This window comes from Dendrobates tinctorius, unplaced genomic scaffold (assembly GCF_039654945.1).
Source record: "Dendrobates tinctorius isolate UK_male_01 unplaced genomic scaffold, ASM3965494v1 ptg000054l, whole genome shotgun sequence".
Lineage (NCBI taxonomy): Eukaryota > Metazoa > Chordata > Amphibia > Anura > Dendrobatidae > Dendrobates > Dendrobates tinctorius.
In genome coordinates, this window is record NW_027361722.1 from 4,510,804 (window position 1) to 4,799,161 (window position 288,358).

General features: G+C 48.4%; 6 protein-coding genes across 26 annotated transcripts in view; 4 read left to right on the forward strand and 2 right to left on the reverse strand.

Annotated features, from left to right (window-relative positions):
* Positions 1 to 16,132: 16,132 nt before the first annotated feature.
* On the forward strand, positions 16,133 to 160,235 carry GRAMD1C (GRAM domain containing 1C). 5 transcript variants are annotated; one of them, XM_073577055.1, is made up of 18 exons: positions 16,133 to 16,153; positions 65,600 to 65,768; positions 83,057 to 83,141; positions 101,519 to 101,622; positions 102,069 to 102,164; positions 122,342 to 122,422; positions 146,247 to 146,365; positions 146,776 to 146,899; positions 147,363 to 147,549; positions 147,869 to 148,009; positions 148,157 to 148,275; positions 149,245 to 149,387; positions 149,495 to 149,598; positions 150,239 to 150,415; positions 156,770 to 156,827; positions 158,908 to 159,012; positions 159,311 to 159,416; positions 159,635 to 160,235. In XM_073577055.1, exons 2-18 carry the CDS (start codon positions 65,652 to 65,654, stop codon positions 159,713 to 159,715), a joined length of 1,947 nt encoding a protein of 648 aa, XP_073433156.1. In that variant the 5' UTR covers positions 16,133 to 16,153; positions 65,600 to 65,651; the 3' UTR covers positions 159,716 to 160,235. The 5 variants fall into 5 exon arrangements, with proteins under 5 accessions (XP_073433156.1, XP_073433155.1, XP_073433157.1 ...); XM_073577054.1 differs by lacking the exon at positions 16,133 to 16,153 and adding an exon at positions 63,312 to 63,627; XM_073577056.1 differs by lacking the exon at positions 16,133 to 16,153 and adding an exon at positions 63,314 to 63,627 and having other exon boundaries at positions 101,519 to 101,583.
* A 17,143-nt stretch (positions 160,236 to 177,378) lies between these two features.
* On the forward strand, positions 177,379 to 196,377 carry ZDHHC23 (zDHHC palmitoyltransferase 23). Its single transcript, XM_073577067.1, has 5 exons — positions 177,379 to 177,533; positions 178,211 to 178,461; positions 188,066 to 188,707; positions 193,182 to 193,349; positions 193,493 to 196,377. Exons 2-5 carry the CDS (start codon positions 178,310 to 178,312, stop codon positions 193,758 to 193,760), a joined length of 1,230 nt encoding a protein of 409 aa, XP_073433168.1. The 5' UTR covers positions 177,379 to 177,533; positions 178,211 to 178,309; the 3' UTR covers positions 193,761 to 196,377.
* Positions 196,378 to 202,196: 5,819 nt separating this feature from the next.
* On the reverse strand, positions 202,197 to 215,236 carry CCDC191 (coiled-coil domain containing 191). 2 transcript variants are annotated; one of them, XM_073577060.1, is made up of 17 exons: positions 214,993 to 215,236; positions 212,975 to 213,013; positions 211,885 to 212,029; positions 211,311 to 211,451; positions 210,609 to 210,784; positions 209,003 to 209,220; positions 208,601 to 208,733; positions 207,590 to 207,780; positions 207,258 to 207,495; positions 206,646 to 207,079; positions 206,314 to 206,420; positions 204,194 to 204,276; positions 203,823 to 203,924; positions 203,573 to 203,716; positions 203,104 to 203,256; positions 202,680 to 202,834; positions 202,197 to 202,582 (listed from the first exon to the last, which is right to left on the reverse strand). In XM_073577060.1, exons 1-17 carry the CDS (start codon positions 215,116 to 215,118, stop codon positions 202,438 to 202,440), a joined length of 2,730 nt encoding a protein of 909 aa, XP_073433161.1. In that variant the 5' UTR covers positions 215,119 to 215,236; the 3' UTR covers positions 202,197 to 202,437. The 2 variants fall into 2 exon arrangements, with proteins under 2 accessions (XP_073433161.1, XP_073433162.1); XM_073577061.1 differs by lacking the exons at positions 212,975 to 213,013; positions 214,993 to 215,236 and adding an exon at positions 212,333 to 212,546.
* A 120-nt stretch (positions 215,237 to 215,356) lies between these two features.
* QTRT2 (queuine tRNA-ribosyltransferase accessory subunit 2) lies at positions 215,357 to 228,286 on the forward strand. 4 transcript variants are annotated; one of them, XM_073577062.1, is made up of 10 exons: positions 215,357 to 215,528; positions 215,759 to 215,975; positions 219,187 to 219,242; positions 219,368 to 219,433; positions 222,045 to 222,121; positions 222,467 to 222,676; positions 222,774 to 222,973; positions 223,366 to 223,535; positions 226,929 to 227,040; positions 227,278 to 228,286. In XM_073577062.1, exons 2-10 carry the CDS (start codon positions 215,773 to 215,775, stop codon positions 227,507 to 227,509), a joined length of 1,326 nt encoding a protein of 441 aa, XP_073433163.1. In that variant the 5' UTR covers positions 215,357 to 215,528; positions 215,759 to 215,772; the 3' UTR covers positions 227,510 to 228,286. The 4 variants fall into 4 exon arrangements, with proteins under 4 accessions (XP_073433163.1, XP_073433164.1, XP_073433165.1 ...); XM_073577063.1 differs by having other exon boundaries at positions 215,358 to 215,528; positions 223,366 to 223,517; XM_073577064.1 differs by lacking the exon at positions 219,368 to 219,433 and having other exon boundaries at positions 215,359 to 215,528.
* A 7,224-nt stretch (positions 228,287 to 235,510) lies between these two features.
* Positions 235,511 to 268,515, forward strand: TIGIT (T cell immunoreceptor with Ig and ITIM domains). 4 transcript variants are annotated; one of them, XM_073577083.1, is made up of 5 exons: positions 235,511 to 236,596; positions 243,237 to 243,569; positions 243,695 to 243,795; positions 246,647 to 246,769; positions 266,852 to 268,515. In XM_073577083.1, exons 1-5 carry the CDS (start codon positions 236,536 to 236,538, stop codon positions 266,882 to 266,884), a joined length of 651 nt encoding a protein of 216 aa, XP_073433184.1. In that variant the 5' UTR covers positions 235,511 to 236,535; the 3' UTR covers positions 266,885 to 268,515. The 4 variants fall into 4 exon arrangements, with proteins under 4 accessions (XP_073433184.1, XP_073433182.1, XP_073433183.1 ...); XM_073577081.1 differs by lacking the exon at positions 266,852 to 268,515 and having other exon boundaries at positions 235,513 to 236,307; positions 236,373 to 236,596; positions 246,647 to 246,896; XM_073577082.1 differs by lacking the exon at positions 266,852 to 268,515 and having other exon boundaries at positions 235,513 to 236,277; positions 236,373 to 236,596; positions 246,647 to 246,896.
* The window catches only part of ZBTB20 (zinc finger and BTB domain containing 20), a 1,106,032-nt gene continuing 1,085,215 nt past the window's right edge, over positions 267,542 to 288,358 (reverse strand). For all 10 annotated transcript variants that reach the window (XM_073577073.1, XM_073577071.1, XM_073577072.1 and 7 more), the window contains one exon: positions 267,542 to 288,358. This exon is cut by the window's right edge and continues 1,620 nt beyond it. The gene's annotated coding sequence lies outside the window, so the exon portion shown is untranslated.

The window sequence follows — 288,358 nt, forward strand, 5'->3', positions numbered from 1 at the left end:
CAGGAAAGAAATCTCAGACTGTGAGTGACATGGTAGAAAGCAGCCGGAGCTCCGCAGGCACAGAGGATTTCAGGAAAGAAATCTCAGACTGTGAGTGACATGGTAGAAAGCAGCCGGAGCTCCGCAGGCACAGAGGATTTCAGGAAAGAAAGCTCAGACTGTGAGTGACATGGTAGAAAGCAGCCGGAGCTCCGCAGGCACAGAGGATTTCAGGAAAGAAAGCTCAGACTGTGAGTGGCATGGTAGAAAGCAGCCGGAGCTCCGCAGGCACAGAGGATTTCAGGAAAGAAAGCTCAGACTGTGAGTGACATGGTAGAAAGCAGCACAGTGGATTTCAGGAAAGAAAGCTCAGACTGTGAGTGACATGGTAGAAAGCAGCCGGAGCTCCGCAGGCACAGAGGATTTCAGGAAAGAAAGCTCAGACTGTGAGTGACATGGTGGAAAGCAGCACAGAGGATTTCAGGAAAGAAAGCTCAGACTGTGAGTGACATGGTAGAAAGCAGCCGGAGCTCCGCAGGCACAGAGGATTTCAGGAAAGAAAGCTCAGACTGTGAGTGACATGGTAGAAAGCAGCCGGAGCTCCGCAGGCACAGAGGATTTCAGGAAAGAAAGCTCAGACTGTGAGTGGCATGGTAGAAAGCAGCCGGAGCTCCGCAGGCACAGAGGATTTCAGGAAAGAAAGCTCAGACTGTGAGTGACATGGTAGAAAGCAGCACAGAGGATTTCAGGAAAGAAAGCTCAGACTGTGAGTGACATGGTAGAAAGCAGCCGGAGCTCCGCAGGCACAGAGGATTTCAGGAAAGAAAGCTCAGACTGTGAGTGACATGGTAGAAAGCAGCCGGAGCTCCGCAGGCACAGAGGATTTCAGGAAAGAAAGCTCAGACTGTGAGTGACATGGTGGAAAGCAGCACAGAGGATTTCAGGAAAGAAAGCTCAGACTGTGAGTGACATGGTAGAAAGCAGCCGGAGCTCCGCAGGCACAGAGGATTTCAGGAAAGAAAGCTCAGACTGTGAGTGACATGGTAGAAAGCAGCCGGAGCTCCGTAGGCACAGAGGATTTCAGGAAAGAAAGCTCAGACTGTGAGTGACATGGTAGAAAGCAGCCGGAGCTCCGCAGGCACAGAGGATTTCAGGAAAGAAAGCTCAGACTGTGAGTGACATGGTAGAAAGCAGCCGGAGCTCCGCAGGCACAGAGGATTTCAGGAAAGAAAGCTCAGACTGTGAGTGACATGGTAGAAAGCAGCCGGAGCTCCGCAGGCACAGAGGATTTCAGGAGAGTTACACAGTGGAAGGCACTGGATCCCAGCAGCACAGAGGATTTCAGGAGCGATGTGCACTGATCTTGTGGGGTCACTCGGGGCTCCCCTACATAATATTCATCTTCGGAGATATCTGATCAGCTGCGATTATTACCATCCACGACCGACCGACCCAGCAGATTATCCCAAAAATCATGGGGAGAAACCTCCAACTACACCTCAGCTGCTGCAGAACCTCATCATATACTGCAGCTGCTGCAGACCCTCGTCATGCACCTCAGCTGCTGCAGAACTTCATTATATACACTTCAGTTGCAGCAGAACCTCATCATACACCTCAACTGCTGCAGAACCTCATCATACACCTCAGCTGCTGAAGAACCTCATAATACATAATTCAGCAGCAGAAGAACCTCATCATACACCTCAGCAGCTGCAGAACTTCTTTATGATACCGATGGGGCATCCCCCAGCAGTGGCCTCGGTGTGGTCACGTGTCTCCCTCTTGAAGCTCCGCTCTTCCCGTCGCTGTGTGTCTGGGCCTCTGCCCTGTGCGGCCACCAGGGGGCAGTGCTCACGATGCTTCACAGCTGCTGAGGATCCAAGAAGTGTCAGTTCCGGTTGGTCGCCATGGAGACCGCTGCTCGGGCAGAAGCCTCTATGGAGTCCGTGTCTCCTAGCAACAGCCATCCTCAGCATCTCCGGGAATGGAGGAAACTGCAGAAGAAGCAGAGCAGAGCCCGACCACAGAGGTGAGAGCGGGGGCCACATCATACCGGGGGCCACAGAGGTGAGAGCGGGGGCCACATCATACCGGGGACCACAGAGGTGAGAGCGGGGGCCACATCATACCGGGGGCCACAGAGGTGAGAGCGGGGGCCACATCATACCGGGGGCCACAGAGGTGAGAGCGGGGGCCACATCATACCGGGGACCACAGAGGTGAGAGCGGGGGCCACATCATACCGGGGACCACAGAGGTGAGAGCGGGGACCACAGAGGTGAGAGCGGGGGCCACATCATACCGGGGACCACAGAGGTGAGAGCGGGGACCACAGAGGTGAGAGCGGGGGCCACATGATACGGGGGACCACAGAGGTGAGAGCGGGGGCCACATGATACCGGGGGCCACAGAGGTGAGAGCGGGGGCCACATGATACCGGGGGCCACAGAGGTGAGAGCGGGGGCCACATGATACCGGGGGCCACAGAGGTGAGAGCGGGGGCCACATGATACGGGGGACCACAGAGGTGAGAGCGGGGGCCACATGATACCGGGGACCACAGAGGTGAGAGCGGGGGCCACATGATACCGGGGGCCACAGAGGTGAGAGCGGGGGCCACATGATACCGGGGGCCACAGAGGTGAGAGCGGGGGCCACATGATACGGGGGACCACAGAGGTGAGAGCGGGGGCCACATGATACCGGGGGCCACAGAGGTGAGAGCGGGGGCCACATGATACCGGGGGCCACAGAGGTGAGAGCGGGGGCCACATGATACCGGGGGCCACAGAGGTGAGAGCGGGGGCCACAGAGGTGAGAGCGGGGGCCACATCATACCGGGGGCCACAGAGGTGAGAGCGGGGGCCACATGATACCGGGGACCACAGAGGTGAGAGCGGGGGCCACATGATACGGGGGACCACAGAGGTGAGAGCGGGGGCCACATGATACCGGGGGCCACAGAGGTGAGAGCGGGGGCCACATGATACCGGGGACCACAGAGGTGAGAGCGGGGGCCACAGAGGTGAGAGCGGGGGCCACATCATACCGGGGGCCACAGAGGTGAGAGCGGGGGCCACATGATACGGGGGACCACAGAGGTGAGAGCGGGGGCCACATGATACCGGGGGCCACAGAGGTGAGAGCGGGGGCCACATGATACCGGGGACCACAGAGGTGAGAGCGGGGGCCACAGAGGTGAGAGCGGGGGCCACATCATACCGGGGGCCACAGAGGTGAGAGCGGGGGCCACATGATACCGGGGACCACAGAGGTGACAGCGGGGACCACAGAGGTGAGAGCGGGGGCCACATCATACCGGGGGCCACAGAGGTGAGAGCGGGGGCCACATGATACGGGGGACCACAGAGGTGAGAGCGGGGGCCACATGATACCGGGGACCACAGAGGTGAGAGCGGGGGCCACATGATACCGGGGGCCACAGAGGTGAGAGCGGGGGCCACATGATACCGGGGGCCACAGAGGTGAGAGCGGGGGCCACATGATACCGGGGGCCACAGAGGTGAGAGCGGGGGCCACATGATACCGGGGACCACAGAGGTGACAGCGGGGACCACAGAGGTGAGAGCGGGGGCCACATGATACGGGGGACCACAGAGGTGAGAGCGGGGGCCACATGATACCGGGGACCACAGAGGTGAGAGCGGGGGCCACATGATACCGGGGGGCCACAGAGGTGAGAGCGGGGGCCACATGATACCGGGGGCCACAGAGGTGAGAGCGGGGACCACAGAGGTGAGAGCGGGGGCCACATGATACGGGGGACCACAGAGGTGAGAGCGGGGGCCACATGATACCGGGGACCACAGAGGTGAGAGCAGGGGCCACATGATACCGGGGGCCACAGAGGTGAGAGCGGGGGCCACATCATATCGGGGGCCACAGAGGTGAGAGCGTGGGCCACATGATACGGGGGACCACAGAGGTGAGAGCGGGGGCCACATGATACCGGGGGCCACAGAGGTGAGAGCGGGGGCCACATCATACCGGGGGCCACAGAGGTGAGAGCGGGGGCCACATGATACCGGGGGCCACAGAGGTGAGAGCGGGGACCACAGAGGTGAGAGCGGGGGCCACATGATACGGGGGACCACAGAGGTGAGAGTGGGGGCCACAGAGGTGAGAGCGGGGGCCACAGAGGTGAGAGCGGGGGCCACATGATACCGGGGACCACAGAGGTGAGAGCGGGGGCCACATGATACCGGGGACCACAGAGGTGAGAGCGGGGGCCACAGGGGAGAGAGCGGGGGTCACATGATACCGGGGACCACAGAGGTGAGAGCGGGGGCCACATCATACCGGGGGCCACAGAGGTGAGAGCGGGGGCCACAGAGGAGAGAGCGGAGGCCACATCATACCGGGGGCCACATCATACCGGGGACCACAGAGGTGAGAGCGGGGGCCACATGATACCGGGGGCCACAGAGGTGAGAGCGGGGGCCACATGATACCGGGGGCCACATCATACCGGGGACCACAGAGGTGAGAGCGGGGGCCACATGATACCGGGGGCCACAGAGGTGATAGCGGGGTCCACATGATACCGGGGGCCACATGATACCGGGGACCACATCATACCGGGGACCACAGAGGTGAGAGCGGGGGCCACATGATACCGGGGGCCACATCATACCGGGGACCACAGAGGTGAGAGCGGGGGCCACATGATACCAGGGGCCACAGAGGTGAGAGCGGGGGCCACATCATACCGGGGGGCCACAGAGGTGAGAGCGGGGGCCACATGATACCGGGGGCCACAGAGGTGAGAGCGGGGACCACAGAGGTGAGAGCGGGGGCCACATGATACGGGGGACCACAGAGGTGAGAGCGGGGGCCACATCATACCGGGGGCCACAGAGGTGAGAGCGGGGGCCACATGATACCGGGGACCACAGAGGTGAGAGCGGGGGCCACATGATACCGGGGGCCACAGAGGTGAGAGCGGGGGCCACATGATACCGGGGGCCACAGAGGTGAGAGCGGGGGCCACATGATACCGGGGACCACAGAGGTGATACCGGGGGCCACAGAGGTGAGATTGGGGGCCACATGATACCGGGGACCACAGAGGTGAGAGCGGGGGCCACATGATACCGGGGGCCACAGAGGTGAGAGCGGGGGCCACATGATACCGGGGGCCACAGAGGTGAGAGCGGGGGCCACATGATACCGGGGACCACAGAGGTGAGAGCGGGGGCCACATCATACCGGGGGCCACATCATACCGGGGACCACAGAGGTGAGAGCGGGGGCCACATGATACCGGGGGCCACAGAGGTGATAGCGGGGTCCACATGATACCGGGGGCCACATGATACCGGGGACCACAGAGGTGAGAGCGGGGGCCACATGATACCAGGGGCCACAGAGGTGAGAGCGGGGGCCACATCATACCGGGGGCCACAGAGGTGAGAGCGGGGGCCACATGATACCGGGGGCCACAGAGGTGAGAGCGGGGACCACAGAGGTGAGAGCGGGGGCCACATCATACGGGGGACCACAGAGGTGAGAGCGGGGGCCACATCATACCGGGGGCCACAGAGGTGAGAGCGGGGGCCACATGATACCGGGGACCACAGAGGTGAGAGCGGGGGCCACATGATACCGGGGGCCACAGAGGTGAGAGCGGGGGCCACATGATACCGGGGACCACAGAGGTGATACCGGGGGCCACAGAGGTGAGATTGGGGGCCACATGATACCGGGGACCACAGAGGTGAGAGCGGGGGCCACATGATACCGGGGACCACATCATACCGGGGACCACAGAGGTGAGAGCGGGGGCCACATGATACGGGGGACCACAGAGGTGAGAGCGGGGGCCACATGATACCGGGGGCCACAGAGGTGAGAGCGGGGGCCACATGATACCGGGGACCACAGAGGTGAGAGCGGGGGCCACATGATACCGGGGACCACAGAGGTGAGAGCGGGGGCCACATGATACCGGGGGTCACAGAGGTGAGAGCGGGGGCCACATGATACCGGGGGCCACAAAGGTGAGAGCGGGGGCCACATGATACCGGGGACCACAGAGGTGATACCGGGGGGCCACACCACAGAGGTGAGAGCGGGGGCCACATGATACCGGGGACCACAGAGGTGAGAGCAGGGGCCACATGATACCGGGGACCACAGAGGTGAGAGCAGGGGCCACATACCGGGGACCACAGAGGTGAGAGCAGGGGCCACATGATACCGGGGACCACAGAGGTGAGAGCGGGGGCCACAGAGGTGAGAGCGGGGGCCACAGAGGTGAGAGTGGGGGCCACAGAGGTGAGAGCGGGGGCCACATGATACCGGGGACCACAGAGGTGAAAGCGGGGGCCACAGAGGTGAGAGCGGGGGCCACAGAGGTGAGAGCGGGGGTCACAGAGGTGAGAGCGGGGGCCACATGATACCGGGGACCACAGATGTGAGAGCGGGGGCCACATGATACCGGGGACCACAGAGGTGAGAGCGGGGGCCACAGAGGTGAGAGCGGGGGCCACATGATACCGGGGACCACAGAGGTGAGAGCGGGGGCCACAGAGGTGAGAGCGGGGGCCACATGATACCGGGGACCACAGAGGTGAGAGCGGGGGCCACAGAGGAGAGAGCGGGGACCACATCATACGGGGGACCACAGAGGTGAGAGCGGGGGCCACATGATACCGGGGACCACAGAGGTGAGAGCGGGGGCCACATCATACGGGGGACCACAGAGGTGAGAGCGGGGGCCACATGATACCGGGGACCACAGAGGTGAGATCGGGGGCCACAGAGGAGAGAGCGGGGGCCACATGATACCGGGGACCACAGAGGTGAGAGCGGGGGCCACATCATACGGGGGACCACAGAGGTGAGAGCGGGGGCCACATGATACCGGGGACCACAGAGGTGAGAGCGGGGCCCACAGAGGAGAGAGCGGGGGCCACATCATACCGGGGACCACAGAGGTGAGAGCGGGGGCCACAGAGGAGAGAGCGGGGGCCACATCATACCGGGGACCACAGAGGTGAGAGCGGGGGCCACAGAGGAGAGAGCGGGGACCACATACCGGGGGCCCCAGAGGTGAGAGCGGGGGCCACATGATAGCGGGGACCACAGAGGTGAGAGCGGGGACCACAGAGGAGAGAGCGGGGACCACAGAGGTGAGAGCGGGGGCCACATGATAGCGGGGGCCACAGAGGAGAGAGCAGGGACCACAGAGGTGAGAGCGGGGGCCACATCATACGGGGGACCACAGAGGTGAGAGCGGGGGCCACATCATATGGGGGACCACAGAGGTGAGAGCGGGGGCCACATCATACGGGTCATACGGGGGACCACAGAGGTGAGAGCAGGGGCCACATGATACCGGGGACCACAGAGGTGAGAGCGGGGGCCACGTGATACCGGGGACCACAGAGGTGAGAGCGGGGGCCACAGAGGTGAGAGCGGGGGCCACAGAGGTTAGAGCGGGGACCACATCATACCGGGGGCCGCAGAGGTGAGAGCGGGGGCCACATCATACGGGGGACCACAGAGGTGAGAGCGGGGGCCACATCATACGGGTCATACGGGGGACCACAGAGGTGAGAGCAGGGGTCACATGATACCGGGGACCACAGAGGTGAGAGCAGGGGCCACGTGAGAGCGTGGGCCACAGAGGTGAGAGCGGGGACCACAGAGGAGAGAGCGGGGACCACATCATACCGGGGACCACAGAGGTGAGAGCGGGGGCCACAGAGGTGAGAGCGGGGGCCACATCATACCGGGGACCACAGAGGTGAGAGCGGGGGCCACATGATACCGGGGACCACAGAGGTGAGAGCGGGGGCCACATGATATGGGGGACCACAGAGGTGAGAGCGGGGGCCACAGAGGTGAGAGCGGGGGCCACAGAGGAGAGAGCGGGGACCACATCATACGGGGCCCCAGAGGTGAGAGCGGGGGCCACATCATGCGGGGGACCACAGAGGTGAGAGCGGGGGCCACATCATACGGGGGGACCACAGAGGTGTGAGAGGGGGCCACATCATACGGGGGACCACAGAGGTGAGAGCAGGGTCCACATCATACGGGGGACCACAGAGGTGAGAGCGGGGGCCACATCATACGGGGGACCACAGAGGTTGAGCGGGGGCCACAGAGGTGAGAGCGGGGACCACATCATACAGGGGACCACAGAGGTGAGAGCGGGGGCCACATCATACGGGGGACAACAGAGGTGACAGCGTGGGCCACAGAGGTGAGAGCGGGGGCCACATCATACGGGGGACCACAGAGGTGACAGCGTGGGCCACAGAGGTGAGAGCGGGGGCCACATCATACGGGGGACCACAGAGGTGACAGCGTGGGCCACATCATACAGGGGACCACAGAGGTGACAGCGTGGGCCACAGAGGTGAGAGCGAGGGCCACAGCATACAGGGGACCACAGAGGTGACAGCGTGGGCCACAGAGGTGAGAGCCTGGGCCACAGCATACAGGGGACCACAGAGGTAACAGCATGGGCCACAGAGGTGAGAGCGAGGGCCACAGCATACGGGGGACCACAAAGGTGAGAGTGGGGGCCACATCATACGGGGGACAACAGAGGTGACAGCGTGGGCCACAGAGGTGAGAGCGAGGGCCACAGCATACCGGGGGTCACATAGGTGAGATCGAGGGCCACAGCATACGGGGGACCACAGAGGTAAGAGCGGGGGCCACATCATGCAGTGGGCTGCGCACTGGACCTTGGGAGCTGAACATTACAGGGAGTGATTATAAATAACGTGTCATTCTGTACAGGAGGAGGCGGAAGATGCCGGGAAGATGGAGAAGACCCCCGGAACATGGGGGGCAGAGTGGAGCTTCTGGGTAATGTTACCAAATATCTGTTATCTGTCTATATATACAGTGCCTACAAGTAGTATTCAACCCCCTGCAGATTTAGCAGGTTTGATAAGATGCAAATAAGTTAGAGCCTTCAAACTTCACACAAGAGCAGGATTTATTAACAGATGCATAAATCTTACAAACCAAAAAGTTATGTTGCTCAGTTAAATTTTAATAAATTTTAAACATACAAGTGTGGGTCAATTATTATTCAACCCCTAGGTTTAATATTTTGTGGAATAACCCTTGTTTGCAATTACAGCTAATAATCGTCTTTTATAAGACCTGATCAGGCCGGCACAGGTCTCTGGAGTTATCTTGGCCCACTCCTCCTTGCAGATCTTCTCCAAGTTATCTAGGTTCTTTGGGTGTCTCATGTGGACTTTAATCTTGAGCTCCTTCCACAAGTTTTCAATTGGGTTAAGGTCAGGAGACTGACTAGGCCACTCCAACACCTTGATTTTTTGCCTCTTGAACCAGGCCTTGGTTTCCTTGGCTGTGTGCTTTGGGTCTTTGTCTTGTTGGAAGATGAAATGACGACCCATCTTAAGATCCTTGATGGAGGAGCGGAGGTTCTTGGCCAAAATCTCCAGGTAGGCCGTGCTATCCATCTTCCCATGGATGCGGACCAGATGGCCAGGCCCCTTGGCTGAGAAACAGCCCCACAGCATGATGCTGCCACCACCCTGCTTGACTGTAGGGATGGTATTCTTGGGGTCGTATGCAGTGCCATCCAGTCTCCAAATGTCACGTGTGTGGTTGGCACCAAAGATCTCGATCTTGGTCTCATCAGACCAGAGAACCTTGAACCAGTCTGTCTCAGAGTCCTCCAAGTGATCATGAGCAAACTGTAGACGAGCCTTGACATGACGCTTTGAAAGTAAAGGTACCTTACGGGCTCGTCTGGAACAGAGACCATTGCGGTGGAGTACGTTACTTATGGTATTGACTGAAACCAATGTCCCCGCTGCCATGAGATCTTCCCGGAGCTCCTTCCTTGTTGTCCTTGGGTTAGCCTTGACTCTTCGGACAAGCCTGGCCTCGGCACGGGAGGAAACTTTCAAAGGCTGTCCAGGCCGTGGAAGGCTAACAGTAGTTCCATAAGCCTTCCACTTCCGGATGATGCTCCCAACAGTGGAGACAGGTAGGCCCAACTCCTTGGAAAGGGTTTTGTACCCCTTGCCAGCCTTGTGACCCTCCACGATCTTGTCTCTAATGGCCTTGGAATGCTCCTTTTCTTTCCCATGTTGACCATGTATGAGTGCTGTTCACAAGTTTGGGGAGGGTCTTAAATAGTCAGAAAAGGCATGAAAAAGATAATTAATCCAAACATGTGAAGCTCATTGTTCTTTGTGCCTGAAATACTTCTTAATTCTTTAGGGGAACCAAACAGAATTCTGGTGGTTTGAGGGGTTGAATAATAAATGACCCTCTGAATAAACTTTTCACAATTTAAAAAAAAATTAAACAAAGAAATAACATTCTTTTTTGCTGCAGTGCATTTCACACTTCCAGGCTGATCTACAGTCCAAATGTCACAATGCCAAGTTAATTCCGAATGTGTACACCTGCTAAATCTACAGGGGGTTGAATACTACTTGTAGGCACTGTATGTGCTTCTCCCAAAATGAGAATATCATCACAAAGTGAATTTATTTCAGTTCTTCAATATAAAAAGTGAATCTCCTCTATTCTATAGAGTCATTACACACAGAGTGATCTATTTCACGGGTTTATTTCTGTTACTGTTGATGATTATGGCTTACAGCCAATGAAAACCCAAAAGTCATTATCTCAGTAAATTAGAATCATAGAATCATAGAATCGTAGAGTTGGAAGGGACCTCCTGGGCCATCTGGTCCAACCCCCTGCTCAAAGCAGGATTCGCTAAATCATCCCAGTCAGATGTCTGTCCAGCCTCTGTTTGAAGACTTCCATTGAAGGAGAACTCACCACTTCTCGTGGCAGCTTGTTCCACTCATTGATCACTCTATCTGTCAAAAAGTTTTTTCTAATATCTTATCTGTGTCTCCTCCCATTCAGTTTCATCCCATTGCTTCTAGTCTTTCCTTGTGCAAATGAGAATAAAGTTGATCCTTCTACAATGTGACAGCCCTTTAGATATTTGTAGACAGCTATTAAGTCTCCTCTCAGTCTTCTCTTTTGCAAACTAAACATTCCCAAATCCTGCAACCTTTCCTCATAAGGCAAGGTTTGCAGACCGGTCACCATTCTGGTCGCTCTTTTCTGAACTTGCTCCAGTTTGTTGATGTCTTTTTTAAAATGTGGTGCCCAAAACTGGACACAATATTCCAGATGAGGTCTGACCAAAGAGCAGTAGAGGGCAATAATGACTTCACGTGATCTAGACTGTATGCTTCTGTTAATACATCCTAGAATTGCATTTGCCTTTTTTGCTGCTGCATCACACTGCTGACTCATATTCAGTCTGTGATCTATTAGTATGCCCAAGTCTTTTTCACATGTGCTGTTGCTTAGCCCTATTCCTCCCATTCTGTATATGCTTTTTTCATTTTTATTGCCCAGATGTAGTACTTTGCATTTTTCCCTGTTAAAAACCATTCTGTTAGTTGCTGCCCACTTCTCCAGTTTATTTACATCTTTTTGAATCCTCTCTCTCTCTTCTCTAGTATTAGCTATCCCTCCTAGCTTTGTGTCATCAGCAAATTTAATCAGTTTACCCTCAATTCCTTCATCTAAATCGTTGATAAAGATGTTGAACAATACAGGGCACAGCTGGAAAAATGATTGTAAAATCTGAAATATTGTCCTCCTGAAATGTATGATCAGTAAATACACTCAATACTTGGTCGGGCTCCTTCTGCATCAATTACTGCATCAATGCGGCGTGGCATGGAGGCGATCAGCCTGTGGCACTGCTGAGGGGTTATGGAAGCCCAGGTTGCTTTGATTGCATCCTTCAGCTCGACTGCATTGTTGGGTCTGGTGTCTCTCATCTTCCTCTTGATAATACTCCATAGATTCTCTATGGGGTTAAGGTCAGGAGAGTTTGCTGCCAATCAAGCCCAGTGATACTGTTGTGTGTATACCAGGTATTGGTACTTTTGGCCGTGTGGACAGGGGCCAAGTCCTGCCGGAGAATGACATTTCCATCTCCATAAAGCTTGTCGGCAGCGGGAAGCATGAAGAGTTCTAACATGTCCTGGTAGACGGCTGCGCTGACTTAGGTCTTGATAAAACCCAGTGGACCTACACCAGCAGATGACATGGCTCCCCAAACCATCACTGATGGTGGAGACTTCACACTAGACCTCCAGCAGCTTGGATTGTGGCCTCTCCACTCTTCCTCCAGACTCTGGGACTGCGATTTCCAAATGAAATGCAAAATTTACTTTCATCTGAAAACTATCTATCTATTATCTATCTATCTATTATCTATCTATCTATTATCTATCTATCGCCTTTTCTTTCTTTCGCCATTAGAGACAGCTCAGGGTGACGTCCTGCCGTTGGGTGGATGGAAAGTTCCTTTGAGCCTTTTGTGCCGCTTTGTCTGGAGATGATTCCATGTTATCGGCCGCCGTTACTCATCATGTGGAGACAGTCAGTGTGACGTTGGCGGCCGCTCCGCGTGTTTCACTGTAACTTCTCCTGTTCTGTCTGTGAAACCCTCTGAAGAGGCAGAAGATGTCGGCCCACCGCCCGCTGCCCACCGCCCGCTGCCCGCTGCCCACCGCCCGCCGCTCCTCCAGGAATGTGTGAATGGCGGAGATCTCGTGCTGACAGTCCCAGGACACGCAGGCAAAGAAATGTCACAATACGCGGGTTGTGGTCGCACTGCGCCATCATGGCCGCCGCAGGACACATATCTATTATCATTTATTATCCGTCACCTATATAGCGCCATCATATTCCTCAGCGCCGTACAGACTTCATTCTCTACTGAGTGGGCTTCACTATAGTATTAAAGGGGCTGTCAGCCATAAAGTGGTGCTCTACCCCAGTATTAAAGGGGGTCTGTACTATAGAGCTAAAGAGACTCCCGACTTTAGTGTTAAAGGGGCTCTGTAGCATAGTAAAAAAGGGTCTGTCTAGAATATTGTTGAAGGGGTTCTATCAAAATGTTAAAGGGACGGTCTACTACAATGTTAAAGGGGCGCACTACCATTGTGTAACGAGCACTCTACCGTCATCTTAAAGGGGCTCACCCCCATAATGTGTAAGGGTCTCTTCCTCACAGTGTTAGGGGTCCTTTTCCCATCATGTATGAAATGTTCTCCACTGTTGTGTTAAAGGGGCTCCACACATGGGTTCTCCTCGATGGTGTGAGTGCAGATCTCCACCACTGTACCCAATAGTCTCTTCTCCATAATGTTCGTGGACCCATCACCATGGTATAAAGGGGCAGTCAATGAGTATTAAAGGGGTCCTCCAGTGATAATCGTTCTCAGCATTAGTGTCTCTGAGGCTGTGCACCATAGCGGTGATCTACAGCTCCCCCTATTGGTGACTGCAGGCAGGCAGAGCTCAGCCTTGTAACTGTGGGCTTTGGGGTCCTAACTGCAGGGATCAGGGGCGATTTTCTGCTTTAGTCTTGGCTCTCTTGCTGCCTCGTGCTATGAGAAGGGTCCGGACTGTGCGGCCCCCCCATGATCTGCATCTGCCATTGTCATAAAGAAAACCTGACATTTGAATCTCTAGAAGTGTCCTAGTGCTGGGGCTGGTCCTCCAAACTCCGCGGGTCCTCCTGTCACCTTACTGTAGGTAGATAATAGGCAATTTGTGTTCCCCCATTACCTGCGAGCCGGGGACGTAGCTGCCCGTGGCCACATATCCTGTGCCGCACTGTTTGGCGGCATATTGCGGTAGTGACGTAGGGGACCATTGTGCCGCATCTCCGTCATCGTAAGGCCCTGCATGAAGAAGGTTCTTCACCTGTGGGTCCAGTCTGATCATTGGGAGATTAGTCTGGTTTCCAGGGACTTTTTGTTGTTTGTGACTGTAGATTTGGTTCCTCTGGTCAGGCAGGAATAGAGGGGTCAGAACACTTTGGGGAGGGATATGTGGACCCCTCAAACTTTTCAGTGAGAAAGAAAAAGAGGATTTACAGGGACTTTACAAAGCTCACTTGTTGCACTGAAAGGTGAAATTTCTCTTCATCTTCAGATTTGTAACAGAGGTCTGAAGGTTTTGTTGGAAAATTGACTGATATTTGGAACTGCTCATAATTCCCTCCACCTTGAATAAAACCCCAGTTCCACCTGCCGAAACACAGCCCCAAAACACAATGTTGCCTCCACTATGCCTCACTGTGGGGATGGTGATGTTCTGGTGATGCACAGTGTTGGTTTTGTACCTTTTGCAATTATGGCCAAAAACTTCTCCCTTGGTCGCATCAGACATATCACATTTCCCACATACTTTTGTAAGATGTGTTAAAGGTTTTGGCAAAACATAGCTGGACTTTGAGTTTTTGGATGTTTTTCTTTGTAAGAAATGTTATCTATTGTGTCCCTCGATCCCACAGGCCGGACATATGAAGAATACGGGAGATTGTTGTCACATGCAGGACACAACCAGAACTGGACTAAAATTCTCGCAGCTCCTTTAATGTTTCTGTTGGCCTCTTGCAGCCTTTAGGAACGGTTTTTTTCTTGTCTTTTATCAATTTTTTAATGACGTCCAGTTCTCGGTAATGTCACTGTTGTGCCAGATTGAAGTCCCTTCTTGATGACATCCTCACAGTGTCCATGGTAGATCTAATGCCCGGGAAATTTTTTAGTTCCCTTCTCCAACTAATAACTTTCCACAATGAGATCCTTTGCTGTGTTGTCAGCTGTTTGCTGACCAGAAAATGACAGGAAAATCCTCCTGGAGCAGCGACACTTTCTCTGGGGTTAGAATCGCTGGAAATGACGGCGGCCGAGCGCTGACTGCTGTGTAACATGGGGGGGAAGTGTGATCGGCTGATTCCAAATACAACCAAATCCTCAGATATAGGAGGGTGTTCACACTTATGCAACCACAATATTTTTGTTCTGTTTGGGTTTTTTTTATTTTTCCCTTCAAAATAATTTCAATTTGTTTCTTAATTGAATTGTACAGATAATGGGAAGCATTAAGGGGAAAAAGTTCTACTGTGATTCTTCTTAGTAGGATTTTTTACATGCGTAAAACCTGGTATTTTACCCAGGGTGTGAACACTTTCTCTATCTACTGTACGTGTATTTTCCAGGTGTCCTAGATTAGAGAGATGGATCACATTACCTGAGTGATTAATAATACACAGAGGGATCTCAGATGGCAGCGCCAGGAGGAACAACATTACTGACAGGAAATCTGTCACTGTCCTGCACCCCGAGTGTACTTGGGATACAAGATAATGACACTGACACTGGGGGTGCAGGATCCTGGAGTCGGGGTACAGGATAATGGCACTGACATTTGGAGTATAGGACACTGACACTGGGGGTGCAGGATGATGACACTGACACTGGGGGTGCAGGATACTGACACTCGGAGTACAGGTGCTGCTGGTACTGGGGGTGCAGGATGATGACACTGACACACCTGGTGCCGGATGATGCTTACACTCGGGGTACAGGATAATGACGCTGACACTGGGGGTGCAGGATCCTGGAGTCGGGGTACAGGATAAGGGCACTGATACTTGTGGTACAGGATGATAACACTGACACTGGGGGTGCAGGAAGATGACACTGACACTCGGGGTACAGGATAATGACACTGACACTGGGGGTACAGGATAATGACACTGACACTCGAGGTACAGGATAATGACACTGACACTCAGGGTACAGGTGGTGCTGGTACTGGGGGTACAGGATGATGAAACTAGAGGTGCAGGATGATGACACTGACACTGGGGGTACAGGATGATGATACTGGGGGTGCAGGATGATGACACTCGGGGTCCAGGATGATGACACTGGGGGTGCAGGATCCTGGAGTCGGGGTTAATACTCAGTGATACCTGGAGACTGTAATTATCTCTCTCGGGACGTGACATTATCTGTAGAGATGATCCCGGGGTCCTGTGACGAGGGGTGTCGGACCCTGTATACCCCCTCATCTCTTGTGTACACCCGTCCCTGCACCTTGGAATCCTCCAGAATTAGCTCAGACTTTCTCTGCTTGTCCTGGGTTATTTGCCATAAGTCGTCCCCCCCTTCCCTGAGGCACAATGGTCTGTTCCAGGTGAGTGCGCACCTGAGCTGTCAGCAGGACCTGTTCGTCCGGTGAGCTGTCAGGTTACAGTAGATGAGCGAGCGCTGCACTTTCCTGCAGGAGTCAGAGCAGACAGGTAAGAGTCATCCCTGCCGGCGTCTATTCTGTATACAGGGGTTGTCGCTGACTCTCGCTGGTATCAGCCCTGTGTGGCATTCATTGGGCACTGACTTGTGCTGACATATGTTATGGTTCCCATGTTGTTTTGTTTGTGGATTTGAAGGGGTTAATCGTCCTCTCTGTGTATATAGACATATATATATATGATACGTCGGCTCTTGTGACAGTCCAGGAAGGAAGGAGTCCGGTAGGAGCCTTGTACTGCTGTGTGCGCCATATGGCGGCATCTTGGCACCATGTTGTGCTGACAGTGATGGGTGATTGTGCGCCGCCGTGTGCCCCGTCCCCAGCTGTATGGACAGTGCCGCCGTGTGCCCCGTCCCCAGCTGTATGGACAGCTCCGCCGTGTACCCCGTCCCCAGCTGTATGGACAGTGTCGCTGTGTACCCCGTACCCTGCTGTATGGACAGTGCCGCCGTGTACCCCACCCCAGCTGTATGGACAGTGTCGCTGTGTACCCCGTCCCCTGCTGTATGGACAGTGTCGCTGTGTACCCCGTCCCCTGCTGTATGGACAGTGCCCCCGTGTACCCCGTCCCCAGCTGTATGGACAGTGCCGCCGTGTGCCCCGTCCCCAGCTGTATGGACAGCTCCGCCGTGTACCCCGTCCCCAGCTGTATGGACAGTGTCGCCGTGTACCCCGTCCCCAGCTGTATGGACAGTGTCGCTGTGTACCCCGTCCCCTGCTGTATGGACAGCTCCGACATGTACCCCATCCCCAGCTGTATGGACAGTACCGCCGTGTACCCCGACCCTAGCTAGCTGTATGGACAGTGCCGTGTACCCCGACCCCAGCTGTATGGACAGTGCCGCCGTGTACCCTGTCCCCAGCTGTATGGACAGTGCCGCCGTGTACCCCGACCCTAGCTAGCTGTATGGACAGTGCCGCCGGGTACCCCGTCCCCAGCTGTATGGACAATGCCGCCGTGTACCCCGTCCCCAGCTGTATGGATGGTGCCGCCGTGTACCCCGTCCCCAGCTGTATGGACAGTGCCGCCGTGTACCCCGTCCCCAGCTGTATGGACAGTGCCGCCGTGTACCCTGTCCCCAGCTGTATGGACAGCGCGCCGTGTACCGTGTCCCCAGCTGTACGGACAGTGCCGCCGTGTACCCCGTACCCAGCTGTATGGACAGTGCCGCCGTGTACCCCGTCCCCAGCTGTATGGGCAGCACGCCGTGTACCCCGACCCTAGCTAGCTGTATGGACAATGCCACCGTGTACCCCGTCCCCAGCTCCCCATCCCCAGCTGTATGGACAGTGTCGCCGTGTACCCCGTCCCCAGCTGTATGGACAGTGCCGCCGTGTACCCCATCCCCAGCTGTATGGACAGCGCGCCATGTGCCCCGTCCCCAGCTGTATGGACAGGGCGCCGTGTACCCCGTCCCCAGCTGTATGGACAGCACGCCGTGTACCCCGTCCCCAGCTGTATGGACAGCGCGCTGAGTACCCCGTCCCCAGCTGTATGGACAGCAACCCCGTCCCCAGCTGTATGGATAGCACGCCGTGTACCCCGTCCCCAGCTGTATGGACAGCGCCCCGTGTACCCCGTCCCCAGCTGTATTGACAGCGCCCTGTGTACCCCGTCCCCAGCTGTATGGACAGCACGCCGTGTACCCCGTCCCCAGCTGTATGGACAGTGCCCCGTGTACCCCGTCCCCAGCTGTATGGACAGCGTGCCGTGTACCGTGTCCCCAGCTGTATGGACAGCGCGCCGTGTACCCCGTCCCCAGCTGTATGGACAGCGCGCCGTGTACCCCGTCCCCAGCTGTATGGACAGCGCGCCGTGTACCCCGTCCCCAGCTGTATGGACAGCGCGCCGTGTACCCCGTCCCCAGTTGTATGGACAGCGCCCCGTGTACCCCGTCCCCAGCTGTATGGACAGCGTCCCGTGTACCCCGTCCCCAGCTGTATGGACAGCTCCGCCATGTACCCCATCCCCAGCTGTATGGACAGCGCCCCGTGTACCGTGTCCCCAGCTGTATGGACAGTGCCGCCGTGTACCCCGTCCCCAGCTGTATGGACAGCTCCGCCGTGTACCCCGTCCCCAGCTGTATGGACAGTACCGCCGTGTACCCCGACCCTAGCTAGCTGTATGGACAGTGCCGTGTACCCCGACCCCAGCTGTATGGACAGTGCCGCCGTGTACCCTGTCCCCAGCTGTATGGACAGTGCCGCCGTGTACCCCGACCCTAGCTAGCTGTATGGACAGTGCCGCCGTGTACCCCGTCCCCAGCTGTATGGACAATGCCGCCGTGTACCCTGTCCCCAGCTGTTTGGACAGTGCCGCCGTGTACCCCGTCCCCAGCTGTATGGACAGTGCCGCCGTGTACCCCGTCCCCAGCTGTATGGACAGTGCCGCCGTGTACCCTGTCCCCAGCTGTATGGACAGTGCCGCCGTCAACCCCGACCCTAGCTAGCTGTATGGACAGTGCCACCGTGTACCCCGTCCCCAGCTCCCCGTCCCCAGCTGTATGGACAGTGTCGCCATGTACCCCGTCCCCAGCTGTATGGACAGTGCCGCCGTGTACCCCATCCCCAGCTGTATGGACAGTGCCGCCTTGTACCCCGTCCCCAGCTGTATGGACAGTGCCGCCATGTACCCCGTCCCCAGCTGTATGGTCAGCGCCCCGTGTACCCCGTCCCCAGCTGTATGGACAGCGCGCCATGTACCGTGTCCCCAGCTGTATGGACAGCGCCCCGTGTATCCCGTCCCCAGCTGTATGGACAGCGCCCCGTTTACCCCGTCCCCAGCTGTATGGACAGCGCGCCGTGTACCGTGTCCCCAGCTGTATGGACAGCGCGCCGTGTACCCCATCCCCAGCTGTATGGACAGCGCCCCGTGTACCCCGTCCCCAGCTGTATGGACAGCGCGCCGTGTACCGTGTCCCCAGCAGTACGGACAGTGCCGCCGTGTACCCCGTACCCAGCTGTATGGACATTGCCGCCGTGTACCCCGTCCCCAGCTGTATGGACAGCGCGGCGTGTGCCCCGTCCCCAGCTGTATGGACAGCATGCCGTGTACCCCGACCCTAGCTAGCTGTATGGACAGTGCCACCGTGTACCCCGTCCCCAGCTGTATGGACAGTGTCGCCGTGTACCCCGTCCCCAGCTGTATGGACAGTGCCGCCATGTACCCCGTCCCCAGCTGTATGGACAGCGCGCCATGTGCCCCGTCCCCAGCTGTATGGAGAGCGCGCCGTGTACCCCGTCCCCAGCTGTATGGACAGCGCGCCATGTACCCCGTCCCCAGCTTTATGGACAGCACGCCGTGTACCCCGTCCCCAGCTGTATGGACAGGGCACTGTGTACCCCGTCCCCAGCTGTATGGACAGCGCCCCGTGTACCCCGTCCCCAGCTGTATGGACAGCACGCCGTGTACCCCGTCCCCAGCTGTATGGACAGCGCCCCGTGTACCCCGTCCACAGCTGTATGGACAGCGCCCTGTGTACCCCGTCCCCAGCTGTATGGACAGCGCCCCGTGTACCCCGTCCCCAGCTGTATGGACAGCGCGCTGTGTACCGTGTCCCCAGCTGTATGGACAGCGCCCCGTGTATCCCGTCCCCAGCTGTATGGACAGCGTGCCGTGTACCCCGTCCCCAGCTGTATGGACAGCGCGCCGTGTACCCCGTCCCCAGCTGTATGGACAGTGCCGCCATGTACCCCGTCCCCAGCTGTATGGACAGCGCGCCATGTGCCCCGTCCCCAGCTGTATGGAGAGCGCGCCGTGTACCCCGTCCCCAGCTGTATGGACAGCGCGCCATGTACCCCGTCCCCAGCTTTATGGACAGCACGCCGTGTACCCCGTCCCCAGCTGTATGGACAGGGCACTGTGTACCCCGTCCCCAGCTGTATGGACAGCGCCCCGTGTACCCCGTCCCCAGCTGTATGGACAGCACGCCGTGTACCCCGTCCCCAGCTGTATGGACAGCGCCCCGTGTACCCCGTCCACAGCTGTATGGACAGCGCCCTGTGTACCCCGTCCCCAGCTGTATGGACAGCGCCCCGTGTACCCCGTCCCCAGCTGTATGGACAGCGCGCTGTGTACAGTGTCCCCAGCTGTATGGACAGCGCCCCGTGTATCCCGTCCCCAGCTGTATGGACAGCGTGCCGTGTACCCCGTCCCCAGCTGTATGGACAGCGCGCCGTGTACCCCGTCCCCAGCTGTATGGACAGTGCCGCCATGTACCCCGTCCCCAGCTGTATGGACAGCGCGCCATGTGCCCCGTCCCCAGCTGTATGGAGAGCGCGCCGTGTACCCCGTCCCCAGCTGTATGGACAGCGCGCCATGTACCCCGTCCCCAGCTTTATGGACAGCACGCCGTGTACCCCGTCCCCAGCTGTATGGACAGGGCACTGTGTACCCCGTCCCCAGCTGTATGGACAGCGCCCCGTGTACCCCGTCCCCAGCTGTATGGACAGCACGCCGTGTACCCCGTCCCCAGCTGTATGGACAGCGCCCCGTGTACCCCGTCCACAGCTGTATGGACAGCGCCCTGTGTACCCCGTCCCCAGCTGTATGGACAGCGCCCCGTGTACCCCGTCCCCAGCTGTATGGACAGCGCGCTGTGTACCGTGTCCCCAGCTGTATGGACAGCGCCCCGTGTATCCCGTCCCCAGCTGTATGGACAGCGTGCCGTGTACCCCGTCCCCAGCTGTATGGACAGCGCGCCGTGTACCCCGTCCCCAGCTGTATGGACAACGCGCCGTGTACCCCGTCCCCAGCTGTATGGACAGCGCCTTGTGTACCCCGTCCCCAGCTGTATGGACAGCTCGCCGTGTACCGTGTCCCCAGCTGTATGGACAGCGCCCCGTGTACCCCGTCCCCAGCTGTATGGACAGCGCCCCGTGTACCCCGTCCCCAGCTGTATGGACAGTGCGCCGTGTACCCCGTCCCCAGCTGTATTTACAGCGCGCCGTGTACCGTGTCCCCAGCTGTATGGACAGCGCCACGTGTACCCCGTCCCCAGCTGTATGGACAGCGCGCCGTGTACCGTGTCCCCAGCTGTATGGACAGCGCCCCGTGTACCCCGTCCCCAGCTGTATGGACAGCGCGCCGTGTACCCCGTCCCCAGCTGTATGGACAGCGCGCCGTGTACCGTGTCCCCAGCTGTATGGACAGCGCGCCGTGTACCCCGTCCCCAGCTGTATGGACAGCGCACCGTGTCCCCAGCTGTATGGACAGCGCGCCGTGTACCCCGTCCCCAGCTGTGGATGCCCAGTCACCGGTCTGTACTGGCTGGGTGTTCGCGCCGCACCATCCAGAACTCTTGTGTATCTGTTCCTCGGACTGCCAGACCAGCGAGAACCATTTTGGACCAGTTGAAAGCAGCTACAATGAGGTGCCTCTGGTTCTTAGAACATACTGCTCTTTTTTGGGGGGAGATCCAGCATCGCAATGCTTCCTGGGAAATGATATGCAAATTAGCTGAGGATCAGTCTGCGGTAGGAGGGGTCAGAATTTAACCTTTTTCCACACTCATTTCTCTTTTCCTCCTCTTCTTCCAGCAGCGTTATAGTTTTCTGTCGACATACCGGTACGAGCGCTGATGTTTGTGGGACGAGTTGTAGCATCGAATGTTCATTTTTACCATATACTGCGCTGAACCTGGGAACAACAATTACAAAAGCGACCAAGGCCTGACTGTCCACGTCAGTGTGTGACAGTGATTCCTTCTCCCCGATGCCATCATATGATAATAATCCTTGGTGCCTCCTCCATTTATTAATAATGCCCCACATGCCATCATTTACTGTCAGCGTCCCATTGTGCCGCCATATTATTAATGCCTCCTTGTACCTCCATGCACAGGGTGGGCCATTTATATGGATACGCTTAAATAAAATTCCTACAGGGAACCTGACCCCCTTAGACTAGCATTTCTTCTGCAGTGTTGCGATCAGTGTGTCAAGAGTGGGAGAAGAGGGTTGCATTCACAATCCAACACAATGGGCAGCACTTTGAACACATTTTGTAAGTGTTCATAAACTTGTAAATAACTCATGAAAGAATAAAGTTGGGTTAATACCAAGCACACCATTGTTTTTATTGTAAAATTCTCAATAAGTTTGATGGGTCACATGACCCTCTTCCCATTGGAAAAAATAAAGTTGGATCCAAAATGGCCAACTTCAAAATGGCCGCCATGGTCACCACCCATCCTGAAAAGTTTCCCCCTCCCATATACTAATGTGCCACAAACAGGAAGTTGATATCACCAACCATTCCCATTTTATTTAGGTGTATCCATATAAATGGCCCACCATTTATTATCAGGGTCCCATTGTGCCGCCATATTATTAATGCCTTCTTGTACCTCCACGTCTTAATAGCGCCCCCTTTGTGCCCCTATATAATAGTTCTTCCATTCCATCTAATGAATTGCAGTGAAGCTCGTGTCAGCCCACTATGACGATGATGGACGCAGCTCTGCTCCTTCTTAGTGCTGGTTATGTCGTCGCACCACCTGACGTCCTGGAGCGAGCGGCGGGTTTAGCTCTCATGGCGCCTCCACTAGTAATGCTTGTCCGGTGATCCCGGCGGTCTGCCCCACTCTTGGGACTTCTGTAAATGTTGCAGCACTGGTCATGGGGCACAAAACACAATATAGAAGAAAAAGTGGAAGGATTACAAGACGTACCCGATAGTAAAGAGAGTAAACCCGCGTGGATCTGGGCCTCCCCTCCATGAACGCCGGTGTTCAGTCACTTTACATCTTCAGCGATCGGACGTTTGCAGCGCTGGCAAAGATGAAGATTTTTGTTTATTTTTCTTTAAACTGAAGAAAATGGAAATGATGTGAAGTTTTATGGCGTGGCCAATGAAAAACGTGCATTGATTTTGGTAGATTGGGCTTTTGCCGTCTCGGAGATACCAGATATGTTATATGTTTATTTATTGCTGCTTGTAAGGAGTTTAATTCAATTTCTGTGTTTCTTTTTCTACATTTTTAAAAACTTTTTTTTTTACTTGATTTTCTGCAAACCACCTTGAGTATTGCAGCAGGATGTTTACGATCTCCTATGAAATGAAGCCCAGACACATTACTTTTAGGAGTAGGTGCTGGCTGTATGACACAGACAGCACCAATCAAATGGGAAGCGAGTTCAGCTCCTGAGCTTTTTCTATACACTCACATTAAAGTGACTCCCCACCTTTGAACACCATGCAGTCTTCAGGTATAACCTTCTGTGCCAAATCAGTTTCTAAAATATCTTTAGAAAGGTTTCATTTTTCATCCAGAGTGACATTGTAGCATGTTGCTTCTGCAGCCACCACTAGGGGGAGCTCAGGAGCTGGCTGCATACTATGTTAGGCTGGAGTCACACACAACGTATAAAAATATGGTCCGTTTTTCAAGGACCAGAATCGCACAAATGTTTCATGAACAGTGATCCGTATGTCATCCGATTGTAATGGATAAAATTTCTCGCATCTAACCATCGGTATGGCATCCGTATGGTGAGATTTTCTCGCCGGCTTGCAAAATGGACATATAATCGAGCCCAAAGATAGGTTAAAACACAAATGAAATAATACATAGAATACATATATATACATATATACATGTCATTGAGACATATATATATATATATATATATATATATACATTATATATATATATATTTATATATATATATAATTTATATTTCATTGAGTTCTACATTGCAGAATAGCCGCTAAATCAATTGTCGGATTCTGTAAAATCATTACATAACCCGAAATGAAATGACTCATGGTTACATACAGTAAACCATTTCATTTCATTTAGTTTTTTATATGTCTTTGACTAATAATTAGATTAGTGTGTGTGTAAAATTTGGGACATGTAGGTGTTAAATTAACGGGTAAATTTGTTGAAAAAAATTGCCTGGGCTCCTGCGGTAATTTCTCCACAAGAGAGGGAAAGCCAGTGAGTGAGGGAAGATATTAATAGCCTAGAGAGGGAACATTGCCCCCTGCCACCACAGAAAAGGTACATCTATAAGTTCCTCCTTTTTTGGCACTTAGCCTCTCTGTTTCCAATGCCTTTAGCCTTGGCAAATGGGTTAATAATTGGTTAATGTCACCTTGCTATTGAAAGGTGACATTTAGCCTGGTTAATAATGGAGAGGTGTCAATAAGACCCCTTTCCATTATTAATCCTATAGTAGTAAAGGGTTAAAAAAGACACACATACATTAATTACAAATTCTTTTAATGAAATAATGACACCAAGTTTTTGACAAAATTTATTATGCTGCCAATCCAACAAAAGCTCTTGTTCTGTAAAAAAAATAAAATAAAATAAAAAACCAACAATATCCATACCTCTCAACCGTTCAGTCAGGTCCCCCGCTGCGATCCATTTCAAAGGGTTAACTAGTTTACAACAGGGACTGGTGCTAATGCTTCCGGCCTGGCTGTAAACCATTGCAGACTGAATGAAATCATATCTGCGCTGGCGCCCCGGCTGACCATGATAAGGAGAGAGTTAAATTAACCCTTCACGGTTGAGCCAGTGATTTCCAAATTATTCCAGTGTTGCTAGCAACTCAAATGACCACACGGAGACGGGGTCTCTGTACGGGAGGATCGAGGCAGATCACTAAGCCCCTTTATTTTAGTCACATCTTTTATAATCTTTTGCTTAATTATGCAAGGTTCTCAACTACCAATAACAACATTTCACTTTATAAGCCAATAATATTTCAAGAAAACCGGAAACTACATATATGTCCGTATCCAAATAGAAAGTAGTATAATGGCATATTCTTCAGAGTTTTGCAACCCGCCTCCCTTATCTTTGCACCTGATGGAAACAGCCTGGTTTCATGACAGCCCATGCCAATTATAAAAAATTTATCTTGCAGTAACAAAAATGAAGAAACGAAACCTTCACAGAAATGGAGAAGCGAAACTTAAGCTCTGATTTTAGTTTTAACCCTTCACAATCCCCCCTAGATAAAAAATTTTGAACACATATGCAGCATCAGAGGTGCTATCCCAAGCTAACAGCTTGAGGGGTACTGGTCTTCACATGACTGATGCCGTGTTACCAGTCATGGCTGTCGCGGCGCACCCGTCCCCCCTGTATACTGCAGTTCACGAATAACAATTTTTGATGATGGTGGTGGAGATCTTTTGTAGGTAGCCATGTGCTTGGCTTCAACATCTTCATCAAGTAGCCTTTTGAGATCGGTACAGAGAAGAGCAGGGGCAACGATGCCTTTGGTATCATCATTAGCTGGCTTAGTGTAGAATTTCCTAATACATACAGAAATACACCAAAAAACAAGTTTTAGTATCTCATATACAACAAGGATACAGGCAGCAACGTGTAACCAGCTCTGTAAGATCCCAGCTATCCAGCCTCCAATTCCCCTAAACCAATTGGCTGGATTGAGAAAGGAGAAAGTGTCTGACCACCAACTGTCCTAAGTACGATCATTGTCTTTATCGTATTGATCTCTGAGTCATTGAATATCTTCTAACTTTAACTTTTAACTTCTACCAATAATAATATGGAAATATGCGAAAAACTAAAACATTATGCCCCTTTATTTGCTATTGGCTTGTTGGGTGATGAGGAGAACTTGATAGGGACCGTCATACAAGGGTTCTAGTCCGTGGTTTCTGACATGCCTTTTCACGACGACCAAATCACCAGGCTTCAGGTTATGACAGGTGTCGGTTTCTGCTGAATCTGGAAGAGAAGAAGAAACTAGAGCATGGGTGTTAGCAAGATTCTTACTAAGCTGAATAACATATTGAACAGCACGGTCAGTTTCTTCTGATAACTGCTGGGGCTGGAAATTTGCAACTGGGGGCCTAGTACCAAACAATATCTCATATGGGGACAGGCCATGTTTTGCAATAGGGGTAGTACGAATGTGGTATAGTACAGTGGGTAGGAGCTCCGGCCATGGAGCCGTAGTCTCCTGCATCATTTTGGTCAGTTGTCCCCTCAGTTTGCCATTCAACCTCTCAACTTTCCCACTGGATTGTGGGTGGTACGGAGTATGGAAGGCTACAGTGGATGCAAGCATTGTCAGAACTTCTTGGTACACATGAGAAGAAAAGGCCGGGCCTTGGTCACTTTCAACAACTTCTGGAACCCCATATCTGCATATGACTTCCATCACCAATTTCTTCGCTGTGGTCTTTGCGGTCATGTTGGTAACGGGGAATGCTTCCGGCCAACTGGAGAACCGGGGCCCAGTAGAATTTTTGCACCAGTGCGAGGGCCTGATTCTTTCCTCGATGTGTAGGTCCATGTGCCCATATGGCAATAGCAGGGTACATCCGCTTAGGGAGACACACAAGTTGGTCCTTTTTCCAGAGACCATTATCCATACGTGCCTCATCAGTCTTCCATTGCTTCACCTCTTCCTTTGGAGACATTCTCTGCATCGTCATTAAGTGGTCTCGCGGGGTCCGACAGAAAACTTCAGTCTGTTGTAGATCATCAGGTTCTTGTTGGGTCAGTGCTTCTTGTAACTGTTTACGCTGAGAGCGTGTGGTCACCATAGTTGGTATGGTTGGTTCAACGGGTAAGAGAGCGGCGGCTTTTGCTTGCATATCCGCAAACGCGTTGCCAACAGTCTGTGGACCGTTCCTAGGACCGTGCACCTTAACTTTGATAATGGCCACCTGAGTAGGTAATTTGATTGAGTCCATGAGGGTTTTAACAGCTTCAGCATTTTTCACTGGGGTTCCAGCAGTAGTAATAAACCCTCGATTGGCCCATAGAGCCCCAAAATCGTGAGCAATACCAAATGCATACCGTGAGTCCGTGTATATATTAGCCCGTTTGTTCTTGGCCAAAGTACATGCAGTAGACAGAGCCTGGAGTTCTGCTTCTTGTGCTGACTGCGAGGGCGGGAGTGCAGCTGCGTGCACTACAGTGTCCTCTGTGGTAACAGCATATCCCGTGTGGAATCTACCAAACTCGTCAGCATATCTTGAACCGTCCGTGTATAACACCAGATCAGGATTTGGGAGTGGATTCTCACTGACATTTGGTGGAGTAGCTGTTTCTTCAGTCAAAAGTTGGGAACAATCATATTGGAGGTAATCCTCATCACTGCCATCTTTCTTATAGTTCATTATACGTCTTTCAAGGCATTGTAAAGGGGTTGCATTATGCGGGATGCATCCGGTATCCACTGACAACAATAAGTGCACGGTCCAAGAAAACGCTGGAGTTCAGTTTCATCTTTTGGTAAAGGAAGGGAGCTGACAGCTATTTTTCTTTCTTCTGCGAGGTGTCTGGCACCCTGAAGGAGACAGTGACCCAAGAATATCAATTGACCAAGGCAGAACTGAAGTCTCGAGGCCGAAACCCGACAGTTCAGTGCTGCCAGATACTTAAGGAGGCTAACAGTGGCAGAAATGGCAAAAGACACCTGCTCATATTTTTTTTTTTTTTTTGCAAACTAGTTGGGACTGTTTTGGGCCCCTTGTGGCATAACTGTCCATATTAACTGTCGTCCCTGATAAGTGAATTCAAATAGAAACTAGCAATCTGGAGTAACGGAATGCGTAAGATCAATAACTGTAAACCAAGCAGCATCCTGGGGTATTTGGGACAAAAGAGTATGTGGATTAGGCACCACTGGAGTTTCCAGAACAGTAGCGGCATTAACTGCCCGTAGGTCTTGCACCAGCCGGTACACAGGGGGCTGGCCAGGTGGGGTCTCTTTCTTAACGGGAAACAAGGGCGTATTACACGGAGAAACACAGGGTACCAGAGCACCGTTATCAAGTAACATTTGTATTTGTTCCTGAATGCCCCGCTCCTGATCATGTTTCAAAGGATATTGATGGACTTTGGGAGAAGGGGCACCAGGTTTGAGAAACACTTTTACTGGTTCTACAGGCATTTTCCCTATATCATTTGACCCTGTTGACCAAAGTTTAGATGGTATCTCTGAAAGGTATGGGGTGAGTCATTGATGCTCAAGCAATATTGGGGGTGGATCTGAGCCTATCAGGGCCATCATAACTTGTAGGAAGGGCATGCAAAATACAGATTTCCTCACTGTCTTCATCTGCATAGGGGTTATGTAACGTAAGAACCATCCGACCATCATCTTGGAATTGTATTCTGGAGCGGAACTGTGATAACAAATCTACCCCCAGTAAATTTACTGGGCATGTGGGAGAGATTACAAACTGGGCAGTAACTTCGGGGAAGGGTCCCACAGAAATAGGGTTTATAAAAGTATATTAATTGGGTCTACCATCTACTCCGATCAAAACAGCAGGGGAATGACAATCTCTGATAGTGCTCAAGTCTGGCGCATCGCCAGAATTAGCAGGGTGGGGCTGAGGAGCAGGATTCCCAGTAGCTGAAGTCTGGGGGGGGGGGGCAGAGTTTGCTGTGTGCTCCAGTGATAAGAGATTGGCTGTGCACTCGCAGCTGTGGTGGGGGCGAAGGGGGATATGGTGTGGTCTAAGATGGGAGGGGGTACTGAAGCAGCTGCAGCTGTTAGCTTGCTTTTTTTTCTTTTTTTTTTTTTTTTCAAATCATCACTTTTAACTATTTCCCTGACACATTAACCTCGATCTCAGTGTCGTCTCCGTTAATCACATTCTCAATTCTCTCCTGTACCACAACACTTTCTGTCTTTTTCACAGTGTTAGACAATTTTCCTTTTTCCACATAGCAATAAAAACAATCAGAATTCACTTCCTCTGTTCTTCCTAACACCTTCGTCACACAATTCATGTGCAACAAGTTCCACCCAAACATCAAACTCACCCTCAACTCTTCAAAATCCCAAATCCATTTTCTAGAACCTACAGTCAAGCTCTAAGGCTGGTTTCACATTTGCGTTTTTTAGCGCTGGAAAAAAACGCATACCTGCGCATGCGTTTTTTCCCCTATATTTAACATGGGTGCGCATACCTGCGCGCTGGTAAGCGCATGTATGCGATTTTCATGCGCTGCGTTTTTTTGGGGTGTGCGTTTGGATTTTCCAGACGCAGCATGTTGCATTTTTTGGCCCTGCAAAAAAGCGCATGCGCACATATGCGCACGTTTTGCGCTAAAAATGGCCATTATAGCCTATGGATGCGCATACATGCGCACTGGCATGCTCATGTATGCGTTTTTTTGCACATGCATTTTTTTTTTTAACCATGGAATTTAGGGGTTTAGGGTTAGGGTTAGGGTCAGGGTCAGGGTTAGGGTTGGGGTTAGGGTCAGGGTTAGGGTTAAGTATGGTTTGGTTAAGGGTCAGGGTTAGGGTTGGGGTTAGGGTCAGGGTTAGGGTTAAGTATGGTTTGGTTAAGGGTCAGGGTTAGGGTCAGGGTTAGGGTCAGGGTTAGGGTTAAGTATGGTTTGGTTAAGGGTTAGGGTCAGGGTTAGGGTTGGGGTTAGGGTCAGGGTTAGGGTTAAGTATGGTTTGGTTAAGGGTTAGGGTCAGGGTTAGGGTTGGGGTTAGGGTCAGGGTTAGGGTTAAGTATGGTTTGGTTAAGGGTTAGGGTCAGGGTTAGGGTCAGGGTCAGGGTCAGGGTTAGGGTTAAGTATGGTTTGGTTAAGGGTTAGGGTCAGGGTTAGGGTTGGGGTTAGGGTCAGGGTTAGGGTTAAGTATGGTTTGGTTAAGGGTCAGGGTTAGGGTCAGGGTTAGGGTTAAGTATGGTTTGGTTAAGGGTTAGGGTCAGGGTTAGGGTTGGGGTTAGGGTCAGGGTTAGGGTTAAGTATGGTTTGGTTAAGGGTTAGGGTCAGGGTTAGGGTTAGGGTCAGGGTTAGGGTCAGGGTTAGGGTTAAGTATGGTTTGGTTAAGGGTTAGGGTCAGGGTTAGGGTTGGGGTTAGGGTCAGGGTTAGGGTTAAGTATGGTTTGGTTAAGGGTTAGGGTCAGGGTTAGGGTTAGGGTCAGGGTTAGGGTCAGGGTTAGGGTTAAGTATGGTTTGGTTAAGGGTTAGGGTCAGGGTTAGGGTTAAGTATGGTTTGGTTAAGGGTTAGGGTCAGGGTTAGGGTTAGGGTCAGGGTCAGGGTTAGGGTTAGGGTTAGTTAGGGTTTAGGGTTTGGGTTAGGGTTAAGTATGGTTTGGTTAAGGGTTAGGGTCAGGGTTAGGGTTAGGGTTAGGGTTAGTAAAGTCATGGTTTGGGTTAGTGTGAGGGGCCACCTAATGTTGGAAAAAAACGCAAACGCGGTAAAAACGCACTAAAAACGCATACAAACGCATAAAAACGCTGCGTTTTTTTCATGCATGCTCATAAAAATGCTTGAAAAAAACGCAGCAGTTGTATGCTTTTGTATGCGTTTTTTCAATGCGTTTTTTTGCGGGAAAAACGCGCTGCAAAAAAAAGCAAGTGTGAATTAGGTACATTCAGATCTGTTCAGACAATGAGGATAGAAAACTACAACTACTATCACGCCTATCCTCAAAAAGCCCTCTCTTGACCCATCCTCTGTATCCAGCTATCGCCCTATATCACTTCTCCCCTATGCCTCCAAGCTACTGGAACAACACGTCTACCTTGAACTGTCCTCCCATCTCTCTTCTTGCTCCTTCTTCGACCGATAACAATCTGGCTTCCAGTCACACCACTCCACTGAAACTGCCCTTACTAAGGTCACCAATGACCTCTTAACCGCCAAGAGCAAGCAACACTACTCTGTCCTCCTCCTCCTGGACCTGTCGGCTGCCTTTGACACAGTGGACCATTCCCTATTACTACAGACCCTCTCATCTCTTGGCATCACAGACTTGGCCCTATCCCGGATCTCATCATACCTAACAGACCGGACATTCAGCGTCTCCCACTCACACACCACCTCCTCACCTCAGAGACCTCTGCTCTCTCTCCTCACCTCTCCCCCTATCCGTCGGAGTCCCGCAAGGTTCAGTCCTTGGACCCCTGCTCTTCTCCATCTATACCTTCGGCTTGGGACAGCTCATAGAATCTCATGGCTTTCAGTATCATCTTTATGCTGATGACACACAGATCTACATCTCTGGACCAGATATCACCTCCCTACTAACCAGAATCCCTCAATGTCTGTCCGCTATTACATCCTTCTTCTCCGCTAGATTTCTGAAACTTAACAAGGACAAAACAGAATTCATCATCTTTCCCCCATCTCACGTGACCCCCCCCCAACGAACCTATCCATTACAGTAAATGGCTGCCCACTCTCCCCAGTCCCACAAGCTCGCTGCCTCGGAGTAATCCTTGACGCTGATCTCGCCTTCAAACCACATATCCAAGCCCTTTCCACTTCCTGCTGACTTCAACTCAAAAATATTTCACGAATCCGTTCATTCCTCAACCAAGAATCTGCAAAAACCCTAGTCCATGCCCTCATCATCTCTCGCCTTGACTACTGCAACCTCCTGCTCTGTGGCCTCCCCTCAAACACTCTCGCACCCCTCCAATCTATTCTAAACTCTGCTGCTCGACTAATCCACCTGTCCCCCTGCTATTCCCCAGCTTCTCCTCTCTGTCAATCCCTTCACTGGCTCCCCATTACCCAAAGACTCCAGTTCAAAACCCTAACCATGACATACAAAGCCATCCACAACCTGTCTCCTCCATACATCTGTGACCTCGTCTCCCGGTACTTTCCTGCACGCAACCTCCGATCCTCACAAGATCTCCTTCTCTACTCCCCTCTTATCTCCTCTTCCCACAATCGCATACAAGATTTCTCTCGCGCATCACCCTTACTCTGGAACGCTCTACCACAACATATCAGACTCTCGCCTACCATGGAAACATTAAAAAAAAAAAAAAGCCTGAAGACCCACCTCTTCCGACAAGCCTACAACCTGAAGTAACCACCGACCGACCAAACCGCTGCACGACCAGCTCTACCCTCGCCTACTGTATCCTCACCCATCCCTTGTAGATTGTGAGCCTTCGCGGGCAGGGTCCTCTCTCCTGTACCAGTTATGACTTGTATTGTTAACATTATTGTACTTGTTTTTATTATGTATACCCCTCCTCACATGTAAAGCGCCATGGAATAAATGGCGCTATAACAATAAATAATAATAATAATAATCACTCAGAAAAACATCGCAGACCTCCAACCCATATTCCACAGAGACCACAGACTGAAAGCAATATTCCCGGAACTGCCACTTCTCTCCTACAAACAGCCTCCCAACCTAAGGAATATCCTTGTCAGAAGTACCCTCACATCACCTTCAGAGACAGGCACAGTCCCTGTAACAGTAAGAAATGCAAGACCTGCCCCCACATATCACCAACAGATAAAGTCCCCATACCCAACACAAATCAGGACTATAAGATCATGGACTCTTTCTCATGTCCATCCTTCAATGTCGTGTACATGACACAGTATACAAGGTGCAATGCAGGGACATACATCGGGGAAACTAAGCAAAAGCTACAAACAAGGATGAATCTGCACAGACATACGATAAAGACTGAGCTGGACACACCTGTAGGGATACACTTCTCTAGACCTGGACACAGCTTGGCAGATCTAAAAGTCCTAATATTGAAAGGTCATTTTTCTTTTTTTTTAATAGTGACAGAGAAAGGAAGATTTGGGAGTTTAAATTTATAAATATGTTCCAATCGCTAACAATAGGACTGAATTTGACACCTGGGTTCATGACTCATTACATGGACACAGTTCACACCTCCACAAGAAGGTCTTCAGATCTCTAATAGAACACTTGGTCCTCATCCGCATGTGTAACAAAAACCTTAATTTGATTTCCTTGGCATGTCTATAGCTAGCATCATCTCATGTCCTGTTGTAATTCCTATTTAAATGTTGCCATCTTTTCTCAGTGATTCACTTGTAATCTAGCCTGATGAAGGGGCCGCCTGAGCCCTGAAAGCTTGCTTGCAAATATAATTTCTCTGGTTAGCCAATAAAGGTATCACACCTTGAATAATTACATCTATTTTTCTGGCTAACACGGTACCACAATTTTATTTTGTATTATACATGTGCCAAGCCACAAAATTCTTCTTTTCCTTCCACAGATTCTCTCATTTACAGCTAAATACCCTTACTTCAATTGTGCACAATACTGGAGCGGCCGTCTCAGTTTGTTCCACCGGGTCAATAATCCCCCTCTGGGATTGCCCAAAATTCGTGGTACTCAGTGAAAGGAGGAGGGCGTCTCAGACTCTCCCTCCGGACACCTCTGGTTATATATATATATATATATATCTATATATACCTGAGTTACGTATCCTACCCATCTTCGATCACATGACCACCCTGATTACTAACAGTGAATTCAGGAATTCAGGATATTTTGACTATAAAGAGAGCCACAATCACTGGTCAATCCGGGGTGTCCGTCCCTTATGAGGTACGGTTCGAGCACTGGGCCCCCAACGGGACTACACCTCTATATGATTCCACCCATGAATCACCCCACCACGGGGACAAACCTCAGATCCTCTTTGCAGCAACAAGCACAGGAAAACCACACCAACGGTCAGTCTGAACAGTATAACTGCCAACTTACCGTGATTGTGGGGGGTGATCAGTCCCAATTTTCCAACACCTGTGTCCGCTCCGAGAGTCCTTTGTCTTGTTGTCCTCCGGGGGCAGAGGCGTCCCTGTTCGGGGGCCCCACGTTGCGCGCCAAGCTGATAAGGAGAGAGTTAAATTAACCCTTCACGGTTGAGCCAGTGATTTCCAAATTATTCCAGTGTTGCTAGCAACTCAAATGACCACACGGAGACGGGGTCTCTGTACGGGAGGATCGAGGCAGATCACTAAGCCCCTTTATTTTAGTCACATCTTTTATAATCTTTTGCTTAATTATGCAAGGTTCTCAACTACCAATAACAACATTTCACTTTATAAGCCAATAATATTGCAAGAAAACCGGAAACTACATATATGTCCGTATCCAAATAGAAAGTAGTATAATGGCATATTCTTCAGAGTTTTACAACCCGCCTCCCTTATCTTTGCACCTGATGGAAATAGCCTGGTTTCATGACAGCCCATGCCAATTATAAAAAATTTATCTTGCAGTAACAAAAATGAAGAAACGAAACCTTCACAGAAATGGAGAAGCGAAACTTAAGCTCTGATTTTAGTTTTAACCCTTCACAACCAGAGATGAACTGATTAGCGTGGGAAAGTTTCTGAACTTTTTCCCACGCTCCTGAGTTCACCTTAGGTCAGCCGGAGACTCCGCGCAGCCTCACTGACTAGCGCTGACGTCACTGAGGCTGCGTGGAGCCCCGACTAAACTGAGGTGAGCTTGACAGCCTGGGAAAATATTCAAAAACTATCCCACGCTAATTAGTTTATCCCCGGTCAGCCGGGGCGCCTCCGCAGATATGATTTCATTCATTCTGCAGTGGTTTACAGCGGGGCCGGTCGCGTTATCACCGATCCCTGTTGTAAACTAGCTAATCCCTTGTGATGGATTGCAGTGGGGGACCTGACTGAACAGTGGAGAGGTATGGATATTCTTGGTTTTTATTTTATTTTTTTTGGATTGGCAGCATAATAAATTTTGTCAAAAACTTGGTGTCATTATTTCATTAAAAGAATTTGTAATTAATGTGTGTTTCTTTTTTGAAACTTTACTATTCTAGGGTTAATAATGGATAGGTGTCTTATTGGCCGCTCACAGGCAGCACGTGACCCAGCACTGATGTCACGTCAAGTGAGGCGTGACTCAGCGCTGGGTCCCCGTGGTGGCTGCTGAGATGTGGGTGGGGTTACCCACCGCGTTACACCCAGCATCCACCCACAGCCTGGCAGCCAGCGTGGAAGGAGGAAGAGGGACCCCCAGTTGCTGCCAGCACTTGACAAGACGTCAGCGGAAGCAAGAGCCGGCTGCAGCTGGGGGTCAGCGGCCAGCGATAGCGCCGCTCACAGGCAGTATAGGCAACATGAGGTATCTACAAAATTCATTAGGGTCCTCCAGGGGATACATTGGGGGGTTAATGTAAAGTAGTGGACAACCCTTTTATCACCTAGATGTCCCAAATTTTGCACACAAACCCTAATCTAATTATTAGTCAAAAACAACGAAATGAAACGAAGTGGTTAACTGTATGTGACCATGTGTCCTTTCATGTCGGGTTGGGGAATGATTTTACCGAAGCCGGGAATTGAATTAGCGGCCGTTCTGCGATGTAGAACTCTATGAAATATAAATATATATATATATATATATGTGTCTCTATGACATATATATATAGAGTATATATGTATTCTATGTGTCTATATCTGTTCTTTCTATTCTTTATTAAACTTCTCAGTGTGATTTTACTGAATTGCCGGCTTTTGGTAAAGGACACCGGGTGCGTATTTCTCGCAAGTCACACGTCTGGTCCGTGTGTAATCCGTAGTTTTCTCGCCCCCATAGACTTGCATTGGCGTTTTACGGGGCAGCACGTATAATACGGGCGAGAACAAATCGGATGATGGGAGCTGCCCCATAGATTAACATTGGTGCGAGTGCAGTGCAATTTTTTTTTGTGCATAGCACTTGTCCGTATTTCTCGCTAGTGTGACTCCGGCTTTATTATGGTTATTTTGATATATAAACTGTCTGTTGTGAGCTCCCCCTAGTGGTGGCTGCTGGTAACAAGAGCTTTCAGTCAAAGAAAACAAAACGTTTTCCTACCTACCAGAAACCTAGAGGTGCGGCGCTGAGCAGATTGGGATATACCGGTAGTTTTTGTAGGAAAGGACATAGTATAAGTTGCATTTTTTTAATTTAACTCTGTGTGCTTTATAGTCTTAGGAGTCATGTGGGCGGTCCTTCTCAGCAATCAACAGTGATATCTGAATACACGGTCATATAGGGAAGGAGGCGGCCAATGAATGACACCGCCCACCGGACTCCAAATCTTAGAAAGAGATGGGAGTGGTTCCCACATTTGCCAATAGTCTGAGAAGTTGTGGAAAGAGGGAGGCATATCTAAAGAAGAATATAATGCTGTCTGCAGAACCTGCAGGGCACAAATCAGATTAGCTAAAGCTGAAAATGAATTGAGGCTTGCAAGAGATGTCAAAAGCAATAATAAAGGATTTTGGGGATATGTCAAAAGTAAAAGAAAAGTCAAAGATGCTATAGGATTTTTACAGGATGAAAATGATGAAATGGTAAGACAGGATGTTGAGAAGGCTGAACTTTTAAATTCCTATTTTGCATCTGTTTTCTCTCAGAAAGGAAATGTAACATCAACTGTTATTCACTGTCCTATTAAGGGAATAGAAGAATCCAGGATATCTATAAACAGAAAGATAGTGAGGAAACACTTAGCTAACCTAAATGAATTCAAGTCTCCAGGTCCAGATGAATTACACCCCAGAGTACTGAAGGAGATAGCAGAAGAAATTTTTGAGCCCCTCTCCATAATCTTTGAAAATTCTTGGAGAACAGGAGAAGTCCCAGAAGACTGGAGAAGAGCAAATGTTGTTCCTATCTTCAAAAAGGGGAAGAAGGTGGACCCAGGCAACTATAGGCCGGTGAGTCTGACTTCTATACCAGGAAAGATCTTTGAACAAATTATTAAACAACATGTATGTCAATACCTGGATAAGAATGAAGTGATTAAACAGAGTCAGCATGGGTTTGTAACTAATAAGTCATGTCAGACTAACTTAATTTCCCTCTATGACGGAATCACTGATTGGGTGGATCAAGGAAATGCTGTAGATATAGTATATCTTGACTTCAGCAAAGCATTTGACAAAGTCTCTCATACAATCCTTATTGAAAAAATGACTAAGTATGGAATGGACAAGGCAACTGTTAGGTGGATTCATAACTGGCTTAGTGATCGGACCCAAAGAGTGGTCGTAAATGGCTGCACATCCAGTTGGAAGAATGTCTCAAGTGGGGTACCACAGGGCTCTGTCCTGGGCCCTGTATTGTTCAACATCTTTATCAACGATTTAGATGAAGGAATTGAGGGTAAACTGATTAAATTTGCTGATGACACAAAGCTAGGAGGGATAGCTAATACTAGAGAAGAGAGAGAGAGGATTCAAAAAGATTTAAATAAACTGGAGAAGTGGGCAGCAACTAACAGAATGGTTTTTAACAGGGAGAAATGCAAAGTACTACATCTGGGCAATAAAAATGAAAAAAGCATATATAGAATGGGAGGAATAGGGCTAAGTGACAGCACATGTGAAAAAGACTTGGGTATACTAATAGATCACAGACTGAATATGAGTCAACAGTGTGATGCAGCAGCAAAAAAGGCAAATGCAATTCTAGGATGTATTAACAGAAGCATACAGTCTAGATCACGTGAAGTCATTATTTCCCTCTACTCCTCTTTGGTCAGACCTCATCTGGAATATTGTGTCCAGTTTTGGGCACCACATTTTAAAAAAGACATCAACAAACTGGAGCAAGTTCAGAAAAGAGCGACCAGAATGGTGACCGGTCTGCAAACCCTGTCTTATGAGGAAAGGTTGCAGGATTTGGGAATGTTTAGTTTGCAAAAGAGAAGACTGAGAGGACACTTAATAGCTGTCTACAAATATCTAAAGGGCTGTCACATTGTAGAAGGATCAACTTTATTCTCATTTGCACAAGGAAAGACTAGAAGCAATGGGAAGAAACTGAATGGGAGGAGACACAGATTAGATATTAGAAAAAACTTTTTGACAGTTAGAGTGATCAATGAGTGGAACAAGCTGCCACGAGAAGTGGTGAGTTCTCCTTCAATGGAAGTCTTCAAACAGAGGCTGGACAGACATCTGACTGGGATGATTTAGCGAATCCTGCTTTGAGCAGGGGGTTGGACCAGATGGCCCAGGAGGTCCCTTCCAACTCTACGATTCTATGATTCTATGATTCTATTCTATATGACACAGATATCACAATTCTGATGTCAGATTTGCATAATTTTACCCACAATCCTCCTCACCATGCCAGATAATAGACCCCGTAACCTCCAGGATGCGCACACAGTGATGATAGGGGATGACGTGGCGAGGTGATGGCCCTGGTTCCTGGAAATTAGAAGAGAAAATGGAAAATGATGTAAGTTTTTCCGTAGGCAGCGATGAGCCGTAGCTAAGCTGACAACCGAAGGGCGAAAAGATGGAAACTGGGGCCGGAGCCAAAGCTGTCTCTTTCATAGCTGCAGGTAAACCCCTCAGAACCCGTCTGGAGACCCTCCGATCATGTGACTGATGGAGCAGCTGTCGCTGATATGTTATAATCTTATGTATCTGCCTTATATCAGTCCAGTGACATCACTTTTACTTATGGCCAGAGTCGCCCTTTCAGTCCCTGTCTGTGGCCTCTGTGGCTCCATCCCGGCAGTGGTGATGGTCAGCGGCCTCACACTAATGGCCGCAGTGACCGACCTCACTGTAGAGGAGAATACACATGGGGGCCTGAGGAGCAGGTTCCCCTCCGAGAGCTGTGCTCACATTTCAGTCTGGCACATGATGGTTTCCAGCACTGTTTCCAGATCTCCCCTTCATTATTGGCACGGGCACCGCAGTTCTTTGCATCCACACGAATGAGTTTGGATCGGCCGCAGTGCCCCTTTAAAACTGGGAGTCCATTGTGATTTTGCTTCAAATAATAAATACGTATACGAGCTGAAAGACGTTAGGTAACGACGTCAGACACAAAACGAGCAGCAAAAATCTGTGACATGTCTGCAGTCACTGGGTCAGTACGCTCCGGAGGATAGGACACAGGGATCCTGCGCTCGCTGCCCCCCAGGATCACCAGAGCTCCCATCGACATCACTGGGGAGGGTCCGCTGATGAGAGGCCAAAAGCCAGCCGTGTCCTGCAGCTAAAGGCTGCGCAGGGATGTGTGCAGGGAGCCCTGGAGTCCGGCTGTCTTGTGTCAGGGGATCAGGGCTAGGAATTATATGTCATATTTGAGGGTGCTGTAGCAGACTTTGGGGTTTGGTGCAATGTATCAGTGTTTAGTAAAGCCTGGAGGCCTGAACCATAGACAGATTTGTTCTGAAACTCTGCTCATTCATTGTAACAACACCTGTGAAGAATATGGGAGATAAAATTTCATGTCAATCATTTGTATCATATCTGGCACAGGATAATAAACTCCCCTTCAGCATGCAGCTGTATGAGAAACCTAGCTCAGCAGGGGGTCAAGACTCAAAAGGCTGTGAGTGACAGATCTCATGCCTTGAGCCAGCTACGCTCAGAACAAAACGCTCGCTTGCCATGTGGGGACCATGCGGTTTAAATTCTTTGTTACGGCAGCTGATTTCATAAGGAGAATATGGACTTATCGTATGTCCTGGCCATACACCGGTTACCTTTTCGAGATTTCTGAAACAGACCGAACACCTTCCAGGGTCTTGATCTGTTCTAGCACCACGGGGTGGGGCTATATGTAGAATTGCTAGTAGGAACCAGATAGCAAAGATGTGTTTAGTCTTAACGCGTAGCAGGGGCCCGACCAGATCCGACGGTGCCAAAACCGTCGAGTAACATGCTGTGAAGGACCTAGGGCCCAGCTGGCAGCTCATGCCCCCCTGCGGCCCAGCGCACACATGGTCGAACATCAACCTGGTGTTACGCTCCATTTCGGATTGATTAGCATGAGCATAGATCGTGGTCCCACTCTGCTGTGGACCGAGGAGAGCCTGGGGAGTCGTGACTAAATGCCTCCCCAATACCGACACTCCGACCCTGGATACACGGCAACTGACTGTGCCGAGATCCGAGGAGAGCCCAGGTAGGCATGACCTGGTGGTACAGTACATCAGGACTAACTTAGGTCAGACCACAGCTGACCCTCAATGAGATATGATGGAGCTGGTGGACACAACTGAAATACAGGAATGGGCAGGACCCAGTTCAGACAGGATGGACAGAAACGGCTTTAGGAATAACTGGGCCTCTGGCATGGGGGTACTGTACTGCAGATGGGGACAGGCAGGGAACAGCAGATGCGGACAGGCAAGGAACAGCAGATGCGGACAGGCTGGGAACCGCAGATGCGGACAGGCAGGGAAGCGCAGATGCGGACAGGCAGGGAACCGCAGATGCGGACAGGCCGGGAACCGCAGATGCGGACAGGCCGGGAACCGCAGATGCGGACAGGCCGGGAACCGCAGATGCGGACAAGCAGGAGACTGTAGGTTCCACAGGACAGACCGGAGCAGGTTCACATAGCATACTGTAGGCTGGGTCAGGTAAGGACAAGTACACGCAGTACAGACAGGACCAAGTTCACACAAGACCAGTACAAGGACAGGTACACACAGGACCATGAGAGCCAGACTCATACAAAGTATTACAATGAAGTAGCAAGTGAACATGCAAACCACTAATTTTGCACAGAGGCAACAGATTAAAGATACTGTAGATACTGGTTCAGACACTGCAGGTTTTAGAGATAGGTACAGATTCAGACACAGGTAAGATCCAGACTTAGATACAAACAGGTTCAAAGATTGGTCCTAATTCAGACAGACACAGATTCAGGGTTCAGAACTAGGTATTTAGCCCCCAGGGTGGCAGAAAGAGAAAAGATCAGATACAGGTACAGATTCAAGGTGAAGGAATAGGTATTCAGCCCCCAGGGTGGCAGGAGCATGAAAGGACCTGGCAACTCAGTAGTTGCACACAGTGAAAGACCATGTTGCTCAGACACCTTCCAACAGATGGAGCTGCCTCCATAAGTATCAGATAAATATAGACTAACCAAGGCAAAGCAATACAAGGGATGCCAATTCGACCAGCAGCCATATTCAGTCATATAAAGGTTCCCTATAGGACACTCCAAACTAGAGCCTGAAAACCAATGAGATCACAAAGGAGTATACAGTCCATAACGTATAAAAATTGTACATTTATTAAACATATACACCAAAATAGATGACAATACACAAATACATGAACAAAGGATCAGATAGTGATGGCTAAGGTCACTTATGATAAGCTCATATAAAGTGCTGAAGTGCCAAAAGTATGTATACAATCATGGGATACAATAATAGATATCATGCCACTATAAATATATGTACGTACACCAAAATTGGGACTGGCATAAATAAAGTAGCACACAAATATGCGCCAAGTGCTTACTCATGAAAAGTATCTGCTGGACCAAAGCCCCCGCCACCGACGCGCGTTTCACTGCTCTTTTTCAAGGTGCAGAAGGTTCAGCACTTTATATGAATTTGTCATAAGTGACCTTAGCCATCACTATCTGATCCTTTGTTCATGTATTTGTGTATTGTCATCTATTTTGGTAAATATGTTGTATAAATTTACAATTTTATTACATTATGGACTGTATACTCCTTTGTGATCTCATTGGTTTTCAGACTCCTTAAGTGCTTCTCTGCAATAGGCTGGAGACACATTAAGAAAGTGTGCACTGTATTTTTAAGAATCAGGAAGTGCACGCTCAGGCGCCTTAAGCATGCACAGCAAGAAGAGGACCAGGAGCTCACTGCACACAGCAAGCAGAGGACAAAGAGCTCAATGCATGGCCTGGAGAGGTGAGTATACATGGTGGGGGATGGGAAGCCATGCAGAGTTGCCGGCAGTGGTGTTCCACCCAGTAATTGACATGATACATCTGCTTATATTCTTTGTCCTACTACTACCTGTATTTGCATATCTGAGCATTGTATATGTATAACCATCGTGTATATACTTAGTGTACTGTCTTATGTACCCGTAAGGTGAATAAATATATAATTTAACCTTGCGCTGCTCTTTCATCTAGATCCACGAATCCACACGTCCGCTTCTCGGTTTAACATTCCATGCTACCGGGTCTGATTTCTGACGTGGTATAATCTCGTTAATGGACCAGGTTTATACCTAACGAAGAACTGGTGGCAGTCCTACTGGGCTGGCGCAGTCCTACCAGGCTGGCAGTGCTCTGTTTCACTGGTGCTAGTGAAAGGGGCTTCTCAGCCTGTCAGGGTTATGAGCGAGTGTGGTGCCACGTCAACAACTCCTTGAGCCACATCCTCTCACTACCTGTGCCTCTCTGAGCTCGTGTGGACTGGGGCAATCTGTGTAAAGCTGTACCAACCTCACGTTATGTGTCCCCAGGGGGTGCGGAACGTCACGTTTGTGAAAGTGAGGAGGCCGCATTGCGTGATTCGTCTGACGTAACAGTGACGTCAGGCGGGGTGGCGAGGTGTGGATTCATCACATGTGGTGGCAGCGGTGGGATTCTGCGTGATCTCTCTGGTGCAATCATTCACAAGTGGTGGCAGCGGTGGGATCGAAATAATAGTGTGCGTGAGTGTGGGACCCCTACTCCCAGACAAAAAAAAAGCTACCAGCTGTAGATCAGCTCAGCACTAGACAGTCGGTGTGGAGATGCTGTAAGGTGCGTGCGTTTGGATTCAGCGCTGTGTCAGTGACTAAAGATTGATAAAGCAAACGCGATACGCGCGTCGGGGCGGCACGTGACACTATAGCAGCATACTTTATGGGTAAGCACTGAAAGCACTTTTTGCACAGCATTTTACCATTCCCTCTTATCAGCGCTCTGACGTTATATACACTGCAGGCACTCCAGGTTTTATGTCTGTTGTGAGGGATTTATGTTGTGGATCAATATGATTGGAAATTGTGTCTTATATTGATATTGTGATTTTCTTATGTGCCATAATTTTGATTACGCTACTACATTACCCTATTGTGTGTCCTGGGTTCATGTATTTTTTAGGGTTTTTACTATGAATTGTTTTTTATACATGCATATCACTTGATGGAATAAAAAATTATTGATTTTTTACAATTTTCTGTATGGAATTCTGTTTTTTTGTTTCTAGTACTACTTAATAGTGCTATATAATGTCTTCCATGCTGCAGCTTTCTAGTAACCATTTTATCCCACCCCAGAGCTGGATTCACAGCTACACTACTCTGTGCTGCTGCATAATGTCTTTCATGCACAGCTTTCTAGTAAGCAATTTATCTCACCATAAAGCTGGATTCACAGCTTCAGGGCCTGATTCATCATTTGCTTTTTTTTTGTAACTTTTCTTTTTTTTGTCTTATGGTATTCATTGCCATTTTTGTGCCATATTTTTAAAAATGTCTCACATGGTTCGTTAATTGTGCGCAAAATAGAAAATGCTGTTTACTTTTGATTTTAAACTTTTTTTTTTAAATTTTGATCACATTACATTGTCACAAAATTTGAGCCAAAATGTAATTAGAACTCGCTACAGGAGGGGACTGAACAACATTTGCTCAAAAATGTGACTTTTTTAAAAGTTGCAATTTCCGAATTAGCCGAAAACATCTGGAGACCCCAAACTACTCACTATGATGAACATAAAAGAAAAAAACCCACGCGTAAATCACATAAAAAATAGACTTTAACATAGGTGTAGAAGCAGAATAAGGCGCAAATGAAAATCAAAAACTAGAGAGAAAACAGGCGCAAATGCAATAATGAATTGGGCTCATAGCTCACAGGTCTGCAAAAAGAAATTTTTCAAGCGCTGTTTTGGTTATTCCACGTAATCTTTATGTTTTTGAGTGCGCTGAATCCGAAAGTGACCTCCGTTTTGTCATAGGACATCACGTTTTCTGACAATTTAAGTAACTATGTTAAATAAGACAATACCTCAAAATAAATGAAAATAGACTCATAAAATTAATTTTTTATTACAAATGTTTCATGAAAATAATTTTTTTTAACTGCAATGAGTTCACTAACACACACTAGAATCGATTCTTCTCCCCTGTGAGGCTTCTCTTGGTGCATTTACGCTTGTGAGGAGCATCTGTAATGTCTCTCTGAAGCGTCCAACAGTAGTCGTCCATCATTGGAATGCTCCATCTTCCCTGGCATCTTCTTTCCATCTCTTTAATGTCCAGGTGGAATCGATCACCTTGCTCTTCACTCACAGCTCCCAAATTTCCAGGAAAGTTGTCAAGGTGGGAATGGAGGGAATGCACTTTTCAAACTCATCAGGCAACCTAAAGCTTGAAATGCTTTCAGCATTCGTCCGACGATTTTTTTGTAGTCATGGTCTTTGTTGCAATCCATCCTTCTTTTTGAGGATGCGTCATGGTATTGATAAACTCTTGATCAGCTATACGCCTTCTAATGTCTGGTCCGACGAACACACCTTCCTTCAATTTTGCCTCCGAGAGGCCTGGAAACTTGGTGACCAAGTATTTGAAGCATTCTCCATCTTTTGGAAGTGATGTTACGAATTGCTTCATCAGTCCCAATTTGATGTGGAGAGGTGGTAGAAGAACTTTATGGCAAGGAACCAAAGTTTCTCGGAGGACATTTTTTTCACCAACTGTGAGCACCCTCGGCTGCCAATTCTTCTTGGTCCAGTGATTTTGTCGGTCTCGACTGTCCCAGAGACACAGAAAACAAGGGTATTTGGTATACCCGGCTTGTTGCCCGAGCAGCATGCACAAGACTTTCAAATCCCCGCACACTTGCCAACCGTGGTCTGCATATTTAAGTTTACGAAGAACCAATTCCAAGTTCTCGTAGGTTTCCTTGAGGTGTACGGAATGACCTACAGGGATGGAAGCATAAAAACCGCCGTTGTGGAGTAAAACTGCTTTGAAACTTCTTTTGAATTGACCCATCAAACCTTCGACATCGATGCAATAAACCAACTTATCTTCCTGGGCAAAGTAAGGAACAAACTCGTCTTCACGATATCTGAACCATGAAAAAGACACTCCTGGCAACAATAAATTCTTGCTTTTGAGCCTTGATCCGAGTAACTCAGCGGCATCTTTGGGAAGATTCAAGTCTCTTACCAAATCATTCATCTCCTCCTGGGAAAACAATTTTGGTCTTGTATCATCTTCAAAGTCAGAACTTGGTTCATCACCTGGTTCAGGTATGACTCCACCTTCATCGGAGCTAGTTATCTCTTCCAAGGTAGCAGGGGCCTTGGGTACTGGTATATCTGTGCCATGGGGGATGGGACGAATTGCTGAGTGAATATTGGGGTATGAAATGGAATGCTTCCATTTTGAATTATACCCTTTCACATGGCATGAACAAAAGTAACAATCGTCACTATGGTTCTTTTGCTCTCGCCATACCATAGGAATCCCATAAGGGAAAGCTTTTTTCTTACCCTTGAAGCAATTTCGGAGGTCCTCAACACACCGTTTGCACACTTTATGAGGCACCCAAGCTTTATCTTGATCTCCAAGCTTTAGTCTGAAATATGCAAAGTATACTTTTTTCACAAAGTTTGTAATATTCAGCTGTTGCTTCAACACTGTATATTCACCACAAATGTAACAGAAACTGTCAGGCGAATTAATACACTTCCGCTGAGCCATAATGCTAATTTTGGGAAACACGGTTGAATATGACGAGCTAACACGAACTGAGATTAAAAAGTGTGAACAGGCGAGAACCAAGATAAAACAATTGAAACAAGCCCGGGCATGTCAGAGCCCCCTCGTTCAGCTTGCAACATGTTGATGCTGGTTTCATTAGCTCACTCTGCAAGTTCTTTTCTTTGAAAGTTATATTTTTTTGGCATTGTATATCTTCAATGCATTGATGTGAATTAATTAATAGTAATTTTGACTTTCAAAACCCTAAGATAAAAAAAAAAAAAATGTAGAAAAATTTACTAAATATGAAGAGAATTTTGCATTTTGTGGCAAATCCTGACGTCCAGGATTTTTTTCAATATTTTTTTACATGGAAATTAGATGAAAATAATCAAACAGCTTGTTAGTCGCAGACCTGTGGTTTGAAAAATTGCCGAACTTTTTCTTATTCATTGGGTGGGATTCCCTGCGGTAGACCCCAATCATATGAGTAAAGTAGCAGGAGGGGAAATAAGCGCTCCCCTCACTTTCGTCTCCTCGGCAGCCCTGACGATCCGCGAGGTCTCATTATAAATAAGATTGTAACAAGCTGACAATGATGTGAGCCTATGTGTAATTGAAGCGTATTACTAATTAATTCCTCATCTTCATGACGCTCCAGAAAAACAGGCTCCTCCAGCTGGGTGTGTCCGCCAGGACTGTTTACCCCGTAGCAGCGCGGCGTGTATGAGCAGCACCGAGCGTTACGTACGGGTCAATTATGTCTGCTCACACCGACTCCTACAGACAGATAGAAGGGGACATGAGGAAGACAATAAGTGAGGAAGCTGCGGTGGTGCCGGGACGATCCTCTGTCCACACAGTTTAGAGACAGCTGATTTGGTACCAGTGACCCCATAACAAAGTTCTAAATAAGTCTACTACGTTAGCAACCCAGGAGAGAAGGTTCTGGTCTTATGTTTCCTTCAACACTATTTTCATGTATTTTTTTAAACAATTTTTTTAAACACCCTATTGTTTTGTGTGTTTTTTTTAACACTCAGTAGTCATGGGCAGAGGATGCATAAAGTTCACCATAAAAAAAAGATTAAAATGGAGCCCCGTTCTGAAGCTGGCTAACAACTCCATTAATCATCCACCTGGGCCGAATGTTTTTGGTGTCTGTATCCCCATTCTCCATCCTACGATCCTTGTTTGTGGGACAACACTACACATGTTCTGATCACCCCTTAAAATAGGAACGAAGACAGCCTGGTCTCAGCCACTTCCCCTGATTACTGCCGTCTCTATGGAACGTACACCCGTGTTGTATAAAAAAAAAGGCATCATCTATGTAGCGGCAACATTCAGTAACTGACCAAAGTGTTATCAAGCAGCGGGTTACTTATAGGGGCCCCCAAGAAAAAAATCCATTCTTGCGAACTGCATATTTGGCATGTATCATCAGAATAATTCACTCACATACTGTAGATTATCGAACAAAGGGAATAGTACAATGCAGAACTAGTCCCTGCATCGAATCCACCCTATGATTACATTTGTTTTATTTACTCTCTTAGGTTCTTGGGTTTCAAAGAATTACAGCCGTCAATTATAGGATTCGTGTGGCATTTGTAATGACGTAATGATAAATTATTTGTCAATTTAGGTTAAAACAAAGACCCAATGGCCTGAAACCTCCGGATTCTGTTTTTCAGTAAAGCCAACTATAGACATAAAGGTCATCCTAAGATCAGACTTTTTCGATGTCTTAAAGTTGCTCATTATTTTGTTTGTGAAGTAATCACAGGAGATGAAAACCCTCAGTGATCAGCTGTAGTCTGTGAAGGCCTCAGAGGTTTGTGTGAGAACATTAGAGGTAGAACAGCATCATGAAAACCAAGGAACCCACCAGACAGGTCAGGGATAAAGTTGTGGAGAAGAGTAAAGCAGGGTTAGGTTATAAAAAAAATAACCCAAGCTCTGAACATCTCATGGAGCACTGTTCAATCCAACTGCAAACCTACCAAGACATGGCCGTCCACCTAACCTGACATCTGAAGCAAGGACAACACTAATTAGAGAAGCTACCAAGAGGCCCATTGTCACTCTGGAGGAGCTGCAGAGATCCACAGCTCAGGGAGAGACAAAGGAAAACTGTTATATACTCCACAAATATGGACTTTATGGAGGAGTGTCAAGAAGAAAGCCATTTTTGAAAGCCATAAGAAGTCCATTTGTAGTTTGAAAAAGCCAGGAAGGGGGCACAGTGATCATGTGGAAGAAGGGGCCCTGGTCAGATGAGACGAAAGGAGAACTTTTTGGGCTAAATGCAAAAACACTATGTGTGATGGAAAACTAACACTGCACATTGTCCTGAAAACACCATCCCCACTGTTACACGTGGTGGCAGCATCCTGTTGTCGGGAAGCTTTTCTTCAGCGGGGGCAGGGAAGCAGTTCAGAGTTGATGGGAAGAAGGATGGAGATAAATACATGGCAATCCTGGATGAATACCTGTTAGAGGCTATGTGTCCACGATCAGGAAGTAGCAGCGTTTTGGAGGCAGCGTATTTTCGCTTCATTCTATTCACGTAGGTAAGTCCGCATGTGTTCACTGAACCATGTGGATTTACCGCATCCAATACATTGTATTGTGGACATTTCTGTTGCGGAGACGAGTGTCTCCACAAGAGAAACTAACATGCTGCGGATCGGAAAGACGCATCACGTGTCAGTGTCGCCGGTGATCTGCAGGTGCACAGTGGACATGAGATATCTAGAAATAATATAAATATGCAGTGTCAAAACTGCAGCAAATCCTGAACATGGAAACGTACCCACAGGCTGCAAAAAACCGTGAGAATGCGGCGTATCTTCCAGCAGGACAACAACCCTGTGTGTGATCGGCGCTGTCACCGTCCAGACCCGAATCACAGAAAATCTGTGACAAGACGTGAAAATCACTGATCACAGACGTCTCTACCCAATGTCTCTGAGCGAGAGCGAGGGGGCAAAGAGGATGTCACTTGTAGATGTGCAGAGCTGTAGAGACAGACCCCAAAAGACAGCAGAGAAAGGTGGGAGAGACAGACCCCGAAAGACTGCAGAGAAAGGTGGGAGAGACAGACCCCAAAAGACTGCACAGAAAGGTGGGAGAGACAGACCCCAAAAGACTGCACAGAAAGGTGGGAGAGACAGACCCCAAAAGACTGCAGCAGTAACTGGAGAGGAAGGTGGTCCATTGAGTTATTGCTGTGTGGCGGCTCATCTGATCTTATCCTGGGTTTACACGTCGACCATGACCACCCGCTGATCACACAGGCCTGATGATGGTCGCTCACTGTGTGTGAACCCCGGCCGATCACACTGCCATGTGCACACAGGATGCCAGTGTCCCCGCAGCACTTGTCTTGTTTGCACAGGGCGCTGTCCTGCCACAAATAATGATATATAACCCAACTAAATATCATCGCGTGTTCCTGTCTGTCTGGTGATCGCTGGCCTGATACTCGGGGTACAGAATAATAACGCTGACACTTGGGGTACAGGATAATGACACTGACACTTGGGGTACAGGATAATGACGCTGAAACTCGGGGTACAGAATAATGACACTGACACTTAGGGTACAGGATAATGACACTGACACTCGGGGTACAGGATAATGACACTGACACTCGGGGTACAGGATAATGACGCTGACACTCGGGGTACAGGATAATGACACTGACACTTAGGGTACAGGATAATGACGCTGACACTCGGGGTACAGGATAATGACACTGACACTTAGGGTACAGGATAATGACACTGATGCTTGGGGTACAGGATAATGACGCTGACACTCGGGGTACAGGATAATGACACTGACACTCGGGGTACAGGATAATGACACTGACACTTAGGGTACAGGATAATGACACTGACACTTAGGGTACAGGATAATGACGCTGACACTCGGGGTACAGGATAATGACACTGACACTCGGGGTACAGAATAATAACGCTGACACTCGGGGTACAGGATAATGACACTGACACTTGGGGTACAGGATAATGACACTGACACTCGGGGTACAGAATAATAACGCTGACACTTGGGGTACAGGATAATGACACTGACACTCGGTGTACAGGATAATGACACTGACACTCGGGGTACAGAATAATAACGCTGACACTTGGGGTACAGGATAATGACACTGACACTCGGGGTACAGAATAATAACGCTGACACTTGGGGTACAGGATAATGACACTGACACTTAGGGTACAGGATAATGACGCTGACACTCGGGGTACAGGATAATGACACTGACACTCGGTGTACAGGATAATGACACTGACACTCGGGGTACAGAATAATGATGCTGACACTCGGGGTACAGGATAATGACGCTGACACTTGGGGTACAGGATAATGACACTGACACTTGGGGTACAGGATAATGACACTGACACTTGGGGTACAGGATAATGACACTGACACTTAGGGTACAGGATAATGACGCTGACACTCGGGGTACAGGATAATGACACTGACACTCGGTGTACAGGATAATGACACTGACACTCGGGGTACAGAATAATGATGCTGACACTCAGGGTACAGGATAATGACGCTGACACTCGGGGTACAGGATAATGACGCTGACACTTGGGGTACAGGATAATGACACTGACACTTGGGGTACAGGATAATGACACTGACACTCGGGGTACAGGATAATGACGCTGACACTCGGGGTACAGGATAATGACGCTGACACTTAGGGTACAGGATAATGACACTGACACTGGGGGTACAGGATAATGACACTGACACTCGGGGTACAGAATAATGATGCTGACACTTGGGGTGCAGGATAATGATGCTGACACTTGGGGTACAGGATAATGACACTGACACTTGGGGTACAGGATAATGACGCTGACACTTGGGGTACAGGATAATGACGCTGACACTCGGGGTACAGGATAATGACGCTGACACTTAGGGTACAGGATAATGACACTGACACTTGGGGTACAGGATAATGACACTGACACTTGGGGTACAGGATAATGACACTGACACTTAGGGTACAGGATAATGACGCTGACACTCGGGGTACAGGATAATGACACTGACACTCGGTGTACAGGATAATGACACTGACACTCGGGGTACAGAATAATGATGCTGACACTCGGGGTACAGGATAATGACGCTGACACTCGGGGTACAGGATAATGACGCTGACACTTGGGGTACAGGATAATGACACTGACACTTGGGGTACAGGATAATGACACTGACACTCGGGGTACAGGATAATGACGCTGACACTCGGGGTACAGGATAATGACGCTGACACTTAGGGTACAGGATAATGACACTGACACTGGGGGTACAGGATAATGACACTGACACTCGGGGTACAGAATAATGATGCTGACACTTGGGGTGCAGGATAATGATGCTGACACTTGGGGTACAGGATAATGACACTGACACTTGGGGTACAGGATAATGACGCTGACACTTGGGGTACAGGATAATGACGCTGACACTCGGGGTACAGGATAATGACGCTGACACTTAGGGTACAGGATAATGACACTGACACTTAGGGTACAGGATAATGACGCTGACACTCGGTGTACAGGAAAATGACACTGACACTCGGGGTAAAGGATAATGACACTAACACTCGGGGTACAGGATAATGACACTGACACTTAGGGTACAGGATAATGACGCTGACACTCGGGGTACAGGATAATGACACTGACACTTAGGGTTCAGGATAATGACGCTGACACTCGGGGTACAGGATAATGACACTGACACTCGGTGTACAGGATAATGACACTCACACTCGGGGTACAGAATAATAACGCTGACACTTGGGGTACAGGATAATGACGCTGACACTCGGGGTACAGGATAATGACACTGACACTCGGGGTACAGGATAATGACACTGACACTTGGGGTACAGGATAATGACACTGATACTCGGGGTACAGAATAATAATGCTGACACTTGGGGTACAGGATAATGACACTGACACTTGGGGTACAGGATAATGACGCTGACACTCGGGGTACAGGATAACGACACTGACACTCGGGGTACAGGATAATGACACTGACACTCGGGGTACAGGATAATGACGCTGACACTCGGGGTACAGGATAATGACACTGACACTCGGTGTACAGGATAATGACACTGACACTCGGGGTACAGAATAATAACGCTGACACTTGGGGTACAGGATAATGACACTGACACTTGGGGTACAGGATAATGACGCTGACACTCGGGGTACAGGATAATGACACTGACACTCGGGGTACAGGATAATGACACTGACACTTAGGGTACAGGATAATGACGCTGACACTCGGGGTACAGGATAATGACACTGACACTCGGGGTACAGGATAATGACGCTGACACTCGGGGTACAGGATAATGACGCTGACACTCGGGGTACAGGATAATGACACTGACACTCGGTGTACAGGATAATGACACTGACACTTGGGGTACAGAATAATAACGCTGACACTTGGGGTACAGGATAAGGACACTGACACTTGGGGTACAGGATAATGACGCTGACACTCGGGGTACAGGATAATGACACTGACACTCGGGGTACAGGATAATGACACTTAGGGTACAGGATAATGACGCTGACACTCGGGGTACAGGATAATGACACTGACACTCGGGGTACAGGATAATGACGCTGACACTCGGGGTACAGGATAATGACACTGACACTCGGGGTACAGGATAATGACACTGACACTCGGGGTACAGGATAATGACACTGACACTCGGGGTACAGGATAATGACGCTGACACTCGGTGTGCAGGATAATGACGCTGACACTCGGGGTACAGGATAATGACGCTGACACTCGGTGTGCAGGATAATGACGCTGACACTCGGGGTACAGGATAGTGACGCTGACACTCTGGGTACAGGATAATGACGCTGACACTCGGGGTACAGGATAATGACACTCGGGGTACAGGATAATGACGCTGACACTCTGGGTACAGGATAATGACGCTGACACTCGGGGTACAGGATAGTGACGCTGACACTCTGGGTACAGGATGATGACACTCGGGGTACAGGATAATGACACTGACACTGGGGGTACAGGATAATGACAGTGACACTGGGGGTACAGGATAATGACGCTGACACTCTGGGTACAGGATAATGACGCTGACACTCGGGGTACAGGATAATGACACTGACACTCTGGGTACAGGATAATGACACTGACACTCTGGGTACAGGATAATGACACTGACACTCGGGGTACAGGATAATGACACTCGGGGTACAGGATAATGACACATTAGTACTTGGGGTGCAGAATGATGATTTGAGCAGGTAGGGTCATGGTCATGTAGAGTAATGCGGGGAGGATTTTGGCAGCGGTCACATGATGGGACACCTCTGTGATGAGTTGCTCATTGTTGTTCTCAGGTTTTCGGTCCTTACATCACTTGTTACTATTATTGTTATTACTGTTATTATTATTTTCGTCCTCGGCACATTTTTCAGTCATTAGTGACCCTGCAGTTCCGTCTTCTTCTCATTTTTTGGGTAAACCCCATCCCATTGTCAGCAGTGAGACATGCAGCTGTGACGGGGATAGACGGGTATGTGGGTGTCCTCCTGACATTGAGCTGTACGGTGAGGAGGCTTTATATGACCTGGAGACGTGTGCGGGGATGTGCGGACACACGTTACAGCGTGGAGCGTTCATCTGCGGGGTGCAGCCATGGATCACTGGGTGAGAGACGATCACTTTATAAGAACAAGTATACGCGGAGCCATTGTTATCTATTGTGGATGGAGCTGTGAGCCGGGAGGGAGGTTCTGGGGTATATATATATACTGAAGGGCAGAGGGTGCAGGTGCGTTTACACTGGCCGATTAGTCAGATCAGTCGTTTCCCACACAGGCAGATGAGGGGCTGAACAGTCCAATATGTCATCATAATGCACAATGTCACCTAAAGTGGCCCCTGACCTCCTGGGCCCCTGTGTGGCTGCACAGGTTGCATCCATGATATGTCCGCCCTGCTCCACTCACCCAATGAGCAGACAAAATATTTGCCAGATACGATTTTGTAACTTGCTTAGAAGATCATCGTTTTTGGCAGCGCATCGTTCCGTCATGTGCTGCCGAGAACATTGTCAGCGTATGCACACAGATCTGTTACAGATGCAGGGGCCCAAGAGATAAGGGGTCCACTATCACCTCCATAGCAGCAACAACTGAACTATTGGGCTGCAAAGGGCCCATACACAGTTTTTACACAGGCCCATATACTGCTCTTACACAGGGGCCCATATACCGCTCTTACACAGGGGCCCATATACCGCTCTTGCACAGGGGCCCATATACTGCTCTTGCACAGGGGCCCATATACCGCTCTTGCACAGGGGCCCATATACTGCTCTTGCACAGGGGTCCATATACTGCTCTTGCACAGGGGCCCATATACCGCTCTTGCACAGGGGCCCGTATACTGCTCTTGCACAGGGGCCTGTATACCGCTCTTGCACAGGGGCCCATATACCGCTCTTGCACAGGGGCCCATATACTGCTCTTGCACTGGGGCCCATATACTGTTCTTGCACAGGGGCCCATATACCGCTCTTGCACAGGGGCCCATATACTGCTCTTGCACAGGGGCCCATATACCGCTCTTGCACAGGGGCCCATATACTGCTCTTGCACAGGGGCTCACTTCTGCCTGTGTCCGCCCCTGTACAGCTCGTATGTTCCAGTGCATACTAACCCTTTTACTATTTGACATCCACTTCTGGGAAAGCCGGTGACAACCTCTCCAGTCGTCCTTAGGCCCCCGTCACACATGGTGACGCACCAGCGATCCCAACAACGATATGACCTTGTCAGGATCGCTGGTGTGTCGCTACATAATCGCTGGTGAGCTGTCAAACAGGCAGCTTCACCAGCGATCAGGACAGCGATACGCGGGTAACAAGCGATGCACGTTGCTTAGTTACCCACTGTGTACCTTAGTTACCAGCGCGCTGGTGCAGGGAGCTGGTAACCAAGGTACTCATCGGGTTTCTAAGCGGCGCGGCACTTAGGAACCTGATGTTTACCTTGGTCACCAGCTCCCTGCACCAGCGTGCTGGTATCTAAGGTACACAGCGGGTTTCTAAGTGCGGTGCGGCGCTTAGAAACCCGGTGTTTACCCTGGTTACCAGCTCGCTGATCGCTGGTCTCCCGCCTGCCACACGCAGCGATGCATGCTGATCAGCGGGAGACCAGCGATCAAAAAAATGTCCAGGCCATTCCAGCATGATCAGCAATACCCGATAGGTGGGCCGGTCGCTGGTCAGTGTCACACACTGCGATCTCGCTGGTGACATCACTGTGTGTGATGGGGGCTTTCGGCAGGGTTGTCACCAGCTTGTCCAATCTCGTGTATAAATTCTGGCGTCTGACAATCCCAATCTCCGACTGTTCCCATTTTACTGTTCCACGGTCTCCGGTGAAATAACCGAATAGCTCTGGAACTTTGTGACACGCTGCGCCTGAAAGGTAGAGATCGGGGAGATTTCCTGCAGCCCCGGGACCCGAGCTGACTGATACCTCACTTCTCTTATGTTCCAGATTGGATACCTCTCCCTCCATGTGTAGGCATCCGGTGGGGGGGTATACCCTCTCTACATGCTATAACCAATACGTGAGGCTCTGTCTGTTCCCACCACACATCCCAGAGCAAACATTCCTGGATACTATGTAACCATTCATCTTCCTGCAACAATGTATCTTCTGCCTGTCAGGGCTTCATGCCTGCAGTGATGGCCATAGGATGGTTTAGATCTTGCTGTGTAAGGGGTCATTGTGCCAATCCGCTGGGGCTCCCTAACCCCACCGGGTACTCAAAGGGGGGCACATCACAAACCTGATCAAAGAACGCCGTCCTAATCAATCATTACCGAATTGTATCCAGCACTGCGGTAAAGGGGGCAGCAAGTCATTGGCTTCAGGTAAGGGGCCGCAGTCATAGGTTTCAGGTAAGGGGCCGCAGTCATAGGCTTCAGGTAAGGGGCCGCAGTCATAGGCTTCAGGTAAAGGGGCCGCAAGTCATTGGCTTCAGGTAAGGGGCCGCAGTCATTGGCTTCAGGTAAGGGGCCGCAGTCGTAGGCTTCAGGTAAGGGGCCGCAGTCATAGGCTTCAGGTAAAGGGGCCGCAGTCATAGGCTTCAGGTAAAGGGGCCGCAAGTCATTGGCTTCAGGTAAGGGGCCGCAGTCATAGGTTTCAGGTAAGGGGCCGCAGTCATAGGCTTCAGGTAAGGGGCCGCAGTCATAGGCTTCAGGTAAAGGGGCCGCAAGTCATTGGCTTCAGGTAAGGGGCCGCAGTCATTGGCTTCAGGTAAGGGGCCGCAGTCGTAGGCTTCAGGTAAGGGGCCGCAGTCATAGGCTTCAGGTAAGGGGCCGCAGTCATAGGCTTCAGGTAAAGGGGCCGCAAGTCATTGGCTTCAGGTAAGGGGCCGCAGTCATTGGCTTCAGGTAAGGGGCCGCAGTCGTAGGCTTCAGGTAAGGGGCCGCAGTCATAGGCTTCAGGTAAGGGGCCGCAGTCATTGGTTTCAGGTAAGGGGCCGCAGTCGTAGGCTTCAGGTAAGGGGCCGCAGTCATAGGCTTCAGGTAAGGGGCCGCAGTCATTGGTTTCAGGTAAGGGGCCGCAGTCATTGGCTTCAGGTAAAGGGGCCGCAGTCAAAGGCTTCAGGTAAAGGGGCCGCAGTCATTGGTTTCAGGTAAGGGGCCGCAGTCATAGGCTTCAGGTAAAGGGGCCGCAGTCATTGGCTTCAGGTAAGGGGCCGCAGTCGTAGGCTTCAGGTAAGGGGCCGCAGTCATAGGCTTCAGGTAAAGGGGCCGCAGTCATTGGCTTAGCTGGCCCCTGATCATGTGACCCCTGACTCCTCCCCCTCCTGTGACCTCATCACAGGTCCTGGTCCTGTGCAGAGTGTGCACTCAGAACAGCCATCGTGGATCGCACGCTCCTGAATGCGCGCCTTCCCCCTGCATCAGGGAGTGAGACATGTGGTGCACCGCGGGCCGCAGATTCCTGCCTCAGGGGCCGCATGCGGCCCATGGGCCGCGTGTTTGAGACCTCTGTGCTAAATTCATCCTCTAAGGAAAAGGAGAGGCCTTCAGAGGCTTTTCTACATGTTATCACCCTTCCTACTAATCACATAGTGTTACTTTCAACTCTTCTCGATGACCGTACCTCTTACCAACAATCACATCTTATTACTGACATCTCCCCCTGTACAGCCTCCAGTGATACCAGTATGAAGTGGAAGGTGCAGGAGCTTTTCTTCTTGTTATCATCCTTCTGTCTAATCACAGGGTTATTTTCTTCTCGATGACCTTACCTCTTACCAATCACATCCTGTTACTGACTTCTCCCCCTGTATAGCCTCCAGAGTGAAGGAGAGGCATTCAGGAGCTTTCCTTCATGCTATCACCCCTCCAACTAACTAATCACATACATCTCCCCCTGTTCAGCCTCCAGTGACACCAGTATGAAGTGGAGCGATGCATGAGCTTTTCTTCATATCACGCCGTTGTCTAATCACACAGGGTTACCTTCAACTCTTCTCGATGACCTTACCTCTTACCAATTACATCCTGTTACTGACCTCTCCCCCTGACAGCCTTCAGTGACACTAGGGTGAAGGGGAGAGATACAGGAACTTTTCTTCATGTTATCACCCTTTTGTCCAATCACAGTGTTACTTTCAGCTCCTTCCCTATACAACCCCAGAGTCCCAAGGAGGAAATACCCAAACTTTTCATCTTGTTATCAACTTTAACTATCACTGTCTGTTACTGTCATCTTTGTCCGTGTACAGCATCTCTTGACTGAAGGGCAGGTAGAAGGAGGGGGATACAGGAGCTTTTCATTCTGTTATCACCCCTCTTACCCACAACTTGTTACTTTCCTGTATACTTTCAGGGACAGAATATCGGGACTCTTCTTCCTGTTATCATCCCTTTTAGCAATCAAGCAGCATACCTTCCCTTTCATTCTGCCAATTAACGCGCAGCTTTATAGTTTACTAATGAGAAGTTGAGCAATTACAGATCTAATCACCCCGAGCTCCTAATTAATTGATGTTTGTGACACCTGAAGTGCAGAGATTTGGTGATCTCACATTGAGTTTGAGGAAGTGGGAGGAGAAGAAGGAGGATATGACCTACCTCTTCTGACAAGCCACAACTTGCAGTAACCACCGATCCACCAAACCGCTGCACAACCAGCTCTACCCTCACCTACTATATCCTCACCCATCCCTTGTAGATTGTGAGCCCTCGCGGGCAGGGTCCTCTCTCCTCCTGGAACAGTCGTGACTTGTATTGTTTAAGATTACTGTACTTGTATGTATTATGTATACCCATCCTCACATGTAAATCGCCATGGAATAAATGGCGCTATAGTAATAAATAAAATAATAATAATAATAATATGGCTGATAGACACTCTGGGATTCTGCACAGCAGAGAGGTGACGTCTGGGCCCGAGAGGTAGATCTGAGCGCCATCAGCATAAAGGTGGTACTGGAAGCCATTGGACTTTATGAGTTGCCCCAGGCCAAGTGTATAGATTGAGAAGAGTAGGGGTCTCCAACAGAGAGAGGGTGGGATGAGGAGGTAGTGTGGGAGACGCTGAATGTGTGGTTGGAGAGGTATGAGGAGATCCAGGATAGGGCGAGGTCTTTGATCCCGAAGGAGGAGAGGATCTGTAGTAGGAGGCAGTGGTCAACTGTGTTGAATGCAGAGGACAGGTCTAGAAGCAGGAGTATAGAGTATTGTCCGTTTGCTTTGGCTGTAAGTAGGTTGTTAGTAATTTTGGTCAGGGCAGTCTCAGTGGAGTGATGAGGACGGAAGCCAGATTGTAGATTGTCAAAGAGCAAGTTAGATGAGAGGTGGGAGGAAAGTTCAGCGTGGACGTGCTGCTCCAGGAGTTTGGAAGCGAATGGGAGCAGCAACATTGGGCGATAGCTGGACATAGCGGTTTGGTCGAGGGTTGACTTTTTAAGGATAGGCGTGATTGTGGCATGTTTGAAAGCAGAAGAGAAGGTACCGGACGTTAGTGATAGGTTGAAGAGGTGGGTTTGGGATGGGATAAGTGAGGAGGTGAGGTTGGGGAGGAGGTGGGATGGGATGGGGTCAAGTGCACATGTTGTGAGGTGCGATTTGGAGAAGAGGCGATTAAGCTCCCCTTCAGTGATGTTGGAGAGTGAGGTTATGGGGTTTGGGCATTGGTCTGGTATACAAAGGGGTTGTGGTGGTTGAGTGATGAGTGCATACATACATACATCTCCCCCTGTTCAGCCTCCAGTGACACCAGTATGAAGTGGAGCGATGCATGAGCTTTTCTTCATATCACGCCGTTGTCTAATCACACAGGGTTACCTTCAACTCTTCTCGATGACATTACCTCTTACCAATTACATCCTGTTACTAAATTGGTTTGGTCAATCTTGTTTTTGAAGTGTGTGGCAAAGTCCTCGGCAGAGATGAGGGAGGTTGGAGGAGGCAGTGGTGGGCGGAGGAGGGAGTTAAAAGTTTTGAATAACTGTTTTGGGTTGTAAGATAGGGAAGATACAAGGGTTGTAAAGTAGGCCTGTTTAGCAGAGGTGAGGGCAGATTTGAAAGCGAGTGATGCCTGTTTGAATGCAGTGAAGTCGTCTTGCGAATTTGTTTTCTTCCAGCGCCGCTCTGCAATCCTGGACACTTGCCGGAGCTTTTAAGTGGTGTTATTGTGCCTGGGTTGTCTGTTGGTACGTCGCATTCTGCCATGAACGAGAGGGGCGACCGTGTCAATAGCTGATGCGAGAGTGGCATTGTAGAAAGCAGTGTCTGTGTCATGGAGTGAGGATATGGAGGACAGTGGTAGAATAGAGTCAGAGAGCGCGTGGGTGTCTAGGTGTGCAAGGTTTCTGCGGGGGTGCGCATGTTGCTGGACCTGGGTGCCAGGAGAGGAGGACAGGGATGAGATATTGAGTAGATGGTGGTCAGAGAGAGGGAGAGGGGAGGTGGTGAAGTTAGGGAGCAGAGACGGGTGAAGACCAGGTCTAGTGTGTGTCCGTCTGTGCGGGTGGCTGTGGAGGACCACTGGGTAAGTCCAAAGGATGAAGTAAGGGACAGGAGTTTGGAGGCTGCTGACTGAAGGGTATCAGTGGTTTGGATTAAACTTTTAGCAGCAAACACAAATTTATAAACTAATTCTATGGAGCGTCATGTAAAAATATACGAAGGTCGCAGATGAGTGTAAAGTGCTGGGTGGCACCGAACCAGGCGGCTCCTTTCAGAAGACTTATGTGTGGGGAGAATAATAGGATATTTTTTTCTTTTAGTATTCAGATTTTATTTGTCTATGTCACAAGTGTCAGAATTGATCCCTGGCAATGAAAGCATTTTGGTTGCATGTGTTACTAAAGGGGTCGTCCACTTTTGAAAAAAAAAATAAGAAAATTACACATCTCATTAAGAATTCCAGAATTAAAGGGGGTCTTCTGTGCCGGATCCTTATGTATTAGCTAGAGTAGGGAGCAGTTGTGAAGAGTGACCTGTCTTATTGTACAGATAACTCAGCGATGTGAATGAGCTATGAGTAATACTTCATGTCCCCTGCGGGGGCGCTGCAGGGAAATCAAGCACTTACCTCTAGATTATAATAATCTTTATTTATATAGGGCCAACATATTCCGCAGAGCTTTACAATTCAGCATATACAAGTCGTACATAACATAGATAAAGATAATACAATAACTAAAGCAAAATAATGACGAACCTGCCCGTAAGAGCTTACAATCTACAATGAGGTGGGGGGGGACACAAAGTACAGGGGCTTATTTATAATGATGGTCCCACCATCTTGGGGGAATGGGGGATGTAGGGGGGCAGCACTATGGAGAATTTTGTGGGTGAAAACGAGCAATATATATAATAAATAATAATAAATGTTATTTCTATAGCGCCGACATATTCCGCAGCACTTTACATTTCAGAGGGGATTTGTACAGACAATAGACATTACAGCATAACAATAATCACATAGATTATAACAAATACCAAGAGGAGTGAGGGCCCTGCTCGCAAGCTTACAGTCTATGAGGAAAGAGGGAGACACGAAAGGTGGGTGGTAACAGTTGCCCTGATTGTATGGACCAGGCATAATGTTAAGTGTGTAACAGTACAGACGCAGAGGGTTAATGGATGCATAAAGCATGTGGGAACATGATGCGGGGAACCTGGTTATGGTAGAACTTTTGGCTGTGCCACACAGGGATAGATTAGGTTAATGTGTTGAGGCGATAGGCCAGTCTGAATAAATGTGTTTTCAGGGCACGCTTAAAATTGTGGGGATTGGGGACTAATCGTATTGACCTGGGAAGTGCATTCCAAAGAATTGGCGCAGCACGTGTAAGTCTTGGAGACGGGAGTGGGAGGTTCTGATTATTGAGGATGATAACCTCAGGTCATCAGCAGAACGGAGGGCGCGGGTAGGGTGGTATACTGAAACAAGGGAGGAGATGTAGGGTGGTGCTGAGCCATGGAGGGCTTTGTGGGTGAGGGTAATAAGTTTATACTGAATTCTGGAGTGGATGGGTAGCCAGTGTAATGACTGGCACAAGGTAGAGGCATCGGTGTAACGATTGGTGAGGAATATGATCCTGGCTGCAGCATTCAGGACAGATTGGAGAGGGGAGAGTTTGGTAAGAGGGAGACTGATTAGAAGAGAGTTACAATAGTCCAGACGAGAATGAATAAGAGAAACAGTAAGAGTTTTTGCAGAGTCAAAAGTAAGAAAAGGTCGAATTCTAGAAATGTTTTTGAGGTGCAGATGACAAGAGCGAGCCAGTGATCGAATGTGGGGGGCAAAGGAAAGCTCGGAGTCAAGTATGACCCCAAGACAGCGGGCCTGTTGCTGGGGAGTAATAGTGGAACCACACACAGAAATGGCAATGTCGGGTATAGGTGCATTAGTAGCGGGAGGAAACACAAGGAGTTCAGTCTTTGACAGGTTCAGTTTCAGATATAGTGAGGACATGATGTTGGACACAGCGTTTAGACAATCGCCGGTGTTTTCTAGAAAGGCTGGCGTGATGTCAGGAGAAGAAGCGTATAATTGGGTGTCATCCAGGCCCGGATTGGCAATATAACCAACCGGGCATTTTCCCGCTGGGCCGCTGTCACGTGGGCCGCGGGCGGCAGCGCCCGAACATCTGGCCGCTTGCCAGCTGCTGCGGCCACTGTTGCTCCTGCCGCCGGCCCTCTGCAGCACGGCGGTGATAGATTCAAGTTCCTCCCGCACTGCAGGGAGATAAGCCGCCACGCACCCCCCCACGCCCCCCATCCTCGCCGTAGCATGAGACCCCCTCCCCCCCGCAGCTACTCACAGCGTCGCACTCGCTTGCCTGCTCGCTCTGTTCGCAGGACCTGTGATGAGATCACAGGAGGGGAGGAGTCAGGGGGTCACATGATCAGGAGCCTTTGTCCAGACCCCCGATCATATCACCCCTGACTCCGCCCCTCCTGTGACCTCATCACAGGTCCTGTGCGCTCAGCCTTGCCTCTACCGTCTGCAAGACTCTGCTTTGCTGTTGTCATGGTGCTGGTTGAGGTAAGTATGTGTGGGGTCAGGATTTACAGTGTGGATGTAGCAGAGCCGTGTGTATACGAGGTGTACGGAGCGGAGCCGTGTGTACGAGGTGTACGGAGAGGAGCCGTGTGTACGAGGTGTACGGAGAGGAGCCGTGTGTGTACGAGGTGTACGGAGAGGAGCCGTGTGTGTACGAGGTGTACGGAGCGGAGCCGCGTGTGTACGAGGTGTACGGAGAGGAGCCGTGTGTACGAGGTGTACGGAGAGGAGCCGTGTGTGTACGAGGTGTACGGAGAGGAGCCGTGTGTGTACGAGGTGTACGGAGAGGAGCCGTGTGTACGAGGTGTACGGAGAGGAGCCGTGTGTGTACGAGGTGTACGGAGCGGAGCCGTGTGTACGAGGTGTACGGAGCGGAGCCGTGTGTACGAGGTGTACGGAGCGGAGCCGTGTGTACGAGGTGTACGGAGCGGAGCCGCGTGTGTACGAGGTGTACGGAGAGGAGCCGCGTGTGTACGAGGTGTACGGAGAGGAGCCGCGTGTGTACGAGGTGTACGGAGAGGAGCCGCGTGTGTACGAGGTGTACGGAGAGGAGCCGCGTGTGTACGAGGTGTACGGAGAGGAGCCGCGTGTGTACGAGGTGTACGGAGAGGAGCCGCGTGTGTACGAGGTGTACGGAGAGGAGCCGCGTGTGTACGAGGTGTACGGAGAGGAGCCGCGTGTGTACGAGGTGTACGGAGAGGAGCCGCGTGTGTATGAGGTGTACGGAGAGGAGCCGCACGTGTACGAGGTGTACGGAGAGGAGCCGCGTGTGTACGAGGTGTACGGAGAGGAGCCGCGTGTGTACGAGGTGTACGGAGAGGAGCCGCACGTGTATGAGGTGTACGGAGCGGAGCCGCACGTGTACGAGGTGTACGGAGAGGAGCCGCACGTGTACGAGGTGTACGGAGCGGAGCCGTGTGTGTATGAGGTGTACGGAGAGGAGCCGTGTGTGTACGGGGTGGAGCCGTGTGTGTATGAGGTGTACGGAGAGGAGCCGCGCGTGTACGAGGTGTACGGAGAGGAGCCGCACGTGTACGAGGTGTACGGAGAGGAGCCGCGTGTGTACGAGGTGTACGGAGAGGAGCTGCGTGTGCATGAGGTGTACGGAGCGGAGCCGCACGTGTACGAGGTGTACGGAGAGGAGCCGCACGTGTACGAGGTGTACGGAGCGGAGCCGTGTGTGTATGAGGTGTACGGAGAGGAGCCGTGTGTGTATGGAGTGGAGCCATATGTGTACAAAGCATACGAAGCGTGCTTTTCCCACGGACACAGAGTACACGGTGGAGCCCCGAGGAGCATTTTAAAACACACACACATGACGTTCCACCTGAAGTGATGTGCTGGAAGCTGACCGGAAATGAGATAATTTCTTGAGGAGATTGTGACGGAACCAGGAATGCTTCAGATCCATCACCGTGTCCTCCTCCGACAGCGCAGACAGCAGGATCGCCTTGGAATCGGGGATGCCGGCCATGTGAGCGGATCATGATAGGTCCTGCACCGGGAGGCTCAGGTGGGCACTACAATGGGAGCCGGGCTGCTATAGTATCTTTGTAGAATCTTTCTTTATTTCTTTCTCTCTTTTTCTTTCTTTCTCTGTTCTTTCATTCTCTCTCTGTTCTTTTTTTCTCTCTCTAATCTTTCTTTTTTCTCTCTCTGTTCTTTCTTCCCCTCTTTCTTTCTTTTTCTTTCCTCTCTTTCTCTCTGTTCTTTCTTTCTTTTCTTTACTTCTTTCTTTCTCTCTCTGTTCTTTCTCTGTCTCTCTCTGTTCTTTCTTTCTTTCCCCTCTTTCTTTCTCTCTCTGTTCTTTCTCTGTCTCTCACTGTTCTTTCTTTGTCTCTCGCTGTTCTTTCTTTCTTTCCCCTTTCTTTCTCGCTCTCTCTGTTTTCTTTTTTCTCTCTCTCTCTGTTTTCTCTTTTCCTTAGTACCAGTCAGTGTGATCAGCAGTGCTAAATGGGTGCGATTAGGTGTGGACATGGGTGTGACTAGTTGTGAAATGGGTGTGGTTGGGCGTGGCCAAAATTTACAGCGGCGCGCTCCGCATTCTTTGTCCGTCTTTCCCTTCTTCAAAAGTTGGGAGGTATGATAGGGGCGGCTATGACCAGGGGGTCTGGTTGCCCAATAGAGAGCAGTTCTGCCAGGAATTCTGTAATCATGCATACAAAAGGGGACAGCGCTTTGGGAGGAGTACTGTACCTAAAAGCAATAAATAGGACTGAGCTGAAATCCTGGGCACAGCTGTGACTACATGTTATATAGTCGTGTTAATCTCCTCTCACTTCTTGTAAACTACAAGTGTACAAAGATATTATATAGTCACCATGTGACTAGTGGGCCTGTGTAACTTCAAATGCCAGGGCTGAATTTTAGTCCCAGTCCGGCCCTGGTGTCATCAGCATAGAGATGGTACTGGAAACCAAATCTACTGATTGTTTGACCAATAGGAGAGGATCCTATAATGAATGGGCATCCAGTGCAATGACTGCGAAGAGCGGACATGTCCGAGTACCGATTAGCCAGATGGACGACCCTGGCTGCTGCATTAAGGATGGACTGGAGAGGGGAAAGTCGAGAGAGGAGGCCAGTCGGTTTAATATTAATAGAACGTTACAATAGTTCAGGTAGGAATGGATCAGAGCACCAGTGAGGGTTTTTTTTGTTTCCATGGTGAGAAAGGAGCGGATTCTAGAGATTCTTTATGCTTACTGAGTGGAGCATAGAGAGTAGGAGATGGTGGTCAACAGTGTCGAGAGCTGCAGAGAGGTTGAGAAGAATGAGCAGAAGTGGACACTATTAGATGTCTGATTACAGCTCAATGCCTGTCTTTACCATGGTTTTTTAACCTGTATCCTGCTTTTGGATTTTTAATGAAGATCTCTCAATAAAGATTCTATTTTTAAGTAAGTAGATGTGCTGGAATATTTGGATCATCATTAAGGGTATGACAACTAGATACATTTTATAATAAGTTTATTGTTATGGTATTGAAAAAAGCAGACAATCCCTGTAATGACTATTTTTTCTTTTTATCTGTAAAGTTGCCATGTGGATATTTACAAGTTGCAGTACCACCCAGCATCTGTAGGTGTCAGTGTTGCATGAATGATACAGCACTAGGAGACTGCTAAAGCAACAGCGACACATAGTGGCAATACATGGAATTGCACCCTGACTGTGACTAATTCTAGAGGAATTCTGGGGAATTATAATTATTGTATTTGTAAGAAAATCATTGAAGAAATGCAGGTTTATGATCGGTTTTGCAAAAATTAATCACAGTTTTCAAGATATCTGCTTGCAGTCATTAAAAGGAAATAATAACTGTTTATTACCAAAGGATGACAATCAGTCCTGGTCATGTGCAGACACACAGGTCCAGTGCAATTATGTGTTTTGTGAGGAGCCCTGCAGCTGTGTGACCATCACATGACCCGGACGGGTCTTCACCCCCCAATAATCGCTTTCTATTTTTTTCCCCCCATCAGTCTCGTGAAATAAATGGGATAAGAAGAGGGGGGCTGGTCCAGAGACTGGGATATGATGGCAGCTGTGCCCAGGCCAGTACTAGCCAACGGACCAGCGGACGACAGTCCCATGCCCAGAATAGCCTCTCTGGAACAGCCCAGGGGAACCGATGAGGAGCAGAAGGCCAGTGTAAGTACCTTGCGGGCTGCGGGCACGATGATGGCGGCGATCGGTTCCTGGGTGGTAGCGTCTGTAGGGTGCCACTTCTTGCCCCCCTGCTTCATCTTCTATACTTCTTGCTTTTTTCTTGCTCCCTTAGTCGCCTATGTGACTGCAGATTGCCAAATCCTGTGGGTGAGAAATATGCCAACTGTCAGGAATCCCCTCCGCTCCCGGCTCGTGTGGCCAGACGGATGCGATCAGCAGATCCTCCTCATTGACGAGGCTGAATATGGTTTCTTATTCATCATTTTCTTATTTGGCAATTTTTTCTTTTCTGTTTTTTTTTTAAAGGTTGAGCAACAAAAAATAAACATCACAATAATAAAACACAATGCAGCGAGGTGCCCGGATGTGACGACACTTAAAAACAGCTACAAAAACTATAAAGCTGACACAAAAATGGGCACCAAAGAGCGTTGAAGAAAGGGTTAAATGACTTTGGGCCACAGATACCACACTGCAGACTTATAGAACAGGGAGCCCCACATCAGAACCAGGTCTCTTCATTCTGGCCCAAATGGGTTCTGGGCATCAGAATTGGCATCAAAATGGGCAAACAGACAGTTTTCACAGATTTTTGTAAGTAACTGAAGTTTTTAAGGGGTTAAATGACTTTGGGCCACTGATCTCACACTAAGAATACACAGATAGTGATGCCCCGCATCAAACCCAGGTCCCGCTATCCTGGCCCAAATGGGTTATGGGCATCAGAATTGGCACCTAAGTGGTCAAACAGCTAATTTTCACAGATTCTAATAAGTAACTGATGTTTTTATTATTAATAATAATAATAATAATCTTTATATAGCGCCAACATATTCCGCAGCGCTTTACAGTTTAACAGTTTCAAAACACAAGTCATAAGTAACAACGTTAACAATACAATAATTAAAGCACAATAAGCCGCCCCTGCTGGTGAGAGCTTACACTCTACAATGAGGTGGGGGAGATACAGAGTGCAGGTGTGTATATACAATGGTGTATCTACAATGATGGTCCAGCCATCCTGAGGGAGTGAGGGATGGATGGAGATAGTGAATGGGCTACACACGCACACTTACACATAGAATGACTGATTAGTGAATGTGATAGGCCGCTCTGAACAAATGTTTTGAGGGAGCGCCTAAAACTATGCAAATTGTGGTTAGTCCTAATTTCTTGGGGTAGAGCATTCCAGAGGATTGGCGCAGCGCAGGAGAAGTCTTGGAGTCGGGAGTGGGAGGTGCGGATTAGTGCAGAGGTTAGTCGAAAGTCGTTTGCAGAGCGCAGCGGTCGGTTAGGCCAATGGACAGAAATGAGGGAGGAGATGTAAGGGGGTGCCGCACTGTGGAGAGCTTTGTGGGTGAGAACAAGTACTTTGAATTGGATCCTATAATGAATGGGTAGCCAGTGTGAGGACTGGCTAAGAGCGGACGCGTCCGAGTACCAATTAGCCAGATAGATGATCCTGGCTGCTGCATTAAGTATGGACTGGAGAGGGGATAGTTGAGTAACGGGGAGACCAATTAATAGGGTGTTGCAGTAATCCAGACGGGAGTGGGTCAATGCGACAGTGAGGGTTTTTGTTGTTTCCATGGTGAGAAAAGGGCGGATTCTGGAGATGTTCTTTAGGTGTAAGCGGCAAGAGCGGGCAAGAGATTGTATATGGGATGTGAAGGAGAGATTGGTGTAAAACATAACACCCAGACAGCGCGCCTGCTGCCGGGGAGTTATTAGGGTATGTGCACACGTTGCGGATTCGTCTGAGGATCCGCAGTGGATTTGGCCCTGTGGATCCGCAGCAGTTTTCCAAGGGATGTACAGTACCATGTTATCCTATGGAAAACAAAAACCGCTGTGCACATGCTGCAGAAAAATCCTCGCGGAAACTAAGCGGTTTATTTTCTGCAGCATGTCAATTCTTTGTGCGGATTCCGCAGCGTTTTTACACCTATTCCATTATAGGAATCCGCAGGTGTAAAAACGCAGGAGAAATCCACAGAAAATCCACAGGTAAGACGCAGGCATTTTGACCTGTGGATTCTGCAGATTCCACGTGGAAAAATCCGCAGCCGAATCTGCAATGTGTGCACATACCCTTATGGTGCCACCCACGGAGAGGGAAATGTCAGAGTTAGGGAGGTTAGTAGACGGCGGGAGCAGAAGAAGTTCAGTTTTGGAGAGGTTGAGTTTCAGATAGAGAGCGGACATGATATTAGAGACTGCGGACAGTCACTGGCGTTCTGTAGTACAGTGGGGGTAAGGTCGGGGGATGACGTGTATAGTTGTGTGTCTTCAGCATAAAGATGGTACCGAAAGCCAAATCTGCTGACGGTCTGTCCAATTGGGGCCGTATAGAGAGAAGAGAAGGGGGCCAAGGACTGAGCCCTGAGGTACCCCAACAGCGAGAGGAAGAGGAGATGACGTGGAGCCAGAGAACAAAACACTGAAGGAGCAGTCAGAGAGATAGGAAGAGAACCAGGAGAGGAGTGTCCTTAATGCCTAGTGACTGGAGCCTAGAGAGTAGGAGATGGTGGTCAACAGTGTCGAAAGCTGCAGATAGGTCAAGAAGAATGAGCAGAGAGTGGTCACCGTTACGTTTTGCTGTCAGAAGGTCATTGGTCACTTTGATGAGTGCAGTTTCAGTCGAATGTAGGGGGCGGAAGCCGGACTGTGAAGGGTCTAGGAGGGAGTGAATGGAGAGGTAACGGGTAAGGCGGGAGTATATCAGGCGCTCCAAAAGTTTAGAGGTGAAGGGGAGATTGGAGACTGGTCTGTAGTTGCTTTAAGGGGTTAACTGACTTTGGGCCACTGGTCTCACACTGCAGAGATATAGAACTGGGAGCCCCACATCAGAACCAGGTCTCTGCAGCCTGGCCCAAATGGGTTCTGGGCATCAGAATTTACCTCACTGTGCCCACTTTGATGCCGGTTCTGATGCCCAGAACCCATTTGGGCCAGGCTGCAGAGACCTGGTTCTGATGTGGGGCTCCCAGTTCTATATCTCTGCAGTGTGAGACCAGTGGCCCAAAGTCATTTAACCCTTTCACTGACGCCCTTCGGTGCCCACTTTGATGCTCATTTTTGTGCCAGTTTTATAGTTTTTGTAGCTGTTTTTAAGTGTCTTCACATCCGGGCACCTCGCTGCATTGTGTGTTACTATTGTGATGTTTATTTTTTTGTTGGTAAACCTATAAAAAAAAAAACAGAAAAGAAAAAAATTACCAAATAAGAAAATGACGAGTAAGAAACCAACGTCATTGGGAGAAGGAGGAAAGTTACTCGTCAGCCCCTGTCCTGCCGGCTCGGAGCGGGAAATAGAGGAGAATCCTGGCAGTTTTTTTGCCTATTGCATGCTGGCGGGATTCGGTGAAACCAGAAAATCCCCCGCCATTAATCTCCTTACTCTCATTTACGATCAGTCTGTGCCGTTCACACCTCCGGCTTCAGCAGCGCGGCAGGTAGTGGTTAGCGGACAGCCGGCTGCTGCTGAGCATCGGACTGTGGGGTCGCGGGGGAGTTTTCTACATCATCCAGCTTGACGGATCCTTCCTAGAATCTGGTCTTGGGGGGGCGTCTAGAAAGCCTAGAAAGCATTCCTCCAGTCTGAATGAAAAGTCGTCCCTGCTCCCGTCTCTGCGCAGCTTGGGGCACAATCGCACTAAGGCTGGGGTCACACATGCGAGAGACCTGGACGAGTCTCGCACGTCAATACCCGGCACTGCCGCCGGCACTCGGGAGCGGAGCGTGCGGCTGCATAGAAATACATGCAAAGACAAAGGTATAACCCAGATCCTGCAGAGAGGATCCTGCTTGTTCTCCGCCGACCCAGACCTCTTTGCACTAAAACTTGATCCCGGCAGGAGTTCATGGTGTGCAGCCTGCTCGCTGGCCCAAGGGGCGGCTGATGCTCCTGATGAAGTGGGCTTCAGGGGTTATCCATCTTTGGGGATAATGTTTCATCATTTTAGGTTTCATCAAAAATGTTGGGCCGTTTGCCTTCTGTAGCCGCTGTGATGCACAGTGTATTGCTGGCTGCAGAATGAGTAAAGTGAGAAACCATCAGTGAGCTCGTTCTGATGACCTGACGGGGAGATTGTGACTCTTTTATCTGTCTGTTTCTGAGCTCCTCTCTGCTGATCGATGACCACAGACCACATCAAAGTTGAATGTGTACGAAAAAAAGGCCAAATGGTGCAACATTTCTAATGAAACCCAAATGCAAAAGTGATCGTAAGCCCCAAAAAGATGCATTGAAGTTAAAAAAAAGTCCCTCCGAAAGTGGGCAACCCCTTTATTATTCATTTGTGCTGCTATAGGTGAAACCTGAAGCTCCGAGGTCACAAGGCATTCTTTGAAATAGGGACCCCACCCGCCATGTGTGTTATTTGCCCCCGTATGCACTGCCACACCCCCCGTATAGCTCTTTGGTTAGCGGACTTACGCCTGCAGCTGTTGTTAGGCACAGTACGATGGTATTATATGAGCACTATATGGCGGTATTCACTAAGGCACTGATGATGTATTCATAATTAGCCCTAATATTTCCTCCCTCCTTAATGTGACACTTGGACACTGAGATATAAGGGGCTTCCAGTGAGGAAGGTCACGCCGTCATAGGACATGGAGATCAGAAGTGATCACAGATTCACTTATGTCACAGGAGGTGCGGGGACAGCAAACAGCTCCATATATCTCAGCTTCCTGGGGTGGGGATGGCAGTCATGGGGCTCTGGAGGAGCGTGGAGCTGATGTTCTCCTCCATGGCCGTGCACATCGCTCCTCCACATGTGGCAACGTGACAAGAGACAGGAACACAAAGGGTTAAATGCAGCCTATAAAGTATATGAGCGGTAATTTAGCCAACAAACCAGACGTATATCGCGGTATTTATGAGATGTCTATATGGATTATGTACACGATTCATAGAAGGACAAGTCAGGGACACGAGGATCTCCACCCAAATGTGTGATCCCGGCTACTGGGCTGCAGTCATCTCCTGAGGGCACACTGCACCATGTGAACAGGACACAGTCACAGAGGGGCCGAGTAATGTGGCCAAACAAGGCGTAAGTAATAATGCATGCAGTGGCCAAATAATACTGCCATAAGGTGCTCGAATAATACAGTCATACAACACCCGAGTAATAGAATCACATCACACAGTGCCCAAAGAATACAGTCATACAGCCCTCATATAATACAGTCATACAGTGCCCATATAATACAGTCATACAGTGTCCGTATAATACAGTCATACAGCCCTCATATAATACAGTCATACAGTGTCCATATAATACAGTCATACAGTGTCCATATAATACAGTCATACATTGCCCATATAATACTGTCATACAGTGCCCATATAATAAAGTCATACGCTGCCCATAGAATACAGTCATACAGTGCCCATAGAATACTGTCATACAGTGCCCATATAATACAGTCATACAGTGCCCATAGAATACATTCATACAGTGCCCATATAATACAGTCATACAGAGCCCATATAATACAGTCATACAGCCCTCATATAATACAGTCATACAGTGCCCATAGAATACAGTGTCCATATAATACAGTCATACAGCCCTCATATAATACAGTCATACAGTGCCCATATAATACAGTCATACAGCCCTCATATAATACAGTCATGTAGTGCCCATATAATACAGTCATACAGTGCCCATAGAATACATTCATACAGTGCCCATATAATACAGTCATACAGAGCCCATATAATACAGTCATACAGCCCTCATATAATACAGTCATACAGTGCCCATAGAATACAGTCATACAGTGTCCATATAATACAGTCATACAGTGTCCATATAATACAGTTATACATTGCCCATATAATACTGTCATACAGTGCCCATATAATACAGTCATACGGTGCCCATATAATACTGTCATACAGTGCACATATAATACAGTCATACAACACCCGAGTAATAGAATCACATCACACAGTGCCCAAAGAATACAGTCATACAGTGTCCATATAATACAGTCATACAGAGCTCAAATAATACGGTCATAGAATCATAGAATCGTAGAGTTGGAAGGGACCTCCTGGGCCATCTGGTCCAACCCCCTGCTCAAAGCAGGATTCGCTAAATCATCCCAGTTAGATGTCTGTCCAGCCTCTGTTTGAAGACTTCCATTGAAGGAGAACTCACCACTTCTCGTGGCAGCCTGTTCCACTCATTGATCACTCTAACTGTCAAAAAGTTTTTTCTAATATCTAATCTGTGTCTCCTCCCATTCAGCTTCATCCCATTGCTTCTAGTCTTTCCTTGTGCAAATGAGAATAAAGTTGATCCTTCTACAATGTGACAGCCCTTTAGATATTTGTAGACAGCTATTAAGTCTCCTCTCAGTCTTCTCTTTTGCAAACTAAACATTCCCAAATCCTGCAACCTTTCCTCATAAGACAGGGTTTGCAGACCGGTCACCATTCTGGTCGCTCTTTTCTGAACTTGCTCCAGTTTGTTGATGTCTTTTTTAAAATGTGGTGCCCAAAATTGGACACAATATTCTAGATGAGGTCTGACCATATAATACAGTCATACAGTGCCCATATAATACAGTCATACAGAGCCCAAATAATACGGTCATACAGTGCCCATATAATACAGTCATACAGTGTTCATATAATAGTCATACAGAGCCCATATAATACAGTCATACAGAACCCGTATAATATGGTCATACAGAGCCCAAATAATACGGTCATACAGTGCCCATATAATACAGTCATACAGAGCCCAAATAATACAGTCATACAGTGCCCATATAATAGAGTCATACAGTGCCCATATAATACAGTCATACAGAGCCCATATAATACAGTCATACAGAGCCCAAATAATACGGTCATACAGTGTCCATATAATACAGTCATACAGAGCCCAAATAATACGGTCATACAGTGCCCATATAATAGAGTCATACAGTGCCCATATAATACAGTCATACAGAGCCCAAATAATACAGTCATACAGAGCCCATATAATACAGTCATACAGCCCTCATATTATACAGTCATACAGCGCACATATAATACATTCATGCAGTGCCCATATAATAGTCATACAGTGCCCATATAATACAGTCATACAGTGCCCATATAATAGTCATACAGTGCCCATATAATACTGTCATACAGTGCCCATATAATACAGTCATACAGTGCCCATATAATACTGTCATACAGCGCTCATATTATACAGTCATGCAGCGCCCATATAATACAGTCATACAGTGCCCATATAATAGTCATACAGCGCCCATATAATACAGTCATACAGCGCTCATATTATACAGTCATGCAATGCCCATATAATAGTCATACAGTGCCCATATAATAGTCATACAGTGCCCATATAATACAGTCATACAGCGTTCATATAATACAGCCATACAGCGCTCATATTATACAGTCATACAGCGCTCATATTATACAGTTTTACAGTGCCCATATAATAGTCATTCAGTGCTCATATTATACAGTCATGCAGCGCACATATAATACATTCATGCAGTGCCCATATAATAGTCATACAGTGCCCATATAATACAGTCATACAGTGCCCATATAATAGTCATACAGTGCCCATATAATACTGTCATACAGTGCCCATATAATACAGTCATACAGTGCCCATATAATACTGTCATACAGCGCTCATATTATACAGTCATGCAGCGCCCATATAATACAGTCATACAGTGCCCATATAATAGTCATACAGCGCCCATATAATACAGTCATACAGCGCTCATATTATACAGTCATGCAATGCCCATATAATAGTCATACAGCGCCCATATAATAGTCATACAGTGCCCATATAATACAGTCATACAGCGTTCATATAATACAGCCATACAGCGCTCATATTATACAGTCATACAGCGCTCATATTATACAGTTTTACAGTGCCCATATAATAGTCATTCAGTGCTCATATTATACAGTCATAGAGCGCTGATATAATAAAATCATAAGACCTGATACATGAAAGTGTTTCCACCAGAAAACTGCTGTAAAACGCTTTGAATAGCCACAAACTTGTGCAAAATTGTGACTTTTTGCATTCACATGCCAGTTTCTAGCTGCTCCTCATGTGCTGGGCTTGGGAGGTGCGATGGGGTGGCGGTTTGGATAGAGCAGGACATAGCTACACTCGCCCGTCAAACTCATGGGAAATGGCAGCGTTTCTTACTCCAGAAATGTTACTCCAGTCCCCAACATGGATGTGCACGGCACGGGTAAGATGCACCAAATTCATTACCTGGTGCGTGCCTCTTAATGGACCCGGCGCATCCTACTCCTCCACGCCGCCGGCAATGGAAACACCCGGGCCGTAGTGCCCAAATACTATAGTCATACGGTGGCCGTAGTTCAGGGCGTCGCTGAGCCATGTGGATGGACTGTATATATTGTATATCTGCCGGCACAGGACGAGGGGCCCAGATTAGCAGTCACGTCACTGGCGCCTGTATGGCAGTGGATCGGGATGTCCTGCACCGCACCCATATTATTTCATGTGACATATAGTGCATTGTGCCCCCCCAGGGTAACATATTATGAATTATTGTCCTAGGTTGCTCTGCTCTGCTGAGTACACATAAAACCCTGCAGCAAATGTTCCCTGCAGAATTGTGGAACTTTCCAGACTGTTTCCATGTTCAGATTAACCCTTTCACTGCACTCGAAGTAGCTGTCACTTGTGTAAATCCTTTGGATTGATTCCCCTTTATACACCAATGCATGCGCTTTACCTCTTCCATTCAAGACTGGGCTGTAAAGCTTCATTATCGATGTTCTAGAGCCCAAATCTTAGAATTGTTGGGGTTCCTAGTGGTCGGCCCCCTAGCGATCAGCAGAATATTCACCATCACCATCTTGTAGATAGGGGAAAGCTTGTTGTTTTGGGAATAACCCTTTAAGACTATAACATTGAAACCAGCTGCTTAATACCGGTTCGCTCCCCCACTCTGATCGTGGAGGTCTCGACACCACGAGCTCCTGAAGTGTCCTGTGCTGGAAGCAGATCCTGTGCGCTGCTCCCTGCCGCCTCCATGGATCGGACTTGTTTTTCTAGCACACCCTATAGACGATGGATCAGATTTAGATATGGGAATTTGAAGACAAGTCCTCAACATGATTTCTCGGTCACATTTTCCAAGACACCTTGACACCTTTCTGTCATAGCTGCAATGCTCTGTTTCTCCTGACACCTTTTTATCATAGCTGCAATTCTCTACGTCTCGTTCCACTTTTCTACCATAGCAGCAATGCTCTGCATCTCCATACACCTTTCTATAATAACTGCGATGCTCTGTGTTCCCTGACACCTTTCTGTCATAGCTGCGATGCTCTGCCTCTCCTTACATTTTTCTATTATAGCTGCAATGCCCTGTCTACTTACACCTTTCTATCATAGCTGCAATGCTCTGTATCTCCTGACACCTTTCTATCATAGCTGCGATGCTCTGATTACCATGACACCTTTCTGTCATAGGTGCGATGCACTGCCTGCCCTGACTCCTTTCTATCATGCGATGATCTTTCTCTCCTGACACCTTTCTATCATAGCTACAATGCTCTGCGCCTCCTTAGACCTTGGTATCATAGCTGTGATGCTCTGCATTTCCTTCACCTTACTGTTATATCTTTAATACTCTGTGTCTCCTTCCCCCTTTCTATCATAGCTGCGATGCTCTGTATCTCCTTCCACTTTTCTATTATGACTTAAATTCGCTCCATCTTTTTACACCTTTCTATCATAGCAGCGATGCTCTGCATCTCCTGACACCTTTCTATCATAGCTGCGATGCTCTGCCTGCCCTGACACCTTTCTATCATAGCTGTGATGCTCTGCGTCTCCTTACACCTTCCTATCATAACTGAAATGCTCGGTCTCATTACACCTTTCTATCATAGCTGCAATGCTCTGTATTTGCTTGCAACTTTCTATCATAGCTGCGATGCTCTTCGTCTTCGTCTCCTTACACCTTTTTATCATAGCTTTAATGCTCTGCGTTTCCTTACAACTTTTTATCATAGTGGCGATGCAGAGACATTTACTTCACCTTTCTATTATACCTGTAATGCTCTGTGTCCCCTTCCTCCTTTCTATTATAGCTGCGATGCTCTGCATCTCCTTCCACCTTTCTATTTTAGCTGATATTCTCTGCATCTTCCTACTCCTTTCTATCATAGCAGTGATGCTGTGCATTTCCTGATACCTTTCTATCATAGCTGCAATGCTCTACGTCTCCTTACACCTTTCTATCATAGCAGTGATGCTCTGCCTGCCCTTACTCCTTTCTATCATAGCTGTGTTGCTCTTTGTCTCCTTACACCTTTCTATCATAGCTGTGATGCTGTGCATCTTCTAACATCTTTCTATCATAGCTGTGTTGCTCTGCATCTCCTGACACCTTTTTATCATAGATGTGATGATCTGTGTCTTCTGACACATTTCTATCATAGATGTAATGCTCTGTGGCTACTGACACCTTTCTATCATAGCAGTGATGCACTGTGTCTCCTTACACCTTTCTATCATAGCTGTGATGCTCTGCATCTCCTTACACCTTTCTATCATATACAGTCTATTAATATGGAAATTAATAATGAAGAAAAATCAATGTATAGATAAAAATCTGTATATGCTGGAAAGGGGCGCTACTATCCAGATAAAAAGACAAAACAATATTGAAATGTGCTTAAAAATCACCCCCTGACGAAGGCAACGTGCCAAAAACGCTCGTTGGGGGGGGCGTCTATCCAGGAGACCAGGATCATTTCACACTGTAAGTTACTATATAACTTTGGTTCTATATATTTCCCACTCTTAATACATTTTTTTGCTCTGGTCTTTGTGAAGTGTGTTCACACACTGACACCTACTGGTGTCCTTTAGCACTTGCACTTTATTCATTTTTTTACTGTGCACATTTGTTTATATATGCACGATATATATACACGATATTGTTTAGTCTTTTAATCTGGATAGTAGCGTCCCTTTTCAGCATATACAGATTTTTATCTATACATTGATTTTTTGTCATTATTAATTTTCCTGTCATAATAATAAACTGTATATTATATATTTGGGACTTATGGTCGGTTTTTGTCTTTTGCTTGTGCTGTTGGTAATTTTCCGACTGTCTTGGTGGCTTTAATTTGTCCATTTAGTCGGCCAGTAAATATACCATTTGGTTTTTGATATATGAAACTGCTTATATCCAGTCATATATATGTGCCGTGCTATTTTATCCCCCTTTGGTGTCTTTGTGTACCTTTCTATCATAGCTGCAATACTCTTTGTCTCCTTATACCTTTCTATCATAGCTGCAATACTCTTTGTCTCCTTATACCTTTCTATCATAGCTGTGATGCTCTGTGTCTTTTGACATCTTTCTATCATAGCAGTGATGCTCTGCCTGCCCTGACTCCTTTCTATCATAGTTGTGTTGATCTTTGTCTCCTTACACTTTTCCATCATAGCTGTGATGCTCTGCGTCTCCTTACACCTTTCTATCATAGCTGTGTTGCTCTGCATCTCCTGACCCCTTTCTATCATAGCTACGATGCTCTGCGTCTCCTTACACCTTTCTATCATAAATATCTTGTGAAGTACATCACATAAATACACCCTAAACGGTGATATATAGATGATCAATAAAGTAGGACCTATAGAAAGGAAAAATCGCATATAGTAGCGAAAACCTAAGAGAAAAACGCAATCAAAATCAAAATATGCTGAAGTAGAAAAAATGTTTATTGAGATATATAAATACAAGGAGAAGGGAGGTTACCCTCAAGGCACATATTGACAAAGGACGCTCAATGGATCAAAGCACACATAGTACATACAGTAGGGGATATAGACAATATATAAAGTTGAAATAATCAGTACCACTACAGTAAAAGAAGGATATAACAATCACCAATAGGGACTGTATGGGAAAATAATATCATACCCATTGCTATACCATCCCACAAGACATTGCTCAATGTGCTATAGGACAACCCGCACCCCAAATAATTATATGAATTGCCAAATACCTGACATAATAACGGGAGGCAGGAGCCTAGTCCAGGAGCGTCACCCCGACGCGCTTTTCGGCTGGAAAGCCTTTCTCAAGGGGCTTACACCTTTCTATCATAGCTGTGATGCTCTGTGTCTTTTGACACCTTTCTATCATATCAGTGATGGTCTGCCTGCCCTGACTCCTTTCTATCATAGTTGTGTTGGTCTTTGTCTCCTTATACCTTTCCATCATAGCTGTGATGCTCTGCGTCTCCTTACACCTTTCTATCATAGCTGTGATGATCTGTGTCTTCTGATACATTTCTATCATACAGTACATGTGATGCTCTGTGTCTTCTGACACCTTTCTATCATAGCTACGATGCTCTGCGTCTCCTTACACCTTTCTATCATAGCTGTGTTGCTCTGCATCTCCTGACACCTTTCTATCATAGATGTGATGATCTGTGTCTTCTGATACGTTTCTATCATAGATGTGATGCTCTGTGTCTTCTGACACCTTTCTATCATAGCTACGATGCTCTGCGTCTCCTTACACCTTTCTATCATAGCTGTGTTGCTCTGCATCTCCTGACACCTTTCTATCATAGATGTGATGTTCTGTATCTTCTCATACCTTTCTTAGGAGCGCAGGAAGGAGACTCAGACAAGAGATGGGTTTAAACCACATCGTATTTCGACGGAGGATCCGTCTTCATCAGGTGAAAGTTCCACCTGATGAAGACAGATCCTCCGTCGAAACGCGTTGTGGTTTAAACCCATCTCTTGTCTGAGTCTCCTTCCTGCGCTCCTAAGACCGTTTTCCATTTTCTCATTGCTCCTATCCTCCATTGGATGTTTTCGGCTGGAGCTGCGGTGGAGACCTGACATCCTTGTCTGTCCCTGGGTTGCTTCCTAAGCGCTCCTTTATGACCGCTTATCACTGACTCTTTCTCACACCATTGTATCATAGATGTGATGCTCTGTGTCTTCTGACACCTTTCTATCATAGCTGTGTTGCTCTGCATCTCCTTACACCTTTCTATCATAGATGTGATGCTCTGTGTCTTCTGTCACCTTTCTATCATAGCTGTGATGCTCTGTGTCTTTTGACACCTTTCTATCATACAGTAGATGTGATGCTCTATGTCTTCTGACACCTTTCTATCATAGATGTGATGCTCTGTGTCTTCTGACACCTTTCTATCATAGCTGTGATGCTCTGTGTCTTCTGACACCTTTCTATCATACAGTACATGTGATGCTCTGTGTCTTCTGACACCTTTCTATCATAGCTGTGATGCTCTGTGTCTTCTGTCACCTGTCTATCATAGCTGTGATGCTCTGTGTCTTCTGACACCTTTCTATCATACAGTAGATGTGATGCTCTGTGTCTTCTGACACCTTTCTATCATAGATGTGATGCTCTGTGTCTTCTGACACCTTTCTATCATAGATGTGATGCTCTGTGTCTTCTGACACCTTTCTATCATAGCTGTGATGCTCTGTGTCTTCTGACACCTTTCTATCATACAGTACATGTGATGCTCTGTGTCTTCTGACACCTTTCTATCATAGCTGTGATGCTCTGTGTCTTCTGACACCTTTCTATCATAGATGTGATGCTCTGTGTCTTCTGACACCTTTCTATCATGGATGTGATGCTCTGTGTCTTCTGACACCTTTCTATCATACAGTAGATGTGATGCTCTGTGTCTTCTGACACCTTTCTATCATACAGTAGATGTGATGCTCTGTGTCTTCTGACACCTTTCTATCATAGATGTGATGCTCTGTGTCTTCTGACACCTTTCTATCATAGCTGTGATGCTCTGTGTCTTCTGACACCTTTTTATCATACAGTAGATGTGATGCTCTGTGTCTTCTGACACCTTTCTATCATAGCTGTGATGCTCTGTGTCTTCTGACACCTTTCTATCATACAGTAGATGTGATGCTCTGTGTCTTCTGACACCTTTCTATCATAGCTGTGATGCTCTGTGTCTTCTGACACCTTTCTACCACAGCAGCCGATGTCCCGTGTCTACTTATACCTTTCCATCATACATTTGATGCTCTGTGTCTTCTGACACCTTTCTATCATAGCTGTGATGCTCTGTGTCTTCTGACACCTTTCTACCACAGCAGCCGATGTCCTGTGTCTACTTATACCTTTCCATCATAGATTTGATGCTCTGTGTCTCCTTTCACCTTTCTATCATAGCTGCGATTTCTCTGCGTCTCCTTACACCTTTCTATCATTGCTGTGATGCTCTGCGTGCCCTGATTCTCTTTTCTATCACTGCATCCATCACTAGTGCTAGTCAGTGGCCCACTGACCGCACATCACAGATGCATCACATCACTGGATTGGTCGCAGCATAAATATACAGTTGTGGCCAAAAGTATTGACACCCCTGCAATTCTGTCAGATAATACTCAGTTTCTTCCTGAAAATGATTGCAAACACAAATTCTTTGTTATTATTATCTTCATTTAATTTGTCTTAAATGAAAAAACACAAAAAGAATTGTCCTAAAGCCAAATTGGATATAATTCCACACCAAACATAAAAAAGAGGGTGGACAAAAGTATTGGCACTGTTCGAAAAATCATGTGATGCTTCTCTAATTTGCGTAATTAACAGCACCTGTAACTTACCTGTGGCACTTAACAGGTGTTGGCAATAACTAAATCACACTTGCAGCCAGTTGACATGGATTAAAGTTGACTCAACCTCTGTCCTGTGTCCTTGTGTGTACCACATTGAGCATGGAGAAAAGAAAGAAGACCAAAGAACTGTCTGAGGACTTTAGAAACCAAATTGTGAGGAAGCATGAGCAATCTCAAGGCTACAAGTCCATCTCCAAAGACCTGAATGTTCCTGTGTCTACCGTGCGCAGTGTCATCAAGAAGTTTAAAGCCCATGGCACTGTGGCTAACCTCTCTAGATGTGGACGGAAAAGAAAAATTGACAAGAGATTTCAACGCAAGATTGTGCGGATGTTGGATAAAGAACCTCGACTAACATCCAAACAAGTTCAAGCTGCCCTGCAGTCCGAGGGTACAACAGTGTCAACCCGTACTATCCGTTGGTGTCTGAATGAAAAGGGACTGTATGGTAGGAGACCCAGGAAGACCCCACTTCTTACCCCGAGACATAAAAAAGCCAGGCTGGAGTTTGCCAAAACTTACCTGAAAAAGCCTAAAACGTTTTGGAAGAATGTTCTCTGGTCAGATGAGACAAAAGTAGAGCTTTTAGGGCAAAGGCATCAACATAGAGTTTACAGGAGAAAAAAAAGAGGCATTCAAAGAAAAAAGCACGGTCCCTACAGTCAAACATGGCGGAGGTTCCCTGATGTTTTGGGGTTGCTTTGCTGCCTCTGGCACTGGACTGCTTGACCGTGTGCATGGCATTATGAAGTCTGAAGACTACCAACAAATTTTGCAGCATAATGTAGGGCCCAGTGTGAGAAAGCTGGGTCTCCCTCAGAGGTCATGGGTCTTCCAGCAGGACAATGACCCAAAACACATTTCAAAAAGCACTAGAAAATGGTTTGAGAGAAAGCACTGGAGACTTCTAAGGTGGCCAGCAATGAGTCCAGACCTGAATCCCATAGAACACCTGTGGAGAGATCTAAAAATGGCGGTTTGGAGAAGGCACCCTTCAAATATCAGGGACCTGGAGCAGTTTGCCAAAGAAGAATGGTCTAAAATTCCAGCAGAGCATTGTAAGAAACTCATTGATGGTTACCGGAAGCGGTTGGTCGCAGTTATTTTGGCTAAAGGTTGTGCAACCAAGTATTAGGCTGAGGGTGCCAATACTTTTGTCTGGCCCATTTTTGGAGTTTTGTGTGAAATGATCAATGTTTTGCTTTTTGCTTCATTCTCTTTTGTGTTTTTTCATTTAAGACAAATTAAATGAAGATAATAATACCAAAGAATTTGTGTTTGCAATCATTTTCAGGAAGAAACTGAGTATTATCTGACAGAATTGCAGGGGTGTCAGTACTTTTGGCCACAACTGTATACTCATGACATAGTATAAAATGCCGCGTGGCGTATAACAGCAGATACAACACATCGGCCTCTCATCTGTCACTGCCTCGTATCCACCCCGGACATCCGCCATTGTCAGCGGACAGTCGGTGTTATTCACTCTCCGTGGCTCAGCATTGCACACACAGCGTACCCGTATTATACCCGTATGGCCGTAGCGCTTCCTTTGTGAGCGGCTTCTGATCACGAGCTCCACAAACCTACATGATAAGTATGTAGCATAATACATAAATCCTTCTCCAGGTGGCGCTGTCCAGTCTTGTTTAGCGCTGATGCTCTCCTACCTGGACAGTTCCTGATCATCCGCCCTATTTGGACATAGGTGGGATAATATCAACTTGCGACCCCCTGTCTATTAAGGCACAGAGCTTTGCTGTTTTTGCTTTGCAGGACTTGGCGTGACTATGTGTTACATGGACGCCTGATGTCACTGCTAATACCCCGGGGGGTCACACAGATCCCACCACTGTTACCACTTTATCACAGATGACACCATAGAGATCACACAGGTCCCACCGCTGCCACCAGTTTATCAGGGAAACGCAACCGCTGCCCCCAATTGTCAGGACAATTACACAATTGACGAGTGATGGACGAGGCCGCGGCTGCTTCCTCCACTACTAGATAGGTTATTGGGCAACTAACAGTGAGTGTATGGTATATACACCTCCAATTCCAACACATGAAATATATACTGTATATACACCCCCGGTACGGTCATTGCCAACTCCACAATAGCACAAAGAAAAGGAACTACTTCTAGCTGCCACCTCCAGTAGTTTATACAGGCTAATTGGACACCCGTTACAGGTAGTGAATGGCTTCAGGGGTGCGGTTTACAGAGTAAGAGGAACAGAGCTATTAAATAGAGTAAGAGGAACAGAGCTATTACATTTTACATATTTAATCTAAAAAGATAATCAGTGCATATAAAAAATATACAAAGATGTTACAAAATGGAAACAAAACAATATGATATATACAATTGCATAGAATAAATAGCTCTTCCCCCCTTCTTAAGAGGTCTTATGGATTTTAATTTTTCTCTATAACACCTGACATTTAGGGTCCTCCAGCAATCAGCCCATTTTTGTGGACGTAGCTCATTTTCAAGATGACTGCATGCTGTCAGTGACTGTAGATCCATCATCTCCCCAGGTCTCCAGCTCTACCTACAAGCAGAGGAGTGAAGAGTTTCGCCGACTGTTCAAGGACTTACCAGAGAGCGAGAAACTCATAGTAGGTGAGCAAGATCTGCGACCATGTGTGTATGATGGTCATGTGTACATGTATGATGCTCTGGGCAAAAGCCAATGTTCATGAATGATGGGGCAGAGACCTGTGAGCATGTATGATGGCGCAGAGACCAGTGTACATGTATGATGGTGCAGTGACCTGTGAGCATGTATGATGGTGCAGAGACCTGTGAGCATGTATGATGGTGCAGAGACCTGTGCGCATGTATGATGGTGCAGAGACCTTTGTGCATGTATGATGGTGCAGAGACCAGTGTACATGTATGATGGCGCAGTGACCTGTGAGCATGTATGATGGTGCATAGACCTGTGAGCATGTATGATGGTGCAGAGACCTGTGCGCATATATGATAGTGCAGAGACCTTTGTGCATGTATGATGGTGCAGTTACCTGTGTACATGTATGATGGTGCAGTTACCTGTGCGCATGTATGATGGTGTAGTTACCTGTGCGCATGTATGATGGTAAAGTGACCTGTGTGCATGTATGATGGTGCAGAGACTTGTGTACATGTATGATGGTGCAGTGACCTGTGCACATGTATGATGGTGCAGTGACCTGTGTGCATGTATGATGGTGCAGTGACCTGTGCGCATGTATGATGGTGCAGTGACCTGTGTGCATGTATGATAGGTCAGAGACCTGTGTGCATGTGTGATGGTGTAATGACCTGTGTGCATGTATGATGGTGCAGTGACCTGTGCGTATGTATGATGGTGCAGTGACCTGTGTGCATGTATGATAGGTCAGAGACCTGTGTGCATGTGTGATGGTGTAATGACCTGTGCGCATGTATGATGGTGCAGAGACCTTTGTGCATGTATGATGGTGCAGTTACCTGTGTACATGTATGATGGTGCAGTTACCTGTGCGCATGTATGATGGTGCAGTGACCTGTGCGCATGTATGATGGTAAAGTGACCTGTGTGCATGTATGATGGTGCAGAGACTTGTGTGCATGTATGATGGTGCAGTGACCTGTGCACATGTATGATGGTGCAGTGACCTGTGCGCATGTATGATGGTGCAGTGACCTGTGTGCATGTATGATAGGTCAGAGACCTGTGTGCATGTGTGATGGTGTAATGACCTGTGTGCATGTATGAAGGTGCAGTGACCTGTGCGCACGTATTATGGTGCAATGACCTGTGTGCATGTATGATGGTGCAGTGACCTGTGTACATGTATGATGGTGCAGTGACCTGTGTGCATGTATGATGGTGCAGTGACCTGTGTGCATGTATGATGGTGCAGTGACCTGTACGCATGTATGATGGTGCAGTGATCTGTGCACATGTATGATGGGTCAGAGACCTGTGTACATATATGATGGTGCAGTTACCTGTGTGCATGTATGATGGTGCAGAGACCTGTGTACATGTATGATGGTGCAGTCACTTGTGCACATGTATGATGGTGCAGAGACCTGTGTGCATGTATGATGGTGCAGTGACCTGTGTACATGTATGATGGTGCAGAGACCTGTGTGCATGTATGATGGTGCAGTGACCTGTGTACATGTATGATGGTGCAGAAACCTGTGTGCATGTATGATGGTGCAATGACCTGTGTGCATGTATGATGGTGCAGTGATCTGTGCACATGTATGATGGTGCAGTGACCTGTGTGCATGTATGATGGTGCAGTGACCTGTGCACATGTATGATGGTGCAGTGACCTGTGCCCATGTATGATGGTGCAGAAACCTGTGTGCATGTATGATGGTGCAGAGACCTGTGTGCATGTATGATGGTGCAGTGACCTGTGTACATGTATGATGGTGCAGAGACCTGTGTGCATGTATGATGGTGCAGTGACCTGTGTACATGTATGATGGTGCAGAAACCTGTGTGCATGTATGATGGTGCAATGACCTGTGTGCATGTATGATGGTGCAGTGATCTGTGCACATGTATGATGGTGCAGAGACCTGTGTGCATGTATGATGGTGCAGTGACCTGTGCACATGTATGATGGTGCAGTGACCTGTGCCCATGTATGATGGTGCAGAAACCTGTGTGCATGTATGATGGTGCAATGACCTGTGTGCATGTATGATGGTGCAGTGATCTGTGCACATGTATGATGGGTCAGAGACCTGTGTGCATGTATGATGGTGCAGTGACCTGTGTGCATGTATGATGGTGCAGTGACCTGTGTACATGTATGATGGTGTAGTGACCTGTGCACATGTATGATGGTGCAGTGACCTGTGCACATGTATGATGGTGCAGTGACCTGTGCGCATGTATGATGGTGCAGAGACCTGTGCGCATGTATGATGGTGCACAGACCTGTGTGCATGTATGATGGTGCAGAGACCTGTGTGCATGTATGATGGTGCAGTGACCTGTGTGCATGTATGATGGTGCAGTTACCTGTGCGCATGTATGATGGTGCAGAGACCTGTGCGCATGTATGATGGTGCAGTGACCTGTGTGCATGTATGATGGTGCAGTGACCTGTGTGCATGTATGATGGTGCAGTGACCTGTGTACATGTATGATGGTGTAGTAACCTGTGCACATGTATGATGGTGCAGTGACCTGTGCACATGTATGATGGTGCAGTGACCTGTGCGCATGTATGATGGTGCAGAGACCTGTGTGCATGTATGATGGTGCAGTGACCTGTGCACATGTATGATGGTGCACAGACCTGTGTGCATGTATGATGGTGCAGTGACCTGTGTGCATGTATGATGGTGCAGAGACCTGTGTGCATGTATGATGGTGCAGTGACCTGTGCACATGTATGATGGTGCAGAGACCTGTGTGCATGTATGATGGTGCAGTGACCTGTGCACATGTATGATGGTGCAGTGACCTGTGCACATGTATGATGGTGCACAGACCTGTGTACATGTATGATGGTGCAGAGACCTGTGTGCATGTATGATGGTGCAGTGACCTGTGCGCATGTATGATGGTACAGTGACCTGTGTGCATGTATGATGGTGCAGTTACCTGTGCGCATGTATGATGGTGCAGAGACCTGTGCGCATGTATGAAGGTGCAGAGACCTGTGTGCATGTATGATGGTGCAGTGACCTGTGTACATGTATGATGGTGTAGTGACCTGTGCACATGTATGATGGTGCAGTGACCTGTGCACATGTATGATGGTGCAGAGACCTGTGCGCATGTATGATGGTGCAGAGACCTGTGTGCATGTATGATGGTGCAGTGATCTGTGCACATGTATGATGGGTCAGAGACCTGTGTACATATATGATGGTGCAGTTACCTGTGCGCATTTTTGATGGTGCAGAGACCTGTGTGCATGTATGATGGTGCAGTGATCTGTCAGACCTGTGTACATATATGATGGTGCAGTTACCTGTGCGCATTTTTGATGGTGCAGAGACCTGTGTACATATATGATGGTGCAGTTACCTGTGCGCATTTTTGATGGTGCAGAGACCTGTGTACATGTATGATGGTGCAGTCACTTGTGCACATGTATGATGGTGCAGAGACCTGTGTGCATGTATGATGGTGCAGTGACCTGTGTACATGTATGATGGTACAGTGACCTGTGCACATGTATGATGGTGCAGTGACCTGTGCCCATGTATGATGGTGCAGAAACCTGTGCGCATGTATGATGGTGCACAGACCTGTGTGCATGTATGATGGTGCAGAGACCTGTGTGCATGTATGATGGTGCAGTGACCTGTGTGCATGTATGATGGTGCAATGACCTGTGTGCTTGTATGATGGGTCAGAGACCTGTGTGCATGTATGATGGTGCAGTGACCTGTGTGCATGTATGATGGTGCAGTGACCTGTGTACATGTATGATGGTGTAGTGACCTGTGCACATGTATGATGGTGCAGTGACCTGTGCGCATGTATGATGGTGCAGTGACCTGTGCGCATGTATGATGGTGCAGAGACCTGTGCGCATGTATGATGGTGCACAGACCTGTGTGCATGTATGATGGTGCAGAGACCTGTGTGCATGTATGATGGTGCAGTGACCTGTGCGCATGTATGATGGTACAGTGACCTGTGTGCATGTATGATGGTGCAGTTACCTGTGCGCATGTATGATGGTGCAGAGACCTGTGTGCATGAATGATGGTGCAGTGACCTGTGTGCATGTATGATGGTGCAGTGACCTGTGGGCATGTATGATGGTGCAGTGACCTGTGTACATGTATGATGGTGCAGTGACCTGTGCACATGTATGATGGTGCAGTGACCTGTGCACATGTATGATGGTGCAGTGACCTGTGCACATGTATGATGGTGCAGAGACCTGTGCGCATGTATGATGGTGCAGTTACCTGTGCGCATGTATGATGGTGCAGAGACCTGTGCGCATGTATGATGGTGCAGTGACCTGTGCGCATGTATGATGGTGCTGAGACCTGTGCGCATGTATGATGGTGCAGTTACCTGTGCGCATGTATGATGGTGCAGAGACCTGTGTGCATGTATGATGGTGCAGTGACCTGTGCACATGTATGAAGGTGCAGTTACCTGTGCGCATGTATGATGGTGCAGTGACCTGTGTGCATGTATGATGGTGCAGAGACCTGTGTGCATGTATGATGGTGCAGAGACCTGTGTGCATGTATGATGGTACAGTGACCTGTGTGCATGTATGATGGTGCAGTGACCTGTGTGCTTGTATGATGGTGCAGTTACATGTGTGCATGTATGATGGTGCAGTGACCTGTGTGCATGTATGATGGTGCAGAGACCTGTGTGCATGTATGATGGTGCAGTGACCTGTGTGCATGTATGATGGTACAGTGACCTGTGTGCATGTATGATGGTGCAGTTACCTCTGCGCATGTATGATGGTGCAGTGACCTGTGCGCATGTATGATGGTACAGTGACCTGTGTGCATGTATGATGGTGCAGTTACCTCTGCGCATGTATGATGGTGCAGTGACCTGTGCGCATGTATGATGGTGCAGAGACCTGTGCGCATGTATGATGGTGCAGTGACCTGTGTGCATGTATGATGGTGCAGTGACCTGTGTGCATGTATGATGGTGCAGTTACCTCTGCGCATGTATGATGGTGCAGTGACCTGTGTGCATGTATGATGGTGCAGTTACCTCTGCGCATGTATGATGGTGCAGTGACCTGTGTGCATGTATGATGGTGCAGTTACCTCTGCGCATGTATGATGGTGCAGTGACCTGTGTGCATGTATGATGGTGCAGTGACCTGTGTGCATGTATGATGGTGCAGTGACCTGTGCGCATGTATGATGGTGCAGAGACCTGTGCGCATGTATGATGGTGCAGTGACCTGTGCGCATGTATGATGGTGCAGTTACCTCTGCGCATGTATGATGGTGCAGTGACCTGTGCGCATGTATGATGGTACAGTGACCTGTGTGCATGTATGATGGTGCAGTTACCTCTGCGCATGTATGATGGTGCAGTGACCTGTGCGCATGTATGATGGTGCAGTGACCTGTGCGCATGTATGATGGTGCAGTGACCTGTGTGCATGTATGATGGTGCAGTGACCTGTGTGCATGTATGATGGTACAGTGACCTGTGTGCATGTATGATGGTGCAGTTACCTCTGCGCATGTATGATGGTGCAGTGACCTGTGCGCATGTATGATGGTGCAGAGACCTGTGCGCATGTATGATGGTGCAGTTACCCGTGCGCATGTATGATGGTGCAGAGACCTGTGTGCATGTATGATGGTGCAGAGACCTGTGTGCATGTATGATGGTGCAGTGACCTGTGCGCATGTATGGTGGTACAGTGACCTGTGTGCATGTATGATGGTGCAGTGATCTGTGCGCATGTATGATGGGTCCGAGACCTGTGTACATGTATGATGGTGCAGTTACATGTGCGCATGTATGATGGTGCAGAGACCTGTGCGTATGTATGATGGTGCAGTGACCTGTGCGCATGTATGATGGTACAGTGACCTGTGTGCATGTATGATGGTGCAGTGACCTGTGCGCATCTATGATGGTGCAGAGACCTGTGTGCATTTATGATGGGTCAGAGACCTGTGTGCATGTATGATGGTGCAGTGACCTGTGCGCACGTATTATGGTGCAATGACCTGTGTGCATGTATGATGGTGCAGTGACCTGTGCGCATGTATGATGGTGCAGAGACCTGTGTGCACGTATGATGGGTCAGAGACCTGTGTGCACGTATGATGGTGCAGTGATCTGTGCGCACGTATTATGGTGCAATGACCTGTGCGCATGTATGATGGTGCAGAGACCTGTGTGCATGTATGATGGGTCAGAGACCTGTGTGCATGTATGATGGTGCAGTTACCTGTGCGCATGTATGATGGTGCAGAGACCTGTGTGCATGAATGATGGTGCAGTGACCTGTGTGCATGTATGATGGTGCAGTGACCTGTGTACATGTATGATGGTGCAGTGACCTGTGTGCATGTATGATGGTGCAGTGACCTGTACGCATGTATGATGGTGCAGTGACCTGTGTGCATGTATGATGGTGCAGTGACCTGTGTGCATGTATGATGGTACAGTGACCTGTGTGCATGTATGATGGTGCAGTTACCTCTGCGCATGTATGATGGTGCAGTGACCTGTGCGCATGTATGATGGTGCAGAGACCTGTGCGCATGTATGATGGTGCACAGACCTGTGTGCATGTATGATGGTGCAGTGACCTGTGTGCATGTATGATGGTGCAGTGACCTGTGCACATGTATGATGGTGCAGTGACCTGTGCGCATGTATGATGGTGCAGAGACCTGTGCGCATGTATGATGGTGCAGTTACCTGTGCGCATGTATGATGGTGCAGAGACCTGTGTGCATGTATGATGGTGCAGTCACCTGTGCGCATGTATGATGGTGCTGAGACCTGTGTGCATGTATGATGGTGCAGTTACCTGTGCGCATGTATGATGGTGCAGAGACCTGTGTGCATGTATGATGGTGCAGTGACCTGTGCACATGTATGAAGGTGCAGTTACCTGTGCGCATGTATGATGGTGCAGTGACCTGTGTGCATGTATGATGGTGCAGAGACCTGTGTGCATGTATGATGGTTCAGTGACCTGTGTGCATGTATGATGGTACAGTGACCTGTGTGCATGTATGATGGTGCAGTGACCTGTGTGCATGTATGATGGTGCAGTGACCTGTGTGCATGTATGATGGTGCAGTTACATGTGTGCGTGTATGATGGTGCAGAGACCTGTGTGCATGTATGATGGTGCAGAGACCTGTGTGCATGTATGATGGTGCAGTGACCTGTGTGCATGTATGATGGTACAGTGACCTGTGTGCATGTATGATGGTACAGTGACCTGTGTGCATGTATGATGGTGCAGTGACCTGTGTACATGTATGATGGTACAGTGACCTGTGTGCATGTATGATGGTGCAGTTACCTCTGCGCATGTATGATGGTGCAGTGACCTGTGCGCATGTATGATGGTGCAGAGACCTGTGCGCATGTATGATGGTGCAGTTACCTGTGCGCATGTATGATGGTGCAGAGATCTGTGTGCATGTATGATGGGTCAGAGACCTGTGTGCATGTATGATGGTGCAGTGACCTGTGTGCATGTATGATGGTACAGTGACCTGTGTGCATGTATGATGGTGCAGTGACCTGTGTGCATGTATGATGGTGCAGAGACCTGTGTGCATGTATGATGGTGCAGTGACCTGTGTGCATGTATGATGGTACAGTGACCTGTGTGTATGTATGATGGTACAGTGACCTGTGCGCATGTATGATGGTGCAGTGACCTCTGCGCATGTATGATGGTGCAGTGACCTGTGTGCATGTATGATGGTACAGTGACCTGTGTGCATGTATGATGGTGCAGTGACCTGTGCACATGTATGATGGTGCAGTTACATGTGTGCGTGTATGATGGTGCAGAGACCTGTGTGCATGTATGATGGTGCAGAGACCTGTGTGCATGTATGATGGTACAGTGACCTGTGCACATGTATGATGGTGCAGTTACATGTGTGCGTGTATGATGGTGCAGAGACCTGTGTGCATGTATGATGGTGCAGTGACCTGTGTGCATGTATGATGGTACAGTGACCTGTGTGCATGTATGATGGTGCAGTGACCTGTGTGCATGTATGATGGTGCAGTGACCTGTGTGCATGTATGATGGTACAGTGACCTGTGTGTATGTATGATGGTACAGTGACCTGTGCGCATGTATGATGGTGCAGTGACCTCTGCGCATGTATGATGGTGCAGTGACCTGTGTGCATGTATGATGGTACAGTGACCTCCTGTGTGCATGTATGATGGTACAGTGACCTGTGTGCATGTATGATGGTGCAGTGACCTGTGCACATGTATGATGGTGCAGTTACATGTGTGCGTGTATGATGGTGCAGAGACCTGTGTGCATGTATGATGGTGCAGAGACCTGTGTGCATGTATGATGGTGCAGTGACCTGAGTGCATGTATGATGGTACAGTGACCTGTGTGCATGTATGATGGTACAGTGACCTGTGTGCATGTATGATGGTGCAGTGACCTGTGTGCATGTATGATGGGTCAGAGACCTGTGTGCATGTATGATGGTGCAGTGACCTGTGTGCATGTATGATGGTGCAGTGACCTGTACGCATGTATGATGGTGCAGAGACCCGTGTGCATGTATGATGGGTCAGAGACCCATGTGCATGTATGATGGTGCAATGACCTGTGTGCATGTATGATGGTGCAGTGATCTGTGCACATGTATGATGGGTCAGAGACCTGTGTGCATGTATGATGGTGCAGTGACCTGTGTGCATGTATGATGGAGCAGTGACCTGTGTACATGTATGATGGTGTAGTGACCTGTGCACACTTATGATGGTGCAGTGACCTGTGCACATGTATGATGGTGCAGTGACCTGTGCGCATGTATGATGGTGCAGAGACCTGTGCGCATGTATGATGGTGCACAGACCTGTGTGCATGTATGATGGTGCAGTGACCTGTGTGCATGTATGATGGTGCAGTGACCTGTGCGCATGTATGATGGTGCAGTGACCTGTGCACATGTATGATGGTGCAGTGACCTGTGCGCATGTATGATGGTGCAGTGACCTGTGCGCATGTATGATGGTGCAGAGACCTGTGCGCATGTATGATGGTGCAGTTACCTGTGCGCATGTATGATGGTGCAGAGACCTGTGCGCATGTATGATGGTGCAGTCACCTGTGCGCATGTATGATGGTGCTGAGACCTGTGCGCATGTATGATGGTGCAGTTACCTGTGCGCATGTATGATGGTGCAGAGACCTGTGTGCATGTATGATGGTGCAGTGACCTGTGCACATGTATGAAGGTGCAGTTACCTGTGCGCATGTATGATGGTGCAGTGACCTGTGTGCATGTATGATGGTGCAGAGACCTGTGTGCATGTATGATGGTTCAGTGACCTGTGTGCATGTATGATGGTACAGTGACCTGTGTGCATGTATGATGGTGCAGTGACCTGTGTGCATGTATGATGGTGCAGTGACCTGTGTGCATGTATGATGGTGCAGTTACATGTGTGCGTGTATGATGGTGCAGAGACCTGTGTGCATGTATGATGGTGCAGAGACCTGTGTGCATGTATGATGGTGCAGTGACCTGTGTGCATGTATGATGGTGCAATGACCTGTGTGCTTGTATGATGGGTCAGAGACCTGTGTGCATGTATGATGGTGCAGTGACCTGTGTGCATGTATGATGGTGCAGTGACCTGTGTACATGTAGAATCATAGAATCATAGAATCGTAGAGTTGGAAGGGACCTCCTGGGCCATCTGGTCCAACCCCCTGCTCAAAGCAGGATTCGCTAAATCATCCCAGTCAGATGTCTGTCCAGCCTCTGTTTGAAGACTTCCATTGAAGGAGAACTCACCACTTCTCGTGGCAGCCTGTTCCACTCATTGATCACTCTAACTGTCAAAAAGTTTTTTCTAATATCTAATCTGTGTCTCCTCCCATTCAGTTTCATCCCATTGCTTCTAGTCTTTCCTTGTGCAAATGAGAATAAAGTTGAGCCTTCTACAATGTGACAGCCCTTTAGATATTTGTAGACAGCAATTAAGTCTCCTCTCAGTCTTCTCTTTTGCAAACTAAACATTCCCAAATCCTGCAACCTTTCCTCATAAGACAGGGTTTGCAGACCGGTCACCATTCTGGTCGCTCTTTTCTGAACTTGCTCCAGTTTGTTGATGTCTTTTTTAAAATGTGGTGCCCAAAACTGGACACAATATTCCAGATGAGGTCTGACCAAAGAGGAGTAGAGGGAAATAATGACTTCACGTGATCTAGACTGTATGCTTCTGTTAATACATCCTAGAACTGCATTTGCCTTTTTTGCTGCTGCATCACACTGTTGACTCATATTCAGTCTGTGATCTATTAGTATACCCAAGTCTTTTTCACATGTGCTGTCACTTAGCCCTATTCCTCCCATTCTATATATGCTTTTTTCATTTTTATTGCCCAGATGTAGTACTTTGCATTTCTCCCTGTTAAAAACCATTCTGTTAGTTGCTGCCCACTTCTCCAGTTTATTTAAATCTTTTTGAATCCTCTCTCTCTCTTCTCTAGTATTAGCTATCCCTCCTAGCTTTGTGTCATCAGCAAATTTAATCAGTTTACCCTCAATTCCTTCATCTAAATCGTTGATAAAGATGTTGAACAATACAGGGCCCAGGACAGAGCCCTGTGGTACCCCACTTGAGACATTCTTCCAACTGGATGTGCAGCCATTTACGACCACTCTTTGGGTCCGATCACTAAGCCAGCTATGAATCCACCTAACAGTTGCCTTGTCCATTCCATACTTAGTCATTTTTTCAATAAGGATTGTATGAGAGACTTTGTCAAATGCTTTGCTGAAGTCAAGATATACTATATCTACAGCATTTCCTTGATCCACCCAATCAGTGATACCGTCATAGAAGGAAATTAAGTTAGTCTGACATGACTTATTAGTTACAAACCCATGCTGACTCTGTTTGATCACTTCATTCTTATCCAGGTATTGACTTACATGTTGTTTAATAATTTGTTCAAAGATCTTTCCTGGTATAGAAGTCAGACTCACCGGCCTATAGTTGCCTGGGTCCACCTTCTTCCCCTTTTTGAAGATAGGAACAACATTTGCTCTTCTCCAGTCTTCTGGCACTTCTCCTGTTCTCCAAGAATTTTCAAAGATTATGGAGAGTGGTTCAGAAATTTCTTCTGCTATCTCCTTCAGTACTCTGGGGTGTAATTCATCTGGACCTGGAGACTTGAATTCATTTAGGTTAGCTAAGTGTTTCCTCACTATCTTTCTGTTTATAGATATCCTGGATTCTTCTATTCCCTTAATAGGACAGTGAATAACAGTTGGTGTTACATTTCCTTTCTGAGAGAAAACAGATGCAAAATAGGAATTTAAAAGTTCAGCCTTCTCAACATCCTGTCTTACCATTTCATCATTTTCATCCTGTAAAAATCCTATAGCATCTTTGACTTTTCTTTTACTTTTGACATATCCCCAAAATCCTTTATTATTGCTTTTGACATCTCTTGCAAGCCTCAATTCATTTTCAGCTTTAGCTAATCTGATTTGTGCCCTGCAGATTCTGCAGACAGCATTATATTCTTCTTTAGATATGCCTCCCTCTTTCCATTTTATAAACATTTTTTTCTTCCTTTTTAGCATGTGCTTAAGTTCTGTGTTCACCCATCCTGGTTTCCTTAAATGCTTCCTATTCTTCCCTCTTTTCGGAATTGTTAACAACTGTGCTTTGAGAATTTCATTTTTCAAGATTTCCCATCCTTCCTGGACATTTTTGTCTTTAAGGATATCCAGCCATTGGATTCCTCCAATTCTCTTTCTAAATCCCTTAAAATCTGCCTTTCTGAAATCTAACCTTGACGTCTGAGTCTTCACAGGTCTTCCGCCTCTAGTTATCCAAAATTCTAAAATAGCATGGTCGCTACCTCCTAGGGTTCCAGCCACTTTTACCTCCTCAACCATTTCCTCCCTGTTTATAAGGATTAGATCCAAGGTAGCAGTTCCCCTTGTTTTCTCCCCTACCTTTTGGAAGATAAAGTTGTCAGCAAGAGAGGATAAGAATTTCCTTGACCTGTTAGTTTTGCCTGAGAGAGATTCCCAACAAATGTCTGGATAGTTGAAATCTCCCATGACAACTATGTCATATTTTTTGGAGAACTTGGCCATTTGATGCATAAAGAGTTCATCCATATCTTCAGCTTGCACAGGCGGCCTGTAGTAAATGCCTACAATGGTGTCCTTTCCATTGTTCTGTCCTTGTATTCTTACCCAAACAGTTTCCACAGAACTCCCAGTCTCTGAAGCTTAAATCTCTGTGCAGATATATGCGTTTCTAACATACAATGCAACACCCCCTCCTCGTTTATCAAGTCTGTTTCTTGCAAATAAGTTGTATCCTTCTAGTCTTGTATTCCAATCATGTGTATCGTCCCACCAAGTTTCAGTGATTCCAATGACATCATATTTCTTTTCCTGTGTTAGTAGTTCCAATTCTCCTTGTTTGTTGCCCATGCTTTGTGCATTAGTATAGAAACATTTTAGTTTGTGATTGGTTTCTCTTTCTCCAATATTTTTATTAATTAGATTCTTTCGTCTTTGTTCTTCCTTTCCACTTCTATTAGCAGAGTTCTCAATAGCATTTGTCAGGTGTATGGCTTTTTCTGGTCTTTTGCTTCCCTTCCCATGTTGTTCTAGTTTAAAGCTCTCCTTACAAGTGTAGCAAGGCGACTTCCAAATACATGCTTTCCAGTCTTCGTAAGGTGCACCCCATCTCTAGCAAGTAGTCCATCGTATAAGTAGTTCACTCCGTGATCCAGAAATCCAAATCGTTGCTGACGGCACCATCGACGTAGCCAGTTGTTCACCTGCAGAATCTTATTCCACCTCCTTGTTCCATGGCCATCCACTGGGAGGATGGAAGAGAAGACCACCTGCGCTCCCAGTTCTTTCACTTTCTTGCCTAAGTCTTCAAAGTCTCTGCAGATGGTTTCCAGGTCGTTTCTTGCGGTGTCATTTGTCCCCACATGTAGTAGCAGGAATGGGTAGTCATCTGTAGGTCTGAAGAGTCCTGATATCCTGTCAGACACATCTTTAATTTTTGCACCTGGAAGACAGCACATTTCTCTTGAAGTTATATCCGGTCTGCAGATAGCGGCCTCTGTTCCTCTCAACAGGGAATCCCCCATGACCACCACTCTCCGTTTCTTCTTCACAACATTTTTCTTTCTCCATCCAGGAGGACTCTGAAGGCGTACAAGGTTGCTGTTTGTTGGCAAAGTCTTATCCTGATGTATTTCTTCATCATTTTCCTGCGTGAGAGCCTGGTACTGGTTCCTGAGCAGTATGGGTGCTGACTGCCTCCTGATCCTCCTGCTTCTCTGGGTCACATGTCTCCATCCCTCTGTTTCTTCAGGTGCACTTCGAATTTCTTCTCTTTCTGTAACATGAAGAGATAATTCTGCTCTGTCCAAGAACTCTTCACCTTCCTTAATGATCTTCAACGTAGCTAACCTCTCTTCGAGATTTTGCAACTTTTCCTCCAACAGGGACACAAGCTTGCATTTGTGGCATGTGAAGTTTGGCTTTTCCACTGGTAAGTCTGTGAACATGTAGCAAGAAATGCAGCTCACCAAATGGCTCCTGGCCTCTTCCATCTTGAGATTTCTTAAAAACGATGAAAGATGAGCCAAAATTCTGATTTCCTCTTTTCAGCTGCAACGGCCAAAACCCAGTGATCGTTGAGCTCGCGGAGACTCTTCACTTATCCCAGAAGGCACTGGGAATATGCAAATGATCTCCTCTAGGCTCTTCCCCTGGTACAGTGACCTGTGTGCATGTATGATGGTGCAGAGACCTGTGTGCATGTATGATGGTGCAGTGACCTGTGTGCATGTATGATGGGTCAGAGACCTGTGTGCATGTATGATGGTGCAGTGACCTGTGTGCATGTATGATGGTGCAGTGACCTGTACGCATGTATGATGGTGCAGAGACCCGTGTGCATGTATGATGGGTCAGAGACCCATGTGCATGTATGATGGTGCAATGACCTGTGTGCATGTATGATGGTGCAGTGATCTGTGCACATGTATGATGGGTCAGAGACCTGTGTGCATGTATGATGGTGCAGTGACCTGTGTGCATGTATGATGGAGCAGTGACCTGTGTACATGTATGATGGTGTAGTGACCTGTGCACACTTATGATGGTGCAGTGACCTGTGCACATGTATGATGGTGCAGTGACCTGTGCGCATGTATGATGGTGCAGAGACCTGTGCGCATGTATGATGGTGCACAGACCTGTGTGCATGTATGATGGTGCAGTGACCTGTGTGCATGTATGATGGTGCAGTGACCTGTGCACATGTATGATGGTGCAGTGACCTGTGCACATGTATGATGGTGCAGTGACCTGTGCGCATGTATGATGGTGCAGAGACCTGTGTGCATGTATGATGGTGCAGTTACCTGTGCGCATGTATGATGGTGCAGAGACCTGTGTGCATGTATGATGGTGCAGTCACCTGTGCGCATGTATGATGGTGCTGAGACCTGTGTGCATGTATGATGGTGCAGTTACCTGTGCGCATGTATGATGGTGCAGAGACCTGTGTGCATGTATGATGGTGCAGTGACCTGTGCACATGTATGAAGGTGCAGTTACCTGTGCGCATGTATGATGGTGCAGTGACCTGTGTGCATGTATGATGGTGCAGAGACCTGTGTGCATGTATGATGGTTCAGTGACCTGTGTGCATGTATGATGGTACAGTGACCTGTGTGCATGTATGATGGTGCAGTGACCTGTGTGCATGTATGATGGTGCAGTGACCTGTGTGCATGTATGATGGTGCAGTTACATGTGTGCGTGTATGATGGTGCAGAGACCTGTGTGCATGTATGATGGTGCAGAGACCTGTGTGCATGTATGATGGTGCAGTGACCTGTGTGCATGTATGATGGTACAGTGACCTGTGTGCATGTATGATGGTACAGTGACCTGTGTGCATGTATGATGGTACAGTGACCTGTGTGCATGTATGATGGTGCAGTTACCTCTGCGCATGTATGATGGTGCAGTGACCTGTGCGCATGTATGATGGTGCAGAGACCTGTGCGCATGTATGATGGTGCAGTTACCTGTGCGCATGTATGATGGTGCAGAGACCTGTGTGCATGTATGATGGGTCAGAGACCTGTGTGCATGTATGATGGTGCAGTGACCTGTGTGCATGTATGATGGTACAGTGACCTGTGTGCATGTATGATGGTGCAGTGACCTGTGTGCATGTATGATGGTGCAGAGACCTGTGTGCATGTATGATGGTGCAGTGACCTGTGTGCATGTATGATGGTACAGTGACCTGTGTGCATGTATGATGGTACAGTGACCTGTGTGCATGTATGATGGTGCATTGACCTCTGCGCATGTATGATGGTGCAGTGACCTGTGTGCATGTATGATGGTACAGTGACCTGTGTGCATGTATGATGGTACAGTGACCTGTGTGCATGTATGATGGTGCAGTGACCTGTGCACATGTATGATGGTGCAGTTACATGTGTGCGTGTATGATGGTGCAGAGACCTGTGTGCATGTATGATGGTGCAGAGACCTGTGTGCATGTATGATGGTGCAGTTACATGTGTGCGTGTATGATGGTGCAGAGACCTGTGTGCATGTATGATGGTGCAGAGACCTGTGTGCATGTATGATGGTGCAGTGACCTGAGTGCATGTATGATGGTACAGTGACCTGTGTGCATGTATGATGGTACAGTGACCTGTGTGCATGTATGATGGTGCAGTGACCTCTGCGCATGTATGATGGTGCAGTGACCAGTGCGCATGTATGATGGTGCAGAGACCTGTGCGCATGTATGATGGTGCAGTTACCTGTGCGCATGTATGATGGTGCAGAGACCTGTGTGCATGTATGATGGTGCAGTGACCTGTGTGCATGTATTATGGTGCAATGACCTGTGTGCATGTATGATGGTGCAGTGACCTGTGTGCATGTATGATGGTGCAGTGACCTGTGCGCATGTATGATGGTGCAGAGACCTGTGTGCATGTATGATGGGTCAGAGACCTGTGTGTATGTATGATGGTGCAGTTACATGTGTGCGTGTATGATGGTTAAGAGACCTGTGTGCATGTATGATGGTGCAGAGACCTGTGTGCATGTATGATGGTGCAGTGACCTGAGTGCATGTATGATGGTACAGTGACCTGTGTGCATGTATGATGGTACAGTGACCTGTGTGCATGTATGATGGTGCAGTGACCTCTGCGCATGTATGATGGTGCAGTGACCTGTGCGCATGTATGATGGTGCAGAGACCTGTGCGCATGTATGATGGTGCAGTTACCTGTGCGCATGTATGATGGTGCAGAGACCTGTGTGCATGTATGATGGTGCAGTGACCTGTACGCATGTATGATGGTGCAGTGACCTGTGTGCATGTATTATGGTGCAATGACCTGTGTGCATGTATGATGGTGCAGTGACCTGTGTGCATGTATGATGGTGCAGTGACCTGTGCGCATGTATGATGGTGCAGAGACCTGTGTGCATGTATGATGGGTCAGAGACCTGTGTGCATGTATGATGGTGCAGTGACCTGTACGCATGTATGATGGTGCAGTGACCTGTGTGCATGTATGATGGTGCAGTGACCTGTGTGCATGTATGATGGTGCAGAGACCTGTGTACATGTATGATGGTGCAGTGACCTGTGTGCATGTATGATGGGTCAGAGACCTGTGTGCATGTATGATGGCGCAGTGACCTGTGCGCATGTATTATGCAATGACCTGTGCGCATGTATGATGGTGCAGAGACCTGTGTGCATGTATGATGGGTCAGAGACCTGTGTGCATGTATGATGGTGCAGTGACCTGTGCGCACGTATGATGGTGCAGTGACCTGTACGCATGTATGATGGTGCAGAGACCTGTGTGCATGTATGATGGGTCAGAGACCTGTGTGCATGTATGATGGTGCAATGACCTGTGCGCATGTATGATGGTGCAGAGACCTGTGTGCATGTATGTTGGGTCAGAGACCTGTGTGCATGTATGATGGTGCAGAGACCTGTGTACATGTATGATGGTGCAGTGACCTGTGTGCATGTATGATGGGTCAGAGACCTGTGTGCATGTATGATGGCGCAGTGACCTGTGCGCATGTATTATGCAATGACCTGTGCGCATGTATGATGGTGCAGAGACCTGTGTGCATGTATGATGGGTCAGAGACCTGTGTGCATGTATGATGGTGCAGTGACCTGTGCGCACGTATGATGGTGCAGTGACCTGTACGCATGTATGATGGTGCAGAGACCTGTGTGCATGTATGATGGGTCAGAGACCTGTGTGCATGTATGATGGTGCAGTGACCTGTGCGCATGTATGATGGTGCAATGACCTGTGCGCATGTATGATGGTGCAGAGACCTGTGTGCATGTATGATGGGTCAGAGACCTGTGTGCATGTATGATGGTGCAATGACCTGTGCGCACGTATGATGGTGCAGTGACCTGTACGCATGTATGATGGTGCAGAGACCTGTGTGCATGTATGATGGGTCAGTGACCTGTGTGCATGTATGATGGTGCAGTGACCTGTGCGCATGTATGATGGTGCAATGACCTGTGCGCATGTATGATGGTGCAGAGACCTGTGTGCATGTATGATGGGTCAGTGACCTGTGTGCATGTATGATGGTGCAGTGACCTGTGCGCATGTATGATGGTGCAATGACCTGTGCGCATGTATGATGGTGCAGAGACCTGTGTGCATGTATGATGGGTCAGAGACCTGTGTGCATGTATGATGGTGCAATGACCTGTGCGCATGTATGATGGTGCAGAGACCTGTGTGCATGTATGTTGGGTCAGAGACCTGTGTGCATGTATGATGGTGCAGTGACCTGTGCGCACGTATGATGGTGCAGTGACCTGTACGCATGTATGATGGTGCAGAGACCTGTGTGCATGTATGATGGGTCAGAGACCTGTGTGCATGTATGATGGTGCAGTGACCTGTACGCATGTATGATGGTGCAGTGACCTGTACGCATGTATGATGGTGCAGTGACCTGTGTGCATGTATGATGGTGCAGTGACCTGTGTGCATGCATGATGGTGCAGAGACTAACAATGACCAAAGTGCCCCCATACTGACCGGATAACCCCCCCCTAACCTCTCCATACGTGGCCAGAGCTGCAGCCCCTCTAGAGGTCACAGTGTTTCATAGCGCCCCCCTAGGACAGAGGTGTGAGGATGAGGTGCGGATCACACTGGTCACCTCTGTGGATATAAACTCTGCCCTTTTACTTCCAGATTACGCCTGTGCCCTTCAGAAGGACATCCTGCTCCAAGGACGACTCTACCTCTGCGAGAACTGGGTCTGCTTTCATAGCAATATCTTCCGATGGGAAACTTCGGTAAAAACCGCACCCATGTGACCAAAGTTCAAAGGTTGTGTGTGGGGCGAGAACAGCCACCCCAAGAAGGACACACACTGTCCCTACAGGTCCGCCGCAGTGTTAATAATGGCCACAACAGTGTCAATGGGGGTCTAGGCATAAAAAGGGGATATTTTGGATGGTTCCCCTATACCACTTTCATCTATTAGTAACAGTCTACAAATTGTCCATCTCTGGTGGTCCGGGCACATCCATGCATTATAGAGACAGCCTATGTATTAAAAGAACTGTGCAATACCTGTGATGCCCTATAGGGGCGCTGTAAAAGAAACTGAACACTTGTTCCTGATCTCCCCAACAGATCAGGGGCTTTATTTGGAGTCAATGTTGCATTCAGCAGTTTTTCTGTGTATACAGTTAGTTCACTGGTGTTATCCCGGCACTGAAAAAATGTCTCCCTGCAGATATGTATACAGCTCCGAGAGGTCACCTCCATGACCAAAGAGAAAACGGCTCGCCTCATCCCCAATGCCATCCAGATAAGCACCGAGAACGAGAAGGTAACGTCCGAAACCCTACACTGCACGTAGTAAGAGTGTACATAGGGGGTAGTATTATAGTAGTTATATTCTTGTACATAGGAGCAGTATTATAGTAGTTATATTCTTGTACATAGGGAGCAGTATTATAGTAGTTATATTCTTGTACATAGGGGCAGTATTATAGTAGTTATATTCTTGTACATAGGGAGCAGTATTATAGTAGTTATATTCTTGTACATAGGGGCAGTATTATAGTAGTTATATTCTTGGACATAGGGGGCAGTATTATAGTAGTTATATTCTTGTACATAGGGGCAGTATTATAGTAGTTATATTCTTGTACATAGGGAGCAGTATTATAGTAGTTATATTCTTGTACATAGGAGCAGTATTATAGTAGTTATATTCTTGTACATAGTGGGCAGTATTATAGTAGTTATATTCTTGTACATAGGAGCAGTATTATAGTAGTTATATTCTTGTACATAGGGAGCAGTATTATAGTAGTTATATTCTTGTACATAGGAGCAGTATTATAGTAGTTATATTCTTGTACATAGGGAGCAGTATTATAGTAGTTATATTCTTGTACATAGGGGCAGTATTATAGTAGTTATATTCTTGTACATAGGGGGCAGTATTATAGTAGTTATATTCTTGTACATAGGGGCAGTATTATAGTAGTTATATTCTTGTACATAGGGAGCAGTATTATAGTAGTTATATTCTTGTACATAGTGGGCAGTATTATAGTAGTTATATTCTTGTATATAGGGAGCAGTATTATAGTAGTTATATTCTTGTACATAGGGGCAGTATTATAGTAGTTATATTCTTGTACATAGGGGGCAGTATTATAGTAGTTATATTCTTGTACATAGGGGCAGTATTATAATAGTTATATTCTTGTCCATAAGGGGCAGTATTATAGTAGTTATATTCTTGTACATAGGGGCAGTATTATAGTAGTTATATTCTTGTACATAGGGGGCAGTATTATAGTAGTTATATTCTTGTACATAGTGGCAGTATTATAGTAGTTATATTCTTGTACATAGGGGGCAGTATTATAGTAGTTATATTCTTGTACATAGGAGCAGTATTATAGTAGTTATATTCTTGTACATAGGAGCAGTATTATAGTAGTTATATTCTTGTACATAGGGGGCAGTATTATAGTAGTTATATTCCTGTACATAGCGGGCAGTATTATAGCAGTTATATTCTTGTACATAGGAGCAGTATTATAGTAGTTATATTCTTGTACATAGGGGCAGTATTATAGTAGTTATATTCTTGTACATAGAGGCAGTATTATAGTAGTTATATTCTTGTACATAGGGGCAGTATTATAGTAGTTATAGTCTTGTATATAGGGGCAGTATTATAGTAGTTATATTCCTGTATATAGAGGACAGTATTATAGTAGTTATATTCTAGTACATAGGGTGCAGTATTATAGTAGTTATATTCTTGTACATAGGAGCAGTATTATAGTAGTTATATTCTTGTACATAGGAGCAGTATTATCGTAGTTATATTCTTGTACATAGGGGCAGTATTATAGTAGTTATATTCTTGTACATAGGGGGCAGTATTATAGTAGTTATATTCCTGTACATAGCGGGCAGTATTATAGTAGTTATATTCTTGTACATAGGAGCAGTATTATAGTAGTTATATTCTTGTACATAGTGGCAGTATTATAGTAGTTATATTCTTGTACATAGGGGCAGTATTATAGTAGTTATATTCTTGTACATAGGAGCAGTATTATAGTAGTTATATTCTTGTATATAGGGGCAGTATTATAGTAGTTACATTCTTGTACATAGGAGCAGTATTATAGTAGTTATATTCTTGTACATAGGAGCAGTATTATCGTAGTTATATTCTTGTACATAGGGGCAGTATTATAGTAGTTATATTCTTGTACATAGGGGGCAGTATTATAGTAGTTATATTCCTGTACATAGCGGGCAGTATTATAGTAGTTATATTCTTGTACATAGGAGCAGTATTATAGTAGTTATATTCTTGTACATAGGGGCAGTATTATAGTAGTTATATTCTTGTACATAGGAGCAGTATTATAGTAGTTATATTCTTGTACATAGGGGCAGTATTATAGTAGTTACATTCTTGTACATAGGAGCAGTATTATAGTAGTTATATTCTTGTATATAGGGGCAGTATTATAGTAGTTATATTCTTGCACATAGGAGCAGTATTATAGTAGTTATATTTTTGTACATAGGGGGTGTGACGAAAGCCCACCCTGTGCCACCAATACGTCACGATCCCACCACTGACACGGGTATGTCAACGGACGGAGGGATGCGACGCACTGCCGACACACGGCTATCACAGGCACAGTGGGGGCTTATCTTAGTTATTCCGCCACTGGTACCATGTGACAAAAATATACATCAAGCTAATCTTGCTCTAACAATTTACCGCAGGACCTGAGTGAAGTTGGCACCCCATGTTCTCAAAAGATGAATAAAAATACACCATTTGTTTGTGCTGCGTTTGTGCTGGTTTGTGCCGCAAAAATGAACGTTTGCGCCGCTTTGGTTCCAGAGATATTGCGCGTTATATTTTTATGAAGCTCCGCCCACTTTCCACCCCATGTTCTTAAATTTTAAAAATGAATACACCATTTGTTTGTGCTGCGTTTGTGCTGGTTTGTGCCGCAAAAATGAACGTTTGCACCGCTTTGGTTTCCGAGATATTGTGCGCTCAATTTGCTGAAACTCCACCCACTTTCCACCCCATGTTCTTAAATTTTAAAAATGAATACACCATTCGTTTGTGCTGGTTTGTGCCGCAAAAATGAACGTTTGCGCCACTTTGGTTCCAGAGATATTGCGCGTTATATTTTTATGAAGCTCCGCCCACTTTCCACCCCATGTTCTTAAATTTTAAAAATGGATACACCATTTGTTTGTGCTGCGTTTGTGCCGCAAAAATGAACGTTTGCACCGCTTTGGTTTCCGAGATATTGTGCGCTCAATTTGCTGAAACTCCACCCACTTTCCACCCCATGTTCTTAAATTTTAAAAATGAATACACCATTCGTTTGTGCTGCGTTTGTGCTGGTTTGTGCCGCAAAAATGAACGTTTGCGCCGCTTTGGTTTATTAACGTTTGTGCCGCTTTGGTTTATTAACGTTTGTGCCGCTTTGGTTTATTAACGTTTGTGCCGCTTTGGTTTACGAGATATTGTGCGCTCAATTTGCTGTAACTCCACCCACTTTCCACCCCATGTTCTCAAATTTTAAAAATAAATAAATACATCATTCGTTTGTGCTGTATCTCGCACTGAGTTTGTGCCTCAAATCACTGTAACTGATATATGGATAAAGGGAGATAAAAAGAAATGAAAAACACCGGCTAGCCATAGCAATTTTATAATAAAAAAATGTATAGATTGTTCCTTACTAGACCCCATACTTCATTTCGATTTCCTGCTTGTGATGCCCCTCCCCCACACACTGTAACTTGGGGAAAGGCCTAACAATTTGACTACTAGCTGAGAGACTCCCAGGGTAAATCAAGTGTACTTACTTATTTGAACTGAAAATGTGCTAAACGGTCTTGGTAGATTTCTGCAAAGCTATTACCTGAGCAAAGAAACTTTAGTTCAATCATGGAGTTGTACTTTTATCTGTCTACAACAGTGTTTCCCAAGCAGGGTGCCTGCAGGTGTTGCAAAACTACAACTCCCAGCATGACCGGACAGTCAAAGGCTGTCCGGGTATGCTGGGGGTTGTAGTTCTCCAACACATCAAGTTGTTTGTAATTACAGTAATGCTTTAACCCATTAAAAGAGTACTCTGCTGCAAAACTTATCCCCTATCCCACCCCCCGGGGGGGGGGGGTTTGGTACTGACCACTGGGACCCCCTGCAATCTCCTGCAGTGGCCCTCAGTGCTCCCCTGCATGGAGCAATCACCGCCCTGTGCAGAGTGACTGCCAACCACAGGGCTTTGCTGTGGCAGGCACGCCCCCACCATTTATTACTATGGGAGAGGCAGAGATACACAATACACTTTTCATCTGTAAAAGTAGAGAGAAGTGAGCATGCTAAGAATAGGATTATTTAATCTCAGTACAGTGATCCCTCAACACATACAATGGCCCCAACATACGATCATTTCAACATATGAAGGACTCTGTTGAATGCAGCATCACCTGCTCCAGTATGGTTTTAACATACGATGATTCACCTGGAACTAATTACCATTGTATGTTGAGGGACCACTGTATCTTAACTATTAAAAATTATGTAATCAATTATTTTCCATATAATACACTGCATGTAAAACTAATAAAAACATTTTTTGTTTTGATCAGATGCCCAGGAAGCCAGCCTGTGACTATGATGACATTATAAATGTCATCTGTTCTTCACATGAAAAAATTATTACAGGACAGGCAATAGCATTCCCCTCAGAAAAAGTATGGGTAGACTTGTGTCAAAAATTAAATAACAAAATGTCACCAAAAAACCTTTACACGTTTGTAAAGACAAATCGGCACAATGTATGGGAAGCCCTTGGTCTGTACAAAGATGTTACAAATATCCCAAAACAACCTTCCAACAGTGAGAGCTCAGAAGGAACAGAGAGTCATTCATCAGTTCAGTGCTATGACATTCAGCTTGAGTTCAGTCTTTCTTTTCAGAGCTGGATCAAAATTTGGCCTGAAAAAGTAATTTACAATGACAAATCTATGTATGCTGATAAAAGAGAATACACAATCTTAAAACCTGGTACATGGACTCACATATTGAATGAGGAGATCTGGAAAAATATCAAGTCATCGTGCACACTTAAATTCAGGAGGGCAAAGGTTTATCCAAATGTTGTATCTAACTACATAGATATAACAGGGTGCTGCACAGAGTGTGATGCACAACTATCCATAAAAGTTGAAGAAATACCAGAGATTGCTAAGCCAGTAGTGCTTAAGTGTATGATCTGCAATATTGATGACAGTCTCCACACAGGAAAATCAAAACGTAAATTATCAGGAGATTTAAGAAAAAGGTTGTCAAAAGAACTCTGGGAAGGATGAAAACAAGCACATGTATGGCGAGCAGCTGAGGCTTATAAAGTTATGGATGTTGGTGACCCTGAGCCTAGCCATCTACCAAATCTAGCAACGTTAAGAAAAGCCAAGCAAGAGATTGGCGAAAGAGAGTTAATGCACAAGGACCCAATTCTTTCATTACATCTCCTGAAATACAGTGTTCCTCAGACTGGAAGCATACACAACATTGGTCTAGATACATTTTTTTGCCATTACTGGACCCAGTCTCAGATGCAAGTCTACCAAATAAAGTCAAAGAACTTGGGTTCCTATGTAAGTTTTGATGCAACAGGTTCAGTAGTGAGAAAACTAAAAAGACCTGTTGGCATTTCTGCACACATCTTTTTGTACCAAGGGGTTTTGTGTTCGAGTGGAGATCATATCCCAGTAGTGCAGATGCTTTCTGAGAGCCATACTGTTAATTCTATAGCACAATGGCTGACTGAATGGAAACAAGCAGGTGCTACTGTTCCAAAGGAAGCAGTTTGTGATTTCTCCCTCGCTTTGCTTGGAGCTCTAGTTAAGGCTTTCACTCCTTACCCCGACTTGAAGACATATATAAATCAGTGTTTTGGAGTGTTGACCAGGAATGTTGCATCAAAACTACCACCATGCTTTATTAGAATTCATGTTGCGCACTGTATCAAGCTTATTAGCCGATGGGAATGTCTGAGGCAAGCTGGAAACAGAGTAAGGGAATTCTATCTCAGAGCAATGGCACAACTTCTACAGTCTACATCACTTGATGATGCGAGAGAACTCATTCATTCAATTTCAGTTGTTGCTTTTAGTGAATCAGAAGGGAATGATGACAGAGGCACACCAGTTTTATCAGAGACTAGCAAAGTTCAACTGAAGAGACGGATTGCAGAGGGACGTGTTTTACCCACTGTCACTGAAGATGACTATGGAGTAGAGATGAAAGAACAAGAGGATGAGCCAATTCAACCATGCCAAACAGACCTGAAAATATGGGCAACAGAAATTTGTGAAAGGAGTAAGATGCTTGCAGCAAATCATGGTGACCGAGACAATTTACATTTCCTTCCAGAACTTGTTCCAAATCTTTTAAGAATGGCATGTTACCTTCCACTTTGGACAGCCATAATGGTTCCACACTTTAAAAGTGTGAACATGACAGCAAGTTCTGCAAATGTTGAGGCTGAATTTAAGAACATAAAAAATGGACTCTTTAGAATCATAGAATCGTAGAGTTGGAAGGGACCTCCTGGGCCATCTGGTCCAACCCCCTGCTAAAAGCAGGATTCGCTAAATCATCCCAGTCAGATGTCTGTCCAGCCTCTGTTTGAAGACTTCCATTGAAGGAGAACTCACCACTTCTCGTGGCAGCCTGTTCCACTCATTGATCACTCTAACTGTCAAAAAGTTTTTTCTAATATCTAATCTGTGTCTCCTCCCATTCAGTTTCATCCCATTGCTTCTAGTCTTTCCTTGTGCAAATGAGAATAAAGTTGATCCTTCTACAATGTGACAGCCCTTTAGATATTTGTAGACAGCTATTAAGTCTCCTCTCAGTCTTCTCTTTTGCAAACTAAACATTCCCAAATCCTGCAACCTTTCCTCATAAGACAGGGTTTGCAGACCGGTCACCATTCTGGTCGCTCTTTTCTGAACTTGCTCCAGTTTGTTGATGTCTTTTTTAAAATGTGGTGCCCAAAACTGGACACAATATTCCAGATGAGGTCTGACCAAAGAGGAGTAGAGGGAAATAATGACTTCACGTGATCTAGACTGTATGCTTCTGTTAATACATCCTAGAATTGCATTTGCCTTTTTTGCTGCTGCATCACACTGTTGACTCATATTCAGTCTGTGATCTATTAGTATACCCAAGTCTTTTTCACATGTGCTGTCACTTAGCCCTATTCCTCCCATTCTATATATGTTTTTTCCATTTTTATTGCCCAGATGTAGTACTTTGCATTTCTCCCTGTTAAAAACCATTCTGTTAGTTGCTGCCCACTTCTCCAGTTTATTTAAATCTTTTTGAATCCTCTCTCTCTCTTCTCTAGTATTAGCTATCCCTCCTAGCTTTGTGTCATCAGCAAATTTAATCAGTTTACCCTCAATTCCTTCATCTAAATCGTTGATAAAGATGTTGAACAATACAGGGCCCAGGACAGAGCCCTGTGGTACCCCACTTGAGACATTCTTCCAACTGGATGTGCAGCCATTTACGACCACTCTTTGGGTCCGATCACTAAGCCAGTTATGAATCCACCAAACAGTTGCCTTGTCCATTCCATACTTAGTCATTTTTTCAATAAGGATTGTATGAGAGACTTTGTCAAATGCTTTGCTGAAGTCAAGATATACTATATCTACAGCATTTCCTTGATCCACCCAATCAGTGATACCGTCATAGAAGGAAATTAAGTTAGTCTGACATGACTTATTAGTTACAAACCCATGCTGACTCTGTTTAATCACTTCATTCTTATCCAGGTATTGACATACATGTTGTTTAATAATTTGTTCAAAGATCTTTCCTGGTATAGAAGTCAGACTCACCGGCCTATAGTTACCTGGGTCCACCTTCTTCCCCTTTTTGAAGATAGGAACAACATTTGCTCTTCTCCAGTCTTCTGGCACTTCTCCTGTTCTCCAAGAATTTTCAAAGATTATAGAGAGGGGTTCAAAAATTTCTTCTGCTATCTCCTTCAGTACTCTGGGGTGTAATTCATCTGGACCTGGAGACTTGAATTCATTTAGGCTAGCTAAGTGTTTCCTCACTATCTTTCTGTTTATAGATATCCTGGATTCTTCTATTCCCTTAATAGGACAGTGAATAACAGTTGATGTTACATTTCCTTTCTGAGAGAAAACAGATGCAAAATAGGAATTTAAAAGTTCAGCCTTCTCAACATCCTGTCTTACCATTTCATCATTTTCATCCTGTAAAAATCCTCTTTAAACATGAATGTCTCCCTATTAGAACCGACCGATTTGTAATTCGTCACCTTGAATTTATGGAAGGCAAAATGAGACTTTCCTCAGCTCCCATAAAGAAAACCGAAAGCAGTGAAAATATGAGCCAAGAGAATGGGCAAAAAAACAGCAACTGTGAGGAGGATTCACAAGTTCACATAAAATTGGGTGATGAAAGTAGCTTGCAGGAGCAGCCTGTTGAAAATTGGAAAGGTCTCAGTATTCCTCCAAAAAAGAGATTGTCCTACCTAACCCCATGTTCCGAGTTGCTGCACATGGACACAAAATTTAACCGAAAAAAAAAGGTGAGCATTTTGAAAAATGGTAACCATCTAGCTAAAAAACCAATACAAGTAAACAAAAAGCTTATAAGTATCATTAATACCTGTGCATTTGATTCATTTTGCCAGTGTCTTTGTTGTGCATTCTGGGACAGTGGATTATTTTGCAATTATGTCATCAAAGAAAACACCGTTGAAATTTTTGAATTGGTGCAGACAATTGTGACAAAGGGAGTTGGAAAGGAAGTTTATGCAATGAGGGCTAAAATACTGTCTGGAATATTTGAATATGTTCAGCTGAAGTCAGGTGTGAGGCAGGTCAATGCTGAATGTAATGTTGCACACATAATCTCAATGACAATGAGACAGGTACCAAGTGTAATAATTAAAACACAGTGTTCTTCTGTGTACTGCAATAGAAATATAGCTAATTCAAGAGCAATCCCTCTTCTGCCAATCAATATACATATTTTAGAAACTAATGGACTTAGTAAACTTCAGCTAGCATTGGAAGATGGGCTACACCTAAATGTTTCAAAATGTCTAAAGCCATTAAAGTCACCTCAAGAGTGTCCAGATGGCTTGAAAATTCAGGACGCATCTTCATTGAAATTCCTTTGCAGTGGTTCGGTCATGCACAGCTGCACCACTGGACAAGTACTTTGTATTGAAATAAGTGCAGAAACACAGTATACACTGTCCGAAATACCTGTGAACATACATCTGGACAGTCATTCATTTGTGCTACGAGGGGTTGTTGCCTTCATTCCAGGAACTGGCAATATGTCTCTTGGTCATTATGTTGCCTATTGTAGAAGAAAATTTAATGGCTGGGAGAAATATGATGACCTGTGTGACTTTATTACAACAGCCTCTGCAAAGACCAAGATACAACCCCATGTTGTAATATTTACAAAGGAGGAGTGAATATGTGGAGAATCTGTCTCATCATGAGTCCCGTGGCAAGTCACAGGCTCCAAGATTGTTGTGGAAAGTTTAAAAGTATCCTGGCACCAAACAAAGTGTTAGTAATGCTTTCCTCTAAGGTTGTTTTGGTGCTTAAAGTGTATGTTTAAAATAACCTAAAATATGCCTTACCAATATTTTTTTATTCTGTTAACATTTTGTTAATGTGGATTTCCCATTATGATTAAACCGTTTCATGGTTCTTTAAACAGTTCTGCTGTCTACAAAGTTTCATCTGTTATTGGTAATTCCATTTTTATCTGTGTTTGATTTGCAAAGATTTATTAAGCTCTGAAGGTCCTGTTTAGTTGGACAGCTATATTAAAATAACAATACTTTTGTTTTGAGCCAGACACAAAATCATGGTCTACCACGGTTTTGAGTCCAGCAAGAAAACCACATATGGAGCAAAAATGAGCCAACTAGGGTCACTTGCGGACCCCAGCCAGATCATAGAAATGAATGGAGCGTATGCCCAGTATGCCCAAATGTAATGTTAACCCAGCCATATTCACACTGCAATCCAAAGCCATCACACACAAAGTGGTGATGTCTACGGTCATTGCATATTTATGCAAAGATTTTCATAGAAGATGACAGTCACTTTGCATAAACTGGCCAACGTCAAAAGTAATCACAATCTTTTTTTTCCCTGGAATTCTTTTTATAGTGCAACGTAATTTGGCTAAACAATGTGTTAGGCCTGCTGGGTAATATAAAAAAAAGAAACAAAACCCCTCAGCAGGCCCAGATGGAACTATGGGAGTCACTGGGTCCTAAAACCCTCCCTGCAAGGTGACGTCAGCAGGGAGAGGACAGCCAACACTCACGTGACAAAAATAACCAATAAGACTGCAGCTGAAAAGTCAGACACACCTCTGGCTGAGAAACCACAACAGAAAATATATACAATAATTTAATAACGTTGAGACCAGGTGCGGACCACTGGTGCCCCCGCCGATCTAGATTCCCTACGCTGCAACCCTAACTAGACCGTCAGACTTCACACCCGCAAGGGCGATCCACCCGACCACCATCTCCCTAGTCTCACTCCTGTCTCCAACCTGACTAGGGTGGGGGCCCTAGGGTTACAGCTGGTAGTGGCAGAATGTAAATAGGGCACCAGCAGTCCACAGATGTTCTTACCTGGTCCGTAGAAGAAACTGCAGAAGCAAACAATATCTCGGAAACCAAAGCGGTGCAAACGTTCATTTTTGCGGCACAAACCAGCACAAACGCAGCACAAACAAATGGTGTATTCATTTTTAAAATTTAAGAACATGGGGTGGAAAGTGGGGGGAGCTTCATAAAAATATAACGCGCAATATCTCTGGAACCAAAGCGGCGCAAACGTTCATTTTTGCGGCACAAACCAGCACAAACGCAGCACAAACGAATGGTGTATTCATTTTTAAAATTTAAGAACATGGGGTGGAAAGTGGGTGGAGTTTCAGCAAATTGAGCGCACAATATCTCGGAAACCAAAGCGGTGCAAACGTTCATTTTTGCGGCACAAACCAGCACAAACAAATGGTGTATTCATTTTTAAAATTTAAGAACATGGGGTGGAAAGTGGGCGGAGCTTCATAAAAATATAACGCGCAATATCTCTGGAACCAAAGCGGCGCAAACGTTCATTTTTGCGGCACAAACCAGCACAAACCCAGCACAAACAAATGGTGTATTTTTATTCATCTTTTGAGAACATGGGGTGCCAACTTCAGGTCACTTTCTCAGTTCCACTTTGGAACTCGCAGCTCTCCGGCGCCCCCCTTACCCTCGGGTCAGTCAGGGAACTTCACCTAGGATAATTAGTCGCCGGTTGGGCTGCTTGTTGTGCACGGGCAATTAGACTACTGCAGTAAGGGAATTATCAATGCTTTGGCCACAGCCACTCATTCAGCATATAAGACCCTTCCGTACTGCCAACTAGCCCAACCAACCGAATACACCACGCTGCCACCAGCCACGATTCACTTAATCAAAGAGTTAATTAAGAGGGTCCGTGGCAAACCCCCAAATTAGTAGCGATTATCTAAGAAAGGCACATAGTTCGTTTCTTAGAGCATGAAGACAGACTGATAATTTTATCATTTATTCCCAAAATGTGGGCAGTGTTTACATAGATAAAAGTTGTTACAAAGTTGAGACATTAAATATGTACAATGCAAATATAAAAACAGCAAGGATTAAAAAACAGAGCAACACTTACATGTGCTTAGTTGGTATTAGGCAGACCATGTGTGGCAAGGGGGATGGGCCGCTTAGCCAGACGTCCCCGGACATTTGCAGGTTTTTTCAGCATCAAAACTCCAGCTTCAACTAAAGAATTGTAAGGGAGGGATATCTTATAGCCTAGGGTCGGTTACATCACGAAAGGGGCAGTCTGGAGAAGTTTATCCCCCCTTTCTCCAAGTTGCAATTTCACTGTAAAACTTATAATAACTATATCTTAACGAGGAAAGCTCGTATCAACACACCGATGGTCTCATTTTCTCATGGTCTCATTTAGCCCCTGATTTTAAACAAAGACATGCTCTCCACTCAGCTTAATTAACATTCCTAGCTTCAAAGGAAATGGACGGTGTCCTGTTACCAAATGCAGGGACAGAGCAGCACACACACAGCTGCTAAGAAGTGAAAGGGGGGGTGGGGGTCAAAATCTTGCAGCTATGTGACAAGGAGATTTTGTCCTAGAATGGAGGATTCTGGAAGGTTCCAACAAAATCATGCCTTCCAGTACATTACACCTCCCCCTTTTAGAGGATGCTAAGGAGGCCGGGCCTATCGGCCCGCATCCGTGCGCACATCAGCAGGTCTGTCCTCGAAGGACAGCACCTGTTTCTTGGTCCTGGGGGAGGGCCAGGACATGATTGCGTCCACCTTTTCTGGCTCCTGACTTATGGAACCCCCACCTACCCGGTGCCCCAGGTATTGGACCTCGCTCATGCCCATCTGGCACTTTCCCGGCTTGATAGTCAGGCCTGCCTGGTGAAGACGCTTGAGCACCTCCTGGAGATGCTGAAGGTGTTCCTCCCAGGTGGAACTGAAGATGGCGATGTCGTCCAAGTACGCCACCACGTACTTCTCCAGTCCCCGGAGCAGGTGGTTGACCATCCGCTGGAAAGTGGCAGGGGCATTTTTCATGCCGAAGGGCATGACTGTTGACTCGTACAGTCCAAAGGGGGTGATAAAGGAGGATTTCTCCTGCGCCTCAGGGCTCAGGGGATCTGCCAGTATCCCCGACTCAAATCCATGATGGATATGTACTTTGCTTTCGCCAACCGCTCAAGCAGATCCTCGATGCGCGGCATCAGGTGTGCATCAGAGGTTGTGATGGCGTTGAGCCCCCTGTAGTCCACGCAGAACTGGGTGGTCCGATCCTTTTTAGGCACGAGAACTACAGGTGAGGCCCACGCGCTTTTTGACCGTCGAATCACCCCCAGCCTTAACATCTCATTGATCTCTTGGCGCATGACCTGTTGCACCTCCTCAGAGATCCGATAAGGTGTTCGCCGTAGTGGGGCGTGATTCCCGGTGTCCACCTCATGAACCGCTAACTCCGTCCTCCCAGGTCGGTTGGTGAACACGACCCGGAAGGGTTCCAGGGTGGCCACCAACTGCGACCGCTGGGATACGGTTAACAAACCACTTATCTCCATGTCCTCAATGGACCCATTGGCCTTGGCTTGGGCTAGCATGTCCAGGAGACGATCTTCCTCCCCATCCTCGGGCAGGTTGCAGACTGGTAGAACGCAAGCTTCACGTTCGTGGTGCGCCTTCAGCATGTTGACGTGAAAGGCCTTGCGCCTACCCCGAGCATGGTCAAGCGTGACCACGTAGGTGACCCGGTTGAGCTGTTGGTGGACGACGTATGGGCCTTCCCAGGCTGCCTGAAGCTTATGCATTGGTACGGGGACCAGCACCCACACCTTTTGACCCACCTGGTAGGTCCGCTCCCGGGCGTTCTTGTCATACCAGTGCTTCTGGTCAGCCTGAGCCTGCGTCATGTTGTCATGCTCTAACTGCGTCAAGGTCTGCATCTTGTCACGGAAGCGCATGACATAATCCACGATGGACAATTCTGTGGGGTTTGGTTCATCTTCCCAGGATTCTCTTATCCACCCAAGGGGTCCCCGGACTCGCCTGCCATACAGGAGCTCGAAGGGTGAGAACCCGGTCGAGGCCTGCGGAACTTCTCTGTAAGCGAACAGCAGGTGTGGGAGGTACCGCTCCCAGTCGTGCCCTTGGGTCTCAACCAGCATGCGGAGCATCTGTTTGAGGGTACCGTTGAAGCGTTCACACAAACCATTGGTGTGTGGGTGATACGCACTCGATACCAGGTGCTGCACCTGCATCTTCTTACAGAGAGCCTCCATTAGGCGAGACATGAATTGGGTCCCTTGATCGGTAAGCATCTCCCTGGGAAATCCTACTCTTGAAAAGATGGTCACCAGTGCATCAGCCACCTTATCTGCCCTGGTTGAAGACAGAGCTACTGTCTCTGGGTACCGGGTAGCGTAGTCTACAACGGTGAGAATGTATTGCTTTCCAGAGCTGCTGGGGACTGCCAGCGGGCCTACAATGTCCACCGCGATTCTCTGGAAAGGCTCTTCTATCACTGGCAACGGGATAAGAGGGGCCTTAAGAGCAGTCCCCGCCTTACCCACTTTTTGACAGGTGCCACAGGAGCGGCAGTATTGTGTTACATCTGTCCTCATCTTGGGGCATTAGAAGTGTTGAGACAGCCGTGCCTTTGTTTTGCTGATCCCCAAGTGTCCAGCGAGTGGAATCTCATGGGCAATCCGCAACAACTCAGTTCTGAACGGGTAGGGGACGACCAGCTGTCTTTCCCTCAACCACTCCTTTTGGGAATCTCCGGGTACTGTCTCCCGGTACAACCTTCCTCGTTCCCAGAACACCCTCTCCTTATCAGACTCGGAGGTGGGCGTCTCGGCGAGATCTCTCAATTTCTCCAGGCTCGCATCTGAGTGCAGAGCAGCCTGGAACTCCTTGCTGGAGGCGGCCAGAAGTGACGTCAGAGTTCCTTCCTTACTGGGACCCTCTGGAACCTGCTCTGGGGTCACCTCTGGTTCAGTCTCTCCGGTAGCAGAAGAGGGTCCAGAAGACAGGGAGTTACTTGCGATTTGGGCACTCTGACTGCGTGTGACAGCTGCTACGTGTGCTGTCTCCCTGGGGATTTCTACAGACCCACCAGTCGGTGCTGCTATGGGCTGTACCTCCCCATCCACCCCCAACACTTCAGGAGCAGTGCTACTTATGGGACAGTTACCTTCCTCGGTGGCACTGGTCAGTTGCATGGCATTACCTTTCTCATGGTCCCCATGCACCTCCCCATTTCCTTGAGCACCGTTGCTTGCTCCTGCCAGGGGTTCCTCAGCCGTCTCACTCCGCAGAGTGATGGGGCTGAGCACTTCGGTACCTGTAGACACATCTACCGTTTCAAAGAAATGGTTAACAGGTTCAGTCGGCACAGATACATCATCATCATCATTCCTGGGGAAAGAATTGTTGTTAGTTGCATCATTACTCATCAAGTCATTAGCAGGTAACACATTCAGTTTGCCATCATCATCATCATCATCATCAGGGTTAACGTTACCCTTATTATCAGACTTGGGAGGGGTGTCAGGGGCGTAGTATGCAACCATCCTCCCCAAGTCAGTCCCCAATAAAACATCAGTGGGCAGGTTTTCAGACACTCCCACTTCCCTCACCCCGCTCCCAGCACCCCAATCAAGGAATACCCGGGCCACTGGCAAGGGACAGCGGGTAACCCCGATCCCGGTGACAGTCAGGGTTTTCCCCTCAACAAACTCTTCAGGGGCCGCCAGTCCAGGACGGATGAGGGTTCGTTCAGCCCCAGTGTCCTTGAGGCCTGTAGCAAGACGGGCCCCCACCTGGACGGGTTGAACGTTGTCGTCCATCCTCCCAACGACACCTCCCACCAACAGAACAGAGGCGTTGGGCCCAGAGGCCTTGGCTGGGGGGTTCTTCGGCCTTTCCGGACAGGTGAAATGGAGGTGACCAGTCCGATCGCAGTTGTAACACTTGTGACTGTCAGTAGTAGGCCTGGCATTGGCAACAGGGACAGGGCCTCCAGAGGGACGGATAGCTGGGGCACTGGGGTTGGTTGCAGGCTTACCCCCTCTCCAGCTGGTGGTGACTGGCCTAAGCATCTCTGGCTTCCGGTTGGCTTCATAGTTGTCGGCGATCTGCGCCGCTTTGTCTGCATTCGTTGGTTCGCTGTCCAGGATGAACTATTGGACCTCAGCTGGGCAGAGATGCAGGAACCGGTCTTTGGTCATCAGGTTCTTTAGCAGCTCAAAGGAATCAACTGACAGTCCATGGATCCACTGGTCAAAGTGGGTCCTGTGTCCTTGCACCACATCACTATAGCTATCGTGTGGGCCACGTTGGAGGTTCCGGAACTTCTTTCGGTATACCTCAGGTGTCAGACGGTATTTGGCGATCAGAGCCTGCTTGATGGTATCATAGTTGTTATCTTCTTCTGGCCGGAGAGAAACAAATGCCTCCAGGGCTTTGCCTTTTAGCCCCGGGGTCAAGTACTTTGCCCATTGGTCCCTGTCCAGCCGGTACTGTCTGCAGGCTTTCTCAAAGGCTTGCAGAAACGTGTCCAAGTCCCCATCCTTTTCCATCACGGGAAAATGCTCTGGCTGGGGATTAGGACTATGGACGCTACTGGGCTCACTGCTTCGGGCTATGGAGGATGTTCCCCCTTGTCGGAGCATCTCCAGTTCATGGGCTCCCTGGGATTGGGCTAGGCACTCAGCTCTCTCCGCCTCCCGCTCGGCTCGCTGCTCCACTCTATCCTGAGCTTGCTGGATCAGCTTCAGACGTCTATCATGGTTTTCGGCAGGGAGTGCGTCCAAGGCCGCTTGCAGGTAGGGGTCCAACCTTGCCTGGTTGCTTGTGGGGCCGGCATACTGTGGTTGGACCTCAGATGCAGCGCCACCTTGGCTAGGGCCGGCTTCTGCGCCCGCTAGGCTCTGGGCGTTGTCCAGCTGCACCAGAGCCGCGATCAATTGGTCTCTGGTTTTGTTTGTGGCGTCAATGCCTCGGTACGTGCATACTCCAGCAAGAGTTTCCTTTTTCTGCTGTGTATACCAGCGTTCTCTTTTTGCCGCCATGGTTGCCAAATAAAAGTTAGAATAGAAAAATGACGAAAGGGAGGGAATACTTGCACGTACACAAAAATTGTCTCAGCACTAATAACCACTGAGTCTGTTCTCCAAAACCTATGATGCAGGATTCCCGCAGGAACCGTGCAGGTCTTTAGTGATAGGAATGATTGCTCAAACCAAATCACTAATGCTCTATGATAATCCCATCACTGCCACCAAATTGTGACGAAAGCGCACCCTGTGCCACCAATATGTCCCGATTCCACCACTGACATGGGTATGTCAGCGGACGGAGGGATGCGGCGCTCTGCCGCCACACGGCTATCACAGGCACAGTGGGGGCTTATCTTAGTTATCCCGCCACTGGTACCATGTGACAAAAATATCCAGCAAACTAATCTTGCTCTAACAATTTACCGCAGGGGCGTTATTTTGGATGCCGCACCACTGCTAACAACCTTCCAAGAACTGCGGGGATTTATGGATATCCCACTTTCTCAGTTCCACTTTGGAACTCGCAGCTCTCCGGCGCCCCCCTTACCTTCGGGTCAGTCAGGGAACTGCACCTAGGATAATTAGTCGCCGGATGGGCTACTTGTTGTGCACGGGCAATTAGACTACTGCAGTAAGGGAATTATCAATGCTTTGGCCACAGCCACTCATTCAGCATATAAGACCCTTCCGTACTGCCAACTAGCCCAACCAACCGAACACACCACGCTGCCACCAGCCACGATTCACTTAATCAAAGAGTTAATTAAGAGGGTCCGTGGCAAACCCCCAAATTAGTAGCGATTATCTAAGAAAGGCGCATAGTTCGTTTCTTAGAGCATGAAGACAGACTGATAATTTTATCATTTATTCCCAAAAGGTGGGCAGTGTTTACATAGATAAAAGTTGTTACAAAGTTGAGACATTAAATATGTACAATGCAAATATAAAAACAGCAAGGATTAAAAAACAGAGTAACACTTACATGTGCTTAGTTGATATTAGGCAGACCATGTGTGGCAAGGGGGATGGGCCGCTTAGCCAGATGTCCCCGGACATCTGCAGGTCTTTTCAGCATCAAAACTCCAGCTTCAACTGAAGAATTGTAAGGGAGGAGTATCTTATAGCCTAGGGTCGGTTACATCACGAAAGCGGCAGTCTGGAGAAGTTCATCCCCCCTTTCTCCAAGTTGCAATTTCACTGTAAAACTTATAATAACTATATCTTAACGAGGAAAGCTCGTATCAACACACCGATGGTCTCATTTTTCTCAATTTATCGAATCCAATAAGACAACACCAAGCATGCCGTAATTAGGACACTCCATTTGGGAGCAATCCATATCTCAGTTTCTGGAGGGGTAAGAACCGTGAAAATTAGGGGTTAGAAAGCTGGTTTAGTTGCCTACACAGAGATGTGATTATTATATCTTTGCGGTGTATGGTTTTTGCGATATGACTTGTTTTAATACTTCCCATAGCTGAATTCAAGGACCTGGTTTTAAACAAAGACAGGCTCTCCACTCAGCTTAATTAACATTCCTAGCTTCACAGGAAATGGCCGGTGTCCTGTTACCAAATGCAGGCACAGAGCAGCACACACACACAGCTGCTAAGGAGTGAAAGGGGGGGTGGGGGTCAAATGCTTACAGCTATGTGACAAGGAGATGTTCTTCTGGAATGGAGGATTCTGGAAGGCTCCAACAAAATCATGCCTTCCAGTACATTACATTGTACATAGGGGCAGTGCAATAGTAGTTATATTCTTGTACATAGGAGCAGTTTTATAGTAGTTATATTCTTGTACATAGGAGCAGTATTATAGTAGTTATATTCTTGTACATAGGGGGTGGTATTATAGTAGTTATATTCTTGTACATAGGGGCAGTATTATAGTAGTTATATTCTTGTGCATAGGAGCAGTATTATAGTAGTTATATTCTTGTACATAGGGGGGCAGTATTATAGTAGTTATATTCTTGTACATCGGAGCAGTATTATAGTAGTTATATTCTTGTACATAGGGGCAGTATTATAGTAGTTATATTCTTGTACGTAGGGGCAGTATTATAGTAGTTATATTCTTGTGCATAGGAGCAGTATTATAGTAGTTATATTCTTGTACATAGGGGCAGTATTATAGTAGTTATATTCTTGTACATAGGGGCAGTATTATAGTAGTTATATTCTTGTATATAGGAGCAGTATTATAGTAGTTATATTCTTGTACACAGGGGGCAGTATTATACAAGTTATATTCTTGTACATAGGGACAGTATTATAGCAGTTATATTCTTGTACATACGAGCAGTATTATAGTAGTTATATTCTTGTACATAGGGGGTGGTATTATAGTAGTTATATTCTTGTACATAGGGGCAGTATTATAGTAGTTATATTCTTGTATATAGGAGCAGTATTATAGTAGTTATATTCTTGTACACAGGGGGCAGTATTATACTAGTTATATTCTTGTACATAGGGACAGTATTATAGCAGTTATATTCTTGTACATACGAGCAGTATTATAGTAGTTATATTCTTGTACATAGGGGGTGGTATTATAGTAGTTATATTCTTGCACATAGGGGCAGTATTATAGTAGTTATATTCTTGTACATAGGGGCAGTATTATAGTAGTTATATTCTTGTACATAGGGGCAGTATTATAGTAGTTATATTCTTGTACATACGAGCAGTATTATAGTAGTTATATTCTTGTACATAGGGGGTGGTATTATAGTAGTTATATTCTTGTACATAGGGGCAGTATTATAGTAGTTATATTCTTGTACATACGAGCAGTATTATAGTAGTTATATTCTTGTACATAGGGGGTGGTATTATAGTAGTTATATTCTTGTACATAGGGGCAGTATTATAGTAGTTATATTCTTGTATATAGGAGCAGTATTATAGTAGTTATATTCTTGTACACAGGGGGCAGTATTATACTAGTTATATTCTTGTACATAGGGACAGTATTATAGCAGTTATATTCTTGTACATACGAGCAGTATTATAGTAGTTATATTCTTGTACATAGGGGGTGGTATTATAGTAGTTATATTCTTGCACATAGGGGCAGTATTATAGTAGTTATATTCTTGTACATAGGGGCAGTATTATAGTAGTTATATTCTTGTACATAGGGGCAGTATTATAGTAGTTATATTCTTGTACATACGAGCAGTATTATAGTAGTTATATTCTTGTACATAGGGGGTGGTATTATAGTAGTTATATTCTTGTACATAGGGGGGCAGTATTATAGTAGTTATATTCTTGTACATAGGAGCAGTATTATAGTAGTTATATTCTTGTACATAGGGGCAGTATTATAGTAGTTATATTCTTGTATATAGGAGCAGTATTATAGTAGTTATATTCTTGTACACAGGGGGCAGTATTATACTAGTTATATTCTTGTACATAGGAGCAGTATTATAGTAGTTATATTCTTGTACACAGGGGGCAGTATTATACTAGTTATATTCTTGTACATAGGGACAGTATTATAGCAATTATATTCTTGTACATACGAGCAGTATTATATTAGTTATTTTCTTGTACATACTGTAGGGACAGTATTATAGTAGTTATTTTCTTGTATATAGTGGACAGTATTATTTCCACATTTCCACTTATATTCTTGTGTATAGGGACAGTATTATAGTATATATATGTACATTGTATATTGCACATAGGATGTGAAGTGGACAATGATGTCTATATTTTGCTTCTCAGTTTTTTTTCACATCATTTGCTGCAAGAGACAGAAGCTTCCTGAACATGTTCCGCATGTGGCAGAATGTTCTCCTGGATAAGGTAAGTCAGTTCTGTTATCTTAATATTGCCCATAAAATCCTTGCATTATTTTGCATGGATTCTTACAGTTGCTTTATGTTCTCCCGTTATTAATATGGTTTTCTTGGTTTGGAGATTATTATTCTCTTAGGGACCCCTCTATTCTTGATAACCAGCCTTGTTGCAGCTGACAGCTGAGGGTTGCAGCTCCCAGCTGTGAGTTTTTCCTGGCTGGTTAGCAAAAATATGGGTGAACCCACACCAAGTTTTTTTTTTTTTAAATTATTTATTTACAGCGCCGGAGCAGCTGATGAATACTCCCATCCACCGCTCCTGCTCTCACTGTTATTAGCGGCAGCAGGTGTTGGATAATGGGATCAGTAGTCCCATCAGCTGACACCAGTGACCGGAGGTAAACTTTATACCTCCGATCATAGCTGAGCGCTAATGCTGTCTTTTGACAGCGTGGGAACCGCGGCTGTCTGACCGGCGGGGATGATTTCCCCGCCGATCAGAAGTTGTGTTTGCCGCACTGCCATGCACACGATAGCGTGACAAACACCAGGTGTTCAGGCAGCCGAACCCCAACAGTAACATGGACTTCCTGGAGAAGTCCGTATCCGCGTCCGAACAGTAGGTGTTCGGTACGGACGCTGAACTTTACTGTTCGAGTTCGTCCATCTCTAATCACCGTTTTTGGTATAAATTCTATCACCACACGGCTCACAATTTACCAGCTGTTGCCGTAGATTGTAAGAAACCCCCAGACTCCGCATTCATGATCTGCAGGCTTCTGCGTCTGTGGATTAGAATCATTAATAGACAGGCAGTGACCACAATAATAGCAGTGTGGAGATCAATCAGTGAGGTCAGTCATTCTCTGAGGAGACGGGGGTGAATCCGGCGGCCCTTATATAAGGGTGAAGCCAGGACATGGTGTACAAGCATTTCTCCTGGAAAGCCTGAGGAATATGGGGCGTTCCAGACATTGTTCCGAAGAACAGCGGACTGTGAATAAAAAGTTAATTGGAGATGGTAAAACTTATAAAGAAGAGCAGACAATGATCGGCTGATCAGCTACAATGATCGCCAATGCTTTATAATGGAAAGCCAAACCAGGAGACGTGGAAGAAAGCGGAAGACGACCATTCTAATGGATGGAAGAATGGCCGGATTGGGAAAGGCTCAGCTGATGATCGGCTCCAGGATGATCACAGTCTCAAGTGGCCTGTGAGGACTGTGACAGGTAGAAGACGTCTGTGTGAAGCTAATCTCTTAGCAATAAGTCCCCGTAAAGTCCCACTGATAAAAAAGACATGTACTGAAGAGAATGCAGTGTGCCAAAGAGCACATCACCCGGCTGTGAGGCAGTGACCGGTGTCATATGTGAGGGTCACTATGTGTCCCCCAGGAAGCGCACAGAAGCATAATCCCCTCCTGAACGTCTGATACAGTAACAAGGACAAAGACATGACGGCCATCTTCATTACATTCAGCCTCAGATCCTATGTTACGTCATTTTCTCGCCATACTGCTTTTTACAGGAGTGGGAAGGTGGCGACATGGACCAGCAGAACAGTCTATGTCTCTGGGAATAGCACAGTGCCCCATGATAGATCCACATAACACGACCGCAGAGAAGCTCTGACCATCGGGACCTGATAACGAGGCCGATAAGTATCACCCCCTGCACATGCGGGGGGCAGGTGGTCCAGGACCGTCTGCTGCATGCAGCTGTTCTCATTCCAGTGTCACGTTGCTGATTATCAGCCATGATGTAGCAGATACCGGCGGTGGACAGGCGTGTGACATCTCATTCTCTATCCTGAGCGGCTGACATGCTGCATCTCCTCCGATGAGGCCGTCCTGATATCAGCCGGCTGGAGATTAATAGACATTGAGATTCCCTTCATATAACGCTTATATTATATAGCCCCCCCATATCATACCGGTGTTATATAACCCTCCATATCAAACAGGCGTTATATATCCCCCCATATTATACAGGCGTTATGTAACACCCCACATCATACAAGCGTTATATAACCCCACACATCATACAGGCGTTATATAACCCCACACATCATACAGGCATTATATAACCCTCCATATTATACAGGCGTTATGTAACCCCACACATCATACAGGCATTATATAACCCTCCATATTATACAGGCGTTATGTAACCCCACACATCATACAGGTGTTGTATAACCCCCCATATCTTACAGGCATTATATAACCCCCCCATATCATACAGGTGTTTTATAACCCCCCACATCATACAGGCATTATATAACCCTCCATATCATATGGGCGTTATATAAACCCCATATCATACAGGTGTTATATGACCTAACATATCATACAGGTGTTATATAACCCCCCCATATCATACAGGTGTTATATAAATGTTCATATCATACTGGTTTTATATATCCCCCCATATCATACAGGTGTTATATAACCCCTCCCCCTGCTTGCTGCACTCAGATGCAAATCCTGCCTGCTGCACTCTAGTGTAATTCCTGCCTGCTGCACTCGGATGCAAATCCTGCCTGCTGCTCCATCCAGTCTGTCCTTCTGGGTCCAGCTGCTTCGCGTCCGTTGGTCTGTTCTGGAGTGGCACCTGGCGTTCATCGGGAGCCAAGTCTAACCTCACCATCAGAGACTCTAGTGAACAGTCCGGTGCTTGCTTACTCACGCCCCTCCAGGCTCTCCGCGGTCCGTGACACAGTGGTTCCACAAACCATGTCCGTCACAGTTTGCTCAGGCCATGGACCCTGCTGGATCCTGTCTGATCAGACTATGTATCAAGAGCTCTGTCAACAGAGAAGCATACAAGAGAAGTTGTTTATGCAGTTGCAGTCCCTGACTACCAAGATGGAGCCCTTATAACTTCCTAACAAAAAATTTTTTTAACCCTTATAACTTGCTAACAAAAAAATTTTTGTTTCCAAAATTGTGCTGATGTAAAGTAAACATGTGGGAAATGTTATTTATTAAGAAATTTGTGTGACATGTCTCTCTGATTTAAGAACATAAAAATTTAAAGTTTGAAAATTGCAAAATTTTCAAAATTTTCTCCATATTTACATTTTTTTCATAACTAAACAGAAGTCATATCGAAGAAATTTTACCACTAACATGAAGTAAAATATGTCTTGAAAAAACAGTCTCAGAATCAGCGGGATCCGTTAAAGCGTTCCAGAGTTATAACCTCATAAAGTGAGAGTGGTCAGAATTGTAAAAATTGGCCTGGTCATTAAGCTGCAGAATGGCTCTGTCACTAAGGGGTTAAACATCTCTCCAGAGTCTCCTCATGTTCATGCAGCTGGGTCTTCTCCGGAGACCCCTCAGTCAGTCTGCTTAGTTCAAGCTTCAGGTCCCCGACTCGCAGCTCTCCACCACGCTTTGACGGCAATCCTAAGCTCTGCCGTGGGTTCATCAATCAGTGCAAGCTACATTTTGAACTCCTTCCTCATCACTTCCCGTCAGACAGTACAAAGGTAGCATTCCTTATGTCACATCCTGGAGGTGAGGCCCTGGCATGGTTGAATCCATTATGTGAGAGAGAGGACCCCATCATCTCCAATTTCTCCATATTCCTAGAGGCCTTTCACAAAGTATTCGATGAACCCGAGCGAGCCACCACTTCATCTTCCACTCTTCTTCGCTTATGCCAGCCCAACTCATCTGTGGGACAATATGCGGTATGCTTCCGTTCTCTGGCTTCCGAACTCGGTTGGAATAACGAAGCGTTGGTGGCAACATTCTGGGAGGGCTCTCTGGAAACATAAATGATGAGCCAGGAGGTCGCGACCTATCAACTACCTTCGACGACCTGGTCTCCCTGGCCATATGTATAGACCTTCATTTCCAGGAACGCACCTGTGACGTAGCACGTGAAAGAAGATCATGACGTCTGGTCCCGTCCTTTCAGAGACTGCTTGTTCCTCCACCCTCCCTTGTCAAGGCCTGACCAGAACCCATGCGTGTCGACTACTTTGCTCTTTCCAGTCAGCGACAGAAGGATCGCCGTGCTAAAGGCCGGTGCCTGAATTGTGGTGATATAGGTCACTTCATTCGCTCCTGTCCGGTACGGCCGGAAAACTCCAGCGTCTGTGATCGGTAGGGGAGGCCTTTCTAGATGGAAAAACTCCTCTCAACCCCTGACTCTTACTGTGGCCGTGAGAACCGGTGAATCCAAGTTTGTTGAGACAGCGTATGTGGATTCTGGGGCAGCGGGAAACTTTGTCCTCCAGGCTGTAGTGCATCGCCCAGTCCGTCCACTTCAAAACCCTCTGACAATAACTTCTGTTGATGGGAGATCTCTTCGGGTGGCGATTCGTCTGGTTACTGAGCCACTTGTGGTCCGTATTAGTATGCTTCACACAGAGAAGATAGTCTTCTATGTTCTGCCTCCCATGTCTCAATCCTTTCTCTTAGGTTTGCCATGGCTACGAGAACACGAACCTGTGTTGGACTGAGCAACTGGAAAAGTGCTCGCTGGGGAAATTCCTGTCATGAGAGATGTCTGGTTCCAGTACGTCTGACTAAGGTTCCGTCTTCTTCAGCATCGCTGTCTGGTTTGCCGTCTGCATATTGGTCCTTTGCTGATGTTTTTGACAAGAAGGAAGCAGAGACTTTGCTGCCCCACAGGCCATATGAATGTCCTATCGACTTAATTCCTGGATCTACACCCCCTAGAGGTCAAATTTACCCTCTGTCCCCAGCTGAGACTCAAGCCATGTCGGGCTACATTTGGGAGAATTTGGCCAAGAGGTTCATTCAGAAGTCCTCTTCTCCTGCTGGGGCTGAGTTTTTCTTCGTTAAGAAGAAGGATGGATCACTTCGACCCTGTATAGACTATCTGGGCCTCAACCATATCACGGCGAAGAATTGATACCCTATCCCACTAATTCTTGAGTTGTTTGATCGGTTAAGAGGTGCCAGGATCTTCACCAAATTAGATTTGAGGGGCGCCTACAATCTGATCCGCCTTCACCGGAGAGACAAATGGAAGATGGCTTTCAACACCAGGGACGGACATTATGAATACCGCATGATGCCCTTCGGTCTCAGTAATGCACCGCCTGTTTTCCGAGAGTTTGGCAATTATATTTTTCAGGACCTGCTTTATTCCTGCATTGTGGTGTACCTGTGCGATATTCTGGTATTCTCTCCAGATCTGGCCTCCCACAGACGAGCAGTTTGGCGAGTTCTTCAGCGTCTTAGGCAGAATCGACTCTACACCAAGTATGAGAAATGCGTTTTTGAACAGTCCTCTCTTCCCTCCTTGGGTTACATTGTCTCACATACCGGACTCAGGATGGATCCTGAGAAAGTCTTCCATCCTTAAATGACCACTGCCCGTTGGAGTCAAAGCAATCCAAAGATTTCTTGGCTTTCCAAATTACTATCGGCAATTTATTCCTCAATTCTCCACTCTGACTGATCCCATCTCTGCTATGACCGGAAAGGGAGCCGATCCAAAGAACTGGTCCTCCAAGGCTGAAGAGGCTTTCCACTCTCTTAAACGGTTCTTCTCCACCGCACCCATTCTGCATTGTCTGGATCTGAACAAACAGTTCTTCCTTGAGGTGGATACATCCTCATTAGGGGCCGGAGCGGTGCTTGCTCAGAAGTCATTCTCAGGTCACCGCGTGTCCTTCGGTTTCTTCTCCAAGATATTCTCCACTCCAGAGCGTAACCACTCCATCGGGGACCCGGAGTTGCTCACCATTAAGATGGCTTTGGAGGAGTGGTGATACCTGCTGGAGGGCGCAGTCTATCCAGTAGTTACTGTATCTACATGGACCATAAGAAACTGGCGTATCTCCAGTCCACCCAGAGACTTAATCCTCTCCAAGCAAGGTGGGCTTTGTTTTTTGCCTGCTTTAACTTTCTTTTACATTTCAGGTCCAGTGACAAGAATATCAAAGCTGATGCCCTCTCTCACTCATTTCTGTCTGGGGACCAATGTCACAGTTCAATTCTTGGATCTGTGTCAGATTCTAGATTCCCTCATTTAAACCTTTTTTTTCCCTTTCAGGCCTTTGGGGCCTTAATGTGGGTTTTTGCCCCCGGTGACCACAGGTGTTATTACATGTCTGATAGTTTTCTTTGCTTCACCTTTTGCCCCCGGTGGTCACTGGGGTTATTGCATGTTTTTGGTTTCTCTGCTGATGGTGACCACTCCTCCTTTGCTATATAAGGTCACCTGGTGAATCAGCTGGTGTTGGTTACAGCATGTCCTTTTTGGATTCCAACCACGGTGAAGTTAGCATCTGGCTCAGAGGTGTTGAGCCACTGCTGAAAGCTGATCTGGTGCTGATCTCTGCTGCCCGGTGACTGCAGCCAGTGTCGGACTGAGGTGCCAAGGGCCCACCAATAACACTGACTTTAGGGGCCCACCTGCATACAAATATTACACTACCCTCGTTCACAAATTTATCTATGTTTCTATATAATAATAAACTGGGTAGTTTGATTAATGAATGATGACATGTTGCCTTTTTCTATACAAAATCAATTGAATTATGCGAAGTACTTCTCATACAGTGGGGTTGGGGGCCCAGATCTATACAGGGGCCCACCGGGGGATTTCCATGTTACCCTATGGGCCAGTCCGAGCCTGACTGCAGCGGAGAAAGATTGAAGGTAGCAGCTGGCTCTGAGGTGTCGAGCCCCTGCTGAAAGCTAATCCGGTGATGAACTCTGCTGCCTGGTGACTGCAGCAGAGAAAGATTGAAGGTAGCAGCTGGCTCTGAAGTGTCGAGCCACTGCTGAAAGCTAATCCGGTAATGAACTCTGCTGCCTGGTGACTGCAGCAGAGAAAGATAAGTATCTTGTTGTTTTCCCCAGTTTGGTGTATTTTCCTTCTTGTGTATTAGTGCAGCGGTGGGACCAGTGTCCACACTAGCCAGTTCCCTAGTAAGGCATAGGTGCAGGGCTAGTGAGGGATTCAGGTATCCTGGTCGGCGACAGGTGAAGAGCCTGTATAGGGAACGTTAGGAGTGTTCAGGGACACTGCCTCAGGGGAGTGCAGGTGTCTCCACATCCCCGTTCCCTATTGCAGGGCCCACCGTTGTAACTGTTTCCCCGGTGTTCCCCTTTTGTCTTGTTGTTTTAGTTACCGACCTGCGGGTCGTGTCACACAGGACAGGTACAGGTGACAGTTTTGTTGTTTCAGTTACCAACCTGCGGGTCGTGTCACACTGGACAGGTACACGTGACAACCAAGAGGAGGACCCTCAATTTATCATTGAACCCTCCAAGATGGTTACTGTCACCCCAGTCAGCTTGTCGCAAATTCCCCCAGGAAAGACCCTTGTGGTTGAATCTGAGAAGGAGCGGGTTTTGTTCTGTGGCCACTTGTCCAAGGTGGCTGGTCACGTGGGACAAAGGAAGACATTACAATTGATCTCTCGTCACTACTGGTGGCCATCCATGAGGAGGGAGATCTATGCTTATGTGGCTGCCTGTCCAATTTATGCCTACAACAAAGTTCCTAGATGACTTCCTTCCGGTTCTCTCCTGCCATTACCCATACCATCTGGTCCATGGCAGCACATAGCAATTGACTTCATTATGGATTTGCCAGTATCCGGGGGTTGCACCGTTGTGACGAACATCCCACCGCTACCACCAATATGTGACGAACGGCGGACCGCCGTCGCCAAATTGCGACGGACAGCGGACCCTGTGCCACAAAAACGTCACGATCCCACCACCGACACGGGTTTGTCAGCGGACAGAGGGACTTGACGCACTGCCGGCACACGGCTTTCACAGGCACAGTGGGGGCTTATCTTAGTTATCCCACCACCGGCACCACGTGACAAAAATACAGTAAGCTAATCTTGCTCTAACAATTTACCGCAGGGGGTATTTTGGATGCCCCACCACTGCTAACAACCTTCCAAGAACTGCGGGGATTTATGTATATCCCACTTTCTCAGTTCCACTTTCCAGCTTTCCGGCGCCCCCTTACCCTCAGGTCAGTCAGGGAACTGCACCCAGGATAATTAGTCGCCAGACAGGCTGCCTGTTGTGCACAGGCCGCTAGACTACTGCAGTAAGGGAATTATCAATGCTGTGGCCGCAGCCCCTCATTCAGCATGTAAGACCCGTCTGTACTGCCAGCTAACCTAGCCAGCCGTGCACACCACGCTGCCACCAGCCACGCTTTACTTAATCAAAGAGTTCATTAAGAGGGTCCGCGGCAAACACCTGAAATTAGTAGCGATTATCTAAGAAAGGCGCATAGTTCTTTTCTTAGAGCATGGAGTCAAACTGATAATTTTACGATTTATTCCCCAAAGTCGGGCAGTGATTACAAATACAAAAGTTGTAATAAATTGAGACATTACATATGTACAAATACAAATATAAAACAAAGTGGATGAAAGAACAGAAAGTAACACTCACATGTGCATAGTTGGTATTAGACAGACCATGTGGCTGGGGGGAGGGGCGCTTAACCAAACGTCCCCACTCATCGGCACGTCTCTCTGGCAGGAGGACTCCAGCTGAACTGACTGGAATTTGGTAGGGAATACCTATAGTCTAGGGTCTGTGACCTCACGAAATGGGAGGTCTGGAGAGGTCCAACCTCCCTCTCTCCAAGTTAGGATTTGGCTACAAAACTTAGAATAACTATATCTAAATGAGAAAAGCCTGTACCAACACACATAGGGCATCATTGTTTGTGATTTACCGAATGTAATAAAGCAACATCAGACATGCCATACTTAGGACACTCCGTTTGGGAGCAATCCATATCTCAGGTTCTGGCGGTGATAGAACTTTGCGAGAGCCACCGTAGGGAAGCCGGGTCCACGCAGATCACATAAATGTCTGTTTCGTTTTTGTCGCGATCGGAGCCCATGCTAGCCTATTTTAAAATCCTTCATAGTTTTATTTCAGACACATGTCCCAGAAAACAAAGGACTTACTTTAGCTGTGCAGGGAGGGGGGGACGAGAAGAATTCTACACTGAGGCTTCAGGTTTCACAGAGCTGCACGCAGGAAGACGCTGGTGTGTGTGTTGTGGGGGAAGAGAGGGGGGGTTGCAGCTTTGCAGCTACATGACAGAGGGATTTTCTAGAATGTTTCAGAAACATATCTACAGTACATTACAACCGTCATCTGGGTAGTCATGGATTGCTTCTCCAAAATAGTGCGCTTTATCCCGTTGCCGGCTTTTCCGTCCGCTCCTGAACTGGCTGACAGCTTCATCAAGCATATTTTCCGCCTGCATGGATTCCCTCGTCACATCGTATCCGATCGAAGTTTGCAGTTCACTTCCAGATTCTGGCGAGCGCTCTGTGAACTTCTGGATATCGTCTTGGATTTCTCCTCGGCCTATCACCCTCAGTCCAATGGACAAGTAGAGAGTGTCAACCAGGTCCTGGGCAACTACCTGCAACACTTCATCAGTGCCCACCATAATAATTGGGTGAAATTACTTCCCTGGGCTGAGTTCTCGTACAACAATCATGTTGGTGAAGCCTCGGGAGAGTCTCCATTCTACATTGTGTTCAGTCGGCAACCTGAGGTTTCCCTCCTGGTGACGGTTCCTTCTGATGTCCTTGGGGCAGATGTCCTTTCCAAGGATTTTGTAAAGTTATGGAAGGATACCAAAGCCACTTTAGAAGCCTCCTCCACCCATATGAAGAGACATGCAGATAAAAGGTGCCTGGATCCTCTGTGCGTCCACCCTGGTGACAAGGTGTGGCTCTCGTCCAGGTACGTCCAGCTGAAGGTTCACTCTTACAAGTTAGTTCCTCGTTTTATCGGGCCTTTCGAAGTGCTGAAGCTGATCAATGAGGTCCCCTATAAACTGAAGTTGCCTTCTTCATTACGGATTCTGAATGCTTTCCATGTATCTCTGCTGAAGCCCATCATCCTGAGCACCTTCTTCAAGGATCCCAGTACCAAACCCATGCCAACTGTCTCAGATGATGTTTTTGAAATGAAAGAACATCTTGGCCATGAAGTGGGTGAGAGGCAAGATCTTCATTCTGGTCGACTGGAAAGGATTTGGTCCCAAAGAAAGATCCTGGGAGCCTAAGGAGAATATTCACGCTCCGATTCTTCTCCGGAACTTCCTAGATGGCCTGAAGAGAAGGGGGCGTAAAGGGGGGAGTTACGGTTAGCACCATGCCAGATCCCTGCTCTGACTGTCAGGGTCTCCAGTGTGTCTCTTCACTCACCCATGCTACAGACAGTTCTTCCCTTGCCCATGCTCTGCATGCTTCCAGCTGGTCCTCTAGCCATGTCCTTAGGACACGTGCGCGTGCGTTCCCGCCCTCTTAAAGGGTCAGCGGGTGCACTTGCTATTTCCTCCCCAGCCAATGACTGTGGGACATTATGTATGTATTGCTTCCTCCCCACTAGGGAGGTGCCTGAGCAACCATTCTGTTTACAGTCTATGTTGTGTAAGGTGTCATACCAGTGCAAATCCTGCCTGCTGCACTCGGATGCAAATCCTGCCTGCTGCACTCGGATGCAAGGATGCAAATCCTGCCTACTGCACTCGGATGCAAATCCTGCCTGCTGCTCTATCCAGTCTGTCCTTCTGGGTCCAGCTGCTTCGCATCCGTTGGTCTGTATGTCCTGGAGTGGCACCTGGCATTCATCGGGAGCCAAGTCTAACCTCACCATCAGAGGCTCTAGTGAACAGTCTGGTGTTCGCTTAGTTATGCCTCTCCAGGCTCTCCGCGGTTCATGGCACAGTGGTTCCTCAAACCACGCCTGTGACATAACCCCCGTATCACATATGTATTTTATAACCCCCATGTCACACGTTATATACCCCATATCACACCCCCATATTATACAATCCCCCACATCACACGTATTTTATACTCCCCGTATCACATCGCTTGTGTCACGTGTCACTAATCATAGTACCGCACACTCAGAGAACTGCAAACTTTGCCCTTTGGTGCCGGGCAGAGGGCTTCATTGTTGGCCAAGAGGAGAGTGTTACTACCGGTCATCAGCAGAGAGCTAACAAGCCCAATCTAGGAGCCTGAGACTTGGAGACATCACCCTACCCGAGCCACCGAGTCACCGAGCCACCGAGTCACCGAGCCACCGAGCCCTGCATCGGCTCAACCATTAACAATGAAAGCATGAGCTCCAAACAAAGGCGGAAGATGCCGGAGCCGGAGGTTACTGAGGGATGTAGGGTGAGAACAGCAGCCGCAGTACCAGGGGTACGTACAGGGCAATGATACTGACACTCGGGGTACAGGATAATGTCACTGACACTCGGGGTACAGGATAATGTCACTGACACTCGGGGTACAGGATAATGACACTGACACTTGGGGTACAGGATAATGACACTGACACTTGGGGTACAGGATAATCACACTGACACTCGGGGTACAGGATAATCACACTGACACTGGGGGTACAGGATAATAATGACGCATTAGTACTTGGGGTTCAGGATAATGGCACTTGGGGTGCAGGATAATGATGCATTAGTACTTGGGGTGCAGGATAATGGCACTTGGGGTGCAGGATAATGATGCATTAGTACTTGGGGTACAGGATAATGACGCTGACACTCGGGGTACAGGATAATGACACTGACACTCAGGGTACAGGATAATGACACTGACACTCGGAGTACAGGATAATGACACTGACACTCAGGGTACAGGACAATGACCCTGACACTCGGGGTACAGGATAATGACCCTGACACTCGGGGTACAGGATAATGACACTGACACTCGGGGTACAGGATAATGACGCTGACACTTGGGGTGCAGGATAATGGCACTTGGGGTGCAGGATAATGATGCATTAGTACTTGGGGTGCAGGATAATGACACTTGGGGTGCAGGATAATGATGCACTAGTACTTGGGGTGCAGGATAATGACCCTCACACTTGGGGTGCAGGATAATGACCCTCACACTTGGGGTGCAGGATAATGACCCTCACACTTGGGGTGCAGGATAATGGCACTTGGGGTGCGGGATAATGACGCATTAGTACTTGGGGTGCAGGATAATGATGCACTAGTACTTGGGGTGCAGGATAATGACCCTCACACTTGGGGTGCAGGATAATGACCCTCACACTTGGGGTGCAGGATAATGACCCTCACACTTGGGGTGCAGGATAATGGCACTTGGGGTGCGGGATAATGACGCATTAGTACTTGGGGTGCACGGTAATCTCATCTTTTTCAAAATTAATTATTGGGTGTAAAATTCTGTGAAAATTTGTTTCAGGAGTTTTGCATATTCAGGACACTTTTGTCTCGGTGATCGGTGAGTTTCGGTGCTTTCCTCTCCTTCTCTGGGTCCAGCGCTGAGTCTCCATCACTGCTCTCATGCTTTATTATTGTCTGCAGTACTGGCTTCACGTTGATCTCGCTGCAGCCAATCACTGAGCTCAGCGGCTCTGTCTGAATTTACAACGGCATAAGCTGCTCTAACCGCTGAGCTCACTGACTGTCTGCAGCACTATGTAAGTGACGTTAGCACTGCACACACTGACAGCAGCGGTAGAGACTCAGCGCTGGACCCCAGACTGTGATCAGTTTGTTTTAGTTTTTATACAACAAACTGCGCCTGCAGACACTGCTTTCCTGTAAAAACACTATTAATATAGATTTGTTGCGATTATATCCCTGTTTTCTGATATTAGGGACATCCTGACACCATGCTGGTTTCCTGCAGCCTCCACTAGAGGGAGCTCACTGCATACAGACTTATTATTGAGTGCAATGTATACCCTGTATACAGTAATCTCCAGGGCTCCCCCTAGTGGCGGCTCCCACAATCCACCATATATCTTGTAGCTCAGCATCTCTGCGGGGGGATTTTAGCTCTGCAGCAGGATCTCTAACGCTCGGTTGCTACTGTCATATATCGAGAAATAAGATTTTCTTTAGATCTTATCAGAAATCTGAAAGCAGCGAGATGTTGCGGGCTGGACATTCACTTTCGGTAATTTTCGTGCCTGGCGTGTGCGTGATACATTTTCGTTGACAAAATCTGTATCCAGGTGACATAAAAATGTGCATGAGCTCAGAACGAGGAACAAAGCTCCTGCACAAACCTGTTCTTTTGTCTGCAGTTGTCAGCCACAGGTCGCCTTGTCGCGGTTCTACCGTATAAAAGCGGCAGAGCTTCCTCATCCATGCTTTATAATGAAGTGGTGCCAGTAATCAGGGGGAAGTATGAGGAAGCAACACGCATAGTCGTGCAGAGCGGTCCTGACTTTATACTGGTGGTTTAACCCCTTCTACATGGCACATGCCAGCTGCGTCACACAGCCGACATCTGCAAGTAGCAGAAGCGATCGGAACCCTTAGGCTTTGTTCACTTGTTGCGTTTTTACTGAGTCTTTTTTTATGCAAAGTTTCAGCTGCTGACATAAAGCACGCTTTACTTAAATTGTGCACGCTGATAAAGTTTAATGCATAAAAAATAATCTGATTCAACTTCATGTTTTGGCACCAAAAACGGAGCAAAACCTGATACCTGCGATTTTTGCAGGGTTTTTTTTTTTTTTGCACAAACTGCTTTCATTGGGTGAAAAACGCTGAAATAAGAGACGTGCTGCATATTGCAAAAACAAAGCAGTCAGGAAAAAAGCAAAGTGTGTGCACGAGATTTCTGAGGTCTCATAGACTTTGCTGGTGCTGTGGAATACAGCTGAAAATTACCATGTAAAACGCTGCAAAAACGCAACGTGTGAATATAGCCTTAACGGGGGTTTCCAGGTCTTTTGTATTTTTTTTGCTGTGAGGCTAAGATCTCACAAGGAGATAGGTCACACTGATTGACAGCCAGATCCACGGAATAAGACAACGGGAAGCCGACTGTCAATCGCCTCGGCAGATGGAAAACAAGCTCCTCTGTCGATGTGACGTCTCCAAAAGCAGCACAATCGTCAGCATCACATAGGGGGCAGTATTATAGTAGTTATATTCTTGTACATAGGGGGCAGTATAATAGTAGTTATATTCTTGTACATAGGGGCAGTATTATAGTAGTTATATTCTTGTACATAGCAGCAGTATTATAGTAGTTATATTCTTGTACATAGGAGCAGTATTATAGTAGTTATAATCTTGTACATAGGGGCAGTATTATAGTAGTTATATTCTTGTACATAGGAGCAGTATTATAGTAGTTATATTCTTGTACATAGGAGCAGTATTATAGTAGTTATATTCTTGTACATAGCAGCAGTATTATAGTAGTTATATTCTTGTACATAGGAGCAGTATTATAGTAGTTATATTCTTGTACATAGGGGCAGTATTATAGTAGTTATATTCTTGTACATAGGAGCAGTATTATAGTAGTTATATTCTTGTACATAGGGGGCAGTATTATAGTAGTTATATTCTTGTACATAGGGGCAGTATTATAGTAGTTATATTCTTGTACATAGCAGCAGTATTATAGTAGTTATATTCTTGTACATAGGAGCAGTATTATAGTAGTTATAATCTTGTACACAGGAGCAGTATTATAGTAGTTATATTCTTATATATAGGGGGCAGTATTATAGTAGTTATATTCTTGTACATAGGAGCAGTATTATAGTAGTTATATTCTTGTACATAGGAGCAGTATTATAGTAGTTATATTCTTGTATATAGGGGGCTGCATTATAGTAGTTATATTCTTGTACACAGGGGCAGTATTATAGTAGTTATATTCTTGTACATAGGGGGCAGTATTATAGTAGTTATATTCTTGTACATAGGGAGCAGTATTATAGTAGTTATATTCTTGTACATAGGGGCAGTATTATAGTAGTTATATTCTTGTACATAGGGGGCAGTATTATAGTAGTTATATTCTTGTACATAGGGAGCAGTATTATAGTAGTTATATTCTTGTACATAGGGGCAGTATTATAGTAGTTATATTCTTGTACGTAGAAGCAGTATTATAGTAGTTATATTCTTGTACATAGGGGCAGTATTATAGTAGTTATATTCTTGTACATAGGGGCAGTATTATAGTAGCTATATTCTTGTACATAGGAGCAGTATTATAGTAGTTATATTCTTGTACATAGGAGCAGTATTATAGCAGTTATATTCTTGTACATAGGGGCAGTATTATAGTAGTTATATTCTTGTACATAGGGGGCAGCATTATAGTAGATATATTCTTGTACATAGGGAGCAATATTATAGTAGTTATATTCTTGTACATAGGGGCAGTATTATAGTAGTTATATTCTTGTACATGGGGGCAGTATTATAGTAGTTATATTCTTGTACATAGGAGCAGTATTATAGTAGTTATATTCTTGTACATAGGAGCAGTATTATAGCAGTTATAGTCTTGTACATAGGGGGCAGTATTATAGTAGTTATATTCTTGTACATAGGAGCAGTATTATAGTAGTTATATTCTTGTACATAGGGGGCAGTATTATAGTAGTTATATTCTTGTACATAGGAGCAGTATTATAGTAGTTATATTCATGTACATAGGGGCAGTATTATAGTAGTTATATTCTTGTACATAGGGGCAGTATTATAGTAGTTATATTCTTGTACATAGGCGCAGTATTATAGTAGTTATATTCTTGTACATAGGAGCAGTATTATAGTAGTTATATTCTTGTACATAAGAGCAGTATTAGGCCGGGGTCACACTAACCGACGCAAAATACGGTCAGTATTTTACATGCGTAATACGGATGAATGGCCCCTACACAGTGCTCCGTATGTCATCCGTAATCAAGGTGTGGTCGCGTATTTTGCGCATGTAAGCATCCGTATGGTGAGATTTTCTCGCAGGCTTGCAAAATGGACATATAATGGAGCCCAATGACAGGGTTTCTAACAGAAACCAAAGAATAGATATAGACACATAGAATGCATATATATATATATATTCTATGTGTCTATATCTATTCTTTCGTTTCTTTATTAAACCTGTCAGTGTGAGTTTACTGTATCGTGCACTGAATTGCCGGCTTTGCTAAGAGACACCGGGTGTGTATTTCTCGCAAGTCACATGTGTGGTCCGTGTGTAATCCGTATTTTTTGCGCACCCATAGACTTGCATTGGCGTACTACGGCCGTAGTACGCTGACAATCGCAGCTTGCTGCAATTGGCACGGACCATAGAATACGGATGAGAAATATACGGCTGATGGGAGCTGCCCCATAGAGAATCATTGGTCCGTGTCTAATGCGTGCTTTTAATGCCTCTCACTCGGACGTATTCCTCGCCAGTGTGACCCCAACCTAATAGTAGTTATATTCTTGTACATAGGGGCAGTATTATAGTAGTTATATTCTTGTACATAGGGGCAGTATTATAGTAGTTATATTCTTGTACATAGGGGCAGTATTATAGTAGTTATATTCTTGTACATAAGGAGAGTATTATAGTAGTTATATTCTTGTACATAGGGGCAGTATTATAGTAGTTATATTCCTGTACACAGGGGCAGTATTATAGTAGTTATATTCTTGTACATAAGGAGAGTATTATAGTAGTTATATTCTTGTACATAGGGGCAGTATTATAGTAGTTATATTCTTGTACATAGGGGCAGTATTATAGTAGTTATATTCTTGTACATAGGGGCAGTATTATAGTAGTTATATTCTTGTACATAGGGGCAGTATTATAGTAGTTATATTCTTGTACATAAGGAGAGTATTATAGTAGTTATATTCTTGTACATAGGGGCAGTATTATAGTAGTTATATTCCTGTACACAGGGGCAGTATTATAGTAGTTATATTCTTGTACATAGGGGCAGTATTATAGTAGTTATATTCCTGTACATAGGGGGCAGTATTATAGTATTTATATTCTTGTACATAGGGGCAGTATAATAGTAGTTATATTCTTGTACATAGGGGCAGTATTATAGTAGTTATATTCTTGTACATAGGGGGCAGTATTATAGTAGTTATATTCTTGTATATAGGGGCAGTATTATAGTAGTTATATTCTTGTACATAGGAGCAGTATTATAGTAGTTATATTCCTGTACACAGGGGCAGTATTATAGTAGTTATATTCTTGTACATAGGAGCAGTATTATAGTAGTTATATTCTTGTACATAGGAGCAGTATTATAGTAGTTATATTCTTGTACATAGGGGCAGTATTATAGTAGTTATATTCTTGTACATAGGGGGCAGTATTATAGTAGTTATATTCTTGTACATAGGGGCAGTATTATAGTAGTTATATTCTTGTATATAGGGGGCAGCATTATATTAGTTATATTCTTGTACATAGGGGCAGTATTATAGTAGTTATATTCTTGTACATAGGAGCAGTATTATAGTAGTTATATTCTTGTACATAGGGGCAGTATTATAGTAGTTATATTCTTGTACATAGGAGCAGTATTATAGTAGTTATATTCTTGTACATAGGGGCAGTATTATAGTAGTTATATTCTTGTACATAGGGGCAGTATTATAGTAGTTATATTCTTGTACATAGGGGGCAGTATTATAGTAGTTATATTCTTGTACATAGGGGCAGTATTATAGTACTTATATTCTTGTACATAGGAGCAGTATTATAGTAGTTATATTCTTGTACATAGGGGCAGTATTATAGTAGTTATATTCTTGTACATAGGAGGCAGTATTATAGTAGTTATATTCTTGTACATAGGGGCAGTATTATAGTAGTTATATTCTTGTACATAGGGGCAGTATTATAGTAGTTATATTCTTGTACCTAGGGGCAGTATTATAGTAGTTATATTCTTGTACATAGGAGGCAGTATTATAGTAGTTATATTCTTGTACATAAGGGGCAGTATTATAGTAGTTATATTCTTGTACATAGGGGCAGTATTATAGTAGTTATATTCTTGTACCTAGGGGCAGTAATATAGTAGTTATATTCTTGTACATAGGAGGCAGTATTATAGTAGTTATATTCTTGTACATAGGGGCAGTATTATAGTAGTTATATTCTTGTAAATAGGGGCAGTATTATAGTAGTTATATTCTTGTACATAGGAGCAGTATTATAGTAGTTATATTCTTGTACATAGGGGGCAGTATTATAGTAGATATATTCTTGTACATAGGGGCAGTATTATAGTAGTTATATTCTTGTACATAGGAGCAGTATTATAGTAGTTATATTCTTGTACATAGGGGCAGTATTATAGTAGTTATATTCTTGTACATAGGGGCAGTATTATAGTAGTTATATTCTTGTACATAGGAGCAGTATTATAGTAGTTATATTCTTGTACATAGGAGCAGTATTATAGTAGATATATTCTTGTACATAGGGGCAGTATTATAGTAGTTATATTCTTGTACATAGGAGCAGTATTATAGTAGTTATATTCTTGTACATAGGGGCAGTATTATAGTAGTTATATTCTTGTACATAGGAGCAGTATTATAGTAGTTATATTCTTGTACATAGGGGGCAGTATTATAGTAGTTATATTCTTGTACATTGTGTATAGACATAGTAATTAAACATTAAGTTTAACTTTTTTATGTTTTCAGATATTGTACTGTATAATAGATAATAGATTATTGCTAGATTGTGTTGCTGTGAGTGGCAGAGTTTCGGATCCCTCGCTGCTGTTGCTGGTGCACCGTCCCTTTAAGCCTGCTCACCTGTGCTTGCAGTGTGGGCGGCTCTCTGGTGCACACTTTCAGGTTTGGGGTGGTGCTGTGCTCTTGTATCCTGTGTACTAGGAAGTGAAATGATAACAGAAGGTTCTGCAGCGAAACCCTGAGATCGGGGTTAGGATCCGGGTGAGGATTTCACCTGGGCGCCCGGCTGACCCTCCGGCTGTGCGGAGCAGGTGAGTGGATGTGTATGAATCATCATGCCTGGAGATCTGCTGCGCCACTGCCGCTGTGTCTGTACTGTGTATATATATATATATGTATGTATATAGTTCACACTCAACCAGGTGCAGGTGTGCGGTTCTCGGCCAGGTGTCACCAGACACAGGAGTGATCGCCCGGGATCAGGCTGTATAGATAAGATATATAGAAAGTTCTCTTTATTACTTCCATATCTGTCGTGAATGAGATAAGTCGCTGCCGATACCTGCAGATAGGAGAGCGCCCCCTACTCCCAGTCCGCGGGGCTGCAGAGCTGGCGCTCTAGGTTGGATGGGATCCGCCGCTGTCCGATGTGGATCAGTAGCAAATACGGTCAGGAAACCATTACTGGTGATTTAGGAGAAAGAACGCACCCAGAGGCGAAAAGGGACGTCAGTGTCCCTCAAGGGAATTCTACAACTTTCCCCTCTTCTCACTGATCTACTTACTGACTCTCTTGTCACAATGTATCGGTGCAGGTGAAATATATCAGGCTGAAGGAACATGTGATTGTACTGCTGCAACTGTAACAAGTATTCAGCTGTGAGTAGTGTTAGGCCTGGGTCAGATGGCGACTGACGCTCTGCCCTCCAGCCCCTCGCACCACCCCCGCACCGTCTGCTTTGACCTTTACCTCTGATTGTGAGTTTTTTTTATTTTTTGTAAATTGGAAGGTTCACGTTGACTGACAAGGGGCGAGCAGTTATCTTTTTTCCCAGAGGCCCCTATAAAGTGTGACCAGGACCACCCTGCTCCTGTACGAGGCTCTGCATGTCTTCTTGGCCTTGTGTGGGGTCTTCAGGTTTTTCAGTTGTTTCTCCGTCTTTTCCGCCTCTCTTTGTCTTCTGATGTTCTGGCGGAGGTGAACCTTCCATCTGGGCACTTGGTGGCGTTGTGCCTCTTGTCGTTCCCGCCATCACGATGTCCTTGTTCCTCTGGTTCACAAACTTTCGCATCTTTTTTTGGCCAAATAATGGAAATCTCATGAAAACGAATGTCGCCTATGTGGGACTCTTGAGCCGGTGGGCGGACGTCCGGATGCACAAGGTGTAGGGCCGTGCACTGCTCTGGAGTCGTCTGAACCTCGCCTCCTGCCGTTGGATATTCCGGCCGCCGCTCTTTCCGTGTGTGCACAGGTGTGATTGGAGTCTCCAGCTCCGCTGCTTTGTCTGTTGGAGGCTGAGGTCTTCTGAGTTTGTTGCTGCATCCAGTTGCGGCTCTTTCCTCTTCTTGTTCTGACCGGCTGCAGTGTAGAAACTCTGCCCACGGCGATCCGATCCCCCTTCTCTGTCCTCGGGCCCCTGGCATGTAAATCCGCCGCCGGTTCCAGGTATTTAGCTGCAGTTTTGCATTGTTGTCTCCAGTAAAACGAAGGTTAAATTGTCGCTTTGTTTGTAAAATTTCCAGACCACATTCCACAGATACCATGAGACCCATATACTGCACTGCGTGTCCACCGCCGGCGCTGCACGTCATCACGACTGTTAGTAACATACTCTACATCCTGCAGCACAAGTCACTATGTTCTTTGGTTACAAAAGATTCCTTCACCCTTGGCTACAGACTGACTGATATATAATGCTTTACTCACTCTCCCCAGGTCCAGTGCTCAGGCTGTGCCGCTGCTTCTAGTGTCTGCAGCGCTGACGTCACGTCGGCCAATCAGCGAGGCCAGTGACTGCCTAAGTAGATATAAAGTAGATATGACAGGCTCAAACCCCAACTTAGGTGCTCTGGGAAAAAACAAGACTAAAGTATAGGAGTAACCCCGGCACACTAATAACATGAAAGTAAAGTCTTCTCAACGACAGTCTTTAATTGTTGTGATTTTATTGATTGTGAAAAAAAAGGGTGGTGTTACAATCCAAAAAAGGGTGGTGTTACAATCCAACGTTTCAGCTCTACATCTCGAGCTTTCATCAGGGATATGACTAGATCCTTGGTTTTGAGGTGTGTGTATAAGTGGTATAGGTTTGCCTTTGTAATCCAGCTGCTGGAACAGTACCTATAGTAACCACGATGTGTAGGGTCAGCACGTGACTCCCGTCCTTGTGTCCTAAATCTAGTCAGGTGTGGAGGAGGCCGGAAGGATCTAGTCATATCCCTGATGAAAGCTCGAGATGTAGAGCTGAAACGTTGGATTGTAACACCACCCTTTTTTGGATTGTAACACCACCCTTTTTTTTCACAATCAATAAAATCACAACAATTAAAGACTGTCGTTGAGAAGACTTTACTTTCATGTTATTAGTGTGCCGGGGTTACTCCTATACTTTTGCCTAAGTAGATGGCATGAGCCGCTCTGCTCTCTGTCTGCAGCGCTGTCAATAACACGTCGTCACTGCATGCGATAAGACACTGGGAGCTACCGCGCCGTTGCTGGAGCCGATCACCTTCCCGTATATTGTAATGATTATTAGGCCTCCAGTAGTTAGGTAGCTATAGGATGGATGGTGGAGGAGAGATTTAAAGGGGAAGTACGGCCACAAGTCCTCGGAGAAAGATGACAGAAGATCCAATTGATGGAGCCCAAGATACCTAAGCTCCTCCGATTTCTTGAAGATGGCGCTCTCATGTGGATGATGTAGACGAGGCGGCAGATATTCCACCCATCTGAACCAGGGAACAGAACAAATCTCGTGACAGGACAGCAGACAGGACGGTGATTGGCAGGGATTTAGGAGTTTCCACCATTTGCATTGTGGTCTGGTCTGTTTAGGCTTTATAGGCATTCTCCGATATGGACTGTTCCTACTTCTAAGAACAAGGTGATTCCAAAGTGTCCTCCTATAGGAGTCCCCAGGCTGTTACCTGGCAGCATGTGTTCAGTTTCCCTGCGGCGCCCCCACAGGTGAAATGAATCATTACACAGTGCCCATTCACATCACTTCTTTGTTGCTCCGGTCTGTACCGCCATATGGCGCTCTGTCTCCTCCCTCACCATGATCTCCTGAAATATCCCTGAAGTATGAGGATGATGCCACAGTCTGGAATGTGACGGTATATTCCTGGTATAATAATGACCCATCCCAGGAATCACCGCTATATGTTTATTATCAGTGAGGAACCGGTTCTGCCTGTAATCAGATTCTCCGGACCGGAGGATTCAGCTGCAAAATGCATCTGTCCTGTCACAATCTGGGATTGTCTCCCCGTATCCCTCCTTCCCGGACCGCTTCCCTGACACTCTTCAGCTTAGTCTCCCCGCGTCCCTCCTGTCACCCTCCAGCATAGCGTTCCCACGCCCCTCCTGTCACCCTCCAGCATAGCGTTCCCACGCCCCTCCTGTCACCCTCCAGCATAGCGTTCCCACGCCCCTCCTGTCACCCTCCAGCATAGCGTTCCCACGCCCCTCCTGTCACCCTCCAGCATAGCGTTCCCACGCCCCTCCTGTCACCCTCCAGCATAGCGTTCCCACGCCCCTCCTGTCACCCTCCAGCATAGCGTTCCCACGCCCCTCCTGTCACCCTCCAGCATAGCGTTCCCACGCCCCTCCTGTCACCCTCCAGCATAGCGTTCCCACGCCCCTCCTGTCACCCTCCAGCATAGCGTTCCCACGCCCCTCCTGTCACCCTCCAGCATAGCGTTCCCACGCCCCTCCTGTCACCCTCCAGCATAGCGTTCCCACGCCCCTCCTGTCACCCTCCAGCATAGCGTTCCCACGCCCCTCCTGTCACCCTCCAGCATAGCGTTCCCACGCCCCTCCTGTCACCCTCCAGCATAGCGTTCCCACGCCCCTCCTGTCACCCTTCAGCATAGCGTTCCCACGCCCCTCCTGTCACCCTCCAGCATAGCGTTCCCACGCCCCTCCTGTCACCCTCCAGCATAGCGTTCCCACGCCCCTCCTGTCACCCTCCAGCATAGCGTTCCCACGCCCCTCCTGTCACCCTCCAGCATAGCGTTCCCACGCCCCTCCTGTCACCCTCCAGCATAGCGTTCCCACGCCCCTCCTGTCACCCTCCAGCATAGCGTTCCCACGCCCCTCCTGTCACCCTCCAGCATAGCGTTCCCACGCCCCTCCTGTCACCCTCCAGCATAGCGTTCCCACGCCCCTCCTGTCACCCTCCAGCATAGCGTTCCCACGCCCCTCCTGTCACCCTCCAGCATAGCGTTCCCACGCCCCTCCTGTCACCCTCCAGCATAGCGTTCCCACGCCCCTCCTGTCACCCTCCAGCATAGCGTTCCCACGCCCCTCCTGTCACCCTCCAGCATAGCGTTCCCACGCCCCTCCTGTCACCCTCCAGCATAGCGTTCCCACGCCCCTCCTGTCACCCTCCAGCATAGCGTTCCCACGCCCCTCCTGTCACCCTCCAGCATAGCGTTCCCACGCCCCTCCTGTCACCCTCCAGCATAGCCTCCCCGTGCCCCTCCTGTCACCCTCCAGCATAGCCTCCCCGCGCCCCTCCTGTCACTTTCCAGCATAGCGTTCCCACGCCCCTCCTGTCACTTTCCAGCATAGCCTCCCCGCGCCCCTCCTGTCACTTTCCAGCATAGCCTCCCCGCGCCCCTCCTGTCACCCTCCAGCATAGCCTCCCCGCGCTCCTCCTGTCACCCTCCAGCATAGCCTCCCCGCGCCCCTCCTGTCACCCTCCAGCATAGCCTCCCCGCGCCCCTCCTGTCACCCTCCAGCATAGCCTCCCCGCGCCCCTCCTGTCACCCTCCAGCATAGCCTCCCCGCGCCCCTCCTGTCACTCTCCAGCATAGCCTCCCCGCGCCCCTCCTGTCACTCTCCAGCATAGCCTCCCCGCGCCCCTCCTGTCACTCTCCAGCATAGCCTCCCCGCGCCCCTCCTGTCACTCTCCAGCATTGCCTCCCCGCGCCCCTCCTGTCACCCTCCGGTGTAGCCTTGGTCATCTACTCATTATGATGGTGCAAAAGGGAAAATGAGAGGGGCTCTTCTGTCTGAGTTGTTGTATGGGCCCTGATCTGGGCTGGGGTGGTCGGGGGCCCCTTTGGTGTGAGCCCAGTATTTATCAGCTACTTGTGTTGTCACAGGCTCTCACCAAGAAGGAGTTCTGGCAGCTGGTGCAGCAGAGTTATGGGACTGAACTGGGCCTGAATAATGAGGAAATGGATTATCTAACTGTGCCGCCAGAGGACACCGCACCGGCCAGGTAGGAGGCACGCCGCCAACGAGCTCTGCCTTATGTCTGTTATTACATACCTCTAGAGTATAAGCCCTGGTGGTTCTGAGATACGACTGATCGGAGATTTTAAAGTCCTGAGGCTGCACTACTGAAAGATTCACTCTTCCCAATATTTAAATCTAAAATCATGTGACCTTTTGTTTCCCTGCCCCTGCTTAAGATAAGCTCCTCCTTTTTATGGTCCCTATCACGAATCTTGGGCCTGTGGGGAGGTAATGGATCTGGATCCGTGGTGACGTGACACGGGCTTCTCTGCAGGGTTGGGAGGGTGCCGCACACAGGTGCAATTAAGAACAGAGCTGTAATTATCAGTAATTGGGCCAGGAATGAATGTGATATCGTTCACCTGTCTGCATCACTCGTCCTCTGTCTTGTAGGACTCCAATGAAGCCGGCCACAGAAGACTTCGGAGAGAAGATTGAGAAGACCTCTAAGAGCGGATCTCTCACCCGAGATGTCATATCCCAGACCGAGACCGATTCACTGAACCTACTGCAGATGGTGAGACGCCTGTGGGTGGGTGGCGGGCGGGGAGCGCCGTCTGGGCACACGGCCATGTTTCTGAGCACAGAGCTCCAGTACTGAGGGTTGGGGTGTCTGGAAGTCAGGGAGGATTGCAGAACTCCTGTGGGAGTATGACTGGCTTCATGGGATGCTGAGCATAGTGCTATTAGTAATGAGGTTTGTAAGACACAGCGGGACCGTAAGGGGGCTGGCTTCGCACGGCGGGGGCGCAAGGAGGGTTGGCTCGCATGGCGGGGCCGCAAGGAGGGCTGGCTCGCACGGTGGGGCCGCAGGGGCGGGGCTGGCTCGCCTAGCGGGGCCGCAAGGGAGGTTGGCTCTCCTGGCGGGGTCGCAAGGGGGGCTGGCTCGCCCGGCAGAGCCGCAAGGGGTCTGGCTCACACGGTGGGCCCGTAAGGGGGGCCCACATGCCCACTATTGATTGACCCTCTGATTATTTTAGATAGCGGGCCAGACCCTGTCTGAAGAGGGTCAGGGGGAGAAGGCGGTTGGAAGAAGCCCCCTCCTGAGCTCAACCAGGAAAAGCAGCCTCCGGTCGCACATCGGGACACCCGCCCTGGCCCTGGACCTCAATGGAAATGAAAACCAGCAGGCGGACAGGACTACTGGCTCTGACTCCTCCAGGGAAGGTACGGGGCAGGGGGCGGCCGCTCTCGACATCCGTTTTTTTTCTACAGGATTACATGTAGGGTTGGTCTCACCTGGATGATGATACTGTGCTGCTGTGGCCCCATCCAGGGGATAAGAGGGCACTGTGTGATGTATGGGGCCACTGATCCTTGGCCCTCCAGATTCAGCAGAAAGAAGGGTCTGTGACCCTGGAGTGTCCGGGACCCTCGTCTTGGTGGCCGTGGTTATTTCGGCCCATGTGCCCCTTTGGTGTCATCATAGAGAAGGTTGGCAGTGCCCTTATACTCGACTCCTGATTAACTCTTTCTCCTCCTCCAGATGAGCGTCTTCAAGAGGAGCAGGTGGAGGGCAGATTATACATCAACCGCGTCTTCCACATCAGCGCGGAGCGAATGTTCCAGCTTCTCTTCACACCGTCGCGCTTCATGCAGAAGTTCTACTCTTCCCGGAAGGTGTTTGGTGAGTGCAGATGCCGGTGCCAAACGCCAGCTCGGCCTCCGCTGGCCAGTGACCGTCCTCCTCAATGTCCACACCTAGCGAGCTGTCGGCAGGAGGTAGATGTTGATGGTTCCTTACTTTGCCGTGTAATCCATCTCTGTCATTCAGATCTGGAGTCGACCCCCTGGCAGCACGACAGCAGCGGCAACCAGACGAGGACACAGACCTACACCATCACCATCAATAACCCGCTGATCGGGAAGTACACGTCCGCTACAGACAAACAGGTAAAGGTGGATATCGCCCCGTCCTGACGAGCCGCAGAGTGTTTGTGTCCAGCCGAGTTATTAGGGGTACAGAAAGAACAAATAATGAGGTGTCCCGGACTTCTGTCTGGGTGCAGAGGATGTCCGGCAAGCGCCACCTTGGAGATGCCGGCGTCCCCGCAAAGGTGGTGCGGTAAGACCACTGCATCTTGCCACTTGTGCCGCCGGCTCTGCTTACAGGGGGCATTATTACGTGGCTAGTGGGGTCACAATGCTTCCCTGCCCCCTGACAATCCAAGCAGTGTCATTGGTTTATATCATTCACTGACAGCAAGCAGAGATGTTGAGAATCTTGATGAACTGGAAGATCAAGTGTATTAAAGCTTAATGTAATGATTGAGCCCCTTTAAGACGCAGCGGGGGTCCGGACGGGGAGCTGAACAGTGGCAGATCAATCTCTGGGTAATAGCGTAATAATAGAGCATTATACCGCCCATTACACCCTGCAGAGCACAGGGGATCGATACCGCCTGCTCCGCACTCAGCACATTAGTCACGATGGGGAAGGAGGCCGGCGCCGCTGCGCTGCAGGAGCAGACCGGGATCTTAGAAGCCTCCAGCGGCGGTCCGGCTACTCTACGGGGGTCCTAAATGCCCCCTCCATCAGCATACTACGGGTGATGCACAGGTTGCATGCCGATATCCAGCCATACATGATGCTTTATGTCAGGCCCGCTCCCGCCATCATGCTTTATGTAGAGGCAAGTGGCTAATCCCTGGTGGGAGGGGGGGTGCAGCACAGAGTATTTCAGGAAATGAGTGCTGCCCCCCTGGGAGGTCACAGATGAACGTTGCACAGTAGTTGAGCTGGAGTACTCCCAGCAGCACAGAGTATTTCAGTAGATGGGCTTGTTGATCTGGTGGGAGGTCACAGTCTGGAAGGAGCAGGGTAACGTTCTTATGTGGAATATGAAGTGTTACCCATTTCAGACCCTGTATAAAGAGAGTCAGGAGGGCCAGTACTACTCTGTAGAGACGGAGGTGTTCACACATGACGTCCCGTACCACGACTACTTCTACACTGTGAACAAGTACTGCATCTCCCGAGCCTCGAAGCACAAGTGCAGACTGCGGTAAGCATCGGGGGTCCCATAAATACTAATACGGTGATGTGCTAGATCCTCGGGGGCGGGTACTTGAGATAATTGGCCTTCTCTGATTGGTCCTGATGTGTCTCCAGTGTGTGCACAGATGTGAAGTACAAGAAGCAGCCGTGGGGTCTCGTCAAGACGTTCATCGAGAGGAACTCCTGGAGCGGCCTGGAGGATTACTTCAAACAGTTAGGTGAGACCTCAGATAACACAGTGCAGAGCACAGATATCTGCAGTCCTATGATATCTGCAGTCCTATGTAATGACACAGCGCAGAGCACAGATATCTGCAGTCCTATGTAACGCCACTGAAGGCACAGTGCAGAGCACAGATATCTGCAGTCCTATGTAACGCCACAGATAACACAGTGCAGAGCACAGATATCTGCAGTCCTATGTAACGCCACAGATAGGACTGCAGATATGTGTTCTGCACTGTTATCTGTGGCGTTACATAGGACTGCAGATATCTGTGCTCTGCACTGTGTCATCAGTGGCGTTACATAGGACTGCAGATATCTGTGCTCTGCACTGTCATCAGTGGCGTTACATAGGACTGCAGATATCTGTGTTCTGCACTGTTATGTAACGCCACTGATGACACAGTGCAGAGCACAGATATCTGCAGTCCTATGTAACGCCACTGATGACACAGTGCAGAGCACATATATCTGCAGTCCTATGTAACGCCACAGATAACACAGTGCAGAGCACAGATAATGTTCTGCAGTCCTATGTAACACCCAAGATAACACAGTGCAGAGCACATAATAATGTTCTGCAGTCCTATGTAACACCCCAGATATAACATGCTCTGTATATACTTTCTGCAGAGTCCGATTTGCTGGAGGAGGAATCTTCGGGCTCCGCGTTGCAGGAAAGCACGAAAGCCTCTAGTATTAGAAGAAGGCGACGTCCGCACAGCCGCAGCCCCGCAGATCACCTGACCAAACATGGCCCCCAGCTGGATTCTGGGAGCATGAGATTTGGAGTGGAGCCGGTGCACACAGGTGACCTCTGCAGTTCGGGCCCCAGAATTATCACCACTTATTTTGTTTTTGTTTTCTATGAACAGACATTACCCAGATGTAGCAGAGCTGAATGTGTGATTGAACGCTAAGGCGGAGTATGGATCATGGGGCTGGGGTCCTGCAGTACTATGACGGGCACATCACTGGGGTTTCTGGAGTTGTGCCGAATGACAGACTCGGCTCTGCTACATGTGAGGCGGGCGCTGCATATTACAGATAGGTGGGCGCTGCATAGAACAGACAGTCTGGGTGGGCGCTGCATATTAAAGATAGGTGGGACGGGCGCTGCATATTACAGATAGGTGGGGTGGGCGCTGCATATTACAGATAGGTGGGGTGGGCGCTGCATAGAACAGATAGGTGGGGTGGGCGCTGCATAGAACAGATAGGTGGGGCGGGCGCTGCATAGAACAGATAGGTGGGGCGGGCGCTGCATAGAACAGATAGGTGGGGCGGGCGCTGCATATTACAGATAGGTGGGCGCTGCATAGAACAGACAGTCTGGGTGGGCGCTGCATATTAAAGATAGGTGGGACGGGCGCTGCATAGAACAGACAGTCTGGGTGGGTGCTGCATATTACAGATAGGTGGGGCGGGCACTGCATAGAACAGATAGGTGAGGCGGGCGCTGCATATTACAGATAGGTGGGCGCTGCATAGAACAGACAGTCTGGGTGGGCGCTGCATATTAAAGATAGGTGGGACGGGCGCTGCATAGAACAGACAGTCTGGGTGGGCGCTGCATAGAACAGATAGGTGGGGTGGGAGCTGCATAGAACAGATGGGTGGGGCGGGCGCTGCATATTACAGATAGGTGGGCACTGCATAGAACAGACAGTCTGGGTGGGTGCTGCATATTAAAGATAGGTGGGGTGGGCACTGCATAGAACAGATAGGTGGGGCGGGCGCTGCATATTACAGATAGGTGGGCGCTGCATAGAACAGACAGTCTGGGTGGGTGCTGCATATTACAGATAGGTGGGGTGGGCGCTGCATAGAACAGATAGGTGGGGTGGGCGCTGCATATTACAGATAGGTGGGGTGGGCGCTGCATAGAACAGACAGTCTGGGTGGGCGCTGCATATTACAGATAGGTGGGGAGGGCGCTGCATAGAACAGACAGTCTGGGTGGGTGCTGCATATTACAGATAGGTGGGGTGGGCGCTGCATAGAACAGATAGGTGGGGTGGGCGCCGCATAGAACAGACAGTCTGGGTGGGTGCTGCATATTAAAGATAGGTGGGGTGGGCGCTGCATAGAACAGATAGGTGGGGTGGGCGCTGCATATTACAGATAGGTGGGGTGGGCGCTGCATAGAACAGACAGTCTGGGTGGGTGCTGCATATTACAGATAGGTGGGGTGGGCGCTGCATATTACAGATAGGTGGGGTGGGCGCTGCATAGAACAGACAGTCTGGGTGGGCGCTGCATATTACAGATAGGTGGGGAGGGCGCTGCATAGAACAGACAGTCTGGGTGGGCGCTGCATATTACAGATAGGTGGGGCGGGCGCTGCATAGAACAGACACTCTGGGTGGGCGCTGCATATTACAGATAAGTGGGGCGGGTGCTGCATAGAACAGACAGTCTGGGTGGGCGCTGCATAGAACAGACAGTCTGGGTGGGCGCTGCATAGAACAGACAGTCTGGGTGGGCGCTGCATAGAACAGACAGTCTGGGTGGGCGCTGCATAGAACAGACAGTCTGGGTGGGCGCTGCATAGAACAGACAGTCTGGGTGGGCGCTGCATAGAACAGATAGGTGGGGCGGGAGCTGCATATTACAGATAGGTGGGGTGGGCGCTGCATAGAATAGACAGTCTGGGTGGGCGCTGCATATTAAAGATAGGTGGGGTGGGCGCTGCATAGAACAGATAGGTGAGGCGGGCGCTGCATATTACAGATAGGTGGGAGCTGCATAGAACAGACAGTCTGGGTGGGCGCTGCATATTAAAGATAGGTGGGACGGGCGCTGCATAGAGCAGATAGGTGAGGCGGGCGCTGCATATTACAGATAGGTGGGCGCTGCATAGAACAGACAGTCTGGGTGGGCGCTGCATAGAACAGACAGTCTGGGTGGGCGCTGCATATTAAAGATAGGTGGGACGGGCGCTGCATATTACAGATAGGTGGGGTGGGCGCTGCATAGAACAGACAGTCTGGGTGGGCGCTGCATATTAAAGATAGGTGGGGTGGGCGCTGCATAGAGCAGATAGGTGAGGCGGGCGCTGCATATTACAGATAGGTGGGCGCTGCATAGAACAGACAGTCTGGGTGGGCGCTGCATATTAAAGATAGGTGGGACGGGCGCTGCATATTACAGATAGGTGGGGTGGGCGCTGCATAGAACAGATAGGTGGGGCGGGCGCTGCATAGAACAGATAGGTGGGGCGGGCGCTGCATATTACAGATAGGTGGGCGCTGCATAGAACAGACAGTCTGGGTGGGCGCTGCATATTAAAGATAGGTGGGACGGGCGCTGCAATGAACAGACAGTCTGGGTGGGCGCTGCATAGAACAGATAGGTGGGGTGGGCGCTGCATAGAACAGATGGGTGGGGCGGGCGCTGCATATTACAGATAGGTGGGCACTGCATAGAACAGACAGTCTGGGTGGGTGCTGCATATTAAAGATAGGTGGGGTGGGCACTGCATAGAACAGATAGGTGGGGCGGGCGCTGCATATTACAGATAGGTGGGCGCTGCATAGAACAGACAGTCTGGGTGGGTGCTGCATATTACAGATAGGTGGGGTGGGCGCTGCATAGAACAGATAGGTGGGGTGGGCGCTGCATATTACAGATAGGTGGGGTGGGCGCTGCATAGAACAGACAGTCTGGGTGGGCGCTGCATATTACAGATAGGTGGGGTGGGCGCTGCATAGAATAGACAGTCTGGGTGGGCGCTGCATATAACAGATAGGTGGGGAGGGCGCTGCATAGAACAGACAGTCTGGGTGGGCGCTGCATATTACAGATAGGTGGGGTGGGCGCTGCATAGAATAGACAGTCTGGGTGGGCGCTGCATATTACAGATAGGTGGGGAGGGCGCTGCATAGAACAGACAGTCTGGGTGGGCGCTGCATATTAAAGATAGGTGGGGTGGGCGCTGCATAGAACAGATAGGTGAGGCGGGCGCTGCATATTACAGATAGGTGGGCGCTGCATAGAACAGACAGTCTGGGTGGGCGCTGCATATTAAAGATAGGTGGGACGGGCGCTGCATATTACAGATAGGTGGGGTGGGCGCTGCATAGAACAGACAGTCTGGGTGGGCGCTGCATATTAAAGATAGGTGGGGTGGGCGCTGCATAGAACAGATAGGTGAGGCGGGCGCTGCATATTACAGATAGGTGGGCGCTGCATAGAACAGACAGTCTGGGTGGGCGCTGCATATTAAAGATAGGTGGGACGGGCGCTGCATATTACAGATAGGTGGGGCGGGCGCTGCATAGAACAGATAGGTGGGGTGGGCGCTGCATAGAACAGATAGGTGGGGCGGGCGCTGCATATTACAGATAGGTGGGCACTGCATAGAACAGACAGTCTGGGTGGGTGCTGCATATTAAAGATGGGTGGGGCGGGCGCTGCATATTACAGATAGGTGGGCGCTGCATAGAACAGACAGTCTGGGTGGGCGCTGCATAGAACAGACAGTCTGGGTGGGCGCTGCATAGAACAGACAGTCTGGGTGGGCGCTGCATAGAACAGACAGTCTGGGTGGGCGCTGCATAGAACAGACAGTCTGGGTGGGCGCTGCATAGAACAGACAGTCTGGGTGGGCGCTGCATAGAACAGACAGTCTGGGTGGGCGCTGCATATTACAGATAGGTGGGGTGGGCGCTGCATAGAACAGATGGGTGGGGCGGGCGCTGCATATTACAGATAGGTGGGCACTGCATAGAACAGACAGTCTGGGTGGGTGCTGCATATTAAAGATAGGTGGGGTGGGCACTGCATAGAACAGATAGGTGGGGCGGGCGCTGCATATTACAGATAGGTGGGCGCTGCATAGAACAGACAGTCTGGGTGGGTGCTGCATATTACAGATAGGTGGGGTGGGCGCTGCATAGAACAGATAGGTGGGGTGGGCGCTGCATATTACAGATAGGTGGGGTGGGCGCTGCACAGAACAGACAGTCTGGGTGGGCGCTGCATATTACAGATAGGTGGGGTGGGCGCTGCATAGAATAGACAGTCTGGGTGGGCGCTGCATATTACAGATAGGTGGGGTGGGCGCTGCATAGAATAGACAGTCTGGGTGGGCGCTGCATATTACAGATAGGTGGGGAGGGCGCTGCATAGAACAGACAGTCTGGGTGGGCGCTGCATATTACAGATAGGTGGGGTGGGCGCTGCATAGAATAGACAGTCTGGGTGGGCGCTGCATATTACAGATAGGTGGGGAGGGCGCTGCATAGAACAGACAGTCTGGGTGGGCGCTGCATATTAAAGATAGGTGGGGTGGGCGCTGCATAGAACAGATAGGTGAGGCGGGCGCTGCATATTACAGATAGGTGGGCGCTGCATAGAACAGACAGTCTGGGTGGGCGCTGCATATTAAAGATAGGTGGGACGGGCGCTGCATATTACAGATAGGTGGGGTGGGCGCTGCATAGAACAGACAGTCTGGGTGGGCGCTGCATATTAAAGATAGGTGGGGTGGGCGCTGCATAGAACAGATAGGTGAGGCGGGCGCTGCATATTACAGATAGGTGGGCGCTGCATAGAACAGACAGTCTGGGTGGGCGCTGCATATTAAAGATAGGTGGGACGGGCGCTGCATATTACAGATAGGTGGGGCGGGCGCTGCATAGAACAGATAGGTGGGGCGGGCGCTGCATATTACAGATAGGTGGGCACTGCATAGAACAGACAGTCTGGGTGGGTGCTGCATATTAAAGATGGGTGGGGCGGGCGCTGCATATTACAGATAGGTGGGCGCTGCATATTACAGACAGTCTGGGTGGGTGCTGCATATTACAGATAGGTGGGGTGGGCGCTGCATAGAACAGATAGGTGGGGTGGGCGCTGCATATTACAGATGGGTGGGTGCTGCATATTACAGATAGGTGGGGCGGGCGCTGCATAGAACAGACAGTCTGGGTGGGCGCTGCATATTACAGATAGGTGGGGCGGGCGCTGCCTAGAACAGACAGTCTGGGTGGGCGCTGCATATTACAGATAGGTGGGACAGGCGCTGCATAGAACAAACAGTCTGGGTGGGCGCTGCATATTACAGATAGGTGGGGCGGGCGCTGCATAGAACAAACAGTCTGGGTGGGCGCTGCATAGAACAGACTGTCTGGGTGGGCGCTGCATATTATAGATAGGTGGGGTGGGCGCTGCATAGAACAGACAGTCTGGGTGGGTGCTGCATATTAAAGATAGGTGGGGTGGGCGCTGCATAGAACAGATAGGTGAGGCGGGCGCTGCATATTACAGATAGGTGGGCGCTGCATAGAACAGACAGTCTGGGTGGGAGCTGCATATTAAAGATAGGTGGAACGGGCGCTGCATATTACAGATAGGTGGGGCGGGCGCTGCATAGAACAGATAGGTGAGGCGGGCGCTGCATATTACAGATAGGTGGGCGCTGCATAGAACAGACAGTCTGGGTGGGTGCTGCATATTAAAGATAGGTGGGCTGGGCGCTGCATAGAACAGATAGGTGAGGCGGGCGCTGCATATTACAGATAGGTGGGCGCTGCATAGAACAGACAGTCTGCGTGGGCGCTGCATATTAAAGATAGGTGGAACGGGCGCTGCATATTACAGATAGGTGGGGTGGGCGCTGCATAAAACAGATAGGTGAGGCGGGCGCTGCATATTACGGATAGGTGGGCGCTGCATAGAACAGACAGTCTGGGTGGGCGCTGCATATTACAGATAGGTGGGGCGGGCGCTGCATAGAACAGATAGGTGGGGTGGGCGCTGTATAGAACAGATAGGTGGGGTGGGCGCTGCATATTACAGATAGTTGGGGCGGGCTCTGCATATTACAGATAGGTGGGGTGGGCGCTGCATAGAACAGATAGGTGGGGCGGGCTCTGCATATTACAGATAGGTGGGCGCTGCATAGAACAGACAGTCTGGGTGGGCGCTGCAGATTACAGATAGTCGGGGTGGGCGCTGCATTTGCCCTCAGTTTGCATGGGGTGATTGCTATAATTACTACATAGTCGGGATGGGCGCTGTATATACCCTGAGGTTGGTGGGGTCAGGTACTGTACATATATATCTGGATCCCGCGTAGTGACTGACGCCCGGCAGCTCTTTACCCGTTTGACCCCTTCCGCATAAATTAAAACCTTTTTTTTTTTTCCCCTCCCATAGTAAGAAGCAGAGACGTTGGCCGGAGGAACTCTATCACCATCATAGTGATGAGCATCCTGTGAGTACAGGGACGGAGTCATATAGTGTGTCACACTGGAGCAGCAGGGGGAGCGCTCAGTACAGATCTCTATGGCGGGATAAAATTGAGCGATATGTTCAAATGTGTTTGAAATTGTTTTTCGCCATTGAGAGAATCCTATCACCAGCACCGAGCCGCGCACACGTCCTATCACCAGCACCGAGCCGCGCACACGTCCTATCACCAGCACCGAGCCGCGCACACGTCCTATCGCCAGCACCGAGCCGCGCACACGTCCTATCGCCAGCACCGAGCCGCGCACACGTCCTATCGCCAGCACCGAGCCGAGCACACACCCTATCACCAGCACCGAGCCGAGCACACATCCTAGCACCGAGCCGAGCACACACCCTATCGCCAGCACCGAGCCGCGCACACGTCCTATCACCAGCACCGAGCCGAGCACACACCCTATCGCCAGCACCGAGCCGCGCACACGTCCTATCACCAGCACCGAGCCGCGCACACGTCCTATCGCCAGCACCGAGCCGCGCACACGTCCTATCACCAGCTCCGAGCCGCGCACATGTCCTATCACCAGCACCGAGCCGCACACACACACATCCTGTCACCAGCACCGAGCCGCACACACATCCTGTCACCAGCACCGAGCCGCACACACACACATCCTGTCACCAGCACCGAGCCGCACACACACACATCCTGTCACCAGCACCGAGCCGCACACACAACCTATCGCCAGCACCGAGTCGCACACACGTGCTATCACCAGCACATCCAGAAATAAGGGAAGATAGCAAGCAGATAAGGAGAGTGTATAATATACATTGCAGTCCATAGGTTATACAATCATAGGAGCCAAATAACAGCGCACGATAAGTAATGTAATGTATGTACACAGTGACTGCACCAGCAGAATAGTGAGTGCAGCTCTGGAGTATAATACAGGATGTAACTCAGGATCAGTAATGTAATGTATGTACACAGTGATTGCACCAGCAGAATAGTGAGTGCAGCTCTGGAGTATAATACAGGATGTAACTCAGGATCAGTAATGTAACGTATGTACACAGTGACTGCACCAGCAGAATAGTGAGTGCAGCTCTGGGGTATAATACAGGAGGTAACTCAGGATCAGTTATGTAATGTATGTACACAGTGACTGCACCAGCAGAATAGTGAGTGCAGCTCTGGAGTATAATACAGGATGTAACTCAGGATCAGTAATGTAACGTATGTACACAGTGACTGCACCAGCAGAATAGTGAGCGCAGCTCTGGTGGATAATACAGGATGTAACTCAGGATCAGTAATGTAATATATGTACACAGTGACTGCACCAGCAGAATAGTGAGTGCAGCTCTGGAGTATAATACAGGATGTAACTCAGGATCAGTAATGTAATGTATGTACACAGTCACTGCACCAGCAGAATAGTGAGTGCAGCTTTGGAGTATAATTCAGGATGTAACTCAGGATCAGTAATGTAATGTATGTACACAGTGACTGCACCAGCAGAATAGTGAGTGCAGCTCTGGAGTATAATACAAGATGTAACTCAGGATCAGTAATGTAATGTATGTACACAGTCACTGCACCAGCAGAATAGTGAGTGCAGCTCTGGAGTATAATACAGGATGTAACTCAGGATCAGTAATGTAATGTATGTACACAGTGACTGCACCAGCAGAATAGTGAGTGCAGCTCTGGTGGATAATTCAGGATGTAACTCTGGATCAGTAATGTAATATATGTACACAGTGACTGCACCAGCAGAATAGTGAGCGCAGCTCTGGTGGATAATTCAGGATGTAACTCTGGATCAGTAATGTAATATATGTACACAGTGACTGCACCAGCAGAATAGTGAGCGCAGCTCTGGTGGATAATTCAGGATGTAACTCTGGATCAGTACAGGGTGCACATACTTTCATCTAGTCTCTATGAGGCTGCGGGGTTGTATCAGTAATGTAATATTGTAGGGGCGTCTCCTTTGATGCCGGAGTCACTCACATTGCGGGGTCCCGGCCTCTTATCACTGATTTTGCTGTCATTCCCCTCTCCCGTTCCACCACCTGTAACGTTTCTTCCTCCACAGTCTGGTCCTGCTGGTTTTGCTAAACATCATGCTGTTCATCAAGTTGTCCAGGATCGAGCAGGCCGCGCAGTCCTTCTACCACGTCCAGCAGGAGAAGTTGACCAAGTGAGTAGATGCCCAGAGTGACTGGTGTCTCCTGACCCCTCCGCCATCCCCTAAACCTGGCAGCCACCTGCCTTCCAGATTGGAGCGGGGGTCTCTACCCTGCGGTCCACCGGCCTCTCCCTGCTCTCTGTTCCCTGTGATCTTGGTCACCCTCATGTAGGCAGATACTGTCCTGGTCTGCAGAGATTTGGGGTCATGAGTGTGACCATCGCTGCACCCCGTTACGTGGTTGGAGTGATGGCCGTCACCCCTGCTGCTCCAGTCCTCCATATTATGTGACCCGTGTCCTGTTCTCCAGGTTACACCCCAGTGCGCTCGCCCAGGGAGAAGACGCTCCGCGCAGGAAAGTTCCGGGAGTCGCACTGAAAGGCGTCGTGAAGGACTCCATCACCACCCTGGAGCAGGTACCCGCACCGTGCGTCTGTTCACTGACAGCAAGCGCCTAGGAAACGGCGAGAATCTTAATAGAGGAGTCTGCAAAAACCGTAAGATGGCGCTTATGGCGCGGTAGACTTTCCCCGCTGACTTATGTTGGCGCTGGTGACCTGTCCCGAGTGGTCGGGGGTCCGGCGGGGAGCTCTGTTCACTGCAGGTCAGCTGATCGCCACCATTTCCCTTTCAGCTGAAGAGCTCCCTCCTCGTCCTCCAGAAAAGCTTCGACCTCCTCAACAAGTCCAAGGAAGAGCCGGATTCCGGGAGTTAGCAAGATGCAATATGGCCGCTTAAAGGGGCGCGGAGACTGCTGGGCGCCCGTCATCCTCTCCCCCCAGCGAGATGCGTCCGGCAGGTTACAGCGCCATCGCCTTCCATTCTTCTCTGCTAGATGTCTAGGATTGTCCAGGATTAGTAAAGATGGACGCTTTCTTGCAGAAACAGCTTCCCGTGTGTCCACAGAGCTGCAATACCAGTCACCGCCTCACAATGGGGGGTGGCGCTGCTTCTGGAAGATTGCGGCTATCATTTTTCTATTTCTGGAAAACTTCTGTAAATTTATTTATGATTTTTTTTTTTTGTACAATCTGCTGATTTCTCAGGTTTTACTCTAAATCTTCCCCTCATTCCCCATGGTGGAAGTGTCCCGACCTCTGATGATAGGGGGCGCTCTCTGCCCGCTCTCAGGGCTCATGGTTGTGCACGTTGTCTGTATACGACCTTTTTATGTGTGTAAATAGGATGTGTGACGTTTACGAAGAGATTATTTAAATTAAAGGAAATGTTTTCTACATCGAGTCTCAGTCTGAGCGATCGATTACAAGGGGATCCCCCCGAAAGATGAACCCAGCCCCCCCCATCTTATGTGGTAACGGCAGAATCGTGACTGCAGCTCTGGACGGGACCGGAGCATAACACACAATGAAGCTGATGAATAGTGACTGCAGCTCTGGACGGGACCGGAGCATAACACACAATGAAGCTGATGAATAGTGACTGCAGCTCTGGACGGGACCGGAGCATAACACACAATGAAGCTGATGAATAGTGACTGCAGCTCTGGACGGGACCGGAGCATAACACACAATGAAGCTGATGAATAGTGACTGCAGCTCTGGACGGGACCGGAGCATAACACACAATGAAGCTGATGAATAGTGACTGCAGCTCTGGACGGGACCGGAGCATAACACACAATGAAGCTGATGAATAGTGACTGCAGCTCTGGACTGGACCGGAGCATAACACACAATGAAGCTGATGAATAGTGACTGCAGCTCTGGACGGGACCGGAGCATAACACACAATGAAGCTGATGAATAGTGACTGCAGCTCTGGACTGGACCGGAGCATAACACCCAATGAAGCTGATGAATAGTGACTGCAGCTCTGGACTGGACCGGAGCATAACACCCAATGAAGCTGATGAATAGTGAATGCAGCTCTGGACTGGACCGGAGCATAACACCCAATGAAGCTGATGAATAGTGAATGCAGCTCTGGACTGGACCGGAGCATAACACACAATGAAGCTGATGAATAGTGACTGCAGCTCTGGATGGGACCGGAGCATAACACACAATGAAGCTGATGAATAGTGACTGCAGCTCTGGACGGGACCGGAGCATAACACACAATGAAGCTGATGAATAGTGAATGCAGCTCTGGACGGGACCGGAGAATAACACACAATGAAGCTGATGAATAGTGACTGCAGCTCTGGACGGGACCGGAGCATAACACACAATGAAGCTGATGAATAGTGACTGCAGCTCTGGACTGGACCGGAGCATAACACACAATGAAGCTGATGAATAGTGACTGCAGCTCTGGAAGGGACTGGAGAATAACACACAATGAAGCTGATGAATAGTGACTGCAGCTCTGGAAGGGACTGGAGAATAACACACAATGAAGCTGATGAATAGTGACTGCAGCTCTGGACGGGACCGGAGCATAACACACAATGAAGCTGATGAATAGTGACTGCAGCTCTGGACTGGACCGGAGCATAACACCCAATGAAGCTGATGAATAGTGAATGCAGCTCTGGACTGGACCGGAGCATAACACACAATGAAGCTGATGAATAGTGACTGCAGCTCTGGACGGGACCGGAGCATAACACACAATGAAGCTGATGAATAGTGACTGCAGCTCTGGACGGGACCGGAGCATAACACACAATGAAGCTGATGAATAGTGAATGCAGCTGTGGACGGGACCGGAGAATAACACACAATGAAGCTGATGAATAGTGACTGCAGCTCTGGACGGGACCGGAGCATAACACACAATGAAGCTGATGAATAGTGACTGCAGCTCTGGACTGGACCGGAGCATAACACACAATGAAGCTGATGAATAGTGACTGCAGCTCTGGACGGGACCGGAGCATAACACCCAATGAAGCTGATGAATAGTGAATGCAGCTCTGGACTGGACCGGAGCATAACACACAATGAAGCTGATGAATAGTGACTGCAGCTCTGGACGGGACCGGAGCATAACACACAATGAAGCTGATGAATAGTGACTGCAGCTCTGGACGGGACCGGAGCATAACACACAATGAAGCTGATGAATAGTGAATGCAGCTCTGGACGGGACCGGAGAATAACACACAATGAAGCTGATGAATAGTGACTGCAGCTCTGGACGGGACCGGAGCATAACACACAATGAAGCTGATGAATAGTGACTGCAGCTCTGGACTGGACCGGAGCATAACACACAATGAAGCTGATGAATAGTGACTGCAGCTCTGGACGGGACCGGAGCATAACACACAATGAAGCTGATGAATAGTGACTGCAGCTCTGGACGGGACCGGAGCATAACACACAATGAAGCTGATGAATAGTGACTGCAGCTCTGGACGGGACCGGAGCATAACACACAATGAAGCTGATGAATAGTGAATGCAGCTCTGGACGGGACCGGAGAATAACATACAATGAAGCTGATGAATAGTGACTGCAGCTCTGGACTGGACCGGAGCATAACACACAATGAAGCTGATGAATAGTGACTGCAGCTCTGGAAGGGACTGGAGAATAACACACAATGAAGCTGATGAATAGTGACTGCAGCTCTGGAAGGGACTGGAGAATAACACACAATGAAGCTGATGAATAGTGACTGCAGCTCTGGACTGGACCGGAGCATAACACACAATGAAGCTGATGAATAGTGACTGCAGCTCTGGACGGGACCGGAGCATAACACACAATGAAGCTGATGAATAGTGACTGCAGCTCTGGACGGGACCGGAGCATAACACACAATGAAGCTGATGAATAGTGACTGCAGCTCTGGACGGGACCGGAGCATAACACACGGTGAAGCCGCTGAATAGTGACTGCAGCTCTGGACGGGACCGGAGAATAACACACAATGAAGCCGCTGAATAGTGACTGCAGCTCTGGACGGGACCGGAGAATAATACACAATGAAGCTGATGAATAGTGAATGCAGCTCTGGAAGGGACTGGAGAATAACACACAATGAAGCTGATGAATAGTGAATGCAGCTCTGGAAGGGACTGGAGAATAACACACAATGAAGCTGATGAATAGTGAATGCAGCTCTGGACGGGATCGGAGAATAACACACAATGAAGCTGATGAATAGTGAATGCAGCTCTGGACGGGACTGGAGAATAACACACGGTGAAGCCGCTGAATAGTGACTACAGCTCTGGACGGGACTGGAGAATAACACATGGTGAAGCCGCTGAGTGGTGAATGCAGCTCTGGATATTACTGGAGAATAACGCATGATTTGTAGATTCAGCATGTAAAATGCATTTTGTCACATCCAGAGCTGCATTCTGCTGTTTCATCCTGATTTATACTCCTGACCCATCCACAGCTGCATTCATTATTCTTATTCTGTACTCCAATTGCATCCAAAGCTGCGCTCACTTTTTAGCCGTTGCTGCTCTTACATTGTCCAATACACCAGTCAACAAGAGCTGTATTCATTATTCAGCTTTTACATTATGCTTTATACTCTAGTCACATCCTAAGTTGGCATTTATTAACACGTTCTTCCGTTACATCCTATACACTAGCAGCTTCCAGAGCTGCAATCACTATTCTTACTTCACTTCTTGTTCTACACCTCGGACACATCCAGAGCTGCATTTACAATTCTTTATTCTAATGATGCACTAGTTACATCTAATATCTGATTGGGTGCTGTGGGTCTCCGTCTTTGGGTTTTGTACCAGACCCGCTGCGCACAACATGGAGAACAACACACTGCCGCTGTGCAAAAGTTCTAGGCAGCTGCAGAACAAACCGATGAAAAGTGTTTATAGCTCTAATTGTAAAATCTATTGACTTCTCACATTCTTATTGAAGCATGGATCGCAAGGAGCAAAATATAGCGCCACCCCTTCAAGATAACCCATAACTGCAAACAGGTAATTAAAGTTGGTCATCTGACAGAGCACAGACGCCATTCCATTCCTCCACTTTCAGAAGAATGGGGTAGGTGACAGCTTTATGGTCCTTGCCTGCCTGTGTCACAGAACTGCAGGTAAACAACTTTAAGCTGCTTTGTAAGTTGTGACTATTGAGGTTTTTATGAACAGCAGATATGAGAGTCCTATTTTCTGAGTTGTGGCGAATGTAACACATTCTCACATCACTGGGTGGTTGTGGCAGCACCTCCCAAATAAATACCGGACAGATGGATGATACTATCCCTGCCATGTATCTTATCTATAGAAAGGTAATAGAAAAAGTGACCATATCATAATATCTCCCGCCTGGGACCAGCAGGGGTGAAGATATCGTAGAAGTTGGAATCCCTAATGTTCTTTAATAATAATAATAATCTTTATATAGCGCCAACATATTCCGCAGCGCTTTACAGTTTAACAGTTCCATACACAAGTCATAAGTAACAACGTTAACAATACAATAATTAAAGCAAAACAGGTCGCCCCTGCTGGTGAGAGCTTACAATCTACAATGAGGTGGGGGAGATACAGAGGACAGGTGTGTATTTACAATGAAGGTTCAGCCATCTTGAGAAGGTGGGGGAAAGAGATAGTGAATGGGCTACACACGCACACTTACACATAAAATGACTGACTAGTGAACGTGACAGGCTGCTCCGAACAAATGCGTTTTGAGGGAGCGCCTAAAACTGCAAATTGTGGACATTCCTAGTTTCATGCGGTAGAGCAGGGGTGGGGAATCTTTTTTCTGCCAAGGGCCATTTGGATATTTATACCATCCTTCGGGGTCCATACAAACTCCGCCCACAAAGTACATCCTAAATCTGGCACTGGTTTCATGACTTAATCTTTTATTGCATGCCCTTCAATGTTCAGTAGTGAACACTGCGTGTGTGTGCTAACAGAGCAAGAAGAAATGAATGAGATTGTGGCAATCAAAATACCCTGCCAAAGAATGCGGTCCCTGAGAATCTGCTCGGGGGCCTGATAAAAGGTCATCGAGGGTCGTGAATGGCCCTGGGGCCTGAGGTTCCCCACCCCTGCGGTAGAGAATTCCAGAGGATAGGAGCAGCACGGGAGACGTCTTTGAGTTTGGAGTGGGAGGTACGGATTAGTGCAGAGGTTAGTCGAAAGTCGTTTGCAGAGCACAGCTGTCGGTCAGGCCAATGGGCAGAAATGAGGGAGGAGATGTAGGGGGGTGCCGCACTGTGGAGAGCTTTGTGGGTGAGATCAAGTACTTTGAATTGGATCCTATAATGAATGGACAGCCAATGTAAGGACTGGCAAAAGGCGCACGTGTCCGAGTACCGATTAGCCAGATAGATGACCCTGGCTGCTGCATTAAGTATGGACTGGAGAGGGGAAAGTCGAGTAACGGGGAGGCCAATTAATAGAGAGTTGCAGTAGTCCAGGCGGGAGTGAATCAGGGCGACAGTGAGAGTTTTTGTTGATTCCATGGTGAGAAACGGGTGGATTCTAGAGAAGTTCTTTAGGTGTAAGCGGCAAGAGCGGGCAAGAGATTGTATATGGGATGTGAAGGAGAGATTGGTGTCAAACATAACACCCAGACAGCGCGCCTGCTGCCGGGGTGTTATTATGGTGCCACCCATGGAGAGGGAAATGTCAGATTTAGGGAGGTTAGTAGACGGAGGGAGGAGAAGTTCAGTTTTGGAGAGGTTGAGTTTCAGATAGAGCGGACATGATGTTGGAGACTACAGACAGACAGTCACTGGCGTTCTGTAGTACAGCGGGGGTAAGGTCGGGGGAAGATGTGTATAGTTGTGTGTCATCAGCATAAAGATGGTACCGAAAGCCAAATCTGCTGATGGTCTGTCCAATTGGGGCCGTGTAGAGAGAGAAGAGAAGGGGGCCAAGGACTGAACCCTGAGGTACCCCGACAGCGAGAGGAAGAGGAGATGACGTGGAGCCAGATAACAAAACACTGAAGGTGCGGTCAGAGAGATAGGAAGAGAACCAGGAGAGAGCGATGTCCTTAATGCCTAGTGACTGGAGCCTAGAGAGTAGGAGATGGTGGTCAACAGTGTCAAAAGCTGCAGATAGGTCGAGAAGAATGAGCAGAGAGTGTTCACCGTTACGTTTTGCTGTCAGAAGGTCATTGATCACTTTGATGAGTGCAGATTCTGTCGAATGTAGGGGGCGGAAGCCGGACTGTGAAGGGTCTAGGAGGGAGTGAGTGGAGAGGTAACGGGTAATGCGGGAGTAAATTAGGCGCTCCAAAAGTTTAGAGATGAAGGGGAGATTGGAGACTGGTCTGATGGGTCGAGAGCGGGTTTCTTTAGTAATGGAGTAACGATGGCGTGTTGGAGGATGGGAAAATGCCTAAGGAGAGGGAGAGATTAAAGATTGCAGTTAGGTAAGTTGTGACGACTGGAGAGAGAGACTGGAGGAGATGTGAGGGAATGGGGTCAGTAGTGCATGTGGTCGGACGAGATGAAGAGAGGAGTCTGGAGACTTCTTCTTCTGAGATGGGATCAAATGTGGAAAGTGAGCCAGGGGAGATGCAGGAAGGGATGGGAGTCACAGCACTTGGTGGTTGGGAGCAGATTTCCTGACGGATATTATCTATTTTTTCTGTAAAGTGGGAGGCCAGGTCATCAGCACAAATGTCTGTGATAGGGGCTTGTGCTTTTGGCCTGAGGAGGGAGTGAAAAGTGTCAAAAAGTTTCTTGGGGTTGTTGATTAGTGAGATCAGGGTGGTGAAGTAGGTCTGTTTGGCGAGGTGAAGGGCAGCGTTATAGGTTCTTAGCATAAATTTAAAAAAAGAACCAGCCAGATCTCCTGACCAGCCCTGATATGAGTCACAGGAGGGGAAGTATATGAGCACAACCTAATCAGGTTTTGGGTTTTTGTCATTTGTCAGTCCTGGGAGACACATTGTGCTGTGGTTCTGTACTGTTACCCCCCAAAAAAAACTAAGATCTCCCCTTCATAAAAGTTAGAGCCAACCCTATGACATCAGGTTTAGTACATTTCTTCTGTTTATCCATTTTATTTTATGTAATTGTGTTTACTGTATTTTTGTGTCCATTTTGTATCACTAGGGGCACTATTACTATATGGAGGCACAGAGGGGGGCTCTATTACTATACAGAGGCACAGAGGGGGCACTATTACTATATAGAGGCACAGAGGGGGCACTATTACTATATGGAGGCACAGAGGGGGGCTCTATTACTATACAGAGGCACAGAGGGGGCACTATTCTATCTAGAGGCACAGAGGGGGACACTATTACTATATAGAGGCACAGAGGGGGCACTATTACTATATGGAGGCACATAGGGGTTACTATATAGAGGTACAGAAGGGGCACTATTACTATATGGAGGCACAGAGGGGGGCACTATTACTATATGGAGGCACATAGGGGGCATTATTACTATATGGAAGCACAGAGGGGGCACTATTACTATATGGAGGCGCATAGGGGTTACTATATAGAGGTACAGAAGGGGCACTATTACTATATGGAGGCACATAGGGGGCATTATTACTATATGGAGGCACAGAGGGGGACACTTACTATATGGAGGTACATAGGGGTTACTATATAGAGGTACAGAAGAGGAACTATTACTATATGGAGGCACATAGGGGGGCACTATTACTATATGGAGGCACATAGGGGGCATTATTACTATATGGGGCCCCTCTTACTATATGGAGGCACAGAGGGGGTACTATTACTATATAGAGGCACAGAGTAGGCATTATTACTATATGGGGTCCCCTCTTACTATATGGAGGCACAGAGGGGGCATTATTACTATATGGGGGCCCCTACTATATGGAGGCACAGAGGGGGCACTATTACTATATAGAGGCACATAGGGGGCATTATTACTATATGGGGTCCCCTCTTACTATATGGAGGCACAGAGGGGGTACTATTACTATATAGAGGCACAGAGTGGGCATTATTACTATATGGGGTCCCCTCTTACTATATGGAGGCACAGAGGGGGCATTATTACTATATGGAGGCCCCTACTATATGGAGGCACAGAGGGGGCACTATTACTATATAGAGGCACATAGGGGGCATTATTACTATATGGGGTCCCCTCTTACTATATGGAGGCACAGAGGGGGCATTATTACTATATGGGGGGCCCCTACTATATGGAGGCACATAGGGGTTACTATATAGAGGTACAGAAGAGGTACTATTACTATATGGAGGCACATAGGGGGCATTATTACTATATGGGGCCCCTCTTACTATATAGAGGCACAGAGGGGGTACTGTTACTATATGGTGGCACAGAGGGGGCATTGTTACTATATGGAGGCACATAGGGGGCATTATTACTATATGGGGTCCCCTCTAACTATATGGAGGCACAGAGGGGGCACTATTACTATATAGAGGCACTATTGCTGGGGCACTACGGATGGCACTAGACGGCATTTTTCAGCCACTGGATTATTTTGGGGTGCGCTTTTCTATCGGTACAGATTGTGGCACAGCTCGGTCCGCTCTGCATTTTCACGAGAAAGCTCATGAGTTTCGGGGAGCTGTATCCCGATTACTGAACCCCAGGACCGGCCAGGGCATTAGGCATCAATACCAAGGGTAATTATCAATTGCGTCTCAAATAAAACTCTCTACGCTGCGCCACTATTGACGATTCAGGACATGTCAGTGTGGCGTCTCTGATCTTCTCGTTTGTTACCACAAGCCAATTATCATTAGGATTTCTCAAAAACCAGCAATTAGCTTCTGGTGTAAACGTGCCTTTAAAGCTGCATTCACATGGTGCGGTCACGATGTGTTCTCAATATGATCATGCAGAAAACCTCACAGTGTGAACACAACCTGAGCGAGTGTTCTGCAATTACAATCTCGCAGACCTAGTGTCGGGATGGACCATTAAAACCATATCAGTGAAGGGCCGACTCATGGCTCCACCGTCCTCTGATGTCTCTCTACTTTGTGCCTTTTACCTGCACGCCGTCTCCTGGCATACTGAGTGGGGGAATATCATACTGTATGGAGGAACTGTGGAGGACATCATGCTGTGTGAGGGGACAATGGGGAACATCATACTGTATGGAGGACATCATGCTGTGTGAGGGGACAATGGGGAACATCATACTGTATGGAGGAACTGTGGAGGACATCATGCTGGGTGAGGGGACAATGGGGAACTTCATACTGTATGGAGGAACTGTGGAGGACATCATGCTGGGTGAGGGGACAATGGGGAACTTCATACTGTATGGAGGAACTGTGGAGGACATCATGCTGGGTGAGGGGACAATGGGGAACTTCATACTGTATGGAGGAACTGTGGAGGACATCATGCTGTGTGAGGGGACAATGGGGAACATCATACTGTATGGAGGAACTGTGGAGGACATCATGCTGTGTGAGGGGACAATGGGGAACATCATACTGTATGGAGGAACTGTGGAGGACATCATGCTGTGTGAGGGGACAGTGAGGGACATCATGCTGTGTGGGGAAAATATGGGGGACATATTCAGTGAGTGGACATCATACTGTATGGAGGGATTGTGAGGACATCATGCTGTGTAGGGCGACTATTGGGGACATCGTATTGAGTGGGAGGGACGTCATACTGTGTGGGGGATCATGCTACTTTTTGTGGTCAGTGAGGGACATCATACTGTGTGGGGGACATCCTATGGGGTCAGTTGGGTACATTAATCTATGGTGGGACTGTGGGGGAGATCATACTGTGTGGAGGATCATACTTTTTGGGGTCAGTGGGGGAGATCATACTGTGTGGAGGATCATACCTTTTGGGGGTCAGGGGGGGCATCGTACTGTGTTGGCAGCTGTTGATCCTGGTACAAGGGCTGAATAACGGGAGCAGTAAATTCTATGGTTTTGATTCTCGGCTACAGATAAGATTACCGCTCACAATCAGCCCCATCATAACGTGTATTAGCAGCGAGTCACAGACTTAATTCTGCTCAGTATTAAGTGACAAAGTTAATATCAAATAATATTCAGCAGAGTTAGGTTTGCCCTGTTGGCGGTTTGGTTTGGGGGGGTCTTCATTAGTTTGATGGGTCTGACTTGGCTTTTGTATTTGGGGTCACTTATATCCAGTGGTTTGTATTTTGGGGCACTGATCTTGGGTTCACCTTCATTTCAGGGAGGGTCTGTATTTCTTTTTTTGGATGTGGGTGTACTGGTGTTTCCAAAGCCTTTTGTTGGGGTGGTATGGTACAGTATATCTTGTGCACTCCGCCCTATACGTGGCCCCCCACAATCTCCGGAATCAATTCCCAAATGTGGACAAGTATGGGGCAGCGCTGTAACATTAGGACATCATAGTGAATCGTCTACAGAACAGGTTGCGTCACTTTACAAGGACTTTTCCTGATCCTGAGACCCATCTCTATATTCTAATCACATCCAGCAGAACCGTGAATGCAGCTCTGGATGTTACTTGAGACTTTTGTATTCCTGATGATGTCTGTATTGGAGCAGGTTCTGCCTCCTCATCTAGAGACTGATCCCGGGAAATGGTCGCCTACAGCAAAACCTTGCCGTAATGTGTCCCAGAGAAGTTGGCGGCGGATCTACTGATTGGAGCAATGATTGCTCCCCCTCCCCCGCAGATAGTGGAGGCGGATGAGCCGGCAAATGGGCATCTATTGATCTCCATTAGGAACATAATTATGTAATCCTGCCCATCCTAAACTCACAGGACGGTCGGGGGGGGGGGTATAGGATCTATTTATGGGGTGTGTCCGTGCTGGGTTAACCCCTCACTGGTTGGGAGATAGGTAACAAACTATAGGAATCTTTTGGCTACAATGACCCTAATAGGAGGGGACCAGTCACCGTCCTCCTCCCCTGAGCGCAGTCTCCCTGATAGCAGGGTACATTATCAGGTTATATAGTGGGCTCTATACTAGTGGGGGGTGTATATAATGGGGTGTATAGGATCAGATGGGCGGACATGTGTAAAATTGGTTTACTTGGAATTCACATTTCCAGTTTGTCAATTGGGAGAACGCAGGCAAGGAGTTACAGAGCCAACAACAGGATAGAGCAGAAAAATACTGTCATGGTGCGTAAATATTGGGTCGCCTCCCGACTGCAGGAAATGATGATTACAGGGAAGGAATTTGACACGTCCTGGTGTCCTAAGGTGCAGATACAGCACTATGGGAGAGAGTAGACTTGGCTTCGGCCTTAAGCACTCTGCTACCGGCAGATCTCCAAGAGATAAGGCCTCGTGGAGGTGGATGGAGACAACCATAAGGCCGCCGTGCAAATCAGTGGTACCTCAACCTTTTTGGCCTCCTATGCTCCATTGGGTTTTATGGAATGAGCCTTCCCGCTCGTAAGAAAGTCAAATCCCTACGCGACTGTAGAAAACCTCAAGATTTCTCATCCATCTGGCTACGTTGGATTTGCTCTCTTCTATATCATATGCCAAAAGAATTGTGGAAAGAGGCCTTAGCGTCTTAAGGCTGGTGCCGGCCATCCAGCAAGTGAACACTGGCAGGTTTCCCTTCTTCAGACAGGAGAACCGGGAACAAAATATCTTGAGAGGGTTTGGAGCTCACAACTCTTCTGGCCGATGATGTAGAGATTAGGGACGTCTTGTCAGAAAGAACCTTTAAGAGTCTCACATGAAGCCATACACAGGCGCATCAGGACCAGAGACAAATCCCAAGGAGAGAAATGGATCAAGGACAACTCACGGCAATCTCTTACCTCGGACCAGGCAGTGATCTGAACCTTAGACTTGAAGCCTTTCTGAGAACCCTTGTAAAGAAATCATAAGACCGATGTACCATCTTATATACAGTAGGTCACCTATTGGTGCGGCACCTTGAGGATATTCCAAACATTATAAGTTCTGACTGTAGAACATCTTCTGGATGAGTCCGGAGATATCTACTTCACCTGAGAGACCTTCAGGATTCATTTTCTCCCACTCAGCCTCCAGGCTAGAAGTGAAACCTGTCCAGGTTGGGATAACCGACTCCTTTCTGTGTCAGGTCTTTGAAACTCCAAGGATCCACAAAGTCATTGTGAGCAGATACTAGGACTTCTGGGCTAATGAGGAAGGATCACAAGGCTTTGGTCTTCTCATCCAAAATTTTCCTCAGAACAAGAGGAAGAGGTGGGAAGACATGGATGGAAAACTTGTGAAATCTCATTTACTTTGCTGGTCCTGCGTCAAAAAAACGCAAAGTCTGAACAGGCAAGGTTCACAGGAAATAGACTTTTGGAGTTTCCCGGAATTCTACAGCACATATTCCTGAATAGTAGAACAGCCCCAGACGTCAGACGAGGTCTCTGCCCAACAGGCTTTCTTTCTGGTTCGTTTAGAATCTTCTCGGCTTGCCTAAATATTGAAAGTTTCTCTGAAACTCGGGTGACCTTCTTGTGCGCCCCTGAAAATGAGGCCTGAGGAAAAGACAACTGACAATTCCTTATCTTGGTGTGAAGACTTTATCATGTTATCAACCTAGGACCAGACAGTGAAGATGGATCAAAAGGAGGTGAAGAAATGATTTTTGGAAGGAATGTCATCCATCTACTGTATTGTCCAGATATGGATACAAATCTTTAGAGTATCCAGAGTTTTGTTGCATGAGATTTAGTCATCTGAATATTTTCCAAAATATGTTCTTTTGGAACGCAATGTTCCAGGTCATAGCCAGATACAGAGGCCCTGACAGCAGATGGAGGCTCGGAGGAGGCCTCGCATCACTTCACAGACAGCAGAGACGGCAGCAGGAAAATAACACCACTGGGTTTTCTTTTTTGTCAGACTTTTTTTTGTATTTTATTTTTTTCACCGCCCTCATCAGTCCAGAAACTTTATGTAACAGGTAAAGATCTTCATCATCTCAGATTCTAGGTTTTGCGCCACCTTTCAGGTTGTCTTTCTTGTTTTAGGTCTTTTTTTTTATTTTTGCTGATCCAGATGTTTTATCCAGATTCATGCAATGTGACTTCCATCAAACGACATTTTCTTTCGCGCACCTCCCTGCACTTTGGAGTAAGATTTTTGGAGCAGTTCTCAATTTATGCATTTTCGCAACTTTTTTTTATTTTTTAAAAAGGATGTGCATTTTGCAACTTTTTGTTCCTAAAGCAAAAGTGATTAAAGACAAAAATAAAACTCATTCTTTGTTTTGAACTTGGCAAAAAAAAAAAACGCTGGCGAATACAAGACAAAAAAAGCAAAGTGACTTCAATAAATGAGAAGCGACGACTCGGGGCCGCGTGTGCCCATCCCCCAGGCCTCGCGGGCCCATCCCCCAGGCCTCCCGCGCCCATCCCCCAGGCCTCCCTCGCCCATCCCTCAGGCCTCCCTCGCCCATCCCTCAGGCCTCCCGCGCCCATCCCCCAGGCCTCGCGGGCCCATCCCCCAGGCCTCCCGCGCCCATCCCCCAGGCCTCCCTCGCCCATCCCTCAGGCCTCCCGCGCCCATCCCTCAGGCCTCCCGCGCCCATCCCTCAGGCCTCCCTCGCCCATCCCTCAGGCCTCCCGCGCCCATCCCTCAGGCCTCCCGCGCCCATCCCCCAGGCCTCGCGGGCCCATCCCCCAGGCCTCCCGCGCCCATCCCCCAGGCCTCCCTCGCCCATCCCTCAGGCCTCCCGCGCCCATCCCTCAGGCCTCCCGCGCCCATCCCCCAGGCCTCCCTCGCCCATCCCTCAGGCCTCCCGCGCCCATCCCTCAGGCCTCCCGCGCCCATCCCTCAGGCCTCCCGCGCCCATCCCTCAGGCCTCCCTCGCCCATCCCCCAGGCCTCCCGCGCCCATCCCTCAGGCCTCCCGCGCCCATCCCCCAGGCCTCCCACGCCCATCCCCCAGGCCTCCCACGCCTATCCCCCAGGCCTCCCTCGCCCATCCCTCAGGCCTCCCGCGCCCATCCCTCAGGCCTCCCGCGCCCATCCCTCAGGCCTCCCTCGCCCATCCCCCAGGCCTCCCGCGCCCATCCCCCAGGCCTCCCGCGCCCATCCCTCAGGCCTCCCGCGCCCATCCCCCAGGCCTCCCACGCCCATCCCCCAGGCCTCCCACGCCCATCCCTCAGGCCTCCCTCGCCCATCCCTCAGGCCTCCCGCGCCCATCCCTCAGGCCTCCCGCGCCCATCCCTCAGGCCTCCCTCGCCCATCCCCCAGGCCTCCCGCGCCCATCCCCCAGGCCTCCCGCGCCCATCCCCCAGGCCTCCCACGCCCATCCCCCAGGCCTCCCACGCCTATCCCCCAGGCCTCACTCGCCCATCCCTCAGGCCTGGTGGGCCCATCCCTCAGGTCTCGCGGGCCCATCCCTCAGGCCTCGCGGGCCCATCGCTCAGGCCTCCCGCGCCCATCCCTCAGGCACTGTGGGCCCATTCCTCAGGCCTCACGGGCCCATCCCTCAGGCCTCCCGCGCCCATCCCTCAGGCCTCCCGCGCCCATCCCCCAGGCCTCCCACGCCCATCCCCCAGGCCTCCCACGCCTATCACCCAGGCCTCACTCGCCCATCCCTCAGGCCTGGTGGGCCCATCCCTCAGGTCTCGCGGGCCCATCCCTCAGGCCTCGCGGGCCCATCGCTCAGGCCTCGCGCGCTCATCCCTCAGGCACTGTGGGCCCATTCCTCAGGCCTCACGGGCCCATCCCTCAGGCCTCCCGCGCCCATCCCTCAGGCACTGTGGGCCCATTGCTCAGGCCTCGCGCGCCCATCCCTCAGGCCTCCCGCGCCCATCCCTCAGGCACTGTGGGCCCATTCCTCAGGCCTCACGGGCCCATCCCTCAGGCCTCACGGGCCCATCCCTCAGGCCTCGCGGGCCCATCCCTCAGGCCTCCCGCGCCCATCCCTCAGGCACTGTGGGCCCATTCCTCAGGCCTCGCGGGCCCATCCCTCAGGCCTCACGGGCCCATCCCTCAGGCCTCGCGGGCCCATCCCTCAGGCCTCGCGGGCCCATCCCTCAGGCCTCGCGCGCCCATCCCTCAGGCCTCGCGGGCCCATCCCTCAGGCCTCGCGGGCCCATCCCTCAGGCCTCCCGCGCCCATCCCTCAGGCCTCGCGGGCCCATCCCTCAGGCCTCGCGGGCCCATCCCTCAGGCCTCACGGGCCCATCCCTCAGGCCTCCCGCGCCCATCCCTCAGGCACTGTGGGCCCATTGCTCAGGCCTCGCGCGCCCATCCCTCAGGCCTCCCGCGCCCATCCCTCAGGCACTGTGGGCCCATTCCTCAGGCCTCACGGGCCCATCCCTCAGGCCTCACGGGCCCATCCCTCAGGCCTCGCGGGCCCATCCCTCAGGCCTCGCGGGCCCATCCCTCAGGCCTCGCGCGCCCATCCCTCAGGCCTCCCGGGCCCATCCCCCAGGCCTCCCGCACCCATCCCTCAGGCCTCGCGGGCCCATCCCTCAGGCCTCACGGGCCCATCCCTCAGGCCTCGCGGGCCCATCCCTCAGGCCTCGCGGGCCCATCCCTCAGGCCTCGCGGGCCCATCCCTCAGGCCTCGCGCGCCCATCCCTCAGGCCTCGCGGGCCCATCCCTCAGGCCTCGCGGGCCCATCCCTCAGGCCTCGCGGGCCCATCCCTCAGGCCTCGCGCGCCCATCCCTCAGGCCTCGCGGGCCCATCCCTCAGGCCTCGCGGGCCCATCCCTCAGGCCTCCCGCGCCCATCCCTCAGGCCTCGCGGGCCCATCCCTCAGGCCTCGCGGGCCCATCCCTCAGGCCTCACGGGCCCATCCCTCAGGCCTCCCGCGCCCATCCCTCAGGCACTGTGGGCCCATTGCTCAGGCCTCGCGCGCCCATCCCTCAGGCCTCCCGCGCCCATCCCTCAGGCACTGTGGGCCCATTCCTCAGGCCTCACGGGCCCATCCCTCAGGCCTCGCGGGCCCATCCCTCAGGCCTCGCGGGCCCATCCCTCAGGCCTCGCGGGCCCATCCCTCAGGCCTCGCGCGCCCATCCCTCAGGCCTCCCGGGCCCATCCCCCAGGCCTCCCGCACCCATCCCTCAGGCCTCGCGGGCCCATCCCTCAGGCCTCACGGGCCCATCCCTCAGGCCTCGCGGGCCCATCCCTCAGGCCTCGCGGGCCCATCCCTCAGGCCTCGCGGGCCCATCCCTCAGGCCTCGCGGGCCCATCCCTCAGGCCTCGCGGGCCCATCCCTCAGGCCTCACGGGCCCATCCCTCAGGCCTCCCGCGCCCATCCCTCAGGCACTGTGGGCCCATTGCTCAGGCCTCGCGCGCCCATCCCTCAGGCCTCCCGCGCCCATCCCTCAGGCACTGTGGGCCCATTCCTCAGGCCTCACGGGCCCATCCCTCAGGCCTCACGGGCCCATCCCTCAGGCCTCGCGGGCCCATCCCTCAGGCCTCGCGGGCCCATCCCTCAGGCCTCGCGCGCCCATCCCTCAGGCCTCCCGGGCCCATCCCCCAGGCCTCCCGCACCCATCCCTCAGGCCTCGCGGGCCCATCCCTCAGGCCTCACGGGCCCATCCCTCAGGCCTCGCGGGCCCATCCCTCAGGCCTCGCGGGCCCATCCCTCAGGCCTCGCGGGCCCATCCCTCAGGCCTCGCGCGCCCATCCCTCAGGCCTCGCGGGCCCATTCCTCAGGCCTCGCGGGCCCATCCCTCAGGCACTGTGGGCCCATTCCTCAGGCCTCCCGGGCCCATCCCCCAGGCCTCCCACACCCATCCCTGAGGCCGGGTCACGTGTGCCCATTTCTCAGGCCTCGCACGCCCATCCTTCAGGCCTTGAGTGCCCATCCCTCAGGCCGCGGACACTTGTGCACATGTTGGGGCCGCTCCATTTTGACCGGCGTTATACCCCACAGAGTTGGGCCTCATTCAGACGTCCGTTTTTCCCGTACGAGTGCAGCTGTGGGTGTGACGGAGCGGACAGCGCTCACTTCTGTGACGCTGTTCACATGTCCCATGATGATCGGAGGGTCGGATCGCACTCGGTAACGCTCGTCTATGGGGCAGCGATAATATCCTGCGCGCTCAGATGACATCCAAGTACGGTCCGGCTGTGTGAATGAGGACGAGCAGGAGGGAGACGCTCCAATTCGGGGCCACACGTCCTACAGGTCGGGACTGGGCCGCATCTCTGGGGTCACTGATCAGGAATTACGCGGCCGGTGCCCCCGCGGTGCCGTCCAAGCTCCGCACTTTTAGGCAGAACTGATAAAATGACTGATGTGCAGCACAGACAGGGGGCGCCACACCGAGTTAACAGAAAGACGGGGAATCCGCGCAGACACAGGGCAGGGGCCGAGGCGGAACCGCGCACTGCTCGCCGCGGCCGCCATATTGGTACACCCAACACGGAGCTCATGGCTCTGCGGCCTGCAGGTGTCCCGCCATATACATGGGTGTACAGAGGGACAGAGCCCGACACCCGCGGTGACACAGGGCGCCTCCATCTGGAGGGTGATGGACGGAGACATAGCGATAAGTATTAGGCTCCGCGGGCAGCACACGGTTAATGTCTCCGATCATGTGATGTGGGCGGGGCTGATTGTGGAAGGGTGGACACGCCCCTCAGCTGTTGCTGGTGGTCACTGAGGGAGAGGAAAGCGCCGGGAGACAAGACGCCGGGAGGGGAGCGGAGGGGAACGAGGAGGGGAAGGGCAGCGGTGCCCAATACCGGGAGAGGCTCACAGGTGACCGGCGTTTGGGGTGTCGTGGGAGTCTGGGGAGAGGAGGGCGTGATAGTTTTGCAGTGAAGAGGTGAAACTGGGGTCCGAGGAGAGGGAGAGGAGTGGGAGACCCCGGAGTCCTGGGAGAGGAGGAGGGGGGGGAGACCCCGGAGTCCTGGGAGAGGAGGGGGGGGGAGACCCCGGAGTCCTGGGAGAGGAGGGGGGGGGAGACCCCGGAGTCCTGGGAGAGGAGGGGGGGGGAGACCCCGGAGTCCTGGGAGAGGAGGGGGGGGAGACCCCGGAGTCCTGGGAGAGGAGGAGGGGGGGGGAGACCCCGGAGTCCTGGGAGAGGAGGAGGGGGGGGGAGACCCCGGAGTCCTGGGAGAGGAGGAGGGGGGGGGAGACCCCGGAGTCCTGGGAGAGGAGGAGGGGGGGGGAGACCCCGGAGTCCTGGGAGAGGAGGAGGGGGGGGGAGACCCCGGAGTCCTGGGAGAGGAGGAGGGGGGGGAGACCCCGGAGTCCTGGGAGAGGAGGAGGGGGGGGGAGACCCCGGAGTCCTGGGAGAGGAGGAGGGGGGGGGAGACCCCGGAGTCCTGGGAGAGGAGGGGGGGAGACCCCGGGGAGAGGAGGGGGTGAGTCTGGGGGGATATGTTTGGAGCGAGGCGGCTGGTTGCTTAGTCTTCACTTAACTTATTTTTCAGTGACCAGTAGGGGTCGCTCCGTCTGATGTTTCGACCCTCGGGTGCCCGCTGCGCCCTCAAGATGTTTGACGTTTGGCCTCTATAGCAAAGGAAGCTGCTATGAACGGAGTCAAGAAAAAGAGGGCGACCCGAGGCGGGCGAGATGCTGATGACGTTCTGTGCTGCTGTGAGTACATCAACCAGAAGGGCGAGAGGAGTCACCTGGCCGCCTGTCTGTGTGACTGTGAGGACCTGGACGAAGCCTGTGACAGGTGAGGCACCCACAGAGCGCGGCCCCCCAACAGCAGACCCCAAGATGGCCACATCACAAGTGTAAGGTCCTAAGTCTACAGGGACCCCAAAGTCCTGAGTGCGAGGAAGGACTCATAATCACTTTATAAAAGACATCTCCAGTATAGAGAAAAGGAGCTCTTGGGACTGCATTGTGCCCCAGAGCTGCGCTCACTATTCTGCTGGTGCAGTCACTGTGTACATACATTACATTACTGATCCTGAGTTACACCCTGTATTATACTCCAGTGCTGCACTCACTATTCTGCTGGTGCAGTCACTGTGTACATACATTACATTACTGATCCTGAGTTACATCCTGTATTATACTCCAGAGCTGCACTCACTATTCTGCTGGTGCAGTCACTGTGTACATACATTACATTACTGATCCTGAGTTACATCCTGTATCTCTTTTATTATAAAAATATCAAAAACACAATACATAATACATAAGACAGACAAAAACAACATTCCAGAACTAAAAAACAAGACAAAACCATACAGAAACATACAACGCCTGTGCAAAACTTGCAATGTCCTTTGTGGTCCTCAAGCTTTCCAGCTTGGAAGGCCCCCAGCAGGAACTCTCCAACAACACTATACAATTTAAAAAATAAAAATAAAAAACCCCAGATATAATCCATTCATCCTCATGCATACCCTTTCACACCCCTTTCACGCTTCCCACCCATACCTATATACAAATAATAAAAGAAATACTTCCGGCCCATACTGCCTCAAAAATAACTTTAGCCATTAACTTGGCAAGAAAAACCCCCACCGAGCTTAACACCCCTATCCCTTTTTTTTTCATTTTTTTTTTTTTTTTTTTTTCTTTTTTTCCCCCCCACCTTTTTTCCTCACCACAGGTCCATATACATCCATGGCCTATCACTCCACAAGGTCCATAAAAGTTCGTGGCCTTATCACATCTACTTGAGGAGCACGAAAGTTTTATGCCCCTCAAGAAAAAAAAACCCTCCACCATTTGCCTCCGATGTGCTCCAGCATGCCTTTTTCCTCCATGGTCCATCTCCACTTGCCACTTCCCTTTGACTTGGGGTCCTTTGATTTTTTCCACTCTCACCTCCCCCATTCACCCCCCTCCCAACCTCACTATACCCTCCCATGCCCTCTAACTAAAAGAAAATAATAACACATACACATAATAACATACAATACAATATAACACATAATACACCAATTAAATATAATGTCATAACATCCTTATTCATCATTACTAAATACACCATACCCTTCAAAACTTTTCTTACAGGCCCAAGTTCAGTGCCTGCAAGCCCAATATCCATCAATGCTCTATGTTTCCAAAACAAAAGACTAGAGTGGCATGCTTTAGCCCACCACCAGGAAAAGGAGTTCTCGAGGCCCCGTCCCTCACTAACTCATTCACCCTGTCCCTCAACAACTAAGACTGTCCCTGCTTATGTCCCTAAAGAAACTGTCCCTATCTGTCCCTACCTGTCCCTACTCTACCTAACTTATCATAACTAACTCTATCTGTCCCTCAGTGCCTGTCCCTCCCTGTCCCTATCTGCCCCTACTTCTGTCCCTAACACACCCAGTGAAACTTATGCTATCCCTACCCTCATTCACACAGAGCTAGCTCTCCCTTAAGTGCGTTTTTAAAAGGAGAGGCCTCTCCAAAGCCAAGAGGCCTTCCTCACACCCAACCATTCGAACTCCAAAGAACGGACCTTCACCAGGTCACCCAAGATGTTTCCTACCACCTCATCCCTTGGGAGGGTTTTTTTCCACGTCGAAACTAGGCACCGTGCATTCCAAGTGTAGAACCTAACCACTACACTGACTAGGAATAAAGTGCCCCGGTCTCGGCCACCCAGGGATCTGAACGCTCCATAGGCCCACTCAGCGTAGGAGAGGGATGCCAGCCGCGGCCAACGTATGGAAGCACCCACCCTGTTGTACAACTCTGCATTAAAGGGACACTGAAGCAGGAAGTGCTCCATGCTTTCCAGCACGTCGCCACACTCCTCACAGGGACAACCCCGATCATCGGATTTCCTGCACTTCAAGTTATCCTTTACATACAGCCTCCCGTGGAAGCAACGCCAGGTCAAGTCCCAAAACTTCATGGGGATCCGCTTAGAATTTAAAAGCCCCAGCCCGACCTCCAGATCCCGGCCTGGGCAATCCTTAAGGGCCAGGGGCTTCTGGAAATGGGTCAACAGGACCCTCCTGTCAAGGCATTGCCTCGACATGGTCCTGATTTCCCACATTCCCAGACCCCACCGGCGGATCACCTTCAGAACCGGGGTAGCGTAAGCCAGGAGATGCCCATGAGGTGTGCGTAGGTCCTTCACCTGCCCTCCTGTCTCCCATTCCTGGAAGAAAGGCCAAAGCCAACCCTTGCAGGAGACTACCCACGGAGGAGCCCTCTCTAGCCAGAGGTTGGAGATGTTAGTCTTAAGAAAGGTGTTTACTAGAAACACCACCGGGTTGACCATACCCAACCCGCCTAGTCTCCTCGTACGGTATGTAACCTCCCTCTTGATTAGGTTAAGCCTATTCCCCCATAACAATTGGAATAACAGGCTATAGACCCGTGTCCAGAGAGGTTCCGGCAAGATGCACACACTGCCCAGGTATATTAATAAAGGTAGCAGAAAGCCTTTAGCCAGGGCAACCCTTTCCCTCAGGGTTAAAGACCAACCCTTCCATTGGTCCACCTTTTGGGCGGCGATCTTAAGTCTGCCCTCCCAATTTTGCTGGGGGTAATCCCCGGGGCCAAATTCGATGCCTAGAATTTTGGCGGTGGCCTGGGGCCCTGGAAGGGTGCCCGGGAGACCAAACCTGGGATCTCCCCCTCCCAGCCAGAGACTTTCACACTTATCCCGGTTGATCATGGACCCGGATGCCTCCGAGTAGCGCACTACCTCCGACATGACCCAATCCGCCTCCCCTCTCGAGGACACGAAAAGGGAAACATCATCGGCATACGCCACCACCCTCAGAGAGGACCCAGAGCCCGCCTGGTCCATCCCGACTCCCGCCAACGGTCCACGATCTACCCTCCTTAGGAAGGGATCGATTGCGAACACATATAAAAGCGGGCTCAGCGGACAGCCCTGACGGACCCCAGAACCCACCTCAAAAGGGCGACCTGACCAACCGTTCACCAGCGGAAAAGTCTCAGCCCCTTGGTACAAGACCTCTAACCATTTTACAAACCTCCCAGGCAGACCATACCTCAAAAGGACGGACCAGAGGTACTCGTGGTTGACCCGGTCAAAAGCTTTCGCTTGATCTAATGACAGCAGGTACCCCTTCCAGTGACCTGCCCTACCCTGCTCCACTGCCTCTCGGACACCGAGCACAGCACTAAAAGTACTGCGGCCTGGAACAGAGCAATGCTGGGCCCCTGAAAGGAGCCAGGGTGCAAACTTCACCAGCCGATTAAACAGCACCTTGGCCAGAACCTTCCGGTCCGTATCGAGAAGCGCTATGGGACGCCAATTCTCGATACGGGACGGATCCTTACCCTTTGACAGAATAATGAGGGCTGACTTCTTCATTGAGTCGGGAAGAGTGCCCGAGGAGAGACACTCATTAAATACCCCTGTCAAGAGGGGGACCAAGGAGTCCCTAAAAGTCTTATAGAACTCGGATGTTAAGCCATCCGGACCTGGCGATTTCTTGGGCCGAAGCCCAGCAATGGCCAGTCTCACTTCCTCTTCCCTGATTTCTTCTGCCAAAACACCAAGAGAGGGATCACCCCCTGGCTCAGGGACGGTTTCAGCCAGGAAAGCCGACATCCTGTCCCGATCCAGATCCTTCTTTTCCAAGAGGTGTGAGTAGAAGGATCTGACCACCTCCAGGATCCCTGATTTGGATCTGTTCAGGGACCCCGTACTGTCGATCAGTCCTGTCACCATCTTACAATTCACTGACATCTTACAGTTTCTGTAAGGGTCGGGCGAGCGGTACTTCCCGAAGTCCCTCTCAAAAACTAAAGATGTGTGTCTATCATACTGGCACCTCTTGAGCAAAGATTTCACTCTGGAGATTTCCTCACGGTCACCTCCAGTCGAGACAAGCTGCTCGAGTTTCCTCCCCAGAGCCTGGTACAAGCGGTGCCTGTTCAGACTCCTGAGGCTCGTGAGCTGACGGAAGAACCCCGCCACCCGCTTTTTGAAGATCTCCCACCACTCTGACTTACTACCACAGAGATCCAACAGCGGTACCTGGCTCTGAAGAAAATCCTCGAAGGATTGTCTCACCTCCGCTTCTTCCAGCAGGGACGAATTGAGCTTCCACAGCCCTCTTCCCATCCGATGAGTCTCTGCAACATTCAGAGAAAAGAAAATTAGACAGTGATCAGAGAACTCCACCTCAACGGCGGACACAGCAGAAAAGATGGCGTCCTCCTTCAAAAAAAACCTGTCTATTCTAGACCTACTGCTACCCCTATGGTAGGTGAAACCCCCGTGACCTGGGGTGTGCCGGATGTGGACATCCACCAGGCGAGCTTCACTGGCTATGCTATTCAACGCGACACTATCATAAGCCAGGCGATCTCCGGGACCCCCCCGGTCACGGGACCTCGTAATGGTGTTGAAGTCCCCACCGAAGACCACCTGCCGGCTCGTAAAAAGAAAGGGCTTGATCCTCAGGAAGAGACATTTGCGGTCCCACTTGGACTGCGGGCCGTAGATGTTGATGAGCCGGAGCTCTTGTCCCCTCATGAAGACATCTAGGATCAGGCACCTCCCCATTTCCAACTCAGTAACCCGTCGGCATTCAACATCTGCAGTCTTAAAAAGGACTGCCACCCCGCTATACGGCTCGGCCGCAAGGGACCAGTATGAGGGCCTGCACCTCCACTCCCTCCGTGCTTTATAGATGGCCCCCATGTCTGTTAGTCTGGTCTCTTGCAAGAATAAAATTTCTGCCTCAATCCGGGAGAAAAAATCAAAGGCCGTGAAGCGAGCCGCATCTGACTTAATGCTGGCGACATTAATGGACGCCAGCGTCAACGGGGCGAGTTCAGCCATCATGGGTGATCGAGTTGGATGGCCAGTTTCTTCCCTGCCCCGCTATCACCTCCACCTGGGGAGGGGTCAGACACCTTCCTTTTCAGGGAAGCTCCCGACGTGTCCATCCCACCCCCCCGGTGTCCTCGCCCCCGGGTTCCAGGTCTGTCCCCCCCTCAGGAGGAACAGTGCCCCCTGAGGGACGGACTCCGCTATCCCCTGAAGGACCCTCCGGTGTTGCCCCCGGCCCAGCACCCTCGTCTGGCGGCTCATCATCTGAACCTCCGAGGGCGCTGAACCGGTTGGAGAGTCTGATCATAGGGGGGTCAGCGGGCCCTTCCGTGTGCACCCTGGTGGTCGGGGGCGGGGGGGACTTTGAAGGCTTGTCAGCCTTCTTCCCCCCCCGTTTTGCGCTTGGCACGCCTGGTTTTGCCACCTGATGCTGTAGGCTGCTCTCTGACATCCTCGTCGACACTTTCATAACGAGAGGAGTCGTCTGAGTCAGCCGCTTTCTCCTCTCTCTCCATCCTCCTGATCTCCTCACTCACCGCTCTCTCCCCCAGGGCCTCAGAGGCTTTGGCCACGGGCCTGGAGGGAGGAGCAGGCATCACCCCGGTTGCCCGAGGCTCCACCTGTCCCCTACCTCCCTGACGCTTTTTCTGCCTCCGCTGGTACGCGGGGCCCCTTGCAGCATTGCCCTTCCTCACTGGCCCTTCCTCCTCCGCCACCACCTGTCACAGAAGAAGCGCCACCGGGGGTTGCCCCCCCACGGTCTCCCCCCACCGGGCCTGCGGCGGCATTAGAGAAAGAGCGAGGGCAGCGGCTGAGAGGGTGACCTAGGTCACCACACAGGTGGCACCGAATATCCTTACACAAGGCGGCCAGGTGACCTACCCCAACACACAACGCGCACTTCTGCACCTTGCAGTTGGCGCTGAAGTGGGTGGGGTCGCCGCACTTGTGGCAGACCTTCGGTTGCCCCTGGTAGAAGACCAGGATCCTGTCCCTTCCCAGGAACGCCGAGGAAGGGATGTGGGTGACCGTGCCGCCGGAAACCTTCAATTTAACCATAAAGGTCCAGCCCCCCGACCAGATGCCGAATTCGTCCCTGTTCTTTTTTGGGACCTCGGTGACCTCCCCGTAACGGGAAAGCCACGTCATGATGTCCACGCCTGCGAGTGACTCGTTACATGTAACCACGGTCACTCGCTTGACGGAATTTTGGCGAGACACCGCTTGAGCCACGAAGTCTCGCCATCCGGGCTCTTCTCGCACCAGCTCGTAATTCGACCAGAAGAGCTCAAGCCCCTCTGGCCGCACGAAGCTGACGTCGAAGAAGCGGGATGCCGAAGGATGTATCAGGGCAAAGATGTCATTCGCCCCGAAGCCCATCCTAAGGAGGAGCTCCATCACCTTGCTCCTAGGTGGATAAGCTTCACTGCCCCCCCACCTAAGACGGACCACATTCCTTCTTGGCGGCCCCTGCCTGGCTGTGGGGAGAGACCAAACAGTCCCTCCCTCCCTTTGATTTTGGAAGGCGGCAAGGCCGTGTCTCTCTATCCAGAAAGACAAGTCCACTGTCCTCCCCTCTACCACTATCGACCTTTCTCCCCTTTTGAGGGCCTCCAGGAAACGGCGGTGCGAAACGCCGTCCCTGGAGCCCGGAGGCGAGGAGACCACCCCAGGACCACCCCGACCCCCAGCCGCGGCCCCCGCATAATTGCGTTGGGGTCTCACGGCCGGAGGGGCAGACGGGCCAGCCCTCCCACCACTACCACCACTTGTGCCAGCACCCTCATTCGTCCTCCCACTCACTCTCCCATTCACTCTTTTATTATTTGCATTCACTCCAGCACACTCACCCACATTCACAGTAGCACTCACTCCCTCATCCATGTCACTCATATCACCATTCACTTCAGCAAACATCTCCTCAAATATGTCCACTCCGCTTTCGTACTCACTCTCACTCGCACAATTGGTGAACATAGCAACAATATTTACATTATTTACATTTCCTGAACCAGTGTAGTTCCTCTCTTTGCCTGCTGGGGGCCCTGAGCTCTCTTGCTGGGAGCTACTCCAGCTCCTGTCCAGGAGCGCCGCTGCCCCTTTAAAAGCCTCAGTGCTGATGACATCATGCACCCTGCCCTGGCTGGGCCTAGGAGCAACAGCAGCTCCTGGTTTCAGCTCCATTTTTTTTTCTTTTGTTGAGTTTTCATTACTCTGGGCAGGGACGGCCACTGGCACCGCTCCCTGCTCTGCACTTTTCTTCACCCCCGCCGCCGGCTTGCCAGGGAGCGCCAGAGTCCCCGCACCCTCAGATGAAGGTAGGTGGGCTGGGGACCCCGACAACTCCTCGCCAGCTTTTGGGGGCAGCACAGCATTACTTGGAAGGGTGGGTGGGACAGAGGGCAGCGGGCCCGCAGCGGCCACGCTCCCCCGCCGGTCGCAGCCACCCCAGGCAGAGCCGCGGCCCCCTGCGAGGCCACGGCCCCCCCGGGTGACGCGAGCACAGCAGGCGGAGCCGCGACCGCCGAGGCCACGCCCCCCCGCCAGTCACAGCCACCACGGGCAGAGCAGCGACCCCTTGCGAGGCCCCGCCCCCCCAGGCGACGCAGACTCAGCGGGTGGGACGACGGCCGAGGAGGACATGCCCCCCCCCGCACGCCGCAGCCTTTGCAGGCCGGGCAACACTCGGGGAGGCCACGCCCCCCTCACGGACCACCGCCGCCACCCTATGCCCACCACTTGAGACAGGCAAGGCCGGCCACTCCCCCTCGTTGCCCAGCGGCGGCGGAGCCCTCTGCACGGACCCCTTTTTGGGTCGACGTGCCGGAGACCCCGCTCTCACCACAGGCGCCGACATGGGAGCGACCAGCACTTTGCACCGCCTCAGCTGCTGCTTGATGTTCTGTTCGCCCTTCCTAGGCTTCTGGACCCCCACTAGCGATCCAGACTTAGCGGATCCGTACGTGGGGGGTCCAGAAGCCCCAGCACTCGCCGCCGGAGGTGCGGCCCTGGCTGTACCAACTTTACCTGGTGCCAGGCCAGCCCCCCCTGCCACCGAGGGCTGAGCCTGGACACCACCACCACAACCAGCACCGACCTCCATGTCGCTGCCCTGGTCTGAACTGTCACCAGATGCGACAGTCAGGTCACAACAGTCATCTCTCTCCCCGCTCAGGGCCCGAGCCGGGGTGGGTAGCGGGTTCCACACAGCGGGACAGAGGGGCCCCGGGAAGAGGAGCAAAAACCAGTTGTTCCTCCACGCCTTCAGAGGCCTTACGCCTGCGCCTCCTGTTTCTCCTCTTCCCGGTTGCCTCATCCTCCGGGCAGACTTCATACCCAAACAACAGCGTGCCAAACCGTGCTGGGGATTCCGTCTGCCGTACTTGTTTAAGGATGAGGCAGCCCCCCTCAGAACTACTCCCACTCCCTCCATCCTCCCCCTCGCTCCCGCTTTCCTCCGCGTTACTGGAGTCCAGCGGGAGGGCCACCTGCTCGGGGGCTATCCCGCTGCATGTTACCTGGCTCACGCTGGTGTCCGCCAGGTCTTCAGGTGGAGGTGGCCCGGGTGTGGTGTGGGCTCCCATCTTGCTCTTCCTCCTCCTCGCTTTCCTCCACCTGGATGGGGACTCCTGACCCACCGGCCATGGCCCTGAACCGGTCCTCGTTCTGCAGCTTTTCCTGGAAGGGGCTGCTGCCGGCCATGATGGTACTTCGCCGGTCCTCCAGGGCCCGAATCTCCCCTTTCAGACGCTTGACTGTGGCGGTGACCTCCGCTCTCTTTGAGGCAGGGAGCCTGTTTTTACTGATGACCCGGGCTCCCTCCAACTCCCCCCGGAGTCTCCTGAGCCGCTTGCCGGCCTCCTCGTACTCGGAGAGGTGGGCATGGATGCGGGAGGCGTAGGTGGTAGCTGGCTCTCCCGCAACCTTGGAGCCCCAGATGTTAAGGGGGGGGCCCCGCCTCACCTCTGCTGGCTGCTGCACCTCCGGGGGAAGGGCCCGCCACAGCCTTCACTTCGGGGGTCCCGGACCCTGGAGCTTTGCGGCCCCCTGGGGTCCGCTTTTTCCCCATCCATGGGACTGGCTGGCTGTGCCTTGGGCCTCCTGGTGGTGGATGAGGCCCCCCACCCCCAGCTGGCTTGCCGAAGGGTGGGAGCCAGGGGCACAGCCCCGGCGCTCAGTCCCAGGTAGAGTCCTCTTTCCTGGGAAGGGGGCAGATGGAAAGTCCTTGCAGGAAAAAAAACCTCCCTTCCCAGGAGCTTAGCAAAATCCCAGCCTGCAGAGGCTCAGCTGCGATGCTCCTCCTCTTCCAGGGTGTGTCCAGAGCTGCACTCACTATTCTGCTGGTGCAGTCACTGTGTACATACATTACATTACTGATCCTGAGTTACCTCCTGTTTTATACTCCAGAGCGGCACTCGCTATTCTGCTGGCTCCAGAGCTGTAATCTTGCTGACTTTCCTTTTGTGCCTCTAGCTGGCAGCAGTGACTATGCTGCTACCTCGTGTTCTCGGTCCGCTTCTTCTGGATTTCGTCATGGTCTCCGCTCTTTTTCCTCCAGATGGATCACCTGTAAGTCTCTGCAGCCGGAGGTCTTGGCGAGGGTGATCGGGACGGCCTCTGATCGTTTCCGTGTCCCGTGGATTCGCGGTGCCAGGAAGGTTAATCTGAGTATCCTGCCCCCGCTGGTTCTGCTGCCCATCTCCCTCCATGTGGCAGCTTTTCATGTTCTCCTGGGTGTGGTGGTTCTCGGCTCCCTGCCCATACTGGTGATCTGGTATTATCAGCTGACGCACCTGCGCAAGGGCAGGACCCTCCTGTTCCTCAGCCTCGCCCTCTTCTCTCTGGTCTACATGTACTATAACTTTGTGCAGGAGGTGTTTCTGAAGGGCCACATCGGCTGGGGCCACTTTTCGGCCATCACCTGCTGCCTCTTACTGAACCTTCTGTGTCTAGCAAAAGTAAAGCGGGATCCGGGCTACCTCAACAAGAACACATCCAGCCCAGGGGGGGCAGCAAGGGGCAAGACGGAGTCAGCCAGTGGGGTCTGCAAATCTGAGGATCGCCCCCCTCAGGGTCAAGAGGAAAATCTACTCACAGAGAAGAACTGGTGTCGCATCTGCCAAGTACTAAGGACCCCACGGAGCGGCCACTGCCGAATCTGCGGGAGCTGTGTCCAGAGGCTGGACCATCACTGTGTGTGGTAAGTGGAGGAACTGCCGTGCCAGACGAGGTATCCCAAACATAGCGGCAGTATTATAGTAGTTATATTCTTGTACATAGGGGCAGTATTATAGTAGTTATATTCTTGTACATAGGAGCAGTATTATAGTAGTTATATTCTTGTATATAGAGGGCAGTATTATAGTAGTTATATTCTTGTACATAGGGGCAGTATTATAGTAGTTATATTCTTGTACATAGGGGGCAGTATTATAGTAGTTATATTCTTGTACATAGGGGCAGTATTATAGTAGATATATTCTTGTACATAGGGGCAGTATTATAGTAGTTATATTCTTGTACATAGGGGCAGTATTATAGTAGTTATATTCTTGTACATAGGGGCAGTATTATAGTAGTTATATTCTTGTACATAGGGGCAGTATTATAGTAGTTATATTCTTGTACATAGGGGCAGTATTATAGTAGATATATTCTTGTACATAGGGGCAGTATTATAGTAGTTATATTCTTGTACATAGGGGCAGTATTATAGTAGTTATATTCTTGTACATAGGGGCAGTATTATAGTAGATATATTCTTGTACACAGGGGCAGTATTATAGTAGTTATACTCTTGTACATAGGGGCAGTATTATAGTAGTTATATTCTTGTACATAGGGGGCAGTATTATAGTAGATATATTCTTGTACATAGGGGCAGTATTATAGTAGTTATATTCTTGTACATAGGGGCAGTATTATAGTAGATATATTCTTGTACATAGGGGCAGTATTATAGTAGTTATATTCTTGTACATAGGGGCAGTATTATAGTAGTTATATTCTTGTACATAGGGGCAGTATTATAGTAGTTATATTCTTGTACATAGGGGCAGTATTATAGTAGTTATATTCTTGTACATAGGGGCAGTATTATAGTAGATATATTCTTGTACATAGGGGCAGTATTATAGTAGTTATATTCTTGTACATAGGGGCAGTATTATAGTAGTTATATTCTTGTACATAGGGGCAGTATTATAGTAGTTATACTCTTGTACATAGGGGCAGTATTATAGTAGTTATATTCTTGTACATAGGGGCAGTATAATAGTAGTTATAGTCTTGTACATAGGGGGCAGTATTATAGTAGTTATATTCTTGTACATAGGGGCAGTATTATAGTAGTTATATTCTTGAACATAGGGGGCAGTATTATAGTAGTTATATTCCTGTACATAGGAGCAGTATTATAGTAGTTATATTCTTGTACATAGGAGCAGTATTATAGTACTTATAGTCTTGTACATAGGAGCAGTATTATAGTAGTTATAGTCTTGTACATAGGAGCAGTATTATAGTAGTTATAGTCTTGTACATAGGAGCAGTATTATAGTAGTAATAGTCTTGTACATAGGAGCAGTATTATAGTAGTTATAGTCTTGTACATAGGAGCAGTATTATAGTAGTTATAGTCTTGTACATAGGAGCAGTATTATAGTAGTTATATTCTTGTACATAGGAGCAGTATTATAGTAGTTATATTCTTGAACATAGGGGGCAGTATTATAGTAGTTATATTCCTGTACATAGGAGCAGTATTATAGCAGTTATATTCTTGTACATAGTGGCAGTATTATAGTAGTTATATTCTTGTACATAGGGGCAGTATTATAGTGGTTATAGTCTTGTACATAGGAGCAGTATTATAGTAGTTATATTCTTGTACATAGGAGCAGTATTATAGTAGTTATAGTCTTGTACACAGGAGCAGTATTATAGTAGTTATAGTCTTGTACATAGGGGCAGTATTATAGTAGTTATATTCTTGTACATAGGAGCAGTATTATAGCGGTTATAGTCTTGTACATAGGAGCAGTATTATAGCAGTTATATTCTTGTACATAGGAGCAGTATTATAGTAGTTATAGTCTTGTACATAGGAGCAGTATTATAGTAGTTATAGTCTTGTACATAGGAGCAGTATTATAGTAGTTATAGTCTTGTACATAGGGGCAGTATTATAGTAGTTATAGTCTTGTACATAGGAGCAGTATTACAGTAGTTATATTCTTGTACATAGGGGGAAGTATTATAGTAGTTATATTCTTGTACATAGGAGCAGTATTATAGTAGTTATAGTCTTGTACATAGGAGCAGTATTATAGTAGTTATAGTCTTGTACATAGGGGCAGTATTATAGTAGATATATTCTTGTACATAGACATAGGAGCAGTATTATAGTAGTTATATTCTTGTACATAGGAGCAGTATTATAGTAGTTATATTCTTGTACATAGGAGCAGTATTATAGTAGTTATATTCTTGTACATAGGAGCAGTATTATAGTAGTTATATTCTTGTACATAGGGGAAGTATTATAGTAGTTATATTCTTGTACATAGGAGCAGTATTATAGTAGTTATAGTCTTGTACATAGGAGCAGTATTATAGTAGTTATATTCTTGTACATAGGGGCAGTATTATAGTAGTTATATTCTTGTACATAGGGGCAGTATTATAGTAGTTATATTCTTGTACATAGGGGCAGTATTACAGTAGTTATATTCTTGTACATAGGGGCAGTATTATAGTGGTTATATTCTTGTACATAGGAGCAGTATTATAGTAGTTATATTCTTGTGCATAGGGGCAGTATTACAGTAGTTATATTCTTGTACATAGGGGCAGTATTATAGTAGTTATATTCTTGTACATAGGGGCAGTATTATAGTAGTTATATTCTTGTACATAGGAGCAGTATTATAGTAGTTATATTCTTGTACATAGGGGCAGTATTACAGTAGTTATATTCTTGTACATAGGGGCAGTATTATAGTGGTTATATTCTTGTACATAGGAGCAGTATTATAGTAGTTATATTCTTGTGCATAGGGGCAGTATTACAGTAGTTATATTCTTGTACATAGGGGCAGTATTATAGTAGTTATATTCTTGTACATAGGGGCAGTATTATAGTAGTTATATTCTTGTACATAGGGGCAGTATTATATTAGGTATATTCTTGTACATAGGGGCAGTATTATAATAGTTATATTCTTGTACATAGGATCAGTATTATAGTAGTTATATTCTTGTACATAGGGGAAGTATTATAGTAGTTATATTCTTGTACATAGGAGCAGTATTATAGTAGTTATAGTCTTGTACATAGGAGCAGTATTGTAGTTATATTCTTGTACATAGGAGCAGTATTATAGTAGTTATATTCTTGTACATAGGGGCAGTATTACAGTAGTTATATTCTTGTACATAGGGGCAGTATTACAGTAGTTATATTCTTGTACATAGGGGCAGTATTATAGTAGGTATATTCTTGTACATAGGGGCAGTATTATAGTAGTTATATTCTTGTACATAGGGGCAGTATTATAGTAGTTATATTCTTGTACATAGGAGCAGTATTATATTAGGTATATTCTTGTACATAGGGGCAGTATTATAGTAGTTATATTCTTGTACATAGGGGCAGTATTATAGTAGTTATATTCCTGTACATAGGGGCAGTATTACAGTAGTTATATTCTTGTACATAGGAGCAGTATTATAGTAGTTATAGTCTTGTACATAGGAGCAGTATTATAGTAGTTATATTCTTGTACATAGGGGCAGTATTATATTAGGTATATTCTTGTACATAGGAGCAGTATTATAGTAGTTATATTCTTGTACATAGGGGCAGTATTATAGTAGTTATAGTCTTGTATATAGGGGCAGTATTATAGTAGTTATAGTCTTGTACATAGGGGCAGTATTATAGTAGTTATAGTCTTGTACATAGGGGCAGTATTATAGTAGTTATAGTCTTGTACATAGGGGCAGTATTATAGTAGTTATAGTCTTGTACATAGGGGCAGTATTATAGTAGTAATCTTGTAAATAGGGGGCAGTATTATAGTAGTAATATTCTTGTACATAGGGGGGCAGTATTATAGTAGTTATATTCTTGTGCATAGGGGCAGTATTATACTAGTTATATTCTTGTGCATAGGGGGTAGCATTATAGTATATTCTTGTACATAGGGGCAGTATTATAGTAATTATATTCTTGTACATAGGGGCAGTATTATAGTAGTTATATTCTTGTACATAGGGGCAGTATTATAGTAGTTATATTCTTGTACATAGGGGCAGTATTATAGTAGTTATATTCTTGTACATAGGGGGCAGTATTATAGTAGTTATATTCTTGTACATAGGGGCAGTATTATAGTAGTTATATTCTTGTACATAGGGGGCAGTATTATAGTAGTTATATTCTTGTACATAGGGGCAGTATTATAGTAGTTATATTCTTGTACATAGGGGCAGTATTATAGTAGTTATATTCTTGTACATAGGGGGCAGTATTATAGTAGTTATATTCTTGTACATTGGGGCAGTATTATAGTAGTTATATTCTTGTACATAGACATAGGAGCAGTATTATAGTAGTTATATTCTTGTACATTGGGGCAGTATTATAGTAGATATATGTTCTTATTTTACAGGATTAATAACTGCATTGGATCTCGCAACCACAAATCCTTCCTGTTGCTGCTTGTGGTTTTCCAGTTCAGCTCTGTATACGGGATGGTGCTGACGCTCGGCGCGGTGTGTCGGGATCGCAGTGTGCTCAGTGCCTTATTCTACTGCCCGGGAGTCTATGAAGACTACAGGTAATGATCGTCTCTGGTCACTCGGGGGCTGAGTGTTGGGTGATCTTTGTCTCTCGCTGACTGGTGGCAGAGTTCCTGCCCTTGTGTATAGCGGTGGTGTCGGTGTCGTTCTCCTTTTAGTGAGCTCTTCTGTGTTTTGCCAGCACGTCGTTTGCCTTCACATGTGTGTGGTACTGCGCCATCGTCACCGCCGGGTTGGGCTGCCTGCTGCTTATTCAGCTGCTGAACATCAGCTACAATGTCACGGAGCGAGAGGTGAGGATCGCCCTGCGGGAGAAGAGCGGCCGCCGCATCCTCGGGGGTCTGGTTGTGGACACGGGAACGTTCAGCCAGGGATTTTTCCAGAACTGGATCCACTTTCTGTCTCTGGACTACGAGGGGTCGGCGCAGGACCTGCCGGACATTGTGTGAGTGTGCCGCACCTCGTCAGGAGTGCCTTATCCAGGGGAGCGACCACACGACTAACTGCCTAAATTCCAAGTGCTCTTTATACTTGCGCTCATCACAGGAACGATGGCGGATCTCACAGGTCCCTGAAAACTGAGTGAATCCTTTTAAAGGGCCGGTTCAGCCCTACGTAAAAAAAAAAAAAAAAACACTGTACAGTGAAAAGTTCTGCAGCCTTTGAACACTCGTTGCTTCCATTTCTCGCCTTTAGGATCTCTGCTGCTGGTCGGTGAAGGGAAACATTATTTTATTCTTTACCCTGAAAACCCTCCCTGACCCGTTGTTTCTTCATAGCCACCGATTTTCATTCGCTAAAAAGCGAGCAGAGATCTGAGTAGTGAAGAATCAAAGCACAGAGTATAGGAGAAAGTTGCAGAACTTTTTTTTCCTTTATGTCCGAGCTTAATAATCTGCGATGCTGACAATCAGATGTACGAGCCAGAACTACGACCCTGCCATGTGTAATAGTGTATACTATACAGGACCGCTCCTGTGGTTATTGCCTGCTCCAGCTCAGTTATTGGGGTCTGTGTCGCACCCTGTTCACATTACTTCCACGATATGTGCTATGGATCCGATTCATCAAGGTGGCGCAGTTTTCAGTGTCTGTGCACCTGAGACATAAATGTGGGCAGTTCTGGGCCCGGCGTCCATCCCTGATGTCATTTCACTGGTGGATATGATGATGACTTTATTGGCCACTGAAGACTGGTGTAAAAAGGCATAAAGATTTTACTTCTGCCCCCTGCTGGATGAGTCGGGGTGTAACACTCGCTCCAGCGTGCGCTTTTACGTGTGTTCAGTTACGGTTTTATTCGTGCAGGTCAGCATTACGTGAACCTGCGTCACATCACCCTGGAGTCAGTGACGTGTGCCCGTCAGGTCTCGTTTGCTCTAAGGGTGTGTGCACACGCTGCAGATTACCCTGTGGATTTTTCAGCGCAGATTTAGCTAAATCCACAGGTCAAAAGACCTGCACTTTACCTGTGAATTTAGTGCAGATTTCCTGTCTTTTGACACCTGCGGATTCCTATAATGGAGCAGGTGTCAAAACGCTGCAGAATCCGCACAAAGAATTGAGATGCTGCAGTTTTAAATCTGCGGAAAAATCCGCAGCGTGTGCACGTTTTTCGTTTCTTGTAGACTTTAATGGTACTGTACACCGCGGCAGAATCCGCAACGTGTGCACAGACCCTCCGTCAGTGGAGACTGTGCAGAATATGCTGCTACCCGTCTTCGATATTTGGGGTACGCGCTGTTCTCACAGGTGGGATGTGTTAGAGTCTCCAGGATGAGAATTGTGTATTCAGAGCAGCCGCCATTGTGGACATTTCTCAAATACCAGTGGTGTAAAGTGGAAAACTGCTGCGTTTCCACAGTAGACTCTGTACGTTTTGGTGGATTTTTCAGGTGTAATGTGAACACGGCTTTACGGTGGAGGAGGGGTCCTGGGGCCTCATAAACAATATGACATACAATTGTCTGGTGCTATATGAGGGGAATACTGCTGGTGGTGGCGACAGCGGGTAAGACCTGAACGGGTCCGGCTACTTGTGCCAATATCCCCCCACGATGCAGGAGCGGCTGACGCTCAGTGAGGGGTGCTCATCGCTGCAGCTCGTCTGCGGTCACAGCACTTCTCCACTTCAGTATCGATCTGATGGAAAAGCGAAGTGCACGGCGGCTGCCAGTGTCGAGGCCGGGCCTAGTCTCTGCGGGAGGACGGGGGTCCATAGCTGTGCCCAGCAGTGGGTACTCTGCTCCTCTGCAGGAGAATAGGGGGTGAAGGGTATAACGTAAGCTACCTAGTAGTCCTATGGAACTAACCAGTTCCTCAAGGACGCCGGCCTGTGTGGAAGAGCTGAGGGTTTGTTACAGTTGTTTGCAGCATCTCTCCTGACGGTGTATTCCAGGGATTAGGCAGGAGGGCGATGTTTCCTGACTCCCCGGCCGGGGGGCAGATCCTTGTGCCAGTCTCGGCAGCTGCTCCTTTATATCAGGACCTGACTATATATATATAATGTGTCCAGGAAGCGCTCTGCTCCGGTCACCATCCGCTCTGCTCTCCGGGGGGTCTCAGGTGCCCCGCGACACTTCCTAAAATACTGATATAAACAGGGTCACATTCATGGCCTAAGACGGCCGATAGCGGGGAGTAATAGCAGCCTTCACCGCATGACACCCCACCGCTGCTGCTACTCATCCTCTGCTCTCGCTGCTGGTTGTTCTGCTCTTAATTTATAATTATTGATTCGTTGCTATAAAGGAAATTCGCTCCACGACAATAACGGGCAGCACGGTGTCCACCAAGGACAACATCTGCAAGGAGTTTGTATGTTCTCCCCGTGTTTGCGTGGGTTTCCTCCGGGTACTCCGGTTTCCTCCCACACTCCAAAGACATACTGATAGGGAATTTAGATTGTGAGCCCCCATCGGGGACAGTGATGAAAATGTGTGCAAACTGTAAAGCGCTGCGGAATATGTTAGCGCTATATAAAAATAAAGATTATTATTAATAACTTGCTACGGAGCGGTAAGCATGCAGAACTGCAGTGTAAAGCATGGAGGAGGGAATAGAGCCGCAGCCTAAGCCTTTGGTCAGATAGGAGATATATTTAAAATATGGACTTGGATACTGGATTAGTTCTTTAGAAAAAATGTGTCTAGCTCTACATCATTTATTATTAATCATATCTTGGAGACCTGACCGAGCTGGTGTACTTACATTAAAGATTCATGTCAGAGTAGCTGAATCATTGTGCTATCAGGAGACCAAATTCAGGAGATTACTTAGAGGGAACCTGGCCGGATCCCTTTAATAAAGGGTGCATATTGCATTGTAAAATGTGGTGTCTGATGCTCTATAAAGTGAATGTGTCAGCACAGAATGACTGTTCACGCCCAGCACAGGCGCTCGGGGTACGGTGGCACCTCTAAACCGTTCAATGCACCTTCCCACCTACGTCATTTCTCTTTATCCCCCCCTTCTTTGATTGACAGGTCTAGCTGCAAAGAGACAGCTGGAATTAGAAGGCAAACAAGCCGGTGGGAAGGTGCACCGGGCACCTGTGCTTGGTTTGAACAGTCATTCTGCATTGACAGAGTCCGTTTAAGACATACGTATAAATCAATCCGAGACTGCACCACAATGCGAAGACTGTCCGCAGCTCTCCCCACCTGAGTGTGACGGCTTCACCTATTTCTATGCAGTTGTCTCGCTCTGGTCGGGAGCGCTGCGGACAGTCCGTGCCTTGTGGTCTGATTTATACAGATGTCTGAATGCACCCAGTGAACTGACGACACCCAGGAGAGCGAGAGACCACAGGGTATGGACGCCGGAATCATCTGAAATGAGCTGTCTGCAGGCGTCTTCATACACAGACGACATCACCGGAAAAGAGCCGAGACCCAAAACTCTCCACCTACTGCAAGAGCCCAGATCATCCGCATCCCATCAACTGAGAGTTCTCTCCCATCCGAGAACAAATCATAATTTATAATATATACAGTCACTGTGTACATACATTACATTACTGATCCTGAGTTACATCCTGTATTATACTCCAGAGCTGCACTCACTATTCTGCTGGTGCAGTCACTGTGTACATACATTACATTACTGATCCTGAGTTACATCCTGTATTATACCCCAGAGCTGCACTCACTATTCTGCTGGTGCAGTCAGTGTGTACATACATTACATTACTGATCCTGAGTTACATTCTGTATTATACTCCAGAGCTGCACTCACTATTCTGCTGGTGCAGTCACTGTGTACATACATTACATTACTGATCCTGAGTTACATTCTGTATTATACTCCAGAGCTGCACTCACTATTCTGCTGGTGCAGTCACTGTACATACATTACATTACTGATCCTGAGTAACATCCTGTATTATACTCCAGAGCTGCACTCACTATTCTGCTGGTGCAGTCACTGTGTACATACATTACTGATCCTGAGTTACATCCTGTATTCTACTCCAGAGCTGCACTCACTATTCTGCTGGTGCAGTCACAGTGTACATACATTACTGATCCTGAATGATGTCCTGTATTCTACTCCAGAGCAGCACTCACTATTCTGCTGGTGCAGTCACTGTGTACATACATTACTGATCCTGAGTTACATCCTGTATTATACTCCAGAGCTGCACTCACTATTCTGCTGGTGCAGTCACTGTGTACATACATTACATTACTGATCCTGAATGACGTCCTGTATTCTACTCCAGAGCTGCACTCACTATTCTGCTGGTGCAGTCACTGTGTACATACATTACTGATCCTGAATGACGTCCTGTATTCTACTCCAGAGGTGCAGTCACAGTGTACTTACATTACTGATCCTGAATGACGTCCTGTATTCTACTCCAGAGCTGCACTCACTATTCTGCTGGTGCAGTCACTGTGTACATACATTACTGATCCTGAGTTACATCCTGTATTATACTCCAGAGCTGCACTCACTATTCTGCTGGTGCAGTCACAGTGTACATACATTACTGATCCTGAATGACGTCCTGTATTCTACTCCAGAGCTGCACTCAATATTCTGCTGGTGCAGTCACTGTGTACATACATTACATTACTGATCCTGAGTTACATCCTGTATTATACTCCAGAGCTGCACTCACTATTCTGCTGGTGCAGTCACAGTGTACATACAATACTGATCCTGAATGACGTCCTGTATTCTACTCCAGAGCTGCAGTCACTGTGTACATACATTACTGATCCTGAGTTACATCCTGTATTATACCCAAGAGCTGCACTCACTATTCTGCTGGTGCAGTCACTATATACATACATTACATTACTGATCCTCAGTTACATCCTGTATTATACCCCAGAGCTGCACTCACTATTCTGCTGGTGCAGTCACTGTGTACATACATTACTGATCCTGAATGATGTCCTGTATTATACTCCAGAGCTGCACTCACTATTCTGCTGGTGCAGTCACAGTGTACATACATTACTGATCCTGAATGATGTCCTGTATTATACTCCAGAGCTGCACTCACTATTCTGCTGGTGCAGTCACTGTGTACATACATTACATTACTGATCCTGAGTTGCATCCTGTATTATACTCCAGAGCTGCACTCACTATTCTGCTGGTGCAGTCACTGTGTACATACATTACTGATCCTGAATGATGTCCTGTATTATAACCCAGAGCTGCACTCACTATTCTGCTGGTGCAGTCACAGTGTACATACATTACTGATCCTGAATGATGTCCTGTATTATACTCCAGAGCTGCACTCACTATTCTGCTGGTGCAGTCACTGTGTACATACATTACATTACTGATCCTGAATGACGTCCTGTATTCTACTCCAGAGCTGCACTCACTATTCTGCTGGTGCAGTCACTGTGTACATACATTACTGATCCTGAATGACGTCCTGTATTATACTCCAGAGGTGCAGTCACAGTGTACTTACATTACTGATCCTGAATGACGTCCTGTATTCTACTCCAGAGCTGCACTCACTATTCTGCTGGTGCAGTCACTGTGTACATACATTACTGATCCTGAGTTACATCCTGTATTATACTCCAGAGCTGCACTCACTATTCTGCTGGTGCAGTCACAGTGTACATACATTACTGATCCTGAATGACGTCCTGTATTCTACTCCAGAGCTGCACTCAATATTCTGCTGGTGCAGTCACTGTGTACATACATTACATTACTGATCCTGAGTTACATCCTGTATTATACTCCAGAGCTGCACTCACTATTCTGCTGGTGCAGTCACAGTGTACATACAATACTGATCCTGAATGACATCCTGTATTCTACTCCAGAGCTGCAGTCACTGTGTACATACATTACTGATCCTGAGTTACATCCTGTATTATACCCAAGAGCTGCACTCACTATTCTGCTGGTGCAGTCACAGTGTACATACAATACTGATCCTGAATGACGTCCTGTATTCTACTCCAGAGCTGCAGTCACTGTGTACATACATTACTGATCCTGAGTTACATCCTGTATTATACCCAAGAGCTGCACTCACTATTCTGCTGGTGCAGTCACTATATACATACATTACATTACTGATCCTCAGTTACATCCTGTATTATACCCCAGAGCTGCACTCACTATTCTGCTGGTGCAGTCACTGTGTACATACATTACTGATCCTGAATGATGTCCTGTATTATACTCCAGAGCTGCACTCACTATTCTGCTGGTGCAGTCACAGTGTACATACATTACTGATCCTGAATGATGTCCTGTATTATACTCCAGAGCTGCACTCACTATTCTGCTGGTGCAGTCACTGTGTACATACATTACTGATCCTGAATGATGTCCTGTATTATACTCCAGAGCTGCACTCACTATTCTGCTGGTGCAGTCACTGTGTACATACATTACATTACTGATCCAGAATGACGTCCTGTATTCTACTCCAGAGCTGCACTCACTATTCTGTGGTGCAGTCACTGTGTACATACATTACTGATCCTGAATGATATCCTGTGTTATAACCCAGAGCTGCACTCACTATTCTGCTGGTGCAGTCACTGTGTACATACATTACTGATCCTGAGTTACATCCTGTATTCTACTCCAGAGCTGCACTCACTGTTCTGCTGGTGCAGTCACTGTGTACATACATTACATTACTGATCCTGAGTTACATCCTGTATTCTACTCCAGAGCTGCACTCACTGTTCTGCTGGTGCAGTCACTGTGTACATACATTACATTACTGATCCTGAGTTACATCCTGTATTATACTCCAGAGCTGCACTCACTATTCTGCTGGTGCAGTCACTGTGTACATACATTACATTACTGATCCTGAGTTACATCCTGTATTATACTCCAGAGCTGCACTCACTCTTCTGCTGGTGCAGTCACTGTGTACATACATTACATTACTGATCCTGAGTTACATCCTGTATTCTACTCCAGAGCTGCACTCAATATTCTGCTGGTGCAGTCACTGTGTACATACATTACATTACTGATCCTGAGTTACATCCTGTATTATACTCCAGAGCTGCACTCACTATTCTGCTGGTGCAGTCACAGTGTACATACAATACTGATCCTGAATGACGTCCTGTATTCTACTCCAGAGCTGCAGTCACTGTGTACATACATTACTGATCCTGAGTTACATCCTGTATTATACCCAAGAGCTGCACTCACTATTCTGCTGGTGCAGTCACTATATACATACATTACATTACTGATCCTCAGTTACATCCTGTATTATACCCCAGAGCTGCACTCACTATTCTGCTGGTGCAGTCACTGTGTACATACATTACTGATCCTGAATGATGTCCTGTATTATACTCCAGAGCTGCACTCACTATTCTGCTGGTGCAGTCACAGTGTACATACATTACTGATCCTGAATGATGTCCTGTATTATACTCCAGAGCTGCACTCACTATTCTGCTGGTGCAGTCACTGTGTACATACATTACATTACTGATCCTGAGTTGCATCCTGTATTATACTCCAGAGCTGCACTCACTATTCTGCTGGTGCAGTCACTGTGTACATACATTACTGATCCTGAATGATGTCCTGTATTATAACCCAGAGCTGCACTCACTATTCTGCTGGTGCAGTCACAGTGTACATACATTACTGATCCTGAATGATGTCCTGTATTATACTCCAGAGCTGCACTCACTATTCTGCTGGTGCTGTCACTGTGTACATACATTACATTACTGATCCAGAATGACGTCCTGTATTCTACTCCAGAGCTGCACTCACTATTCTGTGGTGCAGTCACTGTGTACATACATTACTGATCCTGAATGATATCCTGTGTTATAACCCAGAGCTGCACTCACTATTCTGCTGGTGCAGTCACTGTGTACATACATTACTGATCCTGAGTTACATCCTGTATTCTACTCCAGAGCTGCACTCACTGTTCTGCTGGTGCAGTCACTGTGTACATACATTACATTACTGATCCTGAGTTACATCCTGTATTATACTCCAGAGCTGCACTCACTATTCTGCTGGTGCAGTCACTGTGTACATACATTACATTACTGATCCTGAGTTACATCCGGTATTATAACCCAGAGCAGCACTCACTATTCTGCTGGTGCAGTCACTGTGTACATACATTACATTACTGATCCTGAGTTACATCCTGTATTATACTCCAGAGCTGCACTCACTCTTCTGCTGGTGCAGTCACTGTGTACATACATTACATTACTGATCCTGAGTTACATTCTGTATTATACTCCAGAGCTGCACTCACTATTCTGCTGGTGCAGTCACTGTGTACATACATTACATTACTGATCCTGAGTTACATCCTGTATTATACCCCAGAGCTGCACTCACTATTCTGCTGGAGGAGCCACTGCACAGTGAATAATTAGGGATCGTTTACAGAAACGTTCTTTATGTGAAGCTTCTTTTTCTAGTAAAGTCTCGTTAGTTTTACAGTCGGCTGCTTCCCGCTCCTGAGTGCGGAGCTCCTGCTGCAGATGATGGAGGTTGTGCGGAGCTCCTGCTGCAGATGATGGCGGTTATGTGGAGCTCCTGCTGCAGATGATGGCGGCTGTGCGGAGCTCCTGCTGCAGATGATGGAGGTTGTGCTCCGCCAGGTCGGTTGCTTCCTCCTCACATTTCTCTCTTCATAGTGAAGTCGGGGAGGAGTTCGGCCACCCTCTTCCTCAGCGCGTCTCTTCGCTCCTCCTGTAATCTCAGCGCTCTCATCTCCTCTGGGAACCGTCTCCACGTTCTGAGCGCGCTCAGTAGGATTCTCCTGGAGGACAGTGTGGTGCAGTAATGAAGATTTGTCTATACCCCGCTGTGGCGCCCCCTGCTGCGTACACAGTGCAGCTTCTGTCATCTGCACCCACCTTTGGTTGTGCTCTGCTGCCATCCTCTGCTTCTCCCACATGGCCATCTTCTCCTCCTGCGCCACGTTCAGCCAGGAGAGGAACGTCCGTCTCTGGAGATTCGCCTTGTGGCGCCGCGCTGCTCTCTCCTCCTGGATGGACAGGTAGTCCTTATACTGGAAGATGGAGGCATGCATTACTATGGTCCCTATGACAGTGATGCCGGGCCGGGGCTGCGACATAAAACTCTGCTACATCTGTAACAGAACCGAGCAGGAGCTTCTGAATCGCAGTCATTTTTGCTAGGAGTTAAAGGGACAGTCCACTGTTCAGGAGGTCTGCATTAACCAGCGTCCCTTCCTGCTTGGTTGCTCGGGGTCCTCTCCCTTAGTGTTGGATGTCCAGGAGATCCTCGTGGAGCCATGAGCGACGGGGCACAACTCACCTTCAGCCAGTGCCGGAAGATTCTCCGTAAGAGTAAGGTGGTGCACAGCTGCTCTGCCCGCCGGACCTTCTTGGACATGAGCTCCCTCGCTGCTTGTGACCAGCAGAGGAGGCCGCGTCTCAGGTGGGCACGACGGTGATGAGACTCTGCCCGCTGCACAGGAGGAAGGTGGAAAGATGGCAGAAGATTAGGTTGGGATTGGAAACAGTGAGTAAGCTTGTGAACAGCCGAGCTCCTATAATGCAGGGTCTGTACAGTAAATACATCATTAATCTCCATGGGGACACTGAACAAGTAACACATCCTGGGGGATTGCAGCTCTGAAGCCATTAATGCAGCATGTATACTGTACATAGAGGGTTCATCATGCTGGATATTATACTATGATGTCTGAGGTGGAGCTGCAGCCTCCAAACCGTAGAAAAAGATGACGTGTCCGCCTGTGACACCACCGGCGCTCTGTCGTTACCTCCACGTTCTGACTGCGTTGCACCAGCAGCTTCTTCCAGGGCGCCAGGCCGCAGGACCTCAGCAGCCGCTGCTCATTGTGCCGCTCCGCTCTCCGCAGCAGCTCCTCTTCTTTCTGCAAACGCCTTTGCTTCTCCTCTTCTTTCTGGCAAATCAAGTGACCAGGATGAGCGGTCAGCAACATGGCGGCTGTGCGGGTCGTCTTACGATCAGGCGGTGGGCCCGGTGCGGTGTGGGGGGGGGAACACTACCTGTCTCTGCAGCCTCTTCTCCTCCCTCTTCTTCTCCAGCTGCGCCTCCTTCTCCGCCAACTCCAACTGCAGCCTCTGCTCCTCTGCCGCCCGCAGCTCCGCCTGTAGGTGAGGAGGGAGACGTAGCGTCATCTAGGGCCACAGTCACACATCCGTCTACAAAGGATCTGTCAAATATGGACGACACGCAGATGGACGCTGCAGCACAATGTCCGCTGTCTGCGTGTCAACCGAGGCTCACGGATCCCCAATCACATATCTGGAGTGTGACCGGCTCTGTGACCTCTGGGGGTCGTGCGCTGTCCCCCACAGCTGTGTGAATGGCGCCTTACAGATATATGTGGAGACCCGGTAATTGTAAGATTCCTCACCAGCCTCTCCTCCTCCCGCCTCTTCCTCATCTCCTCCAGTAATCGCCTCCTTTCTGCTCGCTGTGCCGCTCTCTCCTCCATGGCTGCAATGAGAAAGTAGGAAAAAAAAAAATCAATGGAAATGATAATCACAAGAAAGCCGCTTCTGAAAGTTGTCAGCATTGCCCCCCCGCTGTGAGCAACCGTGACATCGTGCATTCTCCCTCCTCGTCATCAACCGTGACACCACGAGTCCTCCCTCCGTCATCAACAGTGACATCGCGCATCCTCCCTCCCCACATCAGCAACCACAACAATGCATGTCCTCCCAGTAAGCAACTGCAACACCATGCATCCTCCCTCCCAGTCATCAACCGCAACACAGCGAGTCCTCCCTCGCCGTCATCGACTGCGACTCCATGAGTCCTCCCTCCCATCAACTGCGACACCGCGAGTCCTCCCGTCATCAACCGTGACATTGCGCATCCTTCCTCCCCGTCATTAACCGCGACACCACGAGTCCTCCCTCTCCGTCATCAACCATGACATCGCGCATCCTCTCTCCCCATCATCAACCGCAACAGCACGAGTCCTCCCTCTCCATCATTAACCATGACATCGCGCATCCTCTCTCCCCGTCATCAACCGCAACACAGCGAGTCCTCCCTCTCCGTCATCAACCATGACATCGCGCATCCTCTCTCCCCATCATCAACCGCAACAGCACGAGTCCTCCCTCTCCGTCATCAACCATGACATCGCGCATCCTCTCTCCCCGTCATCAACCGCAACACAGCGAGTCCTCCCTCTCCGTCATCGACTGCGACACCATGAGTCCTCCCTCCCATTAACTGCGACACCGCGAGTCCTCCCTCCCGTCATCAACCATGACATCGCGCATCCTCTCTCCCCATCATCAACCGCAACAGCACGAGTCCTCCCTCTCCGTCATCAACCATGACATCGCGCATCCTCCCTCCCCATCATCAACCGCAACAGCACGAGTCCTCCCTCTCCGTCATCAACCATGACATCGCGCATCCTCTCTCCCCGTCATCAACCGCAACACAGCGAGTCCTCCCTCTCCATCATCGACTGCGACACCATGAGTCCTCCCTCCCATCAACTGCGACACCGCGAGTCCTCCCTCCCGTCATCAACCATGACATCGCGCATCCTCTCTCCCCATCATCAACCGCAACAGCACGAGTCCTCCCTCTCCGTCATCAACCATGACATCGCGCATCCTCCCTCCCCGTCATCAACCGCAACACAGCGAGTCCTCCCTCTCCGTCATCGACTGCGACACCATGAGTCCTCCCTCCCATCAACTGCGACACCGCGAGTCCTCCCTCCCGTCATCAACCATGACATCGCGCATCCTCTCTCCCCATCATCAACCGCAACAGCACGAGTCCTCCCTCTCCGTCATCAACCATGACATCGCGCATCCTCCCTCCCCGTCATCAACCGCAACACAGCGAGTCCTCCCTCTCCGTCATCGACTGCGACACCATGAGTCCTCCCTCCCATCAACTGCGACACCGCGAGTCCTCCCTCCCGTCATCAACCGTGACATTGCGCATCCTTCCTCCCCGTCATTAACCGCGACACTGCGAGTCCTCCCGCTCTGTCAACCGTGACATCACGCATCCTCCCTCCCCATCAGCAACCGCAACACCACGAGTCCTCCCTCTCCGTCAACCATGACATCGCGCATCCTCTCTCCCCGTCAACAACCGCAACAGCACGAGTCCTCGCTCTCCGTCATCAACCATGACATCGCGCATTTCCCTCCCCATCAGCAACAGCAACACCATGAGTACTCCCTCCCGGTCAACCGCGACACCGAGAGTCCTCCCTCTCCGTCATCAACCGTGACATCGCGCTTCCTCTCTCCCCGTCATCAACCACAACAGCACAAGTCCTCCCTCTCCGTCATCAACCATGACATTGCGCATCCTCCCTCATCAGCAACAACAAAGCGCGTCCTCCTCGTGAGTAACCGCAACAATGCATGTCCTCCCAGTGAGCAACTGCAACACCGTGCAGCCTCCCTCCCCGTCATCAACCGCGACACCGCGAGTCCTCCCTCCCTGTGAATTTGCCCCGTTCAGGTCCCTCCAGCCTCTGGTTCCTACCAGTCACTGCAGGATGGGGGGTGGAGGATCCGCCATTTCTCCAGGGTGCGGTGCTGTGCGGGGGGCTTGTACTGGGCCGTTCCGATGGTTTAGATGATAGCGGCAATCTATGAAGACACAACCCAGACAGGACACATGGGCAGCAGTGATGTCCACACTGGAGGCGACACCCAGCTTTCCTGGAGTCCTGAAGGACACATCATCTAGTTATGAACATATTCTACATATTGGCAGCAGACGTGGCCGCCGTTTACTGTCTCCCAGCCGTGCCTGATCAGATATAAAACCACGGCTTGTTTATAAAGCAGCGCTGAATATGAGAGGTTTGGTACCTGGGAGGCGCCTCACGTGCCGGGCGGCTCGGGGTAGGAGGCGCACTGCCCGTCCTCTGGGTGACCCTGGGCCCAGACAGCTCTGCAGTCACAGCGGTGGCGTTTTTGGCTTCCCGCTTGGCGATCATCAGTCTCTGGTTCTCCATTAGTCCCAGGATCATCTCTTTCTGCTCCTGCAGCTGCCGCCTTTGCTCCTCGATCAGCTTCTGCTGGAAAGTGTGACGGTTCTCAAAGTTTTCCCCGTACGGGGGGACCTTCCTGTGGTGGGGAGACCCCTGGGGGGCGCTGCGATGCTGCTGCAGCTCTTCGGGAGTGAGGGACGCATGCTGCAGGGTGACCTGCCAGGCGTGCCGGGGACCAGCCTTTGGCTTCTCTGCGCTCGTCTTGTGGGATGTGACGGGAGCCTCGGTCTTGGAGCTTCTGCTCGTGTCCACCTACAAAGAGACAAAGTCTTTCTATGAGATCAAAAGATTTCAGCTCTGAGGGAAGTCAACGCTGACCTGAAATAACGCAGCTGCAGTGTGAATCCAGTGCGATTAGTCTCAGCACCTGCAGTCCGGCTCCATATGAACTGACCCCATTACTAAGCTTTCTGGTGATAGGAGGAGTTACCCGAGTCTCGGTGGCCTCGTGGCTGCGGACAGTCGCCTCCGTCTGCTCTGCGTTGCTCTGTCTCCACCCCCCGACCGATGAGGCTGCATCCAGGAGAGCCGCCATCTTCCTCTTAGTCTCCTCTTTCTGCGCTTCCAGCTCTCGCTTCTCCTTCTCGCCTCGACACCAGAGCTGCCATTCAATCAGGCAGCGGCGCAGGAGGCGATAGCTGTAGCACTCCGCGGCGGCCTGCAGTTTCCTGCGGTCAGTGAGTAAGAGCACCCAGGACATAGATGGGAACAGTGATACAAGTATGTGCAACCATTCACACGTGTCCTCCTAGGATCACGCACCGTTTCTGATCCCTCAGGTTCTTCTCCATCTGTCGGGTCTCCCGCTCCATCTTTCCTGACCACACGTGGTCCCTCCAGGCCCGGAACGTCCTCAGCTGAAGCCTCCAGTCGGCCAGGGCCCGTGCCTTCCCCATCTTCACCCTGCGCTCCAGGACCAGCTTGTACCAGGCTGAGAAGTGATTCTGAAGACACTGCCGAGACGTGAGCACAAGAATCAGGAATAATGACCCCACTAATGTGTTTAGGGGGCGCCAGGGTCCGGGGAGAGCCGCCTGTAATCAGCACAATAATTAGAAATGTTCCCAAGCCCCTTCCTGTTCCGTCACTGAAGTGGCTGATAACAGGGAGCACTAGGCAGTCTCCCCCCAGCATGAAGTGGCAGATAGCAGGGAGCACTAGGCAGTCTCCCCCCAGCATGAAGTGGCAGATAGCAGGAAACACTAGGAAGTCTCCCCCCCAGCATGAAGTGGCAGATAGCAGGGAACACCAGGCAGTCTCTCCCCCCAGCATGAAGTGGCAGATAGCAGGGAACACTAGGCAGTCTCCCCCCAGCATGAAGTGGCAGATAGCAGGGAACACTAGGCAGTCTCCCCCCAGCATGAATTGGCAGATAGCAGGAAACACTAGGCAGTCACCCCCCAGCATGAATTGGCAGATAGCAGGGAACACTAGGCAGGCTCCCCCCAGCATGAAGTGGCAGATAGCAGGGAACACTAGGCAGTCTCCCCCCCCAGCATGAAGTGGCAGATAGCAGGGAACACTAGGCAGTCTCCCCCCAGCATGAAGTGGCAGATAGCAGGGAACACTAGGCAGTCTCCCCCCAGCATGAATTGGCAGATAGCAGGAAACACTAGGCAGTCACCCCCCAGCATGAAGTGGCAGATAGCAGGGAACACAAGGCAGTCTCCCCCAGCATGAAGTGGCAGATAGCAGGGAACACTAGGCAGTCTCCCCCCAGCATGACGAGGCAGATAGCAGGGAGCAATAGATTACTTGCTGTGGCCCTCTCACCCTGTGGTTTTCAGCGTAGATCTGATGGAGCAGCTCCTGGATCTTCTCCCGTTTCGCCAGTCTCCTCTCCGGCTCCTGAGACGCTGGCTGTGCCGGCTCCTTCTTCTTCTGCAGCTCCTGCCTCTTCACCTCTCTACAAAGACAAGAAACCTCCAGTAAGGAGAACAGAATGGATCTGAGAGTCTTTGGAAAGTTGAGTGACAGCTAATACAGCCGCCATTATGGCAGTCACCCAACTTTCCCAGGTCCTTGAATGACTGCCATAAACATGCATGGACTCAGATACGTATCTAATGTGCCACTCAGGTGTCTGGGAGAGCTGGGTGAAGCCTGTGGATAGATGTCATGTATGGCGGCTGTCAGTACGGAGTAGTGTCATGGGGGTCACACTCTTACGCTCACCTCGCCTCCTCCATCACTCTCCGACGCGCGCCCATCTCTTTGCGCAGTTTCACCATCTCTCTCTGGATCTCCTCCTCCTCCTTCTTGGCCTTCAGCGCTTTCTGCTTGTTCTCCTCCTGCAGCAGCAGCTGCGCCTCTGACAGAACAGACTTCTTCAGCGCCAGCTCCTGCCTCCGCCGCTCCATCTCCCTCTGCCGTTGAGCCCGGTTCTCCTTCACCTGCGCAAATCACGCGACATCTCGTTATGATCCTGTATGTGGGACGGCTGATTATCGCATAAACAATTCATTGATGGACTGAACCTCTACAATTATTACACTAGAATTGTCCAATAAATAGTTAGGATCTGGCACTTCCAAGATACATATAATCAGAGAAATTTCCGGACTTACATAACAGCATTTGCCGAAAAAAATGAAGAGATCCAGAAAAAATTATATTAAAATGACATATTTATTAGTTAGACATAAAAATTAGAAAAATAAGAGAAAATGCCCAGTAGGAGGCGCACATATGCCCTCACAGTACTAATAATGAGGCATGTGTAGGTAATAGAAGTCAGATATGGAAAACAATTAAAGAGCCATAATTAACTCCATAAATCCTCACAACCATGAAAAAGGCCAATGTATTTAATAAATAAGGTACAGCGGCAACATGACCACTAAGTCTAAGTCCCTATACCAATAAAAGTATATAACAAAGTATAACGGCAACATGACCACTAAGTCTAAGTCGTTATACCAATATAAGCGAACAACTAATAACCCAGTGAGCCAAATGAGGATAAATAAGCCATAAGTAACATTACCTAGACGCTGTGAGCACAAATAGCGGTGGGCGCTGCAGCCTCCTCCACCACACGCCCCCGGAAGAAGCTTGTTGCGAAACGCACGTTGGGGTGGAGGAGGCTGCAGCGCCCACCGCTATTTGTGCTCACAGCGTCTAGGTAATGTTACTTATGGCTTATTTATCCTCATTTGGCTCACTGGGTTATTAGTTGTTCGCTTATATTGGTATAACGACTTAGACTTAGTGGTCATGTTGCCGCTGTACCTTATTTATTAAATACATTGGCCTTTTTCATGGTTGTGAGGATTTATGGAGTTAATTATAGCTCTTTAATTGTTTTCCATATCTGACTTCCATTACCTACACATGCCTCATTATTATTACTGTGAGGGCATATGTGCGCCTCCTACTGGGCATTTTCTCTTATTTTTCTAATTTTTATGTCTAATTAATAAATATGTCATTTTAATATAATTTTTTCTGGATCTCTTCATTTTTTTCGGCAAATGCTGTTATGCAAGTCCGGAAATTTCTCTGATTATATGAACCTCTACAATGCAAGATTTACCGAGCAGTGCTGCAGTGTAAAGCATAGAGGAGGGACAGAGATAGAGCTTAGATCCAAATGGGAGGTGGATTTTAGACTTACTTAAACTCCCAACAGACAACGCATCCAAGCTAGAGTCACTTAATTATAAAGCAAAGCTGCAGTGTACAGCATGGGTCAGAGGAACGTCCGCTACTCAATGGGGTAGAAGCCAATAATATAAAGGGGGAAATTTGGGGAAGTAATTTGTGTGATTTTTCACCGCACCTGTTGGTGTCTCAATTCCATGGTGACTCGCAGGTCTTTTTGTGTTGTGTTCTTTATTTTCTCACTCTTGAGACTTTCCAATATCCCAGAATCCGCCACTTCCTTCTCTAAAAGTGTCTGCAGGAAGTCCTGAGTGTTTGCGCTCTCTGTTTCTTTCTCCAGATAATTATAGAGATCTGCAAGATGCATGAAATAAATTGTGTAATGCTTATTTCTAGGCCTAAAGGTCTCTGACCGTGAGCAGCTAGCCAAAACAGAGGACTATGGCGGATGCGCTAGAACGTGGATGGCAGCAGTGTGTCTCTCCCCTGATCAGGCCCACATAAAAAATTACATTAATACTGTATACATGGAAGCTGTGATTAAAGGGAGGATGTCAGACCCCATTATAGTGCCCAAAAATACTACATGGCCTTGTATTGTGCAGCTAGCCAACATAGGGAAAGACTGTAGCCGACAATGGTACTAAGCTGAGGATGGATTCCATGTGCTGCTATGTGGTTCCCTTACACAGCCCCAAACACAAACACACACAAAAAAATCACTGTATAGAAGACATTAAGGGGTGAGGTTAGACCCCCTTACAGTCCATAATATACATAGTGCATCACATTGTCTAGCTAGGCACAAGACAGCCTGTGGGTTGTTGAGGTTAGGTTAGGCCCCATTACGGTACCCCAATAATTTCCCTCATCATCTTACCGTCAAATCTGCTATACTTGATGAACTCTGGAGGGGACGGTCTTGCTGGCTCCATAATGTCCACTTCGGGATCATTGTCATCATCGCTCGCAAGCTCTACTTTCAGCTTATTGCTCAACCACCCGCTCAGCAGATCCTGGGCTGAAGAGTTAAATATTAAAGTCACCAAAGTACATCCCCACCATCCATAGTTATATGATCCTCCTTTCTTGTACAGTGTAGAAAGAAACTGTGCTGCTGCCTGGAAACCTCCATGAAGCTGCTGTCGGTGGAGATTATAAATTAATAATTACTCTAACAATGGCAGGTAAGACCACCAGGATAAGTGACCCCCATGAACAACGGCCAAACATTCTGATTGTACCGTATCTCCATTGGATATTTCTCTGCTCATTCACAGCAGGACAATAATACATCATAAAAGGACTAATAGAAACACAAAATAAAACCAAAAGATGCATCAACAGCAGCAGCATGCTGATGGTTTCCAAACCAAGGAAAAGAAACAGAAACCTAGCAACAAGCTGTAATGTCCATACAGCTCTGATCCTTCAGTCTCCTCCCGGGACGTTACCTTCAGTATAAGCATCGTCATGGTCGTGCAGCTGATCCACAGACTGCAGGGTCAGCGCTGGGTGCGGGGGTTTCTGGGCACGCTGGGTGGGCTTCTTGGGTGAAAACACTTCAGATACAGCAAATTCTGATGCCTGCTCCACGCGCTATACAGGAGAAGTGAGAATTAGCAAAGGACGAGCTTCAGCACATCAGACACAGGCGATACAAGATGGGGAGGGGACACGATAGGGTTCTCATGCGGGCATCACATGGGGAGGCAACAGGGCCTTGGGAGGGGTTGTTAATAAACGCAACACAGAGGGTTGAAGGGACAGTAACAAACGTAACACAGGGCAGTAATAAATGTGACACAAGGGGCAGTAATAAACAACAAAGTTACAGGGATACTGTGTGGTGTAGTGAGCCTGTGTGTCAAGCAGGTGGCGCTCACCAGGTTATTTTCTCACCTGCTGTAACTATCCGCATACACAACAATAATCCGTTATGATTGCGGCATTTTTGCTTTTTTTGTGTTTTCCTCTTTTTTTATTATGTTTCTTTGGTGCAGATTTCATATAATTTTGTTGTTTGGGGTTTTTTTTGCGTCACCACACATCTCCCCCATAGAAGCCTCGGGAGAAAACCGTCCCAGAGCCGCACAGTTCAGCCTCTCCGCACACTGAGGACACAAGTGAAATCACATCCACTTTACTGAGCTGTCAATCACAGAGAATAGTTCAGCGTCTGCGCGATGTGAGAACAGTGTCTGGATGAGAATCTATAAGTCTCTGTGCCGCGTTCAGCAGTAGATAGAAAAATCTTCAGAGTTAAGAATCCTCAGTGGTTGATTAATGGCTGCTAGTATCAACCACGGAGGATTCTTAATTCTGAATATTTCTGGATGAGAACCTGGAAGCCGTTATGTGGCCCCGAGGAGCCGGCCCCAGATCAGCGGCTGCAGCGCTCCCATTATGTGGCGACTATATACACGGAGCAGCCAGGAGTATACAGCACCACGGTCTATATACACAGGGGACAGAGAGAAAAGATGGAAGTGTAGCATCTGCATCCGAGCCTCTGCTGACATCTGAAGCCTGCAGGGTCCGTACCTTAATCCAATGCTCCACGTTGTCATAGTCAAAGGCCGCCTGCAGAAACAACAAGATCAGATCATAACAGTGTATCTAATCCTATCCTGTGTGATACTGACTGCTGATCCGTGTATCTAATCCTCTCCTGTGTGATACTGACTGCTGAGCCGTGTATCTAATCCTCTCCTGTGTGATACTGACTGCTGAGCCGTGTATCTAATCCTCTCCTGTGTGATACTGACTGCTGAGCCGTGTATCTAATCCTCTCCTGTGTGATACTGACTGCTGATCCGTGTATCTAATCCTCTCCTGTGTGATACTGACTGCTGATCCGTGTATCTAATCCTCTCCTGTGTGATACTGACTGCTGATCCGTGTATCTAATCCTCTCCTGTGTGATACTGACTGCTGAGCCGTGTATCTAATCCTCTCCTGTGTGATACTGACTGCTGAGCCGTGTATCTAATCCTCTCCTGTGTGATACTGACTGCTGAGCCGTGTATCTAATCCTATCCTGTGTGATACTGACTGCTGATCCGTGTATCTAATCCTCTCCTGTGTGATACTGACTGCTGATCCGTGTATCTAATCCTCTCCTGTGTGATACTGACTGCTGAGCCGTGTATCTAATCCTCTCCTGTGTGATACTGACTGCTGAGCCGTGTATCTAATCCTCTCCTGTGTGATACTGACTGCTGAGCCGTATATCTAATCCTATCCTGTGTGATACTGACTGCTGAGCCGTGTATCTAATCCTCTCCTGTGTGATACTGACTGCTGATCCGTGTATCTAATCCTCTCCTGTGATACTGACTGCTGAGCCGTGTATCTCATCCTGTCCTGTGTGATACTGGGCCGTGTATCTAATTCTATCCTGTGTGATGCTGAGCCGTGTATCTAATACTCTCCTGTGTGATACTGACTGCTGAGCCGTGTATCTAATCCTCTCCTGTGTGATACTGACTGCTGATCCGTGTATCTAATCCTATCCTATGTGATACTGTCTGCTGAGCCGTGTATCTAATCCTCTCCTGTGTGATACTGACTGCTGAGCCGTGTATCTAATCCTCTCCTGTGTAATACTGACTGCTGAGCCGTGTATCTAATCCTCTCCTGTGTGATACTGACTGCTGAGCCGTGTATCTAATCCTCTCCTGTGTGATACTGACTGCTCATCCGTGTATCTAATCCTCTCCTGTGTGATACTGACTGCTGATCCGTGTATCTAATCCTCTCCTGTGTGATACTGACTGCTGATCCGTGTATCTAATCCTCTCCTGTGTGATACTGACTGCTGATCCGTGTATCTAATCCTCTCCTGTGTGATACTGACTGCTGAGCCGTGTAGCTAATCCTCTCCTGTGTGATACTGACTGCTGATCCGTGTATCTAATCCTATCCTGTGTGATACTGACTGCTGAGCCGTGTATCTAATCCTCTCCTGTGTGATACTGACTGCTGATCCGTGTATCTAATCCTCTCCTGTGTGATACTGACTGCTGAGCTGTGTATCTAATCCTCTCCTGTGTGATACTGACTGCTGATCCGTGTATCTAATCCTCTCCTGTGTGATACTGACTGCTGATCCGTGTATCTAATCCTCTCCTGTGTGATACTGACTGCTGAGCTGTGTATCTAATCCTCTCCTGTGTGATACTGACTGCTGATCCGTGTATCTAATCCTATCCTGTGTGATACTGTCTGCTGAGCCGTGTATCTAATCCTATCCTGTGTGATACTGACTGCTGATCCGTGTATCTAATCCTATCCTGTGTGATACTGACTGCTGATCCGTGTACCTAATCCTCTCCTGTGATACTGACTGCTGAGCCGTGTATCTCATCCTGTCCTGTGTGATACTGGGCCGTGTATCTAATCCTCTCCTGTGTGATACTGACTGCTGAGCCGTGTATCTAATCCTCTCCTGTGTGATACTGGGCCGTGTATCTAATTCTGTCACGTGTGCTGTATCTCAGCTCGCTGCAGCACGTGGATAACGCTGGTGTCAGTACTCGGCTTTAGTCCCAGGCTCTGACCTTCGTCTTGGGTTCGGTGCTCTGCCGCCTCCACCGGTACAGCTCCGGCTTGAGGTGCAGCTGCCGCTCGTGGTTCCCGGCTCTCATGGCGTCCCCGGTCCCTTTGAGCATCCTCCAGTCCCCCATCGGGCTCACCTGCAGGCAGAGGTGCAAAGACGCAGATGCATGCTGGGAGTTGTAGTTCTTCACATCCACCCCCTACTTCTCTCAGATAGACGGCAGCGCCTGACTGGACTACAAATCCCGAAAAGCTTCACTTGTAACGGAAGCGTCCAGCTGTTCCCATAGTTACAGTACACAGAGAACGCAGAGTCACATGACTTGTGAACACTCGGCGATGAGTGATGACGTCGCGAGAGCTGATTGGCCCGATGGAGTTACGTAGAAGGCCGCGTCTTGCTTCCTTCCTGCACAGCACATGATCCCGTGTGTGTGTGGCGATCAGTGGTCATTGACGTCTGCTCGCGTTAACCCCCGCTGCACCAGTGTGTTGTGTTAACCCTTTATTAGCCCGGATTTTTCTCTGGATGGTCGCGGTGAGTAGTTGCTGCGTCAGTAGCGCTGCCCTGTGTGCACAGGACCCACATGTGAGAGGGTTGAGCCTAGACTGTATGGGCTCCTTCCAGGTCCTAACTGCAGCCCATACTGTCTAGCATCTACCCATGCGAGAGCCTCCAGCAGGAGCAGACGGCCGCGGATCTCCAGGACTACAGCTACCAGCATGCCCTCGTCATGATTCTCACCAATGTGTCTTTTCTCCTGACAGTCGCCCGTGGTGGGATGATGAAGCTGACGATCGGTGCTGTGACGGGCCGCGCTCGCCTCGGGGTGATCAGCAGCCGGGGCCAGACCGGAGAGAAGAGGCTGGAAGTCCCGGGCTGCCTGCTGTACACGCGGACGGCGTCTCCCCCACATCTCACCCACGACACCCTGCGGAGCATCGACAGCGTCCCACCCGTGACCCACGTCACCCTGTCCACGCTGTAAGAGAAGGCTGCGAGACAGAGGAGCTGCATAGAGGATGTCAGGAGAGGGCACCCAGCGGCACAGAGGATGTCAGGAGAGGGCACCCAGCGGCACAGAGGATGTCAGGAGAGGGCACCCAGCGGCACAGAGGATTTCAGGAGAGGGCACCCAGCGGCACAGAGGATGTCAGGAGAGGGGGCCCCAGCGGCACAGAGGATGTCAGGAGAGGGGGCCCCAGCGGCACAGAGGATGTCAGGAGAGGGGGCCCCAGCGGCACAGAGGATGTCAGGAGAGGGGGCCCCAGCGGCACAGAGGATGTCAGGAGAGGGGGCCCCAGCGGCACAGAGGATGTCAGGAGAGGGGGCCCCAGCGGCACAGAGGATGTCAGGAGAGGGGGCCCCAGCGGCACAGAGGATGTCAGGAGAGGGGGCCCCAGCGGCACAGAGGATGTCAGGAGAGGGGGCCCCAGCGGCACAGAGGATGTCAGGAGAGGGGGCCCCAGCGGCACAGAGGATGTCAGGAGAGGGGGCCCCAGCGGCACAGAGGATGTCAGGAGAGGGGGCCCCAGCGGCACAGAGGATGTCAGGAGAGGGGGCCCCAGCGGCACAGAGGATGTCAGGAGAGGGGGCCCCAGCGGCACAGAGGATGTCAGGAGAGGGGGCCCCAGCGGCACAGAGGATGTCAGGAGAGGGGGCCCCAGCGGCACAGAGGATGTCAGGAGAGGGGGCCCCAGCGGCACAGAGGATGTCAGGAGAGGGGGCCCCAGCGGCACAGAGGATGTCAGGAGAGGGGGCCCCAGCGGCACAGAGGATGTCAGGAGAGGGGGCCCCAGCGGCACAGAGGATGTCAGGAGAGGGGGCCCCAGCGGCACAGAGGATGTCAGGAGAGGGGGCCCCAGCGGCACAGAGGATGTCAGGAGAGGGGGCCCCAGCGGCACAGAGGATGTCAGGAGAGGGGGCCCCAGCGGCACAGAGGATGTCAGGAGAGGGGGCCCCAGCGGCACAGAGGATGTCAGGAGAGGAGGCCCCAGCGGCACAGAGGATGTCAGGAGAGGGGGCCCCAGCGGCACAGAGGATGTCAGGAGAGGGGGCCCCAGCGGCACAGAGGATGTCAGGAGAGGGCACCCAGCGGCACAGAGGATGTCAGGAGAGGGCACCCAGCGGCACAGAGGATGTCAGGAGAGGGCGCCCCAGCAGCACAGAGGATGTCAGGAGAGTGCAGAGGGGGTCCCAGCAGCACCGAGGATGTCAGGAGAGGGCGCCGAGCAGCACAGAGGATGTCAGGAGAGGGCGCCCCAGCAGCACAGAGGATGTCAGGAGAGGGGGCCCAGCAGCACAGAGGATGTCAGGAGAGGGGGCCCCAGCGGCACAGAGGATGTCAGGAGAGGGAGCCCCAGCGGCACAGAGGATGTCAGGAGAGGGAGCCCCAGCGGCACAGAGGATGTCAGGAGAGGGGGCCCCAGCGGCACAGAGGATGTCAGGAGAGGGGGCCCCAGCGGCACAGAGGATGTCAGGAGAGGGGGCCCCAGCGGCACAGAGGATGTCAGGAGAGGGGGCCCCAGCGGCACAGAGGATGTCAGGAGAGGGGGCCCCAGCGGCACAGAGGATGTCAGGAGAGGGGGCCCCAGCGGCACAGAGGATGTCAGGAGAGGGGGCCCCAGCGGCACAGAGGATGTCAGGAGAGGGGGCCCCAGCGGCACAGAGGATGTCAGGAGAGGGGGCCCCAGCGGCACAGAGGATGTCAGGAGAGGGGGCCCCAGCGGCACAGAGGATGTCAGGAGAGGGGGCCCCAGCGGCACAGAGGATGTCAGGAGAGGAGGCCCCAGCGGCACAGAGGATGTCAGGAGAGGGGGCCCCAGCGGCACAGAGGATGTCAGGAGAGGGGGCCCCAGCGGCACAGAGGATGTCAGGAGAGGGCTCCCCAGCAGCACAGAGGATGTCAGGAGAGGGCTCCCCAGCAGCACAGAGGATGTCAGGAGAGGGCTCCCCAGCAGCACAGAGGATGTCAGGAGAGGGCTCCCCAGCAGCACAGAGGATGTCAGGAGAGGGCTCCCCAGCAGCACAGAGGATGTCAGGAGAGGGCTCCCCAGCAGCACAGAGGATGTCAGGAGAGGGCTCCCCAGCAGCACAGAGGATGTCAGGAGAGGGCTCCCCAGCAGCACAGAGGATGTCAGGAGAGTGCAGAGGGCGCCCCAGCAGCGCCGAGGATGTCAGGAGAGTGCAGCGGGCACCTCAGCAGCACAGAGGATGTCAGGAGAGTGCAGCGGGCACCCCAGCAGCACAGAGGATGTCAGGAGAGTGCAGCGGGCACCCGAGCAGCACAGAGGATGTCAGGAGAGTGCAGCGGGCACCCGAGCAGCACAGAGGATGTCAGGAGAGTGCAGCGGGCACCCGAGCAGCACAGAGGATGTCAGGAGAGTGCAGCGGGCACCCCAGCAGCACAGAGGATGTCAGGAGAGGGCGACCCAGCAGCACAGAGGATGTCAGGAGAGGGCGACCCAGCAGCACAGAGGATGTCAGGAGAGTGCAGCGGGCACCCCAGCAGCACAGAGGATGTCAGGAGAGTGCAGCGGGCACCCCAGCAGCACAGAGGATGTCAGGAGAGTGCAGTGGGCACCCCAGCAGCACAGAGGTTGTCAGGAGAGGGCGACCCAGCAGCACAGAGGATGTCGGGAGAGTGCAGCGGGCACCCCAGCAGCACAGAGGATGTCGGGAGAGTGCAGCGGGCACCCCAGCAGCACAGAGGATGTCGGGAGAGTGCAGCGGGCACCCAAGCAGCACAGAGGATGTCGGGAGAGTGCAGCGGGCACCCCAGCAGCACAGAGGATGTCGGGAGAGTGCAGCGGGCACCCCAGCAGCACAGAGGATGTCGGGAGAGTGCAGCGGGCACCCCAGCAGCACAGAGGATGTCGGGAGAGTGCAGCGGGCACCCCAGCAGCACAGAGGATGTCGGGAGAGTGCAGCGGGCACCCCAGCAGCACAGAGGATGTCGGGAGAGTGCAGCGGGCACCCCAGCAGCACAGAGGATGTCGGGAGAGTGCAGCGGGCACCCCAGCAGTACAGAGGATGTCGGGAGAGGACAAACTAGTGCAGCAGGGTCCCCCAGAGTATCTCAGGGGAAGATCGATAAGTGCAGCGGGATCTACAGCAGCACAGAGTGTTTCAGGAGATGACAGGTTACATGGCAGTAATATAAGCAGCAGATCCTCAGGCTGTGACTTCTTCGCAGGGCAGAACATCAAGAAGTCCTGGAGGAATATAAGGAGGGGATCGGGAAGTTTGCAGGTGAGCTGCCATCTACCTGACGTGCCCCAGTCGGGATCATCTCCCCCAAACCTGCCTGTGGTTGTATATCTGGATTTTGTGCCTTTCCTCCCTTCAGATGTTTCTGTTCATCCATATTTCTGCAGTGTCTCCGGGTCGCCCATTCTTATTGATTTGCCTTGTTCCATCACCTGATGCCTCTTCATCTCGAGGTGATGGACGCTGTGATTACATCCTACTGAATGTTCATAAATATCCCCACTGTGTGCGGTCCTCTCATTCCTCTTCCCTGAGCATCCTCCGCTGAGACCCTTCCCCCTCTGTCTTCAGGTCTGTGTCTCTTTACTCGTTTTCTGAAAGTTCTTTGCTTTGGGAAATTGCTGACACCAACAAGTGTTTCCTGAGGAGAACATGGTGGTCAGTAACGAGGTTTTGTGTGCCTTTATTTAACGGGTCAGTCATCGATGAATTCCGCACTGCCAATCCCATCTCCTTGAAATACTTGGAGAACTTCTGAACTGGACGTGGATTCTAACCGTCCGGGCTCCACAGTTTACTCTGCACTGATGTTTTAAAATGTCAATGCAGAGTAAGCAGCTTATATGAGATTGACAGCCGCTCCGCACCTCCCCAGACACAGCCAGACTCCTCACAGAGCAGAGATATATGGCTGAACCAGCGCCTCATCAGGAGCTCCGGCTCCCTCCATCCACCCAGTGATCACATGACTGCGGGGTCCTCGGAGACATACAGGGGTTGGACAAAATAATGGAAACACCTCACGTTTTGGCATCATAATCTTCGAACATGTTATAAACATGTCACGGTTTGCATGTGGTAATGTTTTGTAGTTGATTATTTGTGTGATGTGATATGTGTATGTAAATTAACTGTTTGTTTTGCAGAATTGTAAGAACATTGATGAGAACCTGATACCAATGGCAGACCTCTCGGATTTTCAAAGAGGCCAAATTGTTGGTGCTCGTATGGCAGGCGCTAGTGTGACAGAAAGTGCCCGAATGCTTGGCGTGTCAAGAGGTACTGTCTCCAAAGTAATGACTGCGTTAGAAAGAGAAGGAAAAACGTCCGCAGCAAAGCACAGGTCCGGCCGAAAGTCGAAGTTGACTGAGAGAGACCGTCGGACTCTAAAGCGAATTGTGAGAGAGGATCGCAACACCACGGCTCCGAAAATCACTGCTGAGCTCAATGATCACCTACAGAACCCAGTGTCCACGAAAACTGTCCGTCGGGAGCTGCACAAATCTGGATTCCACGGAAGAGCTGCAATTAGAAAACCTCTGCTCTCAATGACAAATGTTTCCAAGCGTTTAGCGTGGTGTAGAAACCTCCAGAGTTGGTCCCTCGAGCAGTGGAAACGTGATATTCTCAGACGAATCATCGTTTACCCTATTTCCGACCTCCGGCCGAGTGTACCTTTGGAGAAAGCCGAAAGAAGCATTCCATCCAGACTGCCTTCTCCCAACCGTAAAACATGGCGGAGGTTCTGTGATGATCTGGGGTGCTATTTCATGGAGCTCCGCCGGGCCAATGATATCCCTTCATGGAAGAATTAACAGCCGCGATTATTTAGGCATTTTGGGCGACCAAGTGCATCCTATGGTTCAAGCACTGTTCCCGGAGGGGAATGCCATCTTTCAGGAAGATAATGCACCAATTCATACAGCTAGAATCGTTAAAGCATGGCACGAGGAATATTGTAATGAAGTGGAGCATCTCATCTGGCCCCCACAATCCCCAGACCTCAACATTATTGAGCATTTATGGCCGATTTTAGAGATTCAAGTTAGACGTCGATTTCCACCGCCATAGTCGCTCAAAGAACTGGAGCGTGTTTTACCTGAAGAATGGGCGACAATTCCTTTGGAAACCATTCACACCTTGTATGAATCCATACCTCGGAGAACTGAGGCTGTAATCGCCGCAAAAGGTGGACCTACAACACATTAAGCTAAGTTTGGTTGATGTTTCCATTATTTTGTCCAACCCCTGTTTGAGCCTCAGCTACAGGGGAAATAAGAAGAAAGTATTACTGCGTGAAAATGCCCCAAAGGCTTTTTAAGTTAAATAATTAGTAAAAAAAAGAATCTCTGTTTCTAGCCCGGCCCCTGTGGGATAACGTCATATAGTTTTACATTGTTTAGTGTCAGAGATTCACAGAGCGGCAGAAATGTCAAATCTTAGACCAGACCGTCCTAAACGTGCAGGATTTAGAACCGACTGGTCTAAGCTATTGGATGCTTTACATTGTGCCAGGAATGTGGGTCAGAGTTTTGGCACATTGTGTCGCGCATTAAAGAGCGCCGCTTTTCAGCATGATCCTGCCCTCTAACCTGAAAAGTCATAAAAATGTCTAAAACACATCATCGATCTGGTGCAAGTCATGAAAGATGGCGCAAATTACTCCACAAGACTCTGTTCATCCATCCCTTTATTTCCCTTTCTTTCCCTTCCCCTTTCTTTTTTGCTTTTCATTCATTTCCTTTCCCATCTTTCCTTCTTCCCTACCTTCATTTTCCTCCTTTTCTTTTTTTCCTTTTATTCACTCCCTTCCCTTTCCCATGGCCAGTATATAAGGGCTGTATCTGTGGTCATGTGTCACTTATGATCTATCTTTCCATCTATCTATGATCTATCTTGTGACCTGCGGCCTGTCGTCGTCCTGCAGTGATGACACTTGGCGTCTCCGGTGTTTTCCGCCTCGCGTGTCTGGTGACACCACTGTGCCTGCAGTTACATCCTGTGTGGTCAGGGTGAGGATGTGACCCCAATAACGGTTCTCGTGGTCTTGTGTTTCTCTTGCAGGTTTATCAGACACTTTACTCTATTGCTCAATACATGACCCCGTTGCTCCGGCCGCCCCTGGATTTAACACCAATAAGGTAAGGTGGCCCCGGAGTACGCCTTAGGTTCATCCGGAGGTTTGATCTCGTCCTGATTCCGCTGAGGGTCTGCTGCAGTTGTGTCCAGCCTCGACTGTCCACTGTAGGGCGAATGTGACAGCTCGGAGCCTCGGCAGCAGCATAGAAGATTGTGTGGACTGGACGCAATTGTAACAAATCCACAGCTGTGAGAAGTAACCTATATTTTCAGCCTTCAAATGTAAAGAAAAAGCTGCCATCACTGACTGCTAGCAGAAATATTGAAAATGTTACGACATTGACCTTCTCTTGGAGTGACTGTTCATCCTGAGCCCCCTGTTTCTTCATCTTCTCACCCCTCCATAGACTGTGTCAGTCTGGGGTTCAGGGGGGCGATTGGAGCTGACGCCCCAGAAGTTCATCTCCTTGCAGAGCGCCCTGAGGGTGGACTGGATCCAGTGCTTGTCTGACGGGGAGGTGACGGCCGACGGCTGCTCCAGGAAGAGAGCAAAGAAGTCCGTGGACCGATCGCTGGCGTTTCTGGATGAATGTCTGAAGCTGATGTCGGAGAACGAGGTGAGCATAAGGGGAGCGGAGAATCAGGTGCGGGAGACACGCAGTCAGTGAGTCCTTCTTAAAGGGATCATCTGTAACCTGCTGCTTCTTCCTCCAGGCTCTGAAGCAGAAGGTTGTGATTGGAGCCATCGAGGGAGGAGACCTCCAGGAGGAGAGGCTGAGATCCGCACGAGAGACGGCCAAGAGACCCGTGAGCGGCTTCCTGCTGGACGGATTCCATGGGCCCAGTGCGAACCTCGAGGCCAAGCTGAACCTTATCTCCGCTGTCACGGCGGAGTTACCAGAGGACAAGCCGCGGTGAGCAGTCTGCAGCAAACCCTCCGCTCTTTGTGCCCTCAGTCTCTGATAACCACATTCAGTGACAACAGGCAGAGATCTTGAAAACAAATCTTAATACATTTCTTCATATTTGCGATACAGAACTCTGAATCCCCCTTCTGGTGTCAAGTCTTCTAGGACTGTGCCTGCAGCGACCACCAGGGGGAGTTCAGGGCCAGCGCACACAGTATGCAGTAGGCTCCTGAGCTCCCCCTAGTGGTGGCTGCAGGTGGAATTGTGTTATGTAACGTTCGGGAGACGGAGCTCCGTATCAGATATCCGCCTGACAATCTGGAACAATGAGGCTTCTGGTTTCCTCCATCGTTTCCTTTTAGTTATTATTGCTCTCCTCTTTCTTCCACCTTCTCCAGGGTGATCCATGGCATGGGGCGGCCAGATCAGGTTATGGACTGCATTGAGCGCGGCGTGGATCTGTTTGACAGCACTTTCCCGTACGAAGTGACAGAGAGAGGCTGCGCCCTGTGCTTCACCCACCAATACCAGCCAGACCCAGAGACCGCAGGTGAACCGCAGCACCCTGGTAAATGTGCTCGCACTTCATATCTCTCCATGTTACATGCCAGCGGGGGATTACTCCATCATTAAGGGGGGATTCACTCTCAAGTTAAAATTTGCTGTAACTTCTAAAAGAGACGGTCGACCGTACTGAAAACTTGTCCATGAGAAGCGAGAGTGCAGTGAACCTCAGCGACGAGAAACACTCTCCCCGAGTGGTCTCACTGACTTGTCGCCAGCCGGTCGTCTCCATTCCTAGAGAGACTTGCTGCTTGCCTTCCTGCGTGTCAGCGGTCTGTGTGCGCTGCTTGCCTTCCTGCATGTCAGCGGTCTGTGCGCTGCTCGCCTTCCAGCGTGTCTGAGGTCTATGCGTGCTGCTCGCCTTCCTGCGCATCGGCGGTCTGTGCGCTGCTTGCCTTCCTGCGTGTCTGAGGTCTATGTGTGCTGCTCGCCTTCCTGCGCGTGGGCGGTCTGTGCGCTGCTTGCCTTCCTGCGTGTCTGAGGTCTATGCCTTCCTGCGCGTGGGCGGTCTGTGCGCTGCTCGCCTTCCTGCGCGTCGGTGGTCTGTGTGCGCTGCTCGCCTTCCTGCGCGTTGGCGGTCTATATGTGCTGCTCGCCTTCCTGCGCGTGGGCGGTCTGTGCGCTGCTCGCCTTCCTGCGCGTGGGCGGTCTGTGCGCTGCTCGCCTTCCTGCGCGTGGGCGGTCTGTGCGCTGCTCGCCTTCCTGCGCGTGGGCGGTCTGTGCGCTGCTCGCCTTCCTGCGCGTGGGCGGTCTGTGCGCTGCTCGCCTTCCTGCGCGTGGGCGGTCTGTGCGCTGCTCGCCTTCCTGCGCGTGGGCGGTCTGTGCGCTGCTCGCCTTCCTGCGCGTGGGCGGTCTGTGCGCTGCTCGCCTTCCTGCGCGTGGGCGGTCTGTGCGCTGCTCGCCTTCCTGCGCGTGGGCGGTCTGTGCGCTGCTCGCCTTCCTGCGCGTGGGCGGTCTGTGCGCTGCTCGCCTTCCTGCGCGTGGGCGGTCTGTGCGCTGCTCGCCTTCCTGCGCGTGGGCGGTCTGTGCGCTGCTTGCCTTCCTGCGTGTCTGAGGTCTATATGTGCTGCTTGCCTTCCTGCGCGTGGGCGATCTGTGCGCTGCTTGCCTTCCTGCGTGTCTGAGGTCTATGTGCGCTGCTTGCCTTCCTGCATGTCTGAGGTTTATGTGCGCTGCTTGTCTTCCTGCGCATGGGCGGTCTGCGCTGCTCGCCTTCCTGCGCGTCGGTGGTCTGTGCGCTGCTTGCCTTCCTGCGCGTCGGTGGTCTATGTGCTGCTCGCCTTCCTGCGCGTGGGCGGTCTGTGCGCTGCTTGCCTTCCTGCACGTCGGCGGTCTATATGTGCTGCTTGCCTTCCTGCGCGTCGGCGGTCTGTGTGCTGCTCGCCTTCCTGCGTGTCTGAGGTCTATGCGCGCTGCTCGCCTTCCTGCGCGTGGGCGGTCTATATGTGCTGCTCGCCTTCTTACGCGTCGGCGGTCTATATGCGCTGCTCGCCTTCCAGCGTTTCGGTGGTCTATGTGCGCTGCTCGCCTTCCTGCGCGTCGGCGATCGGGTGCACAGTAACAAGCCGCGATCGTTACTGGCGCTCCGAGAGAACATACAGCAAGACATTCAGGCTACGACCCCAGACCTCCTGCATATGGAGCGGCCGTGCTGGTGTGATTGGCTGAGGATAGTGGACATTTACCACACCGGCTTTATAATGTCCGTTTCTCATGGACCAAGTTATCTACAGTCCAATTTTCAGTACGATAAATCGTCCCTTTTAGACGATACAGTAATGTTTTCGGGTAAAGTAGCGAGTGAATTGCCCTGGAGTATTTGTGCAATGAGAAAACCAATTCACATGAGACTAAGCATAAAGAAGAGGGGAAGAAGTCTCCGCGGCCCCCAGTAACCCCGGAGTATGGTGTCTGCGGGGGCTGCACCATAAACGTCTCTCCCTAATAAGAACCCCAGTAATAGGTGAAGGCTCGTCACAGATTAATATAATTACCATGGAGACAAAGTAACAGATCAAGTAAAAAAAGAAAAAAACGTGTCGCCAGTCCGCACATTGTCACTACTCGCATTTCCCTTCCATGGGGGGTTTTGTCAGGAGGCCGAGGACCCTGGATAACTCTATACGAGCTAACGCCAGTGCGGTACTGTACAGAGCGGCCCAAAATGACGATATGCCCCAACATCACACGCTCCACACTTGTCCGATTCCGGATCACATTGTTCTCCCTGAGATGAGCCGCCGGCAGACATTCCGGCAGAGGCTTTGTCATAGAAGACACGGGAGCACTAGGCCGGGTAAGAGACAGACAAGATGGCTGCCGGCTGAATGATCTGCCAAAGTCTGGAGGTGGACAAATTGGAGGCTGTGGTGTCAGCAGGATGACCTTCCTGTACATGACACCAGATGGGGGTCACCAAAGTGTTCTCTAATGCACCTGCTGAGCTTACACCACTGGCAGCACGGAGGACCCCTCTGGTCTTAGTGTCCCTCAGAGGACTGTCCCCCAATAGACGCATAGTCCCCTCCATGTGCCACCACTAGGGTTGATCGAATAGCTTCGGATAAGAGGTTATTTAAATAGCTGCCTTGGTGACCCGGATATCTGGAGCGCTCCTAATAATCAGCTGTTCGGCGTCGCGGCTGTGTGACAGTCACAACACATGTATGGAGAGACTGCTTGTTGTGACGTCACACAGCCGCGACACATGCAGCTGCGGTGCCGGACAGCTGATCATCAGGAGCGCTCCAGCTATCCGGGTTCCCGATGCAGCTATTCGGATAACCTCTAATCCACAGCTATTGGATTAGTCCTAGCCACCACCATGACAGGTCTCACCACGTACCGCGCCGCGCTGATTTCTAGTGAATGAGATGATTTTTGGAGGAATTATGTCCCTCAAATCCGGGCCCTCCGGGAGGCTTCTCCACTGTTTTCTTCCAATGTGGTGTACATGACTCCCCGGATTATCAGCGGTGCCAGAGAACCTTATCGGCCCCCGATCTCATGGTCGTTGTGTGTCCGCCAGGGTTGTCTGTGATGTACGCTCTGTCTGTAAGAATCCTGACTGCTGGGAAATCATCCACGGTAAAATAACGGCCCAGCCTCCACTCCACCATTACAGTAATATAACAGCCCGGCCTCCACTCTGCCCTTATGATAACGTAACGGCCCGGCCTCCGCTCCGCCGTTACAGTAACGTAACGGCCCGGCCTCCGCTCCGCCGTTACAGTAACGTAACGGCCCGGCCTCCGCTCCGCCGTTACAGTAACGTAACGGCCCGGCCTCCACCACTGTAGTATAACAGCGCCTCATTATATGATTATGGCGCGGCGTTTCTCTGCCGTTCTTGACATTTGCAGTACTTGCTCTGTGACCACGATTTGTTTTCTTCTAGTCTTAGATCAGGAGGAGCCGAGTAATGGGGAGAAGAACGAGGAGAACTCTGAGGCTCCAGAGATGGACGGCTCCGATGTCACCTCCTACGAGATCTGTCTGAAGGAGAAACGGTGCGTGGCTCCTCGCACACATGACACCACCGCGCCACACATGACGCCGGCGTCTATTCAGCGCACAGTGACGTCGCAGGCCGTCTGCACCTGATAATACACTTTACACAATCTCCGGTTGCTGTCAGTGAATCATCACTGGAAACCCAACTGTTCATATTCAGTGACAGCAAGCGGCGATAATAGAGAACTGCAGACCCTGGATGAAATAAATCTAAGCGTTTCCTTGTCTCGCAGGTTTCGTGACGACTTCGGGCCGCTGCTCGAGGGCTGCACGTGTTACTGCTGCCGCAACCACAGCCGCGCCTACGTCCATCACCTCCTGACCGCCAAGGAGTTACTGGCCGGGATCCTCCTCATGATGCACAACTTCCAGCAATACTTCAGCTTCTTCCGATCGGTGCGTCAGGCGATGCGTGACGGGAAGTTCTCCGACCTAAAGCAGATGATCCAGAGACAATCGTCCTGAGATGCGGGTTATTACGCTACTCTACCATTATAATAAAACGGACTCCAACAGGAGATTTTCTAACTGCTGCTCCCCAGGTGTGAATATTTCTGCACTGGTCGGGTCTAAAGGAGGACTCTCTGCTGCCAGGGGTGTAGATCTCACCGTTCTTTATCCTGTCATTAAGGGAGCCAACCCCACATCTGCTGGTGACGGGCTTCATGTGGATTTCCGCTGCTCCATTTCGCCATATTTTATGGATATGATTGCGTCTGTCCCGTTACATCATTATGCTACTTCTTACTTATCTCTACTGCTTTCGGGATGTTCCTCCTTATCAGATCTGTTGCCTTCGGCTCCTCTACACCTGATCATCGCCTTCTTTCCCAGCTGATGCCACATCTGACACGTTCATCCCTAGTACTTCGGACAAGCCCAGCTCTGCTACATCAGCTCTTCCCAATCACCTTCTCGTGCATGACTGGGATGAAAAGGATTGAAACTGACTATGCGGAACCGTGGCCGAGAAACAGCAAAGAGGAACCAACACCCAGTTCTGGCGGCCGGAGCTTCTCTGTCATTCTAAAATATTCATTTAAAATTAGAAATGGTTTAATTTCCATCTGCATCTCAGCCATACTGGATTCTTGGTGCAGCGAAGGATTGAGGAGACCATGGGCCCTGAGAAAAAGTTTCCCTGCCGCCTTTTCACACCCTTGTCCTGCCCCCATGTCTGTAGCTGACATCCCCTTGCATTAATTTCTCTGAATATGAAAATAAATTCTTCTGAGCATTGGCCTCACGACTTTTAATATTATCCTCCGAGACGTCACCACACTTATCCCACTTTGCCTCCATTGATCGGATTCCCTCCAAATAGGAGACTTCTCGCCGCTGTAAGATCCCTGTTACTGCCTCTTTAAATTGTCATTGAATTTCCCCCACAGAAATGTCTTCAAGTTGTGAAATAAAGTGATCACTGGCAGCCCGGTCTGGACTGTTGGGTGGGTGGTGAAGCTCCATGGAGCCGCATTCCCTGATAAGCAGCTTGTGATTTGCGAGATTTGTGGGCTGGGGCATTGTCGTGAAGCAGCGACGCACCGGCCGACAACTTTCCCTGGCCTTTCTCTGTGATTGCCTCACGTAACGCCGTCATTGCTGAAGCAGAGGTGTCTCCAGTAATTGTTGTCTTCTGTGGCATGACTTCTAGACCTGTATCTGAAAGTCACCAAGCTACAACTTACCTACTGTGGACTCCTCACACAGAGCAATCACTGGAGAAGGACATCATGGTCAGAAGAACAGAAGGAACACGGCGAAGAGGAAGACCAGCAGCATGATTGCTTGATACTGACACGATATGGCTGAGAAAACCCTGGTGACCTATCTAGGCTTGGACATGATCCATCTTCCTACAGAGCGTTCATCATCCATTAAGTCGCCACGGCTCGAGATCAAGCTGAAGGCCATTAAAGAAGTATCACAAAAATCTGTTGCCATGATCTTTCCAGTTGACTGCTGGAAATAAAATGTCTCTGGAGTTGGTGACCCCTTGTGCCTCCATTGTTTGGTCTCAGGATCATGGTGGAGGAGCCATGTTTCTAGAATTCTGGAATAGAAGCCTCCTGAGTTTTCCCTATGCATGTCTAAATTTCCTTGGCTAAATTGCTGGTGACAGGTTTTTTGCTCAGTTGTCAACATTCGTGGCATCAACGGGGAACTGAACGTCATCAAGACATCATGAGTGATACTGGAAATTGCACCAACTGAGATGCCTAATTCATGAGTTTTGACTTTGACCTGACAATCTTCCAAAATCATGGCCTCCACTTTAAGGCACATTTCCTTAGAAGCTGACCCCCGTTCAGGGCAACCTGTTGAAGCATCTTCAATTGAATTCTTGAAGTCTTCCTGCAGGTCTTAATCCAATAAGTGACCACGTGTCGTCCTGCAGGTCCTAAAGAAATAAGTACCAAGAATCAACAAAGTCACAATGTACATAAAATCTGTGGCTGATCGTGGGCCACTCTGACGTTTTGCATGGTGTAAAGCCTGTGGTGTAATCTGCTGCTGGTTGGGGGACAAGACATATGGCCGCCATTACTGCCCCTGCGATGCTCCACTGCATTATAACCACAGAGTGAGTGTGAAGCATCATGACAGCTACAGCGGGTGAAATAATTATTGAACACGTCTAAAGTTACTTATAACTTAATTTATGGACAGCTATAGATGATTTCTTTCCTGTGTGGATTGGACGGGTTGTCACCGACATCTGGGGAGAATTTCATGGCAATAGCAGCTTTAGAAATAGATTTACTTAGATTGGTGACGTGTTTAATACTTATTTCGCTCGCTGTATATTGGCAGCCATAATGGATATTTCCCGACTTATCTAGATTCAGACAGGACTGAGAAACGCTTAACCATCCATAGAACAGGTAGAGATGACCTCCTAGAATTGACTTGATGGTGTGGGGGCCGTGCTGTAACCCCTGGCATAACGTGGTTTTATTAATAGCATGGATCGGCTGTGATCATAACAACCAGCAGAGAAGCGGCGTTCCTGGCAGGGAGCTCCCGAGGTCACCCCGCAGCCCCCGGGGACACGGTGTCTGAAAGCCGCAATTATATCAGCGTCTCTCGCAGAGATGCAATTGTGCTATTGCAATGATTTCTACAATTGGAGATCCATCTCCTGTGCCAAGTAATCCAGCTGGGAAAGACAGCGCACAGCAGAGCCGAGCATGTAGCAGAGCGCAGCCGGTAACACTACATCATGTGCCTGGGATCGGGCCAGGTTATAGAAATGTGCCCAAAAAGGGGCCGATGGGTGAAGCCGATCTGGTCAGAGAGAAAATTAGTTTATAGAAGACAATCAGTGACCGTCACATAACACCGAGACACGGGATACAGATACCAGCCTCATATCCGGGCCCTGAGCCATAGGGGCCTCATCTGATGTGCTGAATGTACAGACGAGGGGTCGACAAGTGCACAACTACAACCCCCAATGTGTCAACCAAAAGGTGCATTAGGACAGATGTGAGATATATAGATGAGCATCATCACCCCAATCCTCCTGTACGGCAGTGAAGTCCGGAGTCCTCACACATTCCCAAGGTGGGATTCCAGCCCAACAAAAATATTCCACCAGGAATTCTGTAAGACCCCGCTCCAAGTCCATCGGAGCACCTCCAACAGTGTCTGCTGGGCTGAATGAGGCAGGTTACCCAAAACCTCAGTATCCAGAAGAGGGCACTGTCCTTCCATGGTCACCAACGTAGGAGCAGTTCAAGCTTGCATTACCATAAAGCCCTGCTACATGTAGGTGGTCGACCCAAACCAGGACCCCAGAACAGCCCAACCAAACCAGGACCACCAGAACAGCCCAACCAAACCCGTCCCATGAGGAAGAGAGCAGTGCAGTATGTGAGCACATGGGAGAAAGCAGCACAGTATATGAGCGCTGGGGAGAGAGCAGTGCAGTATGTGAGCACGTGGGAGAGCAGCGCAGTATGTGAGTGTGAGGGAGAGAGCAGCGCAGTATGTGAGTGCAGGGGAGAGCGCAGCGCAGTATGTGAGCATGGGGGAGAGCGCAGCGCAGTATGTGAGTGCAGGGGAGAGCGCAGCGCAGTATGTGAGTGCAGGGGAGAGCGCAGCGCAGTATGTGAGTGCAGGGGAGAGCGCAGCATGTGAGTGCAGGGGAGAGCGCAGCGCAGTATGTGAGTGCAGGGGAGAGCGCAGCGCAGTATGTGAGCATGGGGGAGAGAGCAGCGCAGTATGTGAGCATGGGGGAGAGCGCAGCGCAGTATGTGAGTGCTGGGGAGAGCGCAGCGCAGTATGTGAGCATGGGGGAGAGAGCAGCGCAGTATGTGAGTGCTGGGGAGAGCGCAGCGCAGTATGTGAGTGCTGGGGAGAGCGCAGCGCAGTATGTGAGTGCAGGGGAGAGCGCAGCGCAGTATGTGAGTGCTGGGGAGAGCGCAGCGCAGTATGTGAGCATGGGGGAGAGAGCAGCGCAGTATGTGAGTGCTGGGGAGAGCGCAGCGCAGTATGTGAGTGCAGGGGAGAGCGCAGTGCAGTATGTGAGTGCAGGGGAGAGCGCAGCGCAGTATGTGAGTGCAGGGGAGAGCACAGCGCAGTATGTGAGTGCAGGGGAGAGCGCAGCGCAGTATGTGAGTGCAGGGGAGAGCGCAGCGCAGTATGTGAGCATGGGGGAGAGAGCAGCGCAGTATGTGAGCATGGGGGAGAGCGCAGCGCAGTATGTGAGTGCTGGGGAGAGAGCAGCGCAGTATTTGAGCGTGGGGGAGAGAGCAGCACGGTATGTGAGCGCGGGGGAGAGTGCAGCGCGGTATGTGAGCACGGGGGAGAGAGCAGCGCGATATGTGAGCGTGGGGGAGAGAGCAGCGCAGTATGTGAGCGCAGTATTTGAGAGCGTGGGGGAGAGAGCAGCGCAGTATGTGAGCGTGGGGGAGAGAGCAGCGCAGTATTTGAGCGTGGGGGAGAGATCATCGCAGTATATGAGCGCGGGGGAGAGAGCAGCGGAGTATGTGAGCGCGGGGAAGAGAGCAGCACAGTATGTGAGCGCGGGGGAGAGAGCAGCGCAGTATGTGAGCGCGGGGGAGAGAGCAGCGCGGTATGTGAGCTCGGGGGAGAGAGCAGCGCGGTATGTGATTGTGGAGGAGAGAGTAGCGTAGTATGTGAGCGTGGGGGAGAGCAGCGCAGTATGTGAGCGCGGGGAGAGTGCAGTGCAGTATGTGAGCGTGGGGGAGAGTGCAGTATGTGAGCGTGGGGGAGAGTGCTGCGCAGTATGCGAGTGCTGGGGGAGAGTGGGGGAGAGAGCAGCGCAGTATATGAGTGTGGGGGAGAGAGCAGCGCAGTATATGAGTGTGGGGGAGAGAGCAGTGCAGTATGTGAGTGGAGGAGAGAACAGCGCTGTATGTGAGCGCGGGGGAGCAGCGCAGTATTTGAGAGCGTGGGGGAGAGAGCAGTGCAGTATGTGAGCGTGGGGGAGAGAGCAGCGCAGTATGTGAGCGTGGGGGAGAGAGCAGCGCAAAATGTGAGCGTGGGGGAGAGAGCAGCGCATTATGTGAGCGCGGGGGAGAGTGCAGTGCAGTATGTGAGCGTGGGGGAGAGTGCAGCGCAGTATGTGACCTGCCACCCCAACTCTCCTTGTCCACCATAGCAACCAATCACACTGCACCTTTCATTTTACCAGCGAAAAAAAAAAAAAAAAAGCTGCGTTCTCATTGGTTGCTGTCGTAAACTGAAAGCTGAGCTCTGATTGGTCCCTGAGGAGCTGGTATATTTTACAGGTCTTGTAATATTGCCATATTGGGTAATGCATTGTGTGTATATAGATATTCTTGTGTTGAATAGATATAGGGAAAGTGTAGGGTTTAGATTTAGCCCACTAGGGGGGGGCACAATAGAGTAAGATAGGATTTAGCTCGCTAGCAGGGGCCGGCTGAGGGCGCTTCCTGGGAGTCTGGAGAAGGAGTGTGAGCCGGGAGCTCAAATATGAAAAAAAAAAAAATTATCGAACCTCCCCCTTTTTTACCCCATAAGGCTGGTCCTTAAGGGGTTAAGGCTAGTTCCACACTAGCGTTTATTCCACGCAGCGCACGGTGCCGCTAAGCCCCGCCCCCTGCCGGCTCCCTGCCCGCCCCATCCGGTCATCACTGTCGCACATGGACGCTTGCGATCTGCGCACCCTATCTTTAGCATGTTGCATTTCGGCGCACCTTCAAAAATGTGCAGCGCACGCCAAAATCCTACTAGCGCACGGGCAGGGAGCCGGCAGGGGGCGGGGCTTAGCGGCGCTGTGCACTGCGTGGAATAAACGCTAGTGTGAAACTAGCCTTAACCCCTTAAGGACCAGCCTTATGGGGTATTTTGTTTGTGAATTTCTATTTTTCCCTCCCAGAGCCATAACTTTGTTATTTTTCCGTTAATATGGCCAAGTGAGGGCTTTTATTTGCGGGATGCGTTTAACCTTTGAATGACACCATTGGTTTTACCATGCTGTGTACTGGAAAACGGGGAAAAAAAATTCAGTCAGGTGAAATTTTTTAAAAAAGTGCAAACCCATAAAAGTTTTTTTTTTTTTTTTTTTTTACCATGTTCACTAAATGCTAAGACTGCCACCTGCCAGTCTGATTCTCCAGGTGATTACGAGTTCACAGACACCAAACATGTCTAGCTTCATTTTTATTTAATCGGTGAAAAAAAATTTAAAACTTCGCTAAATAAAAAAATAAATTGCGTCATTTTCGAGACCCGCAGCGTCTCCATTTTCCGTGATCTCAGGTTGGGTGGGGGCTTATTTTTTGCGCACCGAGCTGACGTTTTTATTGATAGGATTTTTGATCGCCCATTATTGCATTTTGTTGCAATGTTGCAGCGATCAAAAAAATGTAATTCTGGCGTTTTGATTTTTTTCTCGTTACACCATTTACCAGTCGGAGTCATTATTTTTATATATTGATAGATTGGGCGATTTCGAACATGGCGATACCAAATATGTCCATTTTTTTCTTGTTTTATTTTGAATGGGGCAAATGGGGGATGGTTTAAACTTTTATATTTTTTATTTTTTTAAAAACTTTTTTTTTTTTTTTACTTTCTACATTCTTCAATAGTCTCCATGGGAGACTAGAACTTGCAATCATCCGATCGTCTATGCTACACTTAGGGCTGCAGCCCTGCTCTATGTAGTAGAAATAGTCACTTGCTATGAGTGATGACCGCCGGGCGGCGCTCATAGTGATCCAGCAATGACAACCACAGGGGTCTCCTGCATTCCCCGGGTTGTCGTGACAATCCATTGGCGACCCATGATCATGTGACACAGGTGCCGATGGGCAGGAGACACTCGTGGTTGTCATTGCAGAGATTGACAGCGGCATGTAACATGTTAACAGCTGCGGGTGGAATGCAATTCCACCCGTGGCTGTTAGGGGGACATGAGAGCTGATCAGATCAGCTGTCATGTGCCGGAAAAGGTGCAGGCTCATGGCCGGAGCCCGCAGCAGACAGGAGGAGGCGTCCAATGTAGGGTATAGCCGGCATTGGAGGTTAAAGGGTTAATAATAAAGAAAATAAATGAGCATATTTGTTATCGCCTCGTCCGTCAAAGTTGGATCTATCAATATACAATATTAATTAACCCAAACAGTAAATACTGTAAAGGGAAAAATAAACAAAAAGCCACAATAAAAAACATGTTAAATCTAACATAGGAAGGAACCAATAAAGCCGTTAGCTCACCACACGAGAAAATCCCTCAGCTCCATCGACGGAAAAGTAAGAAAGTTACTGATCTCAGAAAATGGCGACAATAACATTTTTTATTTTTCATTTACAAAATTCCAATTTCTTTTTTCATCCTTTAAATTAAAAAAAAAAAAGTAAAACTTTGGTATCGTAATGGCTCCAACCCGGAGAATCCTGCTTCCAGGTCATTTTTACGGCACAATAAGCGGAGTAAGAACAAATCCCCCAAACTTTGCTGGAACGGAGGATTGTTTTCGCTATTTCCCCCCATTTTTTCTTTTTTTCAGTCCATTTATATAATAAAGTGAATGGCGGCATCCAAAACCACAACTCGTCCCACAATAAACAATCCTCATGTATCCGTGGGGACCGAAAAATGAAAAAAGTTACAGCTCTTGAAAGGAGGAGAGGAAAAAAATGGAAGAGGAAAAACTAAAAATTGACTCTAGGGGTTGTCCAAGCATGTGATCATCTCAGTATCTGCCATACTCGGCAGCGGTCTCCCCGGTGGATCCAGCACAGGCTGATCCAGGCTTCACTGAAAGTGATGGCGTTCACGGGAAAGTGGAAGCCTGTGGTCAAGAGAAGTGACCATGGAGGGAGGGTAGTCTATTCCACCATCTGTATGGATGGGGGGCTCCTGCACTGATCACCTACTCACCTTAGGTGACGATCATAGCGCCTTGTCTCATATATGGGGGCACACTGACACTGCTCCAGTTCTGCGGTGATGGTGGGAGGAAAAGGCAAGGTTCCCAATTTTTGGTGTCTCATCACCTTGCAATCCTCATATAGAAGACATACGACATCCTAGATGATAGATCTGGAGGCACGGATGCTCTGGAGACCACGACCAGTGCAAAGATGATGCCCATATCTTGTGGTCCCCTAATCTGGAGTACCGTACAACAGAGCCCCAAACCTGAGGTGTGAAATACTGAAGAGTGCCCCCAACAACCAGTCACATCAGTATGAGCAATGCTGCCCCCGATTAGTCCTTATACCCTAACGGGGGACAGGAGGCTCCAACCAGAACCTTTGACATCATCACACTTAATTTAGGGGTGGTACTCCTCATAGATCTTCCTGAGATTGTGCACCCCCTGCTCCAGCAGTCTCCTCTTCATTTTTGCATATGTATTGAACGTGGACCCATCATTCTAGACCTTTTTGATTAGTGGGGGTCCAACTGCTAGGACTCTTATCACATCCCCACTAGAAGGAAACTGCAGAGCGCATGCTCAACCGTTATTCACTACGGGCCTCACTTTCTCCAGTGGCCCCGCAGGGAATTGTGATCAGTGGGGGTCTGACTGTAAGATACATGATAGCTTCTACATTCTTGAATACCCCTTTAAACATTGTTCTGAGCTGTGGCCCCATCTTTTCCTTTGTTTTCTATAGTTGGAGCTCCAGAACTGACCCCTGAATGGAGATTGGATCTGTCCAAGGAGAGTGTCAGACCCCGAAAAAAGCCTGGCAGTATGGCGGACTCTTTTAAATCTATACCTTGTGTAAATATTCACACCTGTGTAGACTAACTTGTAAGTATCAGTCTCGTCTCCCCCACAGATGTTCTCGTGTGGTTTATACGTTTCCTCCTCTATAGATTCTGTACACAGTAACTTCCTCTGCTCACTTCTCTGGTATCTGATGGTGAGGACCCCGGACCTCTGCTCACTTCTCTGGTATCTGATGGTGAGGACCCCGGACCTCTGCTCACTTCTCTGGTATCTGATGGTGAGGACCCTGGGCCCCTGCGCTACCCCACAATGACTCCACATTCCAGGGACTGGGCTCTGCAGATGATTGTCTTCCTCCTCCCCACCATCGGTGAGTCCCAATGTTACCAGGCTTTATCGAAATTAATTCTCACCTACTCTTTCAAGAGCTCTGCTTGCTGGCAGTGAATGTTTGCATAGTTTCGGGTCCTCCGATGTTCACGTCTTACAGAAGGCACCAATGTCTGGCACTACGTAGGTACACAAGGTATGACGTCCACATGCAGGACCGGCTCCAGGTTTCTACGGCCATTGGTCGACCCAGTGGGCTCCTCTTTTTTATTTTTCTCTCCTCTTCTCCTGAGATCCAGAACTTTTTTTTATTTTTCTGGTGATAGAGTTCTATAAGGGATTATTTTACGGTACAAACTGTAGTTTTTATCACTTCCATTTTGGGGTCCATGCAACTTATCTGAACTCCGCAAAATAAATTGAGGTGTTGCAGTCTGGAAAGACACGCCGCATGTGTGTCTCCGCAGGGAAGCCGCGGGTGTCGGAGCACGCATAGTGGACATGGGATTTCTTGAAATCCCATCCACTATGCTGAAACATCTGGCTGCTGTGGGTTGGATGCTGTGGATGTACGCAGCGTCCAACCCACAGCATTTACTGACCGTGGGAACATACCCGTATAGTATGTGCACACGATCAGGAATTGCTCAGGATTTGACGCAGGTGAAATCTGCATCTGAGGTCACTGGCAGGTCACCTGCGTTTTTGATGCGTTGTTTCATTGCATGCGTTTTTTTTTGCCACTTGAAATAAAGCTAATTGAAAGTTAGCTTCTGGGAAGTAAAAAAAAGTGATTTCCTGTATTCAGATATATTGGGGTATGTGCACACGGTCAGTAAACGCTGCGGGTTGGATGCAGCGTACATCCGAAATGTCCAACCTACAGCGTCCAGCTGTTACAGTGTAGTGGATGGGAATTCAAGAAATCCCATGCCCAATATGTGTGCACTGATGCCCGCGGCTCACCCGTAGAGAAGGACATGAGGCGCATCTCTCCAGACCGCAGCATGTCAATTTATGTAGTGGAGACGCTCCATCTCCGCTGTGTAAATTACACATTCTCTATCATTAGATGCGGTAAAACTGCATTATCTTCCTAATCACATGTGTGTTACAGTGGGTACGGAAAGTATTCTGACCCCTTTAAATTTTTCACTCTTTGTTTCATTGCAGCCATTTGGTAAATTCAGAAAAGTTCATTTTTTCCTCATTAATGTACACTCTGCACCCCATCTTCACTGAAAAAAACAGAAATGTAGAAATATTTGCAAATTTATTAAAAAAGAAAACCTGAAATCCCACATGGTCATAAGTATTCAGCCCCTTTGCTCAGACACTCATATGTAAGTCACATGCTGACCCTTTCCTTGTGATCCTCCTTGAGATGGTTCTTCTCCTTCATTGGAGTCCAGCTGTGTGTAATTCAACTGATAGGACTTGATTTGTAAAGGCGCACACCTGTCTATATAAGACCTCACAGCTCACAGTGCATGTCAGACCAAATGAGAATCATGAGGTCAAAGAAACTGGCCAAGGAGCTCAGAGGCAGAATTGTGGCAAGGCACAGATCTGGCCAAGGGTACAAAAGAATTTCTGCAGAGCACAGTGGCCTCCATAATCCTTAAATGGAAGAAGTTTGGGACCACCAGAAGTCTTCCTAGACCTGGCCGTCCAGCCAGAGCAATCGTGGGAGAAGAGCCTTGGTGAGAGAGGTAAAGAAGAACCCCAAGATCACTGTGGCTGAGCTCCACAGATGCAGTAGGGAGATGGGAGAAAGTTCCACAAAGTCAACTATCACTGGAGCCCTCCACCGATCGGGCCTTTATGGCAGAGTGGCCCGCCGGAAGCCTCTCCTCAGTGCCAGATATATGAAAGCCCGCAGAGAGTTTGCTTAAAAACCACATGAAGGACTCCCAGACTATGAGAAATAAGATTCTGCGGTCTGATGAGGCGAAGATAGAACTTTTTGGTGATGATTCTAAGCGGTATATGTGGAGAAAACCAGGCACTGCTCATCACCTGCCCAATACAATCCCAACAGTGAAACATGGTGGCAGCATCATGCTATGGGGGTGTTTTTCAGCTGCAGGGACAGGACTGGTTGCAAATGAAGGAAACTTGAATGAGGCCAAGTACAGAGATATCCTGGATGAAAACCTCTTCCAGAGTGCTCTGGACCTCAGACTTGGCCAAAGGTTCACCTTCCAACAAGACAATGACCCTAAGCACACAGCTAAAATAACAAAGGAGTGGCTTCAGAACAACTCTGTGACCATTCCTGACTGGCCCAGCCAGAGCCCTGACCTAAACCCAATGGAGCATCTCTGGAGAGACCTGAAAATGGCTGTCCACCAACGTTCACCATCCAACCTGACGGAACTGGAGAGACTCTGCAAGGAAGAATGGCAGAGGATCCCCAAATCCAGGGGTGAAAAACTTGTGGCATCATTCCCAAGACGACTCATGGCTGTACTAGCTCAAAGGGGCTGAATACTTATGACCATGTGATATTTCAGTTTTTCTTTTTTAATAAATTTGCAAAAATTTCTACATTTCTGTTTTTTTCAGTGAAGATGGGGTGCAGAGTGTACATTAATGAGGAAAAAATGAACTTTTGTGAATTTACCAAATGGCTGCAATGAAAGAGTGAAAAATTTAAAGGGGTCTGAATACTTTCCATACCCACTGTATATATGTTCCATGCACTGGAATCAGAGGTGTATATACCATACACTCATGGTTAGTTCCCCTGTAACCGGCCTAGTAGTGGACCCACCCGCAGCCGCGTCCATCATTTGTCAGTCACTTACGTAATTGTCCTGACAATTTGAGGAAGCAAAGTTGTGTCTCTGTGACAAACTGGTTTCAGCGATGGGATCTGTGTGACCCCCCTCCCCCTGGCTATTCCCTTGACAAACACCTGCAGAAAAATATGCACTGCACAATTAATAAATAATTACGTCAACATTGTCAGGAAAATATGAAGTATTTCCTATTGCCCTAAGGTACACATACAGAGCTCCTGCTGCCCCACCCCCATTTGGTTTGTGCAGTGTAACACTGAGCTTCACAATGCAGCCACTCTATCTATTCTATCCCCTCTCCCACCTTCCTTCAGCAGTATGGTCAATTTTACTACCCAGACCAGTGTAGAGCAGTTTATCCCTCCAAGATTTATATTTCCTTTGTCTATTCCAGGTCGAATTTAATAAAACACAATAATCCGAGAGACAGAAAAAATATATTTTCAGAATCGGTATAAGTAAAGCTACACACAGCAGCGTTTTGTGGCTTACAGGGTCCTCAGAAATTGGAGAAATAGTTTCAGCGCCGCAGTAGCCCGCAGACATGGCATATTTGGTCTCAAAAGAAAGACAATTTCATAAGAGAAAATATAATGCCCCTGCTGTCACTCTGTGAGCCCCCCAGCCAGAGGTATGGCAAGTAGAAGTTTTTAATAACTTTCCAAAAGGGGTGTACATCCTCTAACACAGCCCACCAAGTGAGGTCAGCAATGGAGGAGTCCCTAAGTTTATGGGCAAACTGTAAAACAGGAACAGCCATTTTGTAGGGTTTTCAGACCTGGGGATGACAGCGAACATCCATGCTGTGGACTGAATCCTTCTGTTTGGAAACCCCCCCTCCCCTCATCGACACGCCATACCAGTGACTGAGATGTAGTAAGTTTCTTATTTTAATCCCTTTTATTTCTTACTGTCTGTACATACTGTATTTTGTCTCCATGTGTAATATCTTTTGTATTTTTGTAAACACTGCCTATATTTTCTGGCGTAAACTTATAAATTTACTAGTTTCGTTCTTTTGCGCTATGATCGAACCGACACATACTCCGTGCCAAAACACGCCACCTTTTGGGTTGGTTCCTGGCCCAATATAGGTTTTGATATCAAAAGAGGAACTGGTGGCAGCATTGCATCCTGGTAGTATTAGGGAACCCTGGCTGCGACGGATCGGAGGATATGTGTGTATTCCCTGCCTGGGACTGGTGATCTACATACCGCCCTCACTGCAGAGTGCCTGATAGCCAGTACGCGACAAGGCAGCCTTTCCGGCAACTACTTAGCCTAGGTGCAGTTCCCTGACTGACCTGAGGGGATAAGGGGGTTATCTTCCCCCTAACCTTGACAAATATAAATTAATTAGCTATTCCTCTCTCTTCCTGAATTCATTACCCTGCCAATTCACAGGTCATTGTCCTGTGTGTGTCCCCCCATAAATGGTCTGTAATCACATTGTGATTTCCCCCCAAGTTCTCTCTCCCATGCCAAGAAAACAGAAAAACATTCACCAATTGACGAACCCGCATGGCGCCGCTTTCCTGATCGCTATTGGTTTCTTGTAGCATGATTCTTGCTGAATGACACAGGATGGGTGACAACAACACTGTGCCACCTACGTCATATAGAAGGCGCTGAGCAAGAAGCCAAGGATGGCGCTCTGCAGCTTTCCTTCTATTATCATGGAGTGGCGCTGAGGGAAGGTGTTCTTCGCTCCCTGCCCAATGCTGCGCTAACAGTGAAGAAGTCACGTTTAATGAGGGCAGTCTGACTGTGGACCCCTGTACATCCACCCCAGGTGGTAGCCCAGATTGCCCTTATTATAATCCTCCCCTGGTCACTACTTTCTCTAATAGTAGGAAGGACAATGAGAACTCACAGGCTTTCTCTACTAGTAGGTAGGGACGCTTTAGTCTCACCCCTGATCCTGCCTGGAATTGACCCACTTGAGACCAGAATTTATGCGATTTTTACACCTGAGCAGTCATGCATGCCATAGAATACTAGAATGTTAGAGTTGGATGGGACCCCCGGGTCATCAGGACCTCCAGGGTCATCGTGTACAACCCCCTGCTCAATGCTGGATTCACTAAACCATCTCAGACAGATGTCTGTCCAGCCTCTGAAGATTTCCATGGAAGGAGAACTCACCACCTATTGTGGCTGCCTGTTCCACTCATTGATCACCCTCACTGTCAAAAAGTTTTTCTAAGGCTATGTGCACACGGTGCGTATTCTGCGTAGGAATTTTCAGCGCAGAATTTACTAAAGCCGCAGGTCAAATGACCTGCATTTTTTCTGCGGATTTAGTGCTTTTTTGGTGCAGTTTCACTGCATGTTTTGTGCGGTTTTCCACCTGCGGATTTCTAGAATGGAGCAGGTGGAAAACTGCAGCAAAAGCGCACAAAAGAAGTGACATACTGCTTTTTTCATTCTGCACCAAATCCACGCGGAAAAAAAGCAGCATGTGCACAGCGGATTTTGTTTCACATAGGCTTTAATGCTACTGTACATCACATGCAGTTCCGCTGCATATATGCAGGGCCAAATCCGCTGCGTATATGCAGCAGAATCCGCACTGTGTGCACATAGCCTCATATCCAATTTGCATCTTCTCCCTTTTCAGTTTCATTCCATTGCTTCTCGTATTTCCATGTGCGAATGAGAATAATGATGATCCCTCTACACTGTGACAGCCCTTCAGATGTTAGTAGACAGCTCTTAGGGTATGTGCACACGCTGCGGTTTCTGCTGCGTTTCTGCAGCGTTTTTGGCTCTGCAGAAACGCAGCAGATTTTGCTGCGTTGTACAGTACCTTTATTTCCTATGGAAATAAAAAAAAGCTGTGAACATGCTGCGTTTTTTTCCGCGCGGTTTTGCTGCGGTTTACAATCCGCAGCATCTCAATTGTTTGGTGCAGAAACGCTGCAGTTTTACACCTCATCCATTATGAGGTGTAAAACCGCAGGGCAAAACCGCAGAAAAAACGCAGATAATCCGCAGAAAAACCGCAGCACTTTGTCCTGCGGATTTCCTGCGGTTTTCTCTACAAAATCCGCAGAGACTAAAAACTACGTGTGCACATACCCTTAGTCTCCTTATTTCCAAGCTAAACATTCCCAGACCCTTTATATGTTTCTCGTAGGACATACTTTGCAGTCCGCTCACCATCCTTGTAGCTCTTCTCTGAACTTGCTCCAGTTTTTTCAATGTCTTTTTTAAAATGTGGTGCCCAGAACTGGACCCAGTATTCCAGATGTGGCCTGACCAAGGAGGAGTAGAGGAGGATAAGGACTTCACATGATCTAGACTCTATGCTTCTCTTAATATATCCTAGAACTGTGTTTGATTTTTTTGCTGCTGCATCACACTGTTGACTCATGTACAGCCTGTGATCTATTAGTATACCCAAGTCTTTTTCACACCTGCTGTTGCTTAGTTCTATTCCTCCCATTCTATAGATGCAATTTTAGTTTTTCTTGCCCAGATATAGAATCTCACATTTCTCCCTCTTAAATACCATTCTACTAGTCACTGCCTATCGTTCAAGCTTATCTAGATCCTTCTGAATCCTTTCTCTGTCTTCTCTAGTGTTAGCTATCTCTCCAAGCTTTACATTGTCTGCAAATTAGATTAGTTTATCTTCAGTTCCCAATTCCCAGAGTTGCCCAGACCAATTTTCACAACCACCGTCAGTACAGAGTCCTGTGCAGTACAGAGAGGAAGTCTCCAGTGCAGCAGCTTCGACTTCCTGTACTCAGTGTTGGCTTTACATCCTTTTATTGATTAGTTGATGCTATTCTGTAGGACAGTGGTGGGAGTTGAGGGGGCCATGGATCATTCTGGAATATTCTGCTGACAGAGGGTCTTTAATATTTACAGTAGTTGCTGTGGCGGAAACGTTCCTCAGAACGCAGAATATTACAGCTACAGACGGCAGTAGTGTCACCCTGAGGTGTCAGCTCCTCATACAGGACACCAAAGTTGTCCAAGTCAACTGGAACTTCTGCAACGATCTGCACATCGCGTATCATGTGAATGACCATGAGACTGAGGGAATGGTGATGTCGGCATTCTCAGACCGGGTGACCCTGGCAAACGATTATGGGATTGTCATCTCAGACGTCAGCAGGAACGATACCGGCCAGTACTGCTGCGTCTTCAACACCTTCCCACATGGAGTATATACCGGGAGGATTTACCTACAGGTTGTATGTACGTATCACATAGGATCAATTTAGATACATGGCTCAGGAGTCAATATCACACGTGAAGGGCTTAGATACACCAGAACCGAGATTACACTCTATGACTTGGTGTTTTACTCTTTTTTTCTCCAGCAGAGGACTCTTGGACACGTGGACCTTATCTTTGGATCGGATCAGGACTTGGGATCCTTCTTGTGGTCACAGTTATCGTCACCGGGAGTTTCTATTACAAGGTGAAGCGCAAATAGAGTGAGTTGTGTCTACAGCCAGACGGGGCAGGAAGGAGTCATGTGGGGTCACTACTTTTATCCAATGTCACCCCCCCAGATATGAAGTCTAGAGATGGGCAGACACCTGGATGCTCGGGTCTGGTGGGTTCGGCCGAACAGTTACAAAAAGGTTGGGTTCGGGTACCAGAACAGTACTTGAATGAGGGGCTTGAACATCCAGTGTTTGCCACGCTGTCATTACTGCCGATCAGAGAGCCGCGGATCTCGCGCTGTCAAAAGACCGCGTGAGCCAGCAGCTGTGATCGGCGGTATAAAGTTTACCTCTGGTCACTGGTGTCAGCTGATGGGACTACCACTCCCATCAGCCTACTCCTACTAATAACAGCAAGAGCAGGAGCGGCTGATGAGTGTATTCATTAGACGGCTCCAGAGCTGTAAATAATCATTTAAAAAAAAAAAAACGGTGTGGGTTCCCCCAGTATTTTTGATAACCAGCCAGGCAAAACTCACAGCTGGGGGCTGCAACCCTCTGCTGTCAGCAGGCCCGAATTGGTAATATGCCCAACCGGGCCGCTGTCATGTGGGCCACGGGCGGCAGCACCTGCTCATCTGGCCGCTTGCCAGCTGATGCGGCCACTGGCCTGGCTGTTGTCCCTGCCGCCGGCCCTCTCTGCAGGCACGGCGGTTATAGTTTACAATCCTTCTGGGATTTTTCTATCCCTCACTGCAGGAGGGAGATAAGCCGCCACGCCTCCCCCAACGCACCCCATCCTCGCCCTAGCATGAGACCTCCCCCCCACCCCCGCAGCCACTCACAGCGCCGCTTGCCTGCTCTCTTCTCTGTACACAGGACCTGTGATGAGGTCACAGGAGGGGAGGAGTCAGGGGGTCACATGATCAGGAGTCTTTGTCCAGACCCCTGACTCCGCCCCTCCTGTGACCTCATCACAGGTCCTGTGCGCACAGCTCTGCCTCTTGGTGTCTGCAGGACTCTGCTGTGCTGGTTGTCATGTTGCTGGATGAGGGAAGTATGTGTGGGGTCAGGAAGGGTTTACAGGGTAGATGTAGCCGAGCCGTGTGTGTACGAGGTGTACGGAGCGGAGCCATGTGTGCACGAGGTGTACGGAGCGGAGCCGTGTGTGTACGAGGTGTACGGAGCGGAGCCGTGTGTACGAGGTGTACGGAGCGGAGCCGCGTGTGTACGAGGTGTACGGAGCAGAGCGTGTGTGTACGAGGTGTACGGAGCGGAGCCGTGTGTGTACGAGGTGTACGGAGAGGAGCCGTGTGTACGAGGTGTACGGAGCGGAGATGTGTGTGTACGCGGTGTACGGAACGGAGCCGTGTGTGTACGAGGTGTACGGAGCGGAGCTGTGTGTGTACGAGGTGTACAGAGCGGAGCCGTGTCTACAAGGTGTACGGAGTGGAGCCGTGTGTACAAGGTGTACGGAGCGGAGCCGTGTGTACAAGGTGTACCGAGAGGAGCCGTGTGTGTACGGAGTGGAGCCACATGTGTACGGGATGTACGAAGCATACAAAGCGGGCTTTTCCCACGGACACAGGAGTACACGGCGGAGCCCCGAGGAGCATTTTAAAACTCACACATGACGTTCCACCGGAAATGATGTGCTGGAAGCTGACCAGAAATGAGGTAATTTCATGAGGAAATTGTGTCGGAACTAGGAATGCTTCAGATCCATCACCATGTCCTCCTCTGACAGCGCAGACAGCAGGATCGCCTTGGAATCGGGGTTGCCGGCCATGTGAGCGGATCATATGTCCTGCATCGGGAGGCTCAGGTGGGCACTACAATAGGAGCCGGGCTGCTATAGTATCTTTGTAGAATCTTTCTTTCTCATTCTCTTTTCTGTCTTTCCCTCATTTTCTTTCTATCTCTCTGTTCTTTCTTTCCCCTCTTTCTTTCTTTTTCTTTCCTCTCTTTCTCTCTGTTCTTTTTCTTTACTTCTTTCTTTCTCTCTTTGATCTTTCGTCTTTCTCTCTCTGTTCTTTCTTTCTCTCTCGCTCTCCTTTCTTTCTCTCTCTCTGTTTTCTCTCTTCCTCAGTACCAGTCAGTGTGATCAGCAGTGCTAAATGGGTGCGGTTGGGCGTGGACATGGTTGTAACTAGTTCCGAAATGGATGTGGCTGGGGAGTGGCCTAAAATGCGCAGCGCGCCGCAGTCTTTGTCCCTCTTTCCCTTCTTCAAAACTTGATAGGTATGATAGGGGCGGCTATGACCAGGGGGGTCTGGTTGCCCAATGGATAGCAGTTCTGCCAGGAATTCTGTCACCGTGCGTACAAAAGGGGACAGAGCTTTGGGAGGAGTACTATACCTAAAAGCAATAAATAGGACTGAGCTGAAATACTGGGCACAGCTGTGACTACATGTTATATAGTCGTGTTAATCTCCTCTCACTTCTTGTAACCTACAAGTGTACAAAAATATTGTATAGTCACCATATGACTAGTGGGCCTGTGTAACTTCAAATGCCAGGGCTGAATTTTAGTCCCAGTCCGGCCCTGGCTGTCAGCTTCAGCAAGGCTGGTCATCAAGAAAATTTTACCACCAATCAGAAGCACTGTTTGCTGCGCTGTCATGCACATGACTGCGTGACAAACACTCGGTGTTCGGGCAGCCGAACCCAAACAGTAACATGGACTTCCTGGTGAAGTCCATGTTTGGTGTCTGAGCCTGAACAACATGTGTTCGGTACGGATGCTGAACTTTACTGTTCAGGTTCGCCCAACTCTAATGAAGACGATTGCATAGACCCCCAACCTGGTCACTGTAGGTCCCAGATGGGTTTTATTGTTACGGGGATGATGGCAGCCATTATATTGTGTAATTTTTTTTTTAGAAAAAGAAATCCGGTGCCTTCTACTCCAATGTCATGGCTAAGACACGAAGAGTTGGTCCCATAAGTGCGAATATCCCAAATTCAGCCCAGGTCATACCCACAGATGAAGACTCAGAGAGGGAAGTGAGCAATGAATACTTTAATGTCATCCTGTACAACATGTAAGACGCTGGAAATGCACAGACGTGTGCGCTCAGTGTCAGGAGGCTGCTGTCAGCTGTAAATAAAATATGGTCTTTCAGAAATAAATCACATTTCCTAATTTTGTAAGACATCACCACAATATGCAGTGGTAACCTATACATGGATCTACAGAGAATGGAAACTACAGCCCCCAAACTTCTGCCAAGACATGCTGGGAGTTGTGGTATTGAATAATAATTTATCACGTTGAGTCTGAATTCACCCTTGTGTCCAACAGAAAGTCTACTCATCTTCCAAACACAATGCAGCTTTTATTTTTCCAAAACTTTTGAAGAAATTAAAGCTGCCCTGTAATTGGTTGCTTTGGGTAACACGGAGAGAAATATTATCACTTTTAAAAAATATCCCCCTTTGGATAAGACCACCTCTTCTTCACACCAGATTTCTTGTGACAGATTTTTAGTTCCACCATACATTATACATGGTGGCCATGTTTTAACCTATTGATGCAACTGATGGATTTTTGTGTGGTCATCTCAAAGTACATTACATATTAGCCAAGTGTGGGGGAGTAGTCATGCCTCCCAACCGTCCTGGATCTAGCGGGACAGTCCAGAAGTTGGGGAACTGTACTGGGAGGTTGGAGGACTCAGATGAAGTAAAATATAATAGTGAAACCTACAGATCCTTCCGTCACCATTCTGTCTGGGTAAAGATGGAGGAGAGACCTGCATCTCAGGAGGAAATGGTGGAAAGACCTGTGGGGGTGTCATCCTGTTTGGAAAAATAAACAATAAGTATAAACTAGGGGAAATATATTGTGTGGAGGAGACCGTCGAGGAATCATGTGCGGGAACTGTGAGCGCAGCATGCTGTGTGTGGTAGACATTGGTGTATGGTAAATTTCCCCACATAGTATAGTGCCTCCACAGTTGTGTGTGGTAATCAATGTGCCATAATGGAGGGAAGAGTAAATACAAATATGCAGTTTGCATCTTAACATATTATGGGGACATCATACTGTGTGTGGGGGAATGTACTGTGGGGACATCATACTGTGTGTGGGGGAATGTACTGTGGGGACATCATACTGTGTGTGGGGGAATGTACTGTGGGGACATCATACTGTGTGTGTGGGGGAATGTACTGTGGGGACATCATACTGTGTGTGTGGGGGAATGTACTGTGGTTACATCATACTGTGTGTGGGGGGGAATGTACTGTGGGACATCATACTGTGTGTGGGGGGGAATGTACTGTGGGACATCATACTATGTGTGGGGATAATGTACTGTGGGACATCATACTGTGTGTGTGGGGGAATGTACTGTGGGACATCATACTGTGTGTGTGGGGGAATGTACTGTGGTTACATCATACTGTGTGTGGGGGGGAATGTACTGTGGGGACATCATACTGTGTGGGGGGGAATGTACTGTGGGGACATCATACTGTGTGTGGGGGAATGTACTGTGGGGACATCATACTGTGTGTGTGGGGGAATGTACTGTGGTTACATCATACTGTGTGTGGGGGGGAATGTACTGTGGGACATCATACTGTGTGTGGGGGGGAATGTACTGTGGTTACATCATACTGTGTGTGGGGGGGAATGTACTGTGGGACATCATACTGTGTGTGGGGGAATGTACTGTGGGGACATCATACTGTGTGTGGGGATAATGTACTGTGGGACATCATACTGTGTGTGGGGGAATGTACTGTGGGGACATTATATACTGTGTGTGGAGGAATGTACTGTGGGGACATCATACTGTGTGTGGGGGAATGTACTGTGGGGACATCATACTGTGTGTGTGGGGGAATGTACTGTTGTCATGATCACGTGTGTCAGGACGCAGATGATGTCGCAAGGCGAACCCATAACACACGTGACCCTGGATACACCGCCTCCAGTGGGGCGAATTTAAATAATAAAGCGTGCAGGTGGATACGCCGCCTCCACCTGGCGGATTTAGGTATTACACGCCATGCATACATATATCTGGAAACACCGCCTCCAGTAAGGCGCATTTAAATAATAAATGGGGGAACCTGGGTAACTTTAACAATGGTGGGCCCTGCGATAGGGAATGGGGGACGTGGAGACCTCCTAAGCTCCCCTGAGCCAGTGTCCCTGCACTCCTTACATCCCCTAAACAGGCTCCGCACCTGTCGCCGCACGCGTACCTTAACGCCCTTGCTCACCCTGACCCTAAACCCTCACTAGGGAATGGGTCGGTGCGGAGACTAATCCCACCACTGCACTAATAACACACATGAGGAAAGAGACAATACAGGGGAAACACCACTTAGCTTTGCTCTGTTGCGTGCGCTCCTAGCAACAGAGCCCTCCACCTGAGTGCATCTTCTCCTCCACCTGGATCCATCACCATAACGGGATCCTTCACCTTAGTGCAGCCTTGGAGCAGAGTCCAACACCAGTTGCAGCTGCTTAGTACCAGAGTCCCAAGGAAGTGTTCAGCTTCTGCCACGAAGTCAAGCATGCTTGAGTCCAGCTCAGCGGCCAAGTCCCACATGGTGAGTGCCACTCTCCATAGTAGCCACTCCACCAGGCCATGCAGACACTTCCCGCTGACTCCATCACTGCGACCCCACCACGCCATGCGAGCCCTTCGTCCAGACACCATAGCTGCAACACGTCCCCCCTGGCTAAGCTGCGCAGGACTCCTCACCAGCTCCATACTTCCTCCAGGCTCTCCCACACAAAGTGAAAGCAATCTCACAATATCACAGGCAGTGATTGAACACCCTGAGCACACCTTTATAGGGTGTCACACCTGATCCATAATTAAGTGAACATTAACCTAAACCTAAGGTGCGATACCATTCCCCACCACCGGGCAACTTAGAATGAACGACACCACGTGATAATTCTAATGGCCACCGAGGGCAATCACGACACACTTTGGAACCAAAGGAAAAAAAGTTCACTTAATGCATTTAATACCGCCAGATCCAACACAGGATCATGACAGTACCCCCTCCTTAATGAGGGGCCTCTGGACCCTCAAGACCACCCCTCATTAGGGAAACACCCACAGCGGGGACACCCAGACCCTGAGTTCACCCCACCATTACCTGACACTTCAGATTTATGACAAACGCACCGCTGATATTGGCAATAAAGTTCCTTTTGGAGGCACCACTCATCTCCACAGCGCCGACCTGGGGAACGAGTTAATGTATGTGTATGTTTGCTCAGAGCTGATCAGACTCCACAACACATTTCCACAAGATGTTTTTTGGTGGCACACATACACGCTCGTTCACACACAGGTCCGGACCTGAACGTTTATTGCACACATACATTTGTCATTTTTTGGTGAACTCACTCTGAACTAGACAGCAGAGGCGTCCCCCTGTGTCACCACACTCACACCCCCGCTATTCACCAAGGGACACCACCCTCCAACCCTTTCACCATGAGGACTGCGCCTCCTAGGGTTGGTTAATGGCGAGGGTAGAGATTTGTCCCTACTCCCCCGCAGCACACCTGCTGCACACACCAGGAGGAGAAGGGGACGGGAAATGGAGGAAATATACACTCGCTGGTCACCTCCACACGACCAGGAGGGCGGCTTCTTCGATGGTATGAAGATTTGGCGTAAAACCCCGCGGACTATCACACCAGTCAGCTCACCACAGGGGCGTACCCCTTCACCTCAGGGAATACCAGGCAGCTCCGTGGGGCACCATTCCTCCCACCTGCCTGGGTGCGCCCGCCTGCATGAACCAGTCCTGCTCCCCAGCAGCGACTCTAGGGGGTTTTAGTACCATAGCCGCAGGAATATGGAGGAAAATATATATATACTCGCTGGTCGCCTCCACACGACCAGGAGGGGCGGCATCGAAGATTTGGCATGAGCCCCGCGGACTATTCACCAATCTGCTCACTACAGGGACGTACCCCTTCACCTCAGGGAATACCAGGCAGCTCCATGGGGCACCATTCCTCCCACCTGCCTGGGTGCGTCCCCTGTAAGAGCAAGTCCCGCTCCCCAGCAGCGACTACACACCTAGTCTGCTCACCACAGGGATGTACCCCTTCACCTCGGGGAATACCAGGCAGCTCCGTGGGGCACCATTCCTCCCACCTGCCTGGGTACCTCCCCGTGCGAGAGCAAGTCCCGCTCCCCAGCAGCGACTCTAAGGGCTTTTGCCAGACCGCAGCCGCCATTTTTTTTTTTCTCTGGTTATCTAAGCAGAGGCCCCAGACTGTGATAACTGCTGCTGCAGCGGCTCTAAACACCTTGCCGCTCCCCACTCACATCAGTGAGGCCCGGCAGCAATTACTCAGCGGTCTCCACATGGCCAAAGCTCACCAGAAAAAAAAAACTGTAGGGCCTGTGATAATGTCATGATCACGTGTGTCAGGACGCAGATGATGTCGCAAGGCGAACCCATAACACACGTGACCCTGGATACACCGCCTCCAGTGGGGCAAATTTAAATAATAAAGCGTGCAGGTGGATACGCCGCCTCCACCTGGCGGATTTAGGTATTACACACCATGCATACATATATCTGGAAACACCGCCTCCAGTAAGGCGCATTTAAATAATAAAGGGGGGAACCTGGGTAACTTTAACAATGGTGGGCCCTGCGATAGGGAATGGGGGACGTGGAGACCTCCTAAGCTCCCCTGAGCCAGTGTCCCTGCACTCCTTACATTCCCTAAACAGGCTCCGCACCTGTCGCCGCACGCGTACCTTAACGCCCTTGCTCACCCTGACCCTAAACCCTCACTAGGGAATGGGTCGGTGCGGAGACTAATCCCACCACTGCACTAATAACACACATGAGGAAAGAGACAATACAGGGGAAACACCACTTAGCTTTGCTCTGTTGCGTGCGCTCCTAGCAACAGAGCCCTCCACCTGAGTGCATCTTCTCCTCCACCTGGATCCATCACCATAACGGGATCCTTCACCCTAGTGCAGCCTTGGAGCAGAGTCCAACACCAGTTGCAGCTGCTTAGTACCAGAGTCCCAAGGAAGTGTTCAGCTTCTGCCACGAAGTCAAGCATGCTTGAGTCCAGCTCAGCGGCCAAGTCCCACATGGTGAGTGCCACTCTCCATAGTAGCCACTCCACCAGCCCATGCAGACACTTCCCGCTGACTCCATCACTGCGACCCCACCACGCCATGCGAGCCCTTTGTCCAGACACCATAGCTGCAACACGTCCCCCCTGGCTAAGCTGCGCAGGACTCCTCACCAGCTCCATCCTTCCTCCAGGCTCTCCCACACAAAGTGAAAGCAATCTCACAATATCACAGGCAGTGATTGAACACCCTGAGCACACCTTTATAGGGTGTCACACCTGATCCATAATTAAGTGAACATTAACCTAAACCTAAGGTGCGATACCATTCCCCACCACCGGGCAACTTAGAATGAACGACACCACGTGATAATTCTAATGGCCACCGGGGGCAATCACGACACACTTTGGAACCAAAGGAAAAAAAGTTCACTTAATGCATTTAATACCGCCAGATCCAACACAGGATCATGACAACTGTGGGGACATCATACTGTGTGTGTGGGGGAATGTACTGTGGGACATCATACTGTGTGTGGGGGAATGTACTGTGGAGACATCATACTGTGTGTGGGGGAATGTACTGTGGGGACATCATACTGTGTGTGGGGGAATGTACTGTGGGGACATCATACTGTGTGTGGGGGAATGTACTGTGGGGACATCATACTGTGTGTGGGGGAATGTACTGTGGGGACATCATACTCTGTGTGGGGGAATGTACTGTGGAGACATCATACTGTGTGTGGGGGAATGTACTGTGGGGACATCATACTGTGTGTGGGGGAATGTACTGTGAGGACATAATACTGTGTGTGGAGGAATGTACTGTGGGGACATCACACTGTGTGGGGGGAATGTGCTGTGGAGACATCGTACTGTGTGTGGGGGAATGTACTGTGGGAGATCATACTCTGTGTGGGGGAATGTACTGTGGGGACATCATACTGTGTGTGGGGGAATGTACTGTGGGGACATCATACTGTGTGTGTGGGGGAATGTACTGTGGGGACATCATACTGTGTGTGGGGGAATGTACTGTGGGGACATCATACTGTGTGTGGGGGAATGTACTGTGGGACAACATACTGTGTGTGGGGGAATGTACTTTGGGGACATCATACTGTGTGTGGGGGAATGTACTGTGGGAACATCATACTGTGTGTGGAGGAATGTACTGTGGGGACATCATACTGTGTGTGGAGGAATGTACTGTGGGGACATCATACTGTGTGTGGAGGAATGTACTGTGGGGACATCATACTGTGTGGGGGGAATGTACTGTGGGGACATCATACTGTGTGTGGGGAATGTACTGTGGGACATCATACTGTGTGTGGGGGAATGTACTGTGGGGACATCATACTGTGTGTGGGGGAATGTACTGTGGGGACATCATACTGTGTGTGTGGGGGAATGTACTGTGGGGACATCATACTCTGTGTGGGGGAATGTACTGTGGAGACATCATACTGTGTGTGTGGGGGAATGTACTGTGGGACATCATACTGTGTGGGGGGGAATGTACTGTGGGGACATCATACTCTTTGTGGGGGAATGTACTGTGGAGACATCATACTGTGTGTGGGGGAATGTACTGTGGGGACATCATACTGTGTGTGGGGGAATGTACTGTGAGGACATAATACTGTGTGTGGGGGAATGTACGGTGGGAACATCATACTGTGTGTGGAGGAATGTACTGTGGGGACATCACACTGTGTGGGGGGAATGTACTGTGGAGACATCGTACTGTGTGTGGGGGAATGTACAGTGGGACATCATACTCTGTGTGGGGGAATGTACTGTGGGGACATCATACTGTGTGTGGGGGAATGTACTGTGGGGATATCATACTGTGTGTGGGGGAATGTACTGTGGGACATCATACTGTGTGTGGGGGAATGTACTGTGGGGACATCATACTGTGTGTGGGGGGAATGTACTGTGAGGACATCATACTGTGTGTGGGGGAATGTACTGTGAGGACATCATACTGTGTGGGGGGGAATGTACTGTGGGAGAATCATACTGTGTGGGGGGAATGTACTGTGGGGACATCATACTGTGTGTGGAGGGAATGTACTGTGGGGACATCATACTGTGTGTGAGGGAGAATGTACTGTGAGGACATCATACTGTGTGTGTGGGGGAATGTACTGTGGGGACATCATACTGTGTGTGTGGGGGAATGTACACTGTATGCAGAATTATTAGGCAAGTTGTATTTGAGAGGATTTTTTTTATTATTGAACAACAACTATGTTCTCAATCAACCCAAAAGACTCAAATATCAAAGCTTAATATTTTTGGAAGTTGGAGTGGGTTGTTTTTAGATTTGGCTATCTTAGGAGGATATCTGTTTGTGCAGGTAACTATTACTGTGCAGATTTATTAGGCAACTTAATAAAAACCAAATATATACCTATCTCACTTGTTTATTTTCACCAGGTAAACCAATATAACACAAAATTTAGAAATAAACATTTCTGACATTCAAAAGCAAAACGAAAAAAAAAATCGGTGACCAATATAGCCACCTTTCTTTACAATGACACTCACCTTCCATCCATCCATAGATTCTGTCAGTTGCTTGATCTGTTTACGATCAACATTGCGTGCAGCAGCCTCCACAGCCTCCCAGACACTGTTCCGAGAGGTGTACTGTTTTCCCTCCCTGTAGATCTCACATTTTATGAGGGAACACAGGTTCTCTATGGAGTTCAGATCAGGTGAACAAGGGGGCCATGTCATTATTTTTCTCTAGTCACTTTCCACGACAGCCACCTTGGAGGTTGTCTCCCCGCCCTAATAGGGGACAGGAACACAAAGAGGTTAAATAACCCTCCCCTTCCTGCTACCTTAGTGTTTTTCCTGTCCCCTATCGGGGCATGAAGAGGTTACAAGGGGCTGCCGTAGCCAGTGAGCGGAGCCCCTATGTACTCACAGCTGGGCAGCCAAGGTCGGGGGGTTTGCCTCTCCTCCTCCAAGCGCTGCTCCCGCTTCCACCGCTGGTGTGACTCGGGACGTCGGCCGCTCCTCCCGCGCCCTCCGGGGTAAAGCGGGGCGGTATGGTGCCTGCCGGGGTCCTGCAGCAGCTCCCCGGCTTCCTCCTTCCTCCCACGCTGTAATGGAGGCCGCGCACGTCTGAGGGGGCGGGCAGTAGATCGGAAGGGACGGTGGCGCGCACTTCCAGTTTGCGTTCCCCGGGCGTTCCTGTGATGGGAAACGCGCGCCGGCACCTGGGAAAGGGATCCGAGCACAGCGGGGGTCGAGCGATGGTTCCTCCCCAGGGACAAGGGGAAGGAGGAGCACCCAGCAACGAACGCAGCAACACCCAAATAAGGGTGCCACGGCTCCAAGGTAAGCGCAGTGTATCTGTGGTGTGTACAGACACGGATGGTGAGAAGCCCTCGACTGCAGCATCTGCGGAGCCCAGCGTTCCCCCTCCTACAGTTAGTAGCAGGGCCGGTCCCTTGTCTGTCAAAATTGGTGGCACAGGTCTGAGTAAGCCTTCTCTTGCTTCTTACAGGAAGACAAGGCCTCTGCCCCTAGAAACCCCCGCAAATGTGGTATATGTGGTGCCAGGTTTCCTTCTGACTATAAGAAGAAGTTATGCCAACCTTGTACGCAGAATATCCTGCGTACCGAGCAACCCTCCCTATTTGACAGCATAAAGACTCTCATTAGACAGAAGGTTCAGACCTTCATGGCAGCCCAGACCCCGGTGGCTCAGGGCCCTCCCCCAAAAAAGAGGAAAAGGGCACCTACGGAAGCCGACTCAGATTCAGGAGAAGTCCGTTCCTCAGGATCGGAGGATATTTGGGTGGAGGAGTTGGTCTCCATGGTAAGAAATACCATGGGAGTGGAGGAGGAGGTCAAGCTCTCAGTCCAGGATGAGATGTTTGGGGGGTTGAAACCCAGGGGTAGAAAGGGTTTCCCGGTTCATGAAGTTATACAGGACCTAATAGCTCAGGAGTGGTCCTCCCCCGAGAAGGCACTCACTGTGCCCTCTGAGCTAAAAAATCGGTTTCCCCTAGAAGGTGACAATTCTGTTTGGGAGATCCCTAAGATAGACGTTCAAGTCTCTAAAGAAAACTAAGAAAACGTCCCTGCCCTTTGAGGATGCTTCCCAATTGAAGGATCCTATGGATCGCAAAATAGAAAGTCACCTCAAAAAGTCCTGGGGAGCTTATATGAACCTGCTCAAAGCAAATATTGCATCCACCTGCGTAGCCAGATCTTTGTTCTTCTGGCTGCGTACGTTGGAAGACCACCTATCAGGGGGTACCCCCAGAGATGAAATCTTAGACTCCCTGTCAATCCTCCAAAAGGCAACAGGTTATTTAGCCGATGCTTCAGGAGAAACGGTACGGGTAGCAGCAAGGTCCCTAGTCCCTCGTCGCTCCATCGGTAACCCGACTGAACCAGGACGTATCGAAAGCCCTACGGATACTCGAGACCCTAGGGTGGATTCTGAATCTCCAGAAATCGGCCCTCTATCCTTCCCCGAAGAAAAAATTCCTGGGGATCCTCTTAGATTCAGAGAAGAGGACGTCCTTTCTTCCCGAGGATCGTCAGGCAGACCTTCGGCAGAGAATAATTCGGTTCAGGGACCAAAGGGCACCGACGCTGAGGGACGCCATGTCTATCCTGGGTTCCCTGACATCGTGCATTCAGGCGGTATCCTGGGCACAAGCTCACACGCAAGTCCTCCAGTCATACGTCCTGGTAAACGCAAGTGTGGCGACCCCAGGGGTATGGTCGCCACACTGGCTTTGCCTTCCTCCAGGGGAGGGTAATGCCAGGCTTGGAAGCAGTGATGGGTCTCTCCAGCAGTTAACCTAATGCATGCAACACAGTTCCACTCCGGGCCAGCAGGGGGAACTCTGAACCAGGATTCTGGAAAGGGGTGTCCTCTGAGGGCCAGGAGGGAAAGAGTTCAGATAGTCTGCGGAGGGTGAAGTGTGCAAACGGGAGGTGCGAAGCTGAGAGGTTGAGCTGCGGAAGGCGAGCTCCCTCAGCTTGAGAGCGCACAGAACTGGAGCCTGGTCTCCACGGTGGTACGGATACTGACGGTCCTACCACAGATACCAGAGGAGTAGGAGACTGTAAATGCCCTGCTCCCAGCAAAGACTTGGGACACAACAGCAATTGACTAGTGAGCCAGGACTCAGGAGAGGAGTCCCCGAGAGAGGCTACAGCTGTCTGTCATACAAGTAAAGTTCTAGGAACATCTGAAGAGAGGCATTTCAGAGTAACTAAGTACTGGAGTGCTTCACACTACAAAGCCCTAGGAAGGATACTGCACAGCCCTTCTGCTGAGAGAGAATCCTGATCTGCTTCCAGGCTAACCTGCTCCAATACCATCTGTAATCAGGACTCTGGACTGCATATACTCAGTAAAGGTACAGAAACTACAACCGCTGTGTCTTGTCTGTTCACTACGCTTTCGGCACTGCTACATCCCCATGCCAGCTACATCTACACTGCCCTGGGACTACAGCTCCACCTGTGGGGAGCTTTACCATCTAAGCTGCACATACCATCAGTCCCAGTGGATCTGTATGCAGCGTTGGCCTAACACCATATTTTCCAAACACCACGGGTGGCATCACGAACTATCTTACCATTAACTACATCTCCCCATTGCTTGGGCGCCCAGGGCCACGGACCGGGTCACCGCTGCTGTGACACATCCCCCTGACACCGGCCTGGTACCGAGTACCCCACAGCCCTGGGAGGGCAAACTACAAGGAAGTACCCAAACAACCTATCAAGAAAGGTTCCACTTCCAGGACACGTAAAATCGGCCCTCTTGTGGCTGAACTACCGGAACTTGAGACGAGGAGTAAGCTGGGATCAGTTGCCTCTGAAGATATTATGTACCGATGCCAGTCTGAGAGGCTGGGGAGCCGTGGTCGAGGATTCATACTTCCAGGGACGGTGGCCCCAGGACATAAGATCCAGATCCTCAAACCTAAGGGAATTGATGGCAGTGGAAGAATCACTGAAAGCCGCATCTGCCCTTATCAGGAACCATCACGTTCGGATATACTCCGACAACGTGACCACGGTGGCATATCTCACACCAGGGGGGCACGAAGTACGCCAGTCTAAAGAGGGTGGCAACAAGAATCTTCCTCTGGGCAGAGAAACACCTGTTATCTATTTCCACGCGGGGTCAGAAAACATTCAGGCGGACTTCCTGAGCAGGAAGGACGTCCATCCAGGAGAATGGTGTCTGAACCTGGAAGTCTTACAGGCTATAGCCTTGAGATGCGGAAACCCAGAGGTCGACCTATTTGCAAGTGCGCAAAATGCAAAAGCGACAACCTGTTTCTCCCTCAGTCACACGCACGGAGCTCGGGGGACGGATGCATTCGCCCATCCATGGGCCTTCAGACTGGCCTACGCTTTTCCCCCAATCCCTATGCTGGCAAGAACGTTACAAAAGATCAGAGCAGACAAGGTCACGACAATCCTGGTGGCTCCTATGTGGCCGGGACGAAGCTGATACAGCGCTCTGTTAGACATGGCCCAGGAAGGTCCCTTGCTCTTACCCAAAAAGACCGACCTCCTCTTTCAAGGTCCCTTACTGGAACCCAAACCCCACCAAGTTATGTCTAGCAGCTTGGTTATTGAGGCCGACATTCTAAAGGCCAAAGGGCTATCGGATGAAGTTATCCGAACCCTTCAAAAAAGTAGAAAGCCGGTAACAAAACGCAATTTATAGCAAAATATGGAAAAAATTTTGCTCCTGGTGCCTTCCGGGGGGCCCTGACCCCACCCATCCCAATATTGCCCAGGTACTAGATTTCCTACAAAAAGGGTTAGATCTAGGACTCACCCCAAGCACATTAAGTGTGCAGGTATCTGCCCTTTGCTCCTTTTTTGACCAAGACCTAGCCAAACACCGCTGGGTAAAGCGATTCATGACCGCGGCAGGCAGAATTCGCCCTTTGCTCCCTAATCGGGTTTCCCCTGGGATCCTAATTTAGTACTCAATAGCCTAACACAGGCTCCGTTTGAGCCCCTGTCAGAAATTCCATTAAAAATTCTCACACTCAAAACAGTGTTTCTTGTGGCAATCACATCGGCTAGGCGGGTGGGGGAGCTACAGGCCCTGTCAGTACAGGAACCATACCTCCTACTCAACTCGGACAGTATAGTGCTGCGCCTACATTAGACCCCGCCTTTATGCCCAAAGTGGTGTCAGACTTTCATAGAAGTCAGGATATCGTGTTGCCCTCATTTTTCCCAAATCCTTCTAATACGAAGGAAGGAAAATTCCATTCCTTGGATGTCCGCAGAGTGGTTCTCCATTACCTCGAATCAACCAGGGATTAGAGAATCAATCAGAACTTGTTCCTTCAATATTCAGGAAGGAATAAAGGGAAGAAAGTGGCAAAGAACAAGATAGCAGGTTGGATCAAGCAGTCCATCTCCCTGGCATATTCTTCAAGACATCTCTCTCCTCCCGAGTCGCTAAAAGCCCACTCCACTCGATCAGTCGCTACATCCTGGGCAGCAAGAGGAAACGCGTCTTCGGAGCAGATAGGCAGAGCTGCCACCTGGTCCTCGAACACACCTTTACCAAACACTATAGACTGAATTTCAATAAGGATCTGACATTCGGCAGACGCGTCCTGCAAGCCGTAGTCCCTCCGTAAAAAATTAACGTTGGCATGACTCCAAGGTGGCTGTCGTGGAAGGTGACTAGAGAAAATAGAATTAGACTTACCGGTAATTCGGTTTCTAGGAACCTTCCACGACAGCACTAATTTCCCTCCCTGTATGATGTTTTTACCTGATGATTCCTGCTCTACTGGCGGTAACGGTTCATGCTAGTACATTCAGAAAAAACACTGAGGTAGCAGGAAGGGGAGGGTTATTTAACCTCTTTGTGTTACTGTCCCTTATTAGGGCGGGGAAACAACCTCCAAGGTGGCTGTCGTGGAAGGTTCCTAGAAACCGAATTACCGGTAAGTCTAATTCTATTTTTCTTCTTTTAGACCTTTACTGGCCAGCCACTCTGTGGAGTATTTGGATGCATGTGATGGAGCATTGTCCTGCATGAAAATCATGTTTTTCTTGAACTATATCAACTTCTTTCTGTACCACTGCTTGAAGAAGGTGTCTTCCAGAAACTGGCAGTAGGTTCGGGAGTTGAGCTTCACTCCATCCTCAACCCGAAAAGGTCCCACAAGTTCATCTTTGATGATACCAGCCCATACCAGTACCCCACCTCCACCTTGCTGGTGTCTGAGTTGGAATGGAGCTCTCTGCCCTTTACTGATCCAGCCTCGGGCCCATCCATCTGGCCCATCAAGAGTCACTCTCATTTCATCAGTCCATAAAACCTTAGAAAAATCAGTCTTAGGGTGTGTGCACATGCTGCGGATTTTGCTGCGGATTGATCCGCGCGGATTTTGCAAAAAGACCTGCGGTTTATCTGCGGATTAGCCTGCGGTTTTGCCCTGCGGTTTATCATCTCTACAATACAGGAGATGGTAAACCGCTGCAGAATCCGCAGAAAGAATTGACAGCAAATCCGCGTGGAAAAATCTGCACCGTCTGCACTGCGGTTTTTGATTTCCATCCTATGTGCACACACCCTTAAGATATTTCTTGGCCCAGTCTTGACGTTTTATGTTATGTTTCTTGTTCAAAGGTGGTCGTTTTTTATCCTTCCTTACCTTGCCCATGTCCCTGAGTATGGCACACCTTGTGCTTTTTGATACTCCAGTAACGTTGCAGCTATGAAATATGGCAAAACTGGTGGCAAATGGCATCTTGGCAGCTTCACGCTTAATTTTCCTCAATTCATGGACAGCTATTTTGCGCCTTTTTTTTATCAACACGCTTCTTGTGACCCTGTTGGATATTTGCTTGATTGTTCAGTGATCACGCTTCAAAAGTCTGGCAATTTCAAGACTGCTGCATCCCTCTGCAAGACATCTCACAATTTTTGACTTTTCAGAGTCCGTCAAATCTCTTTTCTGACCCATTTTGCCAAAGGAAAGAAAATTGCCTAATAATTAAGCACACCTTATAAAGGGTGTTGATGTCATTAGACCACACCCCTCCTCATTACAGAGATGCAAATCACCTGATTTACATAATTGGTAGTTGGCTTTCAAGCCTATACAGCTTGGAGTAGGACAACATGTATAAAAAGGATGACGTGATCAAAATACTCATTTTCCTAATAATTCTGCACACGGTGTATTGTGAGACTATCACTGTGTGTGTGGGAATGTACTGTGAGGACATCATACTGTGTGTGGGGGGAATGTACTGTGGGGACATCATACTGTGTGGGGGGATGTACTGTGAGGACATCATACTGTGTGGGGGGATGTACTGTGAGGAAATCATACTGTGTGTGGGGAATGTACTGTGGGGACATCATACTATGTGTGGAGGGAATGTACTGTGAGGACATCATACTGTGTGAGGGAATGTACTGTGGGGACATCATACTGTGTGTGGGGGGAATGTACTGTGGGAACATCATACTGTGTGTGGGGGGAATGTACTGTGGGGACATCATACTGTGTGTGGGGGAATGTACTGTGGAGACATCATACTGTGTGTGGGGGGAATGTACTGTGGGGACATCATACTATGTGTGGAGGCAATGTACTGTGTGGACATCATACTGTGTGGGGGAATGTACTGTGAGGACATCATACTGTGTGTGGGGGAATGTACTGTGAGGACATCATACTGTGTGTGGGGGAATGTACTGTGGGGACATCTTACTGTGTGTGGGGGGAATGTACTGTGGGGACATCATACTATGTGTGGAGGGAATGTACTGTGGGGACGTAATACTGAGTGTGTGGGAATGTACTGTGAGGACATCATACTGTGTGGGGGGGAATGTACTGTGGGGACATCATACTGTGTGTGGGGGGAATGTACTGTGGGGACATCAAACTATGTGTGGAGGGAATGTACTGTGAGGACATCATACTGTCTGTGGGGGAATGTACTGTGGGGATATCATACTGTGTGTAGGGGAATGTACTGTGGGAACATCATACTGTGTGTGGGGGAATGTACGGTGAGGACATCATACTGTGTGTGGAGGAATGTACTGTGGGGATATCATACTGTGTGTAGGGGAATGTACTGTGGGAACATCATACTGTGTGTGTGGGGAATGTACTGTGGAGACATCATACTGTGTGTGGGGGGAATGTACTCTGGGACCATCATACTGTGTGTGGGGGAATGTACTGTGGGGACATCATACTGTGTGTGGGGGAATGTACTGTGTGGACATCATACTGTGTGTGTGGGAATGTACTGTGAGGACATCATACTGTGTGCGGGAGGAATGTACTGTAAGGACATCATACTGTGTGTGGGGGGAATGTACTGTAAGGACATCATACTGTGTGTGGGGGAATGTACTGTGAGGACATCATACTGTGTGTGGGAGGAATGTACTGTGGGGACATCATATTGTGTGTGGGGGAATGTACTGTGAGGACATCATACTGTGTGTAGGGGAATGTACTGTGGGACATCATACTGTGTGTGGGGGAATGTACTGTGAGGACATCATACTGTGTGCGGGGAAATGTGCTGTGGAAACATCATACTGTGTGTGGAGGAATGTACTGTGAGGACATCATACTGTGTGTGGGGGGAATGTACAGTGAGGACATCATACTGTGTGTGGGGGAATGTACTGTGAGGACATCATACTGTGTGTAGGGGAATGTACTGTGGGGACATCATACTGTGTGTGGGGGAATGTGCTGTGGAAACATCATACTGTGTGTGGGGGTGTGAAGGGTTAATACTAAAATCAGAGCTGAAGTTTCACTTTTCCATTTTTCCTGAAGGTTTCATTTCTCCGATTTTATTGCTATAAGATAAATTTTGTAATTAGGTAAAAGTTCAAACAGTCATGAAAGCAGACTGTTCCCATCAGGTGCAAGATAAGGGAGGCGGGGGTGTAGAACTCTTAAGAATATGCCATTTGGATACGGACATTGTAACGGGGTCTACCAAGCTGGAGTACCTCTTTCAGTACCACCCCGTGTTTTCGGAGGTCCGCTCTGCGTTGGCTGGAGTCTGAATGAATGACGCTAGCTGGAATTCCTTGGTTACATTGGCACATATAAAAGATCACTGCTTCTCCACGTATTTCCAGTCTGACAACACTTTACTCACAGGACACAGAATATATCACACGGATACAGAGGGCCGGCCAATAGAAAAGCGGCAGGCCAGACATGCATTACAAAAGCCGCAGGTGGCCGGAGCTTGCCGATGTTTACTGTGGGAATTACAAAGGTGGGGGGAGGGCGGACAAAAGGAGAATATCGTGTCCCCTCTGCCCAGGGGCGCAGCGTGTGGGCTGATGCATTAGGGACATGCATCTCACATAGAACCTATTATACATACATATAACTGCACAACATATTCTGGGTGCTGAGTGGTTCTGTAGTACGTAACAGACATATATGCATTTTCCGGTTTTCTTGCAATATTATTGGCTTATAAAGTGAAATGATGTTATTGGCAGTTGAGAACTTTGCATAATTAAGCAAAATGTTATAAAAGAAGTGACTAAAATAAAGGGGCTTGGTGATCTGTCTCGATCCTCCCATACAGAGACCCCCGTCTCCGTGTGGTCATTTGAGTTGCTAGCAACACTCTGTGGAATAATTTGGACATCACTGGCTCAACCGTGAAGGGTTAATTTAGCCCTCCCTCAATAGCTACCCCGACAGCTGGCCTCCCAACGTGGGGCCCCCGAATAGGGACGCCTCTGCCCCCAGAGGACAACAAGACAAAGGACCCTCAGAGTGGACACAGGTGCTGGAAAATTGGGACTGATCATCCCCCACAACAACCACGGTAAGTTGGCAGTTATACAGACTGACCGTTGGTGTGGTTTTCCTGTGCTTGTTGCTGCAAAGAGGATCTGAGGTTTGTCCCTGTGGTGGGGTGATTCATGGGTGGAATCATATAGAGGTGTAGTCCCGTTGGGGGCCCAGTGCTCGAACCGTACCTCATAAGGGATGGACACCCCGGATTGACCAGTGATTGTGGCTCTCTTTATAGTCAAAATATCCTGAAATCCTGTTAGTCAGGCATGGTGACGTGATCGAAGACTGGGTAGGATACGTAACTCAGGTATATATAGATAGATATATATAACCAGAGGTGTCCAGAGGGATAGTCTGAGACATCCTCCTCCTTTCACTGAGTACCGCGTTGAATTTTAGGCAATCCCAGAGGGGGATTATTGACCCTGTGGAACAGACTGATATGGCCGCTCCAGATCTGTGCACAACTGAAGTAAGGATATTTAGGTCTAAATGAGAGAATCCGTGGAAGGAAAATAATTTTGTGACATGGCACATGAATTGTGTGACAAAACTGTTAGCAAGAACAGAGAAAGTGAATTCTGATTGTTTCTGTTACTGCTATGTTGAAGAAGGAAAAATTGTCTATTATTATGGCAAGGACTGGATGTATTGTGGTTCAAGAAAGTGACTGTGGTGTGAGAAAGTGATTAAAGAAGGAACCGAGATAGAGACTAATGTGTCAGGCAGATAAATAGTTAAAAGTGATTATTTGAAAGAAGAGGTCTCCCTGCTAGATGACAATTGTACAAGGAGACCGGGAGTAGCAGCCCCCACCTTTGCTGACGGTACCTATTATCATCAGCCGCCAGCCTTAGTAGTGGTTCACCAGATCCAGAGGAAAAAAAAGAAACAAGTTTTCAGAAGACTTTAACCAGCTCTGTATCAGCAGGGAAAGAAAAAAAAAGCCAGCTAGCAACTGCAGCTGCTCCAGTTCTCACTCCAATCCCAGCTCCCCCTCCCACATCGCCCCCACCACAGCTCGTTCACACACAGCAAACCCCAGCCCCTCCCTGCTAATTCTCGTCAGCAATACTAGCGCTGTGCCCGATTCGGACACTTTCAGAGAGATTGTCATACAGGCCGCTGTTTTAATCGGAGTAGATGGCAGACTCAATTAATATACTTTTATAAACCCCATAAAACCCTTCCCCGAGGTTACTATTCAGTTTGTAATCTCTCCCACATGTCCAGTAAATTTACTAGGGGCAGATTTATTATCACAGTTCCGCTCCAGAATATAAATCCAAGATGATGGTCAGATGGCTCTTACGTTATATAATCCCTATGTAGATGAAGACAGTGAGGAAATCTGTATTTTTCATGCCTTTCCCACAGATGCCACAAGGGGCCCAAAACAGTCCCAACCAGTTTGCAAGAAAAAAAAAAAAATATGAACGAGTGTCTTTTGCCATTGCTGCCATTGTTAGCCTCCTCAAGCATCTGACAGCACTGAACTGTCGTGTTTCGTCCTCGAAACTTCAGTTCTGCCTTGGTCAAGTGATGTTCTTGGGTCACTGTCTCCTTCAGGGTGTCAGACACCTCACAGAAGAAAGAAAAATAGCTGTCAGCTCCCTTCCTTTCCCGAAAGATGAAACTGAACTCCAGCGTTTTCTTGGACTATGCACTTATTTTTGTCAGTGGATACTGGATGCATCCCGCATAATGCAACCCCTTTACAATGCCTTGAAAGACGGTATAATGAATTATAAGGAAAGATGGCAGTGATGAGGATTACCTCCAACATGATTGTTCCCAATTTCTGATAGAAGAAACAGCTACTCCACCAAATGTCAGTGAGAATCCACTCCCAAATCCTGATCTGGTGTTATACACGGATGGTTCAAGATATGCTGATGAGTTTGGTAAATTCCACACGGGATATGCTGTTACCACAGAGGACACTGTAGTGCACGCAGCTGCGCTCCCGCCTTCACAGTCAGCACAAGACGCAGAACTCCAGGCTCTGTCTACTGCATGTACTTTGGCCAAGAACAGACGGGCTAATATATACACGGACTCACGGTATGCATTTGGTTTTGCTCACGACTTTGGGGCTCTATGGGCCAATCGAGTGTTTATTACTACTGCCGGAACCCCAGTGAAAAATGCTGAAGCTGTTAAAACCCTCATGGACTTGATCAAATTACCTACTCAGGTGGCCATTATCAAACCTAAGGCGCACGGTACTAGAACCAGTCCACAGACTGTTGACAACGCATTTGCGGATATGCAGGCAAAAGCCGCCGCTCTTTTACCGTTGAACCAACCATACCAACTATCGTGACCACACGCTCTCAGCGTAAACAGTTACAAGAAGCATTGACCCTACAAGAACCTGATGATCTACAACAGACTGAAGCTTTCTGTCGGACCCCGCTAGACCGCTTAATGACGATGCAGAGAATGTCTCCAAAGGAAGAGGTGAAGCAATGGAAGACTGATGGGGCACAAATGGATAATGGTCTCTGGAAAAAGGACCGACTCGTGTGTCTCCCTAAGCGGATGTACCCTGCTATTGCCATATGGGCACATGGATCTATATATCAAGGAAAGAATCAGGCCCTCGCACTGGGGCAAAAATTCTACTGGGCCCCGGTTCTCCAGTTGGCCGGAAGAATTCCCTGGTACCAACATGACTGCAAAGACCACAGCGAAGAAACTGGTGATGGAAGTCATATGCAAATATGGGGTTCCAGAAGTTGTTGAAAGTGATCAAGGTCTGGCTTTTTCTTCTCATGTGTACCAAGAAGTTCTGACAATGCTTGGATCCACTGTAGCCCTCCATACTCCGTACCACCCACAATCCAGTGGGAAAGTTGAGGCTGAACGGCACACTGAAGGGACAATTGACCAAAATGATGCAGGAGACTACGGCTCCATGGCCAGAGCTCCTACACATTGTACTATACCATATCCGTACTACCCCTATTGTAAAACATGGCCTGTCCCCATATGAAATATTGTTTGGTACTAGGCCCCCAGTTACAAATTTCCAGCCTCAGCAGTTATCAGAAGAAACTGACCGTGCTGTTCAATATGTTATTCAGCTTAGTAAAAATCTTGCTAATACCTATGTTCTCGTTTTCTTTTCTTTTCCAGATTCAGCAGAAACCGACACCTGTCATAACCTGAAGCCTGGTGATTTGGTAGTCGTGAAGAGGCATGTCAGGAAGCACGGACTAGAACCCTTGTATGACGGTTCCTATCAAGTTCTCCTTATCACCCCTATATCAGTGAAGCTAGAAGGAAGACTGACTTGGATTCACGCATCGCACTGCAAGCTGGTTAAACAAGCCAATAGCAAATAAAGGGGGGCATAATGTTTTAGTTTTTCGCATTTTTCATATTATTATTAGTAGAAGTTAAAAGTTAAAGTTAGAAGATATTCAATGACTCAGAGATCAATACGATAAAGATAATGATCGTAATAAGGACAGTTGGTGGTCAGACACCTTCTTCTTTCTCAATCCAGCCAATTGTTTTAAGGGAATTGGGGGCTGGATAGCTGGGATCTTACAGAGCTTGTTACACATTGCTGCCTGTATCCTTGTGGTATATGTGATACGAAAACTTGTACTTTGGTGTATTTCTGTATGTATTAGGAAATTCTACACTAAGACAGATAATGATGATACCAAAGGCGTCGTTGCCCCTGCTCTTCTCTGCACCGATCTGAAAAGGCTACTTGATGAAGATGTCGAAGCCAAGCACATGGCTACCTACAAAAGATCATAACAAAAACAAAGAAAAAGATAGGCCATAAAAGGGGGATCACCACAAACCAGGAGATAGTGTTTAGAAGCAAATTTTATTGGACATGAATGCACCAACACACACATTTAAAAACATTTAAAAGTCATCCATGTGACATAGCTATAACAACCCTAGGCTCATAATACAGCCTGCAACCTATAGCAATACTCCAAAAAAGATTGTGCAAGTGTCAGCCAAATGATCATAAAAACAGCATACCAAATAGTGGTTAACAGTATAAAATGCCCTACAAAGGATACAAAAAACCATATATTATATCTGATCTGAACCTCTGAACCCTGCAAGGCAAAAGTCAGCAAGATGACAACTAATCACAAGAGCCATACACAATAGAAATATATATGAACAGTGACAAAATGGAACAATGAGTCACTGAGATCACAAAGATACATGCAGATGGAGTGCATATGGGTTCAGGAATGAGGTCATGATAGTTAGTTACCACTAGGATAGCTGTTCAGATATACCTACAAAAGATCTCCACCACCGTCATCAAAAATTGTTATTCATGAACTGCAGTATACAGGGGGGACGGGTGCGCCGCGACAGCCATGACTGGTAACATGGCATCAGTCATGTGAAGACCAGTACCCCTCAAGCTGTTAGCTTGGGATAGCACCTCTGATGCTGCATATGTGTTAACAAAATTTATCTAGGGGGAATGTGAAGGGTTAATACTAAAATCAGAGCTGAAGTTTCACTTCTCCATTTTTCCTGAAGGTTTCGTTCCTCCGTTTTTGTTGCTGTAAGATAAATTTTGTAATTAGGTAAAAGTTCAAACTGCCATGAAACCAGACTGTTCCCATCAGGTGCAAGATAAGGGAGGCGGGGGTGTAGAACTCTGAAGAATATGCCACTTGGATACGGACATATATGCAGTTTCCGGTTTTCTTGCAATATTATTGGCTTATAAAGTGAAATGATGTTATTGGTAGTTGAGAACTTTGCATAATTAAGCAAAATGTTATTAAAGAAGTGACTAAAATAAAGGGGCTTAGTGATTTGTCTCGATCCTCCCGTACAGAGACCCCCGTCTCCGTGCAGTCATTTGAGTTGCAAGCAACACTCTGTGGAATAATTTGGACATCACTGGCTCAACCGTGAATGGTTAATTTAGCCCTCCCTCAATAGCTACCCCGACAGGGGAATGTACTGTGGGGACATCATACTGTGTCAGGGGGAACGTACTGTGAGGATATCATACTATGTTTGGGGGAATGTACTGTGGGGACATCATACTGTGTGTGGGGGAATATACTGTGAGACATACTGTGTGTGGGGGAGTATACTGTGGGGACATCATACTGTGTGTAGGGGAATGTACTGTGGTGACATCATACTGTGTGTGGGGGAATATACTGTTGAGACATCATACTGTGTATGGGGGAATGTACTGTGAGGACATCATACTGTGTGTGGGGGAATGTACTGTGAGGATATCATACTGTGTGTGGGAGAATGTACTGTAGGGACATCATACTGTGTGTGGGGGAATGTACTATGGGGACATCATACTGTGTGTAGGGGAATGTACTGTGGGGACATCATACTGTGTGTGGAGGAATGTACTGTGAGGACATCATACTGTGTGTGGGGGAATGTACTGTGGGGACATCATACTGTGTGTGTGGGGAATGTACAGTGAGGACATCATACTGTGTGTGGAGGAATGTACTGTGGAGACATCATACTATGTATGGAGGAATGCACTGTGGGGACATCATACTGCGTGGAGGGGGAATGTACTGTGGGGACATCATACTGCGTGTGGAGGAATGTACAGTGGGCACATCATACTGTGTGTGGATGGAATGTACTGTGGAGACATCATACTGCGTGGAGGGGGAATGTACTGTGGGGACATCATACTGTGTGTAGGGGAATGTACTGTGGTGACATCATACTGTGTGTGGGGGAATGTACTGTTGAGACATCATACTGTGTATGGGGGAATGTACTGTGAGGATATCATACTGTGTGTGGGGGAATGTACTGTAGGGACATCATACTGTGTGTGGGGGAATGTACTATGGGGACATCATACTGTGTGTAGGGGGAATGTACTGTGGGGACATCATACTGTGTGTGGAGGAATGTACTGTGAGGACATCATACTGTGTGTGGGGGAATGTACTGTGGGGACATCATACTGTGTGTGTGGGGAATGTACTGTGAGGACATACTGTGTGTGGAGGAATGTACTGTGGAGACATCATACTATGTATGGAGGAATGCACTGTGGGGACATCATACTGCGTGGAAGGGGAATGTACTGTGGGGACATCATACTGCGTGTGGAGGAATGTACAGTGGGCACATCATACTGTGTGTGGATGGAATGTACTGTGGTGACATCATACTGTGTGTGGGGGAATGTCCTGTTGAGACATCATACTGTGTATGGGGGAATGTACTGTGAGGACATCATACTGTGTGTGGGGGAATGTACTGTGAGGATATCATACTGTGTGTGGGGGAATGTACTGTAGGGACATCATACTGTGTGTGGGGGAATGTACTATGGGGACATCATACTGTGTGTAGGGGGAATGTACTGTGGGGACATCATACTGTGTGTGGAGGAATGTACTGTGAGGACATCATACTGTGGGTGGGGGAATGTACTGTGGGAACATCATACTGTGTGTGTGGGGAATGTAATGTGAGGACATCATACTGTGTGTGGAGGAATGTACTGTGGAGACATCATACTATGTATGGGGGAATGTACTGTGAGGACATACTGTGTGTGGGGGATGTACTGTGGGGACATCATACTGTGTGAGGGGATAATGTACTGTGGGGACATCATACTGTGTGAGGGGATAATGTACTGTGGGGACATCATACTGTGTGAGGGGATAATGTACTGTGGGGACATCATACTGTGAGGGGATAATGTACTGTGGGGACATCATACTGTGTAGGGGGAATGTACTGTGGTGACATCATACTATGTGTGGGGAATGTACTGTGAGGACATCATACTGTGTGTGGGGAATGTACAGTGAGGACATCATACTGTGTGTGTGAGGGAATGTACTGTGAGGACATCATACTGTGTGGGGGATGTACTGTGGGGACATCATACTGTGTGTGGGGATAATGTACTGTGGGGACATCATACTGTGTGTGGGAAATGTACTGTGAGGACATCATACTGTGTGTGGGGGGATGTACTGTGGGGACATCATACTGTGTGTGGGGGGATGTACTGTGGGGACATCATACTGTGTGTGGGGATAATGTACTGTGGGGACATCATACTGTGTGGTGAATGTACTGCGGAGACATACTGTGTGGAGGGAATGTACTGTGGGGACATCATACTGTGTGTAGGAGAATGTACTGTGAGGACATCATACTGTGTGTGAGGACATCATACTGTGTGTGGGGAATGTACTGTGGGGACATCATACTGTGTGTAGGGAATATACTGTGGGGACATCATACTGTGTGTGGGGGGAATGTACTGTGAGGACATCATACTGTGTGTGAGGACATCATACTGTGTGGGGGGAATGTACTGTGGGGACATCATACTGTGTGGGGGGATGTACTGTGGGGACATCATACTGTGTGTGGGAGGAATGTACTGTAGGGACATCATACTGTGTGTGGGGAATGTACTGTGGGGAAATCATACTGTGTATGGGGAATGTACTTTGGGGACATCATACTGTGTATGGGGGAATGTACTGAGGATATCATACTGTGTGTGGGGGAATGTACTGTAGGGACATCATACTGTGTGGGGAAATGTACTGTGGGGACATCATACTGTGTGTGGAGGAAGGTACTGTGGGGATATCATACTGCGTGGAGGGGGAATGTACTGTGGGGACATCATACTGTGTGTGTAGGGGAATGTACTGTGGGGACATCATACTGCGTGGAGGGGAAATATTGTGTGGGGGAATGTACTGTAAGGACATCATACTGTGTGTGGGGGGAATATAATGTAGGGACATCATACTGTGTGTGGGGGAATGTACTGTGAGGATATCATACTGTGTGTGGGGGAATGTACTGTAGGGACATCATACTGTGTGTGGAGGGAATGTACTGTGGGGACATTATACTGTGTGTGGGGGAATGTACTGTGAAGATATCATACTGTGTGTGGGGGAATGTACTGTGAGGACATCATACTGTGTGTGGGGGGAATGTACTGTGGGGACATCATACTGTGTGTGGGGGAATGTACTGTGGGGACATCATACTGTGTGTGGGGGAATGTACTGTGAGGATATCATACTGTGTGGGGGGAATGTACTGTCAGGACATCATACTGTGTGTGGGGGAATGTACTGTGAGGATATCATACTGTGTGTGGGGGGAATGTACTGTGGGGACATCATACTGTGTGTGGGGGGAATGTACTGTGAGGACATCATACTGTGTGGAGGGGGAATGTACTGTGGGGACATCATACTGTGTGTGGGGGAATGTACTGAGGACATCATACTGTGTGTGGGGGAATGTACTGTGGGGACATCATACTGTGTGTGGGGCAATGTACTGTGAGGACATCATACTGTGTGGAGGGGGAATGTACTGTGGGGACATCATATTGTGTGGGGGAATGTACTGTGGGGACATCATACAGCGTGGAGGGGAATGTACTGTGAGGACATCATACTGTGTGGAGGGGGAATGTACTGTGAGGACATCATACTGTGTGTGGGGGGAATGTACTGTGGGGACATCATACTGTGTGTGGGGGAATGCACTTTGAGGACATCATACTGTGTGTGGGGGGAATGTACTGTGGGGACATCATACTGTGTGTGGGGGAATGTACTGTGAGGACATCATACTGTGTGGAGGGGGAATGTACTGTGGGGACATCATACTGCGTGGAGGGGGAATGTACTGTGAGGACATCATACTGTGTGCGGGAGAATGTACTGTGAGGACATCATACTGTGTGTGGGGGAATGTACTGAGGACATCATACTGTGTGTGGGGGGAATGTACTGTGAGGACATCATACTGTGTGTGGGGGAATGTACTGTGAGGACATTCTGTGTGTGGGGGAATGTACTGTGGGGACATCATACTGTGTGTGGGGGAATGTACTGTGGGGACATCATACTGTGTGTGGGGGAATGTACTGTGAGGATATCATACTGTGTGGGGGGAATGTACTGTGAGGACATCATACTGTGTGCGGGAGAATGTACTGTGAGGACATCATACTGTGTGTGGGGGAATGTACTGAGGATATCATACTGTGTGTGGGGGAATGTACTGTGGGGACATCATACTGTGTGTGGGGGAATGTACTGTGAGGACATCATACTGTGTGGAGGGGGAATGTACTGTGGGGACATCATACTGTGTGGGGGAATGTACTGTGGGGACATCATACTGCGTGGAGGGGAATGTACTGTGAGGACATCATACTGTGTGGAGGGGAATGTACAGTGAGGACATCATACTGTGTGTGGGGGGGAATGTACTGTGGGGACATCATAGTGTGTGTGGGGGAATGTACTTTGAGGACATCATACTGTTTGTGGGGGGAATGTACTGTGGGGACATCATACTGCGTGGAGGGGGAATGTACTGTGAGGACATCATACTGTGTGGAGGGGGAATGTACTGTGAGGACATCATACTGCGTGGAGGGGGAATGTACTGTGAGGACATCATACTGTGTGTGGGGGAATGTACTGTGGGGACATCATACTGTGTGTGTGGGAATGTACTGTGGGGACATCATACTGTGTGTGGGGGAATGTACTGTGGGGACATCATACTGTGTGGGGGAATGTACTGTGAGGACATCATACTGTGTGTGGGGGGAATGTACTGTGGGGACATCATACTGTGTGTGGGGGAATGTACTGTGAGGACATCATACTGTGTGTGGGGGGAATGTACTGTGGGGACATCATACTGTGTGTGGGGGAATGTACTGTGGGGACATCATACTGTGTGGAGGGGAATGTACTGTGAGGACATCATACTGTGTGTGGGGGGAATGTACTGTGAGGACATCATACTGTGTGGAGGGGGAATGTACAGTAAGGACATCATACTGTGTGTGGGGGAATGTACTGTGGGGACATCATACTGTGTGTGGGGGAATGCACTGTGGGGACATCATACTGTGTGTTTAGGGAATGTACTGTGAGGACATCATACTGTGTGGAGGGGGAATGTACTGTGAGGACATCATACTGTGTGTGGGGGAATGTACTGTGGGGACATCATACTGTGTGTGGGGGAATGTACTGTGGGGACATCATACTGTGTGTTTAGGGAATGTACTGTGGGGACATTATACTGTGTGTGGGGGAATGTACTGTGGGGACATCATGCTGTGTGTGTTGTACATATATAATATATATACAATATACAGCTCTGGCAAAAATTAAGAGACCACTTTCAATGTTCAGTTTGTCTGATTTTTCTCCCTTTAGTTATATTTTTGAGTAAAATGTAAATTGTTCTTTTAGTCTACAAACTACTGACATGTCCCCGAATTTCCAAGCAATAAATTTTGTATTTTTTTTTTTTAAAATGAGAAATTGTGAAATTGAAAAAAAAAACCCCAGTGTTTTCAGACCTCAAATAACGCTAAGAAACAAGTTCATAATCATTTAGATACAACAATACTAATGTTTTACCTCAGGAAGAGTTCAGAGATCAGTATTTTGTGGAATACCCATGATTGTTAACCCCAGCTTTCCTGCGTCTTGGCTGCTTTCTACCAGTCTCTCACACGGCTTTTGGGTGACCTTATCCCTCTCCTGGTACATATGTCAGCAGTTCTTTGTTTGATGGCTTGTGACTCTCCATCTTCCTCCTGATTACATTCCAGAGGTTTTCAGTGGGGTTCAGGTCTGGAGATTGGGCGGCCATGACAGGGGTTTGATGTGGTGGTTTCTTATTTTGCCAGAGCTGTATCTATACACATGTTGTCTGGGTCTCAGTCTCTGCACGATCTTCAGCCACAAACTTAAAAATACAATTTTTACAGAACAGAAATTGAATGAAAGTTCTCAAGATCGTGAAGTGGTCGAAGGCTTTTTTTTTTTTTTTTTTTTTTACGATTTGCCGAATATCAAAATGAAATATGTCTCTAATCTTTTGTTGACAAAAGGATTGAAGCATTGTATGAGGGTCCCCATCCCGGTGGTGAGTTATGGAGCCGTCAGGGGAGCAGATAATCATTTTCTTATGGACGGTATTTTTCAAATTAAAGAGACGCAACGCCAAGGAAAATTGTTTTCATTTTTGTTTTATTCTTCCTTCATATTCAAACTTCACAAACAGTGTGAATTTACAATACCTCAGAAAGTGAAACTTACAAAAAGTGCTGGTAACATTTAAAAAAAAAACAAAAAAAAAAAAAAAAACATCATTCTTTAGCAACATCGATAACTTCTTCCACACAGAACAGAAAACTTGTAAAAGTTTTTTTTTTTTTCGTATTTAAGGCGTAATACTTCTGTATAAAGTATATGCAAGAGATAAACTTTCACAGTATTCAAAAAATGTCACAATAGTAATATAATAGAATATTGAAGCGCTACAATTATGTTCTTTTTTTATTGTGTTTTTTTATTTTTTTTTTTGTCCTGTTTAAATAACAAATACAAATCACAGGTAAATATAGGTGAGAAAGATAAGAGGCTAATAGTAGATGGCCTTAAGGGTTCTGCCACTGTGGAAATAAAAAGCTGTCAGGATGTGTGTAGTAATTCTATAGTTTAAAGCACTTGATAAAAAGGCGTATGCATTTATTTTTTTTATTTTTTTTTATCTTAAAAGTCTATTTTTTTTTTTCTGTTCACTTATTTTTTTCCCTCTCTCTACCATTGACAAATGTTACTGAAAAAAAAAATTCTCAAAAACAATTACAAGAGAAAAAAAAATTAAAAAAATTATTTCTCATTTAAGGACTCTTGGCCTGCTTTCTGACAAAGACATAATAATGTAGTGGAGGATGTTTGGGGAAGGGTTGTGGGGTACCAGGGCCTTACAGACGAGCAGACAAAACGAGGGTCACTCCGTCACGACACGTGGATGGCCGGTGTTATCATTATAGTTGGACGTTACTTTCAGAGTGAAACAATATCACTTTCTGTGAGAAGAGCTTATGAAATGAAGTAAAATCTCCTCTAAGCATTAAAAAAAAAAAAACTGAGCACAAGCTTTGGAGGCAAATTAACATGATTAATAAAAAGGATCTGAGATATCATCTCATAGCTCTGATTATGCAAAGGTCTGGATTGAAAGCTCTGATCTTCAGAGTCTAGGCTTTTCAATGAGATTACTCCAAATCTAGAAGGCTCCATCTTCTTGCTAGTTTGAGATAATACCTCCAAGGTGAATTTTTATCTCATTGTCCTTTTTATATAACTGCCCTGATTTTTTATCTCCAAGCTCTGGACTCTTTATCTCAGAGCTCTGACATTTTATCTCCAAGGTGACTTTTTATCTTATTGTCCTTTTTATATAATGACACTGATTTTTTTTTTTTTTTTTTTTTATCTCCGAGCTCTGACTTTTTATCTCATTGTCCTTTTTATATAACGGCCCTGATTTTTTATCTCGAGCTCTGACATTTTATCTCATTGTCCTTTTTATATAACGGCCCTGATTTTTTATTTCTAGCTCTGACTTTTTATCTCATTGTCCTTTTTATATAACGGCCCTGATTTTTTATCTCCGAGCTCTGACTTTTTATCTCATTGTCCTTTTTATATAACGGCCCTGATTTTTTATCTCGAGCTCTGACTTTTAATCTCATTGTCCTTTTTATATAACGGCCCTGATTTTTTATCTCTGAGCTCTGACTTTTTATCTCATTGTCCTTTTTATATAACGGCCCTGATTTTTTTTCTCGAGCTCTGACTTTTAATCTCATTGTCCTTTATAAATATCGGCCCTGAGTTTTATCTCCGAGTGCTGATTTTTTTTTGTCTCAGAGCTCTTTTTTTTTTTTTTTTATCTCCAAGCTCTGACTTTTTATCTCATTGTCCTTTTTATATAATGGCCCTGATTTTTCTCTCTCATCTCCTAGCTCTGACTTTTTATCTCATAGCTCTGATTTCAGGGTCCTGACTTTTAAATCTGTAAAACCCCAAACTATGACTGCCAAAACATGGTCATAATCTGTAAGTGTTGGAATTTCATTTCAGAGCCGAGATAATAACTCTTTTCATCTTTCCGTACTTTTTTGTCTAAATCACGTGAAGTTGCTCCAGAACTTTCAAATTCAAAATATATATTTTTTCTCTCCAGATCTTATATTAAGATCATAATTACTTAATTGTTGTAAATGAATTCAGGCCCATGAAAGGATTTGAGCTACTTTACGGGTCCCATCTGCCTGGATCTTTCGCCCTAACAGGGTCACCCATGAGGCATGATGCTAAAAAGAACTTTGGTTTGAACTATAAAATGGCTGATTGTAAAATCACAAAATTTACAAAAATAGTTAAAATTTGGAATGATTTTGATAATTGGAAAGCAGACAGGAGAAGTGAACATTACACGAGTATAAGGTGCATAACATAAGAGGACGACATGACACGTTCCGTGCCATAATAAGGTGCTTTGAGGATTTTTTTCTTATTTTATTCATGACCATTTTCACACAACACCCATCACACCCTGATAATCAAAGCAAAAACAACAAAAATGTATTTTCTGAAGGCAGGCCAAGAGTTCCTGGTAATGCTTAATTCAATCACTGACACTATGGATAACGTGCTCTTACCAATGGATAAATTACCTTCAGATTTTCTGCTAATGTTTAACCAGTTGTTTTTTTTTTCTTTTAAATACAAATATATACATGTCAACTCACACAGAATACAGAAATGTATATAGAAAGACATACACACAGTATATATGTATACACAGGTACATATACATATATGCTGCCTAAACACCACTTGTAAAGAGAAAGTGAATTGAACAGTACCAAAAAAAAAAGTTAGCGAATAGATGCGGCTGTCTTGCAATGCTCCGACTATTTTATCTTTTTTCTGTATATATTTTTTCTTTAAAAACACACAGTGCCTTATTGTCTTCCTAACATCGTTCTCTGGCTGCAAGTGGATGACTAGTGAGTAGATAGTGCTGCTTGTTACTCGGTTATGGTGCAAATGCTTCTTTTTTCTGAGTGTGTGATCCGGTATTGGAGGTTGTTACCTCATTCTGGACTATGCATGAGGGAATCTGTAATGTTTGGATTCATATAAATAGCTTTGGAGAGGAGTTGAGTAAGCGGAGTCATTTTCTGGCTGGTTAGCAGTCCTCACCTGGCAATTTTATCATTGACAAATCCTTTTATAAAAGGGTTTTATATGGTTGTGACAACCAAATCTCAAATTTTGGGTCCCCATGTTAAAATCTTATTGTGGGGTATGTAAAGTACCCATGGCGGTGTCTCTTCTACACTGGACTTCTTTCTTGCTAAATTAGTTCTAACATAAATATTGATAAATAATAGAATAGTCCATGAATATTTTTGCCTTTTTGGATAGTTTTGCTTTAATCAATGTCAAGATGCTCCAGATAAGGACAATTCTCTAGAACACACAGATTAGAGGTTATTATTGTGTCACTGAGAAAGCTTTTCCATCACGAATTTGGTTTTGTATAGATCACAAATTCATGTGGTAGGAAACCATAAATATAAGTAATGGATGAGAAAAATGGAAGTGAATCGAGAGAATATATTCAAGTCTTGAAGGAGGCAGTATTCACAGTGATGAAAGATAAAACATCAATCTGGCAGTGATGAAGTCTTGTAATTCTTAAGATCTAGGGTATTATTTTGGGGGCTGTTTGGGGCCCGCATCTGTAGTAGGAAGCACTTAACTACGGTATATGGAACAAAAAACTATCCTGTTGTCAGTTAAGACCATTTACACCCTGGGTCCGATATTGATGAATGAAAATTAAGGTGAATTTAACACCAATTAGGGATGAGTTATTGAGGTGAGGGAATGAGTTTAAGGCCACACTCTATGTCTAGAATACAAAAATAAATATAATGCAAACTAATGGACTTTCAATGTAGTGACAAGTTCCCTTGTCTTCTAGGCAAGGGCAGAAGGGACATTCAGGCCTCACTCTTACAGGGAAAACGGTATTCCGAGGCTTCAATTCAATAGTGTTGTGCTAACTCCTTGGAAAAAAAAACAGATGGAAGCTATAACTGAGTGAGGGGGCGATGGTGCCCCAGTTGGGTTATTTTACAAAAGAAGAAAAAAAGGCACATATACTAGAAACCGTGTCTATGGTGGGGGACTTTGTATGTAAAGAAGGAAGTAAACATCTTATCCAATATGCACATCCAGTGCTGTTTTTGTGCTCTATGATATGGTAATGGAGGGTGAAACTTATGGTTTCATATCCAAATGACTGTGAATTTGGTTGTGTTAATATGTCGGGATGGAGAAGGCTCTAAGGTTTGTGGGTCTCCGCAACTCAACCCCTCTATTGTATGGAAATTTTTGTGTTTGAATGTCATGATGTCTCCTCTCTCTTCTCCTTTTCTAACTTCCGCAGCAACTTTAAAAAGTTCTCTTAATTGTAACCAAAGTTTTACATTTAATGTTTACAAAACAGAAAATATCAGAAGATAAAGGAGATGTGAGAGGGGCACCGACTCTCAAAATAGAAATGGAAACATTTCTTTTTTTCTTAATGCTTAAACTCAAAAGTCCAGTGTTTGACATCTCATAAATAATATTCTTAATAAAAAAAAATTAAACTCGAAAACACAACAATCCCTTTTCTACGTTCCTTTTCAACACAAAATTAACAGCAGTGGATAACAATATTATCTTAACACGTACAAAAAAAACAAATTCTTATCCCATCTTTAACACTCATTGACAAATCAGCTTTAATATCTCAGATATGCAGCATATCCATAAGGGCAAACATAGATTGTTTCAAATTGTCTCTCTCCTTTAATTTTTTATTTAATTTTTCTTTACTTTTTTTTTTATTAATGCCTTCACCAAAGAGAATTATAACAAACAAAACAGTCTTATACCAATAAAATGCATTCAAAATAGAAAGTATTACATAAAAAAAAAAAAAAAATTCCTTCCTTTTAAAAAAAAAAAAATAAAATAAAATAAATCTGTCAGTTCTCATTTTAAGAAAATTTCAGTCAAGGACGCGTTGTATGAACCTAGATTTTTGATGTGTGTGGTTAAGTGCCTCGATTTTTGTATTGCAGGCTTCCTGTTCAGGGACTGGGGTTTATAATTTGCATTGTCAAACAAACCACTCAGAATCATGACTTTACAGGCAATGAAAGATATCAATTATTTTATTTATTTATTTTGTTAAATTATTGAAAAATAGACATTTTTTTTGGCGGGGGGCAATTTCTGCAATCTACCTTTTATTATCCTTTGGGTCACATTTTAGATTGATCACATTTCAGTGACAATTTCACATACTTTATTTGTCATTTCAATGATTGGAAACATTTCCAAAATTATTATTATTACCCCAATGTTCTTGTAAATATGTAGAAAGATTTAGCACCATGATTTGAGAAACATTAATACTGAAGTGCTAAAAATATAAAAACGTTAAATGTGAATTTTGGATTTAATAACTCAGCACCAATATATAAATAATTGCTAGATTTGGGAGGAAGAGTATATTTGTTAACTATTTTTGTAATGTTTGGATGGTGGTGTTCCAGATAATTGAATTTAGGAAAGTATGACCAGGGATACTGACGCAACTAAAATTGTTCACAAGATGGAATATTTTCATTGGTGAATTCTGCCTGTCTTTTTTTTCAAAGTTGGGAAGTGGTTATTTATTGTAGAAAAACTTTCCGAAACAATAAAGGGAAGTGACCGCAGTGGGGTCCTGTACAACCCCTCATCACACTGCACGCAGCCTGAAGACACAACCGCAGCACGGTACCAAACACACCAAAAAAAGAACGTCTTCCTATTGAATTGATATAAAAAGCTAAAGATATGTGATATATATGTACAATAAAATGAACAAACTCAAAGCATTGTCTAAACACAAAGGCCTTACTGCATCGTTCACCCCCACCCTACCCCGAATCTCGGTAACACCTGCAATGCACTTCTGTTGCGTTACTGAAGGAAATAACCATGACATAATACAATGATTGTACGACTACAAAATATGAACTAGTGTTTTTTTTAAAAATCCCTCACAACTGGGAAGTGTCACGTGGACAACCGACAGCCGACAGCCCATGGCAAAAAAAAAAAGAATAAAATCGATAAGGCTTTGTAAAGATGCTCATCGCATGTTTGCATGTTGCGTCTTAATATGTCGCCTGCCTCTTGCCTGAAATTCAGCCTCCACCCTAATATTTGGTCTACAGTAGAATTACATATCAATAAAATGAAAAAAAAGCAAAAACTAAAACAAAAAGAATATCTAAAAATATACAAAAAAATTAGCGTTTTTTTTATAACTCATCGCTTTTCACATGAACGGTTGATACTGCTTGTAAAGATTAAATACGAGGAACAATGTTAGTAAAAAAAAAGTTGATTATAAAAAACTAAAATAAAATCTGTTCTATCGATAACTAGCGCTTTAGTGAAATTAGTGCTGCGGTATGGACAGTGATTGACAGGAGGGGGAGGGGTGTCGTAGCTCACGATACTTTAGATCTAATCAGAATATATATATATTTTTTTAAAAAAGTACAATATAAAGACAAGAACTGCGACCAGGAAGGATTTTGGTCTTGTTTTTTTTTTTTAATCTTTGGCTCAGCCGCAGTGGCGCGGCCCAGCCTGTGGATTTACAATGTGTTGTGACTGATACAACAAGGCAGTAAGGTGGTTTCCTTCTTGGTAAACATCTACTAAGTTCATGAAGTGAGCGAAATCCCCCCATCCCGAAAACAACAAATAAATACATCTGCTATCTAGACACTGCCTGGGGTAAACATACGACGAGCGAGTAACACTTCCCCCCTCAACACCAGCACCAGACCTTTTAGTTGCCAAAATATTTTGAGTCACGATTTGGTCAACTTCCAAAAAACTCCACAATTTATTTATTTATTTTTTTACTTGAAATTTCATGTGTTTTTTTTTTTTTTTTTTACAACTCATTGCAAGAAACAAACAACTATAGATTATTCCCCCTGTATTTTTTTTGTTTTTAACTTTTATTTATTTTTTTTTTACAAGAGGAAAAAGTGCAATGCTTCATTATTAGCACACAATAAGAAAAAACTTAACTTCTTGGGGCAAAAAAAAAAAAAAAGCAGATGCCAACAAGCCGAATAATAACTCACATCAAGAGAAGACCTCTCCTCGGCCGAGACAAAGAGAGTGTAAACGACCAAGCAGTGGACTGGAGCCTAATGGGTGTGTATATATATGTATGTCGTGAAAATCCAAAGTTTTGTCCAGATACTGGCCTTGTCGTAAGTAATGGAAAATATAGACACGACGCCGGGTGCAATAATGAGACATGAATAGTCGGTGCGTGGAGAATCCAAGGGTATTAATGCACAGATGACAACCCAAGAATAGGACGTCCGTCTGTCTCTAAGCCGCACCCCGTCCACGTCGTGAGTGTGGGTGCATCCTTCTGTAGCTCCAGGTGAAAAAGTACTTGAGTCTAGTGCAAATCTAATCACAGCATTGCGGGCGTGGGATCCCACCGCTCCAGGCGAGTGACTTTCCGCCTGACTTCAGTAGGATATTGCAGCAAGCAGCCACTGTAGTATACGAGCTTAACGTCTCAAGGAAAGCATAAGGCTGAGACCTCGACTAAACATGTACTTCTTAATACTTGCAGTTCGAGCCTCGATTTCTCTCGCTTTAGATCTGATCTGCTAATTCGAACATGTGTGTCTACAACGAGATTATGGCTGATGTTTAGACTAACAAAATTATCCAGCGTCCCGTTTTTCTAGAAGACACTGGTGGAGAACTCTATGAGAAGAGATCTCGTAAATTTCATGGTGGTCTCTAAATATTAGAAACTAACAGTTTCCTTAACTCGTCCTGTAGAATGCATCGGGGATCAGCAAAAGCAACCACCATTTTGTAATACATCGTATCAGGTCTGTGAGGTCCACAGTGCACAGCAATCAAGAGGGGGAAATCCTCCATGAAGCTTTAATATTGGATCACAGATTTTTTTTTTTTTTTTTTTTACTCATCTCCCCCCCGTGATCCCACCGCTGTCTCGGTCACCTCATCCCGGTGAAGACCGCCATCACGTCTTATTTCAGGAAGCACGAATGCAACGTTTGTATCGTAAGAACACAACATCTTAAGAGTTAGTTGGCATCTTAACGGGTTAGTGTGGTATTGTCGGTAAAGCTTGACTGGTTTAGGTTTAGGACGTCAAACATCTTGACCCTTCCTCGAACGTTACTGAACCTAAAGTTGGCCATGGATATTAGAGGAGGACTAGCCGACACCACCAAGTACATTGGGGCTGGCCATCATGAAAGTTCTCCAACTGTAAAAGAGTGGACGAAGGTGAAGGACATTTCCAGTCCTTGATCAGTGTTTCATTTCTCGGTTGGCAGGATGGATGCAAGTTGTACATTACGTTGTCCTCTAATGCCCGTGGCCCAACTGAAGGTTTCTTTCCGACCATTCCGCTTTCAGCGGTTCCCATTCACCTATACTGAGAATGTTTGTATATATCAGGGAAGGCAATCAGTTGTGGTTACATCTAGGAAGATCAGTTTTTACTTTAAGTGGGCTCAACCCAATTCAGCTTTTGTCGCTACGATTTTTTTTCATTTTAACCATCGCATCAGCATGATCGACTTCTTTCCGCTGTCTGCCTCTCGGCCTGTGCAATGACTTGTCAGTAGTGCAGTGCAGTGCAGTCAAACTTAGTGCAATAATAATCAACGCAAAACAACAACGAGCAAAATCACAAAGCAGAGAGTCCTGACGGAAGAAGAAGATTGGCCAAAAACGGAACAAAACAGAAATAACAAGTGAAGCCCTCTCCGTCCTCAACATCAATAGAATGTTTCCCCGCACGGTACGACAGGTAACCCAGAAGACAGCGATCGCTAGGCTTGTACATGGCCGCTAGACGGGTCACGGAGACAGGACGCGAGGTTCTTATCTGCAGGCATGGCCGGCTCTATGCTATTGCTACAAGGCGAAGGTCACGAAGTTAGCATTAGGTGGGAGACTTCTCCATCAAGTTCTCCTCTTCTTCTCCAGCACTTGTGTCCTGTGTGAATAACCGCATGGGTAACACATTGGCGATAATTTTGGGAAATGCAGTGACCAAGGGGGACAAGCTCGGAATATAACACCCTCTGTGCAGAAGGGGTAGCCGCAAGTCGTATATCAGGTGTAGTTAGTGCAAACTGTTTCTTAGAGGAAACCCATCACTGGGTCAGGCCCTTTTAGTTTTGGGCACCTTACGAAAGCCCCAAGAATGATGTTCTAGAAGAGGGTACAAAGCGCCCCACCAAAGACTCAACCAGGAGGCTGGAACAGGTCTCATATCTCCTCCATTCAATAAAGGGACAACAAGACCCATCGAGTCGTGGGATGCTGCTTACTTCTCCCAGACCCCAGATGGGCACTTAAAGGTGCCATTGCCTGCTCTACTTTATCTTTAATAGGGCAGCCTGCAGAAGCTGATGACTGGTTCCCTTTGAGGAGGCACTGCAGAGGAGAGAATCTATGGCATGTATTGCTCTATCACCATAGGGATGAACAACCAGACAAGAACTCTACGGGAGAGATGACATCTGTGTGGGAGGATATTATCGCATAGTGTTCAGACGATGACTCCCCCACTCCTCACACAATGAAATCATCCATTCTACAACGAAGGTGTCACAATACAGAGAATAACGTCTGTGTATAGGTTCTCCTCGGTGGAAGACTCGCACACATCAAAAGGAGATCTTACTCACATCGCTCCTAAATCCTGTATACACAGCTGCCTGTAGGGTGCAGCCAGTGTGGGGGGCGACACCTCGGGGCAGCGGTACGGCCCTGCACAGGGTGCGCTCTAGTGCCGCTGCACGCTCACTGTATGCTCCATACTGGTCTACGTACAGTGTGCGCTTGGCATGGTCAACTAGGATAGGTCACGCCATGATGCAGGTCTGCCCTCGGAACACAGCAAAGTATCAATAATCCATTCCTTTGAGACATGGAGGAAAGGAGGAGAAGCCAAGCTTGCATTCTCATGAATATTGTGGTGACTTCCATCGTAAAACCAGAAAATGTGGGCAAACTACGCCAAATTTTGCATTACCCCTTTAAAGTCCTGCTGTCCTGCACTGTGGCACAGAGGAGCAACTGCACCCGTCGCACCTTGTATGTGGCCCCCTATAGATAAGTCACTAGGAAGGTCTAGGCCAAGATTGAAATACCCTAGATTTACTCTAAAATGGAATCCTTATGATATAAAGGTCCAAATGCCGTCCCAAGACATAGATTCAGATGATGAAGTTGCGTCTTCCTTCAGCCACCACCAGGGGGAGCTCAGGTGCTGACTGTGTACTGTGCTAGAATGGAGTTCTATGTGACTACAGTATGCGGTCAGCTCCTGGGCTCCCTCTAGTGGTGCATGGAGACAGTAAGGATGGAACTCTACATCTGTGCAGAGGATTTGGAGCTCTGGAACAGAAAGGTTGCACTAGATATATGAATTTAATATTGAGCCTATTATTTAGTATTGAACCTAGTTTTTCATTTTAAGCCTATTAAGAGTGAGAAAAAAAAATTGCAATGGTATACCAGAATGAGCATGAGAAAGTCTGTAAAGCGCTGTGGAAGATGTGGGCGCCATAAAAGCAAGCATAATAAAGATGGTAAATAAATATTTTAGGACCGTTCAATTGTATAGTAAAATCATAAACTGGTGGAGCCTCCTCTGTGGAGACAGCAGCAGGATCTTATGCAGGATGTCTGGGATCGGACACAATCACTTTTGGACCTTTGGAATGTTTTCGTTGTCTCCATGGGGAAAGGCCTACAGAAGACAGTGACATCTAGTGGTCAAAAATGAGAATGCGGTGGAGCGTGCTTGGCCGTCACCGCTTCTGTTTTCATAGGGCAGAATTAATTCGTTACTATCAGTCAGTACCCTGTAGGTGGCGCTATGGAATCAAGTTTGATCAATTATGTGTTGGGAGTTCAATACTCAGACTTATCGGTTCACCATATGACAAGTCCATTGTATATGTCAGCAATTGATTTCTTAATATTCCCCTTAAACTGCAGGAAGAAACAGGTTTCATAAATGTGCATAATATTGGCCTATATCTAGGGAAAGCTACCACGCCCTAATGTCTAGGTGGCCATACTGATCAATATTCATAAGAACGCAGCCTTCATCAGTTATTGTGGTGAGCAGCAGAAGAGGTTTTATCTCAGTTAATGATCTGAGATAGTAAATCAGAGCTGGGACATGATAAGTCAGGTAACTGTCACTATGAGACAATAAATCTGAGCCATGAAGTAAATCAGAGCTAAGAAACAACTAAAATTATCTTCTAGACAACACATCAGTCCTTCAATAAAAATAAGCCGCTGGCCTGAGATAATAACTCAGAGCAACGAAAATATATTAGTAAGTCAGAGCCGTTAGATATTTGGTCAGAGCTCTAAAATAGTACATTAGCATTCTCTGACAACAAGTGTGAACTGTCAGAAAATAAGTTTAGTGCTCAGAGTATTATATCATCTTCATGAGAAAAGTGAATGCTCTGAAATTTAAAGATTGCACTTTTAGATAACAATCTGAAATAATAAATTTGCACTTTGTAACTCTGTGCTAAGAGTTAACTGTTTGCTCTACAATATTAAATTAGTGTTCTGAAATAAGTCAGCGCACTGACATAATAAGCCAGTGCTCCAAGGTAATAAGTCATTGAGATAATAACTTACATAAGTCAAGTCAGTGCTCTGAGATAATGTCAGTACTGGGATAATAAGTCAGAGCTCTGAGATAATAAGTCAGTACTTGAATAATAAACCAGAGCTCTGAGATAATAAGTCAGTACTGGAATAATAAGTCAGAGCTCTGATATAATAAGTCAGCACTGAGATAATAAGTCAGATCTCTAAGATAAATAACTCAGCGCTTTGAGATAAGTCAGAACTCTGAGATAATGTCAGCGCTCAGATAATAAGTTAGATCTCTGAAATAATATGTCAGCACTGAAATAATAAGTCAGAGCTCTGAAATAATAAGTCAGAGCTCTGAGATAAAAGAGAGCTCTGAGGTAATAAGTCAGACTTCAGAGATAATAATGTCAGCGCTCTCAGATAATGTTAGAGCTCTGAGCTAATAAGTCAGCACTGAGCTAATGATGGTCAATATTTAAACCATAGATATTGTGAAGGACCCGTGGCTCTTAGGGGCAATTCATGTAACAGGTTGTGCCAGAGTTTGGCGTCTTTGGGCATCTTATGCGTTTCTTGTGTCGGAGGGCAGACCTGCGTGACATGGGCATTAGAGAATACCTTCTTCTTCCTGGATTCAGTTGCCGCAATGGACAGGAATCTACGAACCATTGTAAGGTCAGACGGGACAAGTGAGATCAGGGCAAGCGGTGGAGAATTCGCTCGGTGATTGCATTGTTCCGCCACCAATCACGTGGCAGATAAGGAGTTAAAATTCCTCCCAGAAAAAAAACATGCTACCTAAAATTAAGAATACAAAGCAGCAAATGGAGTCAGATAGAAAAGTTACGTCCGATTCTCAATCACTCGCTCGTTTTTCTTGTGTTCCTCCCACTGATCTCCCCTCCCCCCGGACACCAGCCCAGACCGTTCCCCTGCACGTCCAGTGTTCGCCCGGCTTTGTCCCTTGCACTAAACGTTAGTTACGTAGAAAATTTACAAAAAAAAACAAAAACTGCTCCACTTGATGGCGGTTCCTCCCTGCACCGTTTGCTTTACACAATGCACATGCTGGAGTTCCTCTACCAAAAATCACAACTGCAGAATTTGCCAAAGCCACGGAGAACAGTTTCATTCTATGGTCACCATGAAAAAAAAAAAAAAATAAAGGTCAAAAGAAAATCATAAAATTGCTAATTTGTAAACTAAATAGAAAATGTACAAAATTTAAATGATTAAAATGTATGAATTTTCAAATTAATATTAATAAAAGTGATTCCCCCACCGCAATAATGTGGCTCATTTGGAAATTCACAAAAAAAAAAAAATTTAATTCTCAGTGATCATTTTGGGGCAAAATTTAAAAAAATACATTAAAAATTTTTTTTTTGCAAATTCTCATTTGGAATTCGTCAAAATTAAAACAAAAAATTCCGGGTTGTTTCTCTATTCCGTGCTGTGTATTGATTTTATTTATTGTGAGCTTTTCCTGCGGTGACATTGGAGACCGTTCGGGATGGATCTGGCAAATCCTATTACAGAATGATCCCACAAATTCTCTAAATATTTTTTGCAACCATCCAACGAGGGGATGGGGGGGGATGGGGAGGAAAGCAGACTGTTCCTTTTACCTGCGCAATTTGTAGCCACCATAAAGCTAAATTGGGGCTCAAAAAAGATTTGACCCGAAAAGATTAAGTGCTCGGAAAAGGGTAGACGAAAAATTGCCAGGTGAGACGCAACAAGAACAGTCTGCCTTCGGAAATGTCACCAATGTGAACCCATCATTAATGGGGTCTGCGCCCGGCCCACCCGTCATACATGGAACAGAATGCACCTTGATGGCGCCGGTCCTCCGATCTGTGGCTGAGCAGATTTTTGACGCCTGATTCCTCGGATGCAAGTCTGTGACATTGGTTCCGTGGACACATTTGTGCCTCCGTCCTGCGCCGCGTCAGGATTGCGGATTTTTGCA

Excerpts from the sequence above, each read along its gene's own strand:
- QTRT2 (XM_073577062.1), top strand. The coding sequence starts at position 215,773 with ATGATGAAGCTGACGATCGGTGCTGTGACGGGCCGCGCTCGCCTCGGG. Across the intron at positions 215,976-219,186 it reads CACGTCACCCTGTCCACGCT|GGCAGAACATCAAGAAGTCC; the intron begins GTAAGAGAAGGC and ends ACTTCTTCGCAG. Across the intron at positions 219,434-222,044 it reads TGATGCCTCTTCATCTCGAG|GTTTATCAGACACTTTACTC; the intron begins GTGATGGACGCT and ends TTTCTCTTGCAG.
- ZDHHC23 (XM_073577067.1), top strand. The coding sequence starts at position 178,310 with ATGAACGGAGTCAAGAAAAAGAGGGCGACCCGAGGCGGGCGAGATGCT. Across the intron at positions 188,708-193,181 it reads CTGGACCATCACTGTGTGTG|GATTAATAACTGCATTGGAT; the intron begins GTAAGTGGAGGA and ends CTTATTTTACAG. Across the intron at positions 193,350-193,492 it reads GGAGTCTATGAAGACTACAG|CACGTCGTTTGCCTTCACAT; the intron begins GTAATGATCGTC and ends GTGTTTTGCCAG.
- TIGIT (XM_073577080.1), top strand. The coding sequence starts at position 236,536 with ATGACTCCACATTCCAGGGACTGGGCTCTGCAGATGATTGTCTTCCTC. Across the intron at positions 236,597-243,236 it reads CTTCCTCCTCCCCACCATCG|TAGTTGCTGTGGCGGAAACG; the intron begins GTGAGTCCCAAT and ends TAATATTTACAG. Across the intron at positions 243,570-243,694 it reads GATTTACCTACAGGTTGTAT|CAGAGGACTCTTGGACACGT; the intron begins GTACGTATCACA and ends TTTTTTCTCCAG.
- CCDC191 (XM_073577060.1), bottom strand. The coding sequence starts at position 215,118 with ATGGGGGACTGGAGGATGCTCAAAGGGACCGGGGACGCCATGAGAGCC. Across the intron at positions 202,835-203,103 it reads TCTTCCGGCACTGGCTGAAG|TATAAGGACTACCTGTCCAT; the intron begins GTGAGTTGTGCC and ends TCCATCTTCCAG. Across the intron at positions 202,583-202,679 it reads GCAGCAGAGCACAACCAAAG|GAGAATCCTACTGAGCGCGC; the intron begins GTGGGTGCAGAT and ends ACTGTCCTCCAG.
- GRAMD1C (XM_073577055.1), top strand. The coding sequence starts at position 65,652 with ATGATGGCAGCTGTGCCCAGGCCAGTACTAGCCAACGGACCAGCGGAC. Across the intron at positions 148,010-148,156 it reads CTCTTCCCGGAAGGTGTTTG|ATCTGGAGTCGACCCCCTGG; the intron begins GTGAGTGCAGAT and ends TCTGTCATTCAG. Across the intron at positions 149,599-150,238 it reads GGATTACTTCAAACAGTTAG|AGTCCGATTTGCTGGAGGAG; the intron begins GTGAGACCTCAG and ends TACTTTCTGCAG.